Consider the following 231,784-nt stretch of genomic DNA (forward strand, 5'->3'; position numbering starts at 1 on the left):
AGGCTGGGAGTCCCTCGGGCGGGGGGTGAGCGCCACGGGCCGCCGGCGTGAGGGGCCTGACCGGCACTCGAAAACTTCAGCTGGTGGAGGGTCGCGGGGGAGTGAAACGAGTCGCTCAGCGAGCAGGGAATGGGGATGCAGGGACTACAGCCAGCGGTTTTCCTTAATTTTTGTTTAAATTATTTTTAAATCTTAAAATGCTGTCTTTCTTATGATACCGATGAAATTCCCGATTAGCGACACTGATCATCTTAATACAATAATTCGAACAGCTATGTAGGTGCACGCTGGTCGCAGGTTGTGTCGGGTTCCCTCCAACAACAGCCAAGGGCTCTTGTCCGAAACCTGGTGGAGTAAATGAGAAATTTCCAGCTGGCTTCAGGGAGTAGTGAGTTAACAGCTACGTCAAAGAAGCAGTAATTCTTTCTCCACTTCAAGTAATTAGTTCCCCACCTTTTCTGGATGCAGGGTCATAACCAGCTTTTTTTCCCCTCTCTCTCTCTTTAGAGAAGAACAAACAAAAACATGCCTCTCAGGATTTGCCACTTCTGTTCTTCTGCAATATCTGATTCTGCTGTACCAGCATGCACCTGTTAAAAAAAAAAACCACAGTAAAAAAGACATACCTTATTTTTTCATAAGAATTTTTTTAAAAGCACAAAACAGCTTTGAAGAATATTGTGAACATTCACATCTGCTGAATCAGGCTGCCTGCTCCCAATCAAGCAGTGCTCTGCAAATGCAAGAGTACAAGCCTCCCCTGATTCAGAAACCGTTAAAGAAAAGGATGAATTTTGTCACGAGTCAAAAGATAGTGAGTTCTGCTCCCACAGCTATTGACTGTTGTTTGACTTCGGAGTCCTCCTTACTGACCTAAAACTCATGCCTCTACCTAGAAGGAGGTCAGGTGTAAGTATATTATAAAGAGAGTTTGCAGTGCACCCTTGTAACATAAGCAATAGCTTGTAGAATTCTTTAATGGTTTTGCTGGAACATGCTCAGCTTCACTGCTCATTCCAGTCTCAGTGAGGCAGAGTGTTTATTTTCCATAGTAGCCACTAAAAAATAGCCTTTTTTAATTTAGAGTTTTAATGTGTTGGCAGTCTTCTAAAATTCATATCAGCTCAGAGTTTTAGCATATCATCTCCAGCAAAGTACAGCTGCTTTGCCTGATGCCACTTAAATAATATGGTGCTAAGCTAGTTTAATCAGCCTAATGAGGATCATACAATCATAAGGGTAATTGCCAGTGATGCAGGTTCTCTATAGTGGCTCTAATGATTCCTGTCAGATGAGGATGTTTGTAAAATTTCACAAATCTCACCAGAACCCAGACTGCTCCAATAGATAAAAGTCTCCCACTTTGCAAAATGATGCTTCCCTCCCATGATCCAAAAATGAGAACATATGTTTCTATAGCCCTACACAGCCTGACTTTTCAAAGCAGCAGTACTGCCAGACCTGCTGGGACCTGACCGCACCAGGACCTGCAGACTGTCACTCCTCTATGTACACCAGTAAGAGGAATGAAGAAAAGAAACAAGACTATCAGCAATACAAAGAGAAAAGAGAACTTATTAAAGGAGGTTTTATAGGTAGCATAACTGTCTATGGTTGCATATTGTGCAATTAGCTAGATCCTAAGATCTCACTGTTAAAACCTGAGTTTGGGGTTTTGGTTGTGTTTTTTTTTTTCTCCCACAGAATCACAGAATGGTTGAGGTTGGAAGGGACCAGTCGAACCCCTCTGCTACAGCAGGGTCACCTAGAGCTGGTCGCCCAGCAGTATTTCCAGTATCTTTTGAGTATCTCCAAGGATGCTGGATCCTTTTGGTATCTTGTAATTTTTGCTTCCTATTTCCCTAGACCTTCTTTTCCCTCTGTTCTCACCCAGACATATAATCTAGACTTTCCAGTTGGCTTGGGAGACACACTAGCAATCCTACTGTGGATAGGAAAGCTTCCAAGGCCAAATGCAGAATTAGCTTTTTAAACAGACACACCTCATAATCCCACAGCTCCCATAACGCTTAACTGACAGGCTATCCTTTGATATGGATTAGGCACTTGAGGGAGACATGAACACAGACAGTCCCTTACCAAGAGCTTCCTGTTACTGTTTCCTAGTTGAAGGTCTAGGTCTAGCAGCTCTCTAACAGAAAGCTCTCTGAGTGCTGAAGTATGGGAGTGCAGGTGTGTCCTGCAGAGAGCATAGGCTCAGTGACACGATAGGATAGGAAAAGGAACTTCACTGTTAGCATTTTTTCCTCTTTTTCCAAGAAAGCACAAAAACTTTTGCTAGGTTTAAGACAAGCCACGCTAAGATAGCTATCAGTAAATACCTGTGGTTTGCAAATAAGCACAGAGAGCTGGGTATGTCCTTTCTGTCCTCTCAGTTGTTAGGGGAAAAATATTTTTTTAAATTTAATTAAGATACTTTAAATTAGTTTTTAAAATTGGTATCAATACAGATCTTTTACAATGAACTTTCATTTTAATACTGAAGCATAACAGATTTTTAAAAATCTCTTGGATTAAAATTACTGATTGGGACATGGATAAATTTATATTACTGTCAGCAATCTTTTTGTATGAGCAACTGAACACTAAATTACTTTACAATCCAAGTAATAAAATATAGTCTCTGTATTGTGCTTTGCTATGATCCTTGTTTCATTTTGTAGATGCTTTTGTTTAAAGAACAGTATACAGCATGTACATCTACGTAACACTCAGGACTGAACTGCAAGAACAGAAATGACTGCAAGAACAGGAATGATTGCAAGAATTTGCACACAGGCATCAGAAAATGAAAGGTGTCCCGATTTCAAATTATATGCACAACACAAAGTAAAAACCGTAAGATTCCAAAAAAACAGGGAGAGGGACAAAAGAACAGAGCTAATTTTAAGATGCTTGTGACCACACTATATTCTGTGTCCGTACCTGTGATATCTGAGCTTCGTGCTTATTACCATCATATGCTGGTGGTTTTCTCATCCTTTGCTCTTCTCACCAAGAGAAGAGTGTGCATGTTTTGGTAGGTTGTTTCTGGTTTGACTTACTTAGTTCAAGAACTTCACTACAGTAGGGGCCCATTAAGTAATTCCATAGTATTCTATATAATTTCAGTCCTGTCATCCATTTTTCAGGAGTAAGATTGCTGCAGTTCCAGTGCTGAGCACCAGATTTTCAAAGTTATGGGCACTTGCAGTACCCATTCATCATTGCTGCAGTTAAAACACCCAGGCTTTACATGCAAAGAAGGTGTTCTTCAGGAGTCAGAGCTGCCACTGCCTAGCAGAAAAGGAAACTGATGACTTGGCTGTCTGAAAAGGTACTCTATGGGTCACAAATACCCAGTGCCAAGTCAACAATTTTTTCCCTGCTGGCTAAAATTTGATCCATATGCTCTGTAGGAAGTTTATTTTTTGAGATGGCATCTGGAGTGCAAAAGAGACATTAAGATCTAAGAGAAATCTATAGTGGCAATCTATGAATTTATTACAGACCTTTACATGGTTTTGTAGCTACCATTAAGTGCTTTATGTTTCAGCTATCAAAAATCGTCACTAGAAATTCCTTAATGAACCTTTCAAAGAACAATTAGGGGAAAAAAAATAACAACTAGCAGGCACATTAGAAGAGGTATTATTCCTCAAAACCTGGTGATATTTTCTTGATAAAGCTTTCAGTTTTGTCAACGTTTCCTTTAATGTAATAACTTTATAACAAAGAATCCTTCTTCCATTACTGTGGTCTGTTTCTATTGAGTTTGGTATTCTATGCAAAGTCATTATCTACTTCATGAAGAAGTAAGAGAGCCATTAGTCAACAGATGACTAAATGTAGTTCTTACAGTATGCTTGTCCTTTAAAAAAATGCAACTGAAGTTACCTTCAGGAAAAGAAAATCCCTGAGTTCCTGTACTTCATGTAAAGATACATGAGGCATCTTTTTTTATTGCTAAAGCATAGCCTTGGAATTTACAAACCCCTGTTGTAAAATTTTCTAAAACAGCATGCGCGCACACACACACACGTGTGCTGAATATTGCAGTGCTTCAAGCTGTTTAAAATAATGGAGGTCTAGCAGTTCCTGACCTAGAAAGCTGCCATCTAGCTTTTCATTTAGTATTCCCCTAAAAATGGATCTGCTCAGATAGCATGTTGTCAAAAGAAATTGAAGCATCTTAGTATGTTGTACTGAAATACCCAATTTACCTTTTATCCTATATTGAGTTAGCAGACAGAACTGGGAATAACATCACTGGAGGGCTCATGCCAATGATTTGGTATACTTAATTTTTTGGGGTGTTTTTTTTAAACCTACTCAGTACAGGATAATATCCCCACAGGGGGATAACAGGGGGATAATTCAGTTTAGATAACCTTGAATATCCTTTCTATGATTTTCTATTCACACCAAGATAAGAGCCGTACAACTTCAAAATCTGGGCTAGACTCAGACTTGTTGTAAAGAGCAAGGATTCCTTTGCATCATCATTCTCCCAGAGAATTCAACCTACGTTTTGGGTATTTTGTCCTTTATACATTGTGATCTTGGCCACCAACACTCAGCCTCTGTGGTAAAACATTTCCTATTCCCTGCAGGGCAGGAGCCCTTGGGAACTTAAAAGCTTGCATTATCCTCAGGCTCTCAATAAGGACAAGAATAAATCACTAGAAAATCCAAGATTCATAAACCACACTGTGCTTAAGGAGCATGAGTGACTACCTCTTTGACTCCTCTTATTCTCAGATGTATTGTGTAATTTGTTTTCATTCATCCTGTTCACTTTCCTGGTTCCAACGGTTTGTTCAGGAATGCTCTTCTCTCATGCTATTCAGAGAAAAATCCATCTGAACTTGAAAAATTTAGTTAATACATTGCCAATCCAACCATTAATAGAAATCACTACTCTTTCAAGACTTTATTGCAGCTTATATCAATTTTTAGCACTTTTGTAGTTGTTTTCTTTCTGTTTGGCTACACATAAACATAATACATTATTAAAAGGAAAAGTAGCAGTACTTATGAGCACACTGATGATAGAGCAGGACCTGACTGTATATATTACATGCGTTTCAAGGACAAATTGCTCTGAGATTTCACAGTTTAAGTGCAGTACAGAAGACTACAGACAGGCATTATTAGGAAGCCAGCTAAGACTACAATGCAGCCTGCTAAGCAGAGCTCTTAGTACCCTCCTAGGGATGGAAAGGCCAGATTCATATTCAGCTGCACTAACACGCAGGGACTCAAAGAATTAAATAAAAGACTTACTACACCAACTGACAGTTACATTCTTGTTCCTTTCTGAGGGATACAAATATTAATTTAATTATTTGGCAGTGGCTAAGAGCATAAAAATACAAGCCTTCAAAAACTGTTCCTTTCCCCTCCCTCTCTAAGCACTGCCAGACCACAAAGCATTTGTCTATGCACTGTTGACATTCTGGTAGCGTGGATGGCAGCGGGGACTGAACCAAGACCTTCTGGCATGTCCAAGAGTCTGTTGTAGCTCCTCTAGCCTGTGACTAGTAACTCTAATATTATGCAGACCAGCCACTAGAGGGGAATAAAGAGTCACACTCTACTAACACGGGTTTCTGCATTGTAAACTGCTTTGCAGAAAGGTCTCGGGCATGGCCATGAGCAATGCAGTACCTGTCTCAGCTGGCAGCTCTGGTTCATGCTGTAGTCCGATTACGTTTGTGCGTGCATATTGCATTCAGACAGCAAGGTTTACTTAAGGGCCTATAAACATATGTTTGTATATTCACTGCATAATTATTATAAATGTTTGTACTGCTAACTGTATCCTAATTACTTGCAGTGGTAAAGTCATGTAGGCTCTGAACCACCAAGCATTTCAGCATGTTTTTTAGCTAAAAACATACATGTAAGTTAGGTTGTCCGGTGCTTAAAGGTAAACATATTTCAAGTGCATTGGTAGATGATGACCGTTTCAAGGGGGGGCGGTGGGGATGGCAGAGGAGATCAGTCTCAGCTAACTGTAGCCTAGGAGGGCTGTTAAGCCTTAGCTGCCTATAAAACGCTCCTCTGGGAAGCTATTGAAAGCAGGTAACGTTACTAAAGCTGCTAAAGAGTGAACCAGTGCAGAAGCCAATCTAGAGGAAGTTTAAGAGAACTGGTTTTCAGATGCTCAAGTTAGTTAGCTTTTGCGTATACAACTTGGGCTCCTCTGCTCTTAACAACACAAGTTAACAATAGTCAAGGATTCTCCTTACTCATCAGGAGTCCCCAAAATGCACAGGAGACTGTGTTCCAGATTGCTTTTTATTACCAGAACATACCTGAGAATGAACAGGATTACACTCAATGAGCATACCAGTAATGCCAACTTCCAACATTTAAAAAGAAAAAAAAAAAAAAGTGTCTAAGCCAAAATCATCAAGAGAGACCTTAAAATAGATTTTTAAACCTTTAAATTTCACAGTTTCAAGGCGTCTGGGCCCCCCTCCTCCCCTGCCCCTTCCCCTGACACAAAGATGTGATCTCTAGTAACTCTTTCTTTATAGTGAAAGCAAAGATTCTGTTGTAGCCATTTGATTGCAGGAACTAGAGGCAGAAAAAAAACAACAGTAAACATAAAAGGAGTAATGGTAAAAAATATACGAGTTGGCAACGCTGCTGTATCTTGTTTTCCAGGCTTAATGGAGTTGGATTTGAAGACAATACCCAGGGACAAGAGCTCAAAAATTGAAAATTTACTAACCTAAAGATTGCTATCTTCACACAAAAATCCAGGCAAAGAGGTATGTGTTGCTTTTTAGTGAGAGGGAGGTTAGCAATGATCCCATTTAATTTCCTGTAGTAGGAAGCTTAACAACTATTCAATAATAATGTCTCCTTAGGTGATTACTGCTTATACTTGGAGGGATGTGAAATTAGAGGAAGTCCTTGAAATATTAATGCCAATGCCCATTTATAGTCCTTGAAGAGGAGGACAAGGACCTTGGACTGAATGTGCCATTGAATGCTTGCCCTTGGCAGCATTGCAGCCATCACACACACATCTGATTCTTTCTAAAGGGGAAAAATTCTTGGCTTGGGATCCATCCCCTTGGGTTTGTTTCTCATGGAAAATGCTGGACACAAGGTTACTTCATCATGGCTGATTTGCTTAATTGGAAAGAGAGATTGGTATTTCTGCTATGAAAGTAACTGGAGTTTAACATTTCTGCATCTATCTGCTTTCATAAAATTTCAACTGATTTTCCTAAAGCAGCATGTGTGCAGGTCTTCATAGGCTGCTGCCTTGATAATGAGTTGCATTTTCCACCTGATACACCAAATCTTAGCCATACAGCTGTCTCCCACTAGCAATTATGAACTTGGAGCATTTAAAAGAATATGCATTACAATGAGAACATACATCAGACAATTAGCAAAAAGGTAATTGAATTTGTCTCCTGTCCCAAAATAGAGGGAAAAGCCTGGCTTGTTATTAGTAACATGACATCCCTAATAACATTTTAAAATGTATTTTTAATCTAGGATTAATTTTCGAGAACTTGATAAAGCAATTTATATTTCATAAGCTTCATTGTCCTAAACAATTTTGAAATAAAGGATTATCTTCTGTAGCAAAATTGAAAGGCTCATTTGGAAACTAGGTTACCTATGTGCCTGAGCTTTTTTATGAAAAGATGTAGACAGTAATTTTGCTGGAAACTTTTTTCATGCAAATAGAGGAATGTATTGTCTATTTTACAGAAATATTTTAGGTTCAGTCATGTTCTTATCAGGAAATCTAAATTCCAAACTCTACGTATAAAAAATTATATGTGGGTTGGTACCGACTTCCCCTCAAAAGAATAAAGCATGCAAATATAGGCCACATATATTATAGAGATACTAATTCAGTGCTTATAAGCAACACTGCAATTAACTATTAATTGTATTTTTAAATGTTCTAGGAGTCATGGTTTTAATGTTTTGGTAATCATTGGTTGACCTGCTTTAAATCTTCTTACTAGTAAGTTTACATGAATTGGACCGCAGTTGTTCTATTCCATTTGGATTTGTGGACAGTCTTGAATGTTTTGTTCTGTGGGAAATATTCGTGCCAACTGACCCATGTAGAATTGTACTGTATTTTTCTTAATGCACTATAGAAATTCAGCATAGTGGCTTTCTTTACAACAGGAACTATTTTCTAATTGTTAGGTAAGCATTAATACATGACTTAAAAGACTGTAATTTATGGACTTCAGTACATTATCAAAGATAAGCATAATAAATTTTTTACATTTGTCTGGCTTTTAAGGCTTTTTGCAAATGCTGTAGGGGAGGGATTTTTAAAAAGAAATGGGGATACTCACAATTGTGACTTTACATAAGGACTTTTTCATGATGTTTAAATGATGGCGTGGAAGCTGAAAAAGCATGGAGAGAAGCACAAGGACTAAGTGGCTGGAAAACCATTAAGGGAAGAAACTGCGAGTATCTATATAACTAACATAAATAGTGGGAGTGAGCAAAGTACTAGAATCATGCAGTGTACAACATTAATTCTCTGGAGAATGTGGAAAGGATCATAGACCAGGTATGATGGTTCATTAGAAAATGGTATCTGTCAAGCTCACTATACTATGCTATGCTGGCAGTTTTGTCAAAATGACAAAGTAAACAACACATTTGTCTACGTGTACCTAAGAAGAGAGGAAAAAGTTCCAAGAGGTTTGGAATCACACCTGCGAGACAGAGCCTATGCCTCTAAATGTAGTGGGATCAGTATCAGGTCCACAGTAAGGATACAGGGTAAAAAGAACAGAAAGCCTGAAGCTTTGAAAGGAATTTTGAAAAGCTGTATTTCAGAAAACAGAAATACATTGATCTGCCAGATTTGTTGGTGCAGTCTTTTTCTTAAGTAGCAACATGCTGCACTTGAGAAAAAAATGCATGAATGAACAGTCTGTTCAAAACAGAGAAAATGTAAGAAAGATAACAGCATTGTCAGTAACGCCAACAGATTGTGAGCATGTACACAAGTTGCTATTACTGAGCTTTAGAAAAGTACACTGGTATTTGGAATTTTTCGAAAGATTTGGAGAATCAGTTTGGATAGTTGTTGGAGATTAAGTTGGTAGTGAACATTCTCCTAAACAATTAATCCACAAGCCCATTCAGGAATGCAGTACCCCTCCTACTCAAATGTTTTTCCCATTTCTTTCCCCCCTATTCACTTCCTATTTATCATTTATGATTGCTATGAAGAGGTATTCAAAATAGATTAGTACATTATCTATCGAAGTAGATAAGCACGTTATCTACTTCTTTATTGTTTATTAGTAAGGATGTTCTGCAAATTCAATAGAGCGGTGAAAAAAAACACCAAAGATAACTGGGGTTTGGTCTCCAGTACCTAAGTATATCACACCGAACAATCCAGATGTTCACTGGCAATGCATTTTCCTACCATAAAATCAGCATCTCTCTTTTCCTACTTTGCACTGAGTTTCCTCTGTCTAGTCTGTAAAGGCCTCTTACACACCCCACTTTCCCTTCTACCCCTTTCTTTGGCATAGATGAAGCATTCCTGCCACTGAAAAAATTCTTCATCCCAGGATCTACCCTAACTACTCTCATCGCAGATGCTAACATGGGTTCCAATGATGGGAATCTCAGTTTTGTTACTTTAGGCTTTGTTTTGCCCTTCTCATCTGCCTATGCTAAAACATTTGTAGTAAAGATACTTCTGTTTAAGGTTGCAAATCTGATGTTTCAGTTCAATTATAAAGAAGGTAACCAGCTTCAGTACAACTTTGTTTCAATGACAATAAGAAATTGTCAGGATTTAGTCTTCTGTTTCCAGCAATGGTAAAGTCTTGCATCAAGAAATCACCATTTTATTCTTCTACTCAAGCTCCTTAGGACAGAAAAATAATTGTAGTTATCTAACACCAGCTCTGTAGAAATAATTATTTCATTGCAGGTGTTCTCCTCCACCATCAAGTTGCATTCACCTCTGCACTGAGGTTGAAGTTGCACTGATTTTCAAAATTTTTCAATCTCCCTTCCACCCACCATTCTTGACAAGAATTTTTCAATCATCTCAGTCACTGCCCTTATGCACTGTTGGTGTCCTCTCTTACCTGATCCATAGTCTGCAATTATTAGAAGTTTATATTCTGTGTCATTTATTGGAATATTAATATTTGGAATATTTCTCCAAGTCATTTATTTGCTAGCATCACAACAAAATTTTTACTTCTGATTAGTTTAAAAATGCGTACCCATTTGAGTCATTATGCATGACAGCAATGAAGCTATGTACAAATATATTTCCTTTATAGAGTTATGACTGGCTGGTCCAAATTGATGAGCTGTTTTCTACTGCATTGCATTTTAACAGAAATTCAAGTAGGATATATACCAGTATGAATTAACAAGTTATAAGTCTTTTCATGACAAAATTAACTCTCACAGAAACAAAATTTTCTTCTTAGTTTAAAAGTAGGTTAGCAATAAGAAATATTAATCTTTTAGTTTGTTAGTGTTTCTCATAATCTGAATAAACTGATGTTTCAAATATGAATTCCCATTCCACTATAACCAGCACATTCCAGTCAAAAGCCGGTTAGCACGTGGGTATCCTCTTCAAATTTTCATTTAATAAATTACAAAATTACATAATATTGCAAAATTATCGGGTTCTGGTTTCTGAAAGAGGTTGAAATCACTCCTGCCTCCCATGAAGATATGATCTAAGGAGAGCAGGAGAGAAACTGCCACCTGAGAATTATTTTTAAAATATTGTAAATGTATCTTAAAGTAGTTTTAAATGTTCGCAGAAAACATTGCATGCACAAAGGAAGGAAATGGAAATACTACAAGAAGACATTTTCCTTACAAGTACAGAACAGAGTGTAATTCAGTTTCGGTTCACATTCAAGAAGCTTGAAAAACAACATATCAGAAATGCAAATGTATACAATATGTTTAAAGGCAAATATAATGCAATTGGTCTGGGTAGTAGCTAAATCAGGAAATTGACTGTAATTGTAGTTTATTTTATGAGAATATAATATAATTACAAGGCTGTTGAAAGAGAAGCTTATATACATCAAAATTACTGGATTAAGACATTATGTTTTTTATATGAAATTCTGCCCTCAGACTCTGAGGCGAAGGATAAAGTGGCAGAGAGTGTGGTAATGGAGTTAAGAGCCCCACAGAACACTAGAGAAAGCCGTACTGCCAGCAAAGTTCAGAGGGGGTGCATGGAAGAAATCAGAGTATCATTTCAAAATGAAGATGGCACAAGAACATGGGATAAACGAACTGCTTGGGCCCCAAAACACACCCTTTCTTTTTAGAGGCTTCAGATCAACCCACCCCTACGCCCACACAGAATGCAAGTAAAGAGTATGAGGACACACATAGCCTTCAGTGTCCAGCCTGGAATGGAAGATAAAGTCACCAATGGGCAAGTAATGATCTCCCAACTGATTTAGAGCTTGGAGATGCAAAAGTAAGGCTGTTATTGCTCAACTAGAATAAGATTTGCCACCATGTATTAACAGAAAACTAATACTGATCCCTGAGAGCCAGAAAAGCAATGCTTGTACATTTGCTTGGACATTAAAGTGACCTGTAAAAGGATTAGTTCATAAGTCCTACAGAGTTTCCATTATATTTGTAGAGTAAGTGAAATAAAAATTCTAGGATGACTAAGAAAATTTATGTGGGATACAATGGTGGTGATGAGCTGTGGGATAAGATCAGATGTGTTTTCTCATACGGCCTACTGAACAATAAGATCAGAGAACATTTTGGATATAGTCCAAGGAGTGTGCCAAGCAGAGCAAAAAAGATATGAGCTGAAGGAACATTAGGAAATGAGTGATTACAATAAAATCAGATATAAAATGTGTGCAAAATGCATGCTGCAAGAAGAGGTAGTATACTTCCAAGAAGTGGACTGGACTGGAACTGGGGTTTGGGAAGATGTAAATTGCAGTGGTTGATCTACCCCAATGACAAAAGAAATGTCACTTTGGATAAAACAAGAATGAGAAATTGGGCCATATAGATACAAAATACTCTAGTGGCAGACTAGGAATCAAATAGGTTTCGTATACTTTCTGTTCAATTAAGTTTTCCTAAAGCAACTGGACTGTGATTATAATTTGCAGTCTGATATTAATATACCACCCAAAAGACTCTTAAAATGCTACCCAACACTTTGGCAAGGTGACAGCCACAGCAGAATCACATTTTAAACATTTGCAAAACCTTTCAAAAGTGCAATCCAGGTGAAAAAACCAATTGTTACTTGTTACAAAGACATTTCTGTGGTGCTGTATTTTCTATCAGCACTTTTCTTATGTTTACCTGAACTTTATTCTACTCCTGGATAATGTAGGGGAGCTTTTCAATTGTAAGAAATTTCAGGTTTCTTAGGTCAGGATTCTGGAAAGATCAATTTTGCTGTTCTATATTAGACTAGGCCCCAAGACTGCTAGGCATCAAGTCTTTATCAGGTGAAAGAGGAGCTTTTCCATATGTGTTACTTTCTACCAGCAGTTGAAAAAGGCATTCCCTTTTCCAGTTCAGAAGTTCTACCAAGTGGGCTTACTAGAAATCTTCCAATAAGCTATAATGCTCTTGGGGAAGGAGGGGGTAGTAAAGATCTCTGGTATACATATTTCTCCTTATACAAAAAATGTAGAATGGTACAGCTTAATACATTACAAAGAGGTTTGTGATCCTTCCACACACCCCAAAGTTTTAGCTCTTCTTATAAATTAATATAGAATGAACATGGATACAACTATGTAGGCTTGGCAAAGATGTAGATGTTCAGTTTGCTTGGATTAGCCTTGTCTTTTACCCAATTCTGCAATGGAGACATTATCACTTGCAATAGAAATATGCAAAAAACCTTTAGAGTTTCAATTGGAGAAAGCCTAAAAATCCAAGAGTTTGCAGTCAATACCTTTAATGATAACCCTTTTTGCCTATGCATGAGGACATTTATATGCTCATTCCACAGAGTGTGGCGGAAACTAGCCAGGAGGTAGGAAAGTGTTGGCTTTCACAGGTGTAATTATCACTGGATAAAAAAATACCCTCTGCCCTACATCTCACTCTCCTCTCTCCTCCAGCAGGCAACCAGCATGAACTTTCAGCATCACAGTAAACAGCTATACCAACAATTTGCCAGTTTTCTACTCCAGATGAGTACTTTATTTGCAATCTTTAACTATTTAGATGCTATTATGCATATGTTAATATTTAATTATTTTATGTAATTAGCAAGTTCTTATGGCTCTCCTTTGTATAATATGGTCATTGTATTCACTTTTTTTTTTTTAAGTGATGGCAGAAATGAACAGTACTTCTCATTGTTCTGTGATCTCATGAGCTCACACAAACTAATTTAGGTTAGGCTGCACCAGGTTTGGATGCTCTTCCAAAATACATAAAGAGACTTTAGTAGATTGAATTAGTGAGTTGCAACTTGACAATTGATCTGGTATGATTTAATGCCAAATGAGCTAGAACACACTGGATTGCTGCAGAAATTATTTGTGAGGCAAAGAGTGGATGCCAGCTCCTGACCAAATTCGACTTCCTTCTTCAGAAGGGTTTTATCCAAGTAATACCATTACCATTAACATATATAATAAAACTTTCCACTTACACATATATCAAGAATACTTGTGGACAAAGATGCTATCTGAGATGAATAAGGGTAGCAGAATTTGTTCCAAAGTTTTATTGGGATCTCCCTTTTAATCACATAAATGAATAGTGGCTATTGGATGCACAGAACTCTCCAAAGGGCTTCAACTCACCCTCTATTGCAGGCTCAAGTACTGAATAAGAATCCCTCATGTCTGCTCTCTGCACGTGAAAATCAATTCCAGAAATTAAAAACCAAGGGAGGAGGAAGAAGTAGGAGACCCATCTTTTCCCTAAAACCTCAATTCCCCTATCTATTCTTATCATGACCCAAATTCTTCAGTCCACTTCAGAAAGTTTTCTAAATTAATCTCTGGACGTTTTACATTTGCTGTTTTCCTGCCTTTGTGTCACCTTGCAATTTTTTTATCAACTGTTCAAAACTGGTCTTAAAAAGCAGAGCGTTTTTTTGTGAGTGAGAGTTGGGGTTTTGTTTGTTTTCTAAAGAAAATATTATCATTTCTTTAGGAAGCAGGTCCACAAATGTAAAATATGCTACCCGACTGCAGGAATACTGCAAAATTGTAATTGATATATTGAATGAACTTAACAGAACAGCAAGGAACCAGTACATTTATAATGGAATTGCAGTCCGTCTATAAGACATGCAGCCCTACAGCTTGGGTAAACATTGTTGACGAATGGTTAAAAAAATGTGATTGCTATTATGGTAGGAATTTGAGGAATATGGCAGAGAATACAGTATAAGCTTATCAGCAAAACAAGGACTAGCATATGAAATTTGGTGGAAGATTATTCATAAATTATCAGAACTGGGAGGGTGAATCGTAAGACAAATTAAAAAAAAAAAGATTTTCCAATCAAGTGGGATCAAAACTACTAGTACAATATCTACTAAATAGTTTCAGTGTCTCATTTGTGAAATTGTTTCAACAGGTAATATGGACAAAAATCGTAACTACTTCTATTCTTTAACTTCATTGGCCATTTATGCATTTCTTTTAATGTGCATATAGGTTAATTTAAAATCCTTAGAGATAAGCTCTCACTATGCACAGAATACATTATATTATTAAAAGAAATATAAATGTACCTATATGACATATTTCAACAGAACCAATGCTTTTAGTAGAATTAGATTTTTGGGTTGGTAAGTTTGTTATACAGCAAAGCCAAACAAATGCTGCATCTGGACATCAAGTAATACTTAGAAAAAAACCCGCACATCATAGAACATAGTAAAATCCTAAACATATAGGCAAATGAGAGGGAAAACTCGGTAATTAAAACTTGTGATGACTAATGGAACAAATTTTCTTAGTTAGAAAAATATTCACTGCAGAATTCAGCATGGTTAGAAACTCCTAGACAAAGAGAGGCAAGTCAAAACAGTAAGGTGCACAGATAGAAATTGCTTACCACAATTCAGCAAAAACCCACAAAGACTAGAAAACGTACTGTGTAAGTACTCCCAATATCTAATAAGGGAGCCAGGGCCAGTAGGAGCACATAGGCAATTAGGTTAGCCTTGTTGTAATAGAAGTCGTAGAAACTATACGATCAAATAGAAGCAATATCCAGATGTTTAAATTTAGGCATCTAGAGACAGCTGAGACCTTGTTCCTGAAAGTATTTATAGCTATGCTTAACTTTACAGATCTTAATAGCTTCATGAGCACAGAGTCAACAGGAGCGTAGTGGTCTGCATCTCGGGAAACATGAGACCAGTCCACAGAGGCAGACAGGAGAAACGGAAAAGAAAAACAGCCAAGGCAAATGCAAAAGAACAACACAGATTTAAATATGTGCATACATACATACACACACATGTATATATACATACACATATGTATGTGTGTACATATGTATGTGTGTGTGTGTATATATATATATATATATGCATGTATATATAATGCCCAAGGAATGAGAAGAAGAAATAAAGAAGTACAAGATTACATGTCTGTTATAAGTACCTTGGAAAAATAACACCAAAGCACAGTTCATTTGAAAAGTCTCCATATTCCACAGGCTAGGCCAACTATTATTAATGTTTGCTGTAGAGTGCAGAATACCTTTTCCACTTCCTTTTGGTCCCAATTCCAGTTTTTGCACAGATAGACCTCCCATACTTTTGTTCTAATCTACGTTTTGCTGGATTGAGATCTTATATACTACCCAATTTATTCAAAATCCTGGTAGGTAAGATAGCAAGAATTTTCCCAAAAGCAGTGGCAGACAATTTTTTACTTCTGTAATTCACACACAGTTGTGTAGCAAAATGCTTATGATCAGATAACTTTTTGGAGCAGGCAGAAATGGTTTAATTTATTTCAATAATGCCATTCTTATTTATAGCAGCTGAAAGTGCTATAACTTCATGCTTAACTCCTATTTTGCATAACTTTACATTAACACAAAATAAACCAAAATAACTTCGCTCAAGTCTAAAATAGAAATTTCATGGTAATGGTTGCTTTTGAAGTAGTTTTATGTTTGTTCTAAATGACCAGATACTATCAGTCCCAAAATGTGACTTTGAACATTCAAAGTAAAGAAGGAGCTTTTTTCTATTGATACCAGCAGATGTGCAAAACCACAAATGATATGAAATGAACATTGACTGTGTTGCATTATCAGCCTATGGGTCAGGGCAAGCTCGGGTTCATACTAGAATGTCATAAAAACATTGAAAATTAGAGCTGGAAAGGTTTTTAAGTCCTTTATGCCATTCTTTAGTCCAAAGGCAAAATCAGCTACATCTGTATCACTTGTGATGTATGTTTGTCAAATATATTCCTTAAGACCTGCAGTGTGAGAGACTGCACACCTTTCCTATTCCAGCTCTTCACATTATGATAGAAAGCATTTCCTAATTTTCACTTGTTTTTCCTCTGCTATTTGAGATCTCTCACACAAAAGACATGGAGGGAAAAAAATCCCCATCCTCTTTGCAGCAGCATTCAATATACATGAAACTCAGTTCTAGTTTAAAAAAAAAAAAAAAAGAAATAGTTTGTTTTCTGGTCAATAAAAAAGAAAAGCTGTTAAAAAAGGTTTAACAGAAAAAGTGTACTTAGAGATTTTTGTTTTAAAGTACAGTTTTCTATAGAATATTCAGACAGCTAAGGAAACAATGCTGTTTCATTCTAGGAAGGCAAGTTTATTCTTTGCTTTTTCTCTCTCTAGTGATTCTTGGCTCTCTAAATCTCATTGAATCATTGTGCCATCACCAGTTGCTACACTGTAGGGATGTATTCTTTATTGTGACTATCTCTGTATTCTGTTATTAATTTTTCAATAGGTAACCAAGACCATTCCAAAAAAAGGAGGAAGCAGAGTCTTCCAGTCCTCATGGGGAGGCTATACTTTAGCCAGATTTCCATCTCTGTATTCCCCTGAGGAATGCCATTCACTATTTTTATTGGCGGCAAAGCAAACTAAGTATTCGAATATTTCTCCTTTTTATATTTATATGCATACCTTATCTTCTTTTAAAAATCTATTTTAGGATTCTGTTCGCAATCTCACATCCAGGCCCTAAAACTCAGAAGATGAGTTACAACCCTTTTCTTGATATGTTCTTGGATTGAAACTTTTTATTGTAGTAAAGAAGTTCTGACTTCTTAGTCAAAAAGTCATGTTACATTAATGGTTCAAGTAACTACTGTAGGCAACTCTTTGATGGCACTTGACTGTAGTCAGCAGTCTAGGACTTCCTGTTCCTCCTACTTTTGCTCTTTGTTATGGTTTTTCTAAGTCCCTTTACTACAGAAAATGAAATCTCTTAACTCCCATGCAGGTGTCCAGGGCTATTTGAGGACTGAAAACATGTTATTAATTTCAGAATGGCATTCACCTTTCTACTGTATTTTGCCATCAAATAGTTTTATCCAAAAGTGATGAAGCATTCAATCTTTATCTTTCTTTGCCTTTCATTTGACAGTCTAATGACATTGCTGACACATCCACCACACATTTGAAGTCAATAGTAATAACTGGGTAAGTGGTATGTAATCATGTTCTTGGCATGTAAAGAACAGTAAATATGTGTCTCCATTATCTCTGAGATCCATAAAGGGCAAAGAGGCCATCTGCTTATGGTAAAGTCAAGTTCAAGACTAGTGCTTTCTTGAGCACGCTGACTTAATCCACGCTGCCAAGTAGCTTGGCATACCACTTACCTTGCATCTCTTCACACCTGCACAGAGGCCTCTCATGTGACACCTGGTGAAACATCATGCAGTAGACACAGCCAGAGGTATCCACAGCTACCAACTTTACTCCAGCAGTAACTGCTGCCTGCTGTTGCCACTCTTGCTCCTGCTCAAGAGTCTATGCCATCTGAAGCATATCTGGCTTTCCCTAGCCTCCAGCACTGCATAACATGAGCCATTGCTACGTAGATAGTCAACTATCTGCAAGAACTGGTGTTTGAAAACTGGCATTTCCATCAGCAGCTCAGGTCTCTGACCACTAGACTGTTTGACACCATTCTAGCCAGGCTCCCTGTCACAAAGAGGAAGTTTGAGTCCAAAAGATCAATGCCACTTGTTGAAGACACCTGGTTGAACACTCCTGGCGTGACCAGGAAGCCTGTCCAGAATTTTCAGAGGCAGACAGCCATATTTGAGAATGTCACTCACCACATCTAGCACCTTTAGGAAGCCTGTGGAGCCTACAGGCCTTAGCTTGTACTGATCAGCTGGCAACCAGTCTGGCGTCAGCGTGTCTGGAAGGAACATGCTGGTGGCTGAGGCCTTCATCTAGTGGCAGTTGATTCAGCAACCAGAGTAATTTAGGTCAGAGGGGACATGAAAGCCATGCTAACTTCAAAGTTAGATCAGATTGCTTAGGGCGTTTTCCAGCTGAGTGTTGAAAATCTCCAAGGATGAGGATGGATTTCACAGCCTGCCTGGGGCAAACTGTGCCAGTGCTTAAGATGATGAATGTTCTTTCCCTTAACGCTGGTCATGCTGCATTTCCCATATTTTATCTTGTGACCACCATCTCTTGTGCTTCAGCTCTGCACTTCTTAGAAGAATCTGGCTTTGTTTCTGCAACCCCCTTCTCTCCTGGCTGAGCAAGCTCAGATCCTTCAGTCTCCTCTTGTGTGCCATGTGCTCCAGCCCTGTCTTCCCTCTGCTGTACTCTCTATACTTTGTAGACATCTCTTGTACTGGGATGGTGGGAGGGTTTGAAACTGGACAGAGTACTCCAGCTGTGGTCTCCTGAGTGCCAAGTAGGTGGGATTACTCCCTTGATCTGCTGTTTACACTCTAAGAGAGCCCAGTATGTGGTTAGCTTTCATTGCAACTGTTGACTCATGATGAGCTTCATCACTACAGTCCCCAGGCCCTTGGCTTCAGAGCTGTCACCTAGACAGTTAGTTACCCCAGCCTGCACTGCTGCTCCATATAAAGGACTTTGCATTTGCCATTATTGAACTCTATGAGGTTGCCACGGGACCATTCCTCCAGCTCATCGAGGCCTCTCATGATGGCACCCCATCCTCCAGTGCATCTGACACTCCCCACATTTTGGTGCCATCCACAGCTGTGCTGTGAAGGTACATGCCATCCCATTGGTTAGCCCATCGATGATTGTGTCAGACAGCATTGGCCCCTGTGTTTAACCTAAATAAGCAAGGTGAGGTGTGAGGGTGGTGGCTCCTCCAAAAGGAAGGCCACCATGATAGCATGATGGTCAGGTATGAGAGGAAACCTAAGAAGCTCCCGGAAGCATTGTTAGACTTGTTCTAATGTCCCTCACCTCTTGCCCTCATGTTCCTTACAGAGCTCCTCTGGTAGTCACTACCTGTGTGGCCAGTCACTGTGCTACAGCAGGCCCATGCCTTCAGTGATTCTGACTGTGGATTTGCTCCAGGATGATCTCCAGTACCCACTGCTTGGACAACCTGAGTTTCACAATCCTGGGCCTGATGATTGGTGTGTCTGGAGCTGAAGTCTTCTCCTTTTCTCCACTTGTTCCTGGAAAAGTAAAGAGATGAAGAATGCACATTCTTTCTTATTTCTGGGAATGCACAATATTCTATACTGCTGCATGTACCAGCTGCTTAAGAAACCAGTATTCTAGTTTTGCAGCTGTTATGAACATGGCTGGAGTGGGCTCATTCCTTGAAAGATACAACTTGTATCAAAGCCTTAAGGTATGGAACTTAAAAGTATAGGTTTTCAAAGCCTTCTCTGAAGAATCCCATCACTTAACTATCATATATGGTCAGGCAAAGTTTGAAAATGCTGAGGTATTTAAAACAAAAAACAAAATCCAAAACAAAGCAAAACACTTTACAAAAGTGTTTTCATTGTTTTTAAGTTTGACAGAGCCAACTTTCATCCTAGTTTAATTCTGTCCCATTGTTGACCTCAAACATATATATAAGGCGGCAGTTTGCTTCATGAAAGGTTTGTAGAAGGCTTGGAACTAAGTTTGGCAATATATAAAAAAAAAGTTAGGACTGATTTTTTTTTTACACGATACACTGTTCTCTATAGAGCTGTCCTTTACAGAAATCAATGCAATAACAGCTTACTGAGGCTTGTTGTAGAAAAATCTTGTTTTGGAGGAGAGGATGAGTTTCTGTGATTGCTTGATAACAGGCTTCATTATTTGGATTTATTCTTCTATTCTGCTTCTCTATTTTTTAAATGGTTTAATTACATTACTTTTAAAAAATTTCTTCCTGTACCAATTGAATTTTGAAGTCTATCAATGAGCCGATAAGCCTTATTTTTTCATCTTCAGTGTTTCACCAAGATGGAACTGTCTGTTTCAGAGAACACATGGGGATCTTAGTGAAATCAGTGGAAATTCTGGTTTTCAGTACTACTGAAAATCTGGTCATAACGAGCATGTGCACCTGTCATGTAAGACCTCTGGAGTCTATGGAGTTGCTCTAGAAAGAGTATCACCCATAATAAAACTGCATAAGCATTTTTTTTCCTACTACTATGTATAGTTTTTAGAAAAGAAAACTTCCAAATCACAGCAGGTTTTGCTTAAGTACAAAATATAAATCTTCTCTGTCTTCTCAATGTCACAAATCTAACACAATATTGAAGTATCAAAGAAAATTCTACCTCCTGTCTGGCAAAAAAGCCTTTACAGTAAGAGCGTTCAAAATGTTTTTTACATTTACATTTACATTTACATTTACATATTGACAGTGCCTCATTTTACCAGAAAAATCTTGTAGAAATAGTTGTAGTTTGGTTTTATATTCGTAGCCATCATGATACATAAAGCCTTTCCTCAGCAGCTTTTTTTGCTACAGGCCTAAACATGAAGGCTTATATTAAAATACTCTGGACTCCTTAAAACACAGTCCTGCAGAGACTCGCTAACTCAGCTGATACGACCTATTTTAAAAAAGAACTTAAGCATTCAGGGGCCTAAATCTTCACTCAAGGCTTAAGTAGCATTTGATCCAGTGCTCAATTTAGACATGCAAAACCATGCGTAGTACTTCTGCATCCAGTAAGAGGCCATGGACCATGCTGAAATCCAGATTCAGTTCTGTATCATAACTTCCATCCAAAAGAAACATCTTGACATTCTCAGTAAGTACCATCACTCATATTTCAAAAAGGTGGAATAAAATTGGAGTTACTTGAGACATTGGAGAGTTAGTCAGAGCCAAACACACCTACTCTTAAACTAACTACCCCTTTCTCCACTGTTTCAATACAGCCAAGTAGAAATATCTTTGCTAATGCTTATACTGCAAACAGCACAAGAGGCAGATCCATATAAGGATGGTGTTTATGCCTCTGGAACCACTGGACCAGCAAATTTCTAGTCTATTGAGGCTCCAGATGCACTCTTTTTCTTTTTCCTTTCCAAAGGCAATAACACCAATCTAATTCAGATGTAGATAGCTGTCTCTGCTGCAAAGAACAAAGTTCTAGTTTTCATTAACCAATGTTCAGCTCCAGAAGACACTCCCAAATGGAGTCTGAAAAACTGGAACAATTTATGCAGTTTCCATCTTACAGCTTTATGTAATTGCTTAGCAGGTCTTCTCAACTGACAAGTCACAATGATTTTTCAACCTTTGCACAGCTTATAAAATGCCAGCCCTGAGTTGTTTCTGAGATAGGTAGCAAGAAACTTAAGCTAATGCCACTTACTCGAACATGGTTCCCTCCAGACTCCTCTAGGGATAAGGAGATGTGACAGCTCAGCTGCTTCCATTGGAATGACTTCCTTTTGCAACCATTGAAATGAAAAATGGTAGGAAGTGGATTTTTATCCCTGTTTGTTTTGATTTAAGCTTGAGGTGTGAGCCCTGAAACATCCTTCAGAGAGTAGAATCTGTAGGAGCAGACATGTCTGAGAATTTTGAAAATACTGTGCAACAATGAAAAAAGCATCTTTATTTTTTTTCCTAGGAGGTGTGACCCCTGATATTTTAAGTGCTTCACTGAAAATACAGGAATTCACTCCAAATGATCAATACGAGTCCTACATACGATTTTAATTATTTCAGTACCAGGTACTTAGAAACTCAAGTTTTTCAGTAGTCAATAGTCCTTCTCTCCTAAGGAAATTCTTAATATCTTCTTTATCACAGAAAAAAAAAAAAAAGGTTTTTTTTCCACAGCAGATAAAGCTATTTGGTGTTGCATAAATTCCAGTGGGGAAAAAAAGAAAAAAGAACATATCAGCAACACAGACCCTCCCCCCCGCTTCCTGGAATTAAAGTTTCATTCAGTACACAGAAGCTCTCTATTCTTCACATTTCTATGGTGCTTCATTTGCTTTTGCTTCCTGTAATCCAACCATACAGAATTTTCTACCTAATTGTTGGGGGGGGAGGGCTTGGGGTGGTTTTGTTTATGTTTTACAAATATATTGTTTACTCAGGCACATGTCCTTCTACCTCACTTTTCTCATTGCAAGTTCTGAAGAACTGTTGAAAATTAATTGCCAAATTGTTATTTCTTTGGATACCAAAGAGCCATGTCAAGGAAATTTCAGGAAGAATGAAGTTAAAAAGTCGTAAGAACATCACATTTACAGTCTCTAGGGTTTTTTTTAATTTGTTTTGGAAATTAAGAGGTAACTAATGCATTAATGCATTACTTTCCCAGTAAGTATTCTGCAGTGACATAAAAGCAAATGCATATTGGCAATATAGTCCTTTTACTGATTCCTGAATAATCTTACTTTGGGATGCAATATGAAACTTTTTTTTCCTGTTTCACAACTTTTATACACATGCACACTGTGTGCCTCTAAAGAACCCTAAATAACTTAAAAAGTGGAAAGAATGTTTTGTTCCAGGTACACGTCCTAGAGACATTTTTTCCAAACAAATTAAAGCAATTATGCACCTTAAGGCTCAGTCAAATCTAAATTTAAACCACTGTCAGCTTGGCCACCTGGGCCTGGAAGACTCTTCTGCACATTAAGCATCTTCAAGGGCTCTTCAAAATACTTGCCACCAACAAAAAATGGCAGAAATTCTGAAACACATTTTCTTCTCTTATGATCGTAGGTGTGATCCTGCTCCCAGAAACCCCTTCTGCATTAACAACACTATGGCAATCAACTATGTATGTTTAATATAGCTTCTGAGCAATATCAATGGCTAAAGCCTCCATATCATTCTTTGCAAAATTACAAAATTACGATTTATACAACTTAGCCCAAGTCATAATAAGACTGCAAAGTTATGTAATTATCTGAGCAAATTTTATGAAGAAAAAAATCACCCTGAATGCAATCCAAAACCTATTCAAATGTACGGATATATGAAAGATGAATCTGTTGCTCTAATTCTTCCATAGTTGTTTTTCCTCCATGTAACAGTAATGTACACCATAGATTAGAGTCTGTATTTTTCCTGAATATACAATGCTCTGTGTACTTGCTCAGCTTCCAACCCCCATGTAATGTGAGAACTCAACTTTGAAATGTTTTATACTGCCATTCTTTGATCATTCTTTTAGTTTCATCTGTAGGAGCGAGTGAGCTTTCTCTCATCTTCTCATTCAAATGAAGGCTCCTTTAAAGCCACCCGAGGCCAAAAGAGGTTTTGCCATTAATGTTACTGGGTTTTGAGCGCAGCCTCTATCTAAAGAGTTTATTCATCTTACCAGCTTACTTATCTCCCCCTCCTCCTCAGCTGCTCTCTTCCTCACCGAGTTAGGTAATTTGGAGGCACTTGAGAAAAAAAGATTCCATATGCTTAGAGAATGAGTACATGCTAAATAATTAATACACTGATTTAAAACTTTACTTGTCTTGCTCACTATGTAGACAGAATACAGAAATATTGCTGAACATATTTTGTTGCAAACGACCCATTGGTTAGAACATTTAGGGACAAGCAGAGCTAATTATCACCAGCAGAACTATAGACTCAGCAAATTGCATAGCTTCTCTTTTGGTAGCTTCAGAATAAATACCATCCTAATAGTTAGCCTGAAGAGTATTGACAAGGGCCTGACTTGGCATGTCTGGCCCATGTAAGCCCTTATTATAGGAATAATCTATAGTTATGTAGTGAAATAATTAGGGTTCAGCTGTTCCTGGAAGCCTCTGCCAGAAGAACTGAATGATTCAACAGTGCACCCCCTCTCCCAGTTGGTGCTTCTGAAGTTATCAATTCTCCAGAAAGTCCAGAGGACACAGATCTTCCTCTCTCACTTTCATGTAACTGTATATAGTGCTTTACTGCTAGTAAAATCAATAAACACAGGTGGGCTGGACTCCCCGTCTGCTGGAGGATGACCTGGCTATACCACTTCACTCTCAAGGTTGTGTGTGAGCTCTGATCTGACATTTGTGTTCTAAGATAACTCCTGCTAGCAAAACATGCAGGGGAATATCTACTTTGTGTTTCCAAAGAGATTAAATCATTTACTAGATAACAATAGAGACTTGCATAGTTTTGGAGATGCCCCAAAGCAGGCAGGCAGGCAGTTGACTATGGAATTTTACTGGTGCAAATATGACTTTAAAGGTTGGTTGGCATTAGGATCATCAAAAACTTGGATACAGATGCTTGCAAGCAGCATTTGCATGCTTTTGCATAGAGAAAGAGAGAAGAGAAACAGAAGGACCTGAAAGGTTGAAGGAATAGTATTATTCATGTTTTACAGATGTTGAAGCAGGAAAGATTCCATGCATTAAGTATTTACCTTAAGTGCATGTTAGTGATTGGAAACTGATCCGAGATTTCTTAATTCCTTGCCATGGTCATGAACTGTCCTCCTTTCCTAACTTAGTTACAATCCTGCAATAGGACAGGGAGACTATGTATAACATTTCTGCATGGATCTAAGAATGATGTGGTATCTAGAGGACAGAACAACAGCATGAATATGATGACTGTATAATAATCCTTTAAGATTATTATGGTGCCTTTCATTATCCTCAGGAAATACTTGTTGGGGAATAGTTCTATTGCTGCTGTTTCAACAGAAACACTGACTTACTCAAGTTCTGATCTTCCAGATTATGCACAGTTTTTAAAAATCTTTGGATAGTTGAGATATCTGGGAAGCTGTGGTGGTGCAAATACAACATGACTAATAAGGTTCGCAGTGGGTGGGAGCCAGCCAGAGAGCCTGTCATTAGGTGGTTAGCCGAGACATTTATATATTCAAGGATATTTGGAAAGGAGGTTAGAGAAGAGGAAGCTCTGAATATAAGCCAGAATCTCTGAATAACTGATCATTTTGCCAGTAAGAATTTAAATATAACTTGCCATACACTGGGATTGGCAGTTACAGGGAAAGGTCTCTACAGCAATGACTCAAGCCAAATTAGACAACTACATAGTGAATTGAACTACAAGTGAAAGGCTGTTGCTTTGACAATATTAAATACTGGAACTTCATGTGAGTATGAAAGAGCACTGCTCTTATGACTGGAAAATCATAAATGAAAGATCAAGTTTGTTTATAAGAATTGGTATTTCATTGCTGTTCTGAAGGAAGTTTATGACACCATGAATATTACCTCCTTCGTCTTACATTTTATATGCATCTAGATGAGACTCTTAAAGCTACCTCTTTACAAATGGTGCAGATAGCCTGGTGGGATTTTCAAAAGCGTTTTGATGACTAACTGCCATGGAAATGATTTGGACTAGGCTTTAGAAATCTTAACAAGTGGTTGTCTTCATGATTAGGTATCCAAATACAAATGTCTCATAAAAGGGATTTAAGACTTTTCTTGCTGTAAGTCAGAACAACTGAGGTGTTCACTGTAAAATTATCAGAGCTGGCTAATGGAACAGGAGCATTAGTTCTGTTCTCAGAAGTGATTGATATACCTGGACACTTAGCATTTGTTGACACTAGTGACTGAATGAATGGAAGCCAGGTTGCACGTCACAATCCAAGTCCAAAGCTGGATTAATTCCTTTGATCCATATCTTAACGCCAGTTTAATATATGTATAGAATATACATATATATGGAATATAATATATACTGATAACCCAACCCTGAGTCACTTTTGAAAAATACGACATAATTTCTGATTTTACTTTTAGATAACTACAACTTCAGTACCTATACCAGGATGTCAATCGTTAAGTCCAAAGATGTGATTCAAAATGGCTTGTGAGCCTGCCTAAACTCTCCAGATGCCTCCCTTCTAGCTGAAAAAGAATCCCTTGAGTGACTGTAGCTCTGCTCTGGGTACACCTAGGGCTGACAGGCAAATAGGCTGTAGCCTAACTCTCATCTAAGTGCCTCTAGGATCTGGAAAAAAAGCAGGCCTGATCCAAAGCACATACTTTTATAACATCTAACACACACGAAACTGGGCCACATGCTGAAAGGGTATAAAAATCTTCTCAGAGTTTGTGGCCTGGCAATTGAAAGGTTTTAGTCCAAACTAAACATCATACTCTCCTCTGCCTGAAAACAGTTGAATGTGCTTATCCTGGGACTGCACACCCGTGGCCTGGCTGTGGTCTAGAAGAGGAGCAATTCTTTCTCTCTCCTGCTGAAGCTACACAAGATGCACTGGACTAACAAGAGCACAAGACAGAGGAAACTCAACATCATGTCTGGTCTGTCCTCCCACATCTTCATGCTACTATCCAGTAGCTGAAACACTACACAACTGTCACTTCAGGATGCAGATAGCAGATTATATTTCAGTAGACTGACTGTTAACATCCAGGTTGACAAAAAGTCTTATTTCCCATAGCAGCATATTTGAACAGTCCTGTATGTGATCCAAACAGCAAATTTCACCAGAAGGGGAATCACGTTTCTTCTATTTCACCCCACCTTACTCAAAGCAGACCTACTTCCATGTATCACAACTTCGAAATAATCCGGCAGAGCTTGTATTTCTGCACTGCACCAACAGCCCTGCTCAGTGACATACATCAGACCAATGCTGAATGAAACAGAAAATGGTTGTGGCTCAGCACATTTGAAAAGCCTTTGGCACCTGTGATTTTCTTTCCTTTGAACATGAGCAGAGTCCATTTTCCATGCTGGTTTATTCTTTGGCCTCCCTACCGAGTCTGCTTTAAGGAAGGTTCACAGGGATTATTAGTGTTTGGAAACAGGGAAATAGGACTTGGGGAGTGGAAGAACAGTAGAATGAGTTCCTCAGCTTATATCAAATTTTCTACTTCTTTGGAGAAAATTTTGAACTGCTTTGAATTTTATTGAAATCCTGATTATAATGAGGGATACATCCTCATTCTCTTGATCTAACGTTGCCTAAAGCAAATTTAAATATTAAGGATACCTAGGGACAAAGTTGGGATTTCCACTGTTTTTTCTGCCCTTCTCATTCAGACTTTATTACCGTTCTAAAACATGATATAAGCAGTTGTCCCACTTTTATTCTAACTGGTACAGAATATCTGTTTCCTGTTTTTCTAGTAATCAGATACGTGAAAGACCATCAGTAAGGCTCATATTCTACTTTCACTATACTGAGCTGTATTTTTTTGTTATAAGCTCATTTAGACCATAGCTAAACTCCAATGGAAACCAGGTGCATTTTTGACACAATTTTGCCACAACAGAAAGCACTTCGGTCACTTCTCCATCTTCAAAGCCCCCTCTTTGCCTGACTGCTCACCACTGGGACAAGCGCTCCTCCAGGAAGCTCCGAACAGACCGTGGCCTTCAAGAGAGGTGTTGAAGGCACAACAGGCCCATAACATCAATGTGACTGGAATCTTAACTTCTACTGTTCCTCTGAAAGGCATCTCACCTGGCATGAATAAATGAGTTTATTAAATGAAAGAGGGGGAAAAAAAAAGAGGAAAAAGCCTTAAAATCCCATTTAACATATTGTTTTGTTACTGAGGACAGTAGAGAGATACTGATTATTTCTCCCATTAGAAATAAAAATAGGAGCTATGATCAGGTAGGGAATTTGTGTTTCTTTAAAGATAAGGATTAAGATTAAAAGAGATTCTCTTTCTCCTCATGACTGTTGTGTGATGAGTATCCAGATAATGTAGTTTAGTCCCACACTACAGTTTCAAATATTAATGCTTTCTCTGAAAGTCATGGGAACCAGTCCAGAAATGAAAGCCTACTGTCCTGTCCGTATCAGGCCCACAAATGTCCTTTAAAATTGGCACGTGATTATAATTATTTCCCTATGTTTCCCAAGCTACCAGTTTTCCAGGGTGTGCTGTCAAAATTCCAAACACCTACCCGATTTCTTAATATATAAAAGCTTTATTTATTTTCCTATTTCAGAACAGCATCTAATATATTGCTAAACATTCAATCACACTTCACTTTGTCTTGAATTTGAATCCAACTATCACTCAACGTATTTTGAAATGTATTACAAAATGAGCAAGTAGCACTGATCAGGATCAGACATTATTCTGTCTTAATCTGGGCGATACTTTGTCATTAACTTTTGTGATGATGCACTGACTTTACTTAATGCAGTACTGATGTTCTTTTGCTTGCAATCAAGCCCTGTATTGGTTTGATTAGACCTACTGTATGGCTAGTTGATGACAAAACCCCATCGATTACATGTGGTCTGCTTCTCATTTCCAGTCAAGCTTTCTGTCTTGAGACATGAATAGTTTCATTAATTAAGTGAACTAAACACATTGACAAGCATTCAAGCTAGTCCAGTTCTGGTATAATAGTCCCAGTATTATGGATTCATTCTCTGTAGTCAATGAAAATTTGGTTATTCATTTAAATGAAAGCAGAATCAAAACCCATTGGTGTTCCCTTTATTTCATTATGCTCCCAGAATATATCCAGTACAATTTCCTCCTACTTTTATTAGAGGCTGTTATGCTTCACAAGGAAAGACATCAATTATTTATTCCAGATGTTAAAATCCCTCCTGCCCTGATAAAGAAATCTAAATAACAAGAACAAAACATGACTAGCTAAAACCTAGAGCTTTAAAAAAAGTTCTGGATGTAAGTCAAAATAGTCAGAATTTACACTGAGACTTCTATAAAGGATGCAGTTGTTTAATAACATATCAACTGTGCTAAATACTTGGAAAAACTGAAGTCAAATCTTCAGTACATTTCATTGCTGTGTTGACAGTGCTCAGCACTTGTCTTATCTTGCACTCCTTCTCAGTAACCAATACCTTTTTTTTTTTTTTCCACCTGTCCTGTCACGTTCTGGAGAGGAATTTTCAAATCGTTTCGCCAAATTAGGGCTGTAGAGCATTTTTGGATGCTACTCTTAGTCCTAAGATTAAAATCAGTGGAAGAGGCCCCCCATCCGCCTTGTGACTGGAAATGGGCATCTTCCCCCCCAACAGCACTCTAATCCATTAATCTGCTTTAATGCAACACAAGCCTGCAGTATGGTAGAGGTGGCAGAACCTGTACCAGCACCGGATGTTCCTCTCGGGGAGCAGCAAGAGCAGGTCCACTCCCTGAAGGAGGACAAGCCAGGACCAGTGGGTGAGCACGGCCCAGTGGCCTCCCCCGGCAGGACCAGGAGAACAACAGGCTCTGCTGACAGTCCAGGGGTGATCAGACAAGGCAAAATACTGAATCACGTGCAGGGTCCACCCAGAAAGTCCAGTCAGAAACAGCAGAAGATGGGACTAGAGACAAAACTACCCATAACACAGGTTTCAAGGTCCACTCAGGAGATGAGGCTAGAGACAGGAGCTGCCGAGGCCTGAGCTGAAATGCTGCCCCAGATCCATGGCCAGTGGGTGCAGGGGTGAGGCTGGTTGGGCGATGAGGGCCTTGTAGTGCCCTCAGGACCCTGGCAGCTCCGCAGAGGAAAATGTGTTCAGAAATGAGTGGAGGGAAAAAATCAAGTACTATCTGAGAAAGCAGTTTCAGAGAATTAAGATTTCTACAAGCAAGAACTAAGTAATTGTTAGCAATTCCACTTCATTAGTATAAGCAAAGTATGAGCATCATCTATCCTGTTTCTGCATGACATAATGAGCCATAAAAAAAAAAGCAATCAAATACGTAGTAAAAGTAAGTTTATGACTAACATTTAAAAGGAAGTGTGTTAACTTTCAAAGATTAGCTGACACATACTTTGATGTGAAGCAGATACATTATCTTTTTTGAATCGTGGACTCACACTGTGCCTCATAGGACCTCTGACATGTAAGTGTAGCGAGTCCCTTTGCAGACATTTTGACTTTCAAATCATGGTGATAGCAAGCAATACTTTCTCATGAAAGATGAGAAATTACTGGACACCCAAGTGCTACCCTGGTGTAATTGATACCTTCCTCAGAAGTTGTTTCAAAGCACTATTTATTCCCATTGTGTACACTGATCAAGAAAATAATTCTTTGGACTTTATTTCTGATGTATTCATGGTGGCAAGTCAAGACCACAGAAATGGGGAGCACTGAAAAAAGAAACCTCACTTATGATGTCAGAAAAACAGGCCATATCTGAAATCATCTGGTCACTTCTGCTTCTTAATACTTCTCTGAAATTCCATGCTGCCTTCCTTCACAAAATGATGGAGCGAGGAATACTTAGGACAGAAGGAAAAAAAATAAGTAATCTATCTTTTGAAGTCTGGTTATCTAGTAATACTTTCATCCTCACCCTCCTCCCTGCTAGCAGAAGATGGAAAACAAAAGCTATTTTACCAAACCATTGTAGCTGCTTTTGATCCGGCCTCCACTGTTCCTCTTGGTCTTGACCACAACAACCATGTAGAAATCAGAACTTCCTTCATATAGAGACAACTGCTCAGCAAGGTCTATTATTTCATCAGCTTTCAGTCCTATGAAAGACACATTCAGTGCAACGCCCCTCAAACCCGTCATCCCAACAGTAGCGAGGAGCTAGCTCCCAATCCCTCTGATGGATCAGTCATTTATAGGTGTTGTTTTAGCACAGGGAGTGCAACACTCCACATGATGCTCGTCAGGTTATCCTTGTGCACAGCAGTAAACAGATGATGATCACTTCACACGTCAGTCTTCAGACAGGGGAATGCCAGAAACACTGGATGTTTTGGACCTTCGTGGGGCAGTAATGGCACCACGGGGCCAGAAAGGGATTTTCATGCCTGCATCTCTTCCAGCCTTCACAAAATACAGCGGCCCAAAGCCAGGGACTACTGCTCACGCAGGCTTCAGTTTTCCACTGGTTATAAAGATATACTTTAATTGTCAGCAATGAACCTAGATTGGGCCTGGGTTCTCCAAAGAGATTCTGATTATACACATTTATTTCTAGAAGTTTAATTTCTGTTCTCCTGCAGCAGAATTCCTAGGGCGGCCATACTGAAAAGGTTAAAGACTCCCAGCCCCCTCCCCCCCAACTTATTTCTTGCTTACAAATGAAGAGATTTGCAGTGGACATATTATGAATGGTTTTATTGCTGTCTGACATTTTGTAATACATTGTTACCATTCCAGTCTTTAATATGTAGACTAAAAAAATAAACCATAGATCTAAAAGTACACAGTATTAGTTTAACCCATAATCAATATAGCAACTGATTCAAAGTATGCTACACAGGTACTTTACAAAAAAGGAAAAGGTAATTTAAATCCATGTTTCAAGGATATTTAACATTAAATTCCAAAGGTTACTTCTAACAAAGTCAGCTACCCACAGAGCTGCTAGTTTGACTGTTTTCAAACAAAAGCTCACTGAGAGATTCTGTGTATGTCTGTACTTACACATAGTATTTCAAAGCAGTAATGCTCTCTTGTGCTTAATGAGACGTTACAAACAATATATTCTTCATTTGAAAAACGTGTGCAATACTCAATGCAGAAATTAAGTTCATTTTTAAAGTGTAACACAAGTATAACCAAATACGTACACTATATACAGGATGTTAAAAAGTTAATAAGGCTGCTTAGTCTTTTAAATCTGGTGGATGGTACAGATAGGACACACACCCCCACAAAAGATGTTCTGGATATTCCCATGAAAGTCCAAATCTAAGTACTTGAAGAAATGTCCCAGCTACTTTGAACACTCTATTGGACTTTCACACTGAAGCAGAAGTTATTTCTAAAGGAGTTCCACTCTAGCCATATAGGATTTTTAGCACAGAGATATTATTTCTGGAGAAGAACATAAGAAATGACTACTTGATTGGCCTCGGGACAATCTGAAATTTCTCACCGGTGTTAACATCTGCATGACTGTGCACGCTGTATATTCATTTATACATACATAACAAGAAAACATAAACTCACGTCTTCTAGCAGGAAACGGGAAACACTCCTAATAATACATTTTCTTTAGGAAAACATGATTGCTATATACAGTATATAAAAAACCCCTACACAATTGTCATCATACAAAAATATGAGTCCAGTATCTTTTTATATTTCAAAACCTAATGGTGAAAAATCCAGGTATCCTGAGACAGGTAGGTACTGTGCATCTAATTTACCAATGCCAGTGTACTGCTGGAGTACAATTAGAAAAGCACTACCTGCATTTATCAGCAAGTACAGAGATAAAATACACAAGGCAATGCATTAGCTTGAGAAACTCTCCTCTTTTCATAATGTTAAACAAAAATGGTGCAAAATATGCGTAAAATGCTGGCAGACATATCCACAAAGTAGCTGTAAAGTAAAGAGTACGGAACAATATGTATATATACTACAGTTACTCGTTTCACAATTTAAATGAAAATAAATGAAAGATACTTTCCTTTTTTGAGCATCATGCTTCACCATGATGTGTATTCTCACATTCAGGCAATTGTCTGTTTTATATATATATATATATACACACACACTACATCTGGCAATGAATTCATAAAACAGAAAATCACTGTTGTTTGCTTGTGAATTTCTCTGGGTAAAATCAGATCAATAAAACTGGTTCATTTTTTTCCATTAGGGGATTCTAACAAATGAAATGAAGTATGATTACTATAAATCCTTGTCAACTTAAGTTCAATTGTTTTGGCTCTAAAACAGTAGAAGAGCAGTTTTGAACACTATTGACTGCATTAAAACAAACAAATAGAAAACAACCCAAAAACCTGACGCATTTGCTAAAACCCAGTGAAAACTATCTAAAAAGCCGCTAAAGATTGCAACTCTCTCAGTGGACATAAAATGGGTTGGTTGGTTCAGCTGATAGCAGGAATATTTACTTTAAAATGGATCCCTAAATACAAAAATGTTTGATATCGAGAAACTCAAATATATACATTTGTGTATTCATTTTCATTTACAATCTACAAGGAAAATAAGTGTTATGAAATACTTAATTTGGGGAACTAGACTGCATCAATGCTCATTTCATAGATTAAAGACTGTTTAGCATCCTATTATTCACAAATGATGGTTACAAAGATAGGCCAAACATCATCAGCTCTACCTTAAAATCAAAGTCTAAGTTTTCTCCAAGCATGAACCCTATGGCAACTTAGCTGTTCCTTGGCCCTTAACCCTCCCTTCCCAGCTGTTAAATCTCCTATACATCCCCCACAGACTACCACTGAATCATGGCAGTCAGTATTTGGTAATGTATGTCTCTAGATCCTTGAATTTATTCCCAGAAGAATTACACTTGTCTTGGATGAAAAAGTAAAAATTGCATACAGAATGCTTTCCCTAAACCAGTACAACACATTGTCATAAAAACAGGCTGCATAATCTGTTGCTGTAGAAGCAAAGATTTAACAAGCTATGGGTGTTACAGTGCTTGTAAAGCATAACTCTTGGTCATCTCTTCTTGTCATCTGTAAGTCTAAAAATTTATGAAAGGATAAACATACTGTGATGAGAATGGATTTTTTTTACTCTGCAAGTGCACCTTGCATAAGGAACAAATACATGCTCTACATACACCAAACAAGATAAAAAGCTTTAATAATGAGCATATGTAAATTTAGAATTTCAGAATGGGCTTCTTAAAGGTCCATCAAATGTTACTAGAAGCCAGATGTGTTAGAATGTGCAGTGTGCTCTGAAAACAGAGGGACGAGAAAAGCAGTTTGAAAAGCTGCACAATGTTTCAAGCGAACACTGGCTTTTGAAGGAAATTTTGAGAAATTAGGCACGCACTTTCCATAGACAGTCAGCGGGACATTTATGCCCAATTTCATCTGGAAATCCTATCTTTATGTGCTACCTGTAATCCCAGAAAACCAGTGCTTAAGTTTCTCAGCCCCTTTGATACCAGGATAAATAGATACTTTATTTTGCATTAAGGGTCACCAATGAAGCTCACAGTGCTGAATAAGTTTTTGAAAACTTCCTCTAGAGGGGTTTTAAGAATAAAGAACCAAAAAGAATAAAGAACCAAAAATTAGGTACAAAAACAAGAGGTCAAGACTTCTGATGCACATTCATGAAACAATAGCTAAAGAATTTGGTCCAGTGACTGGCTCATAACTATTTGTCCCTCGGTGTTTACAAATGTCTATTACTGCTTTCAACAACAAAATGAATTAGACAATTACCATATTATACAAGAGACTATTTTGGCATATTTGCACTCCTACCATTTTCAATGCAATTAAAAAAAGTGATGACTAGTTACAATAATGTGTGTGCATGCAACAGGTTTTGTCCTCTAGGTTATTTTGTATTATACAGGATTAGCAGCTCCATGCAGCTGACAGCTGACTTGCCTCGTAGTAAAAAACCAAAACTCATGTGGGCAAATCTCACAGGAAGATGTGAGCTCGCAGCCGGGGCTGACATTGGCACCATCCTTGGCATGAGGAGGTTACGGCTTCTCTGTACTCCTGATGTCTGAACAAGCAGAAACTGAAACATTTTTGACGCTTTTGCCTGGAGCGGGAATTACCCGAGCCAACACATCCAAAAGTATGAGATCCTGACTAGAATAGCAACTACAGAAATCGTGACTCTTTCTTACATAGAAGCATTAGGTCATCCTAGACAAAAAGAGTAAGTTTCTAAAGAGTAAAACTTTGTTTTCTGGGTTTGAGGTTTGGGGGTTTTTTTCATCAAAAAAGATTATAGTGCCACAGCTTCCAGTAACTATGAAAGACGGTAAACTTCAAAGCACAAAGGAGAAATTGTTACTGAAGTGTTCATTATTGCATGTCTTTGTCACAGTTTAAGGCAAACATTCTATATTTAAGGTTGGACCAGTAACTGATATGACTACATAAATATACACATATTGAAACTCACATGTATGTGCGGACATATATATCTGTGGATATATAAAAATATTTATTTTCTTAGCGAAGTTAAAGTCTGTGTAAAAACATTAAGAATACTGAAAAAGGTAGGAGCTCTAATTCCTCCTTTGGAGAAAAGTAACAAGTCCCCTAGATATCCTATATAAAAAACACTCTCTGCAAGAGTACAGCTCATTTTGAATTCTCACTTATTACGTTGTGGATTAATATATTTGTTGAAGATTTCATAAATAATTAGATAATATGCACTAACTACGTTGTGAGGTTTGGTTGCTACAGCATAACTATAGGCCGCTGTTGTACAAAAAATACATTTTATTCAGACAGTGTATGTCCTGCTCTAATAGAATGTGTAGCTACTGCTACAAGTAGAACTATTTCAGAATATAGTTTTTGTTTTAATGTGTTCACATATGAAACCTCATTTAGGGGCATTTTCTCTGAAAATTCTTTGGCCAAAAGAACAGCCAAACGCAGATACATTTTCCCTCAGTACAGTTTTAAAATAGATCTATAACAATTACCACTCCAAATAACTGAAATGCTATACAAAACAATTCTGACAAAATACAGGAAATGGTAGCATAAAACATCAAACCCCCAAACTATGCTTCAACTTAAACCACAGACATTTCCAGTTAAACATAACAATACTGCCTCATCCTTGCCTTATGTAGATTTGCTAGTATAGTACTATACAAGAATATACACAACTCTGGAAAACTCTAAAATGCAGAGGTGCAATAATGTAAAACATCCATTAGACAGAGCCTGAAATTCAATCTAACTGTGGATGAAGATCAGACTTACCCTTCTACTCCTTCATTATAATGGCAACTGAAAAAGGGCAAAACTTCACCTCATATGCCATATCGGTATTCCTTCTAAAGGAGTATGACAACGGGCTGCTTAAGACATGGCTGAGTTTACTGATTACACGCACACCTTCATAGCAGCAGTCTGCCTGCAGCCATGAAACACAATTCTCAGATGAGTTTTCCATCTTTAAACCTCACTTACATTATATCCTTGAAACAGTAATTTCATCGTTCTGAGAAATTATGATGGCAACAGGGAAAAAGGGGTTATCAGTGCAAAAGGCCCCATATGAAGTGCATGCTCATTATCAAGCCTAGCTTATGTAGGCTTTTATTCCTTCCACAATAATGCATTCTGTATAGTGTACAAGTGAAGTCATTCTCTCTGAAAAAACATTTGTTTTCAAGATACTGGCTATGCCTATCGTGTGGCTGAACAAGACACATCAAATGAACCTGATTCCAGTGTAAAATTCCCGAGGACGATTCCTGTTCTACTAGTGTAAGGCCAGAGTGCACAGATTCCAGAAATGCTTTTTGGAAGTAATTTTTCAATGCCAATAGAGAATATTTAGGGTATTTCTTTCTTTATCCTGAGTAAAGGGGTTTTTTGTTTATCAAAGTCCCAGGCACATACTGCTATAGTGCCATTAGATTTTGTCATATAGTCCCAGTATCCTAAAGGCTGTTACTGGATTATTTTCTGGAGCAGGTCTCCTCATTCTTCTCCAACAGGTGGTGGTGGCTGGCATAGTTTGTATAATCTGACAATGACAAAAAACAAAGCAATTGTTATTGAGAGCTTGGTCATTATTAAAATGGATAAAATTAAGGAACACAAACTAAATCTGTCTTCCTGCACTGCAAAACAAGAGGTACTGAATTCAGTTTCATAACACTGATATAAAACCAGTAAAATCTTATTCATGAGCATGAATGTTTACACTGAAAGTGGTATCATTAAAACATACATCTATCAGCAATCTTATAAAGACATTCCAGTTTAGTCAAGTTTTCATATTTCTGCACTGACGATCCCGTTCTGGAGAAAGCTAAGTCTCCACTAATCCAATTACCAGTTGTTGCTCCAAATTTCTAAACTGGAAAACCTGCTTGGTGAATGCAATTGCCTCCATTTTTGTTTTGTTTTGGCACAGTCAGACCTCACTCTAACATAGTTCCGTATAAAACTGATGCTGTTTGAAGAACCTAAAACAGATGTCAGACATGTGACACACAAGCATGAAGATTTTAAACTATCGCCCCCGCCATTTCTACATGTATGAAGTCCAGAGTAGTAAGATTTGGTTCCAATGACTACCTCAGTACAGACTGAAATAGCCACTCCTTCATTTATAAAGGCTTTTGAATTTCTATTAAACCCTTTTGCACAGACTTGATTATTAGCAAGTGTTTGAAACTTTACCCTAATGTTAGGAATACTGAAAATAAATGGCAACCATTCTGACCTCAGGCTCTCTGTTCTGTAAGTATATCCAGCATACGGTATCTCCCCTGCAACCACAGCAAGCAGAACCAGCAATAGACGTGATCTCATTTGGAGATTACATGTTTTCCTCAGGGAAAGTGTATCATTGAAGGAATAGCAAAGAGGAGACCAAGTATGGCATGGCAAGGAGAAAAAGCGTCAGAAGCCAAAAATGAAGAGACAATGACAGCATGTGCATTAATACTTAACATGAAGAATCTCCGATATTGAAATACCAAAGCAATAGAAATAGCAGGTTTGGTAGGTCTGGCTACAGGCAAGGTGGTGAATCGTCCAGTGGCTTGGGGGCTAGCGATATTTAAGATGCTCAGGGTATCTGAGTTTTCCAAGTATATTTTGCAAATTTGCCTGCTAAACATCACATTAATTCATATGACCCTATTTTAACTAATCATAAATTTCAAAATCATACTACAAATCAACACAGAAAACAAAAATCTGTACATGTGGCTGGGCTCCCCAAACAATTTAAGATCAGTGGGTTGATGCCTTCTTGGCATGATACTCTGCTACTGAAATTATGTGAGGCACAGTCTGTATGGCTGCCTCCGTGAGTACTGAAAGCCTCTTCAACATCTAGGCATGTCCTGTCAGAAAAAGCATCCTGTCGCTACGCAAGAGCAGGGCAGGACAGCTGCTGTTCTCTTATTTCAGTTCCCTTAGGAGTTAAAGCCCATGGCACACTGACAACACACAATGGCCATGGGCTAAAAACTTTTCTCTGAATCTCACTGGAAGTGATTATCAAGCAGTATTGTTTCTGGATGGTAAGAACAAGGAGCATCAGTTCTGTCAGCCAAACAGCAATTGCAAACCTGCTTTCAAACCCCCACCATAATGTGTTCTGAAGATCTTTGGGCTCTTCCACATTGCCATCTGGCAGATTCAGAAACATGATCATTTAAGGTCACATTGTGTAGATACCGATGTATTTGTTAGGAGCCATATATAAGCCAACACACATATATCTCGTATTTGTATACCAATGAGAGAAAGGATGGCCTGATCTTTATACAGACAAGTATGCAGAGAAAAATAAACAGGGGTTATTTGAGTTATTTGATTTTGCTGATGTAATAAAGCAGTACTATTCAAAGCTGGCAAAAGACAGATAAAATTACTGTCAGAATCTTATTTAAGTAATTGCAGTGGGGTTAGGTCTTGATGGATGTTTTAGCAAGATCTAATTTCTATGGAACAATGTGCAGAAAAGCTCAGCCCCAAGTACCGAGGTCTGTGTGTTCTTCAGGTTACAATGGTAATAATTTAAATTACTTGACTTCAGAGCAAGTGATGTAGGGGAATTCTGAAGCAAACTAATAACAAGGCTGCATAAATCCCTAAGGAGCTATAGTTGCTGGAGATAGTATACACCAGAAACAGCCTGTTTTGAGTCAATATATATGGAACAACCATTTGAGATGGTACAAACAGATCAGCTGAGAAAAGACAGAAAACAGTGGCAACTGCAGAGAACTGAGAACACTGTCAAGTGATGTTAAATGGAGCCAAATGTAATGGTAAAATTCTTTTCAAGGCAAAGAATTGAGAACCCACAGTATCCTTTACCTATACATCAAAAGTATCACTCCTCCTGATGACTATTCTGACTTATGTGACTTATCTCTCTAATGGTACACCAAATGCCCCAAACACTGAGGTCAATGAGATATTCCTGGCAAGTGTGCTGGATGCATCTGTCCATCCTATGTTCTAGGAGCCATCCCATAATTTTCCTTCAGCTTTTCAGTGCTATGTTGTGGGAGTGTCAACTAGAAAGAGGAAATCTTTTCTCAACTGATGTAAAGCCAAAAAATGTCTCATGGCTAAGTTTTTCTTTTTAAGAACATAGATGTTTCCTTTATCACAAAAGCTCTGAATCTAGATACACGCTCTGTCATTTAGAGATGGGAAAAGTTTCTTTTGCAACAACTCTTTGGCTGTCTCCAGAATTATGTCATGAAGGAAGAGTCCATTTAAGGCCAAAACCATACTGTTCAAAATATAAAAAGGCTTCACGCAGCTTTTACTGCAATAAAATGTTATTTTACTGCCTTAGGTTCCTACAATGCAAGGCGCTCAGGCAGTTTTGGTCCTGGATTGCCTCTAAGCTAATAATTACTGTGAGAAGGGATGCCCTCATCTGCTGGTAAGGGCAATGACTTTATTGCTGATGGATTTACTCCAGAATCGGTACTTTTCTTGGATCTTATCTAATCTACTTTATGGGGCACACAAGATGCACATATGCCGCAACAAATGCTTCTACTCAGCAACTGAACAGCAGCTGCTACTCAGATTTACTCATACCTCATACACTTAAGGTACACTCCTTTTCTAGAATCAGATGCAGCACACGCAAGGAACAATATACGGTGATTTGTTACAAACAAATTATGAGCAGTAGCCTGATTCGCTACTGGGAGAAACTGGGACACCTGAGAAAAGGGGAGCAATTGCATGAGAAAAAGTTCCTGAGTATTACTGGACAGAAGCCAGAAGACAGTCTTTCTGTGAGGCTATGGATACTGTATGTGTTCATTCACATGGTTACCTCTATCAGGTATTACTAATTCATTGTTTTTTTCACTGAAATTTAAACACCACAGTGGGTCTGTTATGTATTCCACATATCTGTTTAGCTCATTTAATGTGTTTAAATTAGAGCTGGATTAATAAAACCACTTTAAGATAAAATTAAGATCATTGTTGTTTGATTATTTTCATTTATAAATATTGTGCTTGTTAAGAAACATTTCAGGTACCTGCAATCCATCACAACATTAAAAAGCTGGATAAATATAGAACAGTTGCATTTTTCATTCTAATTAATGTTTCAGAAAGAGGCAAAGAAAGACTACATCATCTCTAAAAGCAACTAGAACATCATTTTGCTGAGATATTGCAGTACAGTATTTCATTAAAATGGGGTTATGGATTTAGTTATGAGTATTTCCCCAAAACCACTAAACATCCCAAGTGATGAAGAACTTACTCTAGTGTTTTCATAATTAACATGAACTAGGTTTCATTTTTCAAAAATGGGCATGTTTTGAAGTGCAACATAGCTTGAACTTCTGCGACTAATGACTTTAATTAAAATTGTATGGCTAAGAATGTAACTGATTCCATGTACATTAAAAGCCAAATTTTACCAGTTAGTGCAAAATACAGTCACTGTTTATTGTTAGCTTTTGAGCAGCTAGGCCAGAATTTGGCACAAACTAGACAAAATCATGGTCTAGGACAGAAACAATCGGTTACCTTGGGACAGACTGTGGCGTTCGATCCCTCACTCCTAAATTCTTGGCTGTGTTTTGTACTCTTGCACCCTGTGAAAGAAAACCAACAATTTTGCTTCATTTATTTCAACACAAGTTAGAAAGTTTTCTGAGCTTTCTAGAAGAACATAACTATTGATGATAATTAATTAATACATACGTTCCATGTCCCGAAACAACTCTCCTCTTCTAAGGTGGGGAAAAAGTTAAAGCAGTACATTAATTCTCAATGTAAGAGAAATATGCAGAAAAGAGATAAAATCTTTCCACTGGTCATTAAATAAATGCATACATATATATCTTACTAACATAACAAACTTCATAAAAAATTAACATTTAAGGTTGAAAACAATCCAAACACATTTTGTTTCAATTTGTTTGATTTTTGTCACCATTCTTTGTAGAAGGCATGGATAACAAAGTTCTTTTCTGAAATGTCACTTATTTCCTATGAACTTCTGAACAAATATTACAGATTATTTCCTATGAATAGCTTTCTAGTTAAATCTAGAAAAATGGACTAAATTGAGGCACTAAATTAGGATTAGAAAAATGCAGGTCCTGATCTTCCTTTATAATCACAGAATGAGAAAAAAAATCAGGTTAGAAGGGACCTCCCAAGATTGTTTAGTCCAACACCCCTGCTTAAAGCAGGGTCAACTAGAAAAGTTGCTCTCTCTGTACCTCAACTGATCCTTTGAAAAACAATAATGAAAGTCCTGTTGTCTCCCTGACTCATCCAGTAAGGAGGAAGTTGATAAAACATGCACAATGTTCATATACCATGATAGTGAAAAATGCACTCTTCTGCAAACAAACTAGCTTAGACATATGAAAGAACTTCGTAATATTTGTTTTTAAATGATGAGGTCTAGCTTTTGAAGTGCAGTTTTATTAATGCAAAGTAGTCATCATAAAGAAACATATCTGTTAGATTTACAGTCTCTTTATGTTTTCTAACATTTTAAAGGAGATAGAAACTACTTGTTCTGTCTATAATACATACACTGACTCTCCCTTTATTTCTCCTTCTGTACTACCTAAATTCAGGACAAAATAACAGAACAAAAATATACAATCTCAGAATTCTTACAGTGAGATCTTAGATTGGCATGAAACATCAAAGATAATTTACATTCCAAACAGAACTGCAATGGCAGCTGCACATGATGTAAAAATAAGGTATAATCATTGATTCAATACGTAGAGTATGACTAGACCTTGTATTTGACTGAAATCTGGTACCCAGGTAACTGAAAAGGTATTTGTTTACTGTTATGGGCTCAAACAAAAGATGAAAAAGGCTGGGTGGTTATACACAGTAGGTTCTCAGTGTTTATATAAATCAACACGTGCCACAAAAAATACTGTGTCCTTACAGTTCTTTTGGGAAAAAAAAAATGGTAAAGATAGAGAAAAATAACTAAAGTACCTACAAAACTGAAGGCAGAGCATAAACAGTGATTTTACTAGCTTTACATCTAGCTCAGTAAGCTTGTCTCCGACAGTTGCAAAAGACACATAACTACAGACCACGACAAACATATGTCTTTCCCCAGGAACTCCTCCAGAATTCAATCATTAGTCACTCAGTACTTCCTCTGTTCAGCAGAAAGTATGTATTTAATCGATTTCAGTGATTCTCTTCTCTTCTTTCCCATCTCACCTTGAGCCCATGAATAACTTCACGTCACTAACCTCCTTGTGGAAGGAGATCCATATCTTGGGTACAATCTTAGCTTGTTGTGTCAGGAACCACTATTTTCATTTGGTTTGAATCTGCCCGTTTCATTTGATGCCTTTAGTTCTGCACTGGACAATGGTCAGTCTCTATCCATGCCACATGTTCTTTAGACCTCTGTCATATCCTCCTTCACTCATGAAGCTGAACAATACTAGATTATTTTGTCTGTCTGTCCTGTCCATAAACCATTCCCAACTGATCATTTTTTCTGACCTTCTCTGAACCTTTTCCATTATGCTATATCCTTATGGAAGGGATCAAAACATCAGATAGTTCAAAATGAAGGGTCAGGACAGCATGATTTCTACTTTGTCATCTGTCCTTGCCTAAACCATTATAACTTCTGATTTGCTTTATTGATAGCTACTGAGAATTGAGCTGATGTTTTCTATCATATCCTGAGGTCTTGAACATGAGATGTAATAGCAAGCTCACAGTCAATTATTTTGAATGTGAACTTAGGGTTTGTTTTTTCCCCCGTGTACGTCACTTAAGAGTTATCTACACTGATTTTAATCTGCCATCTTATTGCTCAGTCATGAAGTCCTGTAAGATCTTTCTGTAATTCTTCATAGTTACTTCTCATCTTTAATAAAAACTTGAAAAGAGTTCAGAGGAGAATAGGGAGAATGATTAGGTAAGAAAACACAACTGAAAAAAGAAAGATCAGATGAACTGATGTTCTTCTATCTACAAAAGTGATGGCTTATCAGGGAAATTATAATCAAATTGGGGACAGACTTTTTAGTAGGGCCTGTAGCAATAGGACAAGGGGTAATGGTTTTAAACTAAATGAAGGTAGATTCAGACTAGATATAAGGAAGAAAGTTTTTAATATGAGGGTGGTGAAACACTGGAACAGGTTGCCCAGAGAGGTTGTAGATGCCCCATCCCTGAAAATATTCAAAATACTAAAAGTTTACTGCTAAAAAGGGAGTAAAATCTGGTCTCTAAGTCTACAGTATACTGGACAGAAAACAGGAGACTTAAGTTGAAGGGGAAAAAAAGAAAAAAAAAAAAAAGACTCAAATGAGGCACTAAGTGAAGCATCCTAATGAAAAGGTTAAGAAAACTGTGGAACAGGCCACTTAGGAAGCACTGTGCAGGAGTCTCCACTATTGGAGGTTTAAGAACAGATACGACAAGTGTGTGTCATGAATTACATAAGGATAGCTGATCCGGTGTTGGTTACGAAGTTAGACATGTTGAGTCCAGACCTTCATCACCTTCAGCGCCCTTTCCTCAGCGCCATTTTCTAAAATTTTATCATAATAAAGAAACCCCACCATGACAGACTGCTGAGATTGGTATATGATTAACATAACTGAGAGCCAGAATATACATATACATGGAAAAACTATCTAAATTAATCACCTGTAGATCCTGAACATCAGTGCTGTGACTACCTCTGAGAACACAACCAGCCTATTTTTACTTGCATCACTCACTAGACAAATTAATTTTAGTATCTTGCTCACATAATAAATCAAATGCATTGATTTAAAAAGGAGTCTAGCTTTATACAACCATGTAATTTATTGTTTAGTAGGAGAACAAATTAGACCTTACTTACAACCACCAGATTCTTATTTCTTTTGAGGAAAAGCCCCCAAGAATTACTAGCAACTTGCTACATGACATCTCTTTGTCTCCACTGAGCACCATCAGTAGTAGATGCTAGTAACCACCAGTTAATTTATACTTCTCCAATATTATTTTTAAAGCTATAGCAATGTAAATATTGACACTGTTCGTCTGACGTAGGCATAAGGGATAGTTGTGCTGCGTGGCTCCAGCATGCTTCCCTCTGCGCTCCAGTACTGCCAGAGCACTGGTGAAAGATGCCAGCAGCTCTGAGGAGACACCACCATCAATCTGGACTCTTATATATGAACTAGTACTCTCATTGCCATGAGAAAAAATGATAGGTTTATTTTCAAGCTACACACTAATTTAAGGATAGCAAGAACCAGTCACATAAAGAAAACAGATTCTCTTTATGCCCTGCTCAAAGAGCTCTAAATCAGTACAATTCTTATGAGAATTATTCAAAATGCAGTGCTCTTATTATACTCATGAAAAGGCATGGAAAAATGATTACTCACTTAAAAGACAAAACAAATTCTCTCCTAGCCTTTCCTGTTTATCAGCTTTTTAGTTACCTTTCTTCCTCAGAGCCCTGTGCCCTCCTGCAGCTCCTTTCCTAGGCCTCTCTCCTTCCACACTTTGCTGCATCCGGAAGACACACTCCTGTCAGGATGCTTTACATAGTATTTTGTGGGTACAGATGTTTACATGAATAAACATACATGAGTAAATAAAGTTACTAAAAGAAAGCTGGGAACATTTTGTCAAAACTTTTATTTTAAAAATCAATCTAGACTGGATTAGCAGATGAAAAACAGAAGCCACTTAACTAAAACCATCCCACAGACCCATGTTCATACCAACTCTCACAAGTTGGTCTCTTTTCTTTAGTTCTCGCAGAACAGGTGCTTGCGAATACCTAATTATAACTGACAGGGCAATTACTTTCCAAATTGTTCTAACAATACAATCGGGGCTGTTGAGTCTTGTTAAACCTGATCACGACTTCATTCAATTTAAAAGAAAAAAAACCACTTCCTGAGGTCATCCATTCAGTCAGGTGTCTCCAGTTATTCAGTACTGGTGCCCCAAGCTGGAAGAGATATCAGCTTTGAGTAGAGACGACTTCCCTGTGTGGAAAGCTGATGCTACTAGAAGCTAACGTTGCTGGCTTCTCCAGAATACCAGATGGAATAAATGTCCTTTCATTTGCACCTCCCTATGGCTAATCTCTTTATTCCGCAAAAGATTCAGGGTATAAATGGGCTAACAAAGTTTTTGTTTGGTGTTTCTGGGGGGGTTATATTAAGCCAGGAAAAAGACACATGTATTGCCCTTAACTAAATGTTCTGCATCAAACCCTAAGAAGCTTCCACCACCACCCCCCTCCAAGCTTTATGGCCTGCATTATGCTCCTGACAGTTAAATCCTACAGATAATTTAAACACTCAATCTGGAACAGGTTTCTAGAGAATACCATAGTGCATTGTTGAAATTACTCCAAAACATTTAGAATATAATGGAGGGTTGTATTTCTACTACAGAACTCTGAGACTGATTTAAAATTACAACAAAAGATTATTACTCTATTAAATGCCATAGTGGTTTCCTGTAAGAGGGAGAATGTGTGAAAAAAGTCTGGCTTGATATACTAACAGACTTTTTTGCAGTGTCTGTGGGTGGTATTGAGATATTGGTATCTTTAACAGCTATTGATCGCCTGCTGTTTTACTTCAGAGAATGTAGCCCCACTGCAGGCTTCTTTCTACATCTCTATTTGAGCAAGTACAGCTACTGCTGCTCAAAACCATGCAAGTTACTTTCATTTTGTCTTTCATTTTCATTTAATAAACTGCAGAAGATCCACAAATGAATCAGAATTTTTGAAAACGGTCTAGAACTGTACATTGAAAATGTACCCTTTGACAGAATACATCCTGCAAGCAGATGTATGCAAAACTCTATGTCCACAGTTTTTTGATTGCAAAATACCCAGATCTGCCTTTTGTCTAGAACTTCAGGAGCAGCCTTCTTTTCAAGCCAACTTAAAGCTGCAATTCCCAAGCAGACCTACATGGTCTGATTCAAGAATCTTGACGGTATTTATTCACCACAGAAACTTAATTTATGCACCGAATAAAGTGAAAGTTCGATATGAAAAGGAATGAGACTAATTACTCTGATGTATCCATGTTAGGCAGCAGCACTTACGTATAATTGATCAGAATCTATGGCTTAAGAACATCTACCCAATTGCTTTAACAGACTAAAGGTTTGATCTAGCATGTGTGTATTTTTATCTACGGTAAGTTAAAAGTAAAGTACAGCTGTTTAATAATTTTCGTAATTAAACTGTGATTGCTGCACAGAATACATAGCAGAATTAATGAAAATAATAAAATTAGATGCAAATTAAAACCCAGAAATTACGAATCTTGTCTTATCTGTGATTAACTGTTCCAATATTTAATTATCTTTTTTCACTTCAAGATCGAGTGCATCCTGTATCTTGTTTATGCTTTTTTCGTAAGGTTGAAAGCTACCACAGGCTGGGATATATGTTCCATATGCACACAGAGTGATTAAGCCCCCACTCAACCTCTCTTTGATCAACTGAATAGGTTGAGCTCTTTAATCTTCACTTCATAAGCCTTGTCTAACAACCTCTGGATCATTCATGCTCCTCCTTTGAACTCCTTCCAAGATTCCAAACATCCTTTTGAAAGCATTTATCTGATAAGATATTCTAGGAAAAGTTGTGCCAGTACAGTAGAGTATATCCCCCATTTTCAGTTGATATTGCCTTTTAATCCAGCATTTTTTGTCATACCTTAGCACTAAGCATTCATGTTGAGGTGGTTATCTATCCACAACAGCCTCTAAATCCTAATATTCGATTATGACCAAAGAGTGAAAAACACTATTTCAAAATAAGCACATTGTCCTCAGGAATCTTGCCTGGAAAGTTAAGAACCATGGTATTTATTTCTCCCCTTCCTCCCTTCCTATACTTCCCCTTCATTCAGTACGAGACACTTTTTATTAACAATCGTTAATAATCTTAAATTATTTTTATGGTTAATATATATTAAAATAAAGATTGTCTTACTCAACAGACTATTCTGATGTAAGGCGATGCCACAGCAGTTACTATACAAAAATCATTAAGTAAAATCATAACTCTGTAAAAATTATGATCCATTTACACATACAGAGAAAGCAATCATCTGGTTAAAAACAGCCTGTTCTATTATTTAAAAAAAAACAACAAACCCACCTTTCAGTCAACAATAAAGGAAGAGAATTTAAAAAACCAACAAAATACCCAAACTAAGAAAACTCACACAGGCATTAGACAACATTAAGATGGAGGTTAAAAAATGCTTGGTCAAGTCATTCTTGTTTGATGATAACAGATCTTGTTAGGAAACATCGAGATCTTATCCATAGCGAGCATCTTACCTGTTTGCGCATGACATCTGTAGCTTGCATGATATAGCGAGGAGGTAGCCCATGGCTCCGAGCCAGGATGATCGCCTGCTCCAGGGTAACACTCAGAGTGCAGCTGCAACGGAAGACAGAAGTCAGCTATCTGCTAGCAGTGATTTCCTTAAAATATTTGCTTTTAGATCAATTACCTTTTTAAAAAAAGTTATAAATAAAAAGATTACATAGTAGACCTGCCCCGTATCCCTCCCCCAGCCATGCAGGCATTAGCCTGGACACTAAAATGTTTCTTAAGTAGAAAGACTTTGAGTGTAACAAGGGTTCCTGCTGACTTACAACCAAATGCATTTGCCTTTTTTGCTGTTGTTTAAAAAAAACCCAAGAAACAAAACAACAAAAAACACAACCCAACTATGGCCTGGCAAGTGCATGAGTGACAAACCAAGGAGGAAAATTTTTTGTAATTGTATAAATCCCTTTCCAGGTGGTTTCTGCACATGTTATCTCTCACCCTCCACTGTTAATGCAGACCCTAGCTTTGGTACCAGGATCCTGACCTCTTGGCATTAATTTAGCTTGGTTATTCTCATGGCACATTAGTGCAGTTCAGTACAAATAGACATTTCCCTCTTTCAAAAAATAAAATAAATAAATAGGGCATTCCTTCAAATAAACTGTCCTCTCCTACTTTGCCAATCTTTTTTCAAGTAAATACTTGAGGACAAAAACTGATCATGGTACCCCATCCTAATGAAAAGGCCGTAATTGCTTTGTCAGAGCAACAAAGAAAGTTTCAGAGCTAAAGATCTTTCTGTAGGACAACCTGTCATGACACCAGACAAGACGTAGTAGGGAAAGTCATTTTGGACATGCCATCCGATTCCAGTTGTCATGGTGAGAACAAGGACGGATAGATGGTTTCTCATACAATCAAGACCAAAGCTGTAGGAGACTCACAGATAAAGGCAACAAACTGAGTAGAAACAGGTACTTTTTGAAAAGCCCAACATGTTTGAGGGCTGCTATCATCCAAGAGGTAAGAGTGGCTGCATTCTGCACCAATAAGCTGCTTGATGATTTTTCTGTTCACAACCAAAGTACTGCAATAATCAAATTTCTTCAACCAGAAAGATCAGGTGTACAGAAAATGATCCTACGTCAGCAGAACCTGACAAAAGCTGCGTATTTCAAGTTCAAATAATAAAACTAAGACACATGGTTAAAACATACTTTTGAGTAGCCTTTTGGCAAAATCCTGACCAAAAGATTCTGCATAGCTTATATTATACACACAGAACAGACAATATGTTTCAATCACTCATCTTGCTGAGCAGAAGATCTGTAGGAGGAAAAATGTGTCTGCGCTTATTTTCTTACTGAAAAAAAAACCCTGACACATTTTAAATACCACTTAAATAAATTTATGGACTGTAAAAAGTTTCACAGTAGTGAGTGTAGAAGACATTAAATTTGATCTGTAGCGTTATTAATGGCCTTTCATTCAAAATTTATAAGCCGAGTGATTTTCCTTGGTAATGAAATAATTTTTATTCCCTAGTTTCTTGTATACACTGACCTCAGAGTTAACTTGAAGCAAAAATCTATTGATCTTTTATGTTACATGTTTGATTAAGGTGCATAATAGTTAAATATTAGACTAGAAGTTCTAAACACTGTGTTTTCATCTTGTCTTTGAAAGGTGAAATATTGCACAAATAAAGTACACGCTCATAATACTTGCCAGCACCAAAATCCAAACATCTGACCTTCAAGAACAGACTGCAAAGGAAGCTTTGTCCCATTGACAATGGGAAAAAGCAAAAGTATCTGAAATCTAATTTGACAGGTGTAATCTAAGCCAGAGAAAAAGGGCAAAAAGTCTCTCTGTAGGTGTAATCAAGGTTAATGGGCTCCAAGTACAGCTTTCAACCAACCAGTTACTGAGCCAACCTTCCCATAAATCCCATCCTCCTGGAACCCAAAAGACTGAAAGAACAGAAAAACCGTATTTTGCATGCGTGAATCAAAACTAACAAAAGAACCTGCTAAGTGAAGGTCAGCTTGAAGAATTAGGTGCAAACACTAATCTTGTGATTGGAAAAGACTGCCAAACTGCTCCTTATCCAAAATCTGATGAAATGGTTGGTGATCATGGACATTATGAGCCGTCTACATTTTGACAAGGCCAACCGGGATTCAGAAATAAGGTTGCCAAGCGTGTAGATAAAGACGTAACGAGAGTGGGAAATGCAGAGTCAAAGAGTAAAATAGCATAATGAAAATTTTTTTAACAGGCTACTATGGAAGTAGGCGACAACTACAATACAGTCCTGAAACATATAAACAGACTAAAATTGAAGATTTCACCCCAAGGCAAAAACCCAGTAATTCTAAAGATAATATTTTTAACATATCCTATGAAATCAGTAGTGAAGACACTCGACAGCATTGATGATGTTAACTATTATCACATGTCTTTAATAAAACATTTTACATTTGAGGTTAAGTCCTACAGTAATGCTGGTTAGATACATCTACTGTTTCTTTTAAAAAAACATTCTTACTCATTAAAGTATGTTAAAAATGTTAAAATAGGATCAGTGGCATGATTTAATCTCAATATAATATGTCATTAGAGATGCAGTTTAATATTGGTAGAGTTTTTTTAGACCTGACATTAGGAAACATTTCTTTACCAGGAGGGTGGTCAGACACTGGAACAGGCTTCCTAGAGAAGTGGTCGATGTCCCAAACCTGTCAGTGTTTAAGAGGCATTTGGACAATGCCCTTAATGATACGCTTTAACTTTTGGTCAGCCCTGAAGTGGTCAGGCAGGTGGACTAGATGATCGTTGTAGGTCTCTTACAACTGAAATATTCTATTCTATTCTATTCTGGTTTTTTGTGTTTCTCCTGAGGCATGTAAAAGGTCTGATGAATGGCAGAATTAAATATAAATGACTGTTTATGGCTTTTGTCATGTAACTATGAAATAAGGTTACTACTTTGTAAATATAAAAAAACCCAACACTCAAATAGCTTCATTTTGAATACCAAATCAATGAGATGGCATCCTCTAATAAAACTGATCATATAAACCTTCCACAGTGCTATGCTGAATGGACTCACTAGGAAACCTGTATTTACATGCTGGTGCTTTCTTCCAGCTTGTCCTGGTTTAGGCTGACCTGGCTTCCAGCTTGTCCTGGCTTCTAACCCCCGACTGGGGTTAAACCACAACACAGCTCTTCAAATACAGTTTTTAAATTACTACATATTCGTTATCACAAATCAAAATACCCTGGAAATCAGCTGTGAAAGAAACAAATGCACAGACAAAACATCAGATGGTAACACGGAAAAGTCGTAACTGGAAGTACCTCAGCAATAGGACTGCCAAGCACAGAGAGATCAAACAAATGCAAATTTAAACCAATACAACTTGTACAATTTTATGAAACAATATGAAAGCTGGGAATTCCTCATATGGTAAGACTGTTCTGGTGGTCTGAGCAAGGTTCAATACCAAGGACTGTCAGCAAATATGTGCAGTATGTAATAATCCACCCTTCTCCCCCATTTTGAGAGCTGATAAGCAGATGGTATTAAAGTTTACAAAGCAATTTAGAAACAGTTCTGACCACTGGAAGTATCTGGTCATTTGGATGCAATCAGTGCAGACAAACCAAACAAGGAAAATACTAGGGGAAAAACTCCTTCAATGCTCTCATAACATTCTGTTATGGGAAGCATAATTCCCAAATCCATATATTTTACAGTGTAACCAAATCAAAATCTGTTCTCACTCCCTCTTTTTTCCTCTCATCCCTTCTTTTGTGCCAGAAAAACAAAAGACCCAAATTCATCATCTCAGAATTTGTGTCAGTTAGAATCACAAATTCCCTGCCTTGACAGATTACAGCAGCAAGGCAGCACAGACATTTGGCTTTCCCAGCACAACTGGGCTGAGAATTCCCCATTTCACCCATTCGGTTTCCAAGAAACAGAAGGGGCTGCAGCTGCTCCCAGCCCCTGCCTGCTATCCCCAGTCTCCCATCAGTCATGACAGTATTGATGTGAAGATTAAATACAAACTTTCAAACATCTTCTGGATCAGACCATCCCGAACAAAAGAGATTAAATAATTTTCTATCACCCATCATCCATTTGTTTCTGAGTGGATGTGATTTTTACTCAAGGGCAGCAAATCGGCTGGATAGACATACATCTACACTGAAAAATGGAGTTGCAAAAGAGGAAAACAGGTTCAAATTTTCTAAGAAATGGATTATTTTGTGACAGCTTGTTTAATGTCATCTGAAAGGAAAAATAATTTGAGTTCATGTACACTACCTACAGAGCTGCCACTCATCGAACTGTATATCTATGTTACCAGAGTAAAAAGAATCTAAATCATTCAATTCATTCTCAGGTTTCAATTAGGATTCCAGCCATCCTGCATGCAAATATGCATCACAACATCCCTTAGAAAAAAGCCTTGAATAGAAAAGATGAGGTGAAACAAATTGGTTTAGTAGTTACCACAGCCAGAGATGTCGAAATGAATTATGTTCTGGCTATGTGAATAGGAAAAAAATATGAAAAGGATGCACGTATGCTTAGTCTAATTAAAATCTAAAGCTTCTACTCAACATGTAATTTAATGCCATTGTTATTATTTTAATTCCTTTTCTTTGAATACATCATAAGCTAATCATACCTACATCTGACCACCTTTTAAACCAATTACACTATTAAGTATTCATTTGTTTCTTCTGTCATTTAAATTAATGCTTATAGAGCAGCTATTATTTATGTCAGTGTATGCAGCAATTAAAAACTTTGTACTAAAGTAAGTCACTTTGGGTAAAAATTTTTGGGGTATTTCTCTATAATTACTAGTGATGGCTGGGTAATATGTATTGATTCTGATGAGTAACCCAAAGAAGGAAATAGGCCATGATAATCTTAAAAAGGAGGGAAAATGTTGTTCAGGACTATAAGAAATAAGCATAAAAAGTATAGACAGGCCTAACTCAAGACTCTGCCACAATTTCTAAGCTGTTCTCATTGTGGGAATGTCTCCATGCAAGTAAAATGGAAGTTTGCATTGTCTGTGCCCATATACTGAAACTTTGCTGAACAGAATTTCATCTTGCAGGGAAAGGGAAGTTGGGCCAGCCAAAAGGTATTAGAAAGAAAATGAGCAAGAAGTTTGTTCATTAAACTACAATATTGTATTTTACAATTACAATAAAACTCTACTGGACTTAAAACTCTACAGGACTTAGGTTCAGTCCCTTTATGAACCTTTGTGAAGCTGAGATGTTCCCAGTGTGGAAAGACCACTACTTTAAAGTCAGCCTTGGACTGAACCCATCCACTGAAGGTTAGTCCAAAACTTCTGTTATTTTTCCCAACATACAGTAAGCCATTACTCTGCATGTGAAATATATTTATTCCATTATGATGGTTCAGTAATCATAAACAATGCTCTGAAAAGTGACTATCTGTGGAAGATATTACACCACCACACAGAAATGGATAGTCCATGGTTAAGGGGACTTCTGCCTTTTATCCATTAAGCATCAGCGTGCACAGGTTTCCTTCACAAGAGGCACCACTGTGATTACGTAGTTGTGCAAACCTCAAAATAAATATATCCCAACTCCTGTATCAGGCATCCCCCGACGGGATAATCAAACCCAGCTGTACCAGGTATTTTCAAACACAAGCTTCCAACAGATTTCTGACTTGTTGAAGTAGATGGCATGAACTTATCAAGCTAGAGAATCAGTCTTGGGAGGTAAGTATACACTAGCCATATTTCAGACCTAACCTTGGTTAACGACTTCTTTTGTAGTTTACAAATAGAGTTTTAATCAGGTTTATTAGATTCAATATTAGTAATTTTTAATTTGAAGCATGAAACATGCAGTAGATAATGATGATTTTTTCTGTAGTTTATTTGGAAGATTACTATCATCCAATCTATTTCCAGAAATAAAATGTGAATATTCTATCTTTTTTAAAAGAGAGCTTTACAAAGAATAATGAAGAAAAAAAAAAAAAAGCACTTCTTTTCACCGTACATCTTCTGTCATTGTTAGAAAACTGCACAGAGCATCTTTTCACAAACATTTTTCCTATAAGATCTTGCCACCTTTAATCAGCTGGAAATGTTGCAAGGAGGCATCTCCACCATTAAAAATTCTTTGTTCGACGAAAGAACAACATTTCCAAAAGATTCAAAGTATCCCATGCCTTTTGTTTGCTCATTCTCAGTCATACTTGCAAAAAGACCCCCAAAAATCTAAAGTCAACTGAAAACCCAGCTTCGGCCATTCTGTCTTGTTCCATGCAGAAAGTCTCACATTAAAGACTTCTTCCCATGTAAGCAGGCAAGTAAATCTGCTGGAAAATTGCAATTTACTTCCTGTCTCATAACAGTTCAGGTAACTCTCTTCCACCTCAAAAATTAAAGAAGATTTGGATAAGGTTTTAATTTTAAATTGCTCGAGAGGATCTATCCTATTTTTGTTGTAATGTAGCAGTTTTTGTAAGGAAGAATCAGATTCTCCCAAAGAGCTGGACTGCAGGTAAGGCAATACTGCAGGAACTGAAGCGTGAGAGAATGATTCTACAGAGGAAGGTGATTGAGTTGTGTGTCAACCCTGCTACTAAATGTACATAATGTTAAAAGGAATCCAAATAGAAAAAAGAACACCTTGAAATCCATACTAGTAGCAACTTAGATCCATCTTATCTGTCTCGGTGCATTTTATGCACTTCTCTGCATTTTCAGATTGCCTTTTAAACGAAATAGTGTCTCAGAATTTAAAACATGCAAGAGAACTCTAAGACTAGAGTCCTTCATATACGTATTAGAGATAACAAAGGAAAAATGTACCAGATTGCCTATGAAAGGCAAATATACATAAAATAAAATTATCATTACTGTAGAAACAACCTATTTGTGCTAAATGTCATTTACATAATCTTAAGACAAATGTTCGCATATTTAACAATTACATAACTGTTTTCCAATAGTAACCAACACAGAATGAAATACTCTACTATCCTAAATTATTTTACGAAAACAAAAGTTTGTTTATGCCTCAGCAGGTAAAATAACACAAAAATACACTAATTGTACACAGACATAACAAAACTACCATTTAAAAAAAGAAGGGAATCTTGACTAAATGGGAAGGTAGGAGGACTAAAAGCACACTTTAGACCAGAAGGTTGGAGAGGAGCAAGGATTAGTTTTTCAGCCTGTGCTTACCTGCCTCCTGAAAGTAGTCCCATCGATCCCAGAAAGCCTTCCTACTGTGGAGCTAACAGTCAGCCTAAATACAGCTGCAAAACTTCAAGGAGACTTTTTTTTTTGTAGCACAGTCATTGAGCTCAGAACTAAATTGCTACAGAAAAATTTCTAAAATAATCTAAAAGGAGGAATTCTTACTACAGAATGTCTAAAATATAAATTCAGAGTACCTATTTTTCACCTTGGTCCATTTGATTCACAGAAAGGCAGCTGGCCACGATGGACAGCTTATGGTGTTACTCTGCTTTGCTATGTGGAAGATGGAGCAGGTTTAGCTGGATTGCAGGAGCTGTGCCAGGTACAGGAGACAGCATAATCAACCCTTGGCAAAACCTGCCTCATCATTCAGCCGAATGTCTGCCAGCCAGAACCCCACTGCTTGAAGGATGCTAATACTAAGGAGAGATTTTCTGGAGGGGAAATTAAAATTCAGAAAAGAAAATAAGACAGTGATTTTTCTGGGGTTCATCAAGATTATAAAAGACTTCTTTTCTCTCGGTCCTCCAGGAAATGCAAAATTTTAAATAAACTTGGGATTTGTTTCATTTGGATGCTTTAAATGATTCCTTTGAGCCTGTAAGGCCTATGGTCCCTGAATAGACTTCTGCAGCTGCTGCACCTAATTTCATTTTGGCATGGAAAGAGGCTAGGGCATGTCTGTGCAGTGCAGTCTGGCTCTCCTCCCTCAAGCAGGAGCTAGCATCATGATTCAATAAAATTTAAAAGTGCCTTTCATCACCTACATTTGTACAGAGTGATTACAACTTCGAACAGAAAGAATAAAAGTAAAGAAAGCAGGGCATTGTTTACAGGGTGACAGCTGATGGGCAGGCAGAAATATAATTATGGATGATAAAAAAGGGAAAATAGAAATGCAAACTATTGATTTCTTGGACTAATTTAGAGCTCTGTTCCCAATGTTGATCAACAAGGCATGTTCACTTATGATAATCCAAGGGGAGTTTGTAGTATTCACACGTCACTTAGGACAGTGAAGGTTAAAGGGACTTATTTTTCCCCATCCTTGTTTTTCTTGTGATCGAAATATATTTGAAAAGAACTGCTGTCTGAAATAGATATAGGATTTCAGGCTCTAATGTAAATTGGTAAACATATTGTCATAATAAAAATCAAAGCAAAGCAATCACCAGCAATTCAAAATCCCCAGCATTATCTTGGATATAGGGATGAAAATATGAACTCTGTCAAGCTGTTTTAGCCTAGTGCAGTGTAAAAAGCAATTTAATATGGATCACAGAGAAGTCAGAAACCAAGACACTGCTGATCCAGAGATCAGCAATCACTGTCAAAGCAGACAAAGCTGCTGTTTCATAGTTCTTGGCCTCTTCTGCATCGGACCGCCACCCAGCACCTCCCTCCCAAGCTATCTGGAATTTGCTTCTGGTTAGAAGGAGGGGTGGCAGAACCCCCCCCGCCCCCTGTCCATCCATGACACCTAAGTTGAGAAAACACAGAAAGGGCTCTCCAGTCAGTTCAGTAAGAGACAAATAAATTGAGTGAGGGAAGGTTCATACATATTGTGTTTAAAGTCTATTAAATATATCTAAATTCTGACAGATTAATGGTTTGCTCAGTTCCCACTCCCCATGAACAAAGGGAAGATGCTGACCAGCAAAGCACCCTGCACTCTTCTGCAGACTCAGACATTCTCTCCCATTAGAGACCAATCATAGCAATTAGGCTAAAAGGAGGGGTTTTTAAAAGGAAGCACACAGGAACCTTGCTCTGAGTTGATTATTCTTCATTTTTAAGCTGGCAAGACTGATAAGTGAAGAATATACTTTCAAAGTTCAACCTGCGAGGACAATTCACATCTTTCCCCCATCTGCTTGCCTAGCAGCATCTGTAGATAACATCAGTTTCCAACTCATTTAATATCCGTAGCATAATGTTAAAATAGTTGTGAGTCCTTGGTCTGGGCCTACAAAATGTGGATTTCTGCAACTGATCGCAATCAAGCACTTCACAGCATTTAGTTTCTAAGAACACAGAGGCCAGATACACTGCTGAATACAACCAGAGAGAAATATCCTCTCTTACTGAAAATCAGTAGCTTGAACTCTAAAGAGCTAACTTACAACTTAAAGAGCATTATTTTGCAAGACTATCTGCCCTGATTAAATAATATGCCAACAAACAGAACAATTAAGCCTTCAAGGTTGCAGGCAACAAGCAAAATCATCTATGTCTACGGGACTCAAATCACATCCAGCATCTTACTCTTCCCTCTCCTGTCCTCCTCACAGGACTTCACGGTGCTGCAAGACAGTTTCACTCTGCAGAGCAGCAAGGGGAGTAGGTTCACAAAAACACAGCAGAATTTAGCAGCAGAAATGTCGGGAACAAAATTCACCCAGCAAGCCTACCAGCTGCAGACAAAACAAGCTTTCTACCCAAGCAAAGGCGATTTCAGAATGCCAAAAAGCAGAGCCTACTTAGTTCTGGACTGGAGAGATGTGGCCTGGGGAGGCCAGAAAGAGAAAACAGCACACAGAGTGACTTTATATCACTTCAAATTCTAAGGAAAAACTTCTTCATCCATCCAGTTTGTATGCAAAACAGTAACTTCAGGAAACTGTTGTTAAAATAAATACTTCAGCTTTTACCACTTCAAAAAATAATAGCACAAGAATCCCTTCTAGTCTCTAAATACATGAGTTGCCTTCTGAACTTTTGGAAATTCAGGGCAAAAACTCTTTGAGTACCTATAAAATCTCAAGTAATGCATTCTTTTTTCCTGGAGGGCCTATCTTAAAATGCTTCTGATAATGCCAAGAGTTGATGTTTCTTTCTCTGAACAGATGGTAGCCACAAAGGCAGTATTAATGCACAAGTGAAGTAACAGTATCTTGTACAAAAGCTCAAATGGACTCTCTGTAAAGCAGAACTAGTCATGCTTTCGAGAAAAGTGTTTTGCACCGTTACTTTATGTAAATAGGTGAACTTGAATCCTTTAACATCTAGATGGAAACCCACACATAACACATTTAAACCCCATTCCCGTTGCTCATAATAGAGTCTTGAAATCCAGTATGTTGGTTTTCTAATATTTTGTGTTTTTTTAAATATACTCAAATAGACATTTAATAGTTTATAGCTTTGAATTAGCCCTAGTTTTGAGCAGAAATTTGATGAATAATTTATTTTCATCTAAGAACAGCTCACGTTCGGAATCAAGCATACCACCTCTTATTCAGTCACAAAATTATTCCGAATAATTTGTGACCCACACACTGTGGGGTAATAGTTTATTGGGGCTATTAAAGTTGCTCTGACTTTATTCTTAAACTATAAGAATTTTTGGCAAAAATATACTGGCAAATTCAGAACTTAATCCATGAAATCATAATGAAACCCAGAGGTAGCCTTTTTCAGCTTTATACCAAAATGGCAGAATTAAGCCCAAAGTCTTTTCTGATCACATAAGACATGAAACTGAAACCAAGATAAAGAGCCAGAGAAAAGCTGTATAGCTTCATGGTCTTCTGAAATGACAACTTCATGTCAGTCCATGCTATATAGTATTTCCATCTTCATCTGATATACTGACTAGCGTTAAATAATACAGCCTTTTTCTGTTATTGCCTAAAATCAAGTACAGTATACAGCATGCTATATACACTTGTACCAGTGATAGAGAGTAATACAAATAGTCTGTTGCAAACTCTGGTAAAAGAAATGGCAAGCACTCTTTTTATACAACTTAATTGTGTTGGCTATATATGGACCTTTTCCTGTTTTTCATGCCTGACAATCTGCATTGCAGCTATGTTGCTTTTTTTTTTTTTCCCCTCCTCAAAGCTCTTTGAAAGAAAGAACATTACTTAAAATAAGGAGAAAGTAATGCTTATTCTAACACAATGTACTGGTAACCACGTCTGCTAAAATAAGGATTTGCATAGACCAGAAACAAAGGAGCATATTTTTAACATATTGTTACCTGTAATCTACAGTTTGGAATTCTTACAAAAAGCAGATATTGCATCTGATTCATGGTTATGTTTGTTTTTTTGTTTGCTGGGGTTTTTTCCACCTCACCAATCGTAGTCTTTGCTTTTATGGTATAATGTACAAAAAAAATTGTAATCTGCCCAGCTGGAACATAAATATATTGCTGCCTTTGATGAATATCATTAAGTACTAGAGAGCTCTATAATGGTGCTATTGTCATATATATTTGTCTATTAAAATCTCTTAGCATTGATGACAAAGATCAGGTGATTATAGCTCAGTTCATTTTTTTATATTGTATTAATCACGCCAACTGTTCTACAGGCTGAACTTCTAGTGATCATAAGGTACACCTGCAAAATTGCGTATCTCTTCTGTTTCATTTTTTATCTTGAAACAAACTCTACTACAATTCCCCCTAGCATACAAAGTAAATACAGATTTCAGCATTTCTTGCCTGTATTAAGAGTTTAATATAGTATGTGTTATTCACCTAGGAAATCTTCCTTTTTCTGCTTTAGCAATTAAGATTTCTGACTTTTACTGACTTGAATGAGGAATGATCCATTACAACTGCACCAAACAAAACTGTACTGCTCATTTCTGTCAATCACTGCTAATACAATTCTAGAATTTCACCACAAATCTTTCAAGTGTGTTAGATATTTAGACTAAGATATTAGATATTTAGTGTAAGACCTCTCTATAAATAAAAAGCAACAATCTCCAACCTGCAATGACTGAATAACTGACTGAAACAAAGGGAGGAAAAGAAATTGTCATACCGGTGAACTCCGCTGTTGCACATAATGATGTGACAAGCTCCAAGCCTGCTACAGAGTTCGGAAGACACTGAAAGCAATCCAACTCCGGAAGCACTGCATGCCGTGTACGCACAGGCAGCGGTGCGCTTGGATCGGATAAAGGATCCTATCAGTCGGTAAAGTTCATCCAAGCAATTGAGAGGCCTCATCAGCTGCAAGAGAGGAAGAGAGAGAGATATTTAAATATTTGCTACTGAGCACACATGAAACGCTCTTTTACAGTAGGTCATCACAGATGCAGATGGAACGGCAGGGCTGGCTGAGAAAGCTGAAGCCAAATTCCATAACATAAATACAGAGCACACAGTCTTCTGTTACATGACCTATGACAAGTTTTCCGAACTTTTAAATTCTTACCGTCACTGACTGTTTCATTCCCAGTCCTGCCTACAGAAGTGTTTTTCGCTTCAATAAGCCAAATAGACCCATCAGTGCCATTTCCATTAATGGTATTGCCAAAGAAGGGAAGCCACGAGGACGCAACCTACAACTGTACGTACATACAGGAGGGATGCCAAGGCTGGTTAATTGACTCATTGAGAAAATCAGCTGATAATTAAGACAACACTGTCCTTTATTTATACAAATGTCTAGTTCCTAATCCTGATTAAGAACATGGAAAAATAAAAATGAACAGAAGTGACAAAAACATACTACAAAACAAGAACAGTTAACTTTGTGGCAAGACTTAAAATAACCTCAGCATTACCGTACAGAAAATAAATGATCCACCTAGTAAAGAAGGCAGCTTCAAGTGGAAGGCTGCTCTCAGAAGAGGAACATTCAAGAGCCATCTAGCAACGAAAAGTACCATCTCATGGTGCTTTGTGTAAAGGAGATGTTCACAAGACAGTTTTGCAGACCGCATAATTCCAAATTCCCCATTCTCTTTATTCCAGAAACACTTAAAGATTCCAAACCCTCCTGTTACTCAAAGAATGAATCTTTTGAAAGACAGACTCATTCCCTAAAGACAGTTTTAACTAATTAGGGAAATGGCAGCCTCACTTGCTCCTATATGAAGATTACTTCATTGGAAAGCATAGAGGTCAAGTAAATCAATTATAACAATCAACATATTTAAACCTGGGCACAAATAGATTTAACTTGGTTTAGCTCCTATTGCTTTAACGTGCATCCATTTAAATGAATTTTAACTGGTGCCATTTACTATTGCAGAGCTATGGAGAACAGAGCAAAAGTCACAGCCACAAACTGAGATCATGCACTCACTCTTAGCTTGCTCCAATTGCAAAATAAATGCATTAGTTTAACCTAGCATCCCTTGGTCAGATCTGGATTATGAGATGCTTTTATCTTGCCCTTGAACTTTGCACTGAAATAGACAGGGAACAGGTTTAGGGGTAACAAGCTCTCCACATATAGCTAAATGTCTCCTGCTGCACCTATGAGTGTTTAGAAAGTTAAGCTGCTGACTCACCAGGGAAGGAGAGGCACAGGCACGTCCTCCTCCCCTCCCATGTGGTCCAGCACAGACCCAAGAAACAGGAACTATCAGTCTGTTAACACCCATGCTGGATGATATCGACAAAAAATTTTAGTCTGCCATAGGGCTCAGCTGATGATCACTGTACTTCTCAAGCCACAGTAGCTCAATCACTTTTGAAGTCAGTGTAGGCAAGACCCTAGGAACTTCTTTTTTCCCTTACTGGGCTGCAATATGGGCTTTAACTCTCCAACAGTAGGAGAGAACATTACATGAATTTTCATAGCCCCTGGGATCTCTCAGTCACAGAGGTTTAAAGACAGATGAAGGCATTTGAAGAAAGCCGAAATGAGAAGGTTCAGAAGAAAGCCTTCTGAGCACGATGCTGAAGGAGTATTTAATTTGGAACAGCCCTTCCAATTTTCAGAACAAAGAATTTCTGCCTGCACCTGCTCTCCCCCCACATGCTCCTGGAGCAATTGCATTGCTCTGAAAGCACAGTGACAAAGGAAAGCCATGGTTCCCCTTCTCAGATACAGTGATGCCCTCCAGCCACACCTTTTGATACAGAACTACATGGCACCACATACCCCTAAAACACAGGTGGGATGAAATGCTGCAAGAGAGCTCCTCCTTTCCCTGCCCCCCCAGCTTTAAATAATTCAATTTTTTGATGGAATTAAGAAAGTCTCAGGAAAGGATTACAATAACACAGTGTGTAACATGCAAAGTTTAATTAGGCACTTAGCATTTTTATTTACCTTATCTATATAAGCCGCTTTAGATGTTGAATTTGGAGGCAAGTTCGACTTGTCCAGGTAGAATGCCCTGAGAGAACAAACAGAATAAGGCAAAAGCTGTTAATTGTTTAAACTCCTGAACAAAATGTTCAGATGACTATTAGACACTGCCCTAAGGTTGGAATTTTTTTTTTTAAATTTCATGATAAGAGAGGATCAAGGAATAATACATGGGTAAATAGGCACTAATACTCTTTCTTTTAAAGTAATAAGGAACATTTTTCTTGTTCTGGAGACAAACTGTCCCTCTGCCCTATGAAAATACAGTGCAAAATTTTAATCTCTACTTAGAAAAACTGGATCTGAAAATGATTTTCACCAAAGGTTTGTGGCAACTGTCTAGATGTTAATAGTGAGTTTGGGAAACCTGGCATGTAAACAGTGCCTGAGCCTCATGTGCTACAAGCTTTTTTTATATTAGCTGTATATAAGTGCAATAATATCAAGAGAATCCCAAACATGATACACAGTACTGACAGAGGAAAACATACACAAGCTCACAATATAAAAAGAAACAAAAAAGCAAAAACCCTACAAGGGGCAAATATAGATCATACAAGCAAAACGACATTTGCAATGTGTGCACATGTGTGCATGTGTAAATAAAAACAAACTGCCTTTCTTTAGGCACACTTCTTTGAAACTGAATTAGTGCATGAAAGGAAAAGCTAAAGAAAACTGCCATTTACCTGCAGAACACAAATGTGATGGAGAAAGCATACTTACTGTATCAGGTTTCTCCCTTGTGTACTAAAGCTCATCAACCCACATTCTCCCAGTTCCCTCTATAACCTTTCACTTACCAATGAATAGTACCATAAAAAATTTATATAAAATAGACAAATGCAACATGTGCTGTTTTAAAAGATAAAGGTTTGCTAATTTCTGTATGACACAAAGGAGGCTGATATTTTGTACAGAGGACTTCCATGCTGTCTTTCTCTCCTAAAACAGGAAAACTTCTCTTATTTAACACCAGAAAGAAAGAGCTCTAGCAAAGAGCATACGGGAAGCACGGAGCTCTTCTCCTGTCTCCTTCAACTCAGGAACCCTAGAGGATTTTTTTTTTTTTTCTTTCTACCTTATAAGCAAATTAATTGCTCACCACCGATGAGCTATCATTAAACATCTCATAGGCAGAGGAAATATCTTGCATGTATCTGTGATAAGATCACAGTTTCTCTGCCTCTGCAGCATCGCTTAAGAAAAAAAAAACATTGTCCCTGCTCATGGCAGGGGGAGTTGGATTAGATGATCTTTAAAGGTCCCTTCCAACCCAAACCATCCTGTGATTCTATGATCACAAAACTCATTCTGCTGGTTGAACAGCTCCTAAAACCTGCTGGGGCAGCTGGAAATAGAAACACCTAGTAGGCTTCCCTGGCTGGACAAGGCATCCAGTGAGAATCAGGCAACAGCTACCGCTGCAGCAATTCTGGCCAAGGATAAAATAAAACAAAACAACAAAAACGCCACTGAACTATGGAACATGTAGGACAAAACTAGATTCTCCAGCAGAAGCCTCAAGGTATCACTACGATCCCGCTCCAATGCCTGTGCACAAGGAGCAGACCTGACTAAAGGTCGCAGCTGAGCCACGACTCAGGCTGGAACTATGGAGTGTGGTAACCAAATTCTGATTGCAATAAAACATGAAAATAAATACTGAAAAGAATGCATCTTTGCATCCCAACTCTCAAATGACAGGATCACCTGGATCCTCCAGTCATGAAAACATTGAGTCATATAACATACATGGATAAAAATCCCTCTCCCTGCTTTTTATGGTTTTATCCATGAGTGAAGTTATTCACATAGTTACATACTTGTTGGGCAGGGGTGCAGACTGCAGATTTGAATAGCCTTTTATTCTTCAATAATCTGGAATAACTGATAAAAATAATAAAAACATCCAGCCACCTTTAATTCTAGTAGATTTTGCTTCCCACAGCTTTGCAGTTTTGAAAAGCATCTTCTCCCAAATTTAAGGTTTGAATTAATCCCCTCAGAAAGCACAACAAAGCTAATCTAGTTCTGTTATTCCATTAAGCCTGTTGCACAATCCAGAATGTACTGTGTGTCAAAGGAAGCTGGAGACTATTGGAAGGAAAAGAGGTTTGCAGAGAAAATGACTCATAAATCACTTTGAGCAGCCACGGCACATAAAAGCCAGCTCAGCAGCAACAGACCAACCTTTTTCTTTGTTAGCAAAGCTAAAAAACAAAGCATCCCCCTGCCATCCACTCAACATTATCAGACTGAAAGCCTATACTGTTTTTTCCTGCCATGCCACAGGAAAATCTGCTTCATTCAGAGTCTGTTCAGCATTCCCATTCTCTTTCCACTGTTATTTCAGCAAATTCAGCTGCATTAAATGAAACCAGAAACCAAATATAGAACAGTACACACATTAATGGAGTACATGGAAAATAATCAACTCAGGGTACAAAACGAAACAGCATGGACACTAGAATGGGATATACAATTACAGGAATTACTCCATTAATTCAGTCAATTATTCATTAACCTAAAGAACAAACAAAAATCAACTATACACAACATTAATTTTAAATATCAAAATATCCTGTTACAAATGAAACTATTCCCCCCCCACAATCAGATAACACTCCCAGATGTTTCTCAAGTGCTTTATTTTTATTGCTTTTCATAAAAACTGTCTTCAGTATTTTACAGAACATGACAAACTGTGGACAGCATATAAATTTCCAAAGCACTTCACTTAATTACTAAATGCTTGTTAAGGTCCTTAATCATATTTTATGGGAAAAGTTAATGGCAATCTTGGAATGGTGCCCAATTTGGACAATATTTTCTAATCCATTTGAAATGAACCAGAATGAAATCATAGTTCTTTGTCTGCAAATGTGATGCTGGTTTTGCTTCTAAAAGCCTTACAATTTCTCTAAGCTGGAGCAGAAAAGCCTTTATTTCAAAAAAGGTAGAAAATGCAATAGGCATTAAAACTACAGGGGATTATTGCTGTGTTTTGTAAGATATCCCCTATGTAACAATGGCAAATAATGGGACAAGTATCTCAGGGAAACCTTACACTGGAATGAGGTAACACAAGATGAATGCTTTCCCAAGATGTTTTCCCAGAACTTGAGTACAAAGGAGATGCAGAAGTATTGATGTTTTCTTAGTGAAGTGTTTTACAGGGTACCCTCCAAAATTGACCTGGACATGTAAAATCCTGAAAATTTGAAATATTGAAAACTGAACCCTAAGGAGGCTCCAAACCCGTAGACACATGCATTCCTGAGTAACTTTGTACATGCAAATAATTCAAGCAAAGCCAAGTTTCTAGTCTTACTCTCAGTCTGTTGTTTCAGGAAGCCCATAGGGTTATCCTAGATGTTGATCATCTTTTCTTTGAAACAGAAGGATAGTAAAGAAGTAACTGGAGTGGGGGGAGGGGGGAGGGCACGTAATTGGGTTATGGCATTAAATAAAGGCAAGTTGGGAGTTCTGCTCTAGAAAGGTTTTGCTTTGATGTTATAGCAGAAAAGAATTTAGTCTTTTACATTTTATTCATCACTGTGGCATAAATATAAATAAATTCTTACTGTCTTCAACAGAAGGATGGAAATATATTTTAATTCTACTTGATTTTCAATCCCTTGGTCACAAGATATTCAAGACCGTGTAGATAAGCATGGTCAACAACATCACAAAAGATATATCAGTACAGAGGTGCAGAGTCAGGAAGTGCTAGAATTAGTGTCCCTAATTCTTTTCTTCAGCTCAAACTACAAAGCACATATTTATGACATAGATAAATAATATCTCTGTGTACTTGCATATACATGCACACATACTTTTGTATTTCTTTAATAACAATCCTGTGTTCTGCCGTCTGGTTGTTAACTATACAGGTGAGCGTGTGTATAGCACACATTATATATATGTATACACACACATTTGGAAATACATTTTTATATATATATATATATATATATATATATATAAAAATACATATATAAATTCAATTGTTTCTGTAGTACAAAGTGTCCATTGAAGAAAACTATTTGTTGTCACAGCAAACAAATCTAGAACTGTTTTACATGTTCTTTCCACTAAATGGTAAGTCTCAATAAATGATAAAATACCAAGTATAATTACCCTCTCAGCCCACACTAAGACCTAGTGATTTTGAATTATGTGTTCTAACATCTATGTCAGTGATACAATCCTAAGTACAGTGTCATTAGTAGTTAGAGAAAGGTTTAATTGTAACAAGAGAAAACCTTCATGACAGTATCATGATTTTAAATTCTCAAAGAGCATACATAGTAATATTCTGACCTTTCACAACTATTGTGCAAACTGAAGTGCAAAACAGAAAATTTTAACACCATGTGGCTCTGAACTTACCATGGGTAATTCATATTTGATGTGTAAGCAACTCAGTAAGCCCTTCCTTTGTACTTGGCACTGGTGAGGCCGCACCTCGAATACTGTGTTCAGTTTGGGGCCTCTTGCTACAAGAGAGACATTGAGGTGCTGGAGCGTGTCCAGAGAAGGGCAACGCAGCTGGTGAAGGGTCTGGAGCACAAGTCTTAGGAGGGGCGGCTGAGGGAACTGGGGTTGTTCAGCCTGGAGAAAATGAAGCTGAGAGGAGACCTTATCGCGCTCTACAACTACCTGAAAGGAGGTTGTAGCGAGGTGGGTGTCGGTCTCTTCTCCCAGGTAACAAGCCAGAGGGCAAGAGGAAATGGCCTCAAATTGCGCCAGGGGAGGTTTAGATTGGATATTAGGAAATATTTCTTCACCGAAAGGGTTGTCAAGCATTGGAAGAGGCTGCCCAGGGAAGCGGTTGAGTCACCATCCCTGGAGGTCTTGAAAAGAAGTGTAGATGTGGTGCTTAGGGACATGGTTTAGTGTGGACTTGGCAGTGCCAGGTTAATGGTTGGACTTGATGATCTTAAGGGTCTTTTCCAACCTAAATGATTCTATGACTCCTGGCTTACTCCGGGCACAAAGTGACAAACCAGCTTTTGTCAGTCTCTACTATATCTGTAAGCAAACAGAACTGTGGGAAACAGTGCAGTCTATAGGGAGGAGGATGTGACTGTAAGGTGAGACAAGCAAAATACACAGAGAAAAGAGAAGAATAATTAGATTTAGTTATGCACAGAATTACCTACAGTGGGGAGGGGTCTTAAGAAAATTTCAAGAAATGAAACTTAAGGGCTTTCTTGACAACTCTCTGCTTTAGTGGAGTAGACTGGGAGCATAGCTGGGACACAGACTTTCAACCCTGGAAAACCGAATTCCTAAAACTGGACTCTTAAACAGAGGGGCTGATTCTTCATAGTGCTCCTCATTTTCTTGCAAGCCTGCAGCAACTGGCTAAACTACTGGTCTCCCACCAATTTAAACTCTCTCCAGTCTGTGAAAAGGGCATGTTGAGAAATTGGTGTTAGGATGAGTACGAGTATCTGAGGTGCAAACTGAGAAGGATGCTTGCAAAGGAACAGCCCTAGTATCCCAGCAGGCACATCACAGCCCTACTCTCAAACCTTTATAAACACACAGCAGGGGATCATAGAAATGTGAAGACAGAAAGTCATGGATGACAAAAAATGGAAAAAAATACCATTTGCTCTATGTAACACTGCCCACTTTTCACATGCTACTTTTTAACCCGTTTTTCCAGGAATCTAGTCTCCAGCATCTCTACCTACTTCCAAGATTACTTGCAACCACCCTATTTGTGATGTGAAAGGGAAGTTCTTGGGCCACAGACCAGTTACAGCTGCCTTTCTGCTTCTCCCATCATTATCCAACAGCCAAATCCACACTGAACCCATCAGTACTAACTAATTGCTTCCACGTTTGCCTTTCAGGCAGTAGATGTCTCCTTTTTGGCTCCCGATATTCCAGACATGGAATACACTGTTAAAAAAGACAACATGCCAAATAGTCATTGGGTGGTCAGGGTTTCTACTACAGCTACGAGCTGTACAAGCTGCAGGCTTGGGCTGGATTCCTATCAGTGACCAGGAGTGAAAGAAAAGGCTCCACCTCTGATCACTGCGGATACGTGTTCTCTGCATTTGCAGAGGATAAAGAAAGCAGAATGAACCAGATGTCCCCCTCAGTGAGCAAAGACTCAGTATATATAATCTATCAAGACACATAATTTTCAATTTCAGAACATTACCTATAATAAATACTGATCATAGTTTGTCAAAAGCCTAAAGAAACAATGAATTTACACTCACAGAAAGAGCATAGCACTGCAGGAGAAAAAAAACAAAGCTAAATTCAGGCCAGCTGGCAATATCTTTTAGACCAGCTAGACAAATTTAATTTACTTTGTTCAGGATCTCTCTATTCTCTCTCTGGTCTTGCTTCACTTAGATGCAATGAATCTTAATTTCTGTTCTACCTAAAATGCTTCTCATTAAGTTCATCAGGAGACAAATTTAGCTATTATTTCCTTGTTATGTCCTTCAGAGTGAATGCTTAATTTTCAGTCTCTCCTTCATAAAGATTTTGCATTTAGAGAGAGTTCAGCCATGAGTACCTAGTTCGTTTGGAACCACATCCTAAAAATCTAAAAGGCATTAGATTTCCAATTTTTATAGTGATATAAAATACATGATAAATTTGTGTATGTAGCATTGCAGTCCAGTTTTACTGTTACTTCTTTAAACACAAAGCAATGTATCAAATACCTAGTATTGAAAACAGGAAAACAGTTTTTCACCTGCTTTATAAATATCCCACTGCACCGAAAAGAAAATATTTTCACAGAATCATTCTCTGAAACCTGTAACTCTCCTCAGGTTACTTTTTCTGAATTTGATGGCAATGACAAAAACTGTTAATGTTGCTCATTAACATGTTGCTCACTGAAGTGGGTAGACGTGAGGGAGAGGAGGGTAAGACTAAAATCACAGGACAACAGCAGCACAAGGACAAACAGCATAAGCTTCTTAACCACATGAGCAATTTGGTTTGGAAAAGCTTTCCACTGGAAACAGTGGGGGAAGGAATCTGCCAGTTTTAAGGTGGATTTTAATGCATTTATTACAGGAATTGATAGACGATCTGGTCTTTGTGATAACACTGGTATTGTCTTGAGGACCCATCAGTTTGTTCCAGAGACAGACAAGCTCTTTCTTTCATAGTAATTAACTATCTCTAAGTGGATATGTCCTTTATGTCATTGTATGTCATTTATACCAAAGCAACTATTAGAGAATTTTAGTTCAGCCTGAAGCCATGAGTACCATCACATCTATTTTCCGCCTTGACTAAATTATACAGGATACGGAAAACATCAGCCTGCCAAGAAGCCTGCAGCTTGAGAGGCTGCTGTGCATGTATACGTGCGTGTATAAATAAAAAAGATGTTATATTCCTCAGACAGATTTTGTTCCATGCTTGCATAAATTCTAGGGGCAGAAATAGTTTCCTTTTCTTGTCTTTTTAAAAATTAAAAGAAACAAGAAAACCCAACAACATGAAAACCTCATGGATTATAACATCCCTGAATAAAGAATTAAATTAAATTTGCCATCATTCTGTGGAGGGCCACTTATGCCATAAAATAAATACAGGAGGCTTCAGACAGAGAAACTGTTTGAAGTTACATTGTAAATGAAACACTTTAAAATGAGAAATATTACATTCAGCGTAATCAGATGTTCAATGTAATGAGGGTAGTTACCTAAATCATTTGTCATTAGATTCACTGATTATAATTGCTTCCTTAGCGTAACAGACTTGCATTTACCTCCTAAAACGATATCCAAGAAAGCAGCAACATAGGGAAAAAACCCACAAAAATGGCCTTTTCCCTTTACTGCTTGCTTTAATTTTTCTTCTTTTACGGCTGTACAACAGGCTACAAAAGTAGCTGCCAATAACCCTGGACACAGCTGACTTCAAAGAATAGTTCCAAATCACACAGAATGGTAGGCAGGAAGGAAGGAACATTTTTTCCAGACCTTCTTTGTCTATTGATGCACAGGCAAGTTAATTACTACACAGTGGTAATTAGCACCCACACCAGCGGCGGGGATGCATAGCAATCCTCAGCTGTCTTTCCCACAGCATGATCCTATCTTTGGAGTGAAGAACTGGGTCATCATATAGTCAGGGGTGTCACAAGAAAGTGCCGCACTGGGGATAAAATAAAAGTTATGGGAAAGTAGAGCTCTCCTAACTTCAACTTCATCTATTATTTTGCTTATTTCCCTCTGAATATTCCCAATCCAAGCCACCAGCACATTGGGAACCAAATTTTAAAGGTGTTTAGATGTCTAAATGCAAGCATAGGTGCTGAAGAGGCATTAAAAATGCTTATGAATCTAAAAGCCAGTGACTTCACTAATTTCTCATCAGCTGAAAATTATCTGCATAGACAGTTTTGGAATCCAAACAGGTATATTGATGCGCAGTTTTAGGCACCTATATTCCACCATAGTTTGCTCTTGCAGTCAACAATGTGCAGCAAAGCATACTGCAGAGACCCAGAAGCTGGAAGCATACTTGGTACAGCCACAGCTCTGCACCTCACTGAATGATCTGTGCCCTGAACATTCTCTCTGTCTTTGAGATACATCCCTCGTGTGCACAGACAAGTCCAGGAAAAAGCTCTTAAAGAGCACATGTGCCTAGACTTTTCTGATTAAGAAGCTAACCAGGCACACCTGTAGAAAACTGCATTTTAACAGAATGTCATAGGAGGGACCCAATTTTTTCCCAGACAGAGAATTCACAGACCAAAAAAAAAAAAAAAAAAAAGACTAATCTGATAAAATGTCAAATACTCACAGAGAAAGGAAGACTGGAAGAGCAGCTTCCTTACTACTGTAGACTGAAAGTCCCACCCTGGGCCATCAAGTCCAAATTTCTGATAACTTGGACAAACATTACAGAGGTTGTCATTCCTACACTCATCAAGGTCCATTTGAAAAAAATTGCTTACTTTTTGCAGGAAGCTAATCCAAAATCTGATTTCTCTGAGGATAAAAACTGTTCTCATATCCAACTAAATGCTTTATCTTACAGTCACTACTGAGTCCAAGGATTGGCTGAGTTATGGCCATTCAGCTAACCTGTCTGTCAGGGTCTGTCCCAGCTCCCAACAGGCCTGCATTGCAACCAATCTTTTGGTCGCAGTAATGACCATAAGATTTATTTCTATGCAACGTAATAACAACTACCATACTGAATCTCACTCTGCAGGAGAGAGACCTTTACCAAATATAAAAATCGTATTCAAAGGACGGAATGTATTTTAACTGAGTAATTCTTAAAGCAGTAATGCTTCAAAAATTACAATTAAGGTTTACCCTCATGCTTGTACAATTACATGACTCAAGATTTGCAAGAGAATACTTAAACCAACCAAGCAGTCCAAGTAAATATAGTGCATTTGTGAGTTTTCGTTATTCCTATCAGCATTTGTAATAGTGGATTGTAAAATGGATTCAAATACCATTGTGCCTGCACTGTTGAAGCAAAACGGTCTCTAGTATCTGTAAAAGCAAAAGGACTGATTCAGGATGGAAAAAGCCTATTCGAATGGCAAGGAGTACCAAAGGAGGAAGACGGGGAAAAGTGGCAGGGGGCCGGAGAAAACAGAATGGGCTCACTTAACATCAGCCTCTGTACAGGTCAGATACACAGGTTCTTTCTGGTCCTCTTCTAAATTAGAAGACAACTGCTGAGCTATCAAACACGTAGTAATAAAGATCTTTAAAATCTTTGCTGACCTAATTACTTTCACTTGGTTGTACTGCACATTTCTCATTAGCAAACAATTTGTTGAGATTAAATTTACATTGCTGGCAACTACTAGCACAAGCTCAACTTGCAATCAGAATTTGAGCATAACTTTCTTTTCCATATCAGTGTCAGAGAAACAGAGTCGGTGAACTAGAAAAATAAGTGTAATCTGGCTGAGTGTGAAAAAGAAATCTAGCATGATTAAGAATAATCGTGGGCCAGATGCTGAAGATTTCCCAGCAGTTTCAGAAATTTCATAGACTAGGTATTGGTTGTATTTTTTTTAAAATAACATCTTTATCCCAATAAAGGACTTCCTACATATTGCTGGGGTAGGGGATGTTGCCTCAGGAATTGTAGAAAAACCCAACTTTAGCTGGCCTTAGAATAAAAGTTCCCTTATATTATTAATTAGATTCAAATAGCTAGGGTTAAGTCTATTACAGAAGATGGAGGGACATTCTCTCCATTCCACATAAGCATGAAATCCTATAACCGATTTTCAACTGTCTTTCATGCATTCTCATAAAAATGATAATCTTATCATTACTATTTCATAGTTGAGGTAGTATTTGCAAAAGCCCCAAAGCAAGAACCATGAAAGACAGAAGCTCTTACGATGCTCAAATCAGTGTCAAGGAGGACAATTTTGCACCTGGATTTATTGTATCACTTCTGATACTGCGGAAAAGCTGGTCACAGTTCCATAGTTATGAATGAATTTTGCAATAAAAGCAAGGATTCTGCTTCTTGACTTTATATGATGAATAAAGGTTATCCTTCCTGAAATCCACTAAAAACTTACTAATACATCTTTTGATTCATTCAAAGAAATGATTTGTAAATGAATTATTTTAAGGCACACATCAGTATCAGATTTTTCACTCAGAAGACACCACATTCCTCAAAAATGTTCCATGTACTCAAACTTTAACAAGACTTTACCACAAGAAATTAAGAGGTAGCTGAGCAAAGGTACTACTCATTTTTAATTTTACTGTCCTGCTTGGGTACATCCCAAGTTAGGCCAACATCTCTGTCTGTAAGTGGGACCATACACAACGAAGTGGCCTCATCTGTTTCACAGTAGGGCATTATTATCTAAATGCGTCAGGAATAAGAGAAGCTGAACTTGTATCAAGAGTTCTCATCAACGGATGGCTCAGCTGCAGTGTCACTGCCAACCAGTGGTTTCATTCCCACTAGTCCCCATCCTCTTCTCCCACTACTTTTTCCTTTGCTGTTGCTCCCATTTGCTTTCTGCTGCTGTAGCAATGGAGAGATTATAAGATGGTCATCAGATGGTCATTTCACAAGCAAGCAATGCGTTCCTTTTCTACGGAGAAAGAATGGTTTATGGACTGTGTCTTGAATGACTTATTTTATTACTGATTAGGTGGTTCTGCACAGAGGATTTCTTCCATGTGAAGTGTTTAAGATAGTATTATTGCACTTGCGTATGTCTCCAGGCAATATTCAATTTCACTTTTTTGTTCTTCTTTAGAGCAATTACCCAAATGTTAATATCTTCTGCTGCTGTACTTACTTTATTAGATTCTCCTGGCCAAACACCTACACAGGCTAGCAAATGGCAGAACAAGAACGAAGCATCTGCTTTTCTGTTTTTCCTCTTCACATTATGTCAGTGAATTCCTGAAGCTGTTTGTGCCTCATTTAAGAACTGAGTAGAGTTCACCAGAAAGCAAACAAAAAAGTCAATTACTGAATGTTCTCATCAGACTTTAGATGGCTGGAAAAAAATCCAAAATTCTCCTGTTCTTGTGACTGGACAGAGCTACCCAAGGTAATTGTTGTTGAATGCTAACTTTTTCATAGTAACTTCTTGCAAAACTAGGCCTCGGAGGTTAGCAACTGATCAGAGCTGTGAGTCACAACACCATAAGAGGAATGTACCTCATTAGAGCCACAGCATGAATGGAGGTCCTAACACACAAGGTAAGCAAGGTCAGGGAACACTAGAGCATAAAGTCAGGAAGAATTTATTTTAAGGATTTTCACAGGCACTAAATTGGGCCTATTCATAGACAGAACAGCACAAAAAGTCTTGCCTTGTCCAACTGATAGAAATCTCTTTCCAACGCTAGCTGACTTCATCTAGGCCAAAGACTGGCATGACCAAAGCTTTCTGTAAAACTGATTAATAACATAAGCCTTGTCAAATAAATACTCAGAAGGAACTTTTTTTTCCAAATAGGAAGTACTAATACAAGAAGGTGGAAAACAGACTAAATAAATACTACATTTGTCATTAACATAGAAGTGCACCAACACAGATGTCACCAAAAAATGAAATAGTACTCACTGAATACAACTGGCTTTAAAATCACTTTTGCTATAGTAGTGCTTAGATTAAAACAGAATCTAGAGAAATGCTTTTGCAAGATCTATGAAGAAAACCTTCCAAAGACAGGAGTGGACCAACAGGTGAAGGAATTGGAAAGAGAGGCCTTCATTTATCCTCTTTCCCCTTCTCCACTGTCCTTAACTTCTTTTTTTAAACTCCTGTTCTCTGCTGCCTTTAAAAGCTACCTAACAGTTCTAGTGAAATGATAGTGTTTCCATCTGATTCAAGAATCTCAAAAATGAATAGATGCGATTTTACTGCAGTCCTTTGCACTCTTTTTCTTCAACTCACGTGCAAATAAGTGTACTCAAACAGGTGTTTTTCACAGATACAGTGTGATGCAAGGGTGGTCTATGTATACATCTTCATTATTTTACTTCATAACTAATAGATTATTTTGTATACCAGAAATTCTGTCTTTATGTGCAACTTCTTAATGAAATATTTACGGAAATACACAGCTGCATAATCTTTACATATATTGGCAAGTATGCACTCTGTAACCCATGCCCGAAGCTGATGCAAGTATTCAAATATGTTTATATTCCCATTAGTATGGTGGGGGGTGGGGAGGAAGATGCTCAGCTTTGAGGAAAACACTATTTTTTAAGTCCTAGTCTGTAGAAATTAGGTAAATATGGTCTGCAAAATCAGATCATAATGTTTAGCAATTCTGATACTGCATTTGTGATCAAGTAGACATTTCCTTTTCTATATGCATTAGCACAACAATCTGGAGGCAATTACAGCTATAGCTTTCATGAGAAAACATTTTTTTAAAAAGTAACTTAATAATGAAGAAATCAAACAAGTCAGAACCATGAATCTTGGATCTTATTCAATCATGCACCAAAAAACAACCACCATACAACGCACTGCAGTTTAAAGATGTGTCATAGAAACTGAGTTGAAAAGCAGAACTTGGTAAACTAATCGCAGGAATGTTGGTTTATTACCCACCGTAGTTTCTGGTTATACTGCTTGACTTTTTCTAGTGAGGCTGCATTAATCTGAGCTTGAAATTCTTCTACTGAGACACTGTCTCTGTAATAATATCCTTCCATGCTCTCCAATGCTGTGAAAAGAAAAAGGAGAATGGAGAAGAGAAAAATCAGTATTAAATATTTAGTCTTCGCTTTCTTTGTAGCTTTGTTCACACGCTAGTGAATTACTTTTTAACCTTGAGGCTGTGACCCCACTGTGGATTGCTGAGCTGTTTCCGTATGTCATCAAATTCATACAGATCTCTCTTTAAGATTTCATTTACAAGAAAAATTATATTTCTTGCCCTGTGGAAAATATAAAGGAGAGCACTAGTTTGAGTTACGTTGCTCTAATTAAAGTACTCCTGCCCTATGAATGTAAATGGGTTTTTTAGTTCTGATATATCCTGGAAGAAAACAGCAGAATGAGCTGGGGTAGAGGACAGAAAGGATTAATATACCAGCTACTTTCACAGAGGGAGACCTAACAACTTCTTAATGAAGCCCAATTTTGGGAGATGTGGAGCACTTGAATGTCTAGTTATTCCCACTGATAATGTGAATGCCTTCTTCTGGATCAAGTAAAGCAAACTTCTCTGGATCTCTGAAAATGCCCTATAAGCTCCTTTTCAGGGATCAGGTAAGTTTCTAAAGTCAAATACTTGACTATGTCCACCTTTGTTGTATTCACTTCACCAAAGCAAGGATGAACATTGCTGAAAGAACTCAGGAACTAAACAAAGACTTCCATTAAAGGAAGGATCATATGTCCTTCTCATACGATCATTGCACAGAAATTAAAAGGTGAAAAAAATTAACAACTACTATCCATTTTGGGATGCACTTCTTAGCAATAGTTTTCAAAAAAAAGAAAGAAAAAAAAAGAACATTCCACCAGCCCCTGTAATTTAGATACTCAGGGAAGTTTAACCTTTTCTTTAGCCAAGTCAAATCAAGTGTTTGGAAGGTTCTCAAGAAAATTTGGACTGGAAAAATCAAGATCTTCACATTAAGAGGTTAACCTTATTATAACATAAAACACAGGCTCTTCATGAAATAGTTTTTCCGGGGAGAAGCATTAAAAATTTTACAATTAGGAATATTGCCACTTTAATAATCCATACACATTCTAAGAATTCAACACCCTATCAAAAAATGCAAGCAATAAGCAGAGTTCTGATAGAAACATACTGCTGTCTTAGAGCTTCAGCTGCACACAGAATATTAATTCTGCTTGTACTGCTTAATATGACCAGTTAATAAATAATTCATTCATTGTGAAAGAACATGCAAATTGCACTCCCCTTCTGTGCTTTCAGAGTTTGTAACTCTACTTCTGTGCGAAAAACATTAAATTTAAACAGTCAGACTTGCTTCTTAACTTCCTTGGTGCTAAGTCACACCAGAAAGCCCCCACAAAAGTATCTGCTGAACTCCATTTATAATAGCACGTTAGTGCAAACAGAGTTGATAATCCATACTGCTTATTTTACTGGCATAAAGTTGGTTTTATCCAATTAGATTACCCAACCGGGAAACTCAGTCATCTGTCGGGACTGGCTGGAGTACACAGTTCTGCCTTTACAGGCACTGCGGGCACCATGCTCATGGGTGCTGGCAGGAAATCCCACAGTGTGTGCTTCGGCTCTCCCCTTTTTGAAGGGTTTAACATTTTTCTACCTAATATATTAGAAAGCTCTTTTGTAAGGAAGCTTTCCTTACAAACATGTCTTCTCTGCTATTCTTGAATCCAAGTTAGGATATTATGGTGTGAAGGCACAGACAACTGAATGGGAAAAAAAACCTGGAAGGATGGGTAGGCTCAAAGGGTAGTAGCTAATGGGACATGGTCTATCTAGGGGCCCATTACAAGCAGAATACAACAGGGATCTATATTATTCAACATCTTTATCACTGACCTGGAGGAGGTAAGTCAAGTTTGCAGCTAATACCAAACCGGGAGAAGCAGTGGATATACGCAAATGCAGGGCCACCTAGAGAGGGACCTAGGCAGGCTGGAGGAATGGGCCAGCAGGAACCTTGTGAAACTGAACAAGGACAAATGTCAAGTCCTGCACCTGGGAAGGTAGAGCCTAAAGAGCAGCTCTGCTGAGAAGGGCCTTGGGGTCGTGTTAGACAGCAAGCTGAACATGGGCCTGCAGTGTTCTCTGGCAACCAAGAAGGTCAAGAACATCCTAAACTGTATTAACATAAGCATGGGCAGAAGACTGAAAGAAGTGCTTGTCCTCACCTTACTCGACACTCATTAGACAGCATCTTGAATACCGTGTCTAGTTTTGGGCTCCATGGTATATGAAAGCTGATCAGCTGGAAAGAGTTGAGTAGAGGGCCACCAAGATGGTCATGGGGTGGAGCACACGCTCTGTGAGGAGAGGCTGAGGGACCTGAGCTTGTTCAGCCTGTACAAGTGATGGCTTTGGGAGAGACCTACTAGCCAGCTGCCATTAGCTACCACGAGGTCAACAAGAAGACAGAGCCAGGCTCTTTGCAATGGTGGATGCTGGCAGGACAAGAGGCAACGGACATAAATTGAAACACGAGATGCTTCAACTTGATAGAAAGAAAACACTTTTTCACCATTAGGGCAGTCAAGTAGAGGAACAGGTTACCCAAGAGGTTGTGCAGTTTCTGTCCTTGGGTGTTTTCAAGATCCTACCTGATAAACACCCAAGCAACCTGGTCTGATGTCACAGCTGACACTGCTATGAACAGGAGGTTGGACTAGAGACCTCTTGAGGTCCCTTCCAATCTGAATTATTCTAGGATTCTATGAAAAACTAAGCCATTTTAAAACCTTACATAATTAAGAGACTAAGTAGCAATTTTCAATAAATTGAATTTTAATTTTAAATAAAGTATCTTTTAATTAAGCTTATTTATTGCTGAGATCTCAATTCTAATGTAGGAAATAGAGAAATCTGAATGCAAAGAGCAATATCTCAACATTCTCAACATTCTGAATATATAAATATACATAGTATAGCCTGGGTAAATGTTTAAAAACTTTTAAACATGTCTACAGTCCTAATCCTGCAAATATATAGACTTGTAATTTTAGGCATGGAGCTATGCAACACAGAATAGAGCAACACAGAGATAAATAGACTGATGTGCACTGACTTGTGCCTTTGATAGAGTATTCCAAACACATGATTTTCTAAATGTTCCATTTGAAAACATCATAAACCATTGTATTTTAGGCAGGAAACAGCTTTACTCTGTTAAGCTTGGGAAGCAAGAATTCACTTCACAGAGGAACTTACAGAAGATTTCTACATTTGTAGCTAATAAATTTCAGTGAAAGATGGGGATCTACTGAGTTAGTTTGACGGCAGCTCAGCCAAACCTCATAGGAAAGAAGTAAAGAATAGAGTACCAATTCACTCATTAATGAGGGAAAAAAAAACGAAAATAATGACTTAAACACTAGAATTTAACTTCTTATCCAGGACTTCTTACTCTTGGAGTCTAATGGACTATTTTGGAGCGAGATCCTTGAAAATTAAAGAAATTTGTTATGATAAAGAAAGAATAAATCTTCTATATTACTGAAAATTACTAAGCAGATGTAACACTTGAATGAATCTTTACCCTTTTCCTTTAGCTGACTACAAAGATGCTTATCCTAAGACTCAAATATTTTGGGCTTCTGGAAACAGAAAGGGAAAAAATTCTGCAAAATAAGTTCTGTAGCACACTGAATCCCCTCCCGAATCCAAAAAAATTAGTATTTCCAGGATTTCATCTGAACCAAGGAATTTTCTGTTCTCTTTCATGTGCCTTTTTGTCTGCTCTACTGAAATGTGTCTCCTGCCTAGTGTTCTCATCTTCCCCTATGACTGAAATCAATCCGTTCAAAAGAAATCCACTGAAGTCTGTCTTTATTAGTTTGTTTAAAAATCAGACTTCAAGGATCTTATTTTTTAAAAATTGTGTGTTTTAAGTTTACAGTAAGCTTGGCCATTTCTTCATGTATCTTACTGTTTGCTATTTCCTTTACATCCTCCTTATCTATCAGAGACCAAACCCTCCTCGAAACCTTCATTTGTATGCCTGACTTCTGCCTATTCCACATAGACCCTGGAAGCCTTTCGCAAAGTACAGAGTACTTTCAGCTCCCTCTGAAATCAAAGGCGGCTCAAGGCAATCAGCACCTCGCATTCACCATTTCAGTGAATCAAACTCCACACTCCTGATGACTGTAATGACACTGCAGCTAATGCAGGCTGCCTGCAATTTATGAACAGTCTGAGCATCAGTGCCACCATTCATCACTTTGGTAACGTTTGCAATGTCATAACTACAAAAGCCTGAAAATGTTATTTAAGTCTTCATAACATTTTAAAGAGACAGAATTCTCAGGCGGTAACAATTTAGTCCTTAAATCCGAAGTAACAAGAAAAGATTACGATAGCATTTGGAATGCAAAACACTTAAAAGCAAGTTTCATGGTCTGACTATTGTCCACTAATGTCTACAAAGAAAAAAACAATATTGATGAAAGAGGATTCATTCTTTGGTGTTGGAATCATATAACAGGTATAAACTTAGAAATGTATACCCATACCTCTATTTTTCTAAACACAAATCTCAGCATTTCTTAAATTCACATTTTAATTCAAAGTTCTCAATAAATGCCCACATTCAACAACATATTTAAATATAAGCATTGTGCCCTTATAGTTACAAAGGATTTAAATCAGAGTCAATAAGTAGGGTTTTGAAGAGAGTTAAATATTATGTGAAAGAATTGGTCAGGGGGGAATTAAAACTCAAGTTACCTTGTGAAAAAAGTACTGGGTGGATTTTAAATCCCCCTCCATTCTTCAGCCTTTGAGGAAGCTGTTCAAAATGGTAACTATCAAGGTAGAAGTAAACCTTCAGCGTTTGCCGGCTTCCTTCTGCTTGGTATGTGATTGGTACATCTAAGAATACAGTCAGTGTTACTATTTCATTAAAAGCAATGACACATCCTTTTCCAGAAACTGTTGCACCTAAAATTCACACGGTTAGATAAAAATCACTGCAGACACAAAACTAATACATGCAGTATTTTACATTATACTTGGTGTCGCTGTGGTGACTTTTGGTCTATCCGTTATCAGGAAGTAGATAAACAGAAAAGCAGTGACTGACAGGCTGGCAGAGATGACAACAACAGCAAAAATACTAAGCAAATAATGTAGTTGGCAACATCCTACTTGTATTCCCTGTAAATCTGAAGAAACGTCTACATACCGCACATAGTTTGAAATCACTGGAAGGATACCTTTAGCCAGATTTCACATGCCTTCCTCAGGTGCACGATGTATAAGGTCAGTGTGATATACAGAATCAGATTCTCCTCAGATTTTTGTGGGATAGAACCCAAGTAAATATACAGTAGCTGCCAGCATATTCATTAAATTATTATTAAAAATCAGGACTCAACTGAGAAAACAAACGTATTACGGAAGAATATATAAAACTGTAAGAGCATGTTTCATTACACTTTGAAGCTAAATGTCATAATACATCAATTGGTATAGAGTTCAGGGCAACTAGCAGTATCATTTTGCAGTTACAGTGATTCCCCAACACACATTGTGTGTATTATGCCAGATGATAAACATGTAATGACCATTAGCAAAAGCTGACGAAAATTTTCCATTTAGTTAAATCTCTCAGAGGAATTCAGTTTAATTCAATTTAAGCTTTGTATGTATTTCCTGTTTAACTATCATTTCCATATATAAGTCTCCAAGTTGAAAGCAGTAACAATAAAATTTAGTGATTTGCATTAATAATATTATTATGTAGTTTTTACACTGTGTGCATAAATTATTTTGTACCTAAATGGAAAAGATTCCAAAGGAACACTTTTCACTATTTTTGGTAATAAGAAAAAGACTTTTTTTTCTTTTATTGATTATGCAGAATCATAAATGGAAAAACCAAATTTGCGAGTTCCTTGTCTTCTGTAACCACAGTCAGGATGACTGTGGTGGCAGCACTTAAACCAAAAGGAAATACAGAGCTTATTACAATCCTAGAACACACTGACTTTACATTTATCTCTGTTTCAGCACAGACACCAGCTGGAAGATGAACAATATGAACAGTTTGAAACAATATGAACAGTTTGAAACAATATGAACAGTTTATGGCATAGGCATAGGGTTAACTCCCCCTCAGGAGGCCTTCCTGTAACTCCGGTTCCATATTGATACCTGGCTTGGCAGGGCTTCTTTTTAAAACAAACACTCTGAACAGGATCCTTACTTGAATTATACAGAAATAAATATGGTCTTATGTAGGCTAATTCCTACCTGACTACCAGCCCTGCACTACTCAATTCTTCGGAGCACAGGCAGCTTCGTGGAGGAGCTTTGTATCTTCTGGTTTTGGGTATTGCAGAGGTTCTCTCATGTGTGGTCTCGATCCAGCGAGGGAATTGTTCTAGAAAAGCTTGATGTGAAGCAGACATGCTTTCCTCCCTTCCCAGGGGAGTTATGAGACTTAGGAAAAAATGAGGGCTTTTTGCTCACTGAACAAAGTTCACTGCAGGAAAATCTCTACTGGCTGAAAACATATTAATAAAGGAGTGGCTGAAAATGAGTGAAGGGTATAAACAGCAGACTGTGAAGACAGTCCCTTCCTGCGAGTTGGGCGAGTATTGGGAGGAAGGGTTCAGGACCCGGACCGTCTGCACCAGCAGGTCTTAGAGGAAGTTTCTTGCACAATGTAAAGCTATCCTAATAGTGTTTGCAGTCTCCTTTCAAGGAACTCTTCCAAGATCTACTTTGTCTTCGAGACGATAAAATGAAATGGTTTTTATGCTTCTCCATCTCATCTCAGTTGCACTTCTCTATTAAGACCTTCAAGCTTATTTTACACATGACTCTTCAATAACAACTAGATCTTCCAGGGGCTTTCCTGATGCAGTCACATACTCCCAACGGGAAATTCAGTTAAGCAAACAGTTTTGCCCCCAAGGTTACTGACATTGCCAGATAATGATTCTGCATCGTCACTGATGTTAGCTGTATTTCAGGAAATCTAGGAATATTAGGAGAGCTACAGATCTCCATAATCCCAAACTATATAATATTCCCTGTGGGAGGTAATGTTCTAGGAGAGACAAATGTAACAAATACAGAAAATATTTCTGAACAGTAAAGCCCAGATATTAATTATAATTACTCACTTGCAACTACTGGTTCTGGCTCTGATTGTCTGAAGTAAAAAGTAACTTTTTCCAAATCAAACAGTGCAACCAATGTATCTTCTAGCATGGCTTGCTCGTCAGCCTAAAAAAGGCAAAAGAAAAAGTGAAATGGTCATTTCAACCAGATGTTTTCCCTACCAGAAATAATATGAGAGCAGGACATAAAAATAACTACAGAATGTTGCACAACATTTCACTGATGCAGTGTATAACCTAATTAACTCCTAGATAATGTAAATATCTTTGTTTCTATTGGCACTTTCCCTTTTATTACTAGTCCAAGATTATTAAAATTAATGTTATCATTTCACATAATAAATTAACAGGTAATTTATAGCTACCATTACTTCTCATGGCTTTTAATCAAACAATACTGTAATTATTCTTTATGTAAGATACCAGACTTCAACAGCTTGTCTTGACACCAGGTCTAGCTTGTAAATTAACAGAGGGGAAATGTGAAAAACAAATTCTTCTTTTTAGCAATTTTCTTTTAAAAATGCCGTAACTTTAGCATTTCATGTATAAACAACAGATGAGAGTTCATCGTGTCCACTCTAAGCATCATTAATTGAACCAGTAGCTCAGAACGAGTACAGCTCAGGGTGATTTGCACCTTCACCTACAAAACTCTAGATGCAAATCAAGTATGTAGATATGCCAATATTCTGATTTGCACCTATGGTTCACTGTGTGTACCCCTGAACTAAAAGAGATAGCTAAAGAGATCCAGTCTAATTTACCAAAAAAGCTTCAGGAAGTAAATTACTAACTTCTCAGGACACTTTACTGAACCTTTAAAAAGGAAAATAGTCATCTACAAGCATGGTTATCTTGAGTAAAATACACAGAGCAATTATAGCAGAAATCAACAATCTCTTAAAGTATCTCTATTCTTTATACAACCCGCCCCTAGCACCTTAAGTTAGCAAGAGCCAAATGGAAGTCTGAGGCATGCATTTTTCCTCCTCTAAGAACTGAAGCAGTAGGAAGGCAAAGAATAATAAACTAGCTGCCTATAAAATGAGAATAAAGTATAGCTTACTGAATTATAGAAAGGAAAAAAAAAACAACCCATGATTTTCCCTGATCTATACAGTGAAATAGCGTTCCCCCTTGTATTTATGAAAAAGCAAAGCTGCTAGAAATATTTTCTCTCCTGGTTCAATTTATGAAGTCTCTATGGACAGACCAGTTTTATCAGCAGAATAGTCTGAAAACCATTCAGTGACATGGGAAATCTTTGCACAACTGCTCTTTCTTTACTGAACTCTGGCCATAATGAGTGTAATTTCCTTCAAATACCCTTGTTTAAAATAACACGGATCATTTGTAAGCAAAACAGTGCTGAGAAGGTATTGAAAAAGTTGCCTTTAAATACTTTTCCCTTGGTTAAGAACAGTTAGACTCAAGAGACTAAATTTAATTTTATTTTCTATTCAACAATGCATACTGCTGGTATCTGATTACGTGAAAATAGCTAAGTATCATGCATTTTCACTACAAAGGAAATCTCTACAATCCTGAAAGAAAAAACAGAAGTATTCAGTGCTCTAAAGACAACAGTTATTTTGCAATAACCTGACAACTAAGCATATGGAAAAACATAAGACAGGCACTAACTGAATTTACTCTTGAACTCTGAGGACTCCAGCAGCAGGACATGGTGGTGCTGCGTGGTGCTAAAAAGCATTCAAGACTCAAGACATGAGCCCGAGCTCCCCTGACCATGCTTTCTTCAAATACTCCTCATGTGGATAAAGATCCCTCCTGTTTCTCTCAGGCACTGACTTTATCTGTTTTTAAGCTGCACACCTCGTCCTGACATACCCTGTCCCACACAAGCCCACCTAGGTACCTCAACTACCTGTGAGGTAGTTGCTCACATTAGCTCAAGTCAATGCTCTCCAACAATACCATAGACTAATACTTTATGATTGTGATTTAGAAATACCTTTATTTTTATTGATCTTCTGCTTCTAAAGTTTATCAGGTCAACTTGTCAGCAATTTGCTGCTGAGATAGACAAGGCAAGGAAAGAAGACCTTTGATAGCAGGAACATCATCTGTTATTTGCATGGACTTTTACACAGTACGATGTACCAAATCAGTTATTTCCAGTGAGCAACTCCAGAGGCTGAGAAGACTGCCATGGGGCAGACCATTCAGACTGCTTCACAGTTCTTCAGGTTAGCAGGAACCAGTCTAGTGTGAGAAGCAGCTTAAATAGCTGAAGAAGCACTTTGGATCACTGGGGATTAGAGGACTGCAAAGCCATGTCCCTTTTTTAATTGTTTCTTAGGCCATGGCTCTTTGCCAAGCCCTGTGAAGAAATAGCAGATTTCCAATCACCCTGACAGGCTACGAGGATTTGCCCTATGACAGGAGCAAAACAGACTAGCATGTCTAGTCCTTCAACTACTACAGACCTATTGTTTTTTGGGGGAGGGAGTGATAAAATTATCCAAACCAGATATTTTATTTATCTTGCATTGCTGCTTATTGCAAACAGAAGTTTTGGGTATCACCTAATACTACATTCTACTCCTAGGGAACAGCTACGATAGCGGTGGGGCGTCAAGGGTAAACTCACTATCTGCTAACTCAAAACAAACATAATACTGTCTTTGTGGAAAACATATTTCCCATATCATAAACAAACACTTTCCGTATCTGTAATTATCTAAATCGCAAATTTTCCAAATAGCAGCTAATTAAGTAACAAGCTAAGCACAAAGGACACAGAAAATCACATTTATAACTAAGACTGTTTAACCGTGCCCCTGGTTCAGGGAACAAAGACAGGCTGTGACCAAGCATGCCACGTGAGGAGGCTTACCAGGTTAGGCGAGAGCAGGGACTGGAAATGAAGGAGAAGACCCGCACTGGCTACCTGTTCCAGCCACCTTCTGCTGGCCTCCAGCGTCTCCATTTCATATTCTTTGTTGTTGTCAAACATCTGATTTAAGGCCACCATTAGTTGCTCTGAAAAAGCACAGACTGTGGCCACTAGGCTCTGACAGAAGACCATGTCTCGCCTCAGTTGTATCTCACTATCTGTGATGGCAAAAGCCAAAAGAGGGAAAGCAAAAATGGAGCAGGAGATTCATTAACAGCAAAGGAACTGGGCTAGAATTTTTCCTTTGTCTAAAAAACAAGTCATTTTAATGTAAAGTAAATTACAAGTTTACAGCCTAATGTTATTCCCAGTAAATAGCACTCCACAACCAGAACTGCTATTTTCCACATTAGAAGATTATTTTTTAATTCTAAAATTATAGAGAAATGTATTTAAAATCTGTAATTTAAAGTAGTTCTTCATAAACAATGTATGTTTATCTTGTAGATTTTAATGTACATGCCATCAATTCTATGCACTTTTGATGTTACAAGGTGATGGACGTGAGTCAGATCTCTTTTGCTGCAAATGTGAGAACCAGCTGGGCACAAAAACATTTACTTTCCACAGGAAAGCAAGGATAGTCAGAAGCTCTTAATAAGACTGCATCATCTGGTCAACTCCACAGCTACCAGCTGGGTAGGGCAAAAGAAGACTGCCTGCTGTACAGTGCAGACAGGGCATATAGGATTGTTGCTACCAAAACACGATCTATCCAAATAAAATATATATATGAATATGGAATCTATAAAATAAGCTCAGAGCAGCATCACATATCCAGGAAGCAGCAGAGATTTATGGTGTCAGGAAAAGTCCAGGACAGGTCCCTAGGTAGAAATCTATGGAACCATTAGCAGCTGATTTAAGTTAGGGACTAGCTAACCTACCAATTTATTCTGGAGGGCACAGGCATTAGATTAGCTAAAGGTCAAAAGAGTTAGAAAAGGAAACATGTTCTCAATAAAGCAGAAAATTGTGGTGATAAATATTCAGTGCTTCCTTCTTCTTCTCTTTTCTGAACGTCTTCAAGTATTTTTATCATTATGAGCTGTTAGGCAAACATCAATCACAAATGGTACGGGTAGACTTAATCTTTCTCAGAGCAAGAGAAGAAGATTAAGTGATATCGAGGTCTTTCCAAAGCCCAAAATCTTTGTCCTCACTTTTAGATTCCTCTGCCTCTAAGAGGCTTAGCTCCCTTTCCACCTTCTCTATGGAGCTGGCAAGACTTTAGATGACTGGATAAGTCAGCAGAAATAATTGTGTACTCACAAAATTAATACTGACTTTTAAAATATGCTTTTCTTGGGCTCCAAGTATTTCTCAAAGTAAGTCCATTCTGTCTGTTTTCCTTCTGAGATCTTCCTCAATCTTTTCCTCAACTATTGATAATAGTGACTAATCTTTTACTATCATTTTGATTCCATTTGCCAGCCTCTCAGGACCTCATGAATGTTTTCCATAAATGGTCTCATCACTATTGCTTCGGCACTGTGACTCATTGCTTTTTGTTTTGATTATTAAAATTAACCTCTCTCTCTCTTTCCACTCTCTCAAGTTGTGCAGAATCCAGTACAGACGGAATGTTCATCTTTAAAAACTCCACGCATCTCCGGCTTCAAAAATCCCACTGGCTTCTCCATGGTCAAAAACTTTCCAATGTCACAGCAGCGCTCAGGGACATGAGTCCAACGCGCACACAATCTCTCTCCTTGCTTTGCTCAGTTTTATCTCTGTTTGTCTAACAGCAGCTGACTTACAGTGCCTTCCTCTGTATTGCCTGCTTCTGAAGCAGCCCTCTTGTGTCTCTGACACCTCATTTCCAAATCTCATTTAATACTACTTGAACATCAGATACTGCATGCAAGAGCACTTTGGGCTCTTTTTACAAGAAGATTTTTATACAAAATAAACTATAGAATTGACGAACTTATGAAACCATGTAAATAGGAAAACCTGCTTTAAAAAAATCAAGTTCTGGGGTATTTTCTCAGGTCATTTCTTATTTTAAAACACCTGACGAATTACTGAAAACTTTTATAATATTTAGAAGAAATCTGACAGCAAAGAAATGTTATATTTCCCTTTATAAAACTGCTGTTATGTGTCATAACAAAATCATGAAATAATAATGCATTCATATAGTGCTGCAAGATGGTTAAAATAATCAGCTTTTACAGTCAAATGTGACTGCTTACTTGAACACTTATGCACCTACAAACTGTAGAGAATCTTCTGCCATAAGTATTATTTTCTAAATACTGATTTACTGACATTTATTTAGCAGACACATGTGCCTATTTTGTGTATTTGAAGCTGTATGCTCTATGGGGTGATGGTAGAATAATACACAGAATAATCAGACCCCTTCCAAAAAGGAGGGACTTTTAAAAAAGTATTCTCTAAAAAAAGACAAAAGGAAAAGTATGGGTTAGAATAGTAAGCTAAATCTGGAAATAGATGAGAATGAAGAGAAAAGAAAAAAGATTACAAATAGGAAAAAGCCCAAATGAAGAAAGACAGCAAAAGTACAGTGCACACTCAGTGATTTAGTAGCTACTGCATCTGCAGTAAATGACCAGAGAAGGTATTTTGCATTAAAAAAACCCCAATGTGCAATGTTTGTTAGAAATGTCTTTGGAATTGTTGTGTTCTTCAGGAATCCTCACTGTAAACACAGGGGTAGGTTGTTGATTATCAGGTTATCGTATCTGAGATTTCTCCCCTTTCTCTAAAACACAGTATTCTATCCAAAAGCAAAAAAAAAAAACATCTCAAACCATCCACGTTCACTTCCCCCACTCCCAAAACAATCAAAATTACCTGTATACTCAAGAAGTGCCAAGAGTATTCGTGCTTTCACCTCTTAAAGAAAAAAAGAAAATATATTGAGGTCATGGTTAAAAGTGTTTTCACCAACATAATAATGCATTTGCAGTTTCTTATTTTATACCAACTTAATTCCAATTTCTTGTGTAGGCAATACTGATTTATACCTACAAAACAGTAATGCGTCTCAACTTCACTTAATTTTCCATGTGACTTGATAAAATTGATAATAATCAAAAGCACCAACACTGAGAAAGACACATGAAGAGGCAGCTGCTACCTCAGAGTACATGTGTACCAGCTGGCCAGTGCAAGTCCACATATGAAGAATTCCAGTCTTAAAACTTTGAAAAACAAGACCAGTTTTCACTGATTCCCACACTACCCCAATTCTTTCTTTTTTCTTTTCCCTCTCTCGTTCCATACTTAAAAATCTCAAATTATCCTCATTTTAATGTATACCAAAGCATCCAGGAAAAATACAACTGCATTTTCACTTTATTCTCGGCCTTCAGGATTTTATTTTGCTTCAAACATTTATTTACACTTAACAATCTATGAAGTAAAAAAGTACAGATTAAAAAAAAGTCTTAATTTACACTGACAAAAATTTGGTTTTATATCTCTTTACACTGTTTTGGGGTTTTGGGGGGTTTTTTGTTTGTTTTTTTTTTTTTTGGAGGTGGGGGGACTTCTCAAAGTTTGGAGGTTGAAGGAAGTGATTCTTCCCCTCTACCATGTACCAGAGCACAAATTTAAATGTGTTAACCACCACTGCAAGGAACAGGCAGATTAAAAAGCTGCTATAACCTTAGAGAGTGTCACACTTCCAGCACATCAGTTGTCCTACAGTAACTGCCTGTAGGAACACACCGCTACTTCACATGCTTTCGCATCTTTCCAAACTTTCTTTCACACACTCCATTTTCTGTGTAGTCATATGCCAAGCCCTGCTCAGTGGACCGGCAGAGCTGCTACTGGGTATATGGACAATACAACAATTTGGGAATATGTTGCCCCCTACTAAAACTGACTTAATAGGTTTGAAATTTGAATACAACTCAGATGACGGAACTGACATTGGAGTTGACTGTATCAACAGCACAGCCTGGATTTCGTGTGTACTTGAACATATGTATGAAAAGCCAGAATCTTCCCCAAAGGTGACTATGCTTAAAAAAGAAGAAAACCTTTCAAGCCTGACCTTCTTCTGTGCTGTGCACACATTGCGAAAAGAACTGGCAGTGCCTACACTTCTGAAATGCATGCCCACGGTATCTCAAATACAAGCATCAAAACACTCAAAATTACTGGGTAGTCTTGAAAATTGCCTGGTGATAGGTCTTTGCCTTAGACTTCTGGCTTTTGAAAAAAAACTAAGACATTAATAACTTGGCATCTTGGAGTCTGAACATAGCTTAGTAACTGAAAATACAATATAGGGAAATAGAGCTTTTATCTGAAGAATTTAGATACACTGAGGCTGTTACTTGCCGCTTGTTTAATATGAGATTTGTTGGATCTCTGAATTCAAAAGCATTTGAGGTATCTATAAACAATGATTTCCTGCTTATGGGAAAATTACAGGACACTGCAAGTCCCCTTTATCATTGCTAGAAGTCTTCTCCATTTCAAAATATGCCCACAGGCAAGAGTATTTTCAGATTATTTGTATAAGTAGAGACTTACCTGGGGTTAGAAGTGAACCTTGGATGTCAATCATTTGCTTTTCAACAAATTCCAAATGCTATAGAAGTTTTCACCCCTTCTTGCTACATGGCATATAGAAAGGAATAGCTCCCTAGCAATTCCTCTTTAGATTATATGATTTGTAATGCAAGATGCCTTCAACTTCTTTTATTCTTAAACATTCTTTTGTATTTTTTTTTATCATGCTATTCTGCTATTTGGATCTTTGCCAGTAAAGGCTAGATTTTTTTTCTTTCTTTCTTTCTCACATCTGAAAATATTTTTTGAAATAAGACTGAGATTTGCATTGCATGTTTTATGATTTAAGTTGAAATACATTTTTTATACCTTTAATGACTGAAAGGCTCCTTGACTCCTCACTCCTAATTTAATTTAAAACAGATGTGAACTTTCTCAATTGCATAGTATTTCCTGTTTAAACTTAAAAGTATTGTGCTAGCAAAATAACTGCACTTCTTCATACAGATATGTGACTACCTGACTAGAAATCCGACTTGCTCTGGAACATCTCTTCTTTTGACCAAAAATCTTACCTTTTTTTCTTTGGGAAAAAGCAACTACAGAAATTTCTCCTCCTCCTTGTTCTCTTTACGTGTTTCTGTTGTTACGCTGGCCAGTTTTGGTCTCACTTTCCTTCTGAAGGGTCCCTTCCTTTCCATCCACCTTGTTGATTTTCTTGGTTCCTACTCAAGTCATCCCTCAGCTTTTCCTCTTGTGCTTTCCAGTTCTCATGTTACATATCTCACGTACATCTGGAATCCTGTACCTACATTATTCTTCCTCTAATCAGTGACCACGGAATTCCTGCCCTGACTACTGCTCTCTCCTGCACCAAAATCAAGCACTCCATCTCCAAAGATCTGCCTGTGCCAACAACTTATCTTTATCTTTATTGGTTTAACAATTTAGTAAGCCCAGTCACTACAAGAAATAACTTTCATCTATTCTTTAGTTACTTAGCTCCTGATAAATCCTCCTAGAATCTGTATACTATTTCAGAGAACTCTTCAATTCTATCAACTTGATTAGCCTTCTAGGGCTGCCTTTTACTGTAACCATAGAAATCTTTTCTTTCTCTAATGATATGGTAAGACAAATGAAATGAGACAAAGCAATCTCCACATATGTTTTAAATTTACTGTCAAGGAAGGTTTGGTTGGTTTTTTTCTGTTTGTTTTTTTTTTTTTTTTTTTTTTTAATCTGCGCAAACCTTTATGGATTTTTAAAAAATTGTTCTCCCAATTCCAATACTAATAAAAAGAAAACTGACAGTCCAGAACGATCATCCTCAAGGCATTCTGAGTTTTCCCATTTCTTCATAATTATTAAACAAAGTAAGTAAAAAGAATCCTAACATCTAGGACTTAAAACGCCTCATTTTTGTGGAGCTCCCATGTCTCCTTCTGCTTTGAAGCACTAATCAGTCTAATCTAACACAACACATTCTACAGTGCAACAGAACAATGAGTAAAAAATTACAATAGCCTGTGATATTTTTATGAAAATAAAAATGAGTCAGTTTTCAATAAGGAGATGCATTTACTAAAAGCATTCATCCTTACTTTGGCATTCATCAATAATGGTTAAGTATGTTTATAACAATTGGAGGTTTTTCCCCATGGTGAACAAAGTTGTATCTGTGGTCTCCTTTGACTACTTCCTCTAGAACCTGCTAGAAGAGACAAATATATCTGCTTTCCTCAATTATTAAAATACTGCCTTTTACTTAATAAACAAACACGAAGATTCTTCTAAAACCCCAAGACTTGGTTCAACTTGTTCTCATAAATCCACCTAAGCAGTCAAATTAGGGGACATCTTTTGTTTTTTCTGAATCAGGCAAAGAACAGGGAAAATGGGGAGGTAGATCTCTGTGCCATGTGTTAGGTTTTCAGCCACAAATAGCTCAGGGCAGTACTAGTGGCTCTTCTATGTATCCTGATCATTTGTGAACACAAGGCATAATGGCAAGATTGGAAAGGAGAAAACAAAATATGAAGATACGAAGGGAAAATTTAGCTGCTAAAGCATTTTTAACCTTGCTTCATGCTCATCTGATTTCAGTTAGATCCAGCTGCTGGTTGTGTCTCAAGTTTAATTTATACAGGCCTAAGCCTGTCTAAATCACAGCAGTCTCCCAAAACTGCCTGAGGGGCACACTTCTGCCCTGAATCTTTTCAACACTGAATTACATATACCTGTCCAGACATGCCTTGGAAACTAAGGCTTGAGAAGCAATTATTCACTTCCATTCTCCTATTTCTCCTTCGTGCTCTTTGTGCCAGGGAAGCCACAAGAGCCTAGGCTTTCAGGTATCCACTACAACACACCAACTCCTTGGTCCCACAGGCAAATCAAAATTATGATTAAGATGTGGATCATGATTCTCCAGAGTACTTCTCAGGAACAAGTATTAGTGATACCAGTTTGGGGGGTAGTTGTGGAATAGGAATCAAATTAAAGAAAAAAAACTACAAGAGAATAGAAAGATGTAAAGATTGATGGTGAATTAACAACTAAAGATAATAATTTTACATGTAAACCCATGTATTTGGTTAAGAAAATGGCACAGAACCCAGTTGTTGGAAATCTCTGACAAAAGCTCAGATGCTGTGGATTGAAAGGGAGAGCCAAGAATATTTAAAATTGGCAGACAACTTCTGAGAGACAGTGATGAGAGAAGGTAAGGCAGAGCGTGTGCTCTCCTTGAACAGCACAAGAATAATGCCTTCTACTATTTAGCTCTCTGAATCATGCACCATTCACAAGCATGACAGTTGCAATAAAGTTAGTTACTATAATTTATTAACAGACAAAACCTTTTTAAATCCTAATTTCTAAAACACTAGAAAATGCCAACAGTTTTATTGTTCTGTAAACATCAAGATTCCTTCTGATAAATATCACCATTACCTTATAGTAGTATCGTAAAAAGAGAAGTTTTGTATTATAGAGAGGCAGCAAGTCATTTGGACCTTGTTAAACCCTCCCACAAAATTTTGTGGTAGATTTAAAACCAAATTTATCTGAATAACCTCAACTCAATATTGAGGGTATATGAGCAATGTTGAAATGGGTTAAGTCTATTAATTGTATTTGTGGGCAAACAAGTTATGTGAAAACGGTCTGTTAGGCTTGGCTTCAGAAGGGGGGCAATGAAGGGGGGAACGTTAAAGATGCATTTCCATTTCTCCTGAACTGTGAAAGAAACCATGATTAATACTTGAATATAAAATAATTTGGTTTAGGCTGAAGATAGACCTGTAGAAAGAAGGATCTAAAAATATTTATTAATTTTTCACTCAGTGACAGCCACCATAAAACTACAAGAAGTATTCTTAGTGTTGGAGAGTCAACCCACTGTGATTGACTCCAAAAATAGGAGATATTTTTGTGGTTGTTTTTATAATTTTCTAACCCAGGGTCTGAAAATATGATTGTATCTGAAATGAGAAATACCAAAAGTCAGAGGAGGAGTTGTTTGTTTGGTTTGGCTGGTTGGTTTTCAGAGGTTTATCTTAATAAAACTTATCACAAAGTTCTTTTCCAGTGACCTGAAATTTAGCAGTTTCTTTATGGGACACCATGGAAATTAGCCAACAAAACAAAAGCAGCTAAACACACAGAGAAATCATTTAAAGCTAGACCTGACACAAGTTTTTTTTCCCACGTAGACTCCTAGTGCAAGTAGTTTTATAAAAATCATTTTTCTCATTATTTCTGTTTCTCTATCAAACAGCACAGGAAATAAAGCAGAAGCTACAGGCAAGATTTTCTGGAGAGAAAATCCCAGTTACCTTCTTATGAAGCCAGGGGAGAGAGCAGAAAACCCCAGCTCACATTGTCACTTGGTGGTGAAGAGGAGCAGAGTACTAGGTAACTTTTAGACAGTGGTGGGAGGGAGGTGGAGGAGGAGGAGTGATAGGATCAGTTGTGATGGAGTGAGTAAGTGAAAACCAGTGGAAGAGGTTTGGCTTCATAGCAGAAGAGGGAGCATGATTTTAGAGGGATAATGATTCCCGATCAATAACAGGTAAGAGCAAGATTTAGGACAAAAGTTGTCCTGCAGAGTCTTCATCTTTCCATTTAAGACAGTAGAAAAAAGGGAGTTTAATTTCAAGGAAAGCCCCGTTTTGGTGTATCAGTCCCATGAAGTTCTGTGACAAATCAGTGAAGCCTACTGGACTTCAGCAGCAACTGAAATAACGTAGCACATGCAAACACATCGTTCTCTTCAGTATCTGAAGCCAACAGGGTGAGTATGAGACAGCTGAGATAGTAACAAGTTTAGTGGAGTATAAGAACACAAAAAAATCCTGAAATTCAGGTATTTCTCATGGACTACACTGCGTTCAGCAAACCTTGCCTAGCAGCAACATGAAGCAGTTGTATCTTTCCCCCTCCCTTCCCCGGGCTCTCTGTCATTAATGAAGTGTTTATTTATGGTCATGTTGTTCTTACTAACCTTCAACAAATTTTCTGATATTCTGGGCAAGACTCCGGACGCTGCTGGGGAGGTTCCAAGGGTCTTGCTTGATGTGGAGTCGTAGCCTCTTTGGACAGTTAAGCTTTGGTTCCATTTCCTGCTGAAACTCTGAGCAAGAACAAAAATAGTATTTTTCTGCTTAAACCTCCTGAGAAAGCCACAGTAAGACATTATTTCTTCCTAAATGTTTTCACAGCTCAAAAAGTTGTCAACTTATTTAACTCTAGTTAAAGCAAGGGTGACAGGTCTAACAGTCATCTAAGCTCCCTACTTAGTCAAAGGAGAGAGCGAGCAGCATTCCCAAACATGATCCTTTTTGACCCAGGTACATAAGATAGAAGGTGCCTGTCTCCATGGAGTAAGCGGCACTCTGGAACTTTTAGAGGCAAAATTAATTCAATCAGAAAATTAAACTTAAAACAAAATTACTTATTGCTTAACTAGTCTATCTTTCAAATCATTGAAGTGCTCCTTGTACGGTTCATGAATATGGTGCAGATCAAGAATAAAGTATCTGACATGTCCATATCTTTTGTCTAACTGAACATTTATTATACCACTGAAAGGATAACATTTTGTTGTGTGAGCCTGCCAGGTACTCAATCTGAAACACTGAGAAACACAAGAGAGCAGAAATGCTCTAGGTTCATCCCCATTATCTTGGTCCCAAAATAGGATACAAAACACGAAAAAAAGAAAGAGGAGGAGGAGAAGGAGGAGGAGAGAGGAGGAGAAGGAGGAGGAGAGAGGAGGAGAAGGAGGAGGAGAGAGGAGGAGAGAGGAGATTACGTGGTCTTCCATGCAAATTCAGTGGGAGGGGAAGTACTTCAGGCTTTGTAAAACCAGATAATTGGGGCACAGTAATTATGCTCTGTTGACTTCAGTGGGATTTTGGTGATGTATAAAAGCCAAAGATCCACCTTCTGGCCATCTAAAATTAGTTTTCTTTGCCAAAAGACATATGCAGGATCAATAAAATCATAATTAAACCTATCATACATATTAATACAACATTCAGTCTCCCACTGAGCTTTTTTCTTCCTTTTTTTTATTTTTAAACTTCATTCACTGAAAGAAGTCCTTTGCATTTTTCATCACAATCTTATGGCTGCCACCAGATATCTGTTTATACACTTAGACTTAAGCAACTATGTGAGTGTTAGCAGAGTATCCGAAATTACATACAGGAATTTTTTTTAAACAATCAATAATACTTATATAAGCATATATTTGGAATAAATATTACTGTGAATATAGATTTACATTTGCAAATTATTTATGAATCAACTTCACAAATAATATATCTACAAAAAATAATAAAAATCTGGCATTAGTAATAAAATAGATCAGAAATGGCTTCAGTAGCTGAGACAAAAATGTAATAAAAACACCTGCAATATACAAAACCTGTTTCTTGCTTCAAAAACCTCAGCAATTCTGTAGTCAGTTCAGAGTCTACTGAATTTAAAGGTGACTTTCCAACAAACCTGAAATTATTTCATACATTGTGCAATAAAAGTGTAAGAAGACAGTTTTCAACTAAGAATAAGATCTACTTAACAAGAATTTCAACAATCAATTATTGCAGAATAGGCCAAGATTAAGCAAAATCAGTACTTCAGCACCCAGCTCAAGGAGTAGATAGCCATATTCATGTACCCTTCAAGCTGCCTTTCGATTCTCATAGATAGAATTAAATATTACCTTGGAGGCCTCGATCTGGTGTAAAGTATTTTGTCTGCTCAAAGGCTCTCATCACAGCTGGTCCTTTCAGAAGATTGACAATTGAATCAACCTGTTGGGATCAAGGTTCTGTGAGAAAGATGTTTTTTATAGCAACAACTAGAAATTCTTTCTTTAATAAATATGGACTACAGAAAAGCAGCTTTGGATTCTCTCTCACCTAATGGCTCTCTAGTTAAAGTAACAAGCTAGGGAATGTTAGACCAAATCTAAGGACCTGTTTAATTCGCAGTTTTGAACTATTTACAGAAAACTGAAGGAGAATGAGTAAATACATACCATCCCAGTAAACAGTGGAAAGCAAAAGTAAAAAGAAAAAGAAGTATTTGCTAAAGATATCTTAGCTCAAACATGGACATCAGTATCAAAGCCAAGAAAAATAATCTCATACTTGACCAAAAAGATGCTCCAAACAGCTATGGAGCTTGTCCTGTTTATCATGGGAGATTCGAACACTTATGGGAAGCTCGTCACCTGAAAAATATTTTAAAATGAAAAATTGTTTAGAAGTTTCAGCATATTTTCCAAAATCTTTGTAGCTTAGATAATCTGCTTTGCACACAGACTGATGCTTAGGCTTTCAGGATTATAGTAACTGTTCTCCCTAAATATTTTGCGTTTAGTAGTCACTCGATAATACAGAAATAGCTCTTAGAGAAAGGACCATATTCAAAACCCAACTGGACATGGTCCTGGACAACCTGCTCTAGATGACCTTGCTCAAGCAGGGGATTGGACTGGATGATCTCAAGAGGTCCCTTCAAACCTCAATCATGCTGGAGAACATTCTAAACACCAGACTAAATGCCTAAGTAGTGTGAACCTACTATAGCAGACCACAAAGCCACTGAAATGCATTCACCATAGAACTTTTATAGGTACTCTACAGACAATTCACAATCTTAATGTTCTTACTAATTAAATGGTTCTGAGATTTTAGTCATTCAACAAAAATACAGCATCCAAATCCTGTATTTGATATGAAGCTTTTAGTAGTACATACCACATCATTTCCTAAGAGGGTACAAAGGAGAAAGACTCTCCTAGGTCACTGCCCTCAGTCACTTGCTCTCTCAGACAACGGGTGATGCAACCTGAACTCTTTCAAACGCTGTGAAAAATTGAGCTTAAAACTGGTTTTCCTCCTTGCTGTTGCAGTGACAGATAAGAAGTAGCCACTTGATAATTTATAATCCAAATTTATTCATGGTCAATCTAGACTCATTTTTCTTATGTCAGTGAAACACTTAAATAGCACTTTTCTCTCCTCGATTTTTTTTTTAGCTCCTTTAGATGTCCTTACAGCCAGCAGTTATAACCCTTCACAGGATTTTAATTGCAACAGATGGAGCACAGTGCCAAAGAGCCCTGATCTGGAGTTAACCAGGTTAACTTTGGAACTAGGAGAAAATTAAGTCATCAGGAGAGTGGGAGTTTCACTGAGCAGCACTATTGATCGACTCAAACACTGTATCTGCACTTGGCTAGCACAGACGTATTCTTTTAGGCACCTCAGCTGGTACTTCAGCTTGATGCTGCACATGTGCATATCGGCTAATTTATATCTTAAGTTGAAGATACAGACCCTGGGTCTCATCTTTTATTAACAGTTCTTTATGTCCTTCATCCTTTCCTCTGTATCTGCTCAGCTCTGTAAGTACGTATCATTTCTGGAAAGCAGCTGCCTGGAATTGCATTATTCACAAGGTATCTCAGATACCTTGCATAATGCCATTAATAGTTTCCTGTCCCAACCAAAAATACCTCTCCTGGTACAACCAGCAATAAAATTTGCCTTCTCTATGGCCAAGTCTCACTGGTGGCTCATATTCAACTAATATGCACAGTTCCTTCTTTTCCTAAATCATTCCCAAATGATAAACTTCCAGCTTAGAGCAAATATTTTTCATTATTAGTCCCTGAGTATATGACCTTGTACTCCATGCGGTTAAATCCCATCTCATTCCTATTAGCAGCTGCATTTATTTAAATTCAGTCTGTCATGGCATAAACAAGAATGTGCTTCTCTGTGGTCTCACATTCCTTCCTACAAACATACACAGCCGTATCCTGCCGTCTGGGTGCAGACACAGGCTGGGAGAGCATTCCACACTCACCTAAAATGCTCCTTACTCTGTGCCACATAATGCACTGTCAAGGTCAAGGCAGGAAAATAGTTAAAAGCAGTGACTCTAAGAGCTCTAATTCAGTCTATTCACAGAGATGCTGGAATGTTGGCTCTCTTTCACAGAAGGACTCTTAAGTGCAGCACTGGCTGGGCAGAAGCAAAATGATACACTTCACCAAGGAGGATGCAATTTTTAAAACAAAAACAACAAAGCTGCCAGGCAAACGGAAAGAATAAAATGGAATAAAAGGAACAGATGACAGATTCATAGCTGACTTTTCTAAACATACCTGAATCCATTTCATCACTGTGAAAATAAGAACTGCATTGACTGCTACAAATGCTGGTGAATGAGGCAATGGAGTTCCTATTGCTGTTGCAATCGCTTGAAAAAAAAATACACAAAACAAAAAAAAGAAATAAAGTCATGTCCTTTAACACAGGCTCTGTATCAAAGTTACAGAAATTCTTTCCCTTTTCCCCTTTTAAATTTAATGATGAAATGGTCTGTACAATTCTTTATCAACAATAAAGATCCCTATACTTAGGCTATCGTTTAATTTGCAATCCTGGTAGGACTCAGAGGACCAGATTCCCAAAACAGAAGATTCAATTGTCTCCCTTCACCTTGCATGTGAACAAGTACTTGCAGAATGATAATATACACTTCCAATGCAAAACAACCAACTTTTCTTACACGAGTGACAGTTTTTGAAACTGTGGCCTCAAATGTTTTAGTAACTCCACATTTAAATTCTGTACTCCTAGTCCATAGCTAATACAAATGACGAAATACTCTGGTTTATCACTTGCCAACTAGAGTCCAATAATGGGTTTAGAAGAGATTTGATCCATTTGAGTAGCACCAAAACTCAAATTACAAACTATTTTTCCCTGCCAGCCAAAATATAGTTTACGACCCCATGTCTTCCAGCTGTTCATTTTGTTAGAGATGTATAGACATTTACATCTGTGACTTCAGTGAAAACTTCTATGCATACAAAATGTCACCCACATTGGTCTAGTAAGGAGATTTGGGGATTAAAATGTGTATTGTTTTTCTGCGCTTTTCTCTCAAAAATAAATTGTTCTGTACAGAAAATAGATGGAGAACATACGTACTTCTGCAGCATAAACAGTGTAAAACGTGTACTAAAAATCCTATGAAGATAACTTTGAATTCAAAGTCTTCAGAGTTATTTAGCCGCATGAAGATCGTTTAGTTTCAATGCAAGAAATGCTTAAGTAATTATCCAGCAGAGGGAGTCTTAAAAACCCAAGTGAATATAAGATAATGTAGAAGTGTACCTAAAGGATATCTATATATAATGATGTGGCTTTGGTTTTATGAATTGGGTGTACCCATTCACCAAGATATACATATCTATATTTTATATGTAATGCTGCAGTTATACATGTATCCATGTGCTCCCTACTTGTTTTCTTTACTTTTGTAAATACAGAAGTGATCTTTTACCAGTTTTGGCATACTGACTTACATTTCCTGGCTAAAGTATATGTTTTGGACATGTAGCCAACCAGGTAAGTGAATGGAGAAAACTTTTAAATGACGCAATATGATATAATCACAATCATATCCATTAAGTAGATGAAAAGACATCAGTAACAACATGTTCCTAACAGAGGGTGAAAAGTCCCAAGGAGTATTAAGAATTTCTGGCTGGATATTAAGAAATGTTTTCTAACTAACTGTATTCACTTATTAAAGTCTCCAAAGGGAAGATGAAGGTTATTTAAAACTGGATTGTGCAAAGCATGAGAAAATAAAACACGGGAAAATGAGAAACAGATTAGATGTATTAGCTATATCATTCTGCATTTTTATTGTGTTGTATTGCAAGGTTTAGAATGAGACCCTACAACACAAAATGAGAGCATTCTAATGGCTGAAATTAGCCTACTAATTCTAATAATAACCACAGTGGCATTATGGGATCTGGAGATTTTAAATATTGCCTAATTTAATTATTTAAGCAAAGAAACAAAAAATTCCAATCTCACTCCAACAATTGTTCTAAACTCAGAGATTTCATGATTATTCTGCATACGAAACCCTAGGTTTTATCATTCCTAAACACCCGGAATGGACTATAAATGACTGGAATCAGAATAAAGAAAATATTTTAAACGAAGAGACACTCATGTCCTAAGTCACACCTTCTTTCTCCACATACAAATCTTGTGCCACCTGGGGAACTTCCCAACTGGAGCAAGCTCCTGCACAGTCAGTTTGACACATCATGGACATGCAGAAACCCCTAAATGCGCTTCAGCTGAAAAAGCACTTTGCTTGTGTGTTCACCACGGTTAGAACAAGACTGACTTAATCTGTGCAAATTATCTCTACATTTATTTCTATTCAAATTTATACGTATATTTCTGTTTCTGCTCTGACAAAGAGTTCCTATCTACCATGCTGCAGTAATCAAATATTAGCTTATGAAAGAGATCTCAGCAACACAGGGTTCTGTAGAAAAACGATGACCCTACTGAGATTCTACTTTCTGAGCATAATAATGAACCATGATAATGAACAGATAATGAACCCTTATTTTACTTGCAGCTAAAATTTTAATTTAGATTTTATATCGTGTAGTTAACCAATTCTCTCTAAGCAACAGAAGATAATCTTTCTAAGACGTATGCTTTTTATAATTACTCTTTCCTTTTCAAAATTCTTTGTATTTTCATTCACAGTAAACGTGATGCATTATGAATTCTAGAGATGAGACGATGCTACGGTATTTAGAGTGGAAGAAGGTGAGGAATATATGTTGAGAAACAGATATTTTTTTTCTTTAGATCAGCAAGAGTGGTGGCTTTGGCATCTTGCTTTCCATGGCAGATATTTGGTTTGTTGTTGGGGAACGTAATAACAGAAATTATTTCTGTTTTTTATAAGACAGGTAATCTAAAGTAAAGCTTTACAGCTCTGGCTGTGATATCCTATAAAGGTTAGGGATACCGAGATCTAATAATCTGTGCTCATAAAAGAGTTTATTTTACACATCTTGTAACACATCTTGATGCTAGTTATTCCTCTGTTAGAAATGTCAGAATCATTATATTCCGACAGTCTTCATAGCCACTTGACAGTCTACAAACCCACAGGTTTGATTAAGCTGACAAATAAAAATATTATTAGTAAAGTTACCTGTAAGAATCCCTGTTGCTGATGGTATCATGACCAGAATCTTCTTGTTCATCACCTGTCACACTGAAACAGACTTTCTTCCCATTCCTTTCCCCCTTTTCATTATCACTGTCTGCCGGTATTAAAGGCTCAGGCGTTTTACGTTCTGATTTGGGAGAATATGTTATTGAAGAAAGAAGGCTGTGAGACCAAAAAAAAAAAAAAAAAACCACCCATAAATGCATGTTTTTCAAAAGTGAGCTAACAACAGGGTAACATTTCTCGTCAACGTCCTCCAACTATTATCCTATAATATGTGAAGGGGACATTTTAATTCAGTCCGTAACTATTTGAAACAAGGGAAGAAAGTGACACATTCTGCTGTTAAAAAGTGTAACTGTGAAACCCATTAGCATTACCAAATACTCAATCTTGTATGAAGGCAATGATTCTGGCTGGGGAAGAAATACAGCACATTCTTGAACACTTGGGGTCAAATTTTATATTAACATAACTATTTTTAAACACGAACCATGTACTTCTCAGCACAAATCAAGAAAACAAACCAAAGAAACTACATCTCTGCGAAAAGCATATATTTTCTCAATTACTACTGTACCAGACATGCCAGCCTGCATCACAAGCTATTTTACTAAGGCATTTTAAGAATCTTTATTAACATATCTCTTTATTTCACGACATTCAAAGTGTCTAAGCTGCTATCACTAGTAAAACTGATGATTAATCTATAAGCTTCTATGACGAGCACAAAAGTGGCATCCAGTCAAGAAGAGAGAACAGCGCAGACTGCTACATTTAGAACATGCACAAATACTGGAAGCAAAAGATTCATATTCTTGGGTGATTAACTCATATTGAGATGTTCTAATTTACTTTCAAGATCAGAACAGCTATAATGGGCAATTGTCCTTTAATTCCTATTACTCAAACACTCCATTAGAATGACGTTTTCAAACTAACATTTGGATCTGTAAGGCAGCATTTTTCTTGCAAAAACTACCTTCTAACTACCTGAAATCAGAAGACACTGAATTAAGCTTTTTTTCCAGTAAAGTACTTAGACACAGTAGCAGGGTTTTATTGTAGGAGCTGTCAGAATGGTCAACTGGAAAACTTTCTACCAAATACATGGCAGGATTCAAACATATGTTAGATCTTTTTGTTACTCATAATTCTTACTTCTGAAGGGGAACTATGGGGGATGCATATCTTTTGTGAACAAAAATGCTGTCCTAATTGTTATTAACAGGTAGCATTCAGAATTCCTTCCTTTACTCTTACTTCTCGCCACACATATTAGCATTGTTACATTACGCAAGGGGGCAATTCTGATTTTAAGTGGTTTAGAGCTCCATCTTAATTTTGTGGGGCTCTGCCCGTTGAAGCAATTCATTCTTAATCCTAACAAAGTTCGTTCAGCTACAGTTACATCAGTACTGAGCTATCAATTTCTCTACTCTTTTGACAAAGATATTCTACCAGAAAACAACCTGATCCTAAGCTATTCTTGAGAGTTAAAGTTTCTGGACTCAGAGCAGTGACTTTTTGCATACAAAACACAGACAATGTGTTCAACACCATGTTCAACCATAACTTTTTTGAGTATACACGTATAATTTCCTGACTCTCAGGAATGGACAGAGTTTTAAGAAAGAAATTAAGAAACCACATACTTTGGAAACGCAATAGGGTAGATTATCGCTATAATGCTGTCTGTTGATTGTATAGCAATGCATACATACCTCAAATGGTATATCAAGCTTGGTCTCATTGAAATCATGATGTGATAGATGTTAACATAGGGTTTGACATTAACTTTAGGAAAACAAGGATGCTAAGTAAAGCTTTTTAGCAATCCTTTCATCATTTCTGCATAACTCTCTGGCTAAAAGCCAACAAGAGATAGACAGATATTTATCCTACTGTGCTGGGTTTGGCTCGGATAGAGTTAATTTTCTTCATAGTAGCTAGTATGGGGCTATGTTTTGAATTTGGTATAGGATATAGGATATGATATAGGAAAAGGTACTGATCTGAAATGTAACTGAAATACAGAAAAACTACACAAAAGGTATAATTTTATCGGACTTTAAACCCACCCATCCACTAGACAGACATCTTTTGGGCTACATGATGCCTTAACACTTCATATCAGTGTGAAATCACAACTCCATTCTTCCCTATCACTTAAGTCACTGGTTAATAGGATTCCATCAGGACAGGAAGAAAGATGGGGCCCATATTTTACAGCAGCATTCAGTTTCAATCTGCCTGCTAGACCATACATGTTCTTGAACATGTCCTAAAATAAATGTGTTATGAAAATGTAGACTTTAGAAAATCAGTTCTTCATACTTGTAAAACTTATTTTCTGAATACAAAAATACAAAATGGGTTCAAAAAGTGATTAGACATATTCATGGCAGATCATTCTAGTAGTGCTCTTAAAACAAAAGGTCCATTCCAAGAAGATGTTGTAGCACTGCCTGCTGGAAGACGAGATGAGATAAGGACAAGGATTAATCTATAGTTTTGTTTTTTCTTGTGTTCCCATTATCATCCGCTTCTAGGAAAACAAAAATGGGCTTTGGGCAGATTCATTCTGGTAACTTCTTGTGGATTTTGTTGTTGCAAGAAAATAATCAAGAGTAAGAAACAAGCATAATGAACTGCAATTTCAGCTCCTGAAAATATCTTCCCCTGAGTAATTATTTGTCAAGACACAGACAGACTATTATATCCTCTTCTTTTATGTTACTGTTTAGTCACTGCTGCCAAGATCTCAGTAAAAGACTGATGAAGGTAGCTGGAGCTTTTCCTAAGGGAGCTTTTCACTTTCTCTCAGCAGGCAGGCTCTTTTTCTAAGGAAAATTTTTTTGCTGAACTACCATGAACGAAAGCTGGAACTTTGGATAACAGAGTTCTGGAGCTGGTAGTTCCTGAGGTCACTGAAGTGCTCTTAGAAACCCAATTCAGGGAGTCTAAAACACACATACCCAAACCTGGATGCAATAAAACCCCAATAATCATGCTTAAATAGACTTTTTTTTTTAAGTGTTTTTTTTTCCTTCTTAAACACAGCACATGCACATTATATTATCTTTGGAGATGGGTCTACCCCAAACAAAATTATCTTAGATGTCTATCTCTCATAGGAGAAATATGTGAATAATTAGTAACTAACAGCTAGAAAGTCTCTGTTACTATGAAGAAAATTTCCACGAAACAGAGAAATTTAAATCTTGACCAAAAAAATCCTCACATGTGGAATGAATCCTATATGCAACCCAAATCAACACAATCCTAAAAGTATGTCAGAAACAAACAAAACCTGCTATGGTCAGTCAAAGCATTAAAAATGGAAAGCCACAGGCAGTAACAAAAAAACCTATGCAACCTGTGAGCTGCTTTGCCTTTTCCTCACTCCACGGAGGCTCAGAAAATGTTCAAGCCTCCTGTATACTCCCAACAGACATCCTTCCAAAAAAACAGCTGGGATCGTGGGAGCACACTGACTGCAGATGAACCAAGAACACAGCAAAGTCACCATATAGAAAACAACTTGAAGAAGGGCTTATTTCTGTATAACACCTAGCATCACTGGTGAGTATCTGGCAATGGCACTAAAGAAGTACTGGGATACTATTAAACTATTTGAACGAGGAGTCAGTAGAACTTTGAGAGGCTGTGGAAAGGGGATATATGTCTTTTTTGTGTGTATCTCTTTCTCCGTCAGTACTATATTTCTTATGCAACCCAATCTCATCAACAAGCCATGACAAAAGTTATTATGAAGATAATGCTAGGAATACACAACCTTCTCCTAGACATTCCCTTCTTATAATCCACAAACTCTCACAGACCTGCTCTTCAGGTGAAACACTTGTTTTTCAGTGCACTTTCATTCACTAACAGATAGGAGAGGTTGGGCAGATAACACCACCCCAAGATTTTGGGAGTTGAGAGAGAGACCATTACTGACCTTAACACAGAGCAGAGACATGTAGTAACATGGAAAAGCAACAGTTTTTCAACAGTACTGTTATAAAGGGTACCAGAGATTCATTTAGTAGCCCAATTTTTCTATCATTCAATATCATATAAATTTAGAATTGTGATACCACGTTCATATTTTCTGTCCTGAGAAAAATATAATAATGAGGATTGCTTATAATAATAAGCAATTCAGTAAATAAAGACAACAATTTTATTGTTGCTATGTCATAACAGAACACAGAAGTTCTACAGTCTTTATAAAGTTCAAGGATTGGTGTGTTCAAGCATTTCCTCCTAGCTGCTGAAGTGAAGTATGAATATTTCTAATCAAAGCACAGCTGTTTGATTATCCTATCGTATTACTCTATCTTTTGTTTCTTAGCAGTCCTAACTTTTCTCCCAAGAGTTAATTAGTAGCTGTAACTATGTTCTAATATAATACAACACGTACTGCTGAACTGCTCACACCCAGATAGTCCCAGCTTCCCTCTTCCCCGTTCAGCACTTTTAAGCAGGTCCCTTGGCTATCCTGTTTCCTGTATAGAACCGCTTTCCTCCACAGTAATTACACACTGGCGGTCCACTCAAAGTCCATGAGGAATAAAGCATGAAAAGTCTCAGTCTTACAAACAGCAAAAGGTAAAATTTGCTAAATCAATCTGTGCACCTTATACAAGATCTGCTACAAGGTCAGTATACAGGAAATTTATTAAAGAAAAAAGTGAACCCTTGTGTTTACTGTCACGACTGTGTGATTCTCAAAATGAATATATATGTATATATATGTACATACCTGTACACACAATATGTGTGTGTGTGTGTGTATTTATATATACATGTGTACGAAAGAAAGGCTCAGAAGTTCCTGTGCTTTTGCATCATAGGCTCAAGGGAGTGGAAAGGAAAGGCGTGGCAGACTGGTAACTGGAACTTCCTGAAATATTGACTGAACTTCCATATATAATTTTCTGACTTCCTTGAGGAAGAGTGACAACACAGGCTTTACAGACAGTCATTTTTAAGTGCACCCAAGCACTGAAATTATCTTAAATTTAATTAACTGACTTCATCTTCAGCATGATAATTAACAGAACTACGTAAAGGCACAGAAAACAATGTTTTCTTGAAAAAATTTGAGGCCACTCTTACTTTTAATTCCTATTGCAGTATGTAACACAGTAAAAAGTAATTGTAATGTATAACTATTACATTACATTACTATTAGAACAGTACAAAAAAATTCCCACTCTGAAATAACTATGAAAGGACAAATCATTGTACAGTCTTCAAAATAACAGGAGAAGCAATGATACATCACTTTTCCAAACTGGAGATCATGAAAGACTAGCTTGCAAACTAAAAAATTGTGTTATTTATATTTTCAAAACGAATAATTTCTGACATTTGCATTACATATGGGATCTTTCAAAACTGAAAGACCTATGATCCTTCTTCATCCTCATCCCAAGACAGCAAATAGCCTAGCAGTCAACCCACTTACCTCACAAATGGAAAAGCAAGTTTTAAATCCTTGTCCTGAATTAGGACAAACTGTGATGAGACTCTGGGTCTCCCACATTCAAGGCAAGTGTCCTAATCACTCAGGAATGGCTCTCCCTAGATCCATAGCTCTTCATTAAGGCCAATTTGTTTTTGAAAAATGTCTAACAAATTAATAATCTTCCTATGGGTGAAAAATGCTTTACCTACAAATTCATCTTTGGGACTATTCAGCAATACCTGAAGAGTTCAGTAAAAGCTATTTTTATATCTCTGCCCTTTGTTTCCATACCTAGTGAAATTTTAGATGACATGTGGGCCTCATATTTCTCTCACCTCAAAATTATTTTCTAGAGAAAAGCTACAAACTGAAGTGGGAAAAAATCAGGGACACTGGGAAAAAGAACAAAATATAATATTACCTGCACTTAAATTCTTTGCCTTATTTAAATTCTATCTGAAGTCAACATTGATCCTACACTACAGAAAAAAGATACCCAGATTTATTGGTATCTTCAATGGAAAATTAAAGGCAAGTCCAGATGGTAACATTTACTTACTCATCTATTTGACAGACACATGTTTCCACCTCTTTCAGTGCAGCTTGTAATTTGAACAGCAATTTTTGATAGACATCCTGTGTTTCTAAATCTTCTTCTTTTAAGAGGTACCTCAGACCATGGCCCTCTTGCTGGCCAAGAGACTGTCCTGAAGGGGCAGCCATAGTAGTAATGGTATGTTGGACATAAATCATGGGATTCAGTTTACCTGGGAATAAACCAAAGAGGTGACATCATTATATTTTTTTCAACATACATTTTGAAGTTAGTAAAATACCTAACAGACATTGAAATATTTTCCTGCTTAAAACTTCATGTAATTATTTAATTTTACATTTTATTTTGCATATCAAAGTCAAGCTATTTAAGGAAAAAGTTATTGTGAAATTATGACTAGCCTTTATTATGCTTTAACATAAACTTAAGTATTGAAAATAGGGGATTTCATAAAGGCTTGTCCTTAATTTTAATATTTGGGACATAAACCTAAATGAGTTACATTTTAAGACTCTACAACAGAAGCACTGGAAGTAGTTCTCTCAAGCTCAACTGACTTACCTTGATCAGTGTTTTTATTTTCCTTTTCATGGGAAGAATGTTTTCTGCTGTCTAACTGTACACCAAAGGCACTACCAAGGGAAGTTGAGGTTTTAGGGTAAGACACTTCCATAACATTGATATGGCAATTGGTTGGACAGAAATCACTGCTGTGAAGTGGTGAAATCTTTGACTTAGCTTGTTTGAAGGTAGGCCAAGCTCTGTTTTTTAATACTCTTGAAAACTAGAAGTGAGAAAGAAAACAAAATTTTGATTAACAGCTTTTGATGTGTCAGCACTTGGCTGACAAAACTTGTGTACCTGACTAAAAAACAGAAGTTTAAAATTTTTCAGGCATCCTTGACTTCAGATGCCTTGACTTCATAATTTCCACCTTTCTCTACAAGGGAAAGAAAAAACATTTTTCATTTTGTATTTTTGAGGGGTTGGTTTTTGAAGTAAATTATACTTACAAATGTAAATAGCCTTGTAACAAGGAGATAAAATTTATTTTCCTTGCAACATAATAAAATATTAAGTGTCTTCCTGGGGAGAAAGTCTGGAAATGCTCTATGATCCAGTGCTGTACTGTACATGACATTTATAAACACCTGCTGACATAGATATTTTCAAGTCAATGTCTTGCAAAAATTTCTGAATTTTTTTCCCGAAGCTATAATACAAACAGAATTGGAAGCTATGAATTATGAATTTCATATTCAGGAAGGATGAAGGCCTCCCTAATGGTTTCCTGGGCTGCATTAGGAGAAGTGTTGCCAGCAGGTGGAGGGAGGTGATCCTGCCTCTCTGGAGTGCTGAGTCCAGGTCTGGGCTCTCCAGTACAAGAGAGACAGGGGCATACTGGAGAGAGTCCAGCAAAGGGCCACGAAGATGGTTAAGGGACTGGAGCATCTCTCCTATGAAGAAAGGCTGAGAGAGCTGGGACTGTTCAGCCTGGAGAGGAGAAGGCTCAAGGGATCTTATCAATGTATTCAAATACCTGAAGTGTGGGTGCAAAGAGGACAGAGCCAGGCTCTTTTCAGTGGTGCCCAGTGCCAGGACAAGAGGCAATGGGCACAAACTGCAACAGAGGAGGTTCCCTCTGAACATCAGAAAACACTTTTTCACTGTGAGGGTGACTAAGCACTGGCACAGGTTGCCCAGAGAGGTTGTTGGATCTCCCTCCTTGGAGATACTCAAAAGACATCCGGACATGGTCCTGGGCAACCATCTCTAGGTGGCCCTGGTTGAGCAGGGGTTTGGCCAAGACCTCCAGAGGTCCCTTCCAACCTCAACCATTCTGTGATTTTGAGCGATTCTGTGAAGCTGATAAACATTAGAGCATAAAAATTGCAAACATCATATTTTACAGACTTTGCTAGTCTACCACCTCTTCTCTCCCCCATATATCAGCTCAGCAACTATGAACATTTTTTTTTTCCCTGTTTTATGGTCTAATTCTAATACAATACTTAGCCACATCTTCTTCACTATAACACCTGAAATTTTATGCACGGTCTTGAACAGGCTTAGAGTTCTTTGTTTTTTAAGATGGGATGATGTCAACCTAAAATGGCTAAGACTGAACTGTACTAAATTTGGACACTTAGAAAATACACCTACTTCAGAATCATAAAAGTCATGAGATCAAGCTCTCCCATTGGAAAAGAGACTTGTCAGTCACAAGTAGGATTTTTGTCAAAATGTGTCCTTTCCAGTGCAGTTCGTTGTTAGGGAAGAATTTTTTCTGGAAAAGATGTAATCAGTTCCAAGTCCCTGGTATTTTAATCACAGTATGTCTCCAGTCAAAATATTGCACAGACCTACCTCAGCTATGGAGCATAGCTCATGCATAAGAATATTTTCAAACTTAACTTGCAAAGTTCCTTCCCTAATAAATGTCAGTACAAACTCAATCAGTTAAATTTTGACTAACACTTCAGTTGAACAAAGCTATGACCCTTCTGAGTAATAACAGGTTTATTATTCAGGGATTTAAATTTCTGTTTATTTTGGTGTCATATTACTTCAGCTTGATGAACGTTTGACTGATTAATTACATTTAAATCTTTATATCAGAACAAGATCTGGAAGATTACAAGAAATCCAGTTATGGAATTGTTCGAAGGCTGAAGAATGTACAAATAGTTAAGAAGGGCACTAAGGACATTCAACGATGAAAACGTTCCTGCAAGCAGTACATATTTCACATCTCAATCTCCCACACATCCTGCTCCAGAGAGACCAAATGCCTGGCTATGATTTAATCAGGTCATAAGTCAGGCCCAAAGTTCTTTTCATATATGTGTTGAGAAACATCTGGGACTCATGGCACTGGACTCGAGGTCTATTATGAGCAAAATGTTCTGATAATAATAATAGTAGGAACTGCAGAAATCTACAGGGTTTCTATTTATAGAATGCGAACTTTCACAGTGAAACCAGGAGCCAAGCCGGGCTCAGGCGCTCCGAAAGTCTCCTGTAACTATGGTTACCTTTACCTTGCCAAGAAAACGACATATCTATTCCTGAAATTCATTGCATTACTAATTGTCATTAAAAGCTGTAACTGTGAAACTACTCATTTTTGAGCAGATGAGCTTGAAAGTGCAGTTTATATCAGCAATATCTGCTTCTAGACAGTATAAGCACTATGAAAACTTCCCCGAGGCTCTTCATTTCATATCCAGCATAACACAATAAAATTTCCTTTATTGTCTTGGCCTCCTGTAAAAAGACTACATCATGCTCAAACTTTTTGGCTACAGGAATGGTATAAACCACCTACATGTTACGCGAACTCTAAATACACTATTATTAATGTTAAAACTAATGAATTTGTTTTTTAAAAAAGGTATTTTGATTTTTAGTCAATTTGAAAACACGGAGGTTTATAATTCAGGCAAACAACAGAGAGATCGGATGTTTGGTAATGCAGTATCAGAATCCTTTTGATGTCTCCTTCCTTGACTCCTCAGTTTATTCCATTTCTTTTCTGAGAGCACCCTGAAAGGTCTTTGGAAAGCCACTTTTTGGCCTTCATCCTACTGAAGCTACAGGTTTTCCTTGCAGTTTTCCCTCCTTTTCCTTTGAAAAACAAGAAAACATTATCTGTCCTTTTCCATGCAACTTTTAGAACTGTGTGAAGCTTCTACATTGAACCTTTTTTTCCTTTTCTTCCTTTTTTATTTTCAATTTTTTGCATATTAACTCTCAGAACAGGCCAGTTTGTAAATGTCACAACACAGATCCCCAAGTGCGATAAGACAGGGCGGAGCCAGTTCTATGTAGCCATTTTGGGCCTACTTCAAACAAGTTCCAAACTCCCAAGAATTAGGTTGTATGGGAGAGGAGCCAGAAGCCAGGATGAGAAAGTGAGTTTGCATTAACAGCAATACACTGAACAGCAAGTAGAGGTCATACTCTGGGTTATTTATTAATTCACATCTCATTAATTTAGATCTCAAGTGTATGAAAGTCAGCACCTTCTCCTTTTTTCTGTGCTATAATGTTTTATTAACCCAAGGTAATCTAACGATTTACAGAGCTATTACTATTAATAGTCATGCTAGAAAAAGTCATACCAATTTGAAGGGCATAAAAGATGAATAAAAGGGTAAAAATAGGCTTTTTTAAATTAAGATGCATTAGAAGGAAAAAACCAATTCTGTTGTTATTGCTGCATTTTTGGTTAACGTGCAAATTGTCTACAGTATTGGTTTAAGGCATGTACAAGAATGTTGGGTCTGTTGTGGGAAATAAGCAGTTGATTGTATCTACAACTGAACACAGCAAACAAGAAAGGATACCATCTATCCAATGTCTAAAAAAGGGATAATAAAGAACAAAGTTTGAAAACAGTTTATGCAATTACTCAGTTTAGGCATTCGTGCCTCAAAACAGCTAAACTTTCAGCCATACTTTTGTCATTGCAGTAGACATTTTGAAGAGTTATTCAAACAGTACCACATTCCCCTGTTTTTCCCTTAAAAGACAAATATTACCAAGCTTAGGACATGCCGGTCATACCTTTTTATAACTAGAGATTCTTCGGTAGATGTGCTCAATTTTCTCACTGCAAATGACACTGAATTTACTTTGAAGCTCAGTGGGGATCACTTCATTTAAGGAATTGAGGCTGTTGCAATTCTGCACAAAATGTTCATCGCTTTTTGCCAGTGCTTCAAGAATCTAAGATAATAAAACCAAGAGCAATACATTATGAAATAAGATGACTAAGAAAACCCCTTATTTAACTCCTTACTTATAATCCCTTATAATTAAAGCTGAAAAGCCTGATAATCAGTTGCCTTTTAACATTACAGGCAATGCTCTATAACAACAATTAATGAAACTTGGGAAACAAAGAATTTTCTTTAAATCCATGTGCTGCATAAGTTATACCTATAATAAGTACTTTTATTTGGCTTCTCATGACATTGTCCGATAATGGATTTACTACTAATTTCCTACTAATGTAACCACTATGGCTCCTCTGAAATACATTATCTGCTGTATTTACTTGAACAGCACATATTATGCAAAGCTGATGAATTAATGCATTACTTGTAGCAAAACTTTGGTCTGGCAGCATAAGCAATACTAACACATTGAAAAAGCATACAAGAAAACCGAGTGCTATCCTCTTGTATATTCTGCATATATAAACAGGAAATAGGGAACAGAATAAGCTATACCGCCCAGCAAAGATTTAAGTCTTGCTATCATGGAAATACCACCAGCAAATGATGGTGATAGAAAACTGAAAAAAAGGCATGTTGAAGAGATGAGGGTAGCATGTAGCCCTTTTTTTGGAGTTAGAGTTACATTTCAGGCATTGAAATTCACTGTGCTATGGAACTTGGGAGATGCCTATTGGTGGTTGGGTCCAAGTCTCAAGATGTGTTTGAAAAACACACCCAAAATAACTTTCTAAGAAAGACACCCAAAATGCAGATTAAGGCACCTAAATAAGAAAAGGCTTGCATTTTAGAGATGCTCAAAGAAGTCTGGACAAACAACACATACAGTATTAATCTATCATGGGACTTATGTCTGTAATTCACTTCTGCTACCGTTCATTATTATACTATCCACCCTCGCAGATGTAATACACGATTTATAAGCTTGATCAAGGAGTTTAGAAAAAAAAAATGACAACATAACGAAAATTTGGAGTCCAAAATCTGAAGTTTTTAGGAAGTCACAGACTATAAATTACTAGATCCTGAGAGAATTTTTTTCTCAGGTCACCAGCAGGACAAATTAAGGAAAGCCTTTAACTCTTCCGCTACAGTATTTAATTACTGTATTAAAACACTCCAGTCACTTTGGTCACACTTTTAAGCTTCTTTATGTCAGGTTTAATTAATACAAATGTAAACAATTCAAGTGGGTTTTCTTGCAGCTGTATATTAAAATAAGTGCATTCAAAATCAGTAACTTCTGCAGCACAACTTTGAATACTTTCTCATCATAATAATTAACACAAAGATTTGCACAATATAGGAAAGCAGTCCAGGACTACTTCACTCCTCTACTACATATGATGCAGAATAGAGATGTTTAAAAATGCAAAGCAACTATAAACACACAGCAAAGAGAGAAAGAAGCATATGAAGAGAAGCATAAGACCCCACTGAACGCACAGAGAAGTTTATGTTCAGAGTATTTAAAACCATTTGCAGACAGTTATATTTTATGAAGTGCCACTACAATTTTTATTATTGCCTTTGAGTTAAGGGACCTGATTTTTCTACCGGTGGACCTTTTGCAGTCATTTAGACCACTATCACTTGATATAAACTTTATATTATGCTAACATAGTCACATTACATCTCCTTATTGTTTTTTAATCATTTCTGAATATTTAATTAGCCAGCCTAAACACTAAGGGTGATGACACTGCATTATTTAAGGCCAGAATCAGTGTGCTGGAAATACTTCTTTACTTAACTACTCCATATACAACAATCAAAAAATATTTCTTAAGCACTTAGGAAATACTACCTTAAACATTTTAGATGAAATTGTAATTACAGAAAGAATTAACATCTTTCAAGCCAATGACCTCAAGCATTGACTAGACCAGCTCTAGCAAATCTCATTATGTTGGTGCAAGAAGTTACTCCCCTGTCTGTCAACCTGACCTGCTCCAAAGTGAGGCTCAATTTATAACCACACCATAACTTAGTTTGCTTCCTGAGTACACAATCATCCTCTAAAATGTCAGAGGGATAAAGGTGACCAATCATAGGATACTAAATGAAATACATATAATCCTAAGAATAAGCAAAAGACAGATTTTTCTCCTGTGGTATTAAGCATAGTAAGAATTAATACATACAAAAATTGCTTCATACCTTTGCAGTCAAGCTGAAAAATCCCTTTGGTTCAATCATTTTTTCTAACACGTGGCACTTTATTCCAGCTGTGCTGTCATACTCATAAACCACTCCATACTCCAGGTGAACATTGTCAACAGTCAGACTCACATGATCTTTCTTCCCATCAATTATTGCCATAGTGTTAAATTTGTCAATTACCTCTAGGGGAAAGAAAATAACACAAATCAGTTGAGGAGGGCTGGCCATTAAACAAACTAAAAAGGACATAGGCAAACATTCTAGAAACAGGTATGCTCTGGTCATTCTATTCAAAAACGTTCATCAAAAACCCCAGCTACCAGCTGAATGATTTAAAAATCAGATGACCAGTAGGTTTATGGATGCTAAAATACTAGATTTCTAAAGAGGCATGAACAGACAAGTTACAAGTTAGTCTCTCTTTACAAAGGGTTATTGAAGGGGACTAATCCATTTTCATCTATAATCCAGAGACATAAAAAAGGGAAAACTGGGAAATTCTAAATAAACTAGAAGAAAACGACCATGAAAAGTGTCAACATTCAGAAATGAAACCACATTATCAGCATCTACCCAGAGAACATAAATACAGTTCACATGTTAACTGTCTCTTTAATTACTATGATGCATATGAACGCAGCTTTATCTAAATGCTAATTGTCTGAAAATAATCTGAAGGATAGACAATTTGTTATTTCTCATGCAGTAGTGACTAACACATCTAATTTATCCTTAAATGATTACTAGTGGTGAAAATACATCAGATGATAATTCCTAGGATTATATATCCTAGGAATGAAAATTGAACAGATTTTCCCCAAAGTGTGCACAGAAGCTTTTTCTCAAAATGGGAAATATAATAACTTTCAGAGAACAGCATGTTAAATTTACATCTTTAGAATACATAAAAAAGCAAATCCTTATGTAAAATGCATCTTATGGTCCCCTTGCAGTTTCCTCTCTGAAAACAAAACCACTGCCTATATTTTCCTTGCTACTACACCAACATTCTGAGCAACAGCAAAATCAAAACAAGTATCACATACCTTCCACTTTGCAGTCAAAGGCATCTCCTCCATCATCTCCAGAGGGCTTGGTGTTTGTTTTCTGAAGATCTTCCTGTGCACTTTCAATGCTGTTGTAAACCCACTGTATAGAATCTTGCTAAAAAACAACCAAAAAAAGACAGCTAGGAAAAGCTTTGCAAGTGCAATTGATAGCAACTTATTTCACTGCTCTCAAACATGGAATAGTTGCTTTAATTCCTTGATTATTATCAGCTTTATTGCCTTCTGAGCTCCAAGTCAAAAGTAATACTTTGAAAATTACAGAGAATTTTGGCTTTGTCTAAAACCATCTGAAGCATTTTGTCAACTTATTTTTTATTTCAGAGTATACTGTCATGAGACAGTATGAAGTCTGTGACAGCATGACATCCATCAGTTTCATGCCTCTGCCAAAAATAATTTAAAACATTTCAAATCAAACAGCAGATTGAAAAATATTTGAGACAAGAAATCGTGAAAAAATAGAGAACCGATTTTTGCCTTGCTAAATCTCCTGTGTGTCCACAAATCTGCTGGCAAAAATTATGGAATACCAAGCAAAGACATAGTATGCCCAGTTATTCTATCACTCATGTGTCACTGGCAAGAAGAACATACAGTACAGCCTTCATTACTTATATTTGCCTTTACTACAGTTATTTTACTAGATGTTCTTTGTTTTCCCCCAGATTAGCAAAACCCCCAAAAAGGACAGAATCACAGGCCCCAAAAGTCCAGCACCTTATGTGACTGAGTGACACGCGAGCACAGGAATGGTGGCTTGGTCATACAATCTATGAAGAAGCCATGTGTATGCCTTGCATCTTGTTCTCCCCCCTCACTTACTCAGCCATATGCCCATCATATCCTTGTAGAAGGGCCTATCAAGTATGGTATCTCCAGACTACTCTTCTCTTCCCCTTACATTTCAAAAGAAGCTTGACAGTCAGTCACTCCCTCTCCAACAGCTACAGCAGAATAAATGACACGATTATGACTAATCTGAATTCATAGACTTTAAAAAGAAGTTTGTGGAAAAATTCGAAGTTAAGCAAGGATAGCAAAAATTTAAGCTGAACGTTACAATTTTCACGCAAAATGCCAAGTACATCCAATTATGCTTTGCTAATATACAATATTCAGCTGCTATCTTTACCCCATTAATCATACATAACTAAATTTTTGTATGACTAAGGTACTGTTTCTCTCTAGGTTTCCTAGATTCATCCATGCCTTACTTTTCACTCAATGACACTGAAATATTTTAATAAGGAAGCTTAACTTTCAGAGCTCTCTGTTGATTGTTGGAAGATACCTGGGCACAAGCTGATCAACAGAAACACTTCTGAAATCCACGCTTCTTTGCAGGTACACCTGAAAACTTGCTGCTTATTTATGGAGTCTTACATGTTTGCTTGGCAGCATTAAGACTGCCATGCCAACCTCTAATAGGAGATTTACATTATGTCAAAGCATTCCTTCAGTATTTGAACTTAATATGGCCTAATGGAAGGACTAACTACTTAAACTGGAAGTCCTTCTTCCAAAAGTTAACACAAGACATAACGGAATATGATTGGGAGCAATGTTCTCCAAAAGCATTACAGAGGCACAAACTAAGCGTAAATCTGTCACATCATGATCAGTATCACCGCAAAGAAATTGTACATAATTCCAAGAAGTAAAATCTGCTTTCAATTTTCTTTATCCAGACAAGACAGAAAGAATATAAACATTGTCCAACAGAAGTTACACAGTTATTCACACTGCAAGAATCTGAAATGAAACTTCACACTCCAGGCAAGCAGGGAGACTCCTCACCCTGAGAAATGGAATACACAGGACACAGAAAAAGATCCTCTTTCCATTATGCAATTGCCACCACAGGAGAGACTGCAATATTCATGTTAATTAAATGAAAGGCTAATGCACTGTATTTAGAAAATAGGAGAAATCCATAGTCATCTTCCAAATAATTAAAAACCTAAATTTCTGAATAGGAAATGAAATTTTAGCTGTCTTGACACCAGTGGGAATACTGCAATTTATTTCAGTCTAGACAGTTCTCCCATAGCATTTGATAGCACTACAGCCTAAATGAAGTTTTTCTTGTCAGTCTGGGGATTTTAGTTATTTGTGATTTGCTGAATTATGATCAGCTAGTTTTTTAGATTGAAATAAATACTCTGTATAGGAAAAACAGTTATGTACTCCAACATATTACACAAGTGGATAAAAAAGAAACAGAGTAATTTTGCATGTCAAGGCATTCATGCCAGCCTACATTAATCAATCCCCTTTGGATGTCACTAATCTCTATAGGAACTCCACACTTACACACAGAGAGAACACACCTGCTATAAAGAATTTAATTTCTCTTTTATTCTAGACAGTTTTGCTACTAGTGCACAAAGCACCCTCTCTTTACTAGAGCGCATCTTCCTTTAAAGAATAGGAGAGCTTGATCTTGACGTGCTATGTAACAACTTCAATTCTGTATTAGAGTGTGAACACAAACATCCAGACAAACATTTTCATAAAGACTGTATTTGTATGACACAGTTCTAACTAACTCTTATAATCCTTATCTCATATCTATGCAGTAGGTGTGGGAGAAGGATTTCACTCTTGATTTTAATTGGATTTTTCTTTTCAATTAACATGCACTGGAAGAGTTTGTGAAGTTAATTAATGATATTGGTTCACAGTTCATGAAAAAATTTGCAGGGACTCGGAAAAATTACATTATAGAATCCAGCTGGTTTTAGTTTTCTTCCTTAAATTTGTGTCTTGGAAGCCTCAGATTTTCTCCTATACTAATGTGAAAAAGATAACAAAAATTGCACACATATATTAAAAAAGTGAAATTTTGAGTCCTTGAATGTGTGTTTATTCCCAAGATTGCAATGCAATGGGAACACAGAGACTTTTATAGATGGAATATGTGCACTCTGCTCTCTATGTGCTGAAGTGTTACAAAATTCTGGAAGAAGATCAGTTTTTTGCATTGCCTTGTCATGCTGCTGAGCAGGCAGCGAGCTGTGTAAATCCCTCTCCATCATGATGAGAATATACCTCGTAATGCTTTCTGCATAGAACTGCAGAAACACTTGAAATAATCCTTTAAAAATACCATATGAAAAAAAATCACCTATAAGCTTAGATTTATTTCAGTGTAGAAATTAAACAAACCTTGAACATCAGCAATATATTGAGCAACTTTCAGCTTTTATAATTCAACTGGCTTCCCTTCACTTTTATTCACCACTCCTTTCCCCTCGTCACACTCAAACACATCAGATATGTGGACAGATACACACCACACTGTTTAATTTGACCAAAATAAAATTTAGAAGAAAATCTGCAAAGGTACCAAGTGAGACGTACCTGCATGGGCCGCCTGTACTTCCTGCATGCCGTGACATGAGCAATAACACTTGCATGAGTCTCTTTGCTGACATTAATTCCATTCACTTTGATTATACATTGGCCAGGGTGGAGACCTGCCGCAGCTGCCACTGTTCCTATAAAAAAAACAACACAGTTAACAGACTTCTTTTCCTCAACATCTCCTTTAAAGCTTACAGTCCAAAAGCCTCATTTTTAAATCAGAATCTGCTCTCACTGATTCTTACATACTTCCCCTGACCACAGGGTGCTTCTGCAGCCAGCTGGAATCCAAGAAAATGGAGTTCCCCAGCAGATGATTCCATAAAAAGAGACCAGACTAATTTCTAAAGGCTATTTTATAAAACCAATGTTGATTAGTAATATGAAAATGTGGAAAAATTGTCTTAAAGAAAAGGATTTTAAAAGGATAAAAAGGCTCTAGCTTGAAACTCACTAATTATAACTTACACCACTTTTATTCTGAATTCTTTTACATGCCGCAAGCTTATGAGCTTCTTGACTACCTCAGGTGTCTCTATTTTACATACAAAACAGAAGCTTTCTGGCAATTCATAAAGGAGTATCAGAGCATACTGGAGTTTCTTGTTAAACATTAAGTGAAATATCCAAATCCAAAGACATTTCCAAGGATTTTTTTCTTATTTTAATCTTTTTACCAACTCAATTATTACACAGTGCCTTACGGTTTTAATCAAAATACCCAAAGATAATCAAGTAGGAGATCTCAAATTTAATTATTTTTGGGGAAAAAAACAAAACAAAATGAAACATTCTCTGTGAGCAACATAAAATATATGGTTTGGCAATTTATTTTCACAATGGAATAACCACCTTGGGAAAAATCTTCTATCCATTGAATAGGTGCTACAAAAATAGCAGCTGTCTCCAGGTCTTTTCAGTATGACTCAAGCCCACTCCCGAAAGACAGCCTGCTGCAGTATGACCTTAGTTCCAGCTACCTGAACGTTCACCTCCTTATGTCTCTCTTGATACTACCACAAAGGTGCCAGGGAAGTAAAAATCTATTGCCTAGAGACTGCAAGGCTGAGCTGCAGAAGCTAGGTGCTATGAAAGAAAAGGCTAGACTGAATCTGAAGGGCTGACAAATAGAAAAGCTATGTCATGACTTGTCAGCCGAGCATATTTGACATGGAAAAAACTTAAAGAATATACCTGGATTTCCCTCATTTTAGGTACTATCAGGTTAGATTATAGCTGCATTTTAAACCTAATATCAAAGAAAGTCTTTGAAAATGACACCATTACCAGCTATTACAATTAAAAACAAACAAAAAAAGGGATTTAAAAATAAACACTTACACAGGCCTTATTAAATACCTCTCTCTCTCTCTCAAAAAAAAATCTCTCTTCAAAACCCAAGATCCCAATTCAGCAAAGCATTTAAGCATATGCTTAAAATCTTTCAGGTTTAGCAAACCACACAAGCAAGCACTTACAAACTGTTGAAGCTAATTGGAATAAAGCATGCGCTTAATGAATAAGGATAGGCAGTTGAATTGAGATCCAGGTGCAGAAATAATTATCACATCATCTCAACAGCCTGTAGTTTATTAAACTTTCTCTTGAAAATCTAATTCCTGGCACCACGGCCTAGAAAAAAAGTCATCGAGCTCTGTTCAAATCTGGCTGCTTTGCAGATCAGTTCACTTTGAATTCCTCAATTACAAAGGGAGGAGGGGAGGAAAGGACACAACTGCCCCCCAATAGCTGAAAATACCGTGTTAGTTGGCCCTACCATTAACAACATGCAACAGCAACAAAGAACGCTTCAACTTCTTTTATTGCCAGTGCACCAGTCAAGAACACATTGACTTAGGGACAACAAGCATTTGACAATCACATCACAAAATGGAGAAAACGGTATTTAGAGGAAACATCTGCAACTATTAAGACAGACTAGGTCACTAGCACCCTTGAAAAAATTTGTGAAAAGTGCATTTTTTGTAAAATGTTTTCAGAACATTGCAGAACCACATGGCCACCTAACAATTAATGCTCAGGAAGTGAGTGGTTCCCAACACCCATTCACTGGAGAAGGTGATTTTGCATCCATCAGCTTATTCCTCAGTCTGTAAAGAATGCACAGCCTTAACGTAACCTTCCTACATTCGTATAAATACATACCAAAAAAAAAAAAAAATTTAAAAAGCCAGAAAATCTATCCAAAGCTTACAAAGTATAAGAACACAAAATAATCCTATTTGTTTTTATTTAATATTGTTTGTAACTTTGGGGGGAAAAAAATCTAAGCTGAATCACTGGACCTAATTTTTATTTATATCAGCCACACCATTTAGATAGTAAATGTATATTTACCGCTACCGTTGACAGGTCTTACGGCTTACCTCTCCCAACAGCATGGACAACTGATGGGCCAAAGCCCCGGATTTGGAATCCGAGTCCATCTGCAGAGTCAGGAATCTTCACTGTCCTGATACAAGCAAAGATTCAATATGAATGTAGCAAAAGGTAGCATTTTGTTATTCAAGAGGAAAGCGGACAGCAGTAAGTAGGTTACAATGGTGTGAGACTCCACACTTTCATTCAATTCACAGTTTCAGACTCAGCACCATTCATATTCCAGATACTTTGCATCAGTGACATCAGAAAAAAGAGCAAGCTGAGATACCAAAACCGATCAGAGGAAGGCAATGCTATTTCACAGGGAAATTCAATATGCCAATTACAACCAAAGCACCACCATAGCTTTAAAATTCCTCCCAAAGGGACTCAATTTGGGTGAGTTGCCACAGCACAGCAACACTGAAAGCCCTGGGAAGGCAGGCAGTCTCTCAGGCAAGAGGACAGAGCCTGCGGACCACAGATCATGGCAGGCCTTGACAGATGAGCTGCAGAAGACTGCGGAGACTAGATCCATATTACAATTCATTAATATCTAACTGTCTACTTGGCGAGTTTTATTGAAAAAATATTTGGTTGCAGTTTTTCTGAGCAGCTGTGCAAAGTACTGAGTTTTGTAAAGCAAGAATCGCCTACTGCTGTTCATGTAACTTGTAAGCACATGGTGCTACGCTCCCACTTGGTCTAAGTGCAACGGTAATAAACCTACTGACAAACATAAGTAACAAAAGCACAGTTCTGAGAATCAAAGTTCAATCCACTCCTTAAAATGAAGCCCTGAGCTTGCTCAAAGTAAGCTAGCATATCCACATGGTATCAGCTCAGGTTCCAGAAAAAGCAACACAGCTGCATTAGCCCTTATCAGAGCTAGTTAGGTCATGCATAACAGCGCACTGATTTAACGTTGCAGCCTTTACTTCCAGAGCCAGCTCCATTACTCTTTAAGGGAACTTTGCCCTGGGCTCCATTTGTCAGTGCAAAAGCAGACAAATTCAAATCGATGCTGAAAAGTGATTTTAAAATACATTTGGACTGTAATAAACTTGATTTACAGGTAGTTTTGAATAATATCATTGCATCATTTCTTGTACTTCCACGTTTTTCTGGTATACATAATGTTTAGCTTTCGGAGATGATAATCAGCAGAGGTGAGATCCAAAACCCACTGAAGTCTATAAATTTTTAAAAAATATTAGAATATTCTTGAGATGAATACATTTCCATTTGAAATATTTTCATAGGTATAGCATAATTTAGTATACTTATATATTAACTAAGGTTGATACAATGTATATGGTTTCATTCCGAAAATGCTTCGTTAACATGCTAATGAGCTATGAAAGACCATCACTGGCAGTTTAGGCTAAGAATTTAGGACAGAACTGTCTCTTCTGCCAACACAGTTGTGCTAGCAGCAGCTCCTGACAAAAAGCAGGCAGCACTGACAAACAAATTCTTCAGCTCCTCTGAACTCCTTGTTCTCTAGATCATCTCTGTCAGCCTTGAAATTCACCCACATTTTCACTGGCAAGTTGAACCAAGATCTACATTAAAGAAAGGCCAAGATATGCCTTTTATCCTTGCTGCAACACTATCATCTACTGGTTTGGGGGATTTTTTTGTCGTTGTTTTTGTTTGTTTGGGGTTGGTTTTTTTTTGGAGTATCATTCCAGATGATCATCTTTATGCCATATTTCTTTCTTTGCTCTTTTCCCCTTTCTGGGTGCCATTGTATTTCTCAAGACACCTTTGCTTATTAACAGGAGAAATAAGTCTCCATTCTACCACTGACCCAGAGCCATTTCCAAGGCACTCTGTGTGTGCTATCTGGTAACAGAGGATGGTTCCTCCTTACCCTGCAAAATGTGATCAAAATCGCTCCTGACCACTGTTTCTTACTCTCCTCTTTCTTTGGTATGCACAAACAGTAACAACTGCATTAACTTTGCTAATAGACCTATGTTCATTTACATACTTACCGAACCCAGCCATTCGGCCTCACTTTGTATTTCTTTTACGTAACAAAAATTGCATTGAGGTAGGAATGGTCAAAACTGTGTACAGAAACGCATCTCTCATATAAAGATCGGGAGCTGTTTACTTGCTCCTGCTGTTTACACAACCAGCACACATACTGAAGGGGCCCATCAGATCAGAGTCTGACTTCTGCCAAACCAGCAACTAATCCCCAGACAGAGGAACTTGTTTCATAAACACAGTGAGAGATAAGGGACCAAAACTATCCTTATAGTCAAGGGAACTTCATTTACACTTGTGGTTCCTGCATGTATTTAAAGTGGCAGAGCTGATGATTTAAAGCACTTGTGTTTTGCTTTTGCTGACTGACAAATGTAATAAAACAAAATCAAGGCAGATCAAATTGCTTGACTTTACAAAGTCAGATTAGATACAGCATTTGAAATAACTTTACAGTCTGAAGTTCCACTGGTCTTTTAAAATTCACTTCAATTGTAGTTTGTAAAAATTTCCCCAAAGGAATGACAACTTACTCCCGTGGTTTAGTGCTCACAAGAACCCGCAGGGGCTTTCTGCTGTTTAAACACGCTTTCAGGAAGCAATCCACTTCACTGAAGGGTCGTAGAAAAACCAGGTCACCGTTAATGGCAAAGATTTTTTTCCCAACTTCCAAGCCTGCCATCTAGAAAACAGTAACAGTTGTGTATATGTTTGCCTTTTATAACCACTAACATTGTGTTTTCTTCCGCAGGCGTGCAACCTCAATAGGAATAATGACACGCACATTTTCTTTACATTCTTTATGCCTCCTTCACGCACCATGCACAAAAGACTTGCACCACAAAACACTTCTAGAACTGGTTAAATTGACATGAAGGGTACAGTAAACTGTCATTCTGAAGAGACCTAAATACAAGACCTAGTCTTAATCAAGATTTTATGACAGTATTACAATATCAGTTAATATTTCTAATAATTAACACAACAGCTTTCATTGAGCCACTTTACCTTTTTTATGATATTACCTAATTTGCCCATCCGTCATTCTCCAACAGAACTAAAGCTTCTTTTCATAAGGAAAGACCTCATGAATATTTTAGTAAGTGAATATTTATAAAGTTCCAAAACAAAACAGTATCCTTAGAAGTTTCACGGCCCTTGAGCCAAAGGCATGGCAAGCCAAATTGCATACAGTTTTTAAACTCTAAAGCAGAAAGGAACCATAACTAGTTCAGATGGCAGGAGTACACAGAGCAGCCCAGGGCACAGGTTAGCCTTAGCACCATCTGAGATCACGGCAGAACCCGACTGCTGGAAAAGACAGTATGGAATTATGCAAAGCTAATAGAGCTAAATCACCCTGGACATATCTCTGTGGCTGTATTATATTATTGATTTGCTGTATCTATTTTTATCTTAAATTCCTGTCCCGCCATGAAATTTAGAAAGGCTTGAAATCCATTTCTAAAATTTTTCTCTCATGGAAGAGACTAGTTCTTTATCTTTCCACATATAGAGACTCCCATGCAGTTCAGTAGAACAATATGAATTTACCCAAAGAGCATCTAAAGCAATACCAACAAACAGAGAGGCTGGATTTTATTCAGATTCTCAAATTCTAGACTTTATCCAAAGCTTGAAACATCCTTTATTACGAAAAATGTCAACTGCAACTCACGGACTAGCATACTAGTTTTACACTCTTTTCATATTCTACCAAAAATGTTTATTCCAATCATGGTTAATTTTATCACTGGAATATTATAAAATGTATAAAAATAAAACGGTAACTCTTACATCACCACTCAATGTGACAATTTACCTGAGCAGAAAGTGAGTGTTGATAATGGTCAGAGCTCTGTTTTAAACAAAACAAAACAAAACAAAACAAAACAAAACAAAAGATCCATAACCACAGCGTTCTTGGAAAGCTGTCATTGTTACCTTTTACTACCATAAATTTTCCCAACTGATGTACAAAACAGAAACCTGCAATCAAGTCAATAAAATAGGAAAGATAATTTATAATACTTGATACCTCAGCATTTGATCCTTTCTCCACCACTTTAATAATTGGCACCTTATTTTTATCTTCTAAACCAAAACCATAGGTGCCTTCATTAGATTTAATCTGAAAAATAAAATTGTTCAAAAAATTGTTCAGAAAGGCATTAAGAAGAACTAAAGTATATCCCCATTAAATAACAATGCACAGTGCTAATTTATTGTCACTACAACCAATTTTTTAGTCATCAAAACACACAATCATTCAGTTTCACTCACCAGTAATGACTTGGCTATGACATTTTCCACTACTTTCAGATCATGTTTCATGAGTCTGTGCTTCATATTCGACCCTTCCATTTCTTCATCCGCATAAAAACGGAACAGCAGTGGTTCATCTTTAAATTCGCTTTTCTCCAACACTGCATGATACAAAACCACACATATTAATCCTTTTTTTCTTTTGAACTTTTGAATCATGTCTTTCATGAGCCATAATACTGAACATGTGTACACAGATTAAATGCTAGCAAATTGGTTTTGTGTGTGAATCTAGGGAAATCTTAATTTGTAAATAAACAATTTTTATTTGCATCCATTACAGACTATTTGGATCCATTACAGACAGGTATCACTAAGCTCATTTTCAACTACAACATCTGGATTTCACCAAGCTGAGGAAGACGCATTAGCCTGACATGGTTTTAGTGAAAATGCCAAGCACAAGGTTTTTTCCTAAAATGGATTTAAAAACATGATTTTGAAAAGTTCTGCTGGGCAGCTGCTGGAGATGCTCACCACCAAGATCTGGCACTCTCCAGGTAGTGAAGAATGCCAGGTTCCGTACTAGAAATGGGTTTGGTAGGGATGTGGAAGCAACTAGAACAGCAGATGGATGCAGTTTGTATGTTTAAAAATCAAAGGAAAAAGTACGAACAGTACCAGAAAGGAAGTTAACTCTCCTCCTCTAAACAAGCTGATGAGAAAATCATTTCTTCCTCTTTTCATTTCAGTAAATGACCTACTGCTTCAATCCTTTCAACGAAATCTTCCCTCTGATGGTATTAAATGTGACCTTGTTCACCTCATTTTTGGTACTGCACATATCTCTGCTCTCCTCTCCCTTCTTCTTTGTTCTCTGCTGTCCTTATGATTTTCTCATTTTTCTACAGTCCACTTTCTCCTACTGTCACCACTTCACTTTTTTAAAGTCATGCTTCTCCATACTTTATTCCTTCCTCCAAAAATGCCTCCTTTTTTCCATACGTATTTCCTCAATTTTTATCATCTCATCTGTGCCAACATGTATTACCTGCTTAAGACATTTCTTCAAAGTGGCTAATAAAACTTCCGCCCCTAAATCCTTCAGAGGATGAAGCCCTCAGTGCATGCTATAAAACTGACTGAAAATAATTTTCAGAGTACACAACAGCTATCTTTTTTCTTGAAGATTGTAGCGTAGGTCTCTGCAGCAATATAATGAAACAACTTCCTATCCCTCCTGGAATATCTTTACCAGTCCTGTATTTCCTTCCTACTATGTAGATAGCATTAAACAAAAGGCAAGCATAGCTTGTACAGAATGTATTTACTTACCATGGTGCATAAACCCATTATCACAAAGAGCTACACCGAATATCATAGCTTCTTCCCTCGTCCGGCAATCCCCCTGTTAAACCATAGCAGATTTTTTAAAATATATTTTAATATAGCAGCAAAATGGATTCTATGCACAATGGCGTACCCTCACAGGGCCAGCAATGGTTGTAGATTGTATTTACCCCCGCCACCTTTATATATACATTTATAGCATACATATAAAACAGTATATGCACATGTATACACTACACCTCTTTATAGTCACAAATAAATATGTAAACATTTTAGTAACGCTGCATTCTCCATAAAAATTGAATGTAATAGAATCTAAAAGTATCAAAGTTTTTAACTTTTATTTTATAAAACTGTGCATGTTGACTGAGTGAACAGGATACCCTGTTCTTGTTCCTAGTTCGCTTAAAATAAAACAGAACCGATGACAGCAATTTGGTACTGACTTTTATCCATCTAGTTAGTAATTTAGAGTTTTCAGAGCCTATCCATTTCATTTTAAGCCATGAACAATGTTACATGCTGAATCACAAAGCTAAGTCTCATTAAAACGTTTAAAGTTCAATTGCAAATAAGGAAGATAAGAACAAAAGGGATGAACAGCATGGCTGCTGACAGCTCATTTCTGTTACTTTACTAGTTTAAGAGGATTATACTTACACATGCTGTTCTAATAACCCTTACACAAAGTGTATGCATGTTATTCTGCTTAATACATCACTACCTTTCAAATCAGAATTTAAATGCAGAACGTACATAAATCCAAAGGCGTATACTTACCTGTGCAATCAACCAGTCTATGAGTTTGTTAGCCATGACCACAGATTTGTAGGTTCTCAGGTGATAATCTTTATCCCTGTTCAACACAAAACAAAACACTTTAAAAAAAATCGAACAAAAACTCAGAAACAACCTAACAGAAAAAAACTTATATTTTATAAACAAGTTAGTACAAGAATGAATTGAGCATTTTGTAATGGTTTAGAAGTTGCTTCTGGAGAAAAAAGCAAGTCAAACCTTTCAGTGTAGACAGAAAGGAGGAGGCAAACCATATCTTACTTGGGTGATAATGTCACTGGAGCATAAAGGCAGTTGTCTTGTTACAGCTGGGACTCTCCAAATGAGGTAATGGAGTGTTAGTAAAGGAGTGTATTAATATATACAGTAAGCATCTAAGCATATCCATTAGGACCTAGAAGGCTCTAAAATTCTGGAAAAAAAGGTCATATTGAATGGAGTTTGCAGTCATTTCATGATTCAGTTATGCTTTTTGTCTTGATAGCCTTTCGATCTTGTTTCATTACTCCCAAGAGCCCAATCTTGAAAGGATGGGTTAGGCTCCTACATTCAAACACAGTATCTTCAGCTACATACTTCTTCTGAATGACTCTCTAAGGATTTCCCAATTGGACTCACCTAATTACTGGGGTAAACAGACTGTGAAGGCGACAATACAGTCGTACACCCTGTTAAAGAGAAAGATGAGGTTAGTTAACCACACGTTCACACCACAGAGAACATAAGAGGAATGGACGCAGTACGGAAGTCTATATGTTCCAAATGCACTTCATTTAGATAGTAAAAAAAATCTGTTCAAATTTCTATATATTTTCATGTGCCAAAACCTAATATTTCCAGATAACAATATTGATTAATAAATTATGAGAAATAAAACATTTCCAATCTAATCTAAGCTTCACTGAGACACATGCAAAAAGGATTAGCTTTAAGGCAGTATTAAAAAATTCTGAAGGTATAGTACTTGGAAAGAAAAGTACACAAAACCTGAAAGATAAAGCAATGTTTCCATGCATTAAGGTTTTCCCAATCACTGGTTGCTATTCTACACACAAAGTGAGTAATTAAAGTAAAAAACACTGCATTTGATTATATGCATCGATACTTTACTTACAAATTGAAATTATAACTAACCAATAAACTTTTAAAAAAATGCAAGAAGATTCAAGATTGGAAACGTTTTCAATTAAAAACAAAAATTAAAACATTTGGAGGAGTTTAAGAAACTACCATCAGAAAATGTTATTTAAAAAAAGAAATCACATTAGTATTCCTTAGCAGACTATCAAAAAACAATTATGTTTATAACATGCAAGAATAACCATGGATAACAATTAAAAGTTGTGTCAAATTAGATTCCATCCTACTTTACTGTGTCTGGTAGTTCAGGATTGAAGATTTTTCTAGCTATACCTTACATTAACAAATGCCAGCAGAAAAGTGAATGACACTGTAACGTAATACGTAAACGACATTTTCTACCGCCTCGAAATCATGAAAAGTTTGAATATTAATGAGTTTAAAGGCAACTTTGTTCAATCATTTTGTTATGCTCAGTAGTGTAGATGGCTAGCACTACCTATCTGTGTTTAAACATCTACGTGACTGCAGATTTAGTGCCTTGTTAAGGCACTAATAAAAGACACTCAGATTTAAGAGAAAATTAAAAACAATTTTCTGCGTATAGCTTCATATGTATTAAAATGGACTGAAAAATAAAATAGACTGAAATGCCAGCTTCAGAATCACCCAGAAACACAGGCAATGCATCCTGCATATGAAACCATGAAATAACAAACATAACTAAAAAATACCAAACTTTAATTTTGTATTTAAAATGTGTAACAACAAGCCAAAATCTTCCTTACAAATGGAAAACTAGATTTGATTCACATAAATATAGAGATGGGCAAGCGTGAGGCGATGTTACTTATCCTAGCATAATATTGTACATTAGTTTTCAAGCAGAATCTCCATTTCTGATGTGTTCTTCCTAATAATAGCAACTATTCTATTCTGTACCTTAGAGATCACATCCTGCATCTCATTTCTTGGGTAGTATGTTCCATCATCATATCGGAACCTGTACAGCATGTGTTCGGGTTTGAATTGGTGCTTATCTGTAACTAAATTAAAAAAAACCAATCATGTATTGTTAGGTGACTTTCTGAAGAAATCAACAAGAGAGAAGAGGGCTAATGTCATGTCTTCTAGTAACAGTCCATTACACAGCAATAGGTAGATTTCAGACAGGGAGGGCAGGAAGGCCAATTAGATCATCTGCCCTAGGCTCCTTTATGTCACTGGTGACAATATTTCACACAACGTTTAAGTAGTCCACAAGAAACCAAACAATTGTAAGTCACAGGGCAAAGAATAAGAAAGACAAACAGGCAAAGAACAGCCTGAAAAATTAGGCACTCAATCTGCTCTAGTCTTCAGAGCTTTTGCAAAGCTTATCAACCAAATAGCCAAATAATGCTTCTTTTGCAACGGTTCATATTATTGGTCCACATTATTCTCTGTTCTAATTCTTGCTGAGGCCAATGTCAGATGAGTCAATAAAGATACAAACCCTCTACAACGTATTTGACCAGCCTTGCACCGGGAAGGAAAGGGAGAGGGAACATCTTCCTCTATACGTAGCCAGCTGAAGGTCTTAAGTGCAAGAGACTTGCAATCATTATGAAGGTGTTGATAATCCATTTCCCCAAAGACCCATGAAAAAGGATCTTAAGAGGTGATCTTCACGTGACTCCAGCAACAAACCTCACAACTTCAAGTGTTTTGTCAAAACAGTCATATCATATGATACAAAAATTATCCTGGAAACGGTACTACAAGAAGTCTTTCTGAAAAACAGCTGATTCATTTGATGGCTGAGGACAGCACTAGGCACTACCACCATCCTAGGATAACTGTCTGGTATTAATTATTGTTTTGCTTGCAGATGTAAGCTTTAATTTTGCAACTAAATTTGCATGTCATCAACTGATAAAGGAGGCTACTGCAATGTCTTCGTTAATCAGAGTAACAGGCCTGACAGTGTTAGGTAATTCTTCTGTGCATGCCTTCCTATACCAAGTGATTAAACCATCATCCCTTACTCTCTTCAAAAATGTAGTTAGGCACCATAAACTTTGTATAGTAAGGTGCCTTCTGTCTGCATAATTTTTCATGTTCCTTCAAGCTCTTCAGTATCTCCACACATCATCTGATACATGGACATAAAAACTGGACTTCGTATATTAAGTGGTTTCACCAGTGTCATGTGCAAGACCAAAATAACTTCTCTACCTGTATTTGATATATCTACTAATAGTAAAGCCCAGGACTATTCCAATTGCCTTGAACTGATGCTTCACACTAAGGTGATTATCCAAAATAACCCCTAAGCTCTTTTACATATCATTGCTTCTCAATACATCAAGTATAGACTACAAAATCTGCACATACAATGCCTAGTATAACTATCTAAATGAATTTTCATCGATTGTGAACATTTAACTCAGAAAAAAAAGATACCTTCTAGTTCTGTAATTAAAAATAATTTCCTACTGTTGGAGAAAAAACATATTATTCTAGATCAGCATACATTAAGAGTTTTTAAAACCATCAACTAGAGAAAATAGAAAAACCACCACCAGGACAGTATTGCTTAAGGCCAAATTGTTCCTCACTGTTACAGAGATGCACAGGGAGGGAGTGAGGACTACAAAGCACCTTTCCTTTCTTGCATGCCTATGACGAACAGAGCAGGCTCTGCCCTCTGAGGAACACAAGCACCACTCTGTCTTTGCAGCCCCTACTTACACACAGTGCACCAGAAACTAGGGAAGCAGGTCCACAGAGCTGGCACATGCTGAGCTCTAGAAAGCAAGGAAACCAGACAAGGATGCTTCCAACTTTACTGTATTGTGTAAAATACCACATATATCCAGTGAATGCTGTGAGGGAACCTGTAAATCACTATTTGGTTGGGTTGTGGTGTTTTTGGTTTGTTTTTTTTTTTTGGGGGGGGGGTGTTTTCTGTGATACAGATGTGATTTGGCTTGTTCTACTCAAGAGGAAGGATGGATGATCTATCAGCTACTGTACTAACATGGAAACCTTAACAAAAAATTATGAAAACATTTAGCTTACTGTATAGCTTTCCTTTTAACTAGTATCAGCTGTACATTTGCAAGACCATAGTTTCAAACACTTAAAGCTGATAAAATGCATCATTATCACTAAAATAAGGAACCCCAAGTTGTTTTGTATGTCACTCCCAACAACGTACCTATACTTTTTGTTAGGATAGATACTTATATGGCACACACTAAGAAAAGGGAACTGATCCAGGTTTAAACTAGTCTTTACTTTTACTTTTTTGCCCGGGTAATTTTGACTGAGATCAGTAAATCAATCTCAGAAACTGCACAGCCACATAAATACCTATTCATTTTAAAACTATCTGATATTCAGATTATTTTCGTAACTACAAAGCTCCTTACTGCCTTGAGAGGAAGCTTCCATCTCTAATCATGAGCAGCAAGTGACTGGACAAAGTATCTCACTCCTTTGGCTGATATAAATACAAGTAATTTCAGGTATTAGAGAATGCCATCAGGAGGATTCAGAATAGCTACATACGAACAGATTTTTTTCTTTTGCAAAACTGGGGGGAAGGAAAAAAAAAAACCAAGGAAAAACCATAAAACTTTTCTATTTGCAAGAGTTCACACACCAGGAAGTAAAACAATGCCCATCACAACACGGGTCTGGCGTTGCTAGAATGAAGCCCAGCACAGTGAAAACAATGGTCAGCACAGTGAATATGCAAAGTCTAACAAAGCCCTCTATAACATTTGCAATGTGAGTAACAGCCAAACTTTCTTTCTCCCTTGCTCCCTCTGTGAAAACAGATGGTTCATTCAACTTTATTTTAAGAATTCTATTTTCACTGAACCACAGCTGGATGCACTATTCAAAGTAGCATGTCTGGCTCACATTTCTATGCTCTAATATAATTACCCTTTTATCTCATGAAATTACACAATATTCATTTAACTCTGTATTGAGAAAGTCTATGAGTGTATTTGGGATATACATTACAAGATCAGGAGAAGAATCTTTGGCAACAGAATCATTCCACTGAAAACAATTCTGTGTGTGTAGTAAACATAATAGCATCTGACATTTGAATGATGGTGGAGGAAAATCATGTAGACTGACAAAGAATTAAAGACTACATGACTACTGATGAATAACCTTAATGTTTTTCCTCCTACTCTGTGTATGTTTAAAATGCACACAGCTAAGTGGCACTGTTACTCCCACTTTCTTTCCAGTCAAGGACACGGAAAACATCGTGGCAAAGAATTTAAAAAGTAAGTATTAAATTCATTTCTGGCTGAAGTATAAAAATATTAAAATGTATATTATCAAGGGCGCCATCTCAGTTTACACCTTGGATCTACGCTGTAACAGTAGCTAACTTCACAACTGTTTCACTATTTGGTTTTTTTAAGTGACTGTACCTATTGTAAGCCAAACATGCCTTCAAAACCAGAAGTTTTTCCAGTTCGCTTACATGGTCCTGTTGGACTATACCTTGTAAAAGGGAGAGAGATGAGGACCTGCTCTGGTAAGAGAAAAATGTTGCCAATGTAAATTACCTCCAGAAATCAAACCTTCTTACTGGCTCATAAAACTGAACCATTTCAGTGATACGTCTCTCCAGAATGAGATAAACACAGACAGTTGACCGAAAGTTTCAGCATAAAAATATCAATTTTAGTAACTATACAATGTAGTGAAAACAAGGCCTTAAAATTCAAAAGATTAAACTGTTAGGTTCTGGGTTGGATTCCACCAGCTCCACTTGTAATACCTAACAGATGAGCAGTCATATTTATCAACAGCCAACTGTGACTCACTCTCTTCTGCAATTCTTAGTTGAACATGTATCCCTAAAAAGCCTGGCCTTAATGAAAGGTTTAAACCCTTAAAACCATTCTACCATTCTCTGTTCCCTCAGAATTTGTTTTTGCTTACAAGAGAATAGCAATGTTTCTCTAGGTCCCTGATTGCAGTGTTGTGATCCCAACAGCATAGATGTAATCTGATTAAATGAATGGAGCCTCTCCCAGTAAATCTGCTAGGCATGGACAATGACCCCATGAGGTCCCTGCATGGATATAATGCAGATTCAACAAGCTGTCTTGCATTACAAGACCATCTTTTTGCCAAACAAAATTAAGTCCACTCTAATTACAACAATTACCTTGAAAACAAGTAAGTTAAAACTAATTATATTTACCATGATGGATAATGCCATTCTCTAATAAAGCTTGGCCAAGATGAACACCTTCTTCAGATTTGTGTATCTCTCCAATTTCCAACAACCAGGACACAAATTCACTGAATTAAAAACAGACAGAAGAAACAAATTTTAAATGTCATACCACCACATCTACTACATTTCCTTCTCAGTTACTAGTGTTTCTTACTAGCCTAGTAAGTGATTCTTAAGCCTAATGATCTTCAGAATACCATACCACCTTTAAAAAACCCACTCATTTCAACTTTTTAATTATTTCGACATAAATACTTATGGTTTCCCTTGAGATGTCTTTTCTGTTCAGAAGTTGTACCTTTGCACATGGTGCACCATTAGCAAGTTTGCTGATGACACCAAACTGGGAGGTGCTGATGACTCTCTTGAGGAACAAAAGGCCTTGCAGAGGGATCTAGATAGACTGGAGCATTGGGCATCCTGTGATTAATGGGATGAAATTTAACAAGTCGAAATGCCGGATTCTGCACTTAGGACAGAGTAATGCCAGGCACAAGTATAAATTGGGAGAGGAGTGGCTGGAGAGCAGCCCTGCAGAAAGGGATCTGGGGGTGCTGGTCGACAACAGGCTCAATAGGAGCCAGCAGTGTGCCCTGGCAGCCAAGAGGGCAAACCGCACCCTGGGGTGCATCAAACACAGCACAACCAGCCGGCCAAAGGAGGTGATCATCCCGCTGTGTTCAGCGTTGGTGCGGCCTCACCTTGAACACTGTGTGCAGTTCTGGGCCCCACAGTTTAAGAAGGCTGTGAGGGTCCTTGAATAGTCCAGAGGAGGGCAACAAAGCTGGTGAAAGGGCTGGAAGGAATGTCCTAGGAGGAGCAGCTTAGGACTTTGGGCTTGTCTAGTTTGGAGAAAAGGAGGCTGAGGGGCGACCTCATTGCTCTCTACAGCTTCCTGAGGGGGAGAAGTGGAGAAGGAGGTGCTGATCTCTTCTCCCTGGCATCCAGTGATAGGACGTGTGGGAATGATTCAAAGCTGCATCAGGGGAGGTTTAGACTGGACACTAGGAAGCATTTCTTTACCAAGAGGGTGGTCAAACACTGGAACAGGCTTCCTAGAGAGGTGGCCGATGCCCCAAGCCTGTCACTGTTTAAGAGGCATTTGGACAATGCCCTTAACAACATGCTTTAACTTGGTCAGCCCTGAACTGGTCAGGCAGTTGGACTAGATGATCACTGTAGGTCCCTACCAATTGAAAATATTCTACTCTATTCTATTCTATTTCCATGTTTTCTGGCATTTCCTAAAGTAGAATAGGCACATGTGACCAGACTGTCAAATATAAGGCAACCCCAGGCATACCTATGGCACCTCCCCAGGGCAGTATGATAGAACAGTAGGCCTGTTACTTCCGAGACATGTCAGACACATGGACATCCTCAGCATATACCCAAAGTATATAGTGTATGTGCAGGAAATGCCTGGCTTGTTTCACAATAAACCTGATGCAGTTCAGAGACATCAAATTTATAGCACGTAAGATATTTGCATGTGTGTAACAAATCAAAAGAACAGTGTAGTGAGGTAGTGCAACACTCACATTCAAGGGTTTTAAGGGGTGACCCAGGGACCAGCAAAAGCATACTTCGAAAGGGTCCACTTCAAAGATAGCATAGAAAAGCAGCCATTTGATGGTAGGTTTAAACGTTTCACACATGGCTCCTCACCATGAGTGTATTCTTTACCTACTTCCAACAACTTCACTGAGGGAACATGATTCAACCTAAACTCAATCATTAATCTTAATCCTGGTTTCAATTCTCATCAGCTATGTGACTTCTGACAGCACATGAAAATCTCCCAAGTTTCATTTCCACTTTTGAACCCAGTGGTGAGTATCTTCACTACAACATGTTTGTGTAAAACAGCCACTGTACCTTATAAAAATATTTTCCATACTTAACTGCCTTACGATCAAATGAAATAAATGATAACCCCTCCACCCCCCAAACTAATTTTTTGTCATAAACACATTTTTAGGGTACCTATTGCTTTCTTTTCCTCTCGCATTCAGCCTTCTTAAGCCATAGGTATAATATGGCATTATAAAGATCTTCCTGATAGCAGGGGTAAATTTTTAAACATGTAAACTTTATTTAGTAACTCTGTCCCTGACATTCAGGCAAGAAGAAGACAGAAACAGTTTTAGAGACAGAGATCTTTTAAGGGGAATCAAGCAAATTTGATACTCTAAACTACGTATTTCAGAGACAAAATGTATTAAACAAGTTGGGAATTGGGAATTATTTCTTTAAAGAAACTATTTTATTTGATGCATTTTTGTATTTTCAACATGCTGTTGCAGCCTTGTCCCTTTAATAAAGCTACTTTGGAATACGAGTACACATCCATAAATTTCAGGTAAACCAATTTACATTTGGCTAAATTCTGGGAGGCAAATAGGCCTAACAGACATTACAACTATAGCATGATTTCTGCAGAATCCCAAAGAAGATTTAAAATGTGTTTTCAGCTGGTTAAAATTCATGCTATAAAATGCATATAATACCTTCCAAGAAAGCATTTGGGGAAAGTGGTTAATTTCCTCTTCCTGTCTTTGATGAGATTCCCTTGTTTGCACATCATTTTGTACAGTCTTTCTCCTTGCTCAGAGATCATCACCCAAGTGTCCTGTTCCATGCCCAATTTTAAACCTGCCAAAAATGCATTAAAATTTTATGAAGTGATATTGCCATTATATTTCAGTACCTTCCCCAAAATGGAGAAGCAAAACCAATATTTTACATACAAAAAAGGTAAAGGAACTGTTCTCCATTCTTTTTCTCACAATCAAGATTAAACCATGAACATCTGATCTTCATAAAGCATAATCAAATTATATCTTTAAGTTCCTCATAGTGAAGTTAAACTTTTACTAGATCGACATCACCATTGATATTGTAGTAATACATACTAACGCTGTGATTTTCAGGCTTCAGTAGATGAACACTTGCAAGGGATTAGTCATGTCTTCACAAGTTTAAAAGAAAAAGTGCCTCGGTTTTGCTCTTACCATGTGATAATAAAAATGTTTTCACTTAAAGGAAACTTTTTCAAATTTCCAATTAATAGTAACTAGTTATCTGTTATACATTCGTTAGTTTCACATAAAATTAATTCACCTCTTTTCCACAAAAGCATATATACAACTTGATTTTTATTTGCTTCAGAATTTTTTCAACAACAGAAATCTATCAAGGGTTTTATTTCAATATTTCTTACTGGTTTATTTTTTCCTGTTTTCTTTTCTTGAGAAAATCATTATATTTTCTGAGTAACAGATGATCAAAACCAGTTTTTGTTGAATTATGCATCCTACTGGCTACTCACAGAAGCTTGTGCTTCCAAGGAATACCACAGACCTTCATATCCCCTGTGCTTTCTCAATAAACAATTATTAATTCTGGACAAAACCACACATTTATGGAATGTCTTGTGTACATGGTTATCCGTTTCTGTTCAAATTTTAACATTTTTAAAACTATAACTCTACTTATTCAATCTGAGTAATAGTCTGTCACTTCTTTAATTCTGAAAATATAGCCAGAAAAAATGTACCTGTCATGAGAAAAAGCTAACAATAGTACTGGACACAGATACAGGAGTGTCTCTCATTATTCAGGAACCAGATAATGGTGATGCCACACAAACAGATAAAACCTGATGTATTCCTGGGAAAAGAAAACTTAACCAATATACTACTTTTGGAGCTTATAGGATGTTGATGCTTTTATTTGTATTGACTGAATCAGGTCATTGCAGCATCATCAGCCTTATAAATGATCACCTTTTAAATAAATTTCTAACTTGCTGAGTGCCTCAGGTTGTTACAGGAAAGCCCCAAAACTGACAGAAAGACTTCCTAGCAAAAAGTTTCCAATTCAGCTTGATTTGTCCTAGCAAGAAAATACAATCTATAAAGAGGTCCTAGTTGATAATTCAATTACAGCAGCTGAAATCTCTGCTAAAGTACTTCATTCAGGGCATGTTCTTCCTTTTGCTCAGCTTCTGCTATATGGATTCCAAATAAAAGTATAGGTTGACTTTCCCTAAGTACACTGAATCTCTGAGTCTCCCAATACGAACAGCCCAGCAAGCCCCAGCTGCATGGCATACTCAAGCTGTATTTCTGTGCCTCGCTCCTGCTCCACATGCTGTATTTACCTAGTCTGGAGATCGCTGCCATCTGCCATTCTGTGTGAGATGTGGGGTCTACAGCATCACTACGAAGAAATGCACGGGCACGCACAGCACAACCAGGAGGTAGTCACTCACATGAGCCTCACTCCTAGCCCCAGAGATCTAGGAAGTGTGTTCATTTTGATTTAGTTCGTCTCAGACTTGCAAAGGAGATAAAACACTGTACTCACATGAGCAGTCACTTAGACTTCCATGTAATTGCCTATATATATATACACACACATGAACAGGCTCCGTGTCTTATTAAGTAAACATACAATTAAAGCATCTTTATGTTCACAGTGAATGAGAAAGTGTTATAGCTACATTTACATACAGTATTTGAATTCAAAGAAGATAGCTGTTTGGTTCCCGAGTCATTTGGCAACTTGACTGCAATTAAGTTGATGCATCCTGCTTTGCAAGAGGTGTTTCTACAGATATTTTGAAAAAAATCACTGTGCTGGAGGAGATGGATATATTTATAAGTTGATACAGTAACAGAGATATTCAATAAATATTTCTGAAGATTCTGTGTTGCAAACTGAGTCCAAGTGTGTACCAAATCCTCTCCTCTTTCTTTCAGGGTTGTCTCCTTGGTGGTAAACCCACTGAGAACACCAGGAGCTGAAAATTTCCCCGAATCATAGGATGCTAAAATCCTAAGATATGGCTTGACTTTGGGATGGCTACCTCAGACCTCACACTTGGCAAGGTTTAGCTCAAACTCACCTCTACTACCAGCTGCTCAATAGTACAGTGTGAAATAGTAAGAATATATCAACATAAAATACTCCTACTTACTCTTTCTATTTCTTACCTAAAGGTATCAAGAATCTAAGGGAGCCAAGAAACTTAACAGTGAAGTGGGATTTGTTAAAAACCTTTTAGCCAGTTCCAGACAAGGCCCTAAACAGAAGGGGACAAACCTGGTTTTTCTTGTATTTCACACCATCTCTACCACATTGCTTTTTCATTTGCTATTTTAAAAATGTTGAGTTTTTAAGCCCCTAAGGCATCTTTTTAGCTTTTCTACTATTAATTCCTGATGGCACTATTAATTAGCCAGTGCTCAGAGACACCCTAGTTGAAACTCTGGTCCTACAGCAGATGTTCTACAAACATTCAATATTTAACTTTAAAAGACCAAAGAAAGTATTGTTAGTCTCCATGTACAACAGAGGCACAACACAACGACTACCGCAACAGGCGACAGAAAATCTATGCAGACCAGGAAAAGAATCCCAGATTTAACTACAAGGTCATGTTTTCTTTCAATACCAAGGCTCCAAACATCGTTACTGATTAGGATATTGCAGCTTGCAAATGAAATTAGCTCCAGAAGATGATGATGCATCATCTTTCCCTGGTTCTACTTTGTGCTGGGTTCACCTTGAATACATGAGGTTATTCGTGGTCACATTTGAGATCAGGATTATATTTCATCCAAGTATTCTTCCACCGTAAATTCAGTTATTCAAAAAAGATAGTTGTTTGCCAATGGTGATTTCTTACTTTCTTGGGTAGGGGAGAATACATCAAAGATGGGGTTGTAGGTATGTTCTGTACCATTTCATGTTGGCATCATCTGCATGAAGATCCAACATAGAAGACCTGCTCATTTCAGGTATTCAAATGTCCAGTCACAAAAGGGAATCAATGCATGCAAATCCCTAAAGGCATTTAGGATAGACCCTCATATATCACAAACCATAATAATTCACAGGCTCAATGAAATTATGACAATTTATAATGGTTGAGGATAAACTGTAAAATCATAGATGAAATCATCTCCCCATTTCACTACCAGCATACATGATCCAAGCCATTATGCCCTTCCCAGTACAAGTTTGATTTATTTTTTCCAAGCTCGTTTTCATAAACCTTCAGCTGAACCTGACACCACAAGTTTGCCTAGCAGCTGGTTTTGCTTTATATCTCGACATAAAAATACAGTATGGCTTTCTGGCAAAGCAACACAAGGAAGTTCATTAACCTACCTTTTCTTCTCTCTCGCTCTTTCAAAATAGCTTCCAGCCATTCTTGCTTCTCTTCAGGGGTTTTTGCCATGCATACAAACCATTTGTTCTTTGCTGTGTTGTGGATCTTCCAGCCATTAATAACAGTGTGGCCACTGCTGTGATAGTCAGCTGGGAATAGATAAAATGGCTTAAAAAGCACCAACTCTTAAAAAACCAATAGTTGTTATAATTATTAAGAACTCTTATCATTATACATAAAGCTCAGGAAATACAGAAGAATAGAAACGAATTTGAAGTTATCTGTGCCGCTTGTGAACTACGTTATAACCTAATAAGCTGTACTTTTAACTTTTAGTAAATAATGTCCTTTTTAAAATGTAACAGAGAATTGCCTAGCATATGGAAGAAGGTATAAACTCGACAGTAAAACAGGCAGAGTTCTATTAAAAGAACAGATCACGGTACTTGGAGTATTTTTGTTTGTGTTAAACTAATAAATAATTCCTTAAAAAGCAGCACTGTGGTTTTGCCCCTTAAATTACTCAGAGCTGCTGTGCTGACTGAATTATTTACTATTAAATTTTTAAAAGGACTAAGTATACAGGGCGAAAATACAACTTCCATTTAACAAGTAAGCAAATAATATAGATTTGATGTATCTTTACTGGTTACCTGAATAAAGAAACATATATACACTTAGTTGTTTACACAAACTGAAATATAATATAAGATTTACCATGATTTCAAAAAAAATGCATTAGCAAATGCATAATTTTTGAAATATGTTTCTAACAACCCTATGTTCAGTGTGCACACTGTGGGAGAGAGGTAACAATTGCTGATGTTCTTAGGCATCTAGAACTTCTGACTCTGAACAGGTAAACTGCTAAGCTATAAAAAAGAAATTAATACATATTATTCTTTCTTTACTTACATAACATTTGATTTTAACATGCTAGTCCATAAATCTTATTCAGAAATTAGCTAAACAGACTTCTTCTACAAAACTAACACCCTTGAATATCCTTCACTAGGATGACATGCATTTCCTGGGGGAAAATTAGTGAGCATAAGTGTCCCATGATAACAAATATAATTTTTTGCATAAAATACAGATTAAAACTAGAACTTGCAACTATTGTACAAAACATTTAAAAAAATCAAAGATCAACATTCTCTCACCATGAACTTTCATTAAGAGGCAAGAAAGTCCTGGGGCCAGCCCTGAACTACTATAATAACTACAGAGCTTTTTACTTTGTAAATACTTTTTCATAATTCAGCCCTGTTTTGTATAATGAGATGGGATTTTCCAAAACTGAAACCCTTGCTGAAATGCTTGCTAAGATTTATCATAAATCTCAGCAGACATGCTAGTATCCTTTCAATAACTCTGCATTTTAATTAGATGGAAGGCAGCCAAGCTTTGTATACTGGGCTGGGAAATGTCAGGAACTACTAGAAAATCATGAGACTGATGGCTAATTTCTTAAACCACAAAACTTTCTAGTATTCAAAGTGTATAAGAAAATGCAAGCAAGTCTATGATGGGGAAAAAATGAAGTTATCTTTGCAATATCATATTTATACCACTTACCTATTTATCCTATTTTTATTCATATAACCTATGCATAATATCCTTTGTCCCTTTAAAAACACTGTTTCTTGAAAACTAGCCATTGTATTATTCATGCACTGTTAGAAAATCAGAGTCAAAAGTCAGGGAAAAGCAAGAAGCCTCAGACAGAAGCTCTCAGCTGACAGACTGCAGCCCTTTGGAGACCAGAGGGAGGAGCATTACTGGAAGAAGGAAGGTTAAGGTCCCTCTGTATTATTTAAGCATGTACTTATAAACTTTGCAATATGGCACTAGCTGCGCCTTTTTGTTTATTTATTAAGTTAAGGTTAATACACATAAAACTACAGGGTGCTATTTTTCCTGTGATCTTTGTTACTGTATATCTATCACCACCATATCCATGTTATGTAGGGAAATATTATGATCACTAATGCAGTGAACCGTAGCAGTTAAAATTGTGGCAAAAAAAATTAAAAAACGATGGCTCAGGCTCACAAATGGGTTTAGAACCTCCCACGTCACTTTGGACAGAAATTTGGTGTCAACTTCATAGTTTAATTCAGAAAAAATGGCTCATCCAGCCACTTGAATATCTCAATGTAGAGATGACATTTTAAACATGCAGCTTCCTTGGCATCTGAAGGTCTGTAACTGCAGAGGCAAGAGCACTAGCAGTTTGACCACATTTATCTCATGCCACTACAAACACACGGAATTCTGTGAAAAGCCCAATCACCTAGCAAGGTACTAAGACTGCCTAATGTATACAGATGGCAATGAGTTCAGGTGGAGGAAAATGGGTAGCTATCGCCCAATTTTGCAATAGTAACACACTGCTGTGACTCCCAGCTTGACTCCACCTTCTGCCTTTAACTGCTTTCTCTTTTGCTCCCCATGTTCCCCATGACTCTAATCCTCTAAGGCTCCCATGAGCAATTTGTTCTCCCCAATACACCCACGCCTGTAGTCTCCTGAAGAGCATTTCAGCATTCCACTATCATCCCATATAAACTCATACCTTTTTTGGCCTGGCTATTGGACAAAATCTGGTCAAGAGCTGCAGATGTGCTGGCCGGCCAGCCAGGAGGTACACATGTTCTGACTGGCCAGCTGCACAGGATATATGCACACTCTTCACATCCAGGCAATCACAGCTGCCAGTCAGTCTAAACAAATGATTTGCAAACCTGGCATAATGGTTACAGAAGGAAGAAGAGCATGAGACTTCAAGTTGCTCCATGCAAAGTCTGAACAAGCATGCTTAACAAATCATTAAGCCTCCAACTTCCCAAGAAAAGGTGATGAAAGATGACATCATCTTCTAATGTTACTTGGTAATACATTAAAGCTCATAATTTGAACTGAAATATATTACTCAAAATTCAAGACTCAAAACTTTGAGATGCATAACAAGCAATCTGTTACAGCCATATACAATAGAATTTGTTTCTTCCCTTAAAAAAGCAAACAGAAATCTCTGTACTGAAGTGCTTCTAAGTTTCTCAGACTACTGGTTCTTAGGAGCACCAATGCTCAGAAATACCAAGGAAATAACTGCTGCATAATATCAATTCCCTTCCTCCTCTGTATACTTTTTGATGCAGTTTCTGGTTACTATTAGCATGTAGTGTTTTTTCTATTTCATGCCTCATTTCAAGACAACAGGGGACAGAACTAAGATAGTATAAGCAACCGTAAATCTGGTATTTCCTAAGTCTCAAGTGCTTGTCTTCATAAATTAAATAACATTCATTTAATGGCTGGTGAATGCCTTTAGAAATATACTTTTCTCTCAAATTTGAATTTTAAAAACTGAATACAGAAAAAACAATACCATCACAATATATCCACCTTTCTAATACTTGCAAGTGGTTGTGTAGCCACATTGTTTAAGAACACAAATAGTCTGCCCTGATAAGTAACATGCATTCCACTTTAATCAGTGCAATCAAAAAAAGGCAGAGTGCTTCATGATGCTGAAACAAAAAAGAAAGCTTACACCAACTGTACTGCTCAGCCAAGGCCTAATTTCATCAAAGAAAAATTGCTTTTCAGAAAAAGCTTTGTTAATTTCTGTAGGCACATCATTAGCATGACAATAAACCACTCTGGGAATCTGTTTTCCTGTTTCTATGCTTCTACTTACAAAAAATGAAGACTACATTCCTACCAATTCTATCAATTCTGAGAGCAAACGCTCTCAGTTACTCTGTTCCCTGGAGCCCTACGGTTCCTTATACCAAGTGAGCAGAGGGTCCCAAAATCTACAGTAAAGAACTGTGCAAGTATCATCTAGACTCAAGTCTTTAACGTCTATAGAGACCCATGAAGAGTACATGAGAAAGAGTCATGCATAAATATGAAAATATAAGCACTCTGCACTCCGAGCTTGCACTCTAAATTAAGACTTACAGAAAGTGATAGGTAATAGATTATTAAGCAGAATAAAATAATACAATACCAAAAAAAGCACATGCAAAGCTAATGTGAATGAGGCTCAGACGACCAGATTACTAGACTTGGGAATGAGATGAGACAAAAAGAACGCAGGAGAATAGTACTGGGTTACAGTTCAAACGCGGATGACTGCAGGGGATGAGAAACAAGACATCTGGGTGCAACAAATAAGAACAGTACAGAAACAAAGACAGAGGAAGGTTAAAGAAGGGCATCGTGATCTGAGTGAAAGAAAAAGTATCAGTGCGAGGAGAGGTAATACATGTCTGACTACAAGGAAGGAAAATGGGGGGGGTTAAAAAAAGGGGGGAGGGGGTGGCAAGAAAAGGGCAGAAAGGTGCCACAGGCCAGGGAAATAACACAGACATTTTCATATTTCAAAGAGAACCATAGAAAGGAGGGATTAAATAACAGTAATTACAAGAAAAAATTATTTTAGGATATTGGACAAACTGAAATGGAGAAGGCAGGAAATGTGGGGATATGCAAAAAAAAGCAGGTGAGAATAATCTAGAAATCAAAATAACCAAACCGTTAACTGATGTCTCAGAAGTGTGGAAAGGAGGACTGATTTTAGAAATGTTGCATATATAAAAGCAACAAGATTTGATATGGCTCAGGAGAGCAAATGGGAAGGAAGAATGATAGCCTCCAGTACTGTGTGCAAGGCTATAGGAAATGGGGATGGTAGCAAAATTTCCTGTGGCTGGAAGAAATTAGACCACTGGTGTCTGGAGTAGAGAGGAAGACGATTTGTGCTTAGCCAAATTACACTTGAAGATTCATTGAGGAAGAAAACAAACAGGCAGGAAGGAAAATGGACAGTGTGAAAGAGATCAAGGACTGGATAGCTAGAAGAAGCAAATGAAGAAAGGCAGGACAGATTTGAGAAATACAGGAGAGTCATGGAAGGAGGAAGGAAGAAATATTTGCTAAAGCCAACACTAAAAGCGTGGCAATATGCGGGATCGGAACAAGTGAAAGAAAAAAGTTACAGAATTCTTAGAATATTCATCAGGAAGAAGATGGTGGGTATAAGCCTCTGTGGCCACAGTAACACCAGGAGTTATAAGTAAAGAGATGCCGTTTTACAAAGTGACATCATGGAAACAGGAAAACTGTCTTTTATTTCTAAAGCATATATAAGGAAGATGAAGGAAAATAAATGAAAATTAGTCAAATAATACATGACATAAAAGACTGAAACACTCAACTGTCTTTTTTGCATAACAAAGCGCTAACTGACATTTCATACAAATAAAGCTAACAATTGGGCACAAATACAGACCAGAAAAGGGAAACAGCAGGATATAGAATATTGGATAAATCATATTCAAGTCAACGAGGCTTGATTAAATTCACTATAGTATACCCATAGATATCTCTAAACCACTAGCTAAATCAGTGGGCCTGGTGAAGGACATAGCCCAAAATAGATGTCAAGGAGTTCTTACAAAAAATGTCTAGTAAACAAAGAGAATGAATCAAGTGTGAGGCCACAGTGCTCTACCTTATGTTCTATATTTTCCAATAGTTTTAGCAAGAGCTTAAATGGTTCAGTAATAACATTGTTTGTTCATGGAACCAAGGCAAGAAGCATTGCAAGAGTTTTGGGGAACAAGACATGAATTCTGAATGCTTAATAAACTGTGGAAATAGTAAGATAAAATTCAGTACAGAAAATAAAATAATTATTAGGAGCTACTCTCAGACATTAACAGAGTATAAGATATAATGCGATAGGCACCAGTACTGCACAAAAGGATCTAGTGTGGTATTCTGGAACACAAACCAAAAAATTGAAAAATAATGCTCTCAGAAAAGCCAAACAATCCTGGGATTGGTAACAGACGTCCCACATCCAGTACTACAGTAATTATTCTGTTCTACTTGGTATCAGTGAAGTTTCAGCTCTGGACACATTATAATACAAAAGATGCAAACAAACAAAAAAACCCCGAAACTCCAAAGGACACAAAAAGTAATAAAAACCTAGAAAACAGGACCCATGACAAAAGGTTGAAAGACTTAAAAAGAAGAGATGGAGGAGAGACAAAGTAGCCTTCCAATAAACTAGTTTGTTGCAATAAGAACAATAATCAAACTGTTCTCCAAGTCTACTCAGTAGAATACGAAGTGAGCGAACTAGTTTAAGAACAAGGAACTCAAGATTAAAAAAAAACAACCTTACATTTTAAGAAACATTTAAATTCTACGAAGGACTTCTATGAAGCTTACTTAAGCTGTACAATCCTGGTCATTAGTGCTCAATTTTAGAAAGAAGTTACATTAAGAAATGCTTGGAATCCATAGTAGATGTAGGGCAAACCTAATGCTATTTTAAAGTCAGGAGAAGTAATATGTAACTCGCAGGCATTTCCTCCAGACCTACATATTTGCAATGCCACTGCAAGTTTCCCATAATTTTTTTTTTTTCAGTTTTACATTAAAAATCCAAAAATGTTTCAGGTTTTCTTTATTAATTGTAAGGAAATAATAATTGTTAAGCTCAAAGGTTAAACTCAAGTTTCTAAAAGAAAAAATTACATTTGTAGAAATACTTTGGGTTTTCACTTTTCTAATGTATGTCCGGAAAATTTCAAGCAATCATATGGATTATATCCCTAAAGGTATTAAAAAAACCCTTCCTTTTTTCTTAAACATTTATGTTACAATTTCAGCATTTATAGTGTTTGAGGTTTCATTCCAACAGAGGTAACTTTTCCATTTGCTTTTACAAATATTTCACATACCTAGGGATAACCTATTTAGGAGTGCTGTAATGCTGTAAAGTGAAGTTAAATATACAATTTCAGTTGAGCGATAAATGTCATCTTATTTTATTAATCTGTTCATGTTGGCATAAAACAGTCATCTATGACCGCCCAGCTAATAATGTATGAAAGCAATGATGTGTCACAGAAGCAGAGTTTTGATATGAGCAGATAGTCCTTTTAAAGTGGCATCTTACTCTTTCTTTTTAAGTACAAGGAGCACTCTCCATTCTCAAAGAAATAATGAAGCTGCATTTGATTCCAGCACCTTGAAAGACTGCTCTGTAAATCAGCAACACAAATATACTCACCTGTTCCATCATCTACATTCTCTACTTCCATCACTTCTGTGTTTATTCTGCCCCGAAAAAGGTAACGATGGCCATCTGTAGATGCTTTGCTGTTCTTCAGCCGCCTGATAAAAGAAAGAACAGAGGAGCATGTCATCCACCACCTTTTGCTGTTTCTGCAATGCTACCTGTACATGTAGCATTTAAAGACTACTGTAAGAAACACAACCCATTTATACATGTGCAACTGAACTGTGAAAACCATTGCTGAATGGGACACTGCTGATGCTAAAGCAAGGATGCTACCTCTGATAAGAGTAAGCTGAAAATTGCCGGCTGATATGAGAGTTTATCAGGAAAGTCTTATTCTGTAAATGCCCTGTTCCAACACTTTGGTACTTACATGCCACTGCCTGCCATCAAAACCAAAATACTGCATTGGGATGATCTTTCCTGCTAACTGGTTTAAGCCTCCTTATGCTAGTCAAGAAATTCAACACAAGGGTAGCATGACTGAAAAAATGAAATAAGAACACCTTTGGATATAAATCTTGACCTACACACATTAGCCTCATAATTGGGATTTATGCACTATGATGACATTTTTTTTTCCTCACATAAGGGTTAACCAAGAATTATAATTAAGAATTGCTGAAATTTTGAGAAAGTTTCACAGTGACATATTCCGAAGCACTTTGCATTGCTATAACTCTGTTCCCAGTGAAGTCAAGGCTTTTTGAGAATCCCAGTTCTAGGCAGCTTTTCTCACCTCAGATGAGCCAGTGATGATTTTCTGTCCATTTTGGACTGTAATGATAATTCATACTGTATATCAAACAAAGGTCAGTTCCTGAGAATTAATGATCCTCTGAATTCTGACCTTCACTCGCTCCATAGAAGTACTAATCTTCAGAAAATGACCTGCCTCTCAATCATTACTGTCTAATGAGTAACTCTACTAATAAGTTTCTTATTCAAAAAGTGAATAATGTATTTTAAAAAAAACCAAAACAGCAGCAAGCATAAAGGTTCAGTATCACATATTTTTTCTCTCCAAAGTGAGGTAAATCCAATAACTGTAGTGACCTTTGTACCTATGAACCCAAATTTAGCAATCTACATTTATACAACTCTGCAGCAAAAGGATACTTAAAAATTACATAAAATATCTTGCACCATAAAAATAGGACAATTTTTGTAAAATTTCCAAAATACAAACTTCCTGTGAGCAACACTTCCTTTACCTACTTGCCAATCAATACCTGAAGTATCTTGCGGGCATAGAATCAATTCATTTTCCTCCATAAACCCTGAACTATGTTCTAAATTGAGTTATTCTCATGTCTGCAGAGGTGTCACCATGGTACCAGCCAATGACATGTAGGACATGATTGCTCAAAACTAAAGAAATCATTGACTTTTCATGTGTTTTGAGATTTTCATCCAATAGTGCATTTTAGCTAGCATATGGCTACAAAAATATGTAATCTAGTGGTGGACAAGTGGAAAGATACTATGTAAGAAGTACTTTAATTGTAATTGCCAGACAACAAAAGATAGCAAAAATTAGAAATTGTGAAAAAAGCATGAGTTTCTATTGAACCAGTCTACATAAAAATGAGACTGAGCAGTCGCAGAATGATACCCTTGAGATAAATTCAGTATTCAACACTAGCTATAATCACAAGGTTCTTAAACAGTTCATACTCAATTGTTCCAAAAGTTCCTCAACCTAAGCGCAAGTTGAAACTTAAAAACACAGGACTGATTCACTACAGCTGGTGAAGTATAAATTACCTATCTTCTCACATGTAAATGCTTCCCTGTTAACAGAGTAATCTAGAGGAGGAAACAATATTCACTGGGGAAGATTTTTAAACCTCCCTCAGGGTTAGCCAGCAGCTTCTTCAGTAGTAACCCACTGGAAAAAACAGCATTTCCAGTCCAGTCTGAAAAAGGTTCTTGCAGAACAAGCTCAGCAGCTTTACAATTTAGAGGGATTCTTATAAGACATTCTTGATCAACAGGGTCCATGGCTACTTTCCACCGCTATCACTTTCTACTTCCCATACCACATACTGATGAGTCCAATCTTCCCCACATACTGGTTCAGCAAGAAGCTCTACAGGTGCTACAATGAATCTAACCACAAGCCTATAATTAGCACAGGAGGAGAGAAAAGGGATATCCATCCCCTAGCCACCTGCTCTTAGGTATGACATAATGAATATGAGTATAAACTTATTTGGAAAAATAATTTTAAAAATATTTAAAATAATACTTTGGAATGATGAGTCCTATCCAAAAACTCATGTGAAAAATACCATATATAAACTATATACAATAGCAGACAACGAGGGTTGCTAATAAAATTTTAAAGCATCCATTAAAAATTGGTTTCAGATTCATGCATTTTATGCATAAATTTCCATTTACTTTTCTGGTTGTAGTTGTATATATACAGCTGAGGTTATAATTAGACTACACAACACATGGATATTGTGGTATACGTATATAGGAGTTCTGGTCTCTATTATCCAACCGCCGTATGTCCCTCCCTTTCATCCGTCCCCACCAAGAACAGGTAGTAAGAAGATGACGATAAGCACCCACTATTTCCCAGCTAAAAGACTGGGGGAGGAGGAGGAAATCATTATGGCATCAGGCTGCCCAATCAGCCTTTTCAGCCTCACGTTGATGGTGCTGGATGCTCCCACACGCTGGACTGCATGGTCAGCAACCTTCACCCAGATGCATCAAGCATACATTTTGCTGTTAACATTGCACTTGACCATCCTCTCATGCACAGCCTTCAAAAGCAGCTGGGCCAGGACCCATCCATTAATAGACACATGACCACTGCCAGCCAGAGCACTGATCAAAACAAATGGATATTACAGGTGCAGAGAAAGACACCTTTCCCTTGGATGCTACAGACAATCCAAGGCACTGGTAAAGGACAGTTAGAAAAACAGGCTGAAAGCTGGCTATCAAACCTGGAACTACTTTTGAAAATCTTACAGCATTCACACTGATCTGATGGACATGACTGTTGGTGATGACAGTAGAACCTGGCCTTACAAAGCAACAGTTTCAGCAGCTGCACACAGTTTCCTTGACTGGACACTGAGGTCAATGGTGGATTTTCCTCTGACACCATCCACAAGTGTGCAGAGGCAGAGGCAAAGATAAGTGTATTCGCAGTGTTATTAGAGAGCATACTCAAGGTCTATCATGTATCTAGGAATCTACCAAGGATCTATCCAGTAATATGTATTCAGTGGCTACTCAAAAAGTTTCTGGATCAGAGAGACAAACTCAAGAAGTTTCAAAAGGGATGTCTGTATGTGGAGAACCCTTATTTCTCAGAAGCACAAGAGCACTTGACAAACATTAACTGCAGAAGCTTGTTGCTGAACTAAGGAATTGCTCCTTGCAATGCAGCACGCAGCAGCTTTCTGGCTGTTTTCCCTGATTAGAAATACAAGGCTTGAAACTCTTGAATCTGTAGAGACTAATTTTAAAGCATAAGCTACAATACTGATTTGTTTGAACTAAAAATTCAGTCTGTTTACCCTTCCTAGAAGAGAGTGAGGCCATCACATATAACCTGTTGCGAAAGGCTGACAAAAGAGATTTCTTCTCCCTGAACTTCATCATTTGGTTTCTGCATTCCTACAAAGTTTTTCCAATGTTTGAATTAAATACACTTCTCTCTGGAGTGTGAGAAATACATTTCATCTAAAAATGCTGACTTTTATATTGCAATTAACTGCAGAAAACACGTTGGTGTTGTTCAAACATTCTCATGAAGCAGCATACAGAGGATTAGCTCTACTGTGAAAAAGATATAAATTATTTTTCAAAGTATAAATTAATAATTTACCTGTGCTTTTTTTTGCAGTAGACCAAAAGGTTATCAAAAAGAAAAAATATCCTCTCTTGGATATTTCCTGCCGAAATTTTCAGTAGTAGTCCACTTCGCAGCATTTCTGTGCATGTGTCTGTGATGTTGGACCCCTAAAATCAATTGGAAAGAGATTATTTTTTATTCTCTGAGAACTGAAGGATTCTGCACCAGTTAAGGAAAAGTTTCTTATACAAACTCACAGCCATAATTATTCTCTGAAAACACCAAGAATAAAACTCATGGTAATTTATTACATTGTAATTAAATAATATTTTCTAATGTTTACTTAATGATGCTTAACACCAGCTTTGTATTCATTTAGTATTGCCATTAACTGGGGCGGGAGGGGGTGTGGTGTGTGGCTTTTTTGAATGGATAAAGTTTAATCACTGAAGTTTCCAAATTATATTACATCTGTGCATGAGATCTCTCCTGAAAAATCATGCCAACTTTATACAGTAACTCTTATCCTCAGTAACTTTACTATTTAGTCAGAAATGTCTGAAAATGGGGCTTTACAAGACATAATCTATGCGAAGATGAACTTGGAAGCCGATGCAACCTGGAACTTGAAAATCATTAAGGGTATATACTTCTACACTAAATTAATTTAGTGTAGTTTTTAACTTAAGCTAAACACAAAATCAAAATCAAAACCCACCAAGATTTAAAATTCAGGCAAAGCTAATAGTGGCACGTACAACAAGACTGTCTAGTACACTTCCTCTTAACATACTCTGAAGACATCAGAATTTTGCTAGGCTTAAAATGTTTGCAATGAAACTTCCCATGCCTCATTTTTGCTTCAAGGCAGATCATTCTTTCATGTGAAAAGAAGGTAGGCATTTTCATAAAGGTTAATGAAAAAGAAGTAACTTTAACAAAGGATAACATTTTCCCCAAAATATTTCTATGAAAAAGTCATGGCTTTTCTATGCATCATAAAGAGAAATTTACCTCTCAAGGAAGCCTGCCTTGAATTCAGAGGTGTATTTAGCTATTCTGAAAATCCATGCTCCTGTGGGACAGAGCTCCTGTCCATGTGCCATATGCACCCAGCCATGTGACCCTACTGATAATTATGCATGCTGGCTGCACTGAGCATACATCCATGGCTCGAGGAGTTTCCTAACTTTAGGCACTCAAGAGTCAGTTTGGAAAACCTGCAAAAGCCAGGACTTTCCTTTCATCTACACATGTTCTGAATGACTTATGCCTGCAATAGCTGTAGTTACTTCCTCTTCTTGATCTAACCACAGTAACCCAAAGAAAAATGCACTCAATTAAGAGCCAAGACGCCATCATGGGTTCTGCTCTCAGCTCTTCATCTTACCATTCATCCTTTGTACATCACAGCACTGATTATTGAGCAATAGCTCAGACAGTGTTCTAAGGAGAACACAGTCTGTTTACAGAGATGATAAGAGCGATTGCACAACCATCACACTGGAACACAATTCAGGTCTCTAAATAAAGCAGCTTCAGTACCAGTATTAACTAACCACTCTTGCTTCCATTTAAGATCAAATGAGCCAAAAATGAATCTCATCTATAGTCACCACACCATACTTCCCTTCCTAATACAGAAGAAACACCAGAAGCTGGCATACTAATTTTACAGTTTTATTTGAAACTAAACACTGAAACACCTTAAAAGCACACTCAGTAATATAAATTAAGCATAAATTAGGGCTGCACTTAATGTTTGCTGACCACAACTACAGAAAAGCAGGTCATTTCTTTCCATTCTATTTCACTGCTTTTGTGTATTAAAAAGAGTAACCAATACCTTATACTGCTTTTAAAATTTGCTGGAACAGTACTTACTAATAATTTGCATTTTAAAAGGCTGGATATTTTTTAAAGGTTTTTGGTTTGTTTTTGCAAAAAACTTCAGCTTTGCTGGAAAATTGTAATTTTCTGTAGGAAAGCCAAAAAAGTTTCAGCTTAAGGCTTCAAAACTATATCAGCAGTTTCAGCTTTCTACAAAAGGGTGTATTTTTTCACAGAACAAGTTTTATGAAAACATTTTGTCTCTTTTTATTGAAAAATTTCATTTTCACTGTAGAAAAATACAACCTTTTCCCAACAGTCCTAGCAAGATCTGCTACTGTGCCAGCATCATGTCATAAAATACCATATTTTATACATATTTTAAATGTATATAATTCAGGCTACCAGAATTATCAGGATTTGCCTCATTCATGATTCAAGTTAAACGTTGCAATATGACACTGAGTATTATCTCTATCACATTACTACCCTTTGCTATTGTTTTCCTCTTCATTTTCCTCCTTTTCTAATATAAACTGCTAGATGATGAAAAAAATATTCCAGAGATATTTTTTTCCCCTTGGAGACCTCCCGTCCAAATACTGAACAGTGTTAACTTCACTTATTGGATACCTTTTGACAAGATCACAACCCATGCTGGTGTGGCCACAGGTCAGTGAATTTTGTTACTGCTGGTTTACTTGCTGAAGTCCAAGGGAATAAGATAACAGGATCAGAAATCACATCTGGCTGTCTGACATAACACTGCCAGTGCAGAAAAATCCCCCACCACCTCCTTGCCTACGTGACACTGTTAGGGTCAGCCTGTTTCTAGACTTCGGGTGGGCATGGAGCTGAAAGGGAGAAAAGAGGAAGGGGGGATTACATGAAAGCACTGACGTCTCTACACCTGGGGTGAGCACTCCTCTCCACCGCATCCCTTAGGGATGAGAAACATGCCTGAAGAAGGATAAAGCAGAGAGCACACAAGCACTGCCATATCCACCGTGCAATTCAAAGGAGGACTGACAACTATAACAACGTTTGCATGAAGGAGGTAGCTACATCTTGAACCTCCACATGGGTTTACAGCAGGAACACCAAGCTACAGTTGATATCCAGCCCACTAGGATAATTCATTTATCCAGCTCCTAGCTGCCCCTCTCATGGGGGAAGGTTCGAGGCTGCAGTAACGGATGAGAGGTCACGCTTGTCCCAGGAGCAGGAGAGGCTATCTACTGCACAGCTAAAACTGAACTACGCTGCCTACAAGCAATACTTTTGGAACAAATATTACCAAAACCTTCTAACACAAACATGTTTTCATTAAATGTTTGAATTGAAACTACCAGGGAAATCTCAAATATGAGCAATTTGAATCTGAAAAGTAATTTTCTATTTTAAAGTTTTCATGAATATGTACATTTATACTCAGTGCTTGCAAGGGAGGATCATATAGTTGCTCAACCTAAATGTAAAATCACTACTACTATGCTACAATTCATGTTTCTATACATTTAAAGCATCTGCAATTAGAGCTGATGGGGTATTTTCAGTGAAACCAGCATTTTTGTAATATGTCAATTTGAAAATGCCATGTACTGTAGCAACAAACCTGTTCTAATCATCTTCCGACAAAACACATAAAGGATTCAATTGGAAAAAAAACGCAAAGCAAGTTTTTGCTTTCCAGAGCAGGCTTATACTATGAATCTAGACTAGTTTTTCCACCATCTTTCCTATGGAGCCACTGGAGACTCCAAACATCTAACTGTAGAGCAGTCCTCTCCTATGGGTCGCACTGGGGCTGAAGACTATGTGGTTTTCCAGGATAGCTGGTGTGGAAATTAAAAGCCCATAAGATCTCAGAGCGTGCAGGCTTTTTAGATAAAACTGGCTCCTAACAACCCCAGGCTGCCAGCCAGTCATCCATCAGTCCACTAAGGCCATAGCTCAGGCAAGAGCTCTGAAATATGGGCTACCATGACCGTATCACAAAATACAGACATTTAAAAAGCACTGGAAGGAGAGAGACTATATGCAAGAAAGGTAAAACAGTATCTCCCTCATCCCTAAGTCATTAAATACCCATCTTTGACATTAAAAAATGTCCTTCATTACCTTGAGATCAGAAGCAGCATTTGTTGGTTTTATTTCTTACAAAAGCTACTTATCCACATATTCTGGGCACATTTCAGTCAAACACAGAGATCTGACCATAGTGATTCGGTGGGCATCACGCTAGCAGTGATAAAGGTCAGAAACAGCAGATATTAACTTACTCTTCAATACTTGCACACGGGCATAGGAAACAGAAATAAAATAGGGGAAAGGGCTAAAAATTCTGGAGTTTAAACCAGAAATCTCTATTAAAATACTACTTGATGATATGGCAGAATGGAAACAAACAGAATACCCCATGCTAGTGTCACTAAGTTGGCCTGTGACTCAGACTGGGTTGTTCAGTTTCCAGCTTACAACAAATGCAACGATTTTATTTTTTCTTCTCTCACTGTAACATCCACGCAAATTTTACTGACAGACTCCTTCAGCTGCTGAGCCATTCTCCAGCTGAGACAGCCACCTACACAAGTTCTGAATTCAGGCCAATAAATTTAACCACTTAGGAAATTAAGTGAGAAAGTCATTATACTCAAAATTTTCTTGCTCAAAACAGATGTTCCATTTTTCCATGAATCCGTGTTTTTATCATAATAAACACAAGCTTCATTTTATGACACTTATGTATAGGAATTCAAGTCATGCTTTGATCAGATTCTAAAAATAGTCTTTATTTTTTTCCCTTCCCTTCTAGTTGGGGCCAAGCAATGTGCTAAGCATTTCCTTCTGGAAGGAAATCTCCAACAAGTTTGCCTCTTTATTTTTAGGCAATGCAGAAAACCAGATGTTTATTTAATTAAATCCACTCTCATACATTGCATTCAGAGATTTTTTGCAGTTGTTGTTGGGAATCATTCAAAATACTGTTAGCTCTTATACCTGCTCTGGAATTCTTACCATTTCAAGGACTAACCATATATTATGTTTGAAAAGGATGCGCATATTAAGATCAGGGCAATTTTGCCAGATTGGGCACCCTGCGGTTGCCATATGATAACATCAAACCTGATCAGCTAAACTACAATAAACACCACATAAAATAGTGTGTTTTCACTAGAGTTAAGACAATGGCACTATTTCAGAGTTCAAGCACAAGTGAAATCCTAAAATTAAATCCGGGGTGGGGGGGAGGGTGGAAATCCAAGGTTGGAAGGAGATTACTATGTTACAGCTCACAGAATACATTCTGAGCACAGAGAGAATAAGTCTGTGTTTCACATGCTTCTGTCCATATTGTTACCTTACTGTTACCTTTGCTCATTAATATATTTCCAACAGCAAACATATGTACTACTGTATGTCTCACTAAGGATTCAGCAGAAACTTAATGCAGGAAAGTGGATTCCCTTTTCAGGGTTAGAGGTCTGAGAACAGTCAGTTCTTAACCAACTTATATGACTAATAATGCATTGAGTTAATAATACTGTAACTTTATACTTGAGTCTGTTCATTAAGATGGATTTGACAAATATCTATATAAGACTCAGGCACTGAAAGCAAGCAGAATTTTAATCACTATAGTGCAGCAGAAAACTTAATTGAAAAGTTGAAAGTAACGGGAGTAAAGAAGTCAGTATTAGGCAATAAGGATTATTTAACAAATTTCCTTGGCATAAAATATTCAGTAACGTAAGCACTTAACTTGCTATTGCTTCTATCATGAAGTTATTGCACAAGCATGTCTAATGTAATTGAATATTCACATACACTAATCTTTCCAAGTTATTGTTGATGACAGCAAGTTCAAGCTAATTACAAAAAGAAATTTATTTTCACCAAGTCTAAACAACATTGCTTCTTTTGGAAAGTGTTAGGTCAACTAGACCTCCTCTAATTACAACATTTAGAGGTTTACTTTATCTAAGTAGCCCTTTCTTTTTCAAAATCCTAAAAACAATATCATAGCACGAGTACACACTCTCTATCATTTTTCTTTAATGGCTTTTTTTTTTTTTTATTTGAGACTGAGGATTACAACTAAATGCAGAAAGGTTTGTCTGAATACAGACCAGCAATTATATAGCTTTTTTACTTGCTAAAATTCTTTCTCTTGAGGCACAGTAAATTTTTGTGGAATGTGTTATAGTGACAGCCCTGTACCAAAAGACTACAGTGCCCTGAATTCTGGCATAAGAGGATTTCTCTGCTCTAAATTATACCTACCCCAATTACAGAAACAGAAGAGCAGTTCTTGAAAATGCTGCTACACAGGAACAGGAAAAATACTTTAACTCATACATTTCAAATCCCACAATGCACTGAAGAAACATGAATAATTTTGATTAAAGTAAAATTAGTTGCTTAATCCACATTTAGAATGAATCAAACCTTCCCACACTACTCAATTAACAACAAACCAAAGGTTTGCGTAAGTCTACTGATCAGGAGATTTCACGTGGAGCAGACAGGAAATAATTTTGCAGTGTCATGGGCAGTATTTAGGGGGTTCTTTGTTCAGTGTAATATTTATGCTCCTTCCAGATAGTGGCTTTTTCTGATGAACCCTTCTGGAAGGCAGGGGGAGACTGAATCCACTGCTGCAGAAGCAGAGTGCATCCTCAGGCAGAGCAAGCTCAAGGAACAGCAGGTGCGGTAACAGCAGGAGATGTCGGGAGGGAACAGAGCTGTGTAGAAACTATTTTTGTTTCTGCTGGTTTATCTACTATGAATATCTACTTAAAAGTTGACTCTTTTAGTCAATATTCTAATTTTTAGTTGTCAGACTTCTTGGGGAACTCTGTCAGTTAAAGTTCAGGCAGGTCTGTCTCAAAGCTTTCTCTGACTCAAGTGTCCCATCAGTGTCCCTAACCTTTTCTTTTCTCTGCACTGTACAAAGGCCATTTCCCACTACATAGCTGAAAGATCAGATCTCAGTCTATCAGACTAATGCGCAAAATACACATTTTTCTTGCTAACTTTTCCAGCTAGCAAGCCTTCCACAAAGCTTAAAGAGAGAAAATCTCTTCTTCTAGTTCTTAAGCAGCTCTCTCAGGAAGAGAAGTAGTGCATCTGAATAAAGTACTCAAAAAGGCAAAGAACTACTTCCATGTTGAAATTTGTGTCTTAAAAACCCCTGTGTATTATATTCAAAACTCATTTTTAAAAAAAAAGTCTATATTACTTGCTTTATATTTCTTCTACTGGGACTTCACTTGTGTTTCCCTCCCACCTCAGTGCGGGCAGCTCAGACTTTTTGATACACCCATATACACAAAACACCCAAGACAATTTAAAGATACACCTGTATCCACATCTATCTTTCTGTATAAAATAATTACAGTGCTCAAAATAATACAAAAGCAAGATTTTGGTTCTACAACTTCTTGATCATGTTGTTATCTAGGGGAAAGGGTGGCTCTTCTGGTTACTGTTGAAAACTCTAACTCAGGAACAGACCTATGGTTTCTTCACAAAACTAAAGCATTAAAGCTCTTCCATGTGCAAACTGTAAAAAAAAAAAAAAAAGTCTTACACAGATTCTATTGAACACATTGAAGTTAGTTTAGCTCAGCCAATAGTAAGGGAATACCTACAAGCTGACAAAAACTAATGGACTCAGTGCTTAATCAATAATAAATAACCAAATTTTTTTCAACCAGACAAAATGCTATTAGGCAGGCATTGACAGCAGTAAAATCAGAGCAGCAGTTAAATTCGGATTTATAGATGTGTATGTGTGCACACATACATGTTGATGTGAATGATCAATATTCTAAGTCAAACACTAAACATTTGCCCTCTTTCCTGGAAGTCTGCTATTTTATACAGTGATGCTCAGTCATGGACAACACTTAATTTACAGAGTAGATCCCAAATAAAAGCTGTGATTTCACAAAATTGAGGAGTTGTCAGTACCTCAGGATCACAAAAACAATGCAATACATGCTTGTTGAAAACTGTTACTCCCTCCTCAATACAGAAAGTGACAAATCTTATGACAGTACCTCCCATCCTTCAACATGAGACTGCCATTCTTCCAAAAACTCTAATTTTTCCATTTGTCTCTTGGCCTCATTTATGTTGGAACAGACAGCTTTCATGGCCTGGAGGGCTTCCATTAGTGCCGCATAGTCACTGTGCTTCCTTGGAGTCCGCTTCAGTAACTCCTATTTAAACATTAAAAAAAAAAAGAAAAAAAGAAACCTGTCTTTGCTCTCTAAATGTACATCACAGGAGGCTTAAATTGACTAGGATACAAAATCAAAAAGTAGCCAGGCTTCTCTTTTACTAGGCAGAAAAGTAATAAACCCTCCAGCATTGTGTCCTAGTAGGACACTAAAACTCAGAGAAATAAATTACTGGCAATAAACATAACCACTACTTAGGAAAAAGTTTGCATTTCAGCTACTTTCTCCCCCCAACAATGTCTCTTCACCTTGAGCTTTGTTTTTTTTTGGGAGGGGGGGTTGTTTTTTATATTCCACAGGATGGAACTGTTCAATAGCAAGGATAACAATTCTGCTTAAAATTGTTAGTTTACTGACGTCAAAATTAACACCTGCCTTTCCTGCAACTCAGAGCAAAAAACATGTTCCTTTAGCTCCACAGTATTGTTTAATCTAGTGCAATACACCAGAGCACTGAACAATAGCTTAGGTGACTCGCTGATTTCAGATAGTTACTGGTAATGGCAGCCATACTGAAAAACAAAAGTGCAGTTGCCAGGATTAATTTGAGATTTCCCATCTCGAACTACCAACTACCGATTTACAGCTGGACCAAGTACGGACAGCCTTCAGTGCATGTTGATGTGAAGGCGTGGGTGTACGACTGACTGAGGCGTGGGTACATTCCTCCTGGAGCCCTAATCCTGCTGCCACCACACCCTGTATTTAAATTTAACATAAATATATTAATTTCAATGTATCCCTGAAGCAATTCATTAGTAATTTTCCCTTGTTTAGTCTGTAGATCCTTCATTCAAAAAATAGAAGACAAAAATAATTTTAAAATAGGCCAAGGGAACTGTAAAACCACAGATATCTGGGATGACTCAAACCTCGTTGCGATTATTATATTCTTTAACTTGTTTTAAAAACCTTTATTTTAACATGTTTACTTTTAGGTTTTTATGCCAGTGCAATGAAATGCACGCGCCTCATAACTGCCAATGTTTCAGATCTAAACTCACACATGCATTGTGAAAAATACTGTCCAATAATCAGGTTTCAAGTAGCTTCTAGAGCAGAATCTGCTCTGGCTTTTCTCTCACAGTTTGAAACAAAAAACAATATTAAACCTTACTTTATTAAGCATAAATTCATTTTAACTATTTACTTTCCTGATGATTGTATTATTTTAATTCCTAACATGCGAAAAATTTCAGTAACTCAGAGGTTTGAATATCTAATCTTTATCAGTACATTTAACATTTTTCATTAAGTTTTAACTTGTAACAGTAAGATAAAAATAAGCATATAAATGTGCATAGAACCACCTACAGCATCTTACTGTTACTCTACAGTTTTTCTTACAAATCATTTTCATAAATATTTTTCATTTACAGTTTGGTGATGGTAAATTAGAATCATCAAAGCATGTCACTAACAAACTCTGCTACCCCAAGCATTTTAAGCAAGGACATGGTCAAACCCAGCTGAAATGAGTCTCATTAAACTCCCTTAATTGGCTCGCTTCCGTTCAACAATGAAGAGGCAACCTTAGGACTAGATGCAGAAGGGAGCTAATCATCTTGACCCAGCCAAACTCCTCAGTCCTTTTAATACTGATGTCAGAAGACTTGCCACTGGCTTTAATGAGAGCAATTCTGGGTCCAGTATCTAATAAAGAGATTATTCACTGTGTAGAGAGATTGTTCCTGCAGTTTGGAAATATGCTTAGCAACCAGTTTTATATAGAAGTATAAAGTCCTAGATAAAAATCTTTTAAGTACCTTCAAAAGAAGGGGATACTTGCATATTCTCTGTATCGGCGTTACTAGATATCCTTCCAATGGTACATCTGTGTTCTTGCGTCCTCCAAGGAGCATGCAATTCTAGAGTGTGAACAGTTTCAGAAATTATTAAAAAATCCTGATAAAATTATCAGAAATAAAGACAAGGGCATATGCACACAGCAATACTGGCTAAGCAATATACAAATTATGTACGTATATGTTAAATATGTGATGAGGGAGGTTTGCGAGAGTGTCAACAGAACAGGCTTGAACACATGCATAGGCAGATACATTGACTACCATTCATGACAAGGAAGCTGCAATGGTATTATGCAGGCATCTCCCCTAGGTATCCTCTTCATCCAGTCTGATTAAGAGTGGCCTTTTTTTAAAGTTTAAAAATAAAATACAGTAAACAAAATGCTAAAAATAGCTTTCACACTTCAACGAACAAAAATAAAATTAATTCAGGGTGACCACTATAGGTGCTGTTGGTTCCAAAAGGTGTGTTCGCAACAGTAAGTAGCATCAAAGATGCTTTGAAAAGTTTGAATATGGCCATCCTAATAAACACACCAAAAAAAGGCTTCTGTTTACATGCTTCTATGTTTAAACATGATGTGCAATGAATAAAATATCCTTAGTCATGGGCTAAAGAATATGTGAGTTTTGACAAGACATCCAACTATGGAAGCAGAGAATACATGAGATATTGGGTGGAAGCATCCATGAAAAAGCAGCTGAGAGAGAGAAAGAAAAGAATAAGGGCTATTTGAGATAATGAAGTATGCAAGGGACATCACAGCAAATATTTGAAATTGCTGGCATTAAAGTGTAAGTACATAAAGACCTAAAGTAATGATGGAAATTATTTTATGGAGAGATCAGAAGGAATTGTGATGCAATGGTAAGAGATAATCTACCGCTTCAAAGAGAAAGATGTCTAAACTAAGAACACTAAACAAAGTAGTTTAACACAGCCAGATGGTATGTTGACGCAGGCCACAAATCTGGATGCAGACACACTGTTGATGGAACAGAGGCTACAGAACTGGGTGGCCGCTCTGCTCAGCACGTAACCCATAACGCACATACCCCATAACCAGTGCTGCTAGTGGGATCTCTACACCCACCCTTAAGTCTCTGCTTTGTACTCATGGTTAACCAGCTTCTGTTTTATCCTAAAGGATCCTTTATACTAAAGGATCTCACTTAACCTGCTAACGAAAAAGCTTTACTGATAAAGACTGAGCAAGATAATGGCAATGCAGACTATAGGTTTATATAATGACTGTCTCTATACTTAAAGGCTCAAAAGTTTGGTTTCGGCTCCTGATTATTTATAGATAATCATATCTCTAATGACCTGAACTGTTCTGTCTGGCTAGAAGGCTTCAATTGTACTTTCAAATCAAACAGTCAGACCTCCTGTTCTCTAGGTCAGACTGCTACCACTTATTTTACAGACATGTCCTGAGTCTATGAGGAACCCAAAGCAGATGTGGAAGCCCTGTGCATGCACACAGGAGTACATGACACTGATACATCATCAACTGCCACAACTGCACACTTGGCTTTCTTTCCCACCACACAACCCCTTTGCAATCTTTCACTGGAATATTTTGCTTTTTGCCTCTGTAGTCAGCATTCACCCCTTCCTGAGTCCGGCCATGCTGCTCCCAATACAAGAACCACGTGTGTGCAGCTCCTCAAGTCTGGGGCAAGGTGAAGGATACTGTGTCAACTGCTGAGAAAAACAGGACAACTTTGAAGCTGGTTTTAACTATAAATGGAACACTGCTGAATAAGAGACTCTTAGCAAAAAGGCAGATGGAGCTTCATGTCACCCAGTACCCCCTACAATAAGGAAATTCCCATACTGCTCATTAACTTGGCTGTAAGTAAATGCAGCTAGGACGGGAGTCGGACCCAGTATCTTTCAAAAATTTAGCGAGCTGCAACAGGACAACTTCACCAAGAACTCTGTCAATAGCAGTAGTGAAAGCCTACTGCATGCTAAAAATAATTAATAAAATTAAATAAAACTTGTGATACTGCCAGCATTGGCATCATCTTTTTTTGTAACCATATCTGTGATGCTTTGCTGAGTGTCATTTGCTCTCCAGTCCTAAAATGCAATAATCAGATCTGATCACTCTGAAATTTGATATCATATCTGAGGGCACCTTCTCAGACATTTAAGCTCCAATATAGTAGGTCCCACATTTCAAAGCTGACCTTGTTATCACAGGACACCACGAAGGAAAACACAAAAATCATTTCATACTGAATCCTTCTTTTAACAACTAATGTCAACTATTAGGAAACTCAGTATTTACATGGAAACTGGGTTTGCTGTGGGAAAACCATGAGGACTGTCATACTTAACATTTTCAAACCCCTCCTTATTTATCTTATAAAGTGAAAGACTAATTGTGTAGCTGTTTCTTTTGACCTCAGATTAAGTCAGCATCTAAGATCAGGATGGCTACTCCATGATCCATAACAAAACATTTTTCTGTCTAGCATAGCCATGGCCACAATACCAGAATGTGGACCTTCTCTTCAGAAGTTCTGATGAGTCCTTCAGCTTCCTTTCTCTAATTTATTTCCCTACCCCTCCTCCTACATCTTATCCTATTCTTTCTTCTGTCTACAGACATGACCGGATTTACACTCTTGTCTCTTGGCCAGCAAGTTCAAGGCACACTGCCTAATGCTGCATTATGCATGGATCCAAGTGCAGCAGTGAAAATATGACATACACAACCCCTTCCTCTGGAAACACCACCCCCAGGTGAAACTGCCTGCTAACAGTTTGCAGGTGTGCTTGTAGTTGTTATGTGGTGGAGGTGATAGTGCTAACAATTCACTGCCCAGTCAAAAAATACTAAGTTAGAACACCAGTTCAAAGTTTATTTACCAAAAGAAACGTCCGCACTGTTCTTATTTTGTTAAGGTCAAGCAGAACTTTCTGTGCCTTCTCGTGGTTACTGCAGTATTCATCATAGATACGGAATTTCTCTTTCTGCAGAAACAAAGAAATACATTGTTATTCACTTGCCATTTTAATTTTTTTTTAATTAATAAAACATGGAATTAAACTTTTCAAAGCTGAATAGCTAATATAGTCTTCATTTTGGAAGGTCAGCTCTTCCTCCTACGTCCAGCCTCAAATTAGAATTATGAACAATCTGGAAGCATCACTTGGGAATTTCCATCAGAGAATCACAGAATACCAAGTTGGAAGGGACCTCAAGGATCATCTAGTCCAACCTTTCTTGGCAAAATCACAGTCTAGACAAGATCGCACAGCACCCTGTCCAGCCGAATCTTAAAAGTGCCCAATGTTGGGGAATCCACCACTTCCCTGGGGAGATTATTCCAATGGCTGATTGTTCTCATTGTGAAAAATCTTCCTCTTGTGTCCAATCAGAATCTCCCCAGGAGTAACTTGTACCCATTAGCCCTCGCCTTTTCCATGTGACTCCTTGAAGGGAGTCTCCATCTTCTTTGTAGCCACCCTTTAAATACTGGAAAATGGTGATAAGGTCTCCCTTAAGCCTTCTTTTCTCAAGGCTGAACAAACCGAGTTCTCTCAGCCTTTCCTCATACGGCAGGCTTCCCGGTCCTTTGATCATCTCTGTGGCCCTTCTCTGGACCTTCTCCAGTCTGTCCACATCTTTTCTGTATAGCAGGGACCAAAACTGAACACCTGGATTACCACCCTGACAAGCACTGAGTAGTGAGGGATAATGAATTTATCTCTGCTGGTGATGCTCTTGTTGATGCAACCCAGCATCCTGTTGGCTTGCTTTGCCACAGCAGCACACAGTTCACTCATATTGAGCTTGTGGTCCACCAGGACCCCCAGGTCCCTTTCCACAGAGCTGCTCCCCAGCCGGGTAGATCCCAGCCTGTGCTGCACTCCTGGATTATGTTTTCCCAAGTGCAAGACCTTACATTTGTCTTTGTTGAACTTCATAAAGTTTTGCTGAAAAATTTCAGAGGCTGGCCTATCACAAAAACACAGGATAAAAGAAACAGGAAGAAAATGCACAGTAAGTGGCTTATTTGCTGACATCATTACCTATTTCATCTGCAAACCCTTGTTTGCAAATATGATCCATAATTCTGCAGAGTCAAAAACTGATGTTGCGCAACTTCTGTAAAATGTTTCCACGAACCATTAATAATTTTCTCCTCCCACAATGAATAAACAAAGACTTAGCAAACAAATGGGACTCTAACCAGAGAGAACAAACCTAGACTTTTTGTTAGGCCTACAACTGAAAGCAAACTAACTGGTCCTGATTTTGCAGAGCTCTGTAACACTGACATCCTTGTTTTGCTCCAACAGGAAAAATAATACTCCTAGAAAACAATTACTGGAGGATATACAAACATACTTGTGGAGGTACTGCAGTTGTGAGAAGTAAAATACCTTCATAGTCCAGAACCATGGAGATATTTTAGCCAGCATATGCAATTCTTTGTTAAATATTCACATTTTTGCCTAGCATCAAAGGGGAATAAAAATAAAGCATATGAGTACTTTTGCTGTTTCATGCAACCCTGATCCTTGTACCTCCATCTCATGCACCAGCCTCACCCACACTGCAGGGCTCAGTTTGTCAGCCTGGGCTAATTTGGTGAATATAAAAATTATGAAACAACAAAAGTTTGCCCATTTGATACGTTCTTTTTTCATTCTCTTCCCCCCTCTTTTTTTTGGAAATAACAGTAACCAAGAGATGACCTCAAAGTACCCTACATTATGAAATCAAGTCATATTTTGTCCTCAAGACTACGTACACTCATCATCATGACAGTAATTCATAAAGACAATTAATAAAGGAAAAAAGTTAAATAAAACTGTAATAAAAGATAGCGTACATAATGAAGAAAGCAGGTTCCAACTTCATGCTGCGCATTAGGTTCTGGCTGCAAGCACTCCTCCACCAGGGACAAGAAGTTTTTGTGAACTGCAAGAATATCTTCAATATTTGAAAACAACATCTGCAAAAGAACAAAACATACATAAATAAAACATCAGATACAAAACAGAAGAAATATGCAATTAGGAGACTAACCTTAACTGTCTCTTCTGTGACATTTTTATCCACTTTGGCTGTAGCACATTGGATCATTCGGTGAAGGAAAGCCTGCGTGAAACAAGACAAATAAGGAAAAAGTTATTTCAGGAAGACTTGAACAACTTTTGGCATTTTATGCTTCTAATTTGTTTCCCAAATTTCTTATGCTTTGCATACAGAGTCACATCAAAATATTATTTGGAATCTAAAACAAGTATTTTATTTATAAAGCATTTAGTAGTCCTGTTATCCTAACATGATATAAAACCCTATCTACATAGTGTTAGAAATAGTTAAACAGTGAAATATTAATGAAGCTGAGAAACTGAACATTCTCTGAAGTACCACTTCCACCTTGCACTCATATTATAATCAAGCAAGAGCAAAATGAGTAATTTTCAAAACCTCACTCTAGCACTTTACAAATTGACTACAAGACAAAGCCAAAATAAGCTGCTAATTTCTAAATTAAAACTAGTCGGGAGATACCATTATGAAATGTAACTTGTACCATAGTAACCACAAGTAAGATTTCTGATGTATTAATAATCAAACCCATTGTAAAGTAAATTCACTTAAATAACAGTCAGCTGCACCTGGTTTTGCTTAATGAAAATGTTCACTCTTCCCTCCCGACAACCTCATCCTTGGGGATCAATGAGACGTTAGTAATACCACTAATAAAATACCAAAAGAATAAGTTTTCTGATATTTCACATTCAAGAATTGGAAACAATAAGAAGATATGTACAATATGTCATTCCAAAAGAAATAAATCACATTTCAGGTACAAAGGATATAATCGCTTTTTGTGAATTCATTCCATTACAAAGACTTGGGTATGTTCTGAAAATATCTACACACCGCACACTAAAATCTTACATTGACAATTCTTCACACAGACACGCATATTCTTTAGTCATTAAAAACTGGCACCACAAGCGCACAAATGTCATGTCTTTCATAACCATTTAGCTCCAAGTCACTGTGCATTGTACACTGTACACGAACTCATCTAAATTCTGCCGTGGTGCAAATTCCATAAAAGAGGCAATAAATAACCCCTGTGTGGAAGGATAGCAGTCACAGCATCCCTTTTTTTCTCTCTGCTGGGACTTAAACATTTCCATTCCCAAGCAGTGATCCTTTCTCTGCTGAAGAGGACCATGTAACTGGTATTACACATTTTTATTACTGAAGAGGCAAATCTAGTTATCCAGGACATAAACAGAATTAAGTTTGGAATATTGCCAGCACATTGTATGTTTCATATCACTCTCTACAGTGACATAGATTTTCTACATCTTTAAACCCTTCTTTTTCCTGACTAATTATGCTTTCTTTCTAATGTTTTATTGATGACAAAAAATGCCATTAATTCATTTGCAGCAGTTAACTGTTGGTGGACAACAGCCCTTTATATCCTTCCTTGCTATGAATATCCACAGGGGTTATGACAAATTTACTGTGTTCATTGCCTGTACAGCACACAACCAATCCCACAAAGAGTAAGAAAGCCTGTTTAACTGTATGACTCTAAATTCATTTTTGAAAGTTTTCACTAAACCAGCCAACAGTATTAAATATACTTTAGAATTGAGAGGGAAAAAAAAAATCACGAGAACTACCTCTGAAACTCATGTCTATTTTTACTGTCTGTAATCTCTCTCTGTTCACATTATTTCCCCATAGACCAAACATACTGCTCACCCACACTTATGTTATCCCAGAAGATCTTCATTTCCTGTAACTGTGAAGGAAGGTGAACATTCAGTTGGCTGAAGGCAAAACAGAAAACGATCTGGGAGCTGGGGCATTAGTTGTTCTCGAGTGATTCAAGATGCTAGCTGAGAGTCATGAGGTCAAGAAGAGTATACATCAGCTGCAATAAACAGAGTTGTCCAAGCAGCACTGTCCCAGACCCCACATCTGCAGAGGTTATCAGAAACTGAATCCAGGAAAATCCAAACTCTCACAGAACCCAGACACAAGTCACTAATTAAGGTAGGGAGGCCTAGGATGACTTCAGCCCCTTCCAGCAACTTGGCGCAAGCCCATATGTTACGTTGCTGTACTCATACTGCAGGGGTAGTGTAGTCACGATGCCATTTTTTTCTAAAGATTTACCACCTGTTGTTCCCATCGATGCAGATTTGCTTCCTGAAAAAATCATAACATTATGTCCCACAAATCTATGGATGTGACCATTTGAATCTTTCACGACACTTACATGAGAGCACTACGAAGCCACACGTACCTCAAAGTAACTGGAAAAATCGCGTATTTTCCAGAAGAGTGGGATAAGAGAATTCAGGGGAGTACAGGCAGGGATGGAGGTGTCTACCTCCATCCACCTGCCATCAAGACCCATCCTTGGTGGTCTTCACCCGCTGTGGAGTGAGCAATGCAAAGCAATGATGAAACCCAGGTTTCCATGATGCCAAATGCCCCTACCGACTCCCTTCCTAGAACGCAGAGACATCTCTGACTCCATACACGCAACACCTCTGCTCTAGGACTTTGCTAGGGGGAAGACAGCTGTCATCAAGCAGGAGGATGCAGAAGTACTTGCTTTCATTACAGTGTAAAATAACCTTAATCCAGCACTGTGACTATGGAAAGACAGGTATCTCAACTTGTATGAACACACAGTAGGTCTGAGGGAGAGATGACTATTCAAAAGACTCGAGAATTATTTGAAAATCAACTGAGGACAACCAAGAACAGTTCTTTGAAAATTAGTAAACAAAGAAAAAGCAGGTCATTTGTAGACATACCTTTAAGGAGGACCCCAACATAGAAATAACAGACCTTAAAAGGAAAATATATAAAGGATGCCCAGAAACTACTCAGGAGTTAACAGCTGCTGAGCTAAGAGAAAAAAGTTTATAGAACCTTTTGAAGATAAACTATGTAAATTATTACTAACCATAGAAAAAATACACCTGTAAAAAAATGAAAGAATAGTAAAATGGACATCTCAGCCAATTTATGATTCACTAAAGAATTGGACACACAAAAAAAGTCAGAAACACCTCTGAAATAGCACTGAGTGGTTTCTAAAAATTCTACCATAACTTCAAGTCTGCTGCTCAAAGTCCAGACTCATTAGTGAGCACCATGTTACATGAAGGAGCAAAGCATTACAAATTGCAAGGACACAGCTAAATAGCCCCTGCTCCTGGACTGAGCAAACAACTGTAGCAATCAATTGGCATACATGATTCATCAAAAAAATGCTCATTAAAAAAAAAATCAAAGCGAAAAATCAGCTTAAACTTAATGCAATTTCATTTATCACGCACACATGTCAGTAAACCATGACTCATCTTCATTTCCTGGAGGATACTGCACGTCTTGCTGAGGTTACTTCAAGATTCATCTACATTAGTGTAGATGTTTCTTAGCACGACATCAAGCACAGAGAATAACACGTACCTCTGTGCACACCAGGATTCTAGACATTTGTCACCTACACAGTGATCCTCAACTTTCCTAAAGCTTTTCAAGTAGTTTCCGAGTTTCCCTTAACTTACCTTCAATTCCTAGTTTTCTCACAGAACAGTAAAGCCATATAGTTTAAACATAATGTAATTTTCCATTTTCATCTTGTGCTACCAGCATTCTAGCTACATTGCTATAGTACAGGATTCACCCTTGCAGCACTGCAAACGGAGATCCGCTGCCCCTGGCACACTCTGCCAGCCAGACTCTCCTGATTTCCTGAATTCAGAGTTAAGAGACCTCCATGAAACATTCCAGAGAAGCAAGTTGGCTGGATACCATAAAGAGCAGTCTAAGTTTAAAAGATCAGATGAAGAGGAAAGATAAAAGAGAGGATGTTTGTTGTTTACCTTTAAAATAAATAAATAATCCAGTTTCGTTTGCCAACTTTTAGAACTGTCTATGGAAAACTTTGTCATTCTGGGAATATCCTTGAGTAGCTCAGGTTGCTACAACCCTTGCTCCCGCAAAGTTTGAAATTCTAATTACAAACCTAAACTTCCACAAGCATCTTTCTGCAAACTTTGTTACCACAAAATGGCATCTAAATGATCAGTGTATAGCTGCTTTGGAGAAGCAGAAGAAATGCCCAAAAATGCTGAGAAAATTCTAAACATGAAGAGGCACATCTTTAGAAGTTTGACAATCTTTAGAAGTCTTATGAACTTGAAGACCAAAATGTGGGGTATCAACTGAGCCTTTTGGAATAGGGGAGCAGCTATACATAAAATATCTAAGATAACAGTTTAGGGCTAAGGTTCCCTAACTCCAGTGGGGACATAAAAACTCTATTTCTGGCTATGACTCAGGGTCTCTGTGCCACACTGGTAAGGAGGAGGGCAATTCACCTCTACCTTAGAGAAATGTTGCAAAGAATTACACAGAACATTTGGAGAAGATTCCATACTAATAATATCAATGAAGATAACTAAATCCTTTTTTCATGGTTGCATATTTATTACTTCCAAAATATTTTGACATACTTTCTGTACTAGTCCGTGGTCTAATTCTTTTACCCTTTGCCTGACACTGCTATAACACACTATAGGAAACACCAAGACTGAAAATTCAAACATAAAGACTGAAAATCCAAATTCAAAGAATTATAAAAGAATCTGTTCACTATGCCAAATAAACAGTAATGTGTTTCCCTGTCTGTTGATCTGCTGCCATTTTGCGAGGCAGTGTGTTTCACAGAGAACGCACACTGAGTTCCTGTTATGGGGGTTTTACTTCTGGTCTTATGAAAATAAGAGTAGCGTTGTTGGGTTGTTTGGTGGGGATTTTTTTCTCTATAGTTGCTCTGTGTGTTGTTGGGAAAAAAAAAAAAAAGAAAAACACCACCGCTACAGATAGCACAAGAAGCTGCCAACAGCACAAATGACTTCTCTGACATCTGGAATGAAATCAGGGAAGACAAAGAAGTCTGCCTGCAGAAGATTCTCAGGCCATGAAGAGTTTTCGCCTTCTCAACAGATAAGAAATTAAGTCCTGAAATTATGTCAGAGCACCTGGATCACGAAATGTATGTAACTATTTTTCTGAAAGCAATCATCCTACTTTTGTGAACCTAGAAAAAAAAATTCTTTTTTGTTTGAAAAAAGAATTAAAGAAAAAGTTCCAATTTTTTCCCCTCAGACTCTTTTAACATTGCTTCTACCCTTAAATCTATACTGTCATAAACAAAACAAGGTGGACTGTAAAAACGTATATATTTTAAATAAGGTCATTTTCTGTATATTTTCACTTTAGGAAAACCAGTTCAACTGAAGCACCAAATCTATCGTATTGAAGCCTGCTGAATAAAGCAAGCAAGATGCTTTGTACATTAAAACTGAACAAAATTTTATTTTGCACACTGTCAAAAGATAAAATCCTAAAAGAAACCCACAACAAGGACAATGTTCATATATTACAATTTTTATAAGTGTCTACGGTAATAGGCTTATCGTCACAAATTTAGAAACACAAAGCTGAAATACTTGTGGTTTTTATGTTTTCTCTTTACGTTCTTAGTGTATCTATAGGCATCTGGATGGTGGAAAATATTTTGCTCTTTTCACAGTATTCAAAATGATCCTAGAGAGAACCCCGAGACCTACACTTGGGAAGAAAACTGCTCTAGATTATAGGTGACTAGCCAAATGTATTTTCTTATCACGGCTAATTCAGCTCACAAACATCGAAGTAGTATCTTGCACGTCAGTCTGAGTTTTTGCACACTATAATTAATGCACATCATATTCCAGGTCCCAGAACACCACCATGCTGGTTTTGTTGAAGCACTTTCGTTTGATTTTGCCACCAAAAAAAAAAAAAAAAAATCAATAGAGAAGACTCCAGCAGCAATAGCAGCTGTGGCAAGCACTGTGTGCTTACCCTCCTCTTCCTATTAACCTGTGCCAGAAGCAGTGGCAGTAGCTGCTCAGGCTGGCTTCTGCTACCGAACAAAAGACTTTTCTTCTCTCTCCAGTAATTCAACAGCTGAGGCACCACCTGTTTCTCCCATCTTCCCTGCAGGACTGGATGAATCACAAGCAGCAGAGAGAGCATCAGCCAAGGTCAGATATATTCTTTCTCCCTACTGTACCTAGAGCCACTTTCAAAGCTGGCTTCAGATCCTGCTGCCCATAAGGACGGGGGAATAGATGGACCACATCTGCAATACTTTCCATTCTAGGGCTACTTTCCTTTCCACAACTGACCGAACTATTCCCTTCTCCATTAATCTGACCCAAAGGGGCATCAGTCTGCCTGAAAGACTTATTTCCTTAAAGTAAACATGAACTCTTAGAAGTACACACACACAAAAAAAAGGTGATTGCATTGACAAAACACTGATCTTGATAACCTGCTCATACAGGATGGATATACTGCCAGATTTGGGGATAATTGTAACTCTTTGTCTGTCACATATAATTTTTTATTTTCTGCTAAAGTTGTTCTCTACCATAACAGAAAATGTTTTCCAAGAGGAGCAGGAAAGCCTTTTCTCACCTTGCCCTGTATCTCAATCTCCTTTTCTGCATTTCCCTAGTCACTGACAATATTTTTCAACTTTTTACTGCACATCTTGTTCATCCTTTCATGCTCACTGAGACTCCTAACTCAGTTTCCTCCTTTGACAAGGAAGTGCCCCCTAAACTGATCTCTCCCACCTCTAAAATCACCTGAGTTATGACTGTGCTTTCACTTCTGATCCCCTCCTTCCTTTCAGCTCCATCACAGATGAAAACAAGAGATTTACAGTCAAAGTCCAGTTCCCCTCAGCCAGGCGGGAAGTCAGATGTCTCCACCCTCTTCCTTGTACTAAAGCCACTCTCAAAAAGATTTAGTACAAGCTTTTCCTGGCCCAAATCAGAAGGTATCTGTTACTTTTTTTCCCAGATGACAAGAATCCTGTCACCCATATCTAATATCTTCATTTAGGGAAACTGGTTTTCTGAGGACTAGCTATGCTCTTGCTGGTCAATACAAGTTTGGCTGATGAATAACGATGGAGTTACTTGCACAACTGCAGCTAAGATCATGCCTAAGTGAATTGCCAAAGCAGAGGCTGGATGTCAGGCTGGCTCACACGTGCTGCTGCAATCTGAAGCTACGTGCAGAGAAAGCTGCTAGAAGATCATCTAAATTTTTTCTTGATTAAAGTATAGTGTAACTAAAGCTTTAGAAAAAGGCCATACATTGTCGTAAGGGATGAACCCCATCTGCAAGCTGAGCAGAAAGCAGAGTCTGTCTAATAATTTTGGCAAATATTTTATGCAACATGGGTTGCTGGTAACTAGGCCTTTATTCCATTAAAAATGCAAACAAGTTAGATTCCGGTCTCAGCATCACCAACAGAGAGTTTTTGGAAGGGTAAGGGGAAAAGAGAGATAAACCAACAGATAAACCAACAGATAAACCAACAGATAAACCAACCAAACAAGGGGCGTCCATATCAATTAAGAATAAAATGTTTCCAGCATGTTTGTGAAGAAGTACAAGATTAATCTTTATCGTATTTTGAAGACTTCCTGATGAAGAAAAAGATACTCTGGATTGAAAAAGGTTCACATCTATGTGGGATTCCCTCTGGTAATACATCATATGGTCCTGTTAGTACATTTTACAAAGTGAATAATATAGTGCTAGTCACATGACTGATCTTTTATCACTCTAGTGGGAATGGAAAAGAAATGACGTCTACAAACAAAGTTTACCTCTCATAAAAGTCAGCAGTTTCCTGAATTTACAGAACACTAGGTTCTGACTGGGAAATCTCAGTGAATTCAGCTGTGCTCCCTACCAGCAAATCAAAACAAAAAAACTAGGAAACCTCAAAGCAATTGTAGATCTGGAAGTAACAGTATGTTCCTATTAAAATGCAATCATAACTAGTAAAGAATTCATACATGTGAAAGCTTTATACTTCATAGTATAGTTTCTGCTCCTTTTATGCAGACATGTCTGCTTATTCTAATCAATAAAAACATTTTTTTCTTGAACTTGCATTTAATTTTTACTCAAAAAATGATGATTTTTCTAAACTTTTTTTTTAGTAGGAGAACACCGGTTTGAAAGAATTCAACATTTCCAAAATATTTTAGAGACAACTTCAAAGTTCTACACATCAAATTGTATTTCTTTTTAGCTTAAAGCATCTCGTGAGCTTCAGAAAGTGTAAAATGGTCAAGATGAGAAATACAGTGGTCACAAATCACCCCTTTGAAAGAATCTTTTAGATTTTCTGACTCAATTTGAGATAGTTAGAAATCTTGAGAATATTACCAGAAAGTCATTTTCTGCTAATCTCCCTTCTTTATCTTTCCAAAATTCATTAACATGTTTAAAAACAAGTTGGAGTATTTTCTGACTCAAAAATATCCACCAGAATTGAGAGCACCATAATCTGTATCACCAATTATGAGAAAGCTGAAATAACACATCACTTTCAGAATTAAAATTTAAAGCTTAATTCTGACTGCATCTGAATGAGGAAGGAAAGCTCACTCAGCACCAATGAAAATGCAATATTAAATCCTTAATGATTAAGACAGCTAATTAAAAAAAAAAGAAGTTTTACCTATAAACTGAGAAAACGTGAAACTACAACAGGCAATCATAATGGAAGCCCACTGAACCCTTTTTACATGCTCAGTTTTCAACACATAACACATTTTTTTCTAATATTGGATTGCACAGTCCTTAATTGTGAGTTTATTTAATGTTTAATGTGGTTAGATGCTAATTAGGAATTAGAGTGTTTGAGAGTTGTACAATTTTTAATGCCAGAGTTGTATAAATAAAGTGTACTTCTCAAATACTACGCAGTGCCAATTCTGGCTGCCATTTGTATTTGCACACTTATGCCAAGAAAAACACGAGGCAGGGAAGAGTATGAAACAGCAGTTTTCTATCCCAATTTCCATTCTTCACAATACCTACAGGGAAGCTGTAGTGAGTACAGTACATCTAAAAAGTGCCCTCCTGATCACAGAAAAAAGCAGAAACATGCCATCTAAGTTCTCTTCCAATCAGCAGAAATCAGAACGGTTCCCTACATAAGGAAACCTCTCTTATGTCTGGGATATATACCCCTAATTCCTATCACTTATCATTTAAATGGGTCCTGGGATGATCAAATGGTACGAAGTTAACAGGCTCACATGCAACGATGCCTCATTTCACGCAACAGTCATGTGCCACATTTCCAAGTCTTAATAAGACAATAGTCTCATTTTGGAAAAACTCCCAGACAATGAAATATACTCTGGCTTCTCCTAAAAATATACCAAACTGAGAATCTGCATAATCAAAAGACATCCAGATCTATACTATGATGATGTTGCTATTTAAATGCATTGTGAAACAACTTTTACCTTCAAGGTAAAATAAGGGTTTAAGAAAAACTTATTACTTTAAATTACTTCTTTCACAGAGAATTAAGATTATCTTGGCTTCTGAACTCATTTCAGCCAGTAGTTTAGCAACACAGACAGTATTGCAGAATAATTAAATAAATACAAACTGTAAGTCATAGAAAGGCCTTGAAAAAACAGCAAATAATCCCAGACCAAAAGCAAAGCTTTACTATTGTCAACAAAAGCTAGGGTGTACAAAAAAAGCATCATGGAGAGTGAGCTCCCAAGAAATACAACAAAAATTAAAGTCAATCCACACTTTCAGAGTTATCCCAAGCATGCTTAACTCTGCCCAGTAATGACAACATATACCTATAACAATGTCACTATTTAAGAATACTAACATTTGCATTTCCAGGTTCATTTGAAATAATTTAACTAAAGCAGTTTTCATATGTTCAAGTATCTTGGCTGCACGCACATGCTTTCATGTTCTGCAAATCATGGGCAAAAAAAACCCCTTACAATTTAATGTACAATAAACCAGAGTTTATTCGAACTCCAAGAGAATACTAACCTGCAACCTTTCCACTGGCCTTAGATGTGTAGCATTAACTATAAATCAATTCAATTACAACTTCAAAGAAATGATGTGCCAGAACAGCCAAAGCAGCCAGAATGGTTATTCAAGCGGGCTTTAACGATAGCCCCCATGAGCAAAGTGGCTGAAGCATCTCCATGAATTTGATCCTTAATTTGAAATCCAAGATGATACACCCCACACTTTCGATTAGGAGAACCACTCTGACAGCAGATTGTCGTAACAGCAATTCTCCTTCTATGCATACATGTAGAGCAGTTAATTTTTGATGCAAATGTTCAAGGGCATATTTGAATTCAGTTAGATAAACCAAGCAGAACTCCTATATGCCTGCCCGGGTAAAATTACATGGGTTTCCAGTTTTAAATCCCCCCCCCTGCCCTTTTGTAAGTGTGAAGTTCTCAATAGTTCATTGGAAAACTGGATCTTCTTCACAAGAGAATTCAAACACAGAGAGCAGGATCTCTTTGTAAATAGGTCAAAAAGCAGTTTCAGCTGTAATGTATTTCTCTATCCAGCAATAAATTTAGTGACAGACTACTTTTGAAGACAGTATTAGTGATAGTGGTGGGTACTTAAGAAAACATAGAAACACATGTGCTTACTTATATGTAAAAGAACAATATGCAGAGATAATTATACCTATTCTTGCTGTACTGTCATGTAGTACAAAATGTCACCATCAGACAAATACACTTATTGTACTTGTATAAAGCAACCTTAAATCTTTAATATTTGTTTAAACTCAAATATCCTACTATCACTCCTACTTTTCACACTTTAAAATATTCAATGAAATGTAACACTGATATGAATGCCCCCCGCCATCCCAAACCAGGAAATAGCCAGTCTACAAAACCCCAGCTGCATTAACTGCTACCAACAGCAGCTTATATAGCACCTGCAGCTTATACCGTATTTGTCAGATGTTGGAAATGAAACCAAATTAAAAGATTTCTCAACAGTAACAGGATCTTCTTGTCAACTAGTCAATAAACTCTTCCCAAGGCAGCACACAACACTAAATTCAGTCATAGCTGGTAAGCAAGGCTGACCAAGGCCATGGTCATTACTTGAGGCATGAAGGTCTGAAAAAATAATTGTTTCAAAGCAGAAACACACAACTTTATTGTAAGAAGCTGACAAACTCTGTGTCTCTTCTGGGAATATTTTGCCTAAATTTTAACTTCTTTTTCTTGGGAAATGATCAAGAGTAGATAGGTTGAACAAACTAAACAATTAGCTTACTCTGAGAAACGCGAACTGGCTGCAGCAGTAAACTGAGCTTTACAATTCCTGCGTACTGGCACAGACCCAGCTCTCAGATTTGCAGGGCCAGACCCCCAGCACTTCTGATTCAGGATCCCACAGGAATCAGTGACATTCAATGCAAGAACAGGACCCCATTCAACTGGATCTTACTGCACTGTTAAAGGATTAGATTACAACCCGGATCTACATCGAAGATATTCTGATGACAAGAAATGGGCTTAAAATTCACCTTGAAAAACTATAAGTATTTTCATTAAAATACATTTATTTTTTTAAAAGTATTTAATAAACACTGCAGTGGCACATGTATACTTATATGATTTGTGACTTTAAAATCCCATTTCTGAACAAATAAAGTGTTGGAAAAAAAAAATATTCTTGTATCATCCATGGAAAAAAGTATGATTATAGCTACGCACATCTTGCAACCTGGCTTGAAAAACTGATTTTTTACTTCAAAACAGAACTTAAATATAAAGAATAGAATCAGTAAATGAGGAAACTACTGGCTGCTGAAGATTAGATGCAAATGTTAGTTGTCTTAACTCCATTCCAACAAGAATAAAACCAGACCAAAATTTAAATTATTTTATTTTACACACAGCTTCATACAAACAAAAGCTTGTTACATGCCCCTATTGCCTGCCATGAATTGGTCTCGTGAATTTTCATCTGCCTATATGGTTTTGAGCCAATTTCTATGGAAATGCAACCATTAATAATATTTTTTCTGGCTTATATTTGATTCATGAGATGCTTCAATGTGCAAATGCAAAGAATAGTTCATCTTTCCTTTATTGGCTTGATAACTATCAGAAAGAGTATATGATAAAAAAATTTTAGCTCTCTGACTTTTCTTCTTCATGCTACCATCTAAACATCTGCTGAACATTAATTGTATCACAGGATATTTACATGCTAATCTCAGTTTACATCCATCAAAGAGGTTTCATTTCTTGATGGATAGAATGATCACAAAGGACATGATTTTAGAAAAATAAATGGAGCATATTAACATCCAGAATAGAGCTGCAGGAATAAAGCCATACCATTTGAATTTATCCACATTAGCTGAATTGCTTTACTGTCAAATAATTTTGTAATCTCAAGAAATATGGACCCAGATTCTACGTGCATGCTGGGGAGAAATAACCCCACACACACACTCACAGGCTTTCCTTCTCTCACTGGTCCTTTCTTTTCTCCTTTCCGTATTCAAGCACAGACTTTTTTTGTAGGTCTTATGTAGGTCTATAGCCTGTCTTTGGCTTTGATGAGTTCCCAGCATAATTGCACAATTTAACTGAACTGTCAGTGAAGTGTGTGTTCTTCAGGAACACAAAGATTGCATGGCTGTTCTTGTTCCTTTCATTCATTTTTATAAGGGAACAGAAGACAAAACCTGATTACAGTACAATTTTAGTTGCCTTCTTAATGAATTTTTTGTTTGAATGCTGGGACCTTACGACGAGAGAGCTTATTATTACCTTTTCCTAAAATGAGAGCCTCATTTTTTTAGGTTATAGCAAAAGCTTTAAACCATCCTCCACTTGAAGCTGGGAGGATTTGGGGATTTTTTTAGATATTAAATCTGTAAAAAATAGTACAAGAAAAACTGCCACTCCCAATCAGTCCACAGAGACAGCTTGTGAGAGTGTTACTTAAGTTAAAAAAGGAAAATATTCAGCTGTCACAACATCACGCAAATCACCCTCCTCACCAAACTACCTGCACCGTAACTGCAGACAAGTACCAGCAGAGCACGTTGGTGGCAACTGCCATCTGCTAATACTCAAGCAGAGTTTGACAGCGCCAAATACTGCTCATACCAGGACATACTGCTGCTTACCAAGACACCCACATTGATTACACAAGCAAACTGAAGTCTCACAGAGTCTTTCCACATAAGGTTACATAAGGATACGGAACTTTTTTTTTTTTTAAATTTTTTATTTCATTCATGAATTTGCTGTGAGGAATGTACTTGCAGTTCCTATACTCCAAAGAAAAAAAGTAATTGTCTAAACCATTCAAAACCCCAGATACCAGACTTCTAAGAACAACACAAGGGAACAATGGTGTTAGCGGGACCAGGAAATCAAGAAACCATAAATAAATATTAAGTATTGTTTTCCAGCATCTTCAATAGTTTGGGATCCTGCAGTCCTTCCTCTCGGTGAGGAAATGACGCCTCCACAAGTTTCCCTCATGTCCATAATAGACCACTATAGTTTGCCATACCTGGGCAAACTGAAGGCATTGAACTTGCAGCCGGTGAGCCACGCACAGGCCCATTTGCTGGGCAATAAAAGCCACCGTGACCACAGATTCTGTTTTTGACTGCTGATGCTCCTCCACTATAAAGCTGACGACGTGCTGCTCCTCCACCACAAAGCCTGATTTCTCCCTTTTAAGGAACAGGGTACGGCTGTCTCAGAGATGACCAAGCCATCTGAGCTATGGCACTGCATGAATGTACTGGTAGAGACAGCTTGAAAAGACAGGTAAAATAGCTTCAGGAGCAATACCATGGCTAGGGAGCAGGTTTAGGAGGACAGCTGATGCCAAGATCAAGTCTGACAGTCTTCAGGTCTATACATGATGCCAGTAGAAACCTCTTAATCTTCTTTCTTCCCTTAGATGCTGCCCATAAGAAGGACCAGTAGCAGGGAAGCAAGTGAGGCAGCAAGGCCAGGGCAAGATGTTCTCTACTAACATCATTCCAGATGTGCAGTGTTCACGATTATACCAAAAGTGAAGCGAAAAAGAAGCAAAACTTCTGGGAAAACAGGTTCAATTTAAATTAGGAAGCACAAGCCCAGAAGAAGAATTAGTACTTCACACACACAAATGAAGTGGACACTACACTAACAAGCTGAAATCCTGTCAGAAGGAAGCAAAGAGAAAAGTAGATTGCTTGGTCTTTCAGGCTTAATCTTCCTTTCCCCAAACTGCCTGTTAAAAAGTTACTAATTGCTAGACTTTGATTTTTTCCAGTGGCATGTGAAAGAAACTGGGATAAGTACAGAAGAAAAGCTGCCAAATCCACAGAGTTAGAAACTTTCCACAAGCATTTTTTTTAGAAGAGACGGAGTTTCATTTCAAAATATTTTTCTAGCCTCTTCTACTGTGAAGACTACAGTGCAATGATTTACAGAATGGATGCTATCTCTATAGACAAACAAAACCATCGTTCCCAAGAGATTTGACCTTCACCTTCCATCCCAAAATAGTATGGCCAATTACATAGCAGCAGCAGCCCACATCCTTAAAATATGTTTGACTGAATTATGGAACTAAATGCTAGTCTTGACTTCTCAAGTTTGTGAGGGACTGAAACTAACTGGAAGAATAAAATATACAACTAAAAAAACCAATTACGTTTGTTAGAAAATAATTTTCAGCAACGAAATGGTGGTGCAGTAGTATCTACTGTTGAATTTGTTGTTCTGGTTAAAGAGAGGAGCTAAAAAAATGCACAAACTGACTTATCATCATTACATCAACTTGAGCAGTAAACTACAAGCTTGCAGGAAGTTTATCATCCTGTTTGCTGACTATAATTTGGCTTGTTGTGTTTTGATATCATGTTCCTGTTCCTTCAACTCACGTCCTCCAAACAGGACAAGCATTGGAGTCTCACTGCCTGTACTCCAAGCGCCTACCCAGCCCAAGCCCCATATTCTTTCTCACCCCAAAGATGCTGTAAAGAGTGTCGTAGAGCAGAAACAGCTTCACATCTTCCCTCAAATCTGAGGGAAAGAGCAGACCTGTGGCTCATTTGGCTAGAGAAGGGTAACAAAAACGCACCTATGTGAAAAGCATCCTAAATATACTGGACATTTACTGACCAAACACAGGGCAAATATTTAGGTAACAGGATGTTAATCTGATCCATTTTCATTTAAAGAGAAAACGACTGCAGGTCTGACAAATAAAAAAAATTTAAAGTTTACAATTAGGCCTCTATTTTTTGGATGTGATGTTACATTTTAATCCTATTTTGACATTATTTTTACAGAATTTCCTTTCCATTAATAGAGTACTTCACCAGAATTATCATCAACAAATGCGCAGAAGAAAATCACAAATCCACAATACAGACTCAGACCTAATATTGCCACTATCATTTCTGCCACAAGAGCAAGGATAACTCTTTGATGACCAACATGGGATACTGCTCACTACATAATTGATATTTTCCTATCATTTAAATGGTTTTCTGCAAATTCTGTTCTAAGTCCGGGATAATGGGATTAACTCTACCACACAAGAGCTAAGGAAAAATTTAAATTCTTATCAGTGATTCTGTAAGCCCTCTCTTGATGACCAGCTCAAAAGCAGCAACTTTTGAAATACAATAGTCATCACAGAAAACTGAAGTCCCTTATTAATAAGATAAATCAGCTGAACAACATGAGTTCAAACGTTATCATGAGAGGAAAACTGATTTAGTATTAGGGAACATTTCCTTCTCTCCTTTGTAGTCTCTGCCATTATCTACGAAGCACAATAAGCACACATCACATTTTACTCTCTGCATAAAGAAACTCAGCATCCAGGACTAAGAACACTGAACAGAAATAAAATTTCAAGGAAGTCTGATAACATGGCAAATACTGCATGCTTTCCTTCCAAATCCTGAGTGGACAGGCAACCTGGTCATATATAATAGAGAAATACAACACCCATTGTAACAGAAAACCCTTCTAGAGATGCCTCCATTTAGTGTTAAGGACAATCTGGCAAGGCTTTAGTGCACAGAGCTGTCATACATGAGGGTGGAAACTTCCAGATCCGGAGAGCTACAGGGAGCTCATAGACACAGGATCCCTTCTGGAAGCACCAGAAGGCTTGTCTCATTTTCCAAAGGGATGGGTGACATCCAGATATTGTTTTTCAACTATCCTTTTAGACAGCAAGGAGACTTCTTTTTCATTGTCATCCAAAGAAATGGACCAAAGGAAAAGAGCACAATTTCCTGCCTATTTTGAAAAATCAGTGTTCACCTAAGGAACAAAGGAGGGTGGAGGCCCCAACACCACCAAGTCCTTCTGGACCAGAGTAAGTACTCAGAAATAGGCAACAGTCACAGCACGCCGACTTAGAGCAACCAGATCATGCTCAAATAAATAAGCCTGACAGACAAATAAGAAAAAAACACCCAAGTCTCCATGTGCAGAAAAGGTGGGCCAAACTGAAACCAAATCCCCAGTGAAGATAGGGCTGCTCCTGGCTGAGCTACCCCCAAGCAGTTCAATACATCAGCATGCTTTGCAAGGCAAACGTACAGAAGATTTAATGGCCAATGTCGTTTTCCTGGTTATGTGACGTGATCTAGCCTTGGACCGTGCATTTTCAGACAGAAAGGGGCCTTGGCCATGGGCCTTTTTTCAGGGGCTAAGGCAGGAAAAGGATCAGATTAGCAGCTAGATCGGACTGAGAAGTCAACCAAAAGTACATACCCTGTCTGTCAAACAGCTGGTAAGTAAACAGGTAACAATTATTAGCATTGCTTTACAAATATCTACCTACACGACTAATTATGTTCAAGAAAGCAGGACTAAGTCATTCTGTAAATACCCCACAATATTGTGTATTTTTATTTTCTCTTCCAAAACCGGACATCGATTTGAAAAGATTTCCTAACATGCTTCCATTCAGCAAATGGGCAAGAATATTATAATTGCACAGCCAGCTTCTCCCACAATACCCATTTTTGTCAAATTTCTTCTGCACATGAAAAATTCCAGAAGCAAAGTTCTGGATTACAGCACACTGTGAAACAAGAAGGGTTTTCTGAGTGCACCTTGCACAAGTCTCTGTGCAATGCTGTCAGTCTGGCATCCATCCCAATGGCTACTCAACATTCTTAATTTGAGCAGTGGGCAAGGTCTAGAAGTTTCCCAAACTAAAGAACAAGCAAATCTGTCAATAGGCATGGGTCTCTTGCTCCTACATAATCAGATTCTTACGTGGTCCTCCCAGACTACCATATCAGGGAATCCTCTGAGAAAGCACAACAAAACAAAACAAAACAAATCTCTCTTCTTCCTGAAGTGTTCAGCATTTATTAGAACTGAATGTATGTTTCTGCTCACCACAAGGGAGAAAAAAACACCCGCTTGCTTATTGTATTTGCTCTGTTTTGTCCATGTCCTAGACAACGGAGGAACTGAGGTGAAGTTCTGCTCTTACTTCTGGGAAGCGCACTTTTTCCAGTTTTCTCCATGAATTCCATGATCTAGATCAAACTCTTAAAGTTCCCATCTTGTGTCCTGAAGCCTCCGTCTTAGCAACCTACCAGACTACTCGTTCTCCATTGGATCACACGATACAGTGTAGGACAGGCCGATGGAGGCGTCTTAAAGTCCAAAACCTCCTCTGTATCCAGTGGGAAGTCAGTGCATAGTGCTGTTTTTGAGAGAGATGCTCCTGGTAATTCATAGATAGCCAGGTTGCTGAGCTATGGGCTATTTAAAACTTTTTTAGATTAGGTAGTAGAATTTGTGCAATTCAGACAAAGTAACGGAGTTTGAATGAGCTTGGCCCACAGTACTGGACCAGCGGGTGCAATGTTCATGTGAAAGCACCCGTGATCACCGGAAGAAAACTATCAGTAGTTCCTTCAGGCTATTTGGTCTTACAGTTTCCAGTACCGTGAAAATCTGCACAAAGGTCGGATGGGTCTTGTTTCTGAGATTCCTGGCCGCTAGAGACAAGCCAAGTAGACACAATCCTCACAGCTACTATGTTTAGACTACGTATGTGCTTTGCAGTCCCCATGAATGCCAATGGATTAATTTTTGACCACAAGAAAACATCTCCAGCTTTACTGTTTGCCTCCAGTTGGAGCAAGTGCAAAACTGCAACAACTTTGATAGGAAGGAGGACCTACACTCATCTGCTTTTGCCTTACTTCCATGAACCAAGTCGTGCGCTCAGAAAAATACTACATGCCTAGTCACCAATTTTGGTGAAAAAATTACTTTGAAAAGATTAACATTTTGTCATCAGTTTGCAATGTTTATCCTGAGTTGACAAATGTTGTTTATTGACCACTTCATGAATAACTTGAATCAGATTTTGCTAAAAGCTGACTTTTCACTGTGCCTCAGAGTATGGATACAGGGCTATCACTCCAAAGTGCTTTGCTAGCAGTCTTCGCACTCACAGAAGCTGATACAATGTCAAATATATCGACTGTTATCAGATCCACTACCACAGTAAATAAAATCAACACATTCGAAGTACAAAATAACAACGGGTTTTTCTAGGAATTTAAAAGTGACCTGGGACATGTCAGAAAGACAACTATCTGGGTAACAATTACTAAGGCTTCAGAAGCTCACAGCAGATTTCTTGCCTCATCAGTTATTTAAATCCAAGAAATAATAAGCACTTTCTTTAGAATTCCTTTATCTTTTTACAAAGTATAAACATTTCCTCATCAATCAGTTTGAATGAGCTTTCCAAAAAAAGTAAATAGTACAGAGGGGGCAGAGCAAAGGCTCATACATGGGACATTAGGATCTTAACATAAAAGCCTCCATTCCCTAGTCTGAAATACCAAATCTGTTACAAAGTGGAGTAACTTCTCACTGGCTAAGCCACTGTACACAGAGGCTAGACTGCCACATTATACAGATTTACAAATACGCTGTCTCACGTGAGGAGGCCCTACAGGTGAAACCAGTCAGGACAGGATTAAAATTATACGTCATTCAGATGATATTCTGTCCTGGGCTATTGGGTTTTGGTTTTGTGGTACTGTTGATGTAGACAGCAGGTTTGTTCCCGTGTTTGGCCTTCCTAATGAATGGCACATTCTACCTGTATGGTCCAGTCCTACTCCTGTAGTTCTCATGCTTGAGATGAGCCTCAGGGGAACATAACTGAACTCAGCCATGTATTTTCCATAAATATGTCATGTTACCCATTTAAAGTATGCTATCTGTATGATATCAAACTTGGCTATTCTAAGCAAAAAATAAAGTTAAATGTCAGTGCTGGATTTTTTCACTATATTTTTACTTGTAGTACTCCCTCACGTGTGGACAGAACAGTAACTTTTTTTAGAATGTGATTTAAATGGCTACAGTAATTTTATAACATGCTTTAAAGTCTTCTTAGGTGATTCCAAGTATCTGGCTGGGTTTGTACTGGGTTAGAACTTCAGGATCAAGTTATTTTGTTAATTGGATATACTGTCATTCATTTTCCAAAAGGATAGACACTTACTGAAACTTACTCTTCAAACATGAACTTTCACTCAAAGCCTATGCACGGCAAAATCCAGCATTGACCTTTTACTCTACTTTTTTGCTTATCCATAGGACTGTATGCTGAACATAGCAGATTTGAGTCTCAAAAGCTCATAAAAGTGCTGGTTAATTAGATATTCAGGAAGCAAAAATCTTCTGCTTTTCCACAGAAGTGAATGTAGTATTTTGGAAAAAGAATAATCCTTGACAGAGTGTATTAATTTAACTTGCAACCACTGGCATGTTCCTGCCTCTTTTTTTCCCCATCACAACACAGTCAGATTGTGGGAACTTTCAAGGTCCAACACTTTCTTCTAAGCTCTGTGAAAACAAACCCCCGAAGATCATTTCACTCCACCTCCTTCACATGAAAAAGCTGGAGAAAGCAGCCAGAGCAATAAGGATGTGCTGATGCAAGCAGGAACTCAACCCTTTTCTTCATGTTAGAGGAACACCCCTCTCAAAGAGGCATTAGGTCAGAGACCTCAAAGGTAAGGGGCTGGTAGCTAACTCCTGACTGAGAAAAAGTCAAGGACAGTCTCTCCTTACTGTGCCACACACACCCAAAGCTAGTGATGCAACATCAGAGAATTACTGCTCCTATCTCCTTTTACGCGTTAGTCAATCCTGCTTGCAGTTTGCAGAAATGTGGAGTTCTGGATTAAGTCTTATAAAATATCCAGGTTACATCTTAAAAGGAAAATACCAACCCCTGCGAAGAAAAGAAAGAATCCTTAAATTTCGTAAGACTTACACGCAGAGCTTTCAGAAACATGCCCACAGAGGACTGAACCTGAGCCTGTGCTTGCTGCAAGATGCTTTTCCTGGGTCCTGTCTGCTACACCAGCCAGCCCAGCACTGCTGTCCAGGCACCGCCAACAGGGCACAGCTGTCTCGCGGAGCTCTTCCAAGGTGTCCATCAAAGACAGAAAAGACGTCCGTCGTTTCTATTCTGAATGGACCTCAGGAAGTGTTCAGTCAGTACCACATGTATTTCCACATATTGTACTTACTCGATGTTTACTGCAGGCTTTTTTCTCCCTCCCTCCACCTTTTTTTTTTTTAAGATTACTGGCACCACAAGTGCAAAAAACATCAGCTTCTCAGTATTTCAAGAACAATGATTATGCCTCTGTACTGAGGCCCAGTCATCCAGGGGTATGTAAGCACTTCACAAACAACACACTGAGCTTCCACAACATGCTTGCAACATTAAATAACTTCTTCTGCACATTATAGCTGTAGAAGCTAAAAGTGAAAAAGGGATGCTGCCACACATTTGCAACAAAGCACAACTTCTATATATATAATCGAGCGGCACTCTTTGCAAAGAAAAGTGAGTTCTGAAAAGATACAATTAAAAGGCTTAATTTCCATGAAGGACAATCAAAACTGAGGGGAGTAAAGCCACGTAATTCATTAAATCCACTTATGTTCAGCTGGAACACTTATTAAGGCCCATATTCCCATAATAGATCTACGTAACTGTAAATGTACCCCGGCAGGAAGCCTTCAGTGCCTAATAACTCCAGCTAGTGCAGAACACAGACGCAACTGCAGCAAAATAAACTGGAAACATCACACCTATTCACCTTCACTACAGAATTTTAATATGGCTTCAAGAAAACACACAGACAGGGCCTTGAAAATGTAACAGATTGTCAAACTTCAGCATAATGGTTATGATGGACGATTCTGCTCCCTAGGCACCATGCAGCTCTCAGCAAGTAATAGTCTAATTAATTCATATAAAAAGAAGAATCTTAGACCATAGTCAATGGTTGTACAAGAAGCATTTCCTGATGTTCTTACAGGAAATAAGTCACATCGCTGTCTCGGTCACCTTCCGCTTCAAGTGCGGAACACATTCCTTTGATTTTGTCTTCCCTTAACAAAAACATAGCAACAAGAGTATTTAAACAAAAAAAACCATAACCCTCCTGAAACAAAACACTCAGCTGCACCTTTTCCCCCCACACACAGAAAACATGAAAATGCAAAGACCATAGGACAAATGTCAGTCACATCACTTAGTACATAAATGGAAGACATCCATCATAATGTCCATGACACAGGAATTTACATAGGGTTAAAAGCTTGAGAGCACTCTTACTATCCTAGCTGGATATATTTTAGCAAATACAGTTTCACAAGAGATGCACACATTGAACTTCCACCGGTGCACAAGTTTTTCAGAAGCGTACACTTTGAAACCTTCTTTAAAACTTGTGTTTAAGTGTACATGCATTAATTGCTGGAAGAAGCTCATTTTGGAAAACCCTTAATTTTTGCAGCAGAATTAAGTTGTTTGTATCTTTTTTTCTACGTACATATTTATTACAAAATTCACAGCAAGTCTGAAATGCAAAACTTGCCAGTCTACTTCTTACCGATTGCTAACTTTTTCCTTTAAACCGCATAGAAGACACAAAAATGGAATATCCCAGATTTCAAACAGGTATTTCTATGAAGTTTTAAAGTGAATTTTTATATGAAGTTTTTTGCTTTAAAAATGAAGAGGTTTTTAAGCAAGGTTTTGAGCTTTGGCAATTCTTATGTCATTAGTTTGGAGAGATCATTGTCTTTCCTTTCTTATTTTAATAAATCACTAAGAAATTACAATAAAAAGACACAGTTAAAAAAAGAAAAAAGTCACAGAGTCATGAACCTTCACCACACTACCAGGTAACTGTGGGAGCTGTGGGCAGAATGGTGGGCCCTTCCTGAGTTTACCAGACCACTGTGGATTACATTTAACACATGGATATAGCAGAGAGAGATGCTCTGTAAATCTAAAAAGAAAATAACCACAGTAATAATTTTTCTCCCATGTATAACATATTTGATGTAACAAAATATATTTACTACCTTTCATTTTCCTCCATTCATTCCTCATCGCAAGAGTATAAGGTTGTGAAAGACACCTGTTTGGAAATAGTACCTGTGTGCAGCATTTCTGAAACTACCACTGAAGCTTATCCTCTTGCTACCGATAATTCACTCAAAGTCTCCAGAAAAATATAATCCATTGCAATAGCAAACGAAGCTTAGATGTGAAGAGGTTTCCCTCCTTTAAGCGAGCTAAAAACCTAAAGAAAAATGAAGTTCATCTATCCACCCTACAGATGACACGTGTGGTAGAACGTGTGGGAAGTTCCCAGGTAGAAGTTCCCAGGTAGAACATGTGGGAAACAGCTGCCTTCGCAGCAGGGAGATTGGCCATTTGCCATCTCCACACAAGGCAGAAATTCAGTGCCCTGAGAGAAAAGTGCAGGTAGTTCAGGCGTGAACTCAAACACCAACCACTCACAGCAACTGCGCGATCAGAGCCGGGGAGCTGGGCATCAGGTCAGTCCCACCCTCTATATAAAAATCAGGGGGAGAGTGGATTATTATATTTCATTTTCTTCTTTCACTCCCAAAACATCAGTATGAATGAAATGGGATTTCTTCAAAAGTAAGGGCTTGCTTTCAGTGGCCTTCTTAACCTCTGCAAAGCTGTACTTCTACGAGCAATTTCAAATGATGACTAGTATCATCATCCGCCCTACAAAGGTCAATATTTTGGAATTCTGTCAAGCTGCTTCACAAAAGTAAGATTTCTGACCCACGTAAATGGATTCCTTCAACAGGGATTAAGGAACTGGCTAAAATGGTGGTTAGTTTACCAGAGATGATCTTTCAGAGAAGATCATCTTTTCAGAGAAGATCTTTCAGAGAAGTCTGAAGCTAACAGCAGCTGCTTTGGGTTTTCTCAAGAGCAGCCCAGCCGGCACCCATCTTTGCCTTTTATACCATTTATTAACATATTCTCAAGTACTAATAGTTCCAGCTGCCTTCTGATAATAACGTGATCTTTTGCTGTATGGTATTACCTCAGATACAGTCCTCTACAGGAGAGCCCACTGGCTGGCACAGGGAGACAGTGCTGCCAAGACATCTTTGTGAAGGGCTACGACCACTGCCTGCCACATCTTTTGGCAGCAAGTGGGGAGGTCGGTATCATAAAAGAAGGAGCTGAAGATATATTACTGTTGCTTGCTTACAGGAAGAGAAGTTTTAATTACTTTTCTTATTAAACTATCATTTTCATACTGCCTCGCAAGCTCAAGAAAAAAACCACTATAAATTATCACTTCAGAACTGAGGGAATTTATCACAGCAGATTTGTTTAAAGAGTATTTTTATCAACATCTACTACATAAACATCTTGTTTCCTAAAATCGCTATCATATGCAGTATCTACAGTTAATTGTTAATTAGTAAGCACGTATAAGCCAGAAATTTCTGAGTTAGAAACGCACAGCACATGCCTGGAACAGACTACAACAGTAAGCGAATCACTCAATTTAAAGAACTATGTGGAGGAACTTACCCACTGAGCAATATATTTAAGAACACTTTTAGTCAAAAAAACTGTAAGAGAAGTTACAGAAAGATTAAGACAGGAAATAAATACTTACAAATGTTAATATTCTGCCTACAGACCAAATTCCAAAGATTATTAAGTTTAAGCATAAATTTGGACTTCCTTCATTTACCGTAGCATGAACTGATCCTTGAAAAAAAAAAAAATCCTTTCTTTGAGTTCTTTTTCAATTAACTGAATTGATTAGAGTGTTTCATTACGGAAATACTTGTACCTGTGTGCATTGCTTTAAATCCTCAGAATCTGAAGATTCAAAACTTTTCCCAGTTTTTACCCCTCTGACTGGACTGTCATCTGATGCAAAAAACAGTGACATAGAACAACAACATAAACCCAATGAACGCACCCCTACTACTGCCAAACTTTGTTTGATAACAGTATTATGCCAAGTATGAGAGTTTTTTGTTGTTTAAAATCAACTTAAAGCACAGAGAATGCAACACTTAGTTGCGATCATCCTATCCTTGTACTGGACAGTACAGGATAAACTTAAGGGCATCTGCATATCATGACCATATCCTACCACAGATTTCTACAATTTAATTACTTTTTAGTATAACCTAAGTATAATATTTCAAGTATAACTTCCCATCTGATTTTTTTTAATATGAATCCTTGTAGAAGCAAAATAAAATTTCAGCATGTTGAAGCATTATACTATTCTTAGCCTTTCCTCCATTTTCATAGGTATTTACAGTGCTGTAGAGTAGGATGAAAGAGAAACAGCTGAGGGTTTTGGTTTGCCTGCAATTAACGTTACAATGAAGCCTGTATCTCAGACCACTGAGTTTGGTGCTTGCGAAGAGCATGAAGATCAGGAACAGACTGCACTCCTGATGACACCAACTCTGAGAGCATGGGACCTCCGTACCAGAGTCATCTGTTAACAACTTTGTTTAGATAAGACACATATGCCTGAAAGTATTCCTGTTAGAAATGTCAGACACCTAATTGGGTCTTATCTCTAATTCACCTTGAACTTCAATGGAGCACATCTTCAAAAAACCCTAGGCTTCATTCAGAAGCAATGAAACTAAGTTTAGGGAATTACAGTATTTCTTTTATAAAATAAGAAATACAGTGTCATCATCAAGAATAATCAATATATTATCTTTCTCGAATTCTTGGGTGCTCCACTGAATAAATATTTCAGAGGTTGAAAATTTTTACAAACATTGAACACAGACAATTTTGTTCCCTAATCTATAGGTAAGAAGCCAGGTAATCTGTGCAACACTGGAAGAATGAGTTATATCTTTTTGAAGCATCACTAGAAAAAAAAATGTTGCATCAGAATCTGTTTTCTTTTACTTTACATTTATACCTGTTGAACTGTACAGAAATGAAACAAAGGAAATAATTCTCCAAGTGTAATGAAGCAATGGGAAAAAACCTCAAACAATTCTGGATTTATGGAGCCTTGTTTTTTGAAAATGAAAAAAATTGTTAAATTCTGCAACTGTCTTTTGGATTTCGGAGGGGTAAAGAATTCAAGTAATTTTACTAACACACAGAGCTTCATAGGTCAATGTGTATGGTTGCTGAAATCTCTGACCTTCAATTCAAGGCTCATGCAATACGAGGTACAACACATTGCATTTCAAATATATTAACATGTTGGAGACATCTCTAACGCATCACATCTGAAAAAAAACCAAAAAATCCTATTCGATTCATATCCTAAACTTCAAGGGAGAGAATGGAGAACCATTGCAACCCAAATTTTATCAGAAAGGAAAATGCCAGAGCATAATTATTTTTAATTGGGTCCCACTAACAATGAGAACACTTCTTACCACTCGAAAAATAAGGCAGAAATATTAGTCTAATCATCATCATCAGGGCACTGTCGTAAGCACTGTTTTGTTTTCATACACTTTTTGGGGTCCTTTTTTCTGAATAACTTTTCTACTGGGTGCAAATAATTTAAATACCACCTCTCAGTTGTGCTTTAGCACAGCTGAGTATGTTTAAGGACTAAACAAAACAGCTACACAAATATTTCAATTACGAAGACTTATTTCCATTTTTAACCATCATAAGAAACTGCAGACAGTTTAGTGCAATAGAGGGGAAGAAGAATGTCCTCAGACGGCAATAATAAACAAACACCCTTTTATTCTGGTCAGACCTAGTAACGATTGGGCACGACAGTACTTAGCTCATCCTATGAATTTAGATCACTAAGATCTTTTATTCTGATTCATCATCATCTTTAATTCCTTGAAATATTTAATTTTTTCTCATGCACTGAACCCATAACTGTAGCACTACTTGAATGTTTTCTGACTGTGCGGTTTGGAAGAAGTTTTAGGACCCTTTACCTACCAGCCAGTAGGAGGTCCAGGCTCATTCCATACACAAAAATGAGTCTGTCGTGGCTTTAATTTCATTTTACAAAACAACTGAGACCTAAACTAACCCAAAACCTGACTGTATAATTCACATCGATCATGCAGAACAAGCCACAAAACTAGAAAAAAACAGCCTTTCGAAAGAGCGCCTGTTACTCGGGCATCTGAGTAACAACAGGGAAAAATCCTGCTTAAGTTTCTAGCTCTGCAGACCTATTCAAACTCAACAAAGCTATGACAGTACAGTAGAAGATTATTTACTCCACATATTTTAAGAGCTGGTAAGCAAATTCATTTTCTAAGTCATACAGACTACTTTCATCTTTAGAGCATTAATAGCTAATAAGTGGGAATGCTTTTTGCAATTTTTTCAGCTACCCACAGAATTCTTTGTCCTTACTGGAAACAGTTTTGTCTTTCCAATTAAGAGTTTTCATTCATTAACATAACTTGGGGGGAAAAAACCAACCAACCCACAAATTAAAAATTCTACAGTTCTAATTAGAGACGTACACAAAAACGTTACATGTGAAAACAGGTATGGATAGTTTTCAAGGTTAAAAGTTACAAAAGCTGATTACAGTCACAGTGATCGTTACAGCTTTATTCTAAATTCTCGATGGAGTTTTTTTCTTTACAAAAACAACAACAGCAGCAGCATCACTGCCCATCCTCCAAACCGAAATCACATTAATTAGCTAGGCAGCAAAGTTTCAAAGCATACCAAATGCTTACTAGACCTCACTCTGCTATTGTGTTTAACTTTGAAAACAAGTCATGATGAGGGAAATCTACACGGTAAGCATACTTCGGCTACAGAAAAAAGGTTTTAATCTGCCTAGAAATTGGCAACTGCTCACTGTGTTTTCTATACTTTATGTTATGTTTCTCTGCTCACTGGAACGAATTGGCTGCTATGAATGAAAAGAAACTTTTGCATCTAATCAGTGGCATGAATTTAGACTGAAAGCTGCTGTGCAGGACTTCTATGAAGAGTCTGGGCCCTCTGCCATCCTTCTGCTTGTGAATGAAACGGCGTGAGCTTCATGCCCTCCTCCTCCCCCTCCCAGCTGGGGCCTTCGCCCTTCCCTTTGCTGGGGGGACCGGGGAACCAGCCCTTTGCTGGTGAGACGACCATGACCCAGAAAGGCATTCAGTGCCATCAGTGTGCTCACTTGAGAGATCTCAGCTGCGCTTTCCATCCTGCGGCTTTCACTCCTGGTTTCTAAATCAACTTGTGAACCAATGGCGAGGCAGCCCGCCCGACCCATTCCCTTGACAAATAGCCCCTAAACTGATCTCTGACCTCTCTGCATACTTTTCCTAAGTTACTGCTGACCCCAGAGACTCTGCAGGCCGCTGCCCGTACAGGTTTGGCTTTGTTTTTGTATCGGGACATACCGATCAAGGAGAAAACGCAAACAAGCCAAGAAAACTTTATTACCATACAATTACTCTAACAGCAAAGTCCCTATTCTTCTATTCACTCGTAAGAACTACCATATGTTTTTGATTAAAGTACTAAAGCCAGTGAGTTTTCAGGAGATACAAAATAATACAAAATCTGTTTAGACTAATGGCATTTCACATTTGTTTCAAAACTAGTGATAGATGTCCTACTTAACCAAAGAAGTTCATAACAAGCTGAAATTTAAATATAAAATATTGCTGAATATGGATAAAGAACCAGCTGCTGTCGAGTAATTCATTTAATTAACTAAGAGCTGAGTCAGACTTGGAGAACAGGCTATTAAAAATTTCAAAGAACAAACACAATGTCTGTTTCAGATGTGTATTTGTTTAGCTCTCTTCTGTAGTCTTTAACTACATTCAAATACTACTTAGAACAACTTCAATGGTGCACTTCTCAAAACAATTTTAAATATATATACTTAAAACAGTAAAACTATAAAATACCACCATTTTCCATAGAGTACTGTATTAATGGTTTTCTCTCATTTAAAACATGAATTTACTAAACTTCCTAGCACGTAATTCAAGTTTATCACTTAAGTTTTCAGAAACTTCCTGAGATAATATCCAAGTTTTCCTGTTCCAGGAGAAAAGTTCTTTTTGTATATCTACCCAAAGAATTTATGCAGATTTGTTTCCATTCAAATAGTAAATATTACTAAAATCTTGGGCTTTTGTATTTTTCATTAAATAACACTTCTACTTTGCTAAACTACTTTAAAAGGCATCCCATATTACTAAAAGACGTATATTCTAGTGCTTCTCAAGTAATCTACAGGAATATACGAAGACCAAAACAGATCAATTCCAAACTGTCAAGGAAGCTTGTAGCTTCCAGTGCGAGGAAGGTTACTGATCTCCACCACACGCGAGGAACCTTTCCCAAGCACAGGATGACTCCAGAGGCAGCTTTCCTCATCACCTCTCTCCATCCAACACACGTGGCATCTCTTTGTCCCATAGTCAAATATACCTCAGACAGCAAAACTGCAGATGAAGTGTGAAGTGCTTTGTCAAAAGCTGAGAGACAGGACTACAAGCTGTCTTCAGAGGAACATTTGTATCGGAGGTTACGCTGTAAAAGCAATGGACTTCTACCATTCTGTGTCGCATGACAGGTCCTCAATAGAACAGATATTCCCTGGCTGTTGCAAAAAAATGGGGTTGGTCAAGCAAAGAGCTGATCATGGCAGGAAGCAGAGTCAGGATTAATATTTTGGCTATCTGAAAGAGCAGGGACTAGCCTAGTTGTCCCCAAAAGAGCAGGGACTGGCCTAGTTGTCCCCAGTGTCATAAGACTGTTGCACAAATTACATCTTTATCTATAACACCAGGTAGATCCTATACAGAAAAAAAAGTTGTTCGTATGATGACAGTGAGAACAACCAAGAGGAGGAGTAACAGGGTTAGCGGAACTTCAACAGACACCAGGCACTGGCACTGCAACAGAGACTGATCTTGCCCTGCCCCTCTCTGTCCAACTCACTTAACATGAGCAGTGAAGTATGCTAACCTCTAGTAATCATTTTAATTTTTAAGCTGAAAAACATACATTCTGCCATGTAAACTGATACTCACTTCTGCATAAGTCATTAGCCTTTACATTCAGAGCAGAAATCTCTACTGCTTCAGTAGACTAACTGGTAATAATAATAGATTAAGTAATCCTCAGAGATTACCAGAGCAAGAAGCACTTTCCTTGTGTTTCACAGCTACTTCCAAATAGTCAAGGAACAAACAGGAAGACCTAGGAACCCAGAATTTCAGGCCAAGTTTTTTATGCAGAGTGCACGCAAGTGTTCTCATGTATTGATTTCTGCTTACAATTTATTGGCTTTTCCTGCCTGTCCTTCTGCCCTTGCTCACCATTTCCACGCCGGTCATCCACTCCCAGCTCACAATTCTGTTGATTTTTGCTTTTATGCTCCTTCTCCATGATCCTGCATTTATTGACACATCTATCCTGCATTTATCAAGTGGGAGAAGAGGCACAAAGTCTTTCCCAACCCAGCTTTAAGGTTTGGCACCAAAAGGGTCCAGGCCATCAGAGATGTAACTGCTCAGAAAATCTCACTTAGGCCAGTGGCTCTGGACTGGAACAGGCTCAGCGGCTGTAGAGAGATGGCAGATGAAGAGTGAAATCAGTGCAGCGGTGTGCAGGGTGCCAAGAACACTGAGTGCAAACAGATTCTGTGGGCAGCGATGATGGAGGCTTCTAATTAGCCTCCACCAAGCGCTTCCGAGCTTTTCACTTGGTTGAACTGACTGGATCCGCACACAAGAGTAAAAGCCAATTCTCCAACATGAGGAAAATAACCCCACCACATGCTCCACTTCTCAAACCTCCCTCTCCCTCAAGTTTAATAAAGTTCTACGAAATACGAAGGTGCCAGTGTCCTCACCAAACACACAGAGAACTCTGTTCTTGCATCTTATCTGTTTATTAAGAGCAAATGTAGTGTGCTTTACTGACTTGGCCATTAACAATAAAGATAAGCTTTTCATTTCTGCTGAGTGCTTAAATACATGCAGAATGAAGTTACCACTCAGTGTGCTGTACAAAGTCAGCACCATCATACTTTCTCTACACTATAAAATTATTAAAATATAAAAACTTTAAATACCTCTTTTCACCTTAAAAACTTTAAATACTACATCATGAGATCAAATGAGTGGGGGTTTTTTTAAATTAAATTAATAAAGCACTATCTAGCTATCTTTTGCTAACATAGAGCACATACATATCACTGAAAGGCACCAGTTTATATTTAAACTATTGTTAACACCTGAAGCACTGTGTTTTCTCCTATCCCATTGCTATGTTTTCCCTGCAGTACCTTCAGATTAACCAGCCCCCTCCCGTATCTGTTTCCAAAACAGTTATCTCAGTCAGGTTCCCAAAGCCTGCTGCTCTTCCCCCAGCAGTATCGATGGCTACTCTCTCATATCACTGATCCTGTTCAACAGGACGGTGGATCAGGTTTTCACATCATGTTTTCTTGCACTATGGCAGGCCAATCTACCTTAGACAGAAGTACCTAGAGGTTCAGTATTTCACACACATCACTAGGAGACAGCTGAATTTACCCTTCATGCTATTTCCCTAACCAAATCCAGGAGACCCGTAGAAGGCTTCCAGCGCCCATGGGTACACATTCAAACACATAAAGTTACCCATAATTATTAAAATATTTGAGCTAAGAAAATGAAATTCCAGACACTCAAGCCTCTTCTTTTGCAATTTGTTATTGGCAGGGCTAGCAGTTGTCGTAGCATTCATCAGTCTCTGTCTCTGGTCCTCCCCGTATTTCATTCAGCAATGACTCCAGATGCCAGTCGTCAGAATCCCCACCCGCAGCGAGAAGTGGCACCACTGACAGGAACAGCATGGTTTGAGTTCCAGTTGTTTCAAATAATGAAAGCCTGAATGTACCGTAAATAACATGCAAATCTCAGAATAACTGTGGCATTTGGAGAATGCTTATCCATTATGTGTTATCCAGTACTATTATTAGAATACACAATCCACAATACACATTAACAGTCTTTTTGGCTAATGTAAATTTGGACTTTCAGAGTAAATACTTATTTAAACTAACACAAAGCACTTCCATTACAACACTAGAGTTCCAGGATAATGTTAACTTCTTCGTTCTTTTTTGAGCTAGAAGTACGTACAGTAGCTCCTGTAAAAGCCTTTAGAAACACAGACACTAAGTACGCTTCTAGAAACTTAAATATTTTATTCATGGTCACTTAATGAATTCATTCTTGCAGTTACCAAAGAGAGGTGAGAAAATCTGTCATCTTTTATCCACACTAGGGACACAAAAGACTGAAAGTAAAAAATGGAATATGAATAAAGGAATTCTTTACAGCATAAGAGCAGTTTTCAAGGGAAATCTAAAGTTGAAAAATTACAGACAAATCTGATGGAAATCTTGGCTGCTGAAGTAATACCAATAAAGAAAAATGGATAATGCAAAGGGGGGGGAAAAAAAAAAAAAATCTATCGGTCAGCATTTAGGAAGGGTATTTAACTTCATATGGTAACTGAGTGAAAAAAGAGACAGCCTCCTAACCAAGGTGCTCTGAATTAGTCCTTGAGGCAATTTTTCTTCCCCCATTAACTACCTAGAAAAACAACTCCTAAAATAGGCACCTCTAGTAGATGTCTCAGGTTAGGACAGACCCCCGTTCATATCTGCATATACACATATTACACAACCATAGTTCTTTTATTATTCTGACATAGCGTTGCTTTGTCTGCCTCTATCTAAAAAGAACCTGGAAATAAAACTGATATTAGACAGACTGGGATCAGCAGCCCATTCCCTACCCCACCCCAGAATCTACGGTAAGTTTGTTTTCCTGTAATTTCCAATTAACAGGACATTCATAAGTATGAGCATACAAATTTAGAAGTTTATTGTGCAGAAGTTTGTTTACAGAAGATTAGGGGCAATCTAAACGTATTTTCATTCTTGCATTATCAAAGTACTTCTCACTGAAGCCATTCTTTCTCATTAAGGGAAAAACTGGACATAGACTTTTTAATTAAAAACTCAGAGCGTCTGTGGGGCAAGAGCAGCCGTATCTAACTCCCCAAGGCCAGGTGGCAAAGTCCTGAATAGTAGTCATTAAAAGAGCATTAAAAAAAGGCAAAAATTATCAAGTGTAAGTAAACACAGAGGTTGAGATGCAGTGCCTTGCCTAAGTCCTGTCCCTGTGTAAACAGCTGGAAGAAGCACGAGCCCTGGCAGATGAACTGCTTCCACGCTGCACCAGAAGCACTGGAGATCTGAAGCGAATCTGAAATTTAACCAGCAGCCTCAGGTCTTTCTCTTAGCCTGGGCATAGCATCAGGTTATGTCATAATTGATGTTAATTACCCGTTTTTACTAGGATAGTAATCATCCCCTAGAAATAGCAGATTCACATGGACAGCTGACTTTTCCTTCTCTGTACCCCCGACGCAGCCTGTGCACATGCAGCTACAGAGTCAGAGGCGTAAGAACCAGCAGCGCCAGGTCAATGCCTGCTGTGGATATACCCATTTACAGGGAGCTACCTGTCAGGGATTTCACAAGGATTTTGAAATGTCTTTACACCATTTATCAGAGAATATTCTTCCAGGACTGGCTATAGCCCTTAAATATTTTGAAGCACTATCTTTAGCTCTCAAGCTCAAATAGCTTAGTTATCATTGGTCTATAGTGCTTTTTGAACAATTTCATTGTAGACTTTTAATCAAAAAGAGAAGAATTATAATATAACACACTTTTCCCACAGATACAAAATATGGGACCTGAATTCAAATATCAATGACATGTTATTAAACTCCACAGACCAAGCTTTTAAAAAAAAATAAAAAATAAAAACCACACAGAAAAAAAAAAAAAACACAAAAACAGAAAAAAAGAAAAAAAAAAAGACAAGCTTCCAGAGAAAAAAAGTGCATATAATATATAACAGACACAAAATAAAGGGAGAAAATGAAAGGTTTAAAATTTGTTTTAGCAATATGTTTCTATAACAAATAAAATGTGATAAACAACTATACTCATATGTGAGGTCTGGTCATGAATCATCATGGCTTTACAATCCACATAATATTTTGGGATGCGTGTAAATCAGAATTAGAAACATACTAGGAACGGTGGGCTAGATATATCTGTATATGACAGTCTACTGAAGTAGAAACCAATTTATAATGTGATATGAAAAGCAACCATAGAAGGTCAAGATTCGATAGCACCTGTGGTAGCCACTTTTCCTAACTGTGAAAATTCAGGAAGACAGTAGTCCCCTAAAATCCTGGGGTATATTGTATTACTAGAGGCTTTTTAGAGGCCAAAAATATTATTCTAAGATCTTCTCTGCACCAGTTCCACTTCATTTTCTCTCAAAACCTTAGAAGTGAACTGAGTTTAAAATTTGGTTGCATGTGGCAAGTCTGCAGATCATTTACATTTTTCATTAACCAGAAAAAAACCTCAAATCTTTCACTGTACAAGACTTCATATCGCAATAGGACTATTCAATATGCAAATATTTGTTTCCCATCCACAGTGCACAGTAAAGCTATAGCTGCCCTACTGCCACTGAATGCTGCACCTCTCTCTTAAGTCCAGTTATCTATCACGAACACCACCGAATCCTGCAAGACAAAAGTAACTAACTAAAATTTGAATAAATGCAAGAAATAAAGGGTCAATAGCCAGAATTGCTGTGCTATACCGGTAAATTCCTTTTGTAATTCCGTGGGATAACTATAGTGAATGCTTCTTCCGTTACCACTAGCCAGCATATGAGAAATGTTTACTCTGTTAAATTAAAAGGTTTAGAAATAAATGGGAAAGTCAGAGTGTGGTGCACTGTATTAGCCCAGAGATGTTTGGTGGCTGCAAAACAACAGGAAACAGAATGGAATAGCCATTACAACCTTTATTGCCATGGCACATTAAGACAGACAACAGCCTACAAAGAACAGTTTAGACACTAAATAGCGTTTTGCCAAAATCCTGTTTTACATGTAACAGTTCTTGCAGTCAAAAGCCAAATTATACTTGGCAAGTAAGTATGGGGAATTTTTCAGTACAAAGATGCGTAATATGCAAATGCGTAATAGTAGCCATGGTGGTCATGTTTTAATTTTTTTTTTTTTATATTGTACTACCATTTGGTCCAAATCTAGCTATTATTTTTTTTTTTATTAGTAAAAGCTGCAAGTGCAAAAATTCATTGTTACTTTCTGTGCTGGAAGCTGCTGTAATACAGATGAAAACATTAATCCAGGATATTTCCAGCACACATTTCTCACAAGATGCCCAAATTAACTTCATTTTTCATGACACAGCAATTGCCAGCAGAAAGCAAGTTGTACATCTCATACAGTACAGTACATGTACAGTTGTACATCTCATACAGTAACCTGCATAAAATCAGTTTAAGTGTCAGAAGAACTATTTTATGTAACACTGCCATTGATAACTGTTGTAAAGTGGCATTTGTATGCAAAATAGGTTTGACAGAGAAATAGAAGAAGCTTCAGAAGATAAAAGGCAATTCCATTTTACCAATTCACCTGAAAATTTTGACTCAGACCCAAGAAAGTGTCTGAAAGGATCCCATTACCAAAAACGTTTCTCCATGAAGAAGTGTCCTGCAAACAAATTTGGAAAACCTATGCTTTACTGGATTGTACATGTCGAAAACGGCATTACAAAATCTAAGTTAAGAACTTACTGAGATTGAATGGTAACTAGTCAACTTAATGACTTAAAAATTGATAGTATAGCAGACGATGAACTACTATAACTATAAAATAGAATCTACTTTTTTAAAAAACATTTTCTAACTCAGCAAAAGTTTCTTCACTTAGTCTAATGAATGAAATGATGAATTAATTATACCAGTAATACAGCTCCTGTTAAACTTTTATCTTCATGCATTCCAACTAGTATCATGGCTGAAGGTCATCTCCACCAACTCACAGGAGTGTTCTGTAGTATATGTATATGAAATTTAAAGACAAGCAATCTCTTACAAACTCATCAGGCTGAATCTTGACTTAAAGGGTTTTTGCAGTGGTCCTTTGGGGAGGGTCAGATCCTTTGTCTTTCCCTACCTATGGAAAACCACATCTTATATTGTAGCAGTATCAGTGTAATTTATCCTCAGCCTCACGTGAAAATTTCATCATCGTATTTGCTGAGACACTGATTTACCAGCTTTCCCCAATTTTGTCCTGACACAGTAGACTAAAAACGCAGAAACAAGGAACAATTCTTTTTCGCAGTTCAACTCCTCATTATTCTGAAAAGCTTCAGAGTCCACTACATTCATATTCTCCTCTCCTTCCCTTTTGAGTGTCCGTCAGGCCCATAGTAGGCACACAAACGTGAGTATTATTTAATATAATTTTATTTCATCACCTATCCAAAAGCATTCTAACCACAGCACAATATATTTGAGCATTTATAAAGAGGGAACTTTAAGCTTTCCCTGCTGTAATTTACTATTTCTGAATGCAAATACTGAAATGTAATCAAGACAGGTAGAACATTTAGGAGAGTGAACCACTGCTTTTCAATAGAGACCACAGTAACTTCATACACTAATGAAAACCAGTTCTTTGTGCACTCACACTTGGACTGAAGAAAGCTTTACCTTCCTTGGGGCCAAAGATCTCTTCGATATCTGCAGAAAACAGGAAACTTTCCTTCCCATTGTTTCTGTCCGGTCTGACTATTGTAACAGTTCAGTATAACTAAACATGGGAAAAAGTCCCTTTATTTCCTGTGAGGACAACCTCGTAGCATATGGGAAGAAATTAACACACTCATACAGAATATAACTGCCAACTTCCCAGCATTATTCTTAATAAACAGGATCTCACACAGTGTCAAAGAGATAAATGAATGAGGACTAACCTTGAAGTAAACAAAAATAAAAGTTATTGCTATCAGGTCCTCACTCTCCTGCCCCTGCCCACATAAAGAATGCTTCCAGGTATATTACAATGTATTTAAATGTGGTAAACACATCCAATTAATTTTGTAATTTCCATTCTGTGCTGGTTTTGGCTGGGATAGAGTTAATTTTCTTCATAGTAGCTTGTATGGGGCTGTGTTTTGTATTTGTGCTGGAAACAGTGTTGATAACACGGGGATGTTTTTGTTACTGCTGAGCAGTGCTCACACAGAGTCAAGGCCTTTTCTGCTCCTCACCCCACCCCACCAGCGAGTAGGCTGGGGGTGCACAAGAAGCTGGGACGTGACACGGCTGGGACAGCTGACCCCAACTGACCAAAGGGCTATTCCATACCGTATGCCATCATGCTCAGCATATAAAGCTGGGGGAAGAAGAAGGAAAGGGGGGACATTCGGAGTGATGGCGTCTGTCTTCCCAAGGAACCGTTAGGCACGATGGAGCCCTGCTTTCCTGGAGATGGCTGAACACCTGCCTGCCCATGGGAAGGAGTGAATGAATTCCTTGTTTTGCTTTGCTTGCGTGCGCGGCTTTTGCTTTACCTGTTAAACTGTCTTTATCTCAACCCATGAGTTTTCTCACTTTTGCTCTTCCGATTCTCTCCTCCATCCCGCTGGGGGGGAGTGAGCAAGCGGCTGTGTGGGGCTGAGTTGCCAGCTGGGGTTAAACAACGACACATTCATTAATTCCAATATTATTATTAATGGTAGTTACGTGTTGTTTTGTGTAACTGAACTATAGAATCAACACCTTATTAGAAAATGAACCTTTCTACTTAGAGAAAACAGCAGAAACGATCCTTCTGTTCAAGAGCAATTCTCTGTAATTCTAACCCACAGAAAGATCTCAACTCTGCCAAAAATATTTCCAACATTATGAAGCAATCTACAACTTGTCACTTTCAAAATGTTAAATCAGTCACATTATCTTGAAAACGCGGAGGTCTCTTTTACTGGTAAGCTTGAGATCAGCTAACGACAGCTCACGTTTTGCTCTCTTTAATTACAAAATTCTCAACTATCTCTTGATAATTATTGAAACTTCAAATTTTATCATAAAATAAATGAAAATAAGCAGACAATAACCAAATGCAAAGGTAATGGTATTTTCACACCTCAAGCTGACTGTATTTAAAGATATCTAAGAAACTGCATTTCTACCTTATTGCTAGCTACACCCACTTCAGCCACCCAAAAACATAGTTAACTTCTGCAACCAGGAGTGGCACCTAATTTAACACTGCAAAAGCCAGTGATGCCTGTCCTATTAACGTAAACACTACAATATGAGGAAATCTCATCACATACTTGGTATGTTTCAAAGGGGTTTTTTGTGTGTTTTTTCATTTTTAGAAGAACCAGTAACCATTCCCTCTTCCTTTTCTACCTTGTTCATGCATTTTCTCTTCATTTCCAGTATTCTCCCCCTCGTATTTCCAGAGCACAGTTTCTCCTGTAATCTCACACCTCTCATTCTTCATATTTATTACTGTTGCTGACTACTTTTGTCCTTCACTGAGCTCTGTTTCCACACCTTTTCCCCCCACAGTTTCACAATGCAGAACAGAATGGTGAGAAGGACAGCAAACAGCAGCTACAACTTATACTTCAAGCATCTCCTCCAACCTCAAAAAATATAACTTTCAATATTTAAAGGTAAATGAAGAGAGGAAAGCAGGGGCTAAGTAAGGTCCTAACTACACTTTGCAAAAGAAGGATAAGCAGAATTCTTTAACATGTTTCAGTACAAAAAATCATAATTCAGTACCTCAAACATCTATTACACACATTTGGGGGTTTTCGTTTTTACCCTCTGAAAACTGTTGTGCAAAAGATTAAGAACGAAACCAGGGTGAAGATCAATGATACTGACATCAGAAGAATTCATCCCAAAGGAGTTTGAAAGATGATCAGAAGTATGAAAGGGCTTTCATAACAGGAATAATCAGACTTGGACTTCTAACAAGAAAAATAGTGACACAAGTACTTAGTGAATTTTTCAGGCAGGACATTTAAAATGAGCAAAAGGAATTATTTTGTGGGAAACATACTCAGAAATTACTGGTGCCAAAAAAATACAAACTGTACAAAAATAAACTAGGCAAACTCAGAGATTACTTAGTTTGCATCCAGGCCCTACATCCACAATCTTCAGTACAGACAGCCCCCAAACCACTGGTGCCTGAAGTTGGGAAGGATTCACTCTCCTTAAGCAATGCTACTAACCACCATTATAAAAAAAATTACTGTCATAGACCTATTATTAAATGTATCACAGCAATTCACAGGTTCCTGCCAACACCTCTCATTTTAGGTCTTTATCTTATACTTCAATTTAATTTTTAAGTGGTATTTTATAAGCTTTCAGGAACAAAAATCAGCAGGCACTGGAAGGAAGGAAGCAGCTATCATTATAAATTTAGGGTGGCCATTTTTACAAAGGCATTCTATGAATTAGGACATATTTACTGTCTTCCTGCTTTATATGGTTTCTGCAAAATAACTCCCCCCCACAGACAATAAAAAGATAAATCAGCGATGAACATTTTACAAGTGACAAAATATGAACTCTACAGGTGTGTGCCACTCTTTCCCTCCCCTCTACCTTGTAAGGCTTTGGTATCTTTTTAATGAAAGCACTGCTTATACACTGCAGAGCTTCAGTTGCTTCCACGTCTGTTTAAGTCTCAAACGCTTCTGTGATTCTTAAAGCAAAGTCCCTTTACCACACTCACACTACAGAATCCGAGGATGTTATCTCAAAGCATCCTGTCGTATGCTATTTCTTCTAGGCATCTGGATACACCATATGCTTAAAGTCCTTGGGTAAGGTAACTTAGCACATACTAAGCAATGAAATGAAGTGATTTTCCAGTCTTGTTACACAAATTCATAGCATCCCAGAGATCAATCACTTCGTTATACAGTACATCATTTCAACTTTATAGCTTTGTGCTTTTAGTGTCCAATTTTTTTCAAAATGTCACAGTGGGGATTAAGAAGTAAAAACATGGCCAATTAAGTTTACAGAAGAACCTGAGAACATCCTGAAAGCGTATTAAAGGCTAGGGAAGAGAAATCCTCCATACCATTCTTCCATTTTGTATCTAGTACTTTCTAGCTTATTTCAATAGCGTAAAATGAGAAGTTGATGACTCTTACAGTATCTTTTGTTAAAGAAAATACAAACTAATCACTTATTTCAGGGGTTGCTCCACTTTCGTGCTGTTACCTAGTAATCAGTATTTAACTTAATTCCCACTCTGGAATTTTAGCTGAGTAATAACATAAAACCAGCTTTGTTTTAGGTACACATTCATCATGTTTTGAACTGTCATGCTTTTGGGGGTGGGGGGCAGTGAGGACACAAATATAGATGATTCAGAGTTTGCCACTGGACGCGTCTCTAAGTGTCTCATCTACTTCACCAGTTTGTGCTTATTACAAGGTAGTCTTTCCAATACAGATACTTGGCTACCAAACTCGCCCTTCACTGCTTGCCAGCAAACTCTTCCTACACAAGCCCCAAGATACAGGTCTCTGAAGGCTTTCTGTAAGCACAACTTCATGAAGTTAGTAAGGCAAATAAATTAGGCCTTTCAAAAAACTGGACATTTACAGCAAGGACAACAATACAATAAACACAATTCTAGCCCAAGTGAGAAAACTCCCTTGTAGTTTAGCCTTTCAGACTTACAGTTCCTGAAATATGTCCCACCCATTTCAGCTGGGGACTCAGAGGTCACAGCCACACATATATTCCAAGTGTCACCTTCAGATTTGTTTCTCAGACTGCTGAGTACATGACACTAATCACTGTCCCTCAGCCAGCCAGACCTGGCCAGCCTTTAAGCTCTGACCAGCTACTACCCAATTACATTTTCTCAACTGCTTTTTGTGATGCAAATAAAAACATCCTTATTATCTACCAAGATGCTGAAGTCCCAAGTAGAGAGAATTTTCCATGGCCCAGCTCATACCTAACCAGCTACAATGAGGATTAACTGCATAAATCTCATGGATAACTCTTCCTGGCCTAGATATTCTCCATGTTTGCAGCCCATCTCTCCTTTTCTGTTCAGCCTGCCAGCTAATGCCTTGCTCTTGCCTAATCCATGCTATTCAAATTGATTTTTATCCCTGATGGAGCGCTTAACACTTCATCTTTAAGTATTACAGAAGACACCATGCACACACCTCAAGCAACTCGGCTCTCCAATACATTACCTCATTCCTGTTGAGATCGCCTATAACACGTTACTAACATGGATACCTGGTAGGGCAACAAGTTATTTTCCAAGACTTGTCTAAGAGTGCTCTGTCTCCACTGATGCTCCTCTGTCACATCATGTTTGATTTTGGCATAAGGAGGCTGGGACTGTGGAGTCAACATGTAGGAAGACATCCATCCGTCTCTCTAGGAATGACTCCATTTAAACAGCTTGAGAAATTAACAGTATATTTCACAGGGCAAATATAAAAAATTTATTTAATATAAATTCACCTATCAATTTATACTGGGTCACTTGCTCTAGCTGTTATAATAGGCAAAACTGTATTTAGAAAGCAAAGATATGAATACATATAATGTAGTTAAACTTCAGGTGTAAATATCAGCAGCTGCAGCCAAATTTCATTTTGAAGTGACAATGCATATAAAATCTCCCTAGGAAGGTCAAAGAGTGGATTATTTACTCTGCTCTATTCAGCAAGATATTACCAATTTGTCAGCGGGCCTGCATCACACAAATGACATTGAAATAAAGAAAGCCACCCTCCTACATCTTATTACTGTTCTCTCCACTGCTCTTCAGTTCTAGCTGTTTCTCCTACCCATTCCCCTACAGTAAACTCAGGCTCTTCAACCTTGAACTTGAAAGCTCATGAGGTATGCCAGATGACTTGGCAGCCAGGCTGCCAAAAGCAAAAAGGAGAATCAGGAGGTCTCATGGGACCTGAAGTGTCAACCCCTAATATCTCAGTTCTGTCCCTACAACAGGATAACTTCAGCTGTGAACAGTCTATGAGAGAATCACAGGAGAATCATTTCACAAAATTAAGCTGGCTCTGAAGAATTATCCTTGCAGTTTCAGACATTTTAAGCAGACGACCATTCTTCTAGCATCAATGATATATAAAGAGAAAGAAAGGACTGCTTTGCTGTCAGAGTACTGAACTGGGAATCAAGACATCAGATTATATTTCTGGCTCTGCCACAAACTTCCACTGGGACCCAAAAATCAAGATCTGTCTCTAAGTTTCCCCTTTGTAGAACTACTCAGATTTGACTTATTAATGCCAGCAATGCACTGAGATCTCTCTGAATAGAAAATATTACAGAAGTACCAGGTTATCTGTTTCCTGAGCAAATATAATACAGTGGAAAAAATAACTCTGTATCTGAGTTTCCTCTTGGATTTTGAGTATTTGTTTGCTGAACAGTATAGCCTGGCCATTTGCATTGCAATTTCAGAGGACAGAGGAAACAAACTGGAGGTGCAATCCTGAAAAATTTCATCTCCTGAAGAGTTGAAACTTCAAGACAGTCTGCCTTTTTCCCCATCATATCAATAAATTGCAAAATTGATGAGTTATGTAGGCTGCAAGGGACCTCCAGAGGTCATCTAGTCCAACCGCTTGAGCGAAGCAGTGTCAACTAGAACAGGAAGCCCAGTCTTGCCCAGTTGGCCTTTGAACAAAATACAGATATTCCACAGCCTCTGGGCAACTTGTTCCAGTTTTTTACCATCCTCACGGTAAACAATATTTTTTCCTCTCACATTGAGTTGGAATTTCCCATTTTCCATTGCCTCTCTTTCTTCCACTGTGCACCTCTGACAGGAGTGTGGCTCCATCTTCTCCATATCCACCCATCAGGAAGATGCAGACAACGACAAAAATTTCACTGAGATTTCTCTTCTTAAGGTCAAAGAAACCTTGTTCTCTCAGCTTCTTTTTTGCAAGTAATATGCTCCAGGCCCCTCATCACCTTACTGGCCCTCCACTGGACTTGCTCCAGTACATAAATTTATTTCTTGAACTAGGGAACCCAAAGCTGGGGCCACAAAGGTCTCACAGCTCTACAGAGTAGAGGGTAAAGAATCACTTCCCTTGATCTACTGGCGACACCGTTGCTAAAATAGCCCAGGATACTGATTGTTTTCTGCACTGCAAGGGTGGAATGCTGACTCATGTTCCAGATCTTGTCCACAAGCACTGCCAGAGCCCCTTCTGTAAAGCTGCTGCCTGGCGCCTTGCCTGTACTGGTGTATAGCATTGTTCCACCCCAGGTACGGGACTCTGCGTTTGCCTTCACTGAACTTCATGAGGCTCCTGTCAGTACTCCAGCCTCTTGAGATCCCTCTGCTGAAAGTGCACCTTCCTATCCCACCATTCAGGACATTACTGAAGACATGGTAACAGTACTGGTTCTTGAGGGACACCACTGATAACGGGCCACCACTTGTAGTTTGTGCTGTTGACAACTGTCCCTTGAATCTAACATATCCACCAGTTTCCCACCCACCTTATTGTCTATCCAGTCCAAATTACACGATCTGGATATAAGGATAATATGTCAGACCTTTCCAAAGACTTTGGTTAAATCAAGGTAAACAATATCCATAGCTCTCACCAAGTTTCTGAGCAAATCATCTCCTCACAGAAGCCAATCGGGAATGATTCACTCTTGGTAAATCCCCAGAGGCTGCCTCCAATCACTTTCTTTTCCATCAGCTGCATGGAAATGGTTTTGAAGATGATTCACTGCATCACCTTCCCAAGGACTGAGGTGAGGCTGACAAGCTCGCACTTCCGCACAGCCTCTTCCTTAACCTTCCTGAAGCTAGGTTTGACATTTGTGTTTTCCCAGTCATTAGGAACTTCCCCCAACCACCATGAGCATTCAAAGATGACAGACAGGCCTCACACTGACATTGGCCAGCTTCCTCAGATGCATCCTACCTGATCTCAGACTTGTTTATATCCAATTGCCTGAAGTACTTTGTAACTGTGCTGCCTTCTACTGTAGGCAATGACACATTCTCACAAAATCTGCAAGAAAGCTTCGAGAGGCCTAAGGAAAACCCTTATCGGTGAAAACTCTGGGAGAAAAAGCATGGAGTACCTCAGCCTTTTCTATGTCCCCTTTTCACAAGGCTCCCTGCCCCACTGAGCTGTAGGCACACATTTTCCTTAGCCTTCCTTTTGCTACCAATGTACTTAAGGAAGTCCTTTCTGTTGCCTTTCATATCCCAATTTCAATGCCAGCTGAGCTTTAGCTTTGCTATCTCCAGTCTTGTACGTCTTTATATTCCTCCTGAGTAGCCTGTCCCTAAGCTCTGTCTTGAGTCCCACACCAATGCACACAATCTATTCAGCAGACAGGGACAATCCTGCTCAGTCCAAAACAGAAAATTATGCAGTTTAGAATGAAAGCAAAAATAGTTAAACAAAATTCCTGAAAAAGAATATGCATTAGTACATAAGTATACAAAATTATTCAAGATTAGTACATAAGTATACAGAATTATTCAAGATACGTATATAAAAAGGTAGAGTCTAAATTATTCTAATTATTAATAAAAATTATTATCTTATTCAAGTCTATATTTGATTCATGGGTAGCCCAATTACTTTCCAAACAGGGACATATACTTAACATACAGACACATGGTTATAGCCTTCTACAGACTGGCAAGTTGCCCCCACCAGTATCTTAGGTCAACTATAGCCAGTTTGGATTTGTTTATTTTGGACAAAATACAGTTCCTTTTGGTTTCCAACGTGAAGAACTTCTCAGTTCCTCCTATAGTGTAATACTGTTACTAACTTTGAATTCCTCTGCTTTGACAAAATTGTTCTTCATGCTAACACTACCAAAAAAATACAAACCCACCTTGGAATGCATAGTTTCAAAGCACGTGGTGTTTCAAAATGGTGACAAAAATTACTACTGAAGAGGGTTGAAAAATATGTCTCCATAAATATTTGAAATCACTGCAAACAGCATACTATTCAACAGAGTTAGGCTGCACAGAGTAACTTAAGTCTGGACATATTGATTGACGCCCCCCTCCAAATAGTCTCTTCTAAATTAGTAGCTCACATTACAAACTTGTGAAATATATGTGGCAGGAGAGTTAGGACTGAGCTATAAGGCAGAGCAAAGGAATAACTGGAACACTGCAAATATTATGATATTTATAAATACAGATAAATCAAGTTGTACAACACCCCTAAGCATATCGTGGTCTTCAGCATGATACATCTTAGTCTACAGTAAGTCTTATGAACAGAAAAGTTTCTTAAATGTTATGAAACAAAGATTTCTCCTTTCAGTATTTTGGGCTTTTCACTGAACAGCTAAACAAACCACCTTTTTTTCTTAAAGAGCAGCTTTTCAAAATATAGTCCAAGTACATCTGAGAGCAGTGAGAGGAAATCCATTGAAAAGTATGAAACATCTCTCTAGAGTGCAGTATAATTCCTTACACTTCCAAACAAGATAAGATACATCCTTGAAAATTCTTCTGAAAAACCTCTGCTTTTTGCCATTGTCATACCTTGCACGAATTCTGGGCTCAGCTAGTAAAGATGCGAATAATTTTTCTTGCTAATCCACTCCATAAAGCAAGCATTCAACCTTGGGGGCAGGGATTACAAAGAACTAACAGCTTTTAAGCAGTTACCCTCAGTCTGATAAAGACCACAGGTGGTGCTATTGATATAGCCAAGAAAAGTCAAATAAGAATAGAATACCACATTCAGATTTTTTGTAACGCTTAAGCAAGTTAAAAACAGCAGAAATTAGAAGTGAATGGAAAAGATATTGACTTTCTATGGTAATTGTGTTTGCACTTCCTTTTGACTTTTTATGATGAAGTAGCCATAGAATGTTGTTTTTCTTTTCCTGAAGAGAAAGGAAATCACATAACCTTATCAAAAAATGCAGCCAGCTAAAACCCTTCCCTTCCATTCATTTAAAACCCTTTTATAAAATACAAATGCAATCATGCAAACCATTATGAAGTCACTAATCATTACTGTAATTGAGATATACATGAAACTTATTTAGGGAGTTGGACTTGATGATGCTTACGGGTCCTTTCCAACTTGAGATATTCTATGATTCTATGATATATACACATGCACACAAAAACAACACACACACGTTGGTATTGTATCAAACTACAGCCTCAAAAAAACATTTAAAAGTGGTTCTTTTGTGAAAGGCCCAACACCTAATTTCATCGTCTAGCATAACCATTTGAGGAGTTTCAATCCAGGGCACAAATCCTCTATTGCTGGTCAGCGTTAATAACATTGAATTTGACTAAAGTTTACCTGGAGTCTCAATTACTATTATCACTTGTCCAACTAATTCATCTGCTCAACAATCAGAGAAATACCTACTGAGCCAAGAGAAAGGAAAGGCTCAGTGTGGCAGGGAAATACAGATCCTGAGGAGTCACACAGCCACCAAGGAGGCTGGGCAATAAACCTTATGAACAAAATCTCTTTATGCCCGTTGAAAAGCAAGGACTCAGCTTCCCTTAACAGGGCACACATTTAAAGAAAACGAACACTTTTTCCACTTTAGAGCAAGCAGAAGAGAGGAGAGAAGATAGTACAGTAGGATTTAATGGCATTAAACTGAGATTTGAGAGTTAACTGACAGAAATGTATATATATTCACAGACGAGATTCTGTAAACCATACCATAGTCTACATAATAATGAACTAGCTTTTTTTTTTCCCCCAGCTGCTTCAGGATCTAACTAGTCACCCCAGCTGAGGCTGTGGGGTTTTGGAAGGCTTACATAAGTGCCAACATCTGCTTCTATTCCCATCAACGTCAAATTTGTCAGAACACAAAACTGCACCAGAAAAACAATCCCTGTCATAGAAAAAATAAACTCTACTTCCATGGCTATCCCCTGAAGTACCAAGTGTAGCAGATCTATTACATTTCCAATTTCTATTCCAAAATAAAATTTCTTTCCCAAATATATATATATACACATTTACATATTTTTAATATATCTCTCTATATATTTACCTACTATTGCATCTAGCCTATTTCCCTGCAGTGTATCTGCATCCTAAAGTTCTTCATGGCTTCATTTGCCTTTACTGGCCAAACAGTCAGTGTAAGGCACAATCATAAAAACTAAGCCTTATACCAAGTTACAAGGTGACAAATTAAGCCAGCCGCTTTTTGGCAACTCTTTACTATTAAATACTTTTTAATTTCTCAGCAAATTCTACCCACAGTTTTGCTGGTCTCTTTATTGCTGGTACGTTGAGGGTTCAGGTGAGTACCCTGATTTAGACAGTAAATGAAACCTTACATGATAACATTAAGCAAATTTTAAAAAAAACTTATTTTTTAAAACATTCATTAAAAAGTCAAGTATATTCCCCAGCATAAAATCGTGGACCAAGGAGAATCTTGGAAAAGTTTATTCAGTTTTACTCTAGTTAGCTAATTGTTCTTTTAGAGCAAAATAGGAAATTTTCACTTTATTTACACAGAGCACATTAAATGTAGACGCTTTGTTGTTTGCTGTAAAGAATGAAATAGATAACATACATATTGATAAAGTAACAAATTCTTTTAAAAAAAGCATCTTTACCATGAACACTAAAGGTAATATTAATTAGTCAGTTACACAGTTGGATGACACGTAATTATTTTAGACAGAGTAAATATTCACCAATTGTTGCTTTCTCTCCCCTCCAGAAAGTGCATTTCAGTGAAAAAATTCTCCTCTATCCTTGAAAGTACAGTTTCTCTTTCATTGGAAAACAAAGGTTTCGCCATAGGAAGACAATGTGATCACCAGAGAGATCACCCAGCAGCAGAAAAATCCCAATTGCTAGTTTAGCCAGTAAGGTATCAATAGCTTGTAACCAAAACCTCATATTGTAGCTCTTAATAAACTCCATCTGTAGATGTAGTTTTCCAAAGCGTTTTAGTGCCATCACTACATTAATTTCTTTTAAGAAATGCTAAATGCTAACAAGAACAAAAACTCTGGTATTGCAATGACACTCCAAATGTTATAATGAAATGTTTGAAGGAAAAGTGTAAGCCTTTCTTCCTAATTTCCTGTGCATGCCTGCTCCCTCCAACATTGCTGCGACTACTGGAGGACTTAAGTTTATCCACCTCATGTATGTTTACATACCTCGCTCAGATGGGCCCAAAATTGTTATTGCTCAGTATCACTGATATCTCAACATACTGAGCTACTATAGTTTATTACTGGAAGATTCAGGAGATCCAAAAGAATAATATTAATACAACCAGACCTTTCCACTCAGATTTGATCTGTGATGACTGCAGATTAAAAACAATATACTGTATTTACATAGTATAAAGCCAAAAAGAAGAGGTGAACAAACTCACATGGGAATGAATGCTCAGCTACATCTAATAAAATAATTAATATATTAAATCTTCTGTTTTGCACTTAATAGCCTTGTAGGCTTTTGACAGAATACACAAACCAAGCTGCTTCTCACTACACTGATGATAACTGGAGGATGAAGAATCACAGAGGAGCAGGGGAACAAAAATACTTTAAGTAACCAACCAGCAATTTGTCCTCAGTGAGATGCTCTTTAATTCCAATATAAACTGAAGAACCTAAACAAATCTAGCATATAATAGACATGTTTTCAGTGTAGGGAAACCAGCAAAGCATTTCCCATGTTGACACACACCAGCAAAGTCACTTCCTCCTTGTAATCTCTTCATTCTCCAGCCAGCCACAAACTGTACCAGGGAAAGGGCCATTTCCCCAACATTACTCAGGAAGATGAGTTAGGTGAGGTATGATGTACGTTACGCTTCCACACAAATCCCACTTATATACTGTTCCTTTCCTATGCAATAACAATCAATTGAAGAAAATTGATTGACTTTTTCTGTTCCTTAATTTACCTGCCTCCTCAACCGGGCACGTACACAAAATAAGAATTTCAGTCCAAATGAGTGAAAAGTTAGCTCTCTTGCCCACCACAACTACACAAGTGCTAATGTACTTTTCCATATGAACCATACACATCAAAAAGATTACATTCTGTAACCCCGCAGAAGAGATAGGCTCCAACCCTGAAACCACAGGGTTTTTTCATTTATCTAAGTGAATACTCTGTTCCTATTAACTTCAGTGAAAACTGCTGGTACTCTGTGCAAACTGTCAGAAATACTATAAATGGCTTCAGCTTTTCAATCATAAAGGAAACACAGTTTCTACCACAATGCGCTCTACTGATGGTGTTGAGGAGACTTGGAAGCCTAACTCTTAACTTTTATTGGAACTTCAACCCCTCGGGCTGCCTCTACTTTAACAAGAAGTCCTGCAAAATAGGATAGGGTTTGGACAGAGAAACACTCAGTGCTGGGACCCCACACTGTTGGCAGGGGGGTCACTTCAGACTAGCTCTAATCTAGTCCCACGAACTGCACACTCCTTAGCAGACAGATGTGCTCCTACAGAAAACCTTCCAGTTCACTTCCATCGAAAAGTAACGCAGGCTGTGTGCCTCATGGTGTGAAACAAAGTCAGCTGGGATAGTGTTTGTATCTCAGAAGAGCTGGTCCTAGGAAAATGGTCTTAAGAAAAGGAAAGGGAACCATAAGCCTAGGACACCTAAATGAGAGGATCTAGCCTCCAGATCAAGAAGTAACCATAGGAAGAAGTACAATGATGGTTTTGATGGCTTATGTAAAATAAAGGTGACCATCTCCATACTGGCCCCAGTCCAGAGTTGTGCCCCTCGTAAAATCCACCACCACAGCTGCTCTCAACAGCAGTCCTAGCAGGTAGGCCAAGGAAAGCCCAGAAGTTGTTCCCTCAAACCCAGGCTGAGGTACAGTTAAAATGCATGACATTTCCCTGTGAAGGATTTACATCTCCGAACTGTCACTTGAACCCTGTTCACAACTATTAATGAATATGAAAAACTTGATGTAGCACCAGGTATTTAACTCCAGCCCTCCTCCCTTTCTCCATGTGATTTCTTTGGATCATCTTAATCTATACTGCAAAAAGACTTATTACTGAATTCAATAGTTGGATGCAACTTGAAATAAGTACAGTCTGCTCTTTAGAAGGAGCTGAGCACTTACTGCTTGAACACCAATATCTGTTATGTCTTAAACTGTAGAGTCCACAATTAAAGACATCAAAACTTCTTTAAATTTGCTGAAATGACCTAAGACTCTGACATATTCCCTATTTGGGGCTTAAGATAAAAGATTGGAGAACATTCCCTTAGGACAGACTTTTTTACAATAGGTAAAATCTGATTGTTAAATGGAAACATGTAAAACACGATCGCACAGCCACTTTCTCAAATATACATTTATTTTTTTTTAAATAGAAAACACATTGGACCATTTACCATTTTTCATGGTTCTGCTGAGGATAAACATATGGAGAAAATAAGCTACTCTGTAGATCTTATTTCACTCCAGTGTCTGTGCTTTTATTCTCCCTGTCACAGCCAAGTTGAGAATTTCCTCTTTCATGATAATAAGCAGAAAGTTCACAGATCTCAAGGCAGCAAAGCAGGAAGTTTGAAGGATTTCCCTTCTTCAGCGGGACAGGGGAGGAGAGAAAGGTATGAGGGGGCTACTGTGAAATCTTTTGCAAACTGAAGCAGCTGATTTGGACATACTTATCTCAACAGGGTCCTAAAGCGATGCCTCCGAGATCACGCGCAAATGAAAAAGTGCCCGCATCTGTTCCGTAGCAATTTGTCACTGTGGCTTTTCGAGAGAGTGAAAACTCCTGCCTTTCTGATTAGGGTATTACCTGGCGCAAATAATCCTATCAACAGGGACAGTCAGATGTAGAAGGAAGCTAAAACTGCTACAGCACAGCTCTCACCAGAGCATGCTACCTTCCCTTGTGACCCCTGTATCACAAGGCAGAAGGGAATGCCACATGTGGCTTTAACGCCAAGCAGCTGCTGCACACCAGCACCCCCTCTGTCCCCCCCCTTCCCCGCTGTGCTCCACGGGCTACCGCAGGCGATGGAACCGCGGCGCCCTGTAGCGAACACAAGCCCCCACACCCCAGGCAGACCTGAACCCCCTCAGCCTCCGTGCAGGCTCTCCCAGGAGGGCGGCTGGGGCGGGAACACACGACCCCTCCCCAGACATTTCAAAACCTGTTACTCTCCCTCCCTTTTACGCAAAAGCGGCCGCCCCGCAGAGCCCGGGCCGGAAAACCCTCTCCCGGCTGCGAGTGCCCCCGTCCCGCGGCCGGCAGCCGCCCGCCCCGCTCCCCGCGCTGGGCACCGCCTTCGCGGAGCGGGAGCGGGGCGAGCGCGGGGCCGGCGGGCGAGGCGAGGCGCGGCGCGGCCACCCCGCTTCGCTCCGCGCCCCTCTGCTCACCGACACCAGGAACTCCAGCGTGCCCACGTAGTCCCGCTCGGTCTTGAGCAGCTCGTTGAGGACGCAGACGCGCAGGCGAAGCTGCTTCTCCAAGTCCTTCCCGCTTTCCCCCTTGCCTTCCCCTTTGCTTTCCTCTGTCATGGTGCAGCGAGGAGGAGCGGCGCTCCCAGCCCGGCGCCTTTCCCGGCTGCAGGCAGCGCTGCCCGAGCGCCCCGGCACTGCGCTGCGGACAAGGACAACAAAAGACCCCGCGAAGTTACATAGCGGGGCCGGGCTCCGGCCGGTCCCCAGCCGCGCAGCAGCCTCAGCCCCTTCTCACCCAGCTCCCGCAGCGGCCCGAGGTCCGGAGGCGAGGAGCCACCCCAGTGCGCGCTCCTTTCCCGTCAGGAAGGGGACACAGCCTGGAGGAAACGAGCGGTCACTGGTTCCCAGCTCGCCCTGTTAGCTGAGAGGTTGGAAAGCCTCCGCAGCAGCACAGACTTGGACATTAATCAAAAGCTTTGTATCCATGTGACTCCAACCCCTTCCCCCCTTTCTCAGGAAAAAGGAAAGGAAACAACTTCAGGGAAGATTGCGTGCCAGCAGCTGCCTGTTTCACACACAAGCTGCGAGCTCCAGTTTGAGGCTAATTGGAGATCTCCAACAACAGAGCACAAGAATTATAAAAATGTCCCAGCGAGCTGGCTGGCCGGGGAATCAGCAGTTGTTTTTGTTTTGGTTTAATCAGCAGCAAAAGAGCCGTTTCAACTTCCCCTTCCACACCTTCCCACGAGGCATATATTACGACGTATATCGCAACTGATGTGTATTACAAATACGTGCTTTGAGAGTCTTCTGAACAAACACACACAGCTAAGCATGTGGATGTGCTAAGCAGGTACAAACAGTATATTCTACTATAGGTACGGAAAAGTTCCTCCAAGATAGGGGGTTTTTAGGGGTTTTTGTTTAATGAAACAAGGTGCTATAAAATCCCCAGGTTATACAGTTTTCCTGTCTGCGTTGGAAGTTCAGATTTGCATGATACATTGAAAGAGTAAAAAAGAATTCAGCAACATTTTCAAACAGCAAAAAGTATATCGCTACTTTCTACGAGAGGAACGGATTTCTTGAAAAGTGAAGTATGTCAGGACACTACCATGTGAATTTTGAGACCACTGTTGAAAGCTGAAGGTTTCTCTGGCTAGCTCTTAGATCTGTGACTGGAAAGAAAATCCAGGTATTCAATTTTGAGATTCCATATAAAACTATCTTTCTCAACCTGCAACATCCTAAAAGGAAAGAATAAAATGGAAACCAGGGTGTAAAACTCTTATACAGCCACAGTACAAGCCGAGGCAGCAAGAACAGTCCTTACTAGGAGAGAATAAGCAAAGACATTCGTGTTCTGAGAACTAGACATCATCTAGCTGTCTGCCTCACACATCTACTGGGAAATAGAGCATACGGTTCCCACAAGATGTTTCTCAAAGAGCAGAAATAAAAAAGACCGTTTCTTTGAATGTATCCTACTTCCCTGCATCCCCCCTTCCCAAACACGCACAGCTCCCTCCCATAAAACCTAGGCAAGAAGCAGCAGTTGCTGGGACTGGCTCTGCTACATGTACCCTGCTCGGCCATTTATGCCTGTACAGACCGGTCTGTGAACTTGCCTACTGACCTCAGTGTAGCTCTTTCCTCAGAGGGACGCTAGTCCTCAGTGGGACACTAGTCCATTCCAAAAACAGACACTGATTTTCATGAAGATCAGAACTTCATGTTTTTAAGGACCTCACTTCCCTGCCAAATCTGGTTCAAATGGACTGATGGGTTGAAAACAGACTGGGACAGAAAAGCCAATGCAGTTCAATCATTGAAGCTTGTTTCCTTAGGAAACCTATCTAAAATACACAACGTGTCTGATGATCAGCTAGAAACTTTCTCACCCTCTCGGGTGGGCTTCACCAGTGAGGCACAGAACCGAAGTCCCAAAGCTCTGTGGCATCTGCCCTGATCCTATGGAGGAGATGAAGTGCTTCACACTTGCTTCTGCTAGCACCGAGGAAGATGATGTTACGGTGGAAAGGCACAAAAATAAAGAGTGATCCACTGAACCCCATGATAGTACAAGTTATCCCAAGTGATAATCAGCAAATGGATCCAAAACCACTGAAGTACAACACCAAGCTACTGCTTTCACCAAGCTACTGTTTCCCACTCCTAAACGCATGTGGGTGCCCTTTCTCGGGCAGCCATAGCCAGATGCCTCAAACTAGTTAGTTAGATTTTCTGTCAGCAAGTACCCTCTCTTTCTTTTAGGAGAACAGAAATAAGGGACAGCTACAGTTTCTGATTTCGGACATTCCCCTTCAGCCATGTGCCATTAGTTTTCACAACCCACGTGCATGCTCACAGACCAAGCTGAAGGCTAAAAGAGGCAGGAGCAGCACCTTACTGTCTTTTTCTTCCCCATCATCTACAGCAGTAAGAATCCCTTCCCTTCAAAGGTTTGTTATCTCATTGCCAGGAGACCTTAAAGCCTAAGTGATCCTTGTCCCAGTTTACACTCCTGCTGTCCTCACATAACTGATTCTTGCTTCTTCATTCAGGCAGGCAGCTCCAGCTATTTGGGCCAGCAAAAGCATAACTGACAACACTGAAGAGATTTTTATGACTCACTTAAGGCCACTGAACCCAGCAAAGCCCACAGCAGATGTGCAGTGATAGGGAAAGTAGTTCCAAGTACCAGACACAATCAATGGAAAACATACGTGCATACAAGCTTAGCCAATTTTCCTGACAACCTGCTTGAAGTACTAAAGACAAGGGCAAAATTACTCTTTTCCCCCTAGTTTCAGGGAAAAGCTGATTTGCTCCAATTGTAGTTTTCACTACACCAAAATTGGAAAAAATAATAAAATGAAAGAAAGGTAGAGCATACACACAAGATGAAAAAATTTAGCCCAAACAAAATGTTGTAAGCAGCTAAAGAGCAGATTTAGGATGTATCAGGGAACCTGACTAATAGATAGCACTACCTGTCTTAAATACAGAAACAAGTTACATAAAACAGTATATCGATTATGCTAGCATGTGAGAGACAGCAATTCTTGCTCTCTGTGGGGAAAGCCATAGGTTTGGAAGAACTGCAAAAATCAGATTGTTCCCACGGGATAATGCTACACCTTTGGAATGCAACAAGAACTGTTTTGGTCCAAGGGTACTTGAGGCCCAAGTTTGAATTCTATTTAAAGATTCCCGTTGAAAAAATATGGCACTGCACAACTTTTGGCCTATTCACAAAACCACATAATCATTGAGGATGGATGGGACCTCTCAAGATCATCTAGTCCAACCCCCTGCTCGAGCACAGTCACCTACAGCAGGCTGCCCAGGACAACAGGACATCAGGTCTAGCAAGTTTTGAGTGTCTCCACAGATGGAGAGTCCACAGCGTCTGTGGGAAACTTGTGCGAGTGTTCGACCAGTGTTCTACAATAAAAAAAGTCTTCTCTTGTGTTCCAACAGAATTTCATGTTTTTTTAATGTGTGCCCATTGCCTCTTGTCCTGTCTTCTCTTCCTGAGAAGAGTCTGGCTCCCTCTTCTTCAGTCCCTCTCATCAAGCATTTAGAAACATGGGTAAGATTGCCCATGAACCATCTGGTTTGGAACCCCTGGAGAGACCAGGCTGAACAGTCCCAGCTCTCTCAGCTTCTCCTCATATGTAAGGTCCTCCATTCCCTTAATCGTCTTCATGGTCCTATCTGATGAGCTGGAACAAGTTTCCAGATATTAAAACCCTTATGCATGACAGATGGTAGTAATTGAACTTCAATGATCTGCCATGACACTTGTGTCCTCTGTGGGAAAACCACATGGATTTGTTTCTGTATTGCTACTGAACAGTGGCTATCAGTGCAGGACAGTTCCAGTATCACATGTGGATGAAATCAAACATTCTTCAGGGCTTATTGTCTTGTATCACAGCACGGTAAAGGACTCTTCGGTCCAGAAGGGAATTTCAAATTGTCTTCTTTTCAGAGAATGCTGAACTAAGTTTCTGAAGCTGTATCAATAGATGGGATAGTTTACTTTGCAGGCTGCTCACCAACACTGAAAACTTTTCTCTCTCCAAGAGAGACAAGCCAGCTATTTTTGTTCCCCTTGTAGAAAACATTATTAGGGGTCCCCTTTCTCCAGGTAATCTTGATAATACAGCAATTTCTCCCACTCTAACATGCCCAAACAGTCCATGCAATGCAGAAATTGCTATCAAAGCTGAAACTAGCCATCTCCCCCTAACAATCTTCACTAGCAGAATTAAAAAAACCCACAAGAATTCTTAAGAGACCCATCCAAGAAAAGTGATTAACAAGCAACACTTTAAAAAAAGTTCACCTGAATAAAATCAGTTTGTTTAGAGGTGGCTCTGTACTGAGCATTAAAAAGGTTAATATCTAAGGCACTAGCTGTAAACTGTTATGAATTGTTGGGGGGTGAGTAAATGGAGGAATGCAACTTTTGACACACTGCTGACACACTTTTGACACACTGCTGTCTTTTCATTCACCACAGAGTTTACATGAAACCATCTTTTCAGCCACAGGTTTTAAAGAGAAGTCATTATTCGTACAGAATGGACCAAAATAATCAGTTTTGTAATCTTCCTTTATGGTATTTTTGAAGGAAGATAGAGATACTTTAACCACAAAGACATTTAAATGACCCCAAGCACTGTGTGTTTGTGGAGGCAATGTAATATCATCAACATACTGCTTAGAGTGAGCTCATATAATCAGATTTCTTCAAGTATTCTGAATACCAGCTGGTCCCCCCTAAAAAAAGATACTTTTTTTACCCCAAACTGCTACAATATTACTTTCCAACTATTAATACACTGGACTTCACTGTATAGTTTTTCCACAAGCTTCTAATAATGGTGCATGTCTATCTGCAAGGCTTTCAACCATTTTATTCCCACCAGCCAAAGGGAAACAGCAAACATCTGTAGCAAACACGAACTTAACATTCAGCTTTCCTTAGCATGTAAAAGAACTACTGTGTAATTCAAATCTGATTTATCAAAAAATAAACCTAAAAGGATATATTTAGATTATAACTCTTAAGAAAAGGGGTGATTAGCAATTCACCTGAAGGAGTGTATTTTGACTTTCCCTATAAGAATCAATTGTACCTTTAAGAAATCCTGCAGCAAGAAGCGACATAAGTCTTATAATGGCAAGTGATTACTACAGATGGTTTTTCTTCAGAAGGATATCTAGCATGAGCCAGCACACCTCCAGAACCTCAAGACAGGAGCGCAGTTAGTTCGCATACCTTTTGAATTTAAATTGGTATTAAAAGAACACGAACTGACACAAATGCATGGCAAGATCTCTTCAGGAAACTCTAATTAGTTCAGGAAGAAACTGACTTTACATGGAGCCAGCATGATAAAATAAAAATGGTCTCCACTAGGTTCAACACCAGCTTAGTGTACCTTGATGAAAGCTATTTAAACTAAAACCTCACCTTATGTAGTATCTAAGCAGAAGGACAGAATGGACAGCTGCGGACAATTACTCCACCTCAATTTCAAGAGGACATCTGATTACAGCTTCTTCACACTAGACATTTAACAACCTTTTTTAAAGCTGATAGGAAACTGAAAAAAAATTAATTACAAACCATGCAAGCTGAAATAAACTGAATACAATTTGCCCAAGTAATCTCAAAAAAAATCCCACATCTTAGTGAGAAATAAATTAACATCAGAGTATACAAGGTCTTTCATGTTGCTAGCCAGATTTATATCACTCTGGATTCTCCGTGGGAAAGAAACCATAACTGATTGATTAAAGCACCTTTTTTGATCTGCTCTGTGTCATGGGAGCTCTGCAGAACAACCAAACAGAGATTGAGGAACAGGGCTTTATGTGGAAACAGTGACAGAAAAATAACTCAACCCCTCCTTTGACTTTTGGATAATGGACAGTAAAACAAAACTTGATATGAAGGAAAGCGTAATGAATTTCCAGTTGGTTTACTTTAGGGTAAAAAGAAAAACAAACTTCTAATAATAAGAAGCTAATTATGAGCTTTCAGGAGAAACGTTAGCTGATGTACAGTGAGTTCTCCAAAGACAATAGCACGTTTGTTTGTTTATAGTTAACCAGAGGACAGTAACTAATCAATAAGTTTCCAGCAATTATGGTTGAACAATTATATAAACATGCCCAACTATTCCATAGTATTTAGCAGATGGAAAGAACATTAGATTCTTCAGCTGGTACAAGCTATAAGACAGACACATCTGTATCTGACTGTCACAGGCATCCTTTATACCTTGGCGAGTATATGATGTGTAGACCCACTTGAAGGCACTCTTTCACTCAGCTTGAAATACCTTTGATACAAGGGGCAATTTTATCACACCTAAGTAAGGAACTTTTGTCCCTTAAAGTGCAAAGACTCACTACTGTTATTCAGAGGCTAATAATACATTAAATATTTTATTTAACAAAATCTTTGTTTTGCTGTTCAAAAATCTGATTTTTTTCTCAAGTATTTTAATATTCTTACTTTTGTACAATGACTTAGAATAGTTTTTTTCATCTTTTTTCAATGTGTAAAATTGATCAGTAATCTCTCTAGTCATTGCATGTGCAGTGTAAGGTACTGTCAATATTTGCTGAAAATCTTAAATTAATCTTAAATTAAGCAAGGCTTCTGATTAGGTTAAAAGATTTTCTATCTTGCTTTAATTGCTGGATGAAGTGATACAGGAGCCTCAAATATCAATCCATTGAAAGCCCAAGACAAAAAAAAAAAAAAAAATCAATTCCTACTTTGTCAGAAATTATTTTTTATGCTCACAAATGTGTTTTTGAGAGAGAGGGTGGGGAGCAGGCAAGGAGAAGTAACATAAAGCAGATGTCCAGAAGCAAGCTATACATACATGTAAGCAGAACACAAGTCATATTGGTAATACCAGCACAAAACAAACAGCATTTGACTGGTCTCAATATTTCCCCTTTGCTTTAAGTAATCGATACTTGTGCTGTATCTCTTTGTCTCTGCCAAAGCAAGACTAAATACAGACTGTTCAAGTTATGATGTGCTATAAGGTACGTGGCAGCTAAGCTTCTTTTTTCTCCTAGTTTCTTTTGCCATGCAACAACTTGCATAGATAATAAAAAACAGCTGAGATACTGAGTTCACTGGTTAAAGTTGAAAGTACAGAACAAACTGCTATTATACTCCAGAGATTTCATGTTGATGATACCCAAAGCAGATATTCTGTATTTCCAACCCTTCAGAGAGTACAACAGTGGAGAGAGAGAGATTTTTAAACCATTCCGAATTAGGGGTTCTAGCAAGACCTATCAATCAAGAAAAGATAAACTTTAAACTAAACTGAAAAATTAATTTGAATTTAATTATGATTATTTTTACAATTGACGCAGTTTCTTTATTAAGGAGCTGAAAGAATGATAACTACTACAGAGAAATCTAAATATGTTCTTCCTTAGGTAGGACTGTTACTGTCAGAAGATAAAGCTTCTGCCAAAATGAATCCTTTAAAAATCTTTTTCTATTAGAGATTCAATTAGAATCCTTTAAAAATCTTTTTCTACCAGAAAAGCAGAGTAAGACTGGACATGCCCAGAAAGCATAACCAAGTACAGCAGAGTATTACAGCATTCATTTGGTAGAAGGTTTTTGTATGAAGAACTGAAACCATTCCATTTGTAAAAGTAGGATTTTTAAAAAATCTGAATGGTATGTTTATCACAATGGCTACTTACTGTTTTATAGCAAGTTATTTTACAGACAAACTATGATTGTATGTTCTGATGTTCTCTGTTCATTTGTCCAAACAGGGAACAAGCCCTGAACTCCACAGTCCAAGCCATGTGCTTTAACCACGAAACAACATGATACAAGGTTAGATCATCAGCTGACATAAATCACCGTAATTCCATTAATTTCACTGACCATTAAAGACTCAAATGAAATATGGACTAGCAGTCTAACCCTACTTGAACTATCACCCATTTATTTTAACTGTGTATGTGAAAAAGAACAAACGTTTTACTATGGACTTGCAGCAGTTATTTGGAGGCAGAAATGTTGCTATTTTACAGCATGTTCCTAATATACTTTTCTTCTCTGGGAAGGTAGGAGAAGGGCAGAAAACATTAAAAACAAAATAGAAAATCACTACCAAAAAAACTATGAACTAAACAACAACACACAGATTCCTTCATAAGTATACTTAGTTCTTCAACCATAAAAGGGTTATACGTTAATATTAAATGTTTGTAGAATACTTTAAATAAAACATGATAATTTGCTCTGAATCACTTACTTTCTTTTTAACCTTCCCTTTCACTTCTACCTATCATAATAACATATATGACTTTATCAATATATTCACATCATTTGCCCCCAGTGAGCTATAAAATGTCAACTATACCAGTACAAAATTCTTTCAGGCAAGACTGATTGAACAAGGAGGTACATTTTTTTTTAAAAAAAGACAAACTTCTTCATTCAGCTCCTGTGTGTTCCAGGATTTTGTTTCCATAACACAACCATTTTGATATATCATCTTAAAAACCGACAATTTACTTACAAAAAAGAAGATTTAAGCTAGAAATACAAAACTAATTTTATACAGTAGAAAGTGAAAAGATTCAGTATTATGCATACTTCTACCTGAGTTTAACATAAACATCTAGATCTTGCAGTCAAGTCATACTGACGAAACTCCAAAGTTTCTTCAGATTTTTTTCCCCAGTTTGTTCATATGTGACACTACAAATTTAGGTTACATTGAGGGTAGAAGGATCTCAGCTTATCAATAACCACAGCTTTCCTCCTTGTCTGATGTTCCTTCACGAGCCACTGATACACAAAACTAGTATCTTTTGACCATAAGTTTTTCCACTTTTCCACAGTTTTCTGTGCTGACTACACACTTCTGAGACTATTGTGTTTATGTTTTAGAAGCCTCTTATGTGTAGGTTTTTACCTGATCTTTGTGGTATTATCCAAGTCACTACCACTCGGGCATTAAGCAACATGACTGGGATCTGGTATATGTTCTCTTACCCTTCTTTTAAGGGAAAAGGCCTATGTTTTTAAGTGTTAAGGTTGGGATTAAAAAATCATGTACCAACACACAAATATTGCTATTTATAATGGAGGAAGGATAGTCAAAGCAACACTCCTTGCACTTCAGGCAGAAACTGGTTAAGACAACAACAGTCCTCAATTTTGGGGCAAGTTAATTGCAGCCCTTTGAGACTATGAGAAAGTTTCTTTTTTTCACATGTACAACTAATAATACAAGTGTTCAAGAAATACTCTGGCTAGGTAAATCTAGACTTTGAGGCTATGTCTGTTTTCCCTGCATCATGGGAGCAGATAATAACCAGTTCTGGAATCAGCCAAGTAAATCAGACAGGATTCCTCTAATCTGCATGTTTTTATCTGTAGCTCTAAAATCCCTTTTGCTTGGTCCCTCTACCAGGGGTCTGGAAGGAAGTAAAAGAACTGTTACAGTAACATATAACCAAAAAAATCATATAGGTGGAAGGGATCTCTGGAGCACTCCTAGATCAAACATCCTGCTCAAAGCACGTACAGTTAGAGCAGGCAATGCACCTGAGTTTTCAGTATCTCCAAAATACAGCGGTTCAACAACCACTCTGGGCAACCTGCTCCAGTGTTTCACCACTCCTATGATTTTTCCCCCCTTGTAGAGTCAGCCTTTTCCATGTTCTAACTTGTGTCTGTTGCCCCTCATCCTTCTACTGTACACCCCTGAGAAGATTCCAGCTCCATCTCTCTACACCTTGCCATTTAGCGAGTTACAGAGAGCATCACCACCACCGCCTGCTCTTCTAAAGGTTGAACAAACCCAGGTGGTTCCCCCTTAGCCTAGTCCTCTAAAGGTTGAACAAACCCGGCTGGTTCTCTCAGCGCCTCTTCATACATCATGTTGTCCAGCCCTATAAGCTTCCTGTTGGCTCTCTGCTGGACTCGTTCTAATATGTCAACGTCTTTCTGGTACTGGGGAGCCCAAAACTGGGTATAGTGCTCCAGCAGCAGTCTCTGAAGTGCCAGACACGGGAAGAATCACTTCGCTCAACCTGCTGGCTACACTCCTGTTCTTATACTCAGCCCAGTATGACATCCATCACTGAATAAGTTCTTATGAAGGAAATGCAGGACTTGCTGACTATGCTGATTTTAAAACACTTTTGTTCTGCCAAGAAGCAATGCAACCTGAAACAGAGCCAAGTGGTTTCTCAATATTAATCTCCTCTTGGTTATTAGCTAAGTTTAGCATCATTCTATGGCTAACAGAAGTGTTAAAGGTCAGCAGCAGTATAATGCTGCTCTGAGACACAAGCTTACTAGATGCAGGATATAAATGTGCCTGCCGGTGACAGCACACTGATTTATGAGTGCTGAAAAATCAGTAATTTGAATAAAAGTTAGGTTTGGAACAGCAACCATTTATGGCCATCCATAAAGGCTGTGTAGCAATAAGTGCAGTAAGGAAGGCAGCCATGGGAATGGATGATTGGGAATTTCCTGTGGAAGTAGCATTTTTTTTTCCACAGTAACAATTCCCACTCAGCCACTATGACATTGTTTGGAATCTAGAAAGTTTCCTGTACAGGTGCTCCACGAATGCTGGAAGGAACTGCAGAAATGTTTGTGCAGCTAAACAGCACACAAACACGTTCTGTCAACAACATGAAATCACAATTAAAAAAATGTTTCAGTACACTGATGAAGATACATGGATCACTGGCCAGGAAACAGTAAACTAAGAACTGAATCTGGAGTTTGCTACTAATTTGTCGTGTAAGCACCATTAAGTCATTCCACTACATGCACCTCTGGTTCCTACGAGCTATTAGCTCCATTTATACACTTCAGTAGTACTAACCCTCAAATCAATAGAGACTTTTTTTTAGCAGCTGTTATGTTTTCATAGGCCTTCATAACTCACACTTCCTTGCTCACATAATTCAGAAATACCTGGTGGTATTTCCACAAAGTACCTCCCACTGAAAAGAGACACAAATTTGCTGCTGTTGTAAACTGGAAGTATCGGTGAAGGGCAGCTCTCTTACACTAGCAGGAATTTCACCATAGGAGACTAAACAGTAACACCCATGCAAATCAGTGTAAATTGTAATATCTGATAGGTTTTCCCTTCTCAGACAACAGAATTTGTTCTGTTAGAGTAATAATGTTGCCTCAATATTTATCTTTTCCATTATTTTTCAAATTACTGCAATACATAAGATTTTATTTTTACTTTACAAAGGAGTTCATATACAACAGTAGCACAGCTGTAAGATCTGCTGTCCCAGCGAGTTATCACAGATTTGCATACCACTTGCTAGTGCAGTTGGCTTCCCTGTGAGACAGTGGCATACAGCTCTGGTACTTGACTCCATGAATGCTTAATAATGCTGGATGCAGGATTTGGACTTCCAGCAAGGACTGGTGAGCTGAGGTTCATCCAGCAAATGACAAGAATTATTGTAGAGTTTGATCTGAGGAGCTGAGCAGTATCGTTATATTGAAAAGTCTTTATAAGATTCAGAGTAATAAGCCCAGGATGGTCATGTTGCTTGTAGGATGAAGAAGTTGAGCCGCTTCCAATGTACAGCTTCAAAATCCAAGGCTTGCACTCCTTTTGGTAGAAAATACACTTTTTATTGTGTCATTCTTTGATAAACCATGGCACGTTTGGTAATACAGGAACTTTATATTACTATATATATCTGGGACTGTTTAGCCTAGACTGGGACTGTGTAGCCTGGAGAAGAGAAGGCTTGGGTTAGGGGGAGGGGCAGATCTCATCAATGTATACACATATCTGAAGGGAGGCTGTAAAGAAGAGGGAGCCAAGCTCTTTTCAGTGGTGCCCAGTGCCAGGACAAGAGGCAATGGGCACAAACTGAAACACGGGAGGTTCTCTCTGAACATCAGGAAACACTTTTTCACTGTGAGGGTGGCCAAGCACTGGCACAGGTTGCCCGGAGGGGTTGTGGAGTCTCCATCCTTGGAGACACTAAAAAATGGCCTGGACATGTTCCTGGGCAACCAGCTCTAGGTGGCCCTGCTTGAGCAGGGAGGTTGGACCAGATGACCTCCAGAGGTCCCTTCGCACCTCAGCTGTTCTGTGATTCTGTGAACTGCCAGGCTCAGAGGGTTTTCCTCACTGGCACAAAGTCCAGGTGGAGGCGAGTTACTAGGGGTATACCTGGGGGCTGATTCTGGGTCTAATACTGTTCAACCACTTCATTAATGATCTGGATGATGGGACAGAGTGCATCCTCAGCAAGTTCACATGTGACATGAGACTAGGAGGAATGGCTGATGCACAAGATCATTGTGCTGCCATTCAGAGGGACCTCAACAGGCTGGAGAAAAAGGCAGAGAAGAACCCATGAAGTTCAACAAAAGGGAATGTGAAGTCCTGCACTGGGGAAGAATAACTCCATCCATCAGCATGCACTGGCAGCTGACCAGCTAGAAAGCAGCTTTGCAGGGAAGGACCTAGGGGTTCTGATGGACAAGGTTAACAGGAGCCAACAAGGTGCTGCAGGCCCATGGATAAGACCAGCATGGAGCAGAGGAAAAATGTAAGAAGAAAGAAGCAGCGCAAGCAAAGAAGTAAGGAGCAGCAGAAGGAAACAGCTACAACTGCCTGTGCCACCTATCACCTCACAAAAGGGACTGGGAGTAACCTGCAGCAATAACAAGGGGAGTGAAGACAAGGAAGATGGAAGGAGAGGTGTCTGGAGTGAAGTTAAGCCTCAGAAAAGGAAAGGTGTTTTCCCAAGTCTTTCAATGTTTATCTTCCTTCTCAATACGCAAATAAGTAATTAAATGTTTATGTTAATTGGCAATAAATTCTCCAACTGGAGTCTGTCTTGCCCATGACTGCCCTTTGCCTCCTGCACAGCCATACCCTACCACCCCTCAAGACCCCCCTTGACACTTCTCCCCACATGCATACACGCAGCATCTACCCTCACAGTCTTAGGAGTCTCACCCCGCTGTTCCCTACAGACTCTCAAAACTTCCCTTGACCTGCACCCAAACAGCACCAGCGTCCCAACAACTAACAAACTCACCAGAAGCCTATGCCACCAGCAGTGCCCCTGATACCAAACGCTAACCAAGTACACCAGTCTCTCTAGTCAGAAAACATTTTCTGTATGTTAAGTCATTATGTGTGGAATTTGGTCTCAGGTTGTTATTCAAGTATGTAAAGGTTGTTTTCTTATCTCAGTCTTGTTTCACTCCTGTGCTGCCATGTCAGCTAGTGTGGCCCATCCTGCATTTAGGTCTGCAGAGCTGGAGCAGCGCTATTGCTCCAGATTATATCTGCTTCACTGGCCTGATCCTCCCTGTTTTCTCAATCACTCACAAGAGAAAGCAGAATCAATAAGGCAACATCAGCAAACTATCAAAACCTAAATATACTTGCTCTGATTTTCACCTAGAATTCAGCTGTGTTAACTGCAGCACTTCTGCAACCCAAACCCTACAGCTTCTGCTCAGGTTTTGGCACAGTACCTCAAAAACTAAACACAACACAGCTGCTGTGTGATTTACCAGTATGTCACCTAACTGAACAATTCCCCAGTCTAAAGCAACTAGAGAAAAAACTTTTTCTGAAGCAACTTCACTGTGAAAGCAATTGTCAGCCTTTAGAATAAAGTACAATGTCTGGTGTCTTCCCCTAAAATTGCATGTGCATAATAAAACAGCTGTGTTGAGGATTTACAGAACAAAAATATATGGGGGATATAATCTATTCCACAGAAAAAAAACTATTATGTATACATCAGGAAATCAATAATAATCTGACCTGTATCAGTTAGAGACTACATAGGAGACAGTAACTGAAATAAGGAAATGCCTGAAATGCAAAGGGCTGTCTCACTGCTTGAAAACAGCCCAGTCAGTTAGTTACTTTAGTGAACTCAGGATACCTGAGGCCAGACAAAACCCTGTCCAATTTTCTTTCTTATTTGGAGGTAAGAAAAGAGGTATAGAATCCTCTGCCAGGGATTAGATGCCTGGACATGGTCCTGGGCAGCTGGCTCTGGGTGGCCCTGTCCAGGCAGGGGGATTGGACACGAGGACCTCCAGAGGTCCCTTCCCACCTCAGCTGTTCTGTGATTCTGTGTGATTGCCTTTGTACAAACTCATAATGATGACCCTACTTTGCCATTTAAATCTGAAAAATTTCAGACAGCAACTTCAGGTTAAGAGTGTTAAAACAGATACATTTTGTGTCAAGTATGAATACGGAGACATATATACTTTGTCAGGGCCCTGAGGGGCACTTACTTACCAGCCTTAACAGCCTTGCCCTGCCTCCCTGGGGCTCCCCCCAACCTGCCCACGGCCCAGGAGGCCATTTCAGTTCCCCAGGACTCCCCTGACCCTGCCCACAGCTCAGGACCCCATGTCAGCTCCCTGCAGGTCCCTCCACCCTGCTCACGGCCCAGGACCCCATGTCAGCTCCCTGGGGCCATCAGCCCCTGCCCCAGTGATGCAGCAGCAGGGCTGGTCTCCAGCTACCCACAGCCCTGCCCAGCCATGGGCCCCGCTGAGCCAGGCCCGCCCATGCAGTGACGTTCCAGCCTGGCCTCTGCCCGGGCCCATCCCCACGGCATTCCCCAGCCATGTCTCACCCTTGTTCTCCTCACCAGGCCTGACCCTGACCCCCAGCTGCAGGCCGATGTCTCGGCCTGGCCCTGGCCTGGCCCCGTCAACATGGCCCTGCCTGGCGGCCACTGGACCCAACTGCAGACTCTCCCTCCGTCATCTTCTGTATTTTTGTTCCTGTACTATCAAAACATTAGTGATGCTGCCACTGCAATGTGTTTTTCATGTGCGGGTCCACATTTTCTTGAAAAGCAATCACTTCTGTCTTTTTATTCTGCCCTAAGTAATCTGTGTGTGCTTAACAGCACTAGTCCAGATCACAGCAATTAACGTACAAATTGTTTAGAAGCTTAAAGTAATGAACAGCATGGGAAAGATTGCCTGAGTTGAGAGGTTCATTACATGACTGCTCGTCTCCCAGAGCTTTTTTGCTTTGAAAGTGAGAATTTCTTTTTCTTTATGACCTTTCTCCCAGACTAATTTTACCTGAAGACTC

At 38.0% G+C, this 231,784-nt stretch overlaps 1 protein-coding gene across 2 annotated transcripts; it reads right to left on the minus strand.

Annotated features, from left to right (window-relative positions):
• Positions 1-33,882: 33,882 nt before the first annotated feature.
• On the minus strand, positions 33,883-217,066 carry PREX2 (phosphatidylinositol-3,4,5-trisphosphate dependent Rac exchange factor 2). 2 transcript variants are annotated; one of them, XM_072852376.1, is made up of 41 exons: positions 216,907-217,066; positions 216,588-216,810; positions 165,937-166,008; positions 165,740-165,862; positions 163,767-163,871; positions 160,841-160,942; positions 158,892-159,053; positions 151,030-151,163; positions 147,165-147,268; positions 140,062-140,211; positions 136,392-136,536; positions 133,846-133,946; positions 129,564-129,667; positions 128,160-128,209; positions 127,524-127,599; positions 126,729-126,801; positions 125,412-125,554; positions 125,167-125,259; positions 123,662-123,810; positions 121,136-121,221; positions 118,746-118,882; positions 115,359-115,476; positions 114,310-114,494; positions 111,977-112,138; positions 107,969-108,191; positions 107,411-107,618; positions 101,355-101,534; positions 98,470-98,564; positions 96,443-96,525; positions 96,013-96,103; positions 94,288-94,416; positions 88,107-88,148; positions 85,224-85,441; positions 82,364-82,466; positions 79,959-80,102; positions 75,134-75,248; positions 62,002-62,068; positions 59,755-59,945; positions 47,684-47,786; positions 40,874-40,941; positions 33,883-36,863 (listed from the first exon to the last, which is right to left on the minus strand). In XM_072852376.1, the coding sequence occupies exons 2-41, from the start codon at positions 216,726-216,728 to the stop codon at positions 36,818-36,820; spliced, it is 4,821 nt and encodes a 1,606-aa protein (XP_072708477.1). In that variant the 5' UTR covers positions 216,729-216,810; positions 216,907-217,066; the 3' UTR covers positions 33,883-36,817. The 2 variants fall into 2 exon arrangements, with proteins under 2 accessions (XP_072708477.1, XP_072708478.1); XM_072852377.1 differs by lacking the exon at positions 216,907-217,066 and having other exon boundaries at positions 216,588-216,865.
• Positions 217,067-231,784: the final 14,718 nt, after the last annotated feature.

Source organism: Ciconia boyciana, chromosome 2 (assembly GCF_034638445.1).
Source record: "Ciconia boyciana chromosome 2, ASM3463844v1, whole genome shotgun sequence".
Lineage (NCBI taxonomy): Eukaryota > Metazoa > Chordata > Aves > Ciconiiformes > Ciconiidae > Ciconia > Ciconia boyciana.

Bases quoted from the DNA above. Each gene is read 5' to 3' on its own strand.
- PREX2 (XM_072852376.1), bottom strand. From the start codon at position 216,728: ATGACAGAGGAAAGCAAAGGGGAAGGCAAGGGGGAAAGCGGGAAGGAC. The intron at 107,619-107,968 runs GTAAGTCAGTTG...GTTTATTCCCAG, and splicing joins AAATAAAAACACTGATCAAG to GTAAACTGAATCCCATGATT. The intron at 85,442-88,106 runs GTAATTTTGATT...TTGCCATCACAG, and splicing joins GGCACTTCTTGAGTATACAG to ATAGTGAGATACAACTGAGG.